Source organism: Cyprinodon tularosa, unplaced genomic scaffold, assembly GCF_016077235.1.
Source record: "Cyprinodon tularosa strain WSP-4 unplaced genomic scaffold, ASM1607723v1 ctg218, whole genome shotgun sequence".
Lineage (NCBI taxonomy): Eukaryota > Metazoa > Chordata > Actinopteri > Cyprinodontiformes > Cyprinodontidae > Cyprinodon > Cyprinodon tularosa.
The window spans coordinates 233247-485206 of NW_024038814.1; the positions used below are offsets into that span (position 1 = coordinate 233247).

Here is a 251960-nt window from a genome sequence, read left to right on the forward strand (position 1 = left end):
ATCTATCTATCTATCTATCTATCTATCTATCTATCTATCTATCTATCTGTCTGTCTGTCTGTCTGTCTGTCTGTCTGTCTGTCTGTCTGTCTGTCTGTCTGTCTGTCTGTCTGTCTGTCTGTCTGTCTGTCTGACTGACTGACTGACTGACTGACTGACTGACTGACTGACTGACTGACTAACTAACTAACCATACATACATACATACATACATACATACATACATACATACATACATACATACATACATACATACATACATACATACATACATACATACATACATACATACATACATACATACATACATACATACATACATACATACATACATATTAAGTAATCAAGGTGTTGTCAACCCATAAAAGTATATTCACATTTTAATGCAGATTGCAAAAGTTTCTAGTCATTAGTATTTTCCAACTGAAACTGTCCGTATAGATCTATAGATATATGCATATATAGGAGCTGAAATAATGATAATAAAAGCAGTGTGCTTCAAAAAAGATTATGTTTTCCCATTAAGTTGGTCCTTATTGAATTAATTAATGAATGACACCCATTTCCTGTTCAGTTGGTGATAAAATGCTGCTTTAGTGTTTCTATATAAGACCAAAAAATATATAACTACAAACACATGCATGCATACATAGATCAGGCAAATGTTAATCCTTTATTTTCGTATACACTACTTATATATGAAAAGGTTTCCCTGATTTTTCAAATAAGTAAAACTAGAAAAACATGCTGTAGCTTAAGCTTGAGTTAACTGTAGGAAACATACTTTTTTATGCTAAAATGTATGAAGAAAGAAGTTTTTATCTAAGATGTGATCTCCTTATGTAATAGAGGGATTCTTAATGTTTTGTAAATTTAAAAAATTTGACACTTTAAGATCATAGTTGTAACATGATCTAGAGGAATTGTGTACAGTAGATGCTGACAATGACAGTTAGGGTCTGCAACCTGATAGTTGTCTTCTTTTCATCAGCTCCCTCACAAAATGATGACCTGACCAACTGAATAACACTGCATAACCTGCAAACAGAGCAGCAATATGATATTGATGAGCCAATATTGTAGGGGCTTTGCTAAAAGATGTGAATTGAATGTCTGATTCTCTGTGGAACTGTTGTTAAAGCAGACTCATGCTGACCCAACATGAGGTATACTATAAAGTTAGGTTTCCACAATTGCTAAAACACATGTCTTGAAACCTTCTTCCAATTTCTTAAAACCCAAAACATAAACCCAAACAATTAACTCAAACTAAAAAAAAAAGACTTTTCAATCATAACCAAACTTTCACCTCAAAACCAGTTTTCATGCACTCAAATTAAAGAGTGACTGAAATTCATTCATACAGCAAGTAAAAACAAATACACCACAGAGTACAAATTAAACACTACAGATCACTCAAGAAACAACAAACAGTACAGGAAACTAACTTTCACCAACAGCACTTTGTGAGCAGTCTGGCCAAATGACTTCATCTATATGGCAAGCTATATTTTTTACTTTCCATACAATGGGGAAAGAACCCTCTGGTGTGCAGAACCAACCTTGATAAAACTCAACAGTTCTGTCATTACAGACCTGTTCCATTGCCAGCAGTAAAATAACAGGGCTGTTAGTCATGGTCATTCCACCACCATGCAGTTAAAAACAGCTCTATTGGATACAGGAAAGCTGCTCTAGGGTGGAAGGAAAAAAATTAAGCACTGATTGTTGATTACTTTGGTATAAGAGCAGCACGACCAAAACTAATATTGTCCCAAACTCATACACTGGGTCCGCTGCTTGGTGATCCCAATGTTCAATCATAAACTGCTGAAGACCACCTGGAAAAGTCAGGGGCCCATTTCACATCACAGGTTTAACAAACTCAGACTCAAATCCTAAACTCTGATTTGATCTAGTCTAAGAGTGGAAACTCTTAAGCTAGGCATACACTGTACAATTTTTTTCAATCGGTGCACGCAGCTACAGCTTAAACCGCAGGGTTTAAAAGTTCACAGTTCATGATGTATGTTCTCACACTGTGCGACCCGACGTTCTGATGCGATCTACCTGCTCACACCGTACGTCTCCGCAGTGAGATGGCACTACTCAGACTCGTCTATCCGGAAGCCTTACGAGTAGAAAAGGAATATGAAGATCACTAGAATGAAACACGCTGCCTTGGCGACTTACCCGAAATGTAAACTATTCTGGAGGGTTAAGGAGATAATGCCTTGTATTTTTAAAAAAGTTGGGAAAAGGATGGTAATTTGATGATCAACGTGGAAAACTGGAAACAAACTGTGGCAACGGTGATTATTGGTGGAGATGCAGGATTTTTTGGGAGAGTCAAGTTATGCAACTGTATTGGCCCTGCTTCCATAGGAATGTTCACAATGTTTTATATGTTACTTTTACTTTGGACGGTACAGCCCTATATTTCGGAAATATATAGCTAGACAATTTCAGTTCTAAAGACATGAAACTTTTCTATATCTTATTAGTAAAAAATCTGTCACAAGGAGGTGGCTTAAACCATAAGCTCCCCCCCATTTACATGATGGAAAAGTTGCCTTATTCTCATATAAAGATAGTTTTTACGGACTGTGGTGAACAGAATATGTTAGACCTATAGTCTGTTTTTTGATATCCTTAAAATCTGAGTCGTATTGTTTATGGTGACAGAATAATAATACTGTTTGAATAATGTGTTAATTTCTATAGTAATTTAAGGTTCAGATAAATCGCATATAACCCTAATTCACCTGTCATCTCAGCATTTCGTTCATTTCAAACTAATGTGTTTTTATAGATGTCATCAGAAAAAAATAAAAACGTCCCTAAACCAATAACAGATGTTCAGAAGTGAAGGACCCATGCAGGACTAAAAGGAAGGCAGATGGTGTCCTCTGAGAATAAATAAATAAACACAAAATAAGACAAAGGACACTCAGAGGCAAGAAAAACTAGACCCCTCAGAGATAGTACTTGACAGAAGACAGACTTTCTGAGACAAATAAAAAACAAAATCAAGACAAGAATTTAACAAAGAACAATAGAAACCCTGCTGATAGTAACCTGGTGAAGCTAATAAAAAAAAAAATACTGATTACATCAAACATGGAAAAGAAAGGAAAATTTTTATCTTTACAGACAACAGAAAAAGAAATCAAGTTGGAGACTTGAAACCATAAACATAGATTTAATCAGAAATAAGAAATAGCAAAGAAAAAAAGCATTTCACAATAATAAAACGGCAAATAGTAAACTGGAACGACAATACTTGTACACCTACTATGATAGCAGGAAGTTCCAAACAATGTCAAAATAGGTTTGGAATTTATACGTGTATTTTAGTGGATCAACGTACTGTATAGTTTGTTTAAAAGAACAACAGACTAAAAGAGAGAGAGTGCCAATATCCCCAATATGTCCCTAATCTATTCTGGTTTTGCACCTTTTGGTTCTCTTTAAGTTTTCTTTTTGAGTTTTCATTGATTTCATTTCCATTTTTTGTTGTTTCCTGGTTGTATTTAAGTTTGTATGTTTCTTGTTTACCCTTCAGTTACTGTTTACTGGTTTCTTGTTCCTTGCTCCTCATGTGAGTTTTCTGTGATGTCTCCTGATTGTTTGGTTTTGATGTATTTTTTGTTTGGAGTTTACCTTCTTTTGCCTTTGAATCTATATTAAATCAGAGATCAAAACGTATCTCTGCCTCCTTTCGTCTCTGTATTTGGGTCCTCATCAAACCTCAGCTCAATCTGACAAGTCTGTCCTTAAAAGTATTGTGGAGGATTTTCGCAAATATTTTAAATGACCTGCCCTCTCCACTTAGAAAAGAAGAGCACATGCACAACCCTGTACCCGCTCCCAAGAGGGAACGCCTATTAAACGCGTGTGAGAGCGTGAACAAGCCCATTTGTCCTCATGCACATTCTGTTTAAAAGGTGCTGTTCTAATAACTTATACAAGCTTACTGTGCCCGAACGTCTGCCCTGACCTCTGAATCCCTCAATCACTATGTAGAGAGTGGATTTTATAGTCAACTTTATAGCGAACTCAGCTAACTTACCGTTCGGACAGATGATCACTATTTTTTGCTCCCCGTTGGTCACTGCTGTCGGGTAGAGGCAACCTATGGCGACAGCAGGCCGCTGTGACAGCAAATCCCATAATGCTTTGCGAGGAGAGCTCTCAGCGTAAAGCATTCGGGAATATATCTGCCTCTTTTGAGACCTTTCTTTTCTTCTCATACACCTGTTCTTTTACGACTATTTTTAGCCATTTTTATAGAACTGTGGTGAGAAAGGTGAGCTTCTGTGACTGTCTGAAAGTGTAGTTCACCACCTATATACGCCTGAAAGTATGCCTGCTCACAAAAAGATAGCTAAAGGGGGGAGTACATTGTGTAAACATATCACCAGAATGAGTAACAATTAGGAGGACCACATATTTAGATGATCCACCTGTAAATGAAAGATGGTCCTCTATAACTTTAAGGTCTTCTATTTAGCTTAATCTTAATCAAATTCACATATTAGTACAAGACCACTTTACATAAACAGCTAAATAATTTTCGAACATCAGGTTAAAACCTTTTGTCCCTTTCATTTGGATCAGTTCTGGATGTTCCAAATGAAAGGGAGGAGGCCTGAGCAGCTGAATTTGTAGGGTAAAATATTGGTTTGTTGACTAAGTGCACATTGATTGGCAATCAAAGCTCTGGTCATTTCAACAATGGCAGTACCTCAACATGTTGTTAGACATCCTTACTTGTCACGTTAAAAACACCTTAGGATCATGAATGAGAGACTGTATCCTGAGATAAGAAGTTGGATAATTTTAGGAGAGAATAGTCCAAAGATGCCAGAGGTGTCCATACTCAGAACCTCCCAAAATCTTAACAGTAACTTTAATCGGGCATTTAAATCTGGTTATATGAGGCACAGGCGTATTTCAATCCTAAGCAATGACACAAAACCTTAAAACAGGTCAGATAATACTTAGAAAACAGGTTTTATTATCACAGGTTCTGATATTTCCACAAACAGTATTGTGTTTTTTGTGTGGGAATTGACCATTATCCAGAACAACATCCAGCTAATATTGCTGTAGGTGCCTGTTAGGGCAAAGCCACCTATAATTTATTACCTTGTGTTTAGCTTTCAAGGTGTTAGCCTTTAAATATGAGTTAACCCACAAAGTAAGAAAACATCCAGCACATGCGCATGGGGATGCTCCTCCACAATTAGGAGCCTAATGATCCAAAAACAGTGTGTTCTAATGACCAAGGTCTCTCCCACCTAATGGGTAATAAAAGAGTGATCTTGTAATACAAAAGGTGAACCTTGCTGTAATGCTCTTCTGGGGAATTGTATAATCGCAGTGATCTTCAGATGAGCTCAGCTGGGAGTCGGTCAAAGAACTTTTTAAGGTTGAGAAATGTCATGTGAGTCATTTTGTTCTGTTCCCTGTGTTTCTACATGAGCATTTTTCTCCATTTAGATGGTATAGGTTATAATTCATCCTGACAGGAGGGTACTTCAAATGGTCATAGTGAGGAGGATGAGGTAAAGACTTACTAACAGACCAATATAGACCAAATTGGAAATCTCTCTTGGTTGTGAAGTTTTTACAAAAAGCTTTTTTTCTAACCTAGGAGAATGGGGTTTCTTGGTTCAAGATTTAATTAAGAAATAGTGGCTTTCCTGTTAAAGTGCTGAAAGCCAGAGACTTATTTTTAAAGTTGTAGGGAATCGGCTCTTCCAACCATTGCATTTCCGAATTCTCCCGAGTGGTGCTCGACTTTACACAAGTTAATAAAGTGAATGTGATTGGTTGATTATCAAGGGGTCGGGATTGTTGTGGTGGAAGGTTTGCAAGCAGTTTGATTGGTGCCAGTTTGTCGGAAGCATCTTGCTAATCAGTTAGCAACTTAATGCTAGCGGGTTCCCAATGGGAAATTACATTGGAACCAAGTAGCACTTCGAAACGACATCGTAAAGGAACATTATGGAAAGCGGAAACATGCAAGAGGAGGAGAGTTTTGTGTCGGAGGTCATGGATGAGTCTCCTCCATCATACATTTTTTATTTAGAGGAGGAAAGTGGGGATGAAGATGTTGTGGAAGAGGACGCCAAGGCGGCAGAAGCTTGGTTTGGTGTAGAAGGCTTACAGCCGTATATGTTTGAGCCCTTGCCTCGCAACGCTGCCAGTTCTGTTAGCTCTACGCCTGCTGAAGACACAGATTTCCATCCCTGTGAACACTGGGACGGAACTCAATGGGAAAGTAAATGATTCTTATTTCAACCGTTGCATATATCATCTGCGACATATGAATCAAGATGCTATGACGGAAAAAATGGCCTGGGAGCGCCTTGGGATTCCCCCGGAGGAGCTGGCCCAAGTGGCTGGGGAGAGGGACCTCTGGGCCTCCCTACTGAAGCTCCTACCCCCGCGACCCGACCCCGGATAAGTGGAATAAGATGGATGGATGGATAGATGGATGGATAGAAATTTTCTAACTCTAACTTTTGGGACAATATAGTCTGATGAAGAGTATATTTATATACATGTTAAAGCCAGAACGATTTGACATTTAAATTGGACTTCCGTAGGACTTTAAAAGTCAAACATAAAACCCTGTTTAGAGCTGCTGTTGACTGTTAAAGTGAAACTTCTAACTAAGGTATCATTAGCTTTCATTCTTGTTCCAACTTTTTTCTGCTTGCCTTACTTCATGCTTTTAGTACTTGCTTTTATTCAAAATTTATTTTCCCCTTTATTGCACTGTTTCATGTAAAGCACTTTGAATTGAATTTGTACTGACTTGTTCTTTAGAAATATCTTTGTTTATAGATGTTCGAGCTCGGCCTGTTTTTCAGTGTAGTTCTGTTTCTCTAACTGTTACTGGCTGGATGTTCTCTCTTTATCCTCTGACATGGGAGCTGACTCGGACCTCATCTGCCTGGCTGTGGTGTTTCCTGGACGGGGCCTGGAGCTGGTTGACAGTTGCCTTTTGTGTCTCTGATTCTTTCTCTATGCCTGCTTCTGTCTCCTTGAACCCTAGTCTACCTCGGCAGATGAACGCTCACACTGAGCCTGGTTCTGATGGAGGTTTCTTCCTGTTAAAAGCTACAAGCATGCTTGGTGTGAGGGATTGCCTTCGAGTCAATGAGTCGTTGCAATCAACTGATTTTCCTTCGACAGAAAACTTTGAATCAGTTTGACTGTATGACCTGGTTGATTGTCTCTGTAAAGTGCCTTGAGATGACACGTGTTGTTAGTTGCTCTATATAAATAAAGTGAATTGAATTGAAATAAACTTGGGCTGCTCAGTGGTGCAGTTGGTAGCGCTGCTGCCTTGCAGCAAGAAGGTTCTGGGTTCAATTCCTGGCCTGAGGTCTTTCTGCATGGAGTTTGCTTGTTCTCCCTGAGCATGAGTGGGTTCTCTCTGGGCACCCAAGCTTCCTCCCACAGTCCAAAACATGACTGTTAGGTTATTTGGCTGTTTCTAAAAGTTCTCCTTAGGTTTGTGCATGAATGGTTGTTTATCTATGTGTTGCCCTGCAATAGACTGGTGACCTGTCTTGCCTTGCCCCAAATCACACTCTAGTGGCTTATCCATTCTTCTGAGGTGATGTTGTTAGGAATGCTGCTGCCTTTCTGCTTTACTTTTAACAGAAAATAAAAACAGAATAAAAAACTTTGCCATAATTTAAGTAACATTTTTCAGATCAGAAACTCCCCTGAAGGAAGAAAAAAGCCAGTGAAAAACATCCCTCTGGTCTGCTTCTAACTTTTAGTCCCCAGGAAGAAAAGCCTAAAACTGCTGCACAACCAGGACTACCTAACATTAATCTTTCACTGTGTGGCTCACTGCTCGATACTGAGAGATAGACTGTAAATCATAGCAGCAGTCCTCATCTTTATGTGGATCCTTACTGCTGTAGTCAGTCTGGATAATTTAAGACTGCAGTTTACATCATTTCCGCTGTAAATATAGCTCCGTTGTATCTCAGGATTCATTACCCATTCATGGATATTTTTTGAGTTATTTTGGTTTTCAGTTCTTAAATTTTTGTATGTTGTCACGCTGATGGATTATTCTAATTGCTATAAAGACTATGTGTAATAAAACAACCCCCTGCTGGCCCCACTCATTTTAAATGCTTGAGTACTAAAAGCATTGCATTAATTTTAGGTTTCTTTTTAAAGTAAACACTTGTGTGTGTCATTCTCTATTTAAAGATAAATGGGAAGCAAAAACAATTAATGTTTGTTTTTGTAATCATCCTGAGACTTCCTTACATTGAAGGAAAATGGAGTCAGAAGCTGATCCACATCTACTGAGGACGTCTTACCCTTGTTGGTGTGAAGTCAGTGAACCATGTGAGGGCGCAAGCTGTTTCCTGCTCACTTTTCATCAGTTTGTGAGCTGCCATGTGTTCTTGACAGCTTAAGAACAAGAAATACACATAAAATGTTAAATAGATTCTTAAAAATAATTGTGTTCCTTTGGAAAAGTTTTGATCTTGGAACTTAAATGATTACAAATGCCCAGGTTTTAATCTGTGGTCGGTCCATCCTTTGCATCTACAGCAGCTTCAGGTTTTCTGTCCACAAGGCTTTGGAGGTTTTCATGGGAATATATGAATATTTACTCAGGGGATGGACTCGCTCACAATCAGTTTTCCAGAGTATTTGGACAATGTGTTTACAGACCTTGCTTTTTGCACTGGAGGAGAGTTCTGTTGGAGCAGAAAGGAGCCATACCCAAATTGCTATTCAACATGTCCCCTTTTGCTGCAGCATTAAGACTTTGTTTTAAAGGACTGAATATAGATATAAAGTGATGAGGTACCCCATACCATAATACCCCCTACATCAAACATCAAATTTGCAACATATAGATTTGAAAAAAAAAATATATATATATCAACATGGACTAAATTGTTGGTACCGCACATTTATAAAAAAAATAACAAAAAAACAAAAAACGGTCACAGAAATAACTTGAATAAAATAAAATAAAAAGTAATTATAAATAAAATGTATATAAAATAAATAAATTAAAGTCAAACATTGCTTTTTCAACCATGTGTCAACAGATTGCTTTTGAAATAAGTTCATTTATCAGACCTGGACAAAAATGATGGTAAATTTAACTTCATATTTTGTAGCACAACATTTTGATGCAATCACTGCACTCAAACTATTGTCAGTGAGACTTTTGCTCCTCTCAGCAGGTATTTTGGTTCTCATGAGCAAACTGCTCCCACTGTCTCAGGTTTAAAGGTTGTCTTTTCCAGGCTGCATGTTTCAGTAGGATATAGGTCAGAGTTATAGAAGGCTACTTAAGAATAGTCCAATGTTTTCCTCTTTGCCATTACTGGTTATTTGTATATTTTGGGGCAGCACATTTCTCTCCAGAATGTCTTGATAGTCTTGAGATTTTATTATAAACTGCAAAGATTCCAGACGAAGCAAAGCAGCCCCAGAGCATAATGAAGCCTCCTCCATGTTTCACAGTAGGGACAGTGAGCTTTACTTGATATGTTTTTTTTTTGTTTGTTTTTTTTTTTGTCCGTAGGACATTCTCCCAGAACCTTTTGAGGATCTTTCCTTTTTAGAAATGCCTACAATTGTTGATTTTAGATTTTTTTAATAGGCTACGTATGCCTTTGAATGTATTGATTTTAATGATTGTCTTTTTACTTTATTTTTAATGTTATGGTCTTTTAAACTTGTTTTAATTTTCCCTTTTTTTAAATGTAGCACTTAGTAGCACTTTGAGATTTGAAGTGAAATGTAAAGTGCGTTACAAATAAAATTCATTATTATTATTATTATTATTATTATTATTATTATTAATAGTATGGCAAATTCCAGTCTGACTCTTTAATGATTTGTTTTTAACAATGGTGTCCTCCTTGGTCATCTCGAATTAAGTCCACTTAGGCTCAAACAACAACAAATGTTCTGATCTCACACTGATGTTCCTTGGGTTTGAAGTTTACCTTTAATGTCTTTAGGAAGTTTATCTTGGCTCTTTGGTTCTCCTTTGTATTATCCGTCTCTTTGATTTGTTATCAATTTTACTCCTGTCCAGGGATGTTAGCCACAGTGAACCTAAATTTCTGAAATACATGTGCAACTGTAGTCACAGGACAATCAAGCTGCATGGAGATGATCTTATAGCCTTTGCTTTCATTATGCTTGTCTATAATTTCTTTCTAATCTTCTGAGACTTCTCTGTCCTTCGCTCCCTCTAGTCCATGTTGAGTGTGATATACACCATGTCACCAAACAGCACAGTGACTATCCGTAGCCCTATAAATATGCTCACTGAATGATCAAGAGTTTTTAAACACCTGTGATGCACATCTTTGTTAAACATGTCCTTTTAGTCCCATTATTTTTGCTCATGCCTGTTACATAAGTTTATTTTTATATAACATTCAGAACCATAATTAAAAAGCAAATTTTCATAATTTTTTTTATTAATTGTTCTTTTGTCACATAATTGATCTTTTGTCACATTCAAGTTATTTCTGTGACTATTGTGGAGATTTTCTTTCATTCAATCTGATTTGCTGCGTTGTTACTGGAAATAAAGATGTGATGCATTTGTATTTTTGACTAATCTGAACCCCAGATTCAGTTTGGAGTAGGTATTGACCACAGAAATTTTGGAATTTAGAGACCCTCTATACCTCTAAAGCCTGCACTTTTGTCACTGTTACCATTTTACCAGGGATACAAGCCATGACAGTAATATGTTTAGGACTGAGAAAATGTTGCAAATATATATTTAGCTTATGTTGCTTCCTATTACAGCAAAGTAAACTGTTAGACAAGATCATTAGTATCAGCCGGGCTGCTGTGTCCTGTTTGGTCATGCTGCCCACCTGGTGTAGTGGTGCACATTCTGCATGGCTACAGATGGACCATAGCAGTAGCAGAGGGGGTAAAAGTAGGCTGGAATGGTCCAGTACTGCGCGCTGAACACGCACCTAACAAAATCTGCTCTTCCAGCTGTGCTTGTGCAGATATGCATCTTTGTTTGTGCTAAGCTCAGAGTCTGTGGTCTATGCTACACAACAATGGTTGGCTCTCAGCAGTATTGCTCTTCCTGCCTCGCTACTTAATAAACTATATGTAGCTGATCATCCTCTGCAAGCGTAAAAATCCTTTTGTCTAACTCTTAAGATTTTATTTCTTTCAGCTCACAGGTGATGTAAAACCTACTTTAATTTCTACAAAAGGAATCCCTAAATTATATCTAAAGCAAATATTTCATTGCATACAGTTTATCTTTGGATAAAGACACAGATTCTTTTTGGTGTATTGTATATTGATGATCTGTTGGTAATGTATAATTCATAGTAAACTAGGAAATGTTTACTTTTGGATGGAAGCCTTGTTTGTCTAAAACCATTCCTCTATTGTCAATTTTGTCAGCTTGTCTTTCTGCTATTTTACGAATATGACGTTTTGAACTAGATCTGCTATTTTCACAACTGTTTTGAGACACTTTTGTATAAAGTAGGGAAAGTTTTAGTCGACCAAAACTGACTAAAACGATTGACTAAAATGCGACTAAATTATATTTTTTGTCCTGAAGACTAAAACTAAGATTAAATCCAAGATGGCTTTCAAAAACAACACTGATTGTATGTCAAAGTTTTTAGTCTTTCAGTCATGCCTTATCCATAGAAATATTCCAATTCCAAACCAAACAAAGAATTTTTTATTTTAATCAACTGTAAATACTCATATTCTTGAATATATCTTGACCTTAATATGTCATGAGCACAACCACGTTTCAGAGCGAATGAATTATGGATTTTCCTTTAAAATTGTCTCTTTGACCTTATTCAGCTTCCAGTGAGTTCATTTCTCTGAGCTATAGGCTCTTTGTGACTCAAACAGTATGAGTTTGTATTTCAAATAAGTGGCGTGCTCTGGGTGTGAGAAATACGGATATGAATACAAATGAAACAGGTTATCGGGAGGTCCCACCGATTAAAATGGAAGGATTTAACTTTATGCATTCTGTTGATATTTGTTGACAGTATGCAGTAAGAAGTCCTGAATAATCATAATGGCACAACCTCTTTATCCAGAAATTTGCTCTGGACTCCTCTGCAGTTATGAAATATCAGTGTGTAAGAGAATAAATTTGAGTCTAAATAAGCTTTTTCTGAGAAAAAAAATATGATTCCATATAGGTAAACTTAAAAAAAAAAAATCTAATAAAACCCAATAACACCTACAAGGAAGCCAAATGTTTTTTTTTCCAAATACATTGTTCCAGATAGAGCCATCAACACCTGCCAAACAGAAAATAGGGTCTTTTGTTCTTGGCTCATGAGGCATTTTGTTCATTCAATAACAAGTACTTGTGAGTGTATTTTTTTAAATGGAATTGTGTATATATCGGGTTGGTTCAGGGATGACGACTTGCTTTCTCTGCCAGAGTGGTCATACAGGGACTAATTAGATTATAGCGCATGTCTTAAAATAGTCACACTGTCACATGTACAGAAATGAATTCTTTGCATTTAACCCATCCCCTTGGGGATGGGCTGCCATTGCGTGGTGCCCGGGGAGCAGTGTGGGGTTAAGGATTCAAAGCCCTATGCCCTAACCACTAGGCCGCCACTCCCCTTAATGTATGTTGCTTCCTATTACAGCAAAGTAAACTGTTAGACAAAATAAAATAGAATAGAATAGAATAGAATTTCCCATTTCTGGGTCACATTTGTCACAGTGGTAGGTGGATACAAACAGCTCACTTTAATACCATCTGGGGTTTCCAAAGACTTTGTCCCTGGCATAGATTTTTCAATAGGGAAACCCATATGTACTATGGAGGGACCTTTTAGGACGTTTTAATGTGTCAAAGAAGCACCAAAGCTGTTATTTGTGATTCTTGTACAATTTTCCAGAGAAAAAATAAATATACTCTCATATTTTGAGTTAAACACCAGACCTGCTGTGGTATACTGCTCTGAAACAACCTGTCCTGGCACATTCGATCTGCAGAATCTTTGGAAGTTTTTAAAACCTTCCTAAAAACACACTTCTCCCTGGCTTTTAATCAAGTCTAAGTGGACATTTGGCCAAAAAAAATATATATATATTTACATTTTTATTTAAATTTCAACTTATTTTATTCTATTTTATTTTCATTCTATTTTATTGCATTGTGTTTGTGTATTTTAGCTTTTAAGTTTTTACCTTATTTCCTGCAACTGTGATATCTGTACAGCACTTTGGTCAACCCCAGTTGTTTTAAATGTGCTGCTTTATAAATAAATTTCGAGTTAAGTTGAGGTATAGTAGCGTTTGTTTCAAAATCTTATATAGGCCTATGTATGAAAAAAAAATCAGAGTATTGATATGCTTAACAACAAGAGATGGCCATTGATTTTAGAAAAAAGGGGGTTTAGTATAAGCAACTATTATTTACATCCCTGCTCAAATGCAGCTAACTAAAATGATTGATTCTCTCGTAGGTATGGCATTCATTTTATAGAATGTCTGGCAATGAGGGACTTGTTTGATTTAGGCTTGCTGGAGCAGGGATGCACCTATAAACTGCAGAGCAAAAATATATCAGGACTGGAGTTGGAGGTCCCTGGAACTGAGAGGTTGGAAAACAAGAGTGTTAATCAGAGAAGCAACCAATATGGTCATGGTACTGTAGGCCTAGAGGAGCTGCAGAGATCCACAACTCAGGAGGTTGAATGTAATGACACAGGAACTTAAAAAAAACAAAACACAAAACAACTTACTGTACAGTACTCACTCATGCACTGAATAAAAGTTGCCTCTATGAATGCGCAGCAAGAAGAAAGCTACTTGTTAAATTCCATGTAATGGACACAGCAAGCATTTGGAAGAAGATGCTCTGGTGAGATCAGACCAACGTTATACTTTGTGACTGACATGAAGAACTCTGCACGTCCTGAAAACAACACTGCGTGTCACGTTTAGCTACAATCCTCACTTTTAAACATGGTGGAGGCATCATCATGCTGAGAGGAAGTGTCATGTTCTTGGTTCTGTTGTTCTTTACTTTGCTCCTTGTTTTCTAGATTTATTGATTTTATTCCAGTTTTGTTGTAATTTCTAGATTTATATTAGTTCTCATGTTTTTCTGTCCTCTGTTGCCCTTCTGTGTATGTGTGTGTTCCTTTCCCCTTGGCTCCCTCGTTGTCTCCTCACACCTGCTCCTTGTCTGCTCGTTAACCCTCCCTTTGTCTCTGTCAGCTATATATGCTCTCCCTCTGCTCTCACTCTTTGTTGGTTCCTTGTCTTTGCTGTCTTCCCATGCTGTGGTCTATGTTCCTCGTTCCTCCCTGGCTCCTCGTGTTTGGTTTTCCCTTGATGTCTCCATAATTCTGGTTTGCTTTTCATTATTACGGTAGTTGGATTTTTGCATTCCTGCCTTTGTTTACCTTTTTGATTAAATCCACAAGAAATCACCTCAGCCTCTCTGCCTCTGCATTTGGGTCCTCAAACCTCAACTAACCCTGACAGGAAGGAGGTCTGACTTGTAGTGAAGATACTAAAGACAAATAAACCGATGATAGAAAAAAGCGTTAAAAAGAAGACAGTTTCAACTGAACAATGATCCATTTTCATTTAAAAAATGAAATATGACTTTGATATTATTGTCTTTATGACTGTAATTTAGATTTAAAACACTATATTGTGAGCATTTATTTTAGCACAGTTAACATGTTCGATCTAAAATTACTTTATACTAAATTCTCTAAACTTAGCTACTGACTGACGTAAACAACAGTTTTTTTAATGGCTCAGATATCGGAGCCTCGAGTTTGATTGGAGGGTTTGAGAATTGGTGAGCTTTAGCCAGATGAACAATTAAATAATTTATTATTTTTTTTTTCAGTTCAATTGTAATTTTTTCTATGGAAAAGGATAAAGTGATCTGCTGTATTCCTGCAACTGAGACACTGTTTCTATGATGCCAAAAGGTTGATCAAGATTTGTTGAAATGGACAATCATTCCTTATTTCCCAGCTGGGATTTCTATCTATTTTTACCTGTAGATAAATCACTCTCTAATCAGGTGAGCTGTTGGTAATGGCATCATTGCCTCTGGTCAGCTTCTATTTAAAGCAGAGGTGAGCAGTGAAGCATAGAGGACGAGAAACAATGTTCCTCTACAGGCTTTTCCTCCTCCTCCCTCATAACAGAAAGGTAGTCAATGTGTGGCTGCTATTTTTTTTTTCTTTACATAAATGTTGTTTAACTCAGATTTGAGGCCAAACTCTGTATTTTTCGTATTTGACACATTTTAAATGAATCTTTCCGCATGACAACAGTTTGTACATATACAGATTCTACTAATGCGTTGGATTATAGTTGAAGGGACAGACCACACAATGTGGACCATAAATGCTCAAGCAGACATGGCAACGTCAGTTTATTAAATGCAGCTGCACAGATGCTCTATGACCGGCACATGTGCAGCATTGACCCCTGATGTTGTTCATTAGCTGTCCATCTGTGTGGGTCTAGACAATGTGAAAAGTGAAGAAGGTGACTTTGCAGCTATTTCAGATCTCTTACAGTGATGGTGTTATGTAGAACTTCAGGTTTGTGATTTGTTGCTGTTCTATCTTTATTTCCACATCTGTTACACTTCCAGGACATTTTCTGTTCAAACATAAGATATCTAGGATCTCGGATCCATCAACGTATATTTTGAAGGTCAATTATTTTTTATTTGTTTTTATTCATTAAACTGTATATATGTAAGAATGCAGCAAAGAGACATGATTTTGATTCAGACCAGACTAGAATGGATGGAGCTATAACCAATCAGTGAGCTCTTTTAAAGATCACAGCTAAAAACACATCTTTTTGGATGAATATTTCCCTTCTAGGGTTATTAAGCTATGGTTAATGTTTTATATTTTACATAAACCACAGGAAATGGTTTATGTAAAATTATGTATTTTACATAATTATTTTTAATAATTTTTTAAATATATTTTACATCTTCTTTAAAATCGTGCTTTTATGTATTTTATTTTCTCTCTTTTTAACCTTTTTTGGCTCAACCTCTCCTTTTTTTTTATATATGTGTCACGGCTCATGACAGAGGACCCAGGATTCAAGGCAAATAGATCAGAACAGGCAGGCTCAGAGGTTGAGAGCCAGACCAGGAAATCTGAAAACACTGGCACACACTCACCCCACTGGGTCAAGAGAAACAATCTGGCACTGATGACTGGTAGCAGGCAGGTTCAATAGAGGTAGAAGCAGGTGGATTACATACGCAGCAATGAGAAACCGGGCAGAGTTAGACAGGTGAATGAAATGAGTAAATAAGCCAGTCATCAGCGCCAAGATCATGAAAATATGTGGATCACTTTGATTCCCATTTAGAGTGTTAAGTGCTATACAAATAATCTGATTTACTGATTGTTTTACTGTACTTTTTGCTTAACTATAATTTTGTAAGAGTATCTCTACTCTTATTAACAAGTTATTTTAGCTATTCACAGATCAGGTGAAAATACAGTGAATAGCAGATTTTTTTTGTTTTTTAAATCTTTTCCTGACATATATAAACTACATCCTGTAAAGTGCGCTTTTATAAGTTCACTTTGAATAAAGTGAGTAAAGTGATTTATTTTTTCCTGAATTTGTTATTTTGTAATCTTGTTTGTATTTGTATTTTTTATCATATTGCATACTTTAATTTGTACATAACTCTCGGTCTGATTACATCATTTTAAGCATTAAATCAGATGTTAAGAGCCAACAGTTATTCAGTACTTGAGCAGTCATTTTACAAAGTACTTTTTACTTTAACCAGAGTCATTTCTTTGATAACTATTTCCTAATTTTAATTGAGTAAAAAATGTTAAAGTAGTGCTTCTCCTACTTGGGTAAAATTGTTGGGTACGCCACCCACCTCTGTTTACAATGCAATGATGTCAATATCCATTATAAGACGGGAGCATATTTGTAGCATATAACATAATTTCCTAGATGACAGGGATGTTTACATGTCCAAAGTCCAAAATGTAGATTTTTCTTTTAAATTAATAAAAAAATTAATGTTATGTCTTTCAATGCTACTGAATTTCTATAAGTTAAAAATGTAGTATACAATGTAATGCCTAATTTAGAACATGAACAGTAAGCAATGATCTGTTAACACCAAAAGTAAAAATAGCTTTTAATATTCAAACATCACCCCCAAAAAGGGCTTCTTTATATTAATTAAAAATAATGCCAATACAAGTAAAAAAGAAGGCTAACTAAGCAAAAGAAATACGTAAGAACAGGCAAATTATTATGAAAATAAGTAAATAAAAAAATAAATAAAGCACTCTAAAATTAGCTGGCAAACTACAATTGTGGAATACCGTAGATGAATTAATTATAAAGACTCTTTTTCATTTCTCCTAAATTGAAAAAAAAAGAGCACCTTAGGTTTATTTCCATCATTTATTTTTCACATAGACAAGGTTAAATTACTGCGAGACCTCATCCAGCTTTTCACCTTCTGTTTTAATGGCACAGACAACAGAGCTCTCAACAACACAAGCTAGCAGAGAATACGCCAAAAAATAAATCTGCACAACATTTTACAGAACTCATGCCAAGTAAGCATGATTTTTCTCGGAAAGGCTTTTCTCATTTTTTATTTTTTCTTGACAAGGGAACTTATCTGCTTTCATTTACTGTAACCAGTTAACTGATCTGGAATCATATTGACCTAAAGACACATTAAAAGCACGTAAAAAAAAAACCTTTATGATTACTGGCAAAGCTTTGAATAATGTAAACAGAAGCATAATTCAAACCTCTTTGACATGAACCAACTGGTACATAACAAACTCCAACAGTAAAGAAAACCAAGTTTTAGGAAAAGACTTGAAGTCTGATCCTACTCTGATAAACTCTGCAGAAGCTGGAATGCTGCATTATTATAGGTCACTTTGTGCTTAGTTTCCCATAATAAGACACATCCTTCAAGAATGACTAATATCGGTAATATTTTTTTGTCTTATTTATATTGGTTTTGACTAGCTAGTCATTTCCTCTTTAACACAGTATGATTCCTCTTTGTAACACCTTTAGTTTTAACAGTCATTAAAACCAAACCAAACCCCTCTAACAATGACACTGGATTTTATTTGGGGTTTAGTTCTTCAGAAGAAGAAAATGTCTTATATATGTCTTTTCGAAGAGCGTATAGTAAGATTTAAACCTTATGAAATGAAAAAAAAAAAGGTTAAAAATGCCATCCCTTACTTGGAATTAGAATTTTGAGATATTTTAAAAGACATGAAAGCAGAAAGGATAAAAAAATGATATGGGCTTTTTTTAATCATTTATTTTTTTGTGAGAAAGAGGGGCATTAAACACTGTGCTCGACTGCCGTAATGTAATAAAAATATTGTTACTCTTCAGAATAAGACCTGCCTTTTTTATATGTTTTTGGCCTTGTTTAAATACATTTAGAAATATATATTTTTTTTTTTTGAAATTTATTTTGTGGTCATTATTTCTATGAATTTTTTCAAACTTAGTTCTGAGAGAAGAAATTAGGACAGTGAATTAGTTTTTACTCACAACTCTCTGCTTTTGCTTCAGCAAATGTTCAAAATACTTCCTATTCTGTCTAAAATTATATTATTAACGTTTCTGATCCCTCTAAGTCTGCTGCTGACTCTACCTGCAATGAAAACAGTTGATCTGTTATGTTTCAGTTGCATAAAACAGTAGCAATCGATACTTTCCCATAATCTACCGGGTCAATTTTTTTAAACTTAAAGAACTTTCATTTTGTTTTTTGTTTTTTTTAGAGAACTTGATGCCATTTCACTGGAACCGATAGGTTACCTATAAGAACTTGAAAGCCTTGTTAAAGGGACAGTTTTGGAACTTATATATTACCTTCCTGAACTTAGATGTTCCATTGAGAACCAAATGCTAGTAGACATTAAATATCACTTACAAGCAACTTTCCAAGCTTTATTATTAAACCTAAGAGGTTACTTTCTGGAACTTGCTAGCTTTTTTCCAAACGTGTCGAAACATATCTGGGACCTAAAGGATACCTGCATTAGCTCAGAAATTAGCATTGATATATGAGAGGATTATCTTAGAAACTACATAGATAGTTTTCTAAAACCTGGAGGCTTCTTTCAGTTACATTCTGGATCTTTCAGGTCACTTTTTAGATTTTCCAGGTCACTTTTTGACTCCAGATGTAAATTTCCATCATTCTTTTTTGTCTACATACAGATGGTTTCCAAGACATAAGTTGTTGAATCTGAAACTCTAATTCTGCAGAACATTGAGGTCTCCATATGAAACTGGTTATTTTCCTGACCTTGGAGGTGACCTTTAGGGACAGGACAATTATAAGATGGGTTATTTTCCTAAGTGTGGACTTTTTTTATTTGAATAAAGGTCCAAAGGTGCAATTGGGAGTTGAAAAGGTGTATTAACCAAAAAGAAAGAGAAAAAAAAAAGGAAATTCAAATTCCAAGCAGTAATGTCTTCAAACCTTGTTAGTTTCAGAAAGTAACATGTGAGTTCAGTGAAGGTAACATCTTCATTTCAGGGATATAACCACTAAGAGCCAGAAAACAGGAAATTGTACTGAATGAATCAAATTACATCTTCAAACAGAATATCATCATGACTTAGGGTAAATACTTATCTAAAGTTCCTGTGGCAGCAAGAATCTAATGAAATCTGGTGTGAATCCTTTGTTTCAAATATGCAGGTTTTAAAATCATGCCTCCAATTGCAGAAATTGTTCAGCAACTTGATTGGTCTCATCATCTTACCAGTTTGTGTTGCATTAAAACATAAGTTGTATTTAAAACAAATGAAAAACAACATTGGCTCAAAAAAAGTGAAATTTACAGTAAATTCCTAATAAAGTCATATTTTAGGGCCAGTCAGTTCAATGTTTGGATGATTTGCTGTCAGGTTTACTTGATCAGAGTAGCTGGCATAGCTTGCCTCTAAGTTAATTTAGTTGAAATCTGTGGTTGCTCTAGAAAAATACTGGGAAATTTCTTGCACTGATGGAGTTTCCATGAAGTAGACTGCATGCATGGTTAACCAGGGTGCCTCAACAAAGAGATTACAACACACGGAAAAAGCATTAACTTTTATCTGCTTTGGTAAACATGTTTCTTTCAATTAGAAAATGACTGTTTCACTTTGCTGGTGTGTCGGATTTTACCTGCATGCATCCTTTAGCATTAAAAATCAAAGCAAATAATGATGCCTTTTTTTAAGTTTTGGGCTTTTTGTTAAAGTAAAAAATAAAATTTTTTACTTTTCCTTGATATCTCAGCAACTTTTTCAATGCCAATTATTATGTTAGAATTGAACAAAATGTGGCTTTAAATCCAAACATAAGACACTTTAAATTAGCAAACCTCAGCTTGGAATCCATACAGGATAGGAATCCATTAAAAACCATTATGCAGAAAACTGTCTGTTTGGAAGATTTCTTGTGAAAACTCACACCTGGTCTTTTGATGAAATGGAAAAAAAATAAAAAGATAAAAAGCCAATTCAGTTGAAAGAGAGTAATGCACATTTTGGTTCACTCTAACATTAGATGGACTTAACGGATCTTTATTTTTATAACTTAAACATGATGATATTCTGCTCTGCCCATTTGTTTGGGACTAAGGTAGAATAATGCAATGCACACATTGCAATATTAACTGTTGAAATCTGCCAGTCTGGTCACCACAATGTCCAGCCAGATTGGGAAGCAGTTGCCTCATATTAAAACTCAACTTACAAATTTGGTTGCAAAAGGAAAACAAAAAAACACTCAACATAGAACATGAGCTGTCATCTAGCGGCCCTCTCAGGTCAGATTTAACTTGCTATGAATGTGCTAACAGGCTAGCAGCCAATAGCAGCAGTTTCAGGTGTTGCATACTGTTTGTTAGGTTCACTTAAATCTAATTTTGGCATTTGAGTGGAAGCCTGGTCTTAACGAACCAACAGCCACTGAACACATCTGACCTCCCCAGGGCCTTGCAGAGGAAAATATACCCCCTAATGTATTGGGGATACTCTGCTCTCCAGAGAAGGATGACTTAAACCTGTCAAGGTTTTCCTAGAAATCACTTTTTAACAGCCAGTATTGTCATCTGTAGACATTCCTCTTTCATAGCCAACAGTTCTGTCTTGTAGCTGCTTGGCTTCCCTCCATCAACATACACACAGGATGACTTCTTAGTTGAAAGAGGTGTCTCCATGGTGACAGAGCCAGCATTGAGTATGTCAGCGTGCGACGGTGAAGATGAGGAGCGCCTCTGGCATGCTGAGGACATAATAGCTGAGAGAGCACGACTAACATCGTGCCTGGCACCCTCATTGACAAAACAGTACAAAATGGGGTCAGCTACACAGTTCAGGCTAGTCAGAGCCAGAGATACATGATATGCAGCAAACAGGGTCTCCTCTGAGCTACAGTCGCACGGCTGCCGCAGAAACATCACACTGCGCACCAAAAGGAGTGTATGGTATGGTCCGAAGCACAGCAAAACTATGAGAATTAAACTCAAGGCCAGTCGCTGGATTTTGGCTTTCTCCTGTCGCTCTGTAGAGACGTTGCATCGCACTGCTGCTAGTATCCCTCTGTAGGCCACCAACATGGCAGTCCATGGTGTAAGGAAACCAAAAAATGTTCTGTAGAGGTTCATTCCTACCACCCAGTCCTGCATTGGATACTTTTCAAAGCAGAAGGTGTGGTTGAAGCGATCCTGGAAGAGTTCATCGTGGAAGAGAGGAGCAGAGTTGGCTATAATCTCAATGACCCAGACAATGGCACTGACGAAAACAGCTGCAGGAGGAAAAGGAGGGAAGATTAGACACTGATTAAACATCCACTGCTCCATCTAGTTAATACTTTACTCAATAGCATCAATTACTCTATACAGCCATTGCAGAAACCTAGTTAATCCTCTTTTATATTCATAATGAAAATGGCCTGGCATTGGACAGGTTCTAAAGATATAAACCTTACACTGAAAAATTTCACACACTTTTTTGCTAATGAAAAAAGTTAAAGAATAAATCTATCTAACTTTCTTTCTTGAACCGCTGTCTGTCTGTGTGAAATATGTCTTTTTGCACCAGCAATTCATGGACAAAGTTAGTACATAGAGACAAAATTTAAGCACTGAGATCTGCTTCCTTTTACATCCCAGGCAGCCAGAGATCCGTGTGACAGGAACCGATACTTACATAGTGGGGCCAGGTGGTTGGGGGGGTTAATATAAAATTCCCTATTTTGGTGACTATCAGACCAGGATAAGACATTCAGAGAAATGGTCTTGCAAAACAGTTTTAGAGAGAAATTAGTTTCCTCTTTAACAATATAGAAATATATGAGGACCATGTTTTTCTGAAGTCGAACAGTTGAACAGTAATGCTATGTTCACACCGGCAGCACGTTTTGAGCAGCAGGCGCAGCGCGTCTGAGCAGCTGAAGCACCGCGTCGGTAGTGTTTAAGCATCTAACGCGAGTGACCCGGCGAAAACGCGCTGCTGCTCGAGATGGAAAAATTGAACTTTTGCTGCTTGACGCGCCACGTCAACCAATCAGAGAAGCTGCTCTGGGAGCTGGCAGCGAGACAGACACATCGCTGATGACACAGAGCGCTGTGATCGCTCCTCTGAAACAGTTTGATGCCTAAATTAACTTAAAATACTGAAACCTGCTGACAGATGTTCGCTTTTATTATCCTGGTGCCTGCAGTTTGGATTATTTTGATGAAAAACACCTACCAGACGCCACGGTGAACTGCGAGGAGGCGACCCCGCTGCTGTTGAATGGGGTTCCTACTCACAGTGCACCGCTGGTATGTGGGGGTCTGAGCGGCTCCGACAGAAATAATATTGGAAGGTGGGATTGTAATCTGGATGAACTGACTGCAGTGATTAAGTTTTCAGGTGGATTTTCTGACTTAAAAACATATTAAAACTACTTTATTCCCACTGATCACAGCAAATATAGCTGCAGGGAAAAGAAAGGATAGTGAAGCTCCGCCCAACGCGCGTCAGACACACTTTTGCACCACGCAGCCAGAGCAGTAAAGCTGCTTTAGCCGCGCATCAGAAATTACTGGTACAAGCAGCAAAAATGAAGCAGCAGACGCCATTTTGCTGCGCCTGCTGCGTCCGGTGTGAATGTAGCATAACAGTTAAATGAAAAATACCAACCATACTTACATAGTTTATTCTAGTATTTTAGACTTATATCTAGTAGTTTTGTTACTAGATTTAGATTTTAAAATTTTCCATGCAATAAACTGGCGACCTGTCCAGGATCCCTGCTTTTGCTCATAGACTGCTGGAGATAGGCACCAGCCCCCCAGTGACCCTGAGGGATGAAGCAGGAGAAGATCGACAGATGGATGGATGGATGGATGGATGGTTTTAGATTTAAATACAGCGCTAAATACACAAACAACCAAACTATTAATAAGGGTTTCTTTATTATTTATTTTTCTTCCACCACTGTAATACAGCCTAAACCGCAGGATGTACCCCCATAAAATATATATCAAAACGTGCGTCTCGATCATGTGAAGTGTGCTTTTTGAACTATACATCGTTTGGGGTTACCATGGTGACGTAAATTGCGAAAAACAACCCCAAAATGTCCCATAGTAATGAATGGGGAGAGAGGAGAAAGGAGGCATAAACATTACACATTGACCTAGAAACATGGTTTAAAGCTTTGTTTGTAGATAAATCCTTCAACTTTCTAAATCTGAAGACATTATGTTGATAACTGCTATGGTTTTTCTAAAATTGGACTTCAAGCACCAAAAAGTTTCAGCACAATCCAACCTCCTAGAGCGGGCCAACTGAAATCCTAGAGGTTGAGGTGGCCATTTTTTTAAGAGCATCCACAGGGAGAACTTGCAAACTCAATGCAAAAAGACCTCGGGTCAGGAATCTAACATGGAACTGTCTTGCTGTAAGGCATCAGTGTTACCTACTGCAAACCTGAGCAGCCCGAAATGCTGTATCTTATTTTTTTTTTAAGCAATGTCAGACTTTGAGGTTGTTTTAGTCGGTGTCAAAACCTGTTAAGATTTGGAATCGTCTCTATATATGTTTTCTATTTATCTGTGAAGAATCATTTTCTACCTAAAATGACGATTTTGTTAAAGAATTGCTAGGAAATAGTCTTTGCCTTTAACTCTTCCCAGTTTGTTTGACAGCAACAGTTGCCTCTCTATGATCATTTTACAACAGGGATGCTCAGGTCGATGTGGCTTTTAACCGTCACCTCTGGATAACAACACATATCTCTTGTTTGATTAGTGAGTGTTCGGTAGATTCATTGAAATCTTCATTCCAGTTTTTTTCCTGAATGTTCTAAAGAATATATATCAACATTAGGGTGATCAGATATCAGAAACCAGATTCTGGAACCATCTCAACTTTAATTAACAAGAATAGCATGTTATTTCAATTCCTTGCTGATTTCATTGTAATTTTTTGCTTTGATTGCTTGATGTTTTTTTAATGAGGTAGAAATAAGGTTGTATTTTCAAAGAATCTTTTTTCTACCTGGAAATTTTGTTTTATTGTTATTTTGAGTGTTTCTGCTGAGCAATTCAAAACAAGGCTGGTATGTCAGCAGACTGTAAGCCATAATTCCTCCCAGTAAAGCGGTGTTGACCAAGGTCTTCCTCAGCAGCTCAGTGATTTTTGTCAGTAAAACGTTAACTCATGATTTAGGTCCATATTCAAATAAGCCAACAGTTTCTTTTTATTACAGGTTTTTGGAAAATTTGCTCCAGAGCTGAAAATAAAAATAAGAAACAATGCAGGTCTCAGATATCCTAAGACGTTTTTACATTCATATTGAACCAGCAACTTTCCCCAACACCAATCTCTTATGAAAAAGACCATTTAAAAGTCTTACATTTGATCACTTACATAACAGATGAGCCTGGACAACTATTTAAGAATGCATGATATGTGATCCATTTACCCGGTGTTGATCAAGACATTTAGGAGCATTTTCTATAATTTTTTTAACCCACCAAAATAAAAGTACGGTATGCATCAGTTTTTGTCTGTCCTGCATTGATAGAAAACCATCTATGTTATTTTTAGGTGGTGGGGACAGTTATTTCTTAATATACTTAATGTAGATAAAACTAAGGTCTGAGGCGGAGAGGCAGTGATCTGTGATTGCTCAGATTCCTACTTTTAAAATAACATGAAGTTGTTTCTCTCTGCTCTAAATAACCTGAAACAATTTCTTACAATATAAGATGATCCAGATGATCCAATGTGATGCAATCTAAAAAATATTATTTTTCATTTTAATGTATTTGTCTAGATTATCCTACTTTGCTAAAGAACAAAATGGCATATTTTCTTCATTATTCCCCTTCACATACTGTTTAAAGTAATGATATTTTTTCACTGAAATCTTGTTTTATTGTATTATTTTTAATCTATGCTCCACTCTGTCTTGCATCTTAGATTAGCCGTCACCTGATTCTGAAGTTCTTCACTTTACTTTCCCATAAGTCCTTAATTATTTATAGATATTAAATACTGTCAACACAGCTTTGACATTTCTACTCTTGGGCTTTATTAATAAGCTTGGCTTAAGATCTGAGTCATTCCACGAATGACTTTAGCAGACTTCTTTTTAATGTAGAGCTCTTTAATCTCTTACATGACAGCGATCTTATATCTTCTTTAACTGATTTTCCTGTAAAGCTTGGGAAATACACCACTGTTTTCTTAAAGTTCTCTTAAATTTCATCATTTAGGCAATTAAATATAAAAAAAACTTAAAAAAAATGTTAGTGTTGGACTAATTAGGTCACTTTGTCAGATATCTTGTCTCAGTAAATAGTCACAGACGACAAAAGATGGTTTTACATAAGAGAAACCTACCTGTCTTGATTCGGCGAACCTTAACAAAGCGTAGGGGGTATGCCACCGCCAGGTATCTGTCCAGAGATATACAGCACAGGAAGGCGATGCTGACGTAAATATTTGTGTAGAAGATAAAGCCGAACAGCTTGCAGCTCTCTTGTCCATGAATCCAGTGATCGTGCTGCAGAAAGTAGTCGATCCATAGAGGGAGAGTGATGATGTAGAGGAGGTCGGCCACCGACAGGTTGATTAGGTAGATTCCAAGCTCGTTGCGCTGACGTACCTTAAGAAAAACAAGGAACAGATTTAGAGATAACACAAGTTAATAAAAGGCATAATGGTAGATGGATAGTTATACATTAAACAACTATTTATAAGTAAGCTTTGATATCGATGGCTATTATGTGTAAGTAAAGCAGATTTAATTAGAGGATGAATTGTAAATTTGCACCAGGTCTAGCTGAATTTTATAGCTGATTTCTTTTATAGCTTTTGGAGAAATGTGCATTTGACTGAGCCTCAGACTGGAAGAACATGAGAAGAGTGAGAACAGCAGAGAGGATCATCGGGGCTCCTCTTAACGACATTAAAGTCATAGGGAAGCGGCTGTTACATTTCCGAATTCTCCCGAGTGGTGCACGACTTTACATGAGTGAATAATGTGAATGTGATTGGTTGTTTATCAAGAGGGTGGGATAGTTGTTGCGGAGGATTCGCAAGCAGTTTGGTTGTGGCCATTTGTCGGAAGCATCTTCCTAACCAGTTAGCAACTTAGTGCTAGTAGGTTCCCAATAGGAAATTACATTGGGACCAAGTAGCACTTAGAGGCGACACTTTCAACGAATGCTATGTACAGCAGAAACATGCAAGAGGACGAGAGTTTTGTGTCGGAGGTCGTAGATGAGTATCCTCCGTCAAACATTTTTTTTTAGAGGAGGAAAGTGGGGACAAAGTTGTTGTGGAAGAGGACGCCAGGGCGGCAAGCTTGGTTTGGTGTAGAAGGCTTACAGCCGTACATGTTTGAGCCCTTGCCTCGCAACGCTGCCAGTTCTGTTAGCTCTACGCCTGCCGAAGACAAAGACGTCCATCCCCGTGAACACTGGGACGGAACTCAATGATTAATTTAATTATTCTTATTTCTTATTTCAACCGTTGCGTATATTAGCTGCAACAAATGAATGAAGATGCTATGACCGAAACAAAATTTGATTAACAGATGATATATGATTGGCTGAATTTAGGTGTACAAGCTGACGTATGACTAACTGGCCTGCATAAAATAACGGGGGAAAAAAACAGATTTTAAGACAGAAATTTTCTAACTTTTGGGACAATATCATCTGATAAAAATGTTTAAGCCAGAATGACTTGACATTTAAATATGACTTCCCTTTAAAAACATTTCATCCCTTCCACCATGGACTGTTCTTTATAAACTTTATAAACAGTAATGTTCATTTCACTGTTTCACTGTTGTAAGCTGCATGCATCAAACTGCTGCTTTGTCTTAATCAATTAATAGTGAAATCACTTCATTCTTGCATTAACAAATTGTTGTAATTGAAAATCGACAGCAGCTAAACTTGGGAAATCTTTGGTTAAACTCTTCCACAAAGCATTGCTCCATATGCTTTCTGAGATTTTAATTTTGAACAACTTTCTTCAAACACAACAAGATTTCCACCCGGTTGATGACTGGCTTTCTACAAAGCTGACACGGCCAAGTAGGTGTCCCTACAACAGCTATAGGCTCCCACATACTTGCAAGGTCTGCGCACATATTGTGATGACCTTTAGACATATTTTATACTTCTTGGGCCAAGTTCCTTTATTTCCCACACTGCTATTCAATTCAGTTTATTTATATAGCACCAATTCACAACACATGTAATCTCAAGACACTTTACGATTTTAGCAGATTATTCAGTCAAATTTATTCAAAGTTTTCTATCTAAGGAAAACCAGTTGATTGCATCGACTCGTGGACTCGAAGGCAATCCCTCACACTGAGAATGCTTGTAGCAACAGTGGAGAGGAAAAACTCCTTTGTAACAGGAAGAAACCTCCAGCAGAACCAGGCTGTAATGGCATTATCAACGGAGTTTGTCTTCTAGATTAGTAAACTAAAACAAAGTTGTTATATGAGACCATTAAGCAAGACTAGAGACATAGGGGGTTAATGCAACATGCCAGCAGAGCATGTGAAGGTGGTTGACAGATACTTTGATTGTTTTTGAATGGACGTTGGCAATTCTGATGAGTTAGTTTCATGTCGTGTGCCATTTCTTCTCCATCAAAACACCCATAGTAAACCTTTCAAGGCACATGGAGAATGAATAGTAATGGCTGCTCAGGGGCCATTTCCGTCATTTTGCTTCAGCTAAAATATTATTAAAACCTTTAAAGGGTCATAGAATGTAAAACCGTCATAGATGAATATCTTTAGTTCAGTGGGTGAAATGGACGTACAGAGAAGCTTAAACCCTCCTAACTCTGCAAATCTCCTCCTTTCTCTGCAAATATCAAAATTCTAAACTTCCACCATTAAACAGGTGAATCCAAATGAAAGCCCAAATTAACCTCAACTCGGGGATGTTGCTTTTTTTGGTTCAGGCCTGTACTTTTGTCACGCCCCGAAATTGACATACAGACCAGCCCATTGGTTCACTGGCCCAAGAACATGAATAGAGGTAGATGTAAGACACCAGTTTAGCTGTTTAGCCTACAGTTGGGTTTATTTCTACAAGAATTACAAAGCAGGCAGTTTCTCTATTGAAAATGAGGCAGAACCAGAGGTGTAAATGCAGAGTTGCAGGCTGCACAGAGAAAGTGAAAAATTTTCACAGTCTTCCCTAGAATCCGAAGACTCGACAGGCATGGATTTTTTGTGTCTATCAGAAGAACCCTCTAAGCATTTTAACGAAGACAGCTTTCAAAATCTTGGACAGTTAAAAGCAGGATTTGCTAAACTTCTTTTACTGAAACTAGGAGCTGTTCTGCCCGTAAGGCCATCACAAACGCAAGCTGTAAGGCGGCCGCCGTTGTCGGGTCCTGTTTGGTCGCTTCGTCCCCTCTGGCTCCCTCCCCCTGTCCGCCGGAGTTCCCAGACCAGCCTCGGAGCTCACTGCTCGGTTCTGCTGCACTGTAGTCAACCAAAATCCCGGACGATTTTGAAATTCCGCCTAGATGTTTTTTTAGGCATGAAAAGTAGGACATGTCCGGGAAAAAGAGGACGTCTTGTCACTCTACCGTATCAACAATCTCAAGTTTCAGGGGGTGAGTGCTTGTTGCTATGATGCGTCTTTGCTCAGCAGCTTCGCTCGTAAACCAACCAATCAGCGCACAGCTCATCTAAATATTCATGAGCATACCATAAAAGGAAGAAAACCTGTTGTTTCATTCTAGGGCCTTTTACCAGGCTTGCATTAGGGCTCATAGAACAGCAACAATGCCATTTTCAGCCCAACCAATGTTACACACCCTATTCAGAGACCTTAAGGACCAGCACCAAATACTCTATAGAATCATTCTATCACCCCTTTAAAGGATTTTACAGAGTTGATCTATAGTTTTAAACATATTTAGCATGTTCCTGATCAATTTCTGTTTTGCTAGTGTTGGATCAAAGCAATACCAAATATGCAGATTAGGTGATGACTTCATTTAGTGACTTCTAGCTAGTTTTAGAAAAGCTAATAGAAACTTTCCTTTTCTAAAGAGTAAGAGTGACCTCAATCGTGAGATTTAATATTTCTTCCCATGCGTTAACTCTGATGCTATCATACTGCATAGTGATACTAAAGCCACGGTTACACGCTCACCTTCTGCTAATTGGCATAGCAACTAAACATCATGCTAAATTCAGCATCAGTCCTGATGTCAATAATCATTCGATCACACCGCCATTGGGTGTTTGTGCTCTTAATCTGTATTTGAATTACTTATGACGCACATTAAGACCAAACATATCTTCTTCAACCTTATTTGATGCAATTTTGGCATGTGGTAACTGATAGCTATTTTTCTTTTCCTTTTCTGTTGATTAGTTCCAACACATCTGAAGATAACAGCCATATGTTTGCCTCCTCCAGTTTTTAAAGAAAGCTACAGGCCCAGAGGAATGCAATAACTGCGGAAGGTTTCTGATTAAGCATCATTATGTGATGCTCTCACAGTCAGCCTCACATATGGTAATAAATGTGTTCCACATATTGAAAATAAAGACAAACAAAAATCTGAACAGATGAAAAGTCAATAAGACTTGGTCTGGCTGCTGCCAAAGCAAACTAACAGTCTGTAGGAAATAAAATCCTGGAAATGTTTGATGCTGTATGTAAAAATACCCCCCAGGCTCTGACTTTATCCAGCAGGCAGTGTCAGATGTGTTAATTGGAAGTTAAATGTAGCTGAAAAGCATCAGTGCATGTAACTCTTCAGTAAGCTTTGTCTATTTCTGAACTGTTTACTGTTTACAGTGCTAACTTCCTGTAGGGCTGATGCTGCTGGTCTGTCAGGTGGATTTCTGAACCTAACTGGGAACAGGATTGAGTTGGAATATTAATTATCCATCTGGACAATTTGTTCTTTTAATTATACAGGGTAGTATACAATGTCAATGAGTACAGTATTTTCAGGTACCTTCTATTTCTTTTTTTTATTTGGGCTGAAAGTTAAGGATCAATAAATGAATGTATGATTGATTGATCTTATTGATCGTCTAACAGAACATTTCTTACACATTATTAGCTTATTTAATAGGTATAAGAGAGAAGGAGATTAATAGGTTTGGCAATTCAGTTTCAATGATTGTTCTGCAACATGAAAGATGTGGAAGCCATTGGAAGGTCCTCTTCCATGATGCTTTGACCAGAGATGCTGACTTCTGAGGTTTGGTTCAAGTTTGGGGATAAAAACAACCAGGAAAAAACTTTACAGACAGATAAAAAAAATGTAGAGCTGCTCAGTACAGTACAGTGAGTTGCACTGCTGCCTTGCAGCCAGAAGGTTTTGGGTTTGATTCCCGGCCCAGGGTATTTCTGCATAGAGTTTTCATGTTCTCCCTGAGCATGTGTGGGTTCTTCTCAGGTACTCCGGCTTCCTCCCACAGTCCAAAAGCATGACTGTTAGGTCAATTGGCTTCTCTAAATTCTCCTCAGGTGTGAGTGTGTGCGTTATTGGTTGTTTGTCCTGTGTTGGCCTGAGATGCATTGGCGACCTGTCCAGGGTGTACCCCGCCTCTCGCCCGTAGACAGATGGAGATAGGCACCAGCACCCCTCGTGACCCCAGCTGGGATAAAGCGTGACGGAAAATGGATGGATAAAAAATTTATATGTTGATAGGACTTTGTTTGAACTGTTCATAGCATAGATTTATCATTGTGACTAATTGTTCAACAAGTGAGCAACTTTTATTATCATTATACTGTCACAAGTACAAAGCAACCAAATGAACTCTCTGCATTTAACCCATCCCCTGAGGGGACGGCCTTGGGCTCCCCGGGCGCCCGGGGAGCAATCAGGGGTTAAGGGTCTTGCTCAGAGACCCAGAGTGGGAGTCAGGCTCAAACTCAGAACCTCTGGATTCCAAGCTCAATGCCCTAACCACTACACTGGAAAAATGATCTAGAAAAAAGTAAAATATTTCTTAAATTGAGCATATTAACTCCTTATTTTGAGTATGTAAATGAGGTAGTTTGCCAATGGAATGAGACTTTTTAGTTTTAAAATAAGATAATTAGATAGTATTCACTTTAAATAAGACAATGCAGTTGTGTTTTCTTATTTTAAGTGTAAATTGTCTTGTTCCATTGGCAAAATGTATCTTTTACGTCCTCAATCCAAGAACAAATGCACTTATTTGAAGAATAAATGACTTATCTAGATTTCGATTTTTTTTCCGTGTAGGCCACCACTCCCCCACAACTGATCAGCTGTTGCTTGTGAAAACAGTTTGTTGACAATTCTCTGTGATGGCAGAAGATTAGTAGTTAGTTAGTTTCTAAAAGCATTATGTTTAATCAATCATATTTTAAAAGGATGTATCATAGCATTAGGAGCTAACTGATTCTGGATAACTGATGCTGCATTTCCTTCAGACTGGGTGAAATCCTCTTTGCTTCTTATCTTGCTTCAATCCCAAAAGCTCTGACAAAAGCTGCCCTAAAGAGAAAACCTTACCCGTTTATTTGAATACAAGAGCATAAAAATAGCCTGCCCTAACCCCAGGATTTAAAAATGTATCCCTGTTTTTATGTAAAAAAAAACTTTGTAAGACATGGTAGAAAGGTAAAGCAAGTTATTTCGTAGTTATTTATTTTATTAAGGGATTTTTTTTCCTAATGCACAAACACCTGCAGCTGCAAAAAAAAAAAAAAAACATTAAAAAAACAACAAAACAAAAACAAAGGTAGTAGCTGAAAGCTTTGGTTTAAATTGACTGATAAGGCTACTGTTGTTGAAGGTTCGTGATTGCTTGAATATCTGATTGATAAAACTGCTTTGCTCATGTTTAAATAAGATATAACTCAGCTACCTGCAGTGCTTGATTTATTTTTATTTTTTTGGCTTTTATTCCGCTATCTGCAAATGTTTGTAATAAATAATCCAATATCTTCTCACTAAGACAAGTTGTAATTCATGCAAAGCCACAAAATGGTTGGCTGCATAAGGTGAATGTAAGCTCCTGGTGTTCCCTGAAGCTGGATTAAGAAGAGCAGTTTCATTCTGGCTGTTTGTAGTGAAAGGATGCTTGTATATGCGCGTAATGTTTGCATGAGCCTCACCTGCATGTATGCAGCCCACAGGGCCATGCAGTTGGTCGGCAGCCCCAGGATGATGACTATGATGTAGAGTGTGGGCTGGAAGAACTGGTCCACCTTACTGTCCACATCACAGAAGGAGATGTTACACATTGTCTTGTGTGTAAATCTCTTGTTGGTTTGTTCATTTGCTTTCAGCTCCTTCCAATTCCTTTTGCAGTTTCACTGTATTCCAGCTTAGGTGGTCCGACAGCGACATACCAAGTTCGCTTTCCCATTCAGCTCTCAAACCACATTTAAACAAGGAGCAGTCAAAGAAAACAAAGGACGCCCATCCAGGCCATTTCATGATTCCTCTTTTCTAAAGCGCAGTCCTTCTCGCAGAGTGGCCTCTGCCTGTCATAATCCTTTCTCATGCCCGAAGGCCTGCCCCCTTCGCCTCGCTTTATGAAATAGAAGAGAAAGAATGAAAGAAAGGGGCAGGGAATAAAATATAAACGGATGAAAGCTGCCTTATCAACCCTGTGCCAGGACTCTTTTGCTGAGATGAGACCTCATCAATCTTTTAGGTATTAGACGTCTGCCAGGTTCTGCTGTAGGAGGGAGAACATCAGTGTGTGTTTGGTCGTGCCTCAAGGTCCTGATGACACATGAACCTCCAGAGGGAGGGTCGTATCAAAAGACAGGGATGACTTTACAGACGGTCAGCATTGTGACGATGACATGCCATCCGTTCCTTCGTAAACGATAGAAACCTGCAATAGAGAGAGGGACATAACAATGAAATTACTAGTCAAGATTAGAGCAAATATGTTAGTAGATAAGCTGAAAACTGCTTTGATTGCTTGTGAAGAGGCATTCAATTAGTTGAATTTCTGCAGAATGTTGTTTTTTTAAGCATTTCATGATTTTCCTGTCAGTGTAAAAGCTTTACCACAAAGAATCTATAAATAAAATTTTAATAAAATTGAAAGTTAGTTAAGGGACTATAGGATTTTATTTCAAATAACTTAATATTTCTTTATATGAGTTTCAAATGTTAAAAAAAAATACTTTTTTGAATACAAATTTATCAGAAAAACAGGATACAACTAAAAGTCTCAATCCACAGTTTAATTCTAACTGTGTTGAAATAATTTCTTGCTGCATGAGCTTTGGCTGTGTTCAAACATGATGTTAAGGGAGGGCGAGGGTGACAGACAGACAGACAGACAGACAGACAGACAGACAGACAGACAGACAGACAGACAGAGCTCAGTCTATGTCTCACCTCTGAGACTCATTATTCACCTTGAACCCAGGAGCTCTTTATATGTGTCATTAACAGTGTTTATACAGGAATGAGTAACTATAATTTAATGTTATTTAATGCTCTTAGAAATAATTTTAACTAGTGCCAATGATTCTCATATATATATATATATATATATATATATATATATATATATATATATATATATATATATATATATATATATATATATATATATATAGATATATAGATATATATAGATATATATAGATATATATAATATTTTCTTCAATGACACGGCAAAATCTGTGTAATTTTCATTTTCCCATTCTCTAGCTTTTTCACCGCCTTGAGCTTCTTTTCCGAATGTGCGGCTCAACAGTAAGCAGTTCCACGCAAATTGAATGACCTGTGGAACCCCTGATTAGATTTAGATTTTAAGGGCAAAAACAAGGAAACCAGTGACAAGTACTTCAATGATGCCCCGTTTACTCAAAGAAAACTAATTTTAAGCTTTGTTAAACAGTAAACTTTTGACAAGCATTCATAAGTTAATGCGTACAAAAAGGACTAAAATCTCTGTATAAATATTGAGAGAAATAATGACTGAATTCATGAGAATGTTTAGAAGAATTATTTATATTGCGCAAGCAGAATCTCTTTCAGTGAGGCTACAGACTATTTCTCTCCTTGGACCCTTGGCTCTGCATCAGCAAGGCAACCTTTGCAACATTTGCATTTTGTGATGGCAGACAAACTTTGCAACCTTCAACAATTCTGAGTAACGTGTCACGTTTTTAGCCCTCTTAAAAATATCTGGCCCTTTTCTGGTGCACCCAATTTATTTCAGACAAAAACAATGTCAACCTGCAAAGCCTTTGCAGATGTTCTATTGTTTCCAATAATATTTCACAATTTGTAGAATTTCTCTAGAAGTGTGGAGCTTTGAGCCTAATTAAAGAGTAGTATATATGTCAGTAGTATATATGTCAGCTTAACAACATGAGAGGATATAAGGGAATAGGTTTATGTTCAGAGCACTGCACATGATTTTCTGCACAATAGTTTCCAGCTAGCTTAGTCCTTTCTGAGGAGTTAGAAAGACTTATTTTCACAAAACTTCTAAATCTGACCATCCTTCATGGATCATTTTAAGCGTGTCACATTAGGGCCTTTGAGGCTTAAAGCCTATCTTTATTCATAGTTAAAATATAATATGCAAAATATGTAATCTAATCAGAGTAATAACAATTTTATGATTTTTTTAATGTTGAAAGAAGGTCTTTTGTTTGACAAATTAACCTGCAAGAAAAAGTAAATCTACAAAAGACCTAAAAGTGAATGGTTGAGTTGCTTTTTAAGTCAATTTTAAATAAAAGATAAAAAATAAAAACAATTATTACATTTGTTAAAAAAAATAAGAACAATCCACAATATAAAAAAAAGAAGATCAAATAAAATGGAACTAAATCTCTGTGCAGAAACAAAATCAGTTGCCATATTAAACAGCTGAAACAGTGCTAATCTATTTTCCCTAAAAATACAAAAAACAAAACTGATTTATTTTTGGTCAAATACAGGTTGTAATCTGAAACCTATATTGTGCTTTGTTGAAAAGGCAATTTGTGTCTTATTAATTAAAGTAACTGAGAGCATTTTATCTATGACATATTGCCTACAGCTCAGTAATGAAGAACATAGTTTCTACAAGTGGTCATCTACAGAAAAACAAAAATACTTTCATTATGACTCTAAGAAAAGCTTCATTATGGCTTTCTGCATTTTCCACTGAGTTCATCAACAAACACAATGACCGCATATTTATTGCAGCTCTGGCATCCCGTATTTAATACCAGTACACCTTCATGTAATACATAATTTTCCCCATGGCTGTAATTAAGAGTCTGAGATGCTTTGCTTTGTCTGGATTAAAACCTTTACCTAAAGTACTTTACCCAAAGCACCTGAATATTACAGTAAAGAGTTACGTGCTCGGTAGCTACACATCGTTTTGATGATGTTTTGCAAAGCTTTCTACACTCACCGGCCACTTTATTAGGTACACTTGTCCAACTGCTCGTTAACACTTAATTTCTAAGCATCCAATCACATGGTGGCAACTCAGTGCATTAAGGCATGTAGACATGGTCAAGACAATCTCCTGGAGTTCAAACCGAGCATCAGTATGGGGAAGAAAGGTGATTTGAGTGACTTTGAACGTGGCATGATTGTTGGTGCCAGAAGGGCTGGTCTGAGTATTTCAGAAACTGCTGATCTACTGGGATTTTCACGCACAACCATCTCTAGGGTTTACAGAGAATGGTCCGAAAAAGAAAAAACATCCAGTGAGCGGCAGTTCTGTGGGCGGAAATGCCTTGTTGATGCCAGAGGTCAGAGGAGAATGGCCAGACTGGTTCGAGCTGATAGAAGGGCAACAGTGACTCAATAACCACCCGTTACAACCAAGGTGGGCAGAAGAGCATCTCTGAAGGCACAGTACGTCGAACTTTGAGGCAGATGGGCTACAGCAGCAGAAGACCACACCGGGTGTCACTCCTTTCAGCTAAGAACAGGAAACTGAGGCTACAATTTGCACAAGCTCATCGAAATTGGACAATAGAAGATTGGAAAAATGTTGCCTGGTGTGATGAGTCTCGATTTCTGCTGCGACATTCGGATGGTAGGGTCAGAATTTGGCGTCTACAACATGAAAGCATGGATCCATCCTGCCTTGTATCAACGGTTCAGGCTGGTGGTGGTGGTGTCATGGTGTGGGGAATATTTTCTTGGCACTCTTTGGGCCCCTTGGTACCAATTGAGCATCGTTGCAATGCCACAGCCTACCTGAGTATTGTTGCTGACCATGTCCATCCCTTTATGACCACAATGTACCCAACTTCTGATGGCTACTTTCAGCAGGATAATGCGCCATGTCATAAAGCTGGAATCATTCAGACTGGTTTCTTGAACATGACAATGAGTTCACTGTACTCAAATGGCCTCCACAGTCACCAGATCTCAATCCAATAGAGCATCTTTGGGATGTGGTGGAACGGGAGATTCGCATCATGGATGTGCAGCCGACAAATCTGCGGCAACTGTGTGATGCCATCATGTCAATATGGACCAAACTCCCTGAGGAATGCTTCCAGCACCTTGGTGAATCAATGCCACGAAGAATTGAGGCAGTTCTGAAGGCAAAAGGGGGTCCAACCCATTACTAGCATGGGGTACCTAATAAAGTGGCCGGTGAGTGTATTTTCCTGCTCCATTTTGGTGCGCAGACAGAGGAAATAATTGCTTTTGTCAGAAAACAGTATTTATTTTTAGAAGCTTATATTTTACATCACTGTTTTGTATCAAAGCTTTTGAGCTAATTTGTTTATAATTAAGGTATGAATAAAGAATCATTTAGCATTTAATCAAACTGTCGCTTTTAAAGAAAAGAACAACTTAAAGGCCTTTCTTTCCTTTCAAAGAGACTGAGCGAGGCTGCAGCTATAATTAGCATTACCCTGATGTTGGGTAAATAGCCATGAAGCAGCAATTTCCAAAGTAGTCTGGAATGCTGAGTCAGTGTTTATTTCCTGAGTGCAAGTCCAGGTAGAGCCCGCTCAGATGTCTGTCACCAAAACAGTTAAAACAAAACAGCTTCAGTGGACAGAAAAAGACATTCGCTAAGTCTGAAATGGTGAGCAGTGGCAGCAGTCACACAAACAAAAGCACAGGTTAAATGAGGGCAGCTCGACAATGACCTTTGTTGAGAAAATATCTACTTTGATTGGTAGACTTTTTTGGGAGATGGTTTTTGCTTCGGTAAAAATCTACGTATTTTAAAAGTATTAGATTGAGCCTTTATGGTATTTTAATTTACCCTAAGATTTATCATCACAGTCTGAGAATAAAAGCCAATGATTAAGCCCATCGCCATCTATTCAACAATAACCCAGAGGTTCATCACTGCTGCAACACGATCTAACACTTCCCTGGCCAGAAGGGACATAAGGTCTCTCGTGTTTAGGGCTGTCTCTAGGGTTTGTTTTTTCCTGGCGGAACATGCCTAGATAATCTCCAAAACAAGCTGCATGAAAGAAAGCATCCCAATTGGCCTCATGCAAGAGGCGTTAGTACGAACAAATTTGTTCTTAAATCATTACCACGAGTTCCACGAGAACATGCAGCTTTCATCATTTTTCTCCTATTTTTAATCTTCTCACAGTTAGAACAAATGTAACGAGTCCTCCAGACTTGATGTATGAGTCTTCCACAGTCAATCAGCTGTCATCCAAACTTACTTTTTCACTTAATGACTACATTTGTTGTTACTTAGAGAAAATTGTAAATTTTATTAGTTTACATCATTACATATTATGCGACTCTGCATGTTCTTTGATGACCAGTCACTACGGCTGCAGCTGGCATGTCGGTATCCAGGGGAAACTGGTTAAATTTGTTATATCGTCGAAAGAAAGAACAGTTGCTGAGCTCTTTGTGAGATCAAGCTACTATTTAATTAACATCTGGAACAGAAAATTGGTAGAAAGTTCAGAATGGAGGTTCAACATCTTACTGCTTTAACATCTTTTTGTCAGAGTCTTGGTCTGTTTGTCCCTGTTTTTCTTGGTTATCCATTTGTTGTCCTCTGCTGCCCTCTTGTGTCCTCCCTTGCTCTGTTTTCCGGTCCTGCCTGCACCTGTTTTCAATTCCCTCTTCAACTCTCTCTTTGTCTCTGTCCCCTTTAAAAGCCCTCCCTCTTCAGTTCCTGTTTGCTGGATCCTTGTCTTACTTCCCGTCTATCATCTGCCTGCCTTGTCTCGTCTCTCCCTGGCTCCTTGAGTTTTGGTTTACCCCTGATGTCTCCTTGGTTCTGGTATGTTTGTTATTTTCAGTTGGACTCTGATTCCTGCTTCTGGATCTGTGAGCCTAAATAAACCTAAATAAACAGACTTTAATTCACCTCTGCCTACTGGTCTCTGCATTTGGGTCCTCCAAACAAACACCATTTCATGACACTTTTAACTGTAAGACATGCATTCAGTTCACTTTATGGCGCTGTCTTGGCTTTGTTATAATATAATCTATATTATTCAAATTAGAGTTTAGCCATTAACATTTCTATGTTTATGCTGTATGTGCCATGGTTTTGGTTTTATCTCTGAGTTTTCGTTGGTCTTATTTTTCATTCTTGTGTTCTAGATATTTTTTTTGTATAAGAGTTCTTAGATATTTCTTGTTGCTCTCTTGTGTCAGTCTCCTTTTCCCTAGCTCGCTTCTTGCCTGTGTTCACACCTGCTCCCAGTCTGCTAATTAGCCTGGTCTTTGTTTCTCTCTCCCATTTATTCTCCTCCTGCTCAGTAACTCTTTGCTGGTTTGTCATCATTACTATGTCCCCTTCGTGTTGTGAGTATTCGTGGTTTTCATCATTTTTGGATTTGTGTAGATTTATGTTTTTGGATTTATGTTTTTGCCTTTTTGCTTTTCGTTAATTAAATCCTTCAAGTAATCACTTCAGCTCTTTGTGTCTGCATTTGGGTCCTTGTCAAAACCCCCCCCCCCCCCCCCCCCCCCCCCCCCCCCCTGAGTTTTCAGTTTGACACGCTGCTATAAAAGATTGTCTAAGTTTAAGATGTTTGTAAAGTGAGCTTCTCAGGAGTGACAGCGGTGACAGCCAATCACACAAGAAAAGACAGATTACCAATCAGGAGCTTGTGGGTGGTCTAAACTCAGGGAAGCGGGCTTCAGCTTGAGCTGTGTTTTTCCGCTCGGTCCTAGTGCTTGACAAGTGTCATGTACTGTAGCATAACACTGTTTCTGGACAGTAAAAAGTGCGCTTTTAAAAAACAGATTTTTTTTTAAAATTGCAGCGAACATGTCCCCCGTGTCCCCCACCCCCCAAATTATTTCGACGATTTCAGGTTCAGAAAACTTAAGAGCTTTCTGTAAACCTGCTTCGTGAAACGGATCCCTGGAGATGAACACATTGTTGTGTAGTGCTTTGACAGCAACATTACTGTAGTGCAGTTAAAACCTTCCTAAGCAAATCACAGAGAATGTGTTGGGAACTGAGATGTTCGGCTTTAGCTATTTCCTTTGACTAAAACGGTTTTACTTAAACTACACATTTTGCAATATAAAACATCCTAATTAAACAGCTTTCTAAGAGAATGAAGTCCTGACAGCACTGGCCATTAGAACAGATGCTGGTCAGACCTTTAGAACAGAAACCTTTTTAACCTTTTATGTTGAAATGAAGCTTGATATCTCATTAAAAACCCAGGGAGCTCTTTAAATGTAACATGTATGTAGCATATATACATGGGAACTTCAGCCAGAAGGAGCTTTGCAGATTGTATTACTTCATCTCTAACCAATAAACAGTTTCTATCTTAGTCAGTTGAAAAAAACATGCTGCTGTTATTTTGCACATCTCTGATGTTGCTGCTATTTTCAAATATCCATTACTGTAAAAATGTCCATTGCTTTATATTGTTATTTATTCTCCAGGTGCACAGTTTTATATTGTTAAAATACGTTACAGTACAATATTCTATTGTTTATCTTTAACTCTTCACTAGTATGTCATTCTTAAACATTTTCCACATTTGGGTGACCATTTTTTCTATAACCTTTTTGCCGCTGTAAACACCAGAATTTTCCCATCGTGTGATAATAAAGTGATTTTCTATTCTATTGTTAACTAGAAGCAGCGTTACTTTTTATACCCTTGTTGCTAATGCCTTTTAGACATACAACTCATTACTTAAGGATGTGGGCATTATGGTTGTTAGTGGTTTCACAATGTAAATAGCTATTGGTGGTAACATGTGATGGAAATGTTCTTTCTATCTGTTTATTTAATTAAATCTAACAGTTAGAATCTCCGGCACCTCTTTAATAATACAGCCTCTCCTGGTTGGATGTAAACAATCTGGAGTATTTGAATCGTTTGAAAATCAAATATGAACACCTCTAGTTTCTTTGGCTTACCTTTGAAACCATAGGTACAATTATATGTGACTCTACAATCCTCTTAAAAATACGGTTGCTTATGCTTTAATCAGTTTGAACAGATGCGCAGTATCTGTCCCCAACATAAGCAGCCTGTTCACTGCTTTGAACGTTTTACTGTTGCCAACAGGGCTTATTTGTGATGAAAATCCTTGAACTGTGGCATAAGGTCTTACATAAAATTGTTTTTTTTCTTGAGTCCTTGTTCCTCTCTCTATGTTTATTCACACATCTCAGTCTTAGTCATCTTTCATTTTTACTGCTTTGACAGGTTTTTAAAGGAGTATTTCAATTTATCAGTTGCCTTCATTCAACATATTCCTTAAACTTTTTCACATTTCTCAATGTTAAAAGCATTTTATTTTATCTTACCCTTTTACAAATAGTAATTGGAAACAGCAAACACTAAGTCTAACTGCCTTAAAAAGTAACCTCTTAAGTAATCAGTAATTATTTGTGTTTAAATGAGTACAATACAGGTATAAGAGAATATTACAGAACAGACCATAAGGATCAAGGACCACAACAGGGGGTCAGATAAATTTATGGAATAAAATATAACAGGGTTTGGTCAGATGATATGAACCTCTCGTATGGATATATTTTTCACTTGAAAGAGAAAGACAAAACTGCAAGCCCAGTTGGACTAAGGCTAACGTTCATGCTGCAGCTCAGATACGCTGCTCTTGTTTTATCTTTTTTACACATTCAAGAGTTTTATGTTTCAGAATTCCTGTGGGGCAACAAAAAAAGTGTTTGTACTAATAAAGCGTAGCTCTATAGAGTCCAGCTGAATGTGACTTAGAGGACATTCTTCACAGCAGGACAGTGTGTGCACAATGACAGCCCAGATCGACCAGTTCCTTTTTGCATTGTGTAATTTACTAGCGTTTGATCTACGGCCAGAAAAGATTAGGTCAAGTCTGCATTGTGTTCATGCAGGTGACGCATATGCATATAATCTATAGATAATAGCAATACATGAGCTTTGCTACAGTAGCAAAGGTACATCCACTGCATCATCTGTTAGACTGATAATGTAACATACATATATACTGCCCAAAGTTGATATTCTGAAAAAGAAAAATGAACAATTAAATCAGATACTAGTCAAATAGTAATACATACATGGAATCAATATGACTAGCCATAAAGGTAAAAGCAAGTGTACACACAGGCTCTGAACTTTTAACTTGATCCGTTGGAATAGATGTCAAGATTTAGGTAGAAAAGACTGGAACATCCCAGTGTTTTTCTGCTCTATATAGTGTATGTGCAGCAGATTCATGCTGTTTGTGTAATGTCTTTGCATCGCCCCACTATCCTTAACGTCCTTCCAGGCCTCATTTAATGTGTGACTCTGGTTGGAGCCTTCTAGATTGCTGCCCTGATGGCCATGCCTGTTCTCTGCTATCGTGTCTCCTACCTAAACATTTATGTTTTTCTCCTCTTCATTAGTTTGTTTTGACTTTTGTGAGCATTCCAGCGTTCTCTCGTCTTGTACTTTCTGGATTATTCTTGTAAATTCTGTTTTCTCTGGATTTTGACCCCTGCCTCTGTCCTGTGGATTATTCTTGATAAATTTGGCCTTTTCTGGATCTTGACATTCACTAGTTTTAGACTTCCCTTCTGGATAATGATCTTTCTGTTTGTGTGTTCCAGTTTATTCTGCATAAAGTTTGAGTCTACACTTTGGATTCTATTCTCGGTTATTGTCTCTATCAACACAAATATGGGTTTCCACCAGTATCCACCAGGCTTCTTGGTCAGGTAGGAGTATACAACCCTTCACATGTGTATGCTAACTCACCAACAACACCAATGACAAACTTCAGAATTACACTTTGTTTTTCAGAAGCTTTTTTCTAATTTACTGTGGATTTTACACCAACATCTTTTGCTTCTATACAGCATTTGAGTGAACAACTTCTTCATCGAACCAACATCGCCTCTTTTCTCACCGCTGTTGTGGCCTTGCTCCTCTTCCTGCAAACTTTTCATACACATGTACAATGTGTAAAACTTGCTAATTTAATATAAGGCCTATTAAACCTCCCCTGGCTTTGTGTGGTTTTTTCCCCGCTTAGTTGTCAAACACATGAGGCAAGAGCCAATTGGAGGCAAATTCATTGATATTTGTAAAAAGGTTAAAATACAAATATAAGAGATTTTTGTTGTTAAAATTATAATTTAGGTCAAAATGATAACATTAAAAGGATCGAAAAATAGAAATGCTTATTTTTGGGCTTCCTACAGTACATGCTGTAATTTAATACGTGTTTTTTATTTATACGTACTGTACGTAAGAACAGAGGGGAGAAGCAGAACAGATATGGTGGAAGCAACAGTTTGACCGAGTTTGCCATGTGGATCATGTTGTTCTTTCCTTTTTGGTGTTCTTTTAATAAACATAATAAGCTGAAGAATATGATCTGGTTTTGCTTATGTTTCAATACTTGTTGCTAGACTGATTTCCAAAGTGGTAAAGAAGAAACTAAAGGAGTTGGAGTGCCGCTACTCTGAAATGTACAGATTCTAACTGGAATCCATGACTCACTACAAGTGAGGGGGTGTTTCTGTTAGGTGTGACGGAAAACAAATAAGAGAATTACCAAAGGAAAATACAATTTTATTTCAAAAATAGCAGTGGAAAACCCACCTAATTTGAAGTAATCCTCACCTATTTTGCATACCCACATGGAAAAGCAAATAACTGAGGAACTGAAAGCCCAAATTAGAAGTAGGCTATTATTCATATTTGGAAAGCTAACTCATTCTAGTTTCTGAAAATATAAATGGAAATTGGGTGAGTAGGACACAGCCTAAGCTGCTTCAGTTCAAACATGACTCAAAGTTATTTTGTTTTTTTTAACAGAAGTAAGACATGCTTAAGATTAGGCATGCATCATTGTATTACATTTGTTCTACATCATGTCAACCACAAATGCAGAATATTTTAGACCTCTAGCTACAACAGTTCCAGCGCTGTGGGGCTTTTAAATGTTGATGTCACCGTCTCCAAACCTCTCCAAATGTGCAAAATGCTTTTACTATGCTTTGCTTTACTATTTGACCCGTAGGATCCCACTCAAGCATTTTGACGGCTGAAAAACATTTATGAAGCAAGTATTTTTCCACTTTTTTCAGAATCAGCGTATATAAGAAAATATAACATTTATAAACCTAAAATAACAAAGAAATCTGTAAAAAATAATGAAACTGTTGCTTTTCAGGCTAAAATAAGCCCAGTGCCTTTTCTGAGCTGGATTTTGTTTTTCTTCAGCCATAGGCATTGTAATAAAACAAAATCAGCTTCCAAACTTCAAAAATATTGAAGCGTTGTTAGTAATCAGCTTCAAACTGCGCACTGACCCAGTCTCAGCCGTGTATTTCACTCTTACGCAGGCCGGTCACACGGCTCTGCTTTATGCATCCCATCCATGTGTCCCCTTGTTTGAAACCTTATTTAATTGGTTACAAAGCTACACGACCCACATGGTCTTAGCCAATAACAGCGGGACTCTATAGGGCGTAATGGTTGACAGGCAAGGAGCGCTTGTGAGACTTCATTGGCTGTCCCTAACTCAAATCGAGTCATACAAAGATGCAGACACTTCTGTCTTGTAGGTAAGAAGATGATGTAAAGAAACACACCAAACATCGCAGACAAACGTTTGAGGGAATAAGTCTAATTAGCAAGATGCTAAACATTAGCTATGTCTAGCTAACCTTTCTGATGTCAAAAAACAGACTTTATGTGGTGATTTTCTCATCATGAAATATTTTTATGATGAATATTCTAGATTACTTTTAATCTGTGGAACCTTACAGTATGGACAAATGGAAAATAAAAAATTGTAGACTGGATTTATAAAACGGCTTCTGGACGCCTTCAAATGTTTATTGTTGTGGCTTGTTTATAATGTTTACATTTTGACATGCTGCTATATCTGTGTTAATTGTGCTTTAAAGCTCACTATGTCCATAAAATGAATGAGGTGGTTGAATTGTGGAGAATCTAAGCTTTCGAACGATGTCTAACATGTCTATACTGGTAAAAACTTTATTGTTGTAATTTTAATGCATTCTGAGTTATTAGTTGTAAACGCCAGCGATTGGATGGGTTTTGAGAGGTTTGAAAATCTAAGTGTTAAATTTTTATTTCATTGTTAATAGTTTTTACCTGAAATTTGTTTTCTTATATGGAAACCCATTTATAACTGCCAGCCAGCAGAGAACGCCTTAATTTGTCTTTTGTGTTGATGCATAAAGTCTTGTAAGAACAGGAAGACGTCTGGCTGTAAAGCCAGGAAGGGAGAGGACAAAAACAAGAAGCTAACTCTATCTTTAACGGAAAGAATAAGGTCAGAAAAAAGGTCAGACGTGTTAGAATAAATGATTTTGTTCCGCTGTGTTGCTGTGGCAGTGTTGATCAACAGTTCATCAATTTTTCTTGATAATTTTTTGTGGTTTTTAATTCTCAATCATTTATTGTGCAATTCTAGGTTTAGAAGAAACAGATTTAAACACAAACACCTGAATCAGAAACTGGGAGATGGACTTTCCATCCATTTTAAACCTTTTAGGTGCTTTGGGAATCACGTCATTAGAGCATTGATACAACTTTATTTTTTGTCTTTAGTATTTCAAAGAATTAAAATAGAACACTATAAACTGTTTAATTTTAAAAGGCTGCTGATAACAAAATCACAACTTAAATGTAATTCTTTACTGAGTTAATTCTTAACTAAGTTGTCTGTTATGTGTTAGTAAAAAATTGTTTTTCCAAAGAACAAAGTTCAGGAACTAAATAGACAGTAGAATAAAAGAAAAAAAATAATGCTGAATTACTAAAAAAAACCTCTCGAAATGTCTGTTTTTTTCAAATTAAAAGTCATGAAAAGTGTCTATAACTTAAAAGGTGACTGATTTGGTTAAAACCTTGTTATCCAAGCACAAATGTATTCTTCCTAGCAAATTTTTGCTTAGTTTGTAATCATATTTTTAATTAGATTATTATTAACATAATAACAACCAAGGCATAATCAAAAAAAGCCCACAGGCTCAATGGAATTAGTGCTATAAATGACTAAAGATGTTTTTTATCTCGCAGACCAGAGAGCTGCACTACAAAGGAAAATTTGTGAGCCTTTAATAAAAGTTGATGTCTTTGAGTAGATCTGAGGTTCAACAGGTCATATCCATTGCATCAATCTAAATGTTCTAAGTGCAATGCACTAACCAAATCTTTTTTCTGCAAGTCACAGTGAAGATTGAGACTGATGCAGCGCTTATATCAGATTATCTGTTTATTCTAAAATATTCAAATGATTTTTATTTGATTAAATAAAGTTAGAATGTTTAAAAAAGAAACCCAACTGTTGGACAAGCGGAATTTAGATATTGATGCAAATGTCATATAGTAGTGATGTTATGAGATGAGCCGAGGCTTTGATGCTTGTGTCGAGTACTGGAGGGGGCGTTTTGCGAACCTCCTCCTGCTTTTGTTAGTTCAAGACTCAGCTCTGACTTTTGAAAGTTGCAATAAAATTTGTATTGGTTTGCCCTAGTACAGTATAGATTGGGTAAAAACACTACCAAATTAGATTAGTTGGTTTAACCAAAAGATTGGTTGAACACATAATTTTCAACCCGATTAAAACCAAAAACGGTGGAAAAACTAATATGTTTGAATAAAATGACTAACACCTTTCATGTTGCTCATCATTACCCTTTTTGTGCATCACTTTCACTGTCTGCTTGAACTTATTTCACTAAAATGGCAGAAAAACCATGTAGCTTAAATGATTTTTTTCTCTTCTAAGACATTTTACTAGCAAAAACCAATCATTAAAAATTTAAAAGGAACTTAAGTGGGGGGAAAACTACGACGGAGTATTAGGGCCACACATGAAGAGAAAAAATATTTTTGCCATGACGAGATTAAACTCGACATGTGGACTTTAAAGTCGACATGTCGACATTAAACTCAACATTTCGAGAATAAAGTTGAAATGTCATGTTGAGTTTAATCTCGACGTGTCGACAATAAAGTTGAAATTAGTTCAAGAGAGCCAACCGCTGCACAGGTTACATGCACAGAATCCAGAATCAGACATGCCTTGTGTAGATGATTTGCTCGAATTGTACTTTCTGTGATGATTATACAGTTATACAGTTGCAGCACATCAAAGACTACCTTCACTCTTAAAACGCAGACTGCAGCTATGGAGCGCGGTTGCTCTTTTCTCCAAACTTTGGGATGTCGAGATTAAAGTCGCCACGATATATCAACTTTATTCTCGAAATGGCGAGTTTAAAGTCGACAGGGCGAGTTTAAAGTCGACACATCCTTTGTGTTTTGGCTCAATGTTTATTCTCCACTCTCTCAGCTTCTCTGCTCTTTTCTGCTGCAGTTGTTCTACATCCCATCTGATTAGCTCACCTAGTTCCTCGCCATTTCCCATCCGTTTCAATAAGCTCTCATATGTTCTGATGTTCTTGTAACTTCTTGCGTCATTTTTCCAAACCTCACACCATGACAGTCGTTTTGCCAGGAACATGAAGGTAAAATAGCCTTTTATTTAGAGAAATTCTATACCCTATTAGTTGTCTCAGTTTTTTGTTCTGTGTTTTCTAGTCATCTGGCCATATATCCCAGTTTCGATCCTTCAATGGCTGTTTGCATGAGTGTAAATAGCCTCACCGGTTTTCTGTCTCACATCAACAGTACTTAGGAGCATGAAGCATGACCAAATGTAGATGTATGACCTCTTTCTACCTTCACTCCACCTGCAACCCGTACACCCCCCACCCCTACCTGTTTCCTAGTATGTGTTAATTTGCAAAGGATAAATAAGTAACTCATAGCCAGATGATCCTCTACAGGTGACGGTTTGGATCTGCTGGATGTGCTCTCCACCATCCTGCTCCTACATTATGCTGCTCTTTCTGTGCAGCCGTGAGTGGCAGCTGAACACATGGACGTGCATGCACACAGGGCTGGAAGACATTCAACTGGAGAACAACGCAGGAGAATGTGGCTCGGTGTGACCATATTCCATCTAAGAATAATAATACTTTTTGTTCTTTACATGACTATATTTTAGTTCTTTTTATCTCAGTTAGTGAATTTTTGTAGCCTGGGTGCCAGTCAGAACTTAGTCCCGCCCACAAGGTTTGAGTTCGGGGAAGTTCGGTCTGGCTCTGCTCCATAGTAGCGCGAGTATTAAAGCCCACTGTCAGGCGATCCAATCAAATTGTCAGGGCGGACTTTATACGATGATGGACAGATGATCAACAGTAACGTAATCAACCACGTGACCAAAGCGCGCTAGGGTGACAACAATAATGGCTGCCGCTGGAGAGTTTGGGTGAGTAGATTCTGCTATTAGGTCTGTTCTAGAAGATATCGACAGCAAATTAATTTTAAAAGAGGAACAGAGAAACGCGAAACTGCACGCTTTGATTTTTGTGGACAACAACTATGCCTCGCTTAACATACGTCACGCACTCCGTTGCTCTTATTGGTTGTAGGTCTATCCAATTGAGTGCAGAGGCATTTTTTTTCCTGGTTCGTTCGAAACACGCCCCATAATCACAGCTCTATGGAGCAGTATCAGACTCATATTCTGACTAGAATTGAGTCGGACTACGTCAGGCTAGAATTTTTGATCAGTGCTCTTTAAAATCCCTGGTCTAATTGTTTGATTCCTCTGTATTTTTCACCAAGTTTTCTTTGTCTTATTGTTTCTTATATAATTTCTGTTAAACTTTTATTTAATCTTTTGTGGTCAGCCTCCTTTACCAAGATTGTTAATGACTTTTGGGTTATAGTGGGTCAGCTTTTTTCCTGTGAAAGTAAAACTAACGATTAAAAAATGGTATTGGTCATTTTAGATATAAGGAGATGGTTTCAGTTTGATTGCCTTGTTTGTATTTATATTTGTATATATTTTTGGTTTGCAGATTCATTCCTTTCAAGAGTTAGTTAATGACATACTGTACAGTAAAACCTGAAACTTATGTCAACTAAATCAGAGACACACATAATCTCTATTTTAGTTTGTTTTACTGTTTCTTATTCACTGATTCTTCAGTGTTTTCTGCCTGGACAGTAATCTTAAAATATTTGGTTAACTACAGTACAGTGGACACTTTAGTCACAGGGGAATTTGCAGGAATGTACCACTTAATAAACATCAGCACATCTGTGTTCCTGGTCCCGCAACATTTGAAGGCAGTTTTAAGGGGGATCCTTCTTAATTGCAAAAGGTTTAAATAATTGAGCTTTTTTAATTTAAATTGATGCTGTCTTTACATTTTGTAATCAAAGGAAATTTCAGGGTGATAGTTTGTTTTGGCTCAAACTGCACCGAAAACATTTCCTTTCCCTGGGAGTTTTCCAATTCTCTCTTTTTCTTCCTAAGAGTCGTCGGTTCTTTTTTGAAGTCGGCTCTCTGAGACGAGATCTGGAGTTGCAGCCAAGTTGTCAAAGCACAGGAGAACAGCTGATGTCAGCAGGGTCGCCTATCCCCCTCTGCGATTAGCCCACCCAGATTCCCATGTTCAACACCTCACCCTCTGAACTTTTAGAATGCTTTTCTCTATTTTAATATGACGCAACTCTTGCCCAATTTCTATCCTTTGATAGAATCTGGAGAAAATCCACTTCCTGAATTGAATGAATCAAAACAGAGGCCATTGACTTTGACCTTCAAGCAGACAAGTAAAACATGTTCTGTACACCAGAGACTCCGAGTCTGTAATGTTCCCACCACTGCTTCTGTTTTCTTTCCAAGAGCTTACAATTTGAACAACCTAGAAATACTTTTTCCTTTTCTTAAATCAGAACTGATTTAGTTTTTAATTTCACGAGCTATTTAATTCAGCAGCCACCTCATAAATGGCATCTAATGCAGCTGCCAGGCCAAGATTTACAGGATTCATAAGCACAGGCAGTTTCAGTAAGAAAATGTTGGGTTTAAGTAATTTAGTAAATAATCCCTGAGCATTTGGGCTACTGTACCCTGTGTAAATAAGCTGCCATGGCAGCCCAATAGACCATATCCTAGTTGTTGATGTTTTTTACAGCTCTGTAACCGCTCTGAACCCATCAAGGCATTTAGAAAAAGGCCTAAGTGGAAACTGGAGTAAAAATATACCATGATTTTTTTAATAGAACATAGATGTGTGTTTATTTTTAAGGGACTAATCATACACAAGGCAATCCCTAGTCCTTGATAGGACATCTAAGGAAAGACAGAAATAAACAAAAACAAAGTTTAAGCATGAAAGCACTGCATAAAAGAAAAATACAGATATTAAAGCCGAATAAAAAACGAATGTTTAAATTAAATGAAAGTATACATTCTTAATATTTATCAACTTTTCTGTGATTTTGTTCCAGAGTTGAGGAACATAGGAGCTAAATGCTGCCTCCTATTTTTTTCTCCTGGAATCGCTGAAAGTAGGTCCCTGAAGACCTTAGGGGTCTACGTAATATTTTAGCTCAATATTTTATGTGCTTTATAGAACAACAGCACAAGTTAAAATCAATCCTTTGACAAAAAAAATATTGCAGTAATTTATCAACAGTGTGATATGAACCTTTTTCATATCAAAAGTCAGAGTTTATCTGCACAGAGGATAGGGTTGTCACGATACTAAACTTTTCAACTCGATACCGATACTAATAAAATATTTCATACTCGATACCATTTTCGAAACCACAAGAATAAAAACAAAGACTCCGAAATTCTATATAAATATTTTCATTAATAAATAAAATACAATAAATAAATACAATAAACAATAAGAACAATATTTTGAGGTTGTATGCTGTGCACAATATTAAGCAAGCTTCATAAAAAACTTATAAAATTAAAATTAAGTGTTCCTTCCTTGGCTATGCTTTGCACACATAACAATGACACTAGCCAAACCGGTTAAGAAACAAAAATAATTCTCAGCAGCTGCAGCTCTTACAAAAAAAAAGTCTGAAACTGAAAAGTGCACAGAATTATTTAATCACACAGTGTTCAGAAAGTGCATTGTCCTCTATTCTGCACTTTAGATGAATGACTGTTTAGGTGCCACTGGTGGTAGCACTGTATCAATACTTTTAAAAACGAGTATTGTATCCGGATACAACGTTTCAGTATCGATACCTTTAAGAGGATCGATACTTTTGACAACCCTAACAGAGGATAATGTTCTTCCTTGATAATATATTGTCAAGCTAAACAACAACAGGAATTCCAACTGACATTTCTATCTCCCAATCAAATTTCAATTTGTAAATTTGAAATATTACCTATTTTTATAGTAGACACGCTCGCATCAGAAACAGACGGAACTAAGGAGGGTCTGCTCTCAGATTAAAAACTCTGGTCTAAGCAGGTTTCAGAATAATTCACTTTTGCCAGTCGGTGCAAACGGGCTAAAAAGTGCAAAAAGCACCTCAAACACATGGATGATGCAAGAATGCAAACCAAATGAAAGAAAATGTGGTAACAGAAAGATGCTGCAAATAAAAAAACAAAAGAGCAAGTTAATTTCTCCATTGTGAGCTAAATAGAGTTCAATTTCGATCTTGGGGGAGTGTTGGCCGAGTGTTTAGAGCAGTACGCTTGTGCTCTGAGAATGTTGCAAGTACCCGGGTCAATCCCCACAGCCTGCACTCTGGGATCCTGAGCAAGACCCTTAACCACACACTGTCCTCAGGGAACGGTACATTGCCAGCCAACTGCTCCCCAAAGGGATGGGTTAAATGCAGTTCATTTCTCCATTGTGAAATCAATCAATTTAATTTCTATCCTTTCTTTTCTTTTTCTGTTACAAAAAACTGCAGCCTGTTTCACAAAGCAGAAATGCACCAGATCACAGGGGGGGGTCGACTACATAAAAAAGTTATTTTTATTTTTTAAACTCATTCACTTAATCTTTTAAAATATTATACAACTGTTCAGGTCCTGATTACTCTCCTGGTGGCCTGATCATCTCCTGTTTCTTCTGCCTTTTTCTATTTACTTGCTTTTGTTTTTCTATTTGCAGCCTTTTTTCTGTAATTTCCATCTTTTTTTTCTGCGATGGCAGCAAGTTTCTTTTGCGGCATTATTGCTGTTAAAATAATTTTTTTGTTGTTTTAAAAATTAAGCCGTACTCCTAACATAGTTAGGCTAATGCAGACAATTTAAGAACGAAAGGATGAAAAAATTAATAGGCTGCTTTATTTCTGCAATCTCAGTCAAGTAATAATGTATTAACTTTTAAGAGACTCCACCTAAATATAGGTCATGTGCTCTAAAGACAGATGTTTTTCTCTGTCTAAATCCTCTAGAGGAACATCAGTCAAGTTTGAGTCTAAAAGTTAATTGCACCTTAAATCTTTTAGATCTTTACTTTTATAAAACATTTTTTTTAAGATAATGTTTTAGGCTCTAGTGCACTCGACTTTTCATAGCAAACGGCTCTATTTTTGGTTTGGGAGTGACCATTAGCAAGTCAGTCTGGTGTTGTAATAATTCCTCTTATCGTACTATTGTGTGTCTTGCTTTCTTTTTGGTGGTGTAGAAAGACATGATGCCATAGGAAGATAACACCCCAACATTGCTTTACATGCCATTGAAACTGGTAGCCATGAGCCAGACATAAACGAGCCTGAAAGCATGAAATGACTCTGCAAAGAGAAACAAAGGTCTCCCATCTCTAACTCACATGTGCACCACTACTACACAACCAACGAAACAAAGGTCCAACCTGTGACAAGCATCTCGGTAGCATTACTATCCATGAAGCAGCAGAACGCTGCAACAAGACGGCATCAAAAGCTACACATGCATCCATTTTCTCCTGCTTAGTCATTGTCAGGGTCGCCAGTCTGTCGCAGGACAACACAGAGACACACAACCATGTACACACACACACACTTAAAGACAATTTTAGAGAAGCTAATTAACCTAACAGTCATGTTTTTGGGCCATGGGAGGAAACCAGAGTACCTGGAGAGAACACACGCATGCACAGGGAGACCATGAAAATGTCATGCAGAAAAGACCAGGAATCAAACCCAGAACCTTCTAGCTGCAAGATAACAGTGCTACCCACTGCCCCACCATGCAGCTCAAAGCTTCAAATGCATACTTCAAATATATAACAGGACATGAGGTTCAACAAAATATCCCTCATTTCCTTATAATTTGACCCATGTCACATGTATTATAATATTAGTCCAAAATAATCAACACACTGTCGTAATTGTATAGTGTCTCTTTAAGATACTACGTTAATGCTGCTACGCCACTGCTTCTCTGTAGAGAGCGCAGGAGACGTGATGCAGAGCGACACAGGTACTCAGATGGACATGTTAATTCTCTGTTTTTCATTGTAAGAAAAAAAGGGCTGTTTGGACACTGCTAATCTTTCATATTTGAGAATATAGCAGCCGTTCAACTGGGCTTTGGAAGGTTGGTGAAGAGTGTGTTTATTAAAGTACAACAATGTGGAATTCCCAGACCAGTATGGTTATGACTTTTTAACCATCCTTAAACGCAACCCTAAGTGTTACAACACCTACAGTAAGGATTACCATCACATTAAAAACTGAGTAAAGGGATACATTTAGTGAAATTTGACATGAAAAAACCCTTTAATTGATGGTTCTCTACGAAGGAGTATTAGGGCCAGGGTAGAGTTTTCTTTTTTCTATTTTGAGAATTAAAGTAATAAAATCAAGAGAATAAAATCACAACGAGAATAGTCATAAAATTACGAGAATAAAGTTACATTTTATGACAACTCTTACAAGAAGAGCTGTCTTTCCTAAAATGAGGAATGTCGAGCATCATGTGAAGTTATACTTTGGCTCTGGTTTCACAAATAAGGAAATCTTTTAGCACCAGCATAGAATTGGGCAGGATGTCAAAGTGGACTCAGGCTGCTGTTTGGTTGTGCTGGTCGACCGTTATAGGCTGGTCGGAGCTCGAAACGGATTTTCGTATGATGACTTTATTCTCGTAATGTTTCGACTTCATTCTTGTAATGTTACAACTTTATTCTCGTAATATAACGACTTTTTCTCGTAATATAAAGACTTTATTCTCGTAATATTACAACTTTATTCTCTTAATATTACAACGTCGTAGTTCCTTAACTGTTTTTTTCTATTTAAATTATTTATCTTCAGTCTACTTTTCCAATATATGTTCAGGACGTTACTTTTGGAAATCCCACAGATTTTATGTTTAGACTTAAGTAGACGGGTCACACAACAAGCAGAAAATGTTCAATATATCCATAACTGTATCTCAGTTATGGATATATTGTTCTCTACGTAACTGAGAAAATCAGTTGTCGCACTTGTGGCTGTTAAAGCGTCAGAGTGGACACAGTGGCTGCATTTCCCATCCACATGGCTCTGAGTTTGAGACTGGCGCCTCAAAGGGGCCTGACGGCCACAAGGAGCTGTAAACAAGAGGGAGGACAGTTCAGTGTCAGCTCCTGTTGCTGTGGTGGGAAAAGGCTCAGGCTCATTGTGACAGCCCATGCAGCCATAAACACAGTGAAACGCCAGAGAAGAGAGCAGAGGCCTATTGACGGGATCTTTGTTTATCAGGGACTGGAATATTCGTCATACTAGAGTATTGACCTTGTGCACGGATTTCTATATCTATTCCTGGTGCTGTTGGACATGTACACTAATAACCAAAGGTTTTTTATTAGTTATATTGCAGCTTTATTCTTTCAAACAACTTACTTAACTACCAAAAAAAAAACTATTTCAGTAATGTATGCAAAAATATTTAGCTTATCTTATTTCAGTGAAGTCGTGCCATCAACTGGTGAAGCTGTGAAAGAGTCCAACTGATAGCCTAACATAGATTATTCTAGATTCTAGATTATATTAGATTCTAGATTATATTAATTAGCAAAGTGACCATAATAAAAGATGGCAAAGGAAACAAGCTTCTATAAACTCTTATTTCAGTGAAGTCGTGCCATCAACTGGTGAAGCTGTGAAAGAGTCCAACTGATAGCCTAACATAGATTATTCTAGATTCTAGATTATATTAGATTCTAGATTATATTAATTAGCAAAGTGACCACAATAAAAGATGGCAAAGGAAACAAGCTTCTATAAACTCTTAACTCTAAGAGGACAGCGATGGGTCGCCATTATACTGTAAGATCTATGAAGCAGGAATGTCAAAACCAAAAAATGTTGACTCTTTGCATGTGTTTGTTCTGGAAAAGCACAGGAAATAATGTAAAAAAAAACACTATATATATTTCTTTTCAAAAAGGTTTGGACTACAGTGGTTATTTTGTATGGACAGGTTATAACAAAAAAAATTATTTTTCTCTAAAAATGTCCAGCTGTTACATTATTTGCTTTAACATTCTTCCAATATAACTTATTGCATATGATAAACTTTACTGTGCTGCTTGGAAAAACACTTTTTACTTACTCAAAGATAAGAGAATTAACTAGGATTTTGTTTTAAACCCATCGGCATAAAACAGATGGTGCAGTGTTTAAGTTGTGTAATATATAAAATACCTTTAAGAGGAGCAAAGAGATAAAAAGTGAAAAAAGAGATACCCCTGAAACAGGAAGAAAAACATAAGCAAAAGACTCACAAGGGAAAGCCTTGAGATAAAATCTTTCCTGTCTGTTGTTGTCAGCAACTAAGAAGGAAATGTGACTTTTGTTTACACTTGAAGACACACAGCGTATAGATGTGTAAATGCATTTTCACGCTGGGTGTTTGTCAAGTGCAACACATGCAAATTAATGTCCGCTGAATCACAGAAATGTCTTCTACTTTTTAGATTTAATAGAGCAACTCATGTCATGAAGAGATAAACCCATGCATCCATGCATGTGGTTACCATGGACACTGAGGCTTTACCAGCACTTCAGGTGTTTGTCTTATGTTTATTCTCAGATTTTTACATCTGTAAGGTCAAAATTATTTTCTGCCTAATTGACTGATCATTGTTTCGCCATGTTAAGCATTGTTCTCTGATTGAATTAGATGAAAAAAAAAATAGATGATTTTCAGGCAAGAAATTAAGCGGATAATCCAAAAGCATCCAAGTTACGAAATAACATTAGGCACTGAGTTCTACTCCAACAAACTGAAGCAAAGAATATCTGCTCATTCATGCTCAGCAGCCTCCAGATGGCTGAGCTTCTTGCTGGAGGGCGTATGGGACTCTGCACTTCCTAAACACCTTCCCTTGTAACTCCCATGTGCACTGTTACTGAAAAAGAGAAAAACAACACTGAACGCCCTAATAAACCCAACCCTCTTAATGCTAAATGATTTTCTTTGTTTTTATATTAATTTACCATATTTTCCAGACTATACAGTGAACTACAAGATGAGCCGCACCCACTAAGTTTTTTTTTTTTTTTATGTACATATAAAAGGCAAACTGGACTATAAGCTGCTGATATCTGCTGAACAGTCCCCCACCAGACCTGTAGGGGGAGCTCAACATATCATCCCTACAGCAGTGACAAAGAAGAAGGATACTAGCTCCCATTAACTTTTTGGCTTGTCGCAGTAAGCACTTCTAATGTAAGCTGGGGCTTAAAGGGATAGTGAGACATGCATCTGGCTGTTGTCAGGTTAGTAGGCCCTAGCTGTCAGAATGACGGCGCGCACTGATATGAACAGAGAGAAAATAGGATAGTGATAACGACGTGTGACGACGTGTGACTTTTTCCACTACAATGTTTTTGGGATGCAAAAATATCGCTCTTTTGAACACACAATGTTTTGAGAAGAGAAACGTTTTATTTCGCTGGGTCTAGCAAACCTGCCGGACTACTTTCGGCTTGACCAAAGCTGGACGAGAACTCTGCTCACAGGATGCTGCCAGGGGTAAGTCAGTGTGATTCCATGACACTGGTGATGGGGATGCCATACAGATTCATGTCAAAAATCCCGAACTATCCCTTTAAGCTACATTCACACTGCAAGCAGCAGAGGCAGCAAAAGCAGCTAGTTTACTTGCAAAGTCAAAGGTTGACGCGCATCTTGGCGCAGCAAAAGGTCCCGCAGCACGTCTGGAGCAGCTGAAGCTGTGCATCATTATCTTCTGAGCATCTGACGTACGCTGCGTGCTTCAGAAGCAGCAGCTGCTGGAGTTCGAAAAATTGAACTTTTGCTGCTCGACACACCACATCAACCAATCATAGAAGCTGATCTGGAAGCTGGCAGGGAGACAGACACAGCACTGCTGATGTAGATCACTATGATTACTCCTTTAAAACAGTTTATTAACGCCTAAATTAACTTAGAAGATCGAATCCTGCAGGCAAAATATGATCGATCTTATTATTCTGGTGCCTTCAGTTTTGATTACGTATATGAAAACTGCAAACATCTACTTCCAGCCGTAGCAAACAGTAGCGGCAAACTGCAAAGAGGTGACCGAGCCAGAGGGTGCTGTTGAAGGGGATTCCTAATGACAGCGCACCGTTGGTTTACGAGGGTCTGAGCAGCTCAGAGAGCAAAATAATATTTGAAGGCAGGATGGTACCGTATTTTCACGACTATAAGGCGCACCTAAACGTCTTTTTTTTCCCTCAAAATGTGGGGTGCGCCCTATGGTGCGGTGCGCCCTATCTGCGGACGTTGTTGAGACCACCATGAGTATGTGAGAACCTTAAAGGGGGAAGTGTGGGCGTGGCTTGTGTATAAAAGAACAGGTATGTGCTCTATGCAGAAAATTGTTGTCTTAACACATCCTGAAATTGGCAAAGAGACACGCCTATGAAGCCCAGTTTAAACTGAAGGCTATCAGCTACGCAGAGGAACATGGAAATCGAGCAGCTGCGAGAGAATTCAATATAAATGAATCGATGGTTCGCAAGTGGAGGAAGCTGGAAAACGAACTCCGACTGGTGAAGAAGACGCAGCTGAGTTTCCGCGGACATAAGGCGAGGTGGCCCGAGTTGGAGGAAAGACTCGAGCGGTGGATCGAGCAAAGAACGAGTGGGGACAGCGTTTCAACGGTCACTGTTCGACTAAAAGCAGTAAAGCTGGCGGAAGAAATGAAAATTGAAAATTTTCAAGGAGGTCCATCGTGGTGCTTCCGTTTTATGAAACGGTGCAATTTTTCCATCCGGACCAGGACTACAGTTGCTCAGCGACGTCCGGCGGATTATGATGAAAAGCTGGCGAGCTTCCACTCCTTCTGCAGCAAACACATCGCTGACAAAGTCATCCAGCCAAGCCACATCACCAACATGGACGAGGTGCCGCTCACTTTCGACATCCCGGTGAATCACACCGTGGAGAAGAAGGGGACCAGCACTGTAGCGATACACACAACGGGGTATGAAAAGGCGTCGTTTACTGTTGTGCTTGGCTGCCACGCAAATGGACAGAAACTGCCGCCTATGGTGATTTTTAAAAGAAAGACTTTGCCTAAAGAGGCTTTCGCAAAAGCCGGCATCATTTCCAAGGAGCCGCCCGGCACGGAAAGTGACTCTGACAGCGCAGAAGGGGAAACTGGCATGTCGGATTTAGCGCAGCTGTTTAATTCAGGAACAGAGGATGAGGACTTTGATGGGTTTGATTAATACTCTGTAATAAATACTTGAATAAAGCACAATCATACTCAGTTTTGCTCCCGCTCTATTTTTCTACCTGAAAACTTAATGCAACACCAGCCTCTGGGCCGCAGCGCATCAGGGCTCACCTCCGCAGGTGTTTTTTCATCTAAATAATCTAAATCTTTTTAAGTGAGAAAGTCCACCTGAAAATTTAATCATTGCAGTCAGTTCATCCAGATTATTATCCTGCCTATGTTTTAAGTTAATTTATGCGTCAATAAACGAAGAAGAAGGGGAAACTGGCATGTCGGATTTAGCGCAGCTGTTTAATTCAGAAACAGAGGATGAGGACTTTGATGGGTTTGATTAATACTCTGTAATAAATACATGAATAAAGCACAATCATACTCAGTTTTGCTCCCGCTCTATTTTTCTACCTGAAAACTTAATTCAACAGCCGCCTCTGGGCCGCGGCGCATCAGGGCTCACCTCCGCAGGTGTTTTTTCATCTAAATAATCGAAATCTTTTTGAGTGAGAAAGTCCACCTGAAAATGTAATCATTGCAGACAGTTCATCCAGATTATTATCCTGCCTATGTTTTAAGTTAATTTATGCGTCAATAAACTGTATCAGAGGAGTAGTCGCAGCCCTGTGTCATCAGCGATGTGTCTCTCACGGCTGGTTCCCAGGTTTGAATAATACTTTGTAATAAATACACCTTGCAGCTTTATTTGCTGTGATCAGTGGGAATAAAGTAGTTTTAATATGTTTTTAAGTGAGAAAATCCACCTGAGAGGACATGTACCTTTATATAAAAAACGCGCCCTATAGTCCGGTGCGCCTTATGTGTGTGTTAAATACAGAAATGGCACACATAACTGAGACTGCGCCTTTTAGTCCGGTGCGCCTTATGGTCGTGAAAATACGGTAATCTGGATGAACTGACTGCACAGACGATGTTTTTAAGTGGACTTGCTCACTTAAAAACATAACTACTTTTTACCCACTGACCACAGCAAATTTAGCTGCTATTGTTGCAGGCAAAGAAAGGATAGGGTAGGTCCGCCCAATGTGCATCAGACCCCTTTTTCAATCCTGCAGCTAGAGCAGGAGAGATGCTTCAGAACTAAACTTGTACAAGCATCAAAAATGAAACAGCACGAGCATTTTTGCTGCTTCTGCTGCTTGCAGTGTGAACCTAGCATTAGTCAGCTCATATTTTCAGTTCTGCAGGAGTTGCACACAGACTCTTCATTGGTTTGACAGCGTTAAAGCGGCAAATAAATGTCAAAATGTGTGAATTTGGGACTCTTGATAGCATGCGCTTATGCTAAATGAAAAATAGCCCTCTGCAAAGTTTGACTTCTGGTCCCTGGAGGTTAGGAAAAATCCACAGAAAAGCCGTACTTTCGTATCAGCCTTAAAAGTGACATGGTTCCAAGTGTGGCAGACAAAAAGCGGCTAAAAATCTGGAAATTATGGTACATATCATTTGCAAATATTAAAACACCATGTGATTAAAGAGAAGCCATGTAGCTGTGGCTGAGTCCAGTTTCAGCTCACTTCAGAGGTACTTTTCTGGAAAGTGTCACAAACCCAAAAACCCAAAAAAGGCTTATTATCCTAAAGAAAAAGCATATAAGTTTATGCATATTAAACAGTTTCAACTTGTTTTAACTTGTTTACATGGAGACTAATACTGTAAAATGAGGTATTATTTTGATACACATTCTTAAAAGTCTCCTTTGCACTTTAATAAAATCCACAGAAATTAGCAGTCACCAAATAATAAAGCCTACCTCTTTTTACTCTAATCTGAACACAAACACAGTGCTCTTCTGAGGGTCTTAACCTGAACCTGAAGGTCTTAACCTGAACCTTGACGCTCCAAGAGATCTCTGAATATCTAAAGTCACAAGTCAGGGAGGAAGAAAACCAGAGAAGCAGCAACGTCATCTTTGCAGGAGCTATAAAGACCTACAGCTTAAGGCAGAGCGTATACTGTGCCATATTTTCAGTGGTTGTACTCAGCTACAGCTTAAAATCTATGATGAACTGCAGGGTTTAAAAGTTCCCAGCTAACAATGCATGTTCCTACACTGTACGGTCCGATGCTCTGATGCCATCTAACTGCTCGCACTGTACGTCCAAAAACCACAAGTCGGACTCAACGCATAGAGATGCGGCTGGTCGGACTCGTCCACCTGGAAAAAGAAGAACTCCCTTGTTTGCACATGCGTAGTGCACAAGGTTCTGGTAAATCGGCTCGTAGACGCTTGTAACTCCGCTTCAACAGCAGGATCAGGTCACGAACACCTCATGAGGGCCGACTGAATTTCAAACAAGTTAGATTTTCTCCTGACCTTATGATTCCTGATCGGAAGAGGCTACTAGCCCCTAGTTACCCCCAGTATACTACATGATGCAGGACCCACGATGAGGCTGAAACTCGGCCTGATCCCAAAAAATTTAGCACGACTGGAAAATTTGACTGAAAAAGGTAAAAACTCATAGTTAAGGAGAATCTTTTGATGAACAAACTATGAGTTACAGACAAAAATGTTGTGGGGTGATTAAAACACAGCAAAATGCAGAAGTAGATGCTCTGAACAGCCACAGGAAGATTTTTTTTTAACCTTATCCATTAGAAGGGTTGATGGACCTTAATAAACCCAAGCAGGGAAATTAAATTATACTTTTAAGCACTGTGGTGACTGCAGCTTTGGTTTTCCATAAACCATAATCATTATCTTCAGCCAAAGGGTTCTCCAGAGACAACAGATCCTTCCTGCCTACAGCTGTCAACATCTAAAATAACACACTGAAAAAAAAGCCAATGAGTTACTACACCATGTAGTCTCACTTTGGGATTAATTAAGTATTTTTGAATGTAATTGAACTGATCCGAATTTTAAGTGTTCAAAATTGAAGGGGGGAAAAAAGGCGATTAAGTTAAGTAAAATTCACCTTTTCCTTTTTTTAAAACAATAAAAAAATTAATTTTATTATCTGTGATAAACCCCCTTCAAAATACATTTAGGTTTGCTTTAAAAAAAAAATGTTCAAAAGGTACAAATATTTAAGTAAAGTAGTGGTACAGTAAGTACAAGTCAGTTCAAATGATTACATTTAAACTCTTTGCAGGACTTTTTTTCTAGATATGAACAGGAAGCATGTGTGTCTTCGCCATTAGGAACATGAGTGCCCACTAGCATGAGGATAAGTTAAAGAATAGAGGCTTATTCAGGAAACTAAACCCTTTTGTTTCACTCTTCATAGTTTCCTCAACCCATCTGTTTGCTCTCCTTGGTGCGGTGCACAGGCGGCTCGCCCGAAGCCTGGTAAAGAGATATGTCAGTGTTCCTGTGATAGTCACAGTGATAGCCCACTTGGCTTTCTGGCATAAACACAGCATCCGTGACAGGGTCCCTAATATCTGCTGTGTCACATGGATTCAGTCCAACAGACCAAAACGCAGCGCTCATGTTACACGAATGAGGCCTCTGACTACAGTCCTCCACTTTAAGCTTGTTTGTTAAAGCATCATATTACAACCTATTGTTAGGTTTCACTATAATTATCATGATGTAGTTATAGAGCCGCAAGGTCTGCACAGAGAGGAGGCTGCAGAGGCTGGAGACAGCAATTTAAAATGAGGAAACAACTGTTTTTAGGTAAAAAACTTGACCACAACATCATTACAGTGTCTATTATTTTTACCTCTATGTTTCATAGAATGAAAGCCATCCTACATCTAAGATCTAAAAATGAACCTCGTTAAAATGTTTTTATTCCTGTTTATATTGGATAAATTTCACAGAAGTTCAGTAAAATGTGGAAAACAAATCATCTCATAAAAAGTTCTAGTGCAGCACTGCAATGATGGCTGATAAAAGGAACTTATTGATGAGAAATTGTTTCTCAGATTTGAAAGATGATATGTGAGTATATAATTAGCTTTAAAATTCAGCTTTGTGTAGATTTGTCAAACATTAAAGAAAGAATGAATTAGAGGGTTTCTCGTTGAACAACTGATAATCACCCTAATTAAACTTAAAAAGTGGGGCTGTGGAGAGAAGTGAGTAGGGCTTTTCCTGGAGCAGTCTGAGCAATCTCAGATAAGAAGATAGTTCAGAAAATTTTAGAAATTTTCATATAAGAGTCAAACAGAAACTATTAAGACTTGGAGCAAGTCACCAAAAAATAAATAATATATATTACAGGACATTTTACAACACACGAGATAGAGATTTGTTGTGAACGAAATTGGATGTAGGAGCCCTAGATTTATAAATACTAGTAAGAATACATAGAAACTCTTATAAAAGATTTTCATGCTCACATTTTAACACAATGTCAATATTATAAGCTGCTTTATAAATACAAATATATTCAAAGGATAACAAGTCATTTGAGAAACTGAGAAAAGCCCTTCTACTCTCATAAGAATTCAAATGAAAACTGCAAATTAAATGACTTACTGTAACTAATAAAATCATCTTATTCGTTCTGAACGCCTCTATAAACTTATGAGTCGGTGTAGTTTTTGCTTTTCTTGAGTAAACTGGTTTTAACGCGGACGTCAGCCTTAGCTTAAAGCAGAGCATACCTATCAATCTAAATGGACACGTCTGCAGCTTTTATATTCCACGTGGCTTTTCTGCTTCCTCCTAATATTCTGTCCGGCTCCAGGACGGGGGTGTACATCACAAACAAGCCTACAACAAAATGTTAAATGAGGAAGTAGAACACACAGCTGTTTTCTACTTTTCCAAACCCTCTTCCTGTCATCCAAAACTGAAAGTATTTTTTTGTTTTGTTTTTTACAATCTGTTGATTGTGGTGATATTTATGGTCTAAATCAGAAGATTTATTTTTTCAATGTGTGCGGTGCAAGAATATTTAAAACAATTTCCACTCAATCATTTCCATCTAGTCTTCCACAATTTGCATATGGGAAACTAGAAGCAAGCCAATCTTCTCTGCAGCAAAGGTCCCAACAAAATCACCCAAAGTCAGACTATAATTGTTAGACTATAGAGTAACAATGAAGCTAGAAAAAAGACTGAGCAGATACATCTTTATATAGAATAAAAAGACATACACCTTATAACAACAGTAAAGTATGGTGGTGGAAGGGTGATGATATGGGGTTATTTCCAAGCTTCTGGACAAGGGGTAAGAATTGGCATGGGTGTTACGATACAATACTTGTCACAATACTTGATCCCAATACGATATTGCTATATCACTTTAAATTGGGATATTTTTCCCAGCTATCAAAATTAAATATATAGATAAAATAGGGCTGTATATAGTGAGCAGAAGATATTCGATGTTGATCATTAAGTTTCATGCTATCCATGTTGTTTGGGGTTTGAGTCAGTCCACGTCTTTCAATGTGACTGCCTCAACTAGATGTGGCGCTGAGCCGCACAGCAAAAGGGCTCATCAGCACTATCACTTCCCTCGTTGTCGAGGGAAAAATGTTCTTTTATTTATTTTTTTAATCAATATTATATCGGGAAGCTGAAAATCACGATATATCGCAAAATCAATTGTTTTGGTAGTCATTTGGTTGCCCATGAGCTCCTCCCTTCATACTATGATATTCTACAGTCAGAGATGAGGACGTGTGTTCAACAGCTAAAATGTAAGTATGCTGATTTATCAACAGTACAATGATTGTAAAACTTAACATCTAGAACAGAATAGCTAATACAATAAAGAAATAAGCCTTTAGAATGGTCTACTCAAAGTCCAGACTTCCCTCTGGCTGAAATGATTCATATTCTTCAAACTGAGATATGTGATTACTCTCCACTAAAGATTAGATATAAACTCTTCATGTCTATTTAAAGTAAATTACAATAAGTGCACTCAAAGTACTACAAAGAAGGATGTTACCATGTCTGCTGCATTCCTTGGTATGAAACATATTGCTAAGGTTGAGTTCTATTTTACTGACTTCGTGTTCTATTAAATCAAATTATACAGCTGCCATATTTTAAAGTTTGCAGGTGTTGAAGTGCCACGACAGACTCCATGATCTTCCGTCACCTTGCTTAAATCCTCTGCTCGAGGAAATGCTGACAGATCGTTGTCACCTGCAGGGTCACTGTTATTAAAACTATCCATCACTGGCCTAATCCATTTTACAGGTGAGTCACAACAGATGGGGACCTCAGATTGGATTACAGCGAAGATGAGTGGGTATATCTGGACAAACCAGACTGTATTATTAGAAACTACCAGTCTGCTGCAAGGTAATCAGTTTTTGTTAAATCTTTGAAACAGAATGAACTGCCACGACATCTGACTGTGAGTCATCACAGTCTGCGACATCAGCCGGGACCACAGCATGTCTCCTATGGGGACTCGATGCGTGCGATTTGTAAAGCTCAGCAGGAAACTGCTGCACAGTGTGCATTGTGTTGACCTGCAAAGAAGTTGGCTGTGCATTGGTGAGTTCTAATGTGTCTGTATGTTTTAATAGCCTCAAATGGCATTATTCTCACAGCAGTTACACATGATCTGCACTTCATTGGTATTTCAGATCAATACAAACAAGAACATTTAAGCTCTTTTGTATGCATCCATCTTTCACCGGATAAATATTTTTGATGGCAAATTGGTGCATCAATGCAAATACATTATTTCAAAGTTAGAAACGCGAAAGGTTTGGATGTAGTCATGTTGATAGGATTTGCAGTATGAGGTATACACTATACAGGTTTTAAATTGTTGCTATTAGCTATAGCTCAATCTGTACGATGAAACCGCAGAGTTTAAAAATTCACAGCTCACGATGTCTGTTCTTATTCTGTATGGCCCAAAGCCCTGATGCAATCTGACTGCTCACAAAGTATGACCCAAAACCACACATCAGACCCAGCCCAGTGGAGAGATGAAGGTGGTTGGACTCTATCCGGAAGTAAAGTCATAGAAGAAGAAGAATTCCCCAGTTTGCAAATGTGCAATGCTTGTGCTTGAGGTATATGGGATCATAACTCTGCTGTAACAGCAGGATATGCTCACAATCACCTCACAGGGCCGAATGGATTTCAAACATGTTTGATTTTCATCCGACCAAACGATTCCCAATCAGGAGATGGAGGTGAGAGGCTACTTGTACAGTGCAAGCCCGCCTTAAAGCAACTTGTCCAAATCTGTTAGGGGGGAATAAAAATGAAAAAGCTAACCTCAAACTATACTAACACTGTAAAAAGTGAATAAATGGAATATTGCTTAATCTGCTAACTATTGCTTCAATCAATAAAGGTGCATAACAAGAGGTGGGTTTTTGTCCGAATTTTAAATGCGTGACCCTGAAATTATGCAACTTCAGATGTTCTGGATGAAGCTTTTTAGTTCAGCTTCGGCCTAATTACTGCTCGGAGTGAAATTACATGTTTTAGTGTCCAGGAAAGGAGGGTTGATGGTTATTGCAATAACTGATTAATCATGGGGGGGCTCTACAATCTAAGTTTGTAGCACTGTTGCCTTGCAGGACGAAGGTTGTGGGTTTGATTACCTGCACGGAGTCTGCAGTTCTCCCTGTGCATGAGTGGGTTCTCCCCGGTTATTCCGGCTTCCACCCACAGTCCAAAAACATGACTGTTATCTTTACTGGCATCTCTAAATTGTGTGTATGTCAGTGAGTCTCTGTGTTGCCTAGCGACCTGTCCAGGGTGTACTCCGTCTCTAGACCCCCGCCCATAGACTGAGATAGTGAACCGACCCCACCACGACCCTGACGGAATAAGAGAAGATGGATGGATGATTAATCATGAGCCTCAAACCAATCTACTTTGGTTCAAACTGTTAAAATGCATTCACAATCAATGTGGCTGGTATTCGTCCCTTGACACCTTGCAAACAATATGCCCTTGCAATGGCTTCACCGGGTGATTAAATAGGAGGAGCATCCATCATGCTTTTGTCTGCTCTACTCCGAACTGAAGGGCCTTCATATTACTGAGCCAGTCTCGGTGCTGTATGTAATGTGTAAAGTTAAAAAAACTGCGTTGGTTCCAGGGTGTCTGGGTCCACCAGATCTGCTCTGAGTTCAGCTAGTATCAATGGTTGCTCTTGGAGCTCCAGCGGGACGATCCCTTTCAGCAGTACTTCAACCTGTCTAGCACCCAGTATCAGAACCTGCTCTACCAAAACAGGAAGAATCGTTATCCAATGACTTTTTCACAAAATAAGATTAGTTTCAGCCACTCTCCATCGCCCTAAATCACAACCACAACCAGTCCCTAGTTGGTCATTGCAACGCAAATAGACAGAAAAGTTCAAATGGTTTAAACTCCAGGAAAAATGTACCTTTCCTCTCTCCATGCATCCACAGTTCTGCCTCATTCTGTCTGTCGTCCACCATGCCATTTTTTATCACTCTAATCGCCATTTTCCAGCAGTTGCAGGGCTCATAAGCATCAACAACTGTTCACTTGCTCCTGAACGCTCCTTTACATACAGATAGCATGTACATCATTCGCTCATTTCATCACAATCATGTTCAGTGTAGATGTGCCTTTAGGCTTCAAGTTTTTGAACAGTTAATCTTGCAACACAGATCCAAAAATATGATATAGATCATTGTTATTCTCCTTTCAGCAAAGTTTTTAAACAGCAGTCCCGCTGGAAATGTCTTTGCAGTTGTCATGGTTCTGAGGCCAAACATCATCATATTTTAAGTCGTTCAAAAATGTTAAAATTGTGAAACTGAAACAGAAATGGCCTCTGACAGTAAAAAACATCTGCTGCTTTTGGCAGAATAAGCTGTTAAATACAAGAAATATATAAAAAAAAAAAATGACTTTCTGAACTCTGATTTAAGCTACTGAACCAGAACTATGTTACTTTTTTTCTTTTTTTACAATCTCTAATTTTATCATTAAATGATTAAACTGGTATAAACTGACCTGATTTATTCTAAACAAAACAAAAAAACATGCTTTCTATTTTTTTATTCTGTTTAAGAAATTAACCGAACTTGTATTTCTATTGGGCTATTTGTCATTAACACTGTTGTTGTACTTTATACTGTTTTTTTTTTATAAAGGAAAAATAATTGAAGAAGATTAAAATTAATATATTAACAGTCTTCTTAAAAATGTTTAATTAATGCATTTATTAAGAACCAATTGAATAATATACAAAATGCACTTAAATCAATAACAAAAACTTAATATTTCTTTATAAAAATTATTTTTAAAAATCAATTTAAAGGAGCTTATAAAATGTATTCTAATGCCTCGATTAGCGACTGTTTCTGTGGTTTGAATACATCAGAAACACTCTCTCTCTCTCCCTCTCTCTCTCTCTTTATATAGATATATATATATATATATATATATATGTATGTATGTATTTTCATCTACAGCCCTGCAGCTCATGTGCTTCAGCAGCTAAAGACCACATTTGCATCAAGGGTATGGTTGCGTGAAGCAAAGACTTTTCATCATCTGGTGTGAGATTGCCCCAGCTTCAAAGACCTCTAGCCCTGGTGATTTATTGTTGAGCTTCCAACATTATGGATCCTCATACTGACTCACCTTGGGCAGCTGAACACATTTTTTTTAAAACTGGAAGTTCAAAAAATGTGTCTGCATGTGATAAAAGTTTATGGAATAATTACATCAAACGCTATTTTAAAGCTGAACAGTTCTGTGGTGGAGATAACATCTTACTTTCCACTCTTCTCTCAACAACAACTGAGGCTAAAATCGATACTATGATACAATAATCCACTGCAGGAAATGATTTCTAATGTTAAAAAACCTGCAAAACACTTTAACAACCAATTTTTTTTAGAGTAACAGAGATTCTGCAAACTTCTTAAAGATGCAACTTTCTGCATTTCTGTAAGCAAAAAAAAAAACTGTATCTGTTTGGCAGGAAATTCAATTTTGTTAAAGGTGCTAACATTGGTTTCTTTAGCGTAGCCTTTTAGTGCAGAAAGAATCAAAAGGTTATCCATTGTCAAAACAAAGATCAAAAGGAGGAAAAATGTTCAAGTGCTGACTAAAACATTGCCAGTAATCTTAAAGACGTGGGGGAGGTAATGACATGCATTTAGTTAGACAGTGGGAGATTTTGACTTATTTGACCAATGGCTCCAAATATGCTGGGTTCGTAAGTATTGAGACTGAGGTTGTAAAATAAAAAAAATAAAACAATGTCTGGGATACACCTTGCGCTTGCTGGTAGAAGTAAACTTTTATGAGTATTGGTAAGTATTCCTAATTATTATCTGTAATGATCAAAAAGTAGGTTATAGTGCTGCATCAGTCCATAAATTGACACTTGTGAAATGGGTTAGTGGTTGAAAGGAGGCAACTCACAACTACTCTGGTAGCTTACCAGATTTCAGAGTGAATGTCCTTTTAGGAAGCACACTCTACATCAGAAATACAAGGCTCAGTTCAATACGAGACTCCAATCATTTAGCCGGCCAGAGTGAAGCAAATCTTCCTTAGAGTAGACAGAGCATCAGCATATCTTAGCATGACCTTAAGAAAAATTATTAATGGAACATTGTTGCTAAATTTGCCTAATTGTGTGTTAAAAGTGGTTCCTCAAATCTTTGTGATAAGGTATCTCAATGCTCCAATGCAAATGCCAAAGATTTATTAAGCAAGCAGACACGGTGGCTTTTTGGTTAAAGTAGTGTGGTTGTTACTTTTTCTGTTTAAACTCTAAAGATTTGAATTTGCATTGGGTCAAAATCGGAGGAACATGAGGAAAACCAGTTACAGAACAGGCAAATGAACAGGCAATTTGCGGCCCCACATCAAAGTGGCCAGAATTGTAGTTTTTTTTTTTACCATTTAGAATTAAAATCATAATGGTTCCTCTTCTGGACACTTCATAGCTGACAAAGAACTTCTTAGACAGTAAATTACTGCCACCTGTGGCCTGTGTTACCTGTTCAGACTACAAGCATTTACTGGAGCAGTTTTTTATTAATTAAATAATTGCTTTTGCTACATGGCTAGCTCCTGGCTGGATCTCAAGGTCTGAAAGAATATTGAGTTTTTGAATTGTGTATTTAATGTAGAGTGACTGTTGGAATTATGATTTAATAAAATCCAGACGTTAATCTAATCTTAATATAGCAAATGTATGGTATCAAAAATCTCGAATAGGTATGAGGTGAAAAACATATTTTTTTTCTGAGTCTCTATATACCGGATATCCATGAATACCTTCCTTATATATGAGGTTGGACCAGAAAAACTTGCTTAAATCTTTTCTAAAAATTAAACTGCCAAAACTCTAGCATTTGATCAACCTGACCAAAAGAAATGCTGCTTTATTCTTACCAAAAAAAATAAATGTGTAGAGATATGACCTATTAAAATGTACATCAATCTATGTTTATAACGACAAATGAATATGTCTTTTTTACAGCCGATTACCAGAGAACATGTAACTGATTACAGTAGAGGTAAGTAAGCATAACCATAGTCTCGGTAAAAATATCTAGGCAAGGATGTCATTGTCAAGGTGCAGGCTGAACACAGTCACTGTCACCACTGTGCATCTGAGACTAGAGGACGGTGATGCTGAGAGCAGTATAGGAGAACAACAGCTGAGAGAACCCACAAAATTACAGCTTCCAGTCCCTCATTAGATGCCGAGCTGAGTCATGAGAGTGAAAACTTTCGGTCTCATCTTTTTGCTTTTTCTTTGTCAGCATAAAAAACAGAAAACTCTTTTTAAGCCTGCTGATTCAAAGAATATTCTGTTCACCTAGATAGCTGGAAAGCACACAGTTCATGTCAAACACCTTTTCTATCACATTGAATTGAGATACGTAGGAAATATGGAATTCAATTTAATTCAGTTTATTTATATAGCACCAATTATCAACACATGTCATCTCAAAGCACATAACAGTTCACCAGATCACATAGTCCAATTGATTCAAAGATTTCCTCGAAAAAGCATGCTTGTGGTGACAGTGGAGAGGAAAAACTCCCTTTTAACAGGAAGGAACCTCCAGCAGAACCAGGCTCAGTGTGAGCGGCCATCTGCTGAGGCCGACTGGAGTTCAAGGAGACAGAAGCAGAGATACAAAATAGATTTACAGGATTTTCTATAGGATGGACAGAGGGAGAGATGGGAATAAAACCAGTCTCCCTGAGCATCTCCAGTCTGCTGAAATCTTTATCATACTGCATACATTTCTCCAGAAAACTGACAAATGATGGAATTTAAATTGACAGGTAAGCTGTTGAGACTTTGGCTGCATGCTGCTATTTAAGTCTGCACTATCACATACCGACAAAAGAGGATGGAATCTCTAAATGTGTAGTTGAACTTTCCTGTTTTTTTAAGGCTAGGTCCATGAACATATACATGACGTCAATTGGACACCTTAAAATGTCCTTAGATGTAAATCTGATCATGCATGGTTGAGCTTCATATACATCCTGCATATCTATGAGTTTAATAAGTGATTTGTATGATTAACTGTCAACCTTTCCAGGATGAATCCTATCAGTGATGAAATAGCTATGCTGAACGTAATTATAAACATTGGAGAACTCTGGGAAATGAAACTGTTGTACTGTAAAATATAGCATTTAGGTCACTAGTAAGCAGGACACTACTTTAACAACCTCTGGGGAAATAACATCCGCAGCAGACAGATAGTCCATATGGATTGTGATGGTATAACCCAAGAATGTCGCAATACTGTTTTGCAGCAACTTTACTGATTCGTCAAGGTTCTCATTTTAACTGCAGCCTCTGTGATATTTTTCAATAAAACCAAAATTATTTAAAAAATATATTTTGCTCCATGTGCTGAACTTCTTTATCTAGCAAGAACGCTTTCCACAAATCTGCAGCTCAGCCATCTTTATTCCAGTTACTTCAGCCAATCTACTATAGGGATCACTGTTAAACCCAAGTTCAATCTCCTCATAAAGCAAAAATATTGTTGATACAAGCAGACATGTACAACCCGCCCCTTGCCCTGCCACAATCAGAAAAAATGCCAAAGCTTGGTGATCTTAAGGACATTTTGTGCCATTATCCTTTTTTTTTTTTTTTTCAAAATAAACTATTAATCCTTTAAAATTAAGTGCATAATATTTGATGTATGGGTTTTCTAGACCTCTGCATCTTCATTGGGATATTTATGTTTTTGAAAAGCCTGACATAATTAGACACATGTAGTGTACAGAAAATCTATAAAGGCTTATACAGCTTTATGTATCACAAATGGTGCAAATTAATCATGTAATTTAAGTTATAAATTTTTTATGACAACTCTATTTTAAGAAAATGTTATAAGCATTATTTCATGCTCCTGGCTTTAAAGATTTAAGAAGAAAGAAAATTAGATATTAAATTTTCAAAAACAAAGAGATTGTTGTCATGCATTTCAGCTACTAATATTCCTGCTGATTTTCTTATAGTTCGTGGTGTTGAAATTGTGGGTCATGTTCAGTGTTGGGTAAGTTACTTTAAAAATGTAATCCGTTACAGTTACAAGTTACCTTGTTTAAAATGTAATTGTAGTGTAACTTTTTCGATTACTTTTAAAAAGTAATGTAACAAAATACCTTTGATTACTTTAAGGTTTTAAAGGGACACTATGCAACATTTTTCAGTTAATTAATGTGTTCCATAACGTTATGGATGACTAAATGAGTCATTTCAGGTTGAACAAAGGTATTCTCGGCCGCCCTGGTGGTCTGTGGGGGAAATACTGCACTTGCAACTGCAGGAGCACCGACCCGCACCCACAGGCTCAGAAGTCTAGTGAGAGTCAGTCTTGCTTTACGGCGAGAACTGCTACACCCCCCAGTTAAAAGCATTCTCGTTGCTAGCACAGTGGCGATCTTTGTGCAGTTATGCTACGTTCACGCAGCAAAAGCAGCAAAATCGCGTCTGCTGCTTCATTTTTGCTGCTTGTACCAGTTAGTACTGACGCGCGGCTGAAGCAGCTTTGCTGCTCTGGCTGCAAAAGTGTGTCTGAGGCGCGTTGGGCGGAGCTTCACTATCCTTTCTCTGCCTTGCAGCTATATTTGCTGTGATCAGTGGGAATAAAGTAGTTTTAATATGTGTTTAAGTGAGAAAATACACATGAAAACGTAATCAGTGCAGTCAGTTCATTCAGATTATTATCCTGCCTTCAATATTTTTTCTGTCGGAGCCGCTCAGACCCCCACATACCAGGGATGCGCCGACAGTATGGATCCCTTCATCAGCAGCGGTTCATCGCGGCAGCTGGTAGGTGTTTTTCATCTAAATAATCCAAACTGCATATTCTGCCGGCAGATTTCTGCATTTTAAGTTAATTTAGGCGTCAATAAACTTTTTAAGAGCAGTGATCATCAGCGCTGTGTCTCTCTCCCTGTCTCTCACCCGACGCGCTGCTGCAGCCGCTCAGACATGCTGCGCCTGCAGCTCAAAACGCGCCGCGGGACCTTTGCATGTAAACTCGCTGCTTCTGTCGCGCCAGCTACATCCAGTGTGAACGCAGCGTTAGTCATTCGCTGCTAAGCTCAAAACAACCGCTTGGCTTGACGGAGAAACCAGGAGAACAGCTGAGCATATTTACGACAGTGCACTTTTACTTTCGCCCTCTGGAGGGAGCCTCACTGGAAAATCAACACTGGTTGCATAGTGTACCTTTAATGAGTATTGACCCCCTGTTCAACATTTAATTTTTGAGAACTGAATCTGAACCTTAAAAAAAGCACTAAGCTGAGAGGGAACGGCTGACAGGCAATCACAGGATGTCCACAAGAAGAGATGCCAGCACCAGGCATGGAAGATTTTCTCAGACTCCTCTCATTGGGCCATACTGTTTTCTGTTCCTCCCCCAGGCTCTACCATTTACGCAGTTTGCAGACTAACACAAGCAGGTTCAGAAATTTTGATGCGCTGCTTGAGCTGAAATAGAACCGTCCGCTCGCTTGCTGTTCCTCAAGGAGGCTCCACCAGCACAGGATGGATCATCAGAGTGGCAAATATGATAGAGACAAAGAGCCGTAGCGGGAAACGGCAATACAAGGCGCGAAGCAATAAAAATATCATTACATATTTCGCAAAGGTTTTTCTTTATATTTTTAAAAAAATGTAACTAAATTTGTAATTCTTAATATTTTCGGAAGTAACTGTAACTGAATTACATATTTTCTCATTGTAACTGTAACAAATGACAGTTACTCTTTTTTTGTAATTAAATTACGTAACGTCGTTACATGTAATCGGTTACTCCCCAACACTGGTCATGTTGCATAGACTAATGGTGACCCATTAAGGCCAGGGACTATTTTTACCTGCACATGAAAGTATGCTAAGTGCTTCAATAGGTTTCTCTAGCTGTATGTTAGGAACAGAACCAGGTTTAGGGCTTGTGGATAAAAAAAATTTTCAAGACCACAGCAGTCTGTTTGGATTTCTATTAGAGCCAAAAAGATGTTTATGTCCTGGATTAAGACTAAGAAACAAGATCTGAGGGTGTGGTAATAGAGTCATATTTTCAAAAGACAAAAGCTCCTGTCAGCATCTTTTTCCAGGAGGTTTTTGCTCATTTCAGCAGGAGGGTTCTGCATGTCTGTCTTCCATATCTTACTTTCATCTCCTAATAGAAATTACTTTAGAATTACCTCTTGTTTAACAGTCAATTTAATTGCATCATTGCCTACCTTTGTTTAAACCAAATTTATTTATTATATTTTAGCAAGAGGGAAATAGTTACCAAAATACATTTTCATAAAGAAAATGATGCAAATACTACTAAGAATATATTATTTCTTTTTGTTTCAATAGTAGTTAGATCATAGTATACACTTGGTGTTTTTGATTTCCTGTGAAATATTGAGACAGCAGAGCAGTTTTTCTCAATCTTGTAAAAAATAAGAAAAATTACAAGATTGTGTTAAAGAAAAGCATACTTCAAGGGTTCAAGGGATCAAATTCGCTTTGCAATTCATGTTAATCAGATTTTATTCAAAATCTTAAATTCAGAACCCCTTTTTTTATGTGTACTTGCACACTTTTAGTTTCTCAGCAATCTTACTTTTTGCTAAAAATAATAAAATTCTACAAAAATTGAAAAAGAATAAAAAATAGCTGATGTAAACTAACTTGTTGAAATTATCAGGCCGGTTTGTTTATTTCAATAAACCTGGAAGGTGCTCCAAATCCACATCTGACTTAGAGAATAAAACAATTCAGCTTCCCTGCTTTGGAACATGAATCACTTAGAAATATTTAAGGAATGTGTCATACAATGCCAGGCAGCATAACTCACTGCATACAATGCACATTATCAAACTGCATGTACTGCACCTTAATGCCTGTTTTATTATTAAGCACCACATGCAACCTAAAAGCTTTTCTTTATTATTTCTAGAGTATCCGTATTTGCAGTAAATATGCTGAAAAAAGAAACAAAGAGATTCTGAGTAGAAAATGTATTGAAGGTTAAAAGGTCAACAGAGGCTTTGATCCTTTGTGTAGCCGGGACTGTTTTGTAAAATGATTAGCTTCACATTCTCAAGGAGAGTTTCCCTTCCTTTTAGGGATTTTAAAATTATTTTCTAAAAGGTTTAAAGAGTAAATCAATTATTAAGGAAGTAAAGCACTCTCTTTTTTTTTTCTTTTAGATTATGACTTAGTTTGAAAATAGTAAAGAACAAAAAATACTTAAATGAGTACTCTGTTATTACTAAAACTGTTTAATATTTGTTGATTACAAATATAATCACTGACTCCAAATCTATGTCTATCTAGGCGGGGGGGGAAGCATACTATCATCAGGTCGGGTTCGGTCGCTCCGTCTCCGGCTGGCTCCAGACCGGGTATTCGAACTGAGCCATCAGCTCCTGGTTCATTTTAGGAAAAAAAAAAAAATTTTCTTTCAAATAATTCGGCATAAACCAAGGATTTAGATTTAGATTAATCATTCTTTCCCTGTTTCAGTTGTAATTTGGTTATAAGAAATCCTTTTAACAATATTCCAAGTTAAATCCAGAATGTTCATATTCAAACAATTCTGCCAAAATCATCAATATAAAATAAGCCCTGTGACAAACTTTCAATTGGATTATCTGAATACAAAGAGACACAGACATGTGTCTATGTATATAGAGGATTTTAAAATGTTTTACTATAAGCTCTGTGATATTATTTCAAAATCCTGTGAACCGGGAAATACTGAAGGAGGTAAAATGTGTGTTAGACAGGAAAAAAATGCATTCCTGCAAAATGTGAAGGTTTGCAGCAGTTAATCCTGCTTGTTCATTTCATGCTTGGTCGATGGTACACTGGTGCTCGTTTTAGAGACCTCATAGGCAGGACTGGACGACCTGCAGGGAAAATTAATGACCTCAATAAAAGTGCAACCTGCAGTGTTATCTGCACTGAGGTTTATTGGCTACATTTGACGGTTACTATACAACTTGGATATATAAAAAGAAAGATGAGGTGAGGTGATTTGTACGAGTGTGCAGGCCAGTACGTAAATTATTATCATGTTGCATCAAACACAGATGATAATTCTAATTAGATTTCAGGTAAGCAGTTGCAGAAAATGTTGAAAGATCACAGTTTTGTGTATTTGTTATCTATCATCCATTAAAAAGCTCTGCAGTTAAAACACCTGTCTTAACAGTTTGAATCAATCCCATTTTCTCATTCTTTCTCTCTTTCTTGTGCATTGCATCAGCACAGGAGTGTTGGAGGAGCCACCTGATTTGCACCCAGAGTCCTCAACCGCTCACTGAACCTTAGACAAATGACATCCCTGTCAGCAACTTTAATGACTGACTGTAGAAAAATGACCAGTCATTCATGAGGACAATCTGCAGCAGTCAAGGGTTTGGGACATACAGTATGTGCGGCAAAAGAAGCTGAGAGCAAGAGTCTTGGATCGCTTACAAACAGAATCTAACTCACATGGACATCAGCAGTATGGAGACCAACAAAATACAAAAATCCTTGAGTTCTGCAAATTAAGACTGATGTCATTATCTAATGAAATATCAAGCAGCATATAAAAAACATGAACAGATCTCTACACTGATTACTACCCCTTAAAATGAATAGAAACCTTTAAAATAATGTTGTTTTTGCAGGAGCAGTAAATAACAATTAACCCTACTTTTAAAGTTGACCAGCATTCTTTGATATTTTATGAACAACCTCCCCAGGCATGAGCAGGGCGATCCGTTTATTACAGGACAAGGCAGAGAGGTCCATGTCTGCTCACCACTCTTAAAAGTAGGAAATATAAATGAACATGAATTTCAAGAAAGGCAGATATGTGTTGGAATGGCTAAAAGAAAGTACTTGCTCTTCCTTACTGTCAAAACATTTGTAATGGTTTAAAACTATAACTGCTGTTAAAAAAAATGGATGATCAGAACATATCTTGCTATTGTACATGGTGAGGAGAATCGCAAGGCTAAAGTTAGGTCGCCAAAGCTCACTTTTAGGAAACAGGGGGATAGAATCCTAAGATGAACCCATCAAGTTTTGATTATCGGGAGATCATGCAAGGATGAAGCCCTTATTTCAACTTACTCTGCACTATATGGCTAGACCGAACATTTAAACAACAAATTCCACACATGGGTGCAGTGTCTAATAAAAAATAAATAGGTTCATAGTCTTTTATGACATAGGATAAAGGATATGTGATGCTGTGGGCCTACTTTACTTCCAAACACATTGAGAACTCTGGTTAAGTGCACGGCAATATGTACGATCTGAAATACCAGGCCATTTAAATTTTTATCTGACATCTTCTGTGAGAAAAACAGAAAATGACTTACTGTTGGGACCGTAAAAAGGAAAATTATATAAAAAATATCATAAAACTATGCAGATATTGTTCAGAAGTGACAAAATCGACTAATTTCCATTGAATCACAAGACCACTGGGTCACACATCAGCACCACTGAAGAAAATGATCTAATGCAATGTTTTAAGTAATCAGTAGCTACGTTTACATGCGCAAAATTTCCCCGATCCGATCCAAACCTTGGTTGATCGGAAATTCAAAATCCCCGTTTACATGGACACTAAAAGAAATGATCCGATCATGACGTGTGTATACATGTACCAAGCGTTGGATCAGATGAAATCTTTTAAGCATGCGCAGAACTTCCTGCCAAACTTGGCAGTTCTGTCTGCGTCTGGTTTTTGGGAGGCCTGACAAACGATGCGCTCGGAGCGAGCGGAAAGAAAAAAGGAGAGAGGAGGAAAAAAGCGCTTGGCAGCGAAATGTCCGAGAGAAAATGTAGAGAATGAGCAATTGAACCGGCGTGGGAGAGTGAGTGGGCTGTGGAGAGAGAAAAGAGGAAGAGGATAAATTCCTGCTTCCTGCAGCTTTAAATGAAATTGAGTGTATAAGTCGGCGTTCCTAGACTCCTCCCGCCATGTTGTTCACAGCGAGAGCGAGAGCGACCGGTGGTTTCCTGTTGTTGACAAGGCGGAAAAACGTCACGCTGACGTCGCACACATGCGCAGTGAAGATTATTTTACTCTTTAGATCCGAATGGGTGTTTACATGGACGCCAATCAGAATGGCGATCGGCAAAAACCACCTCTCTCTTTCGGAATTAAATTTATTTCCGATTGGACCGAATCGGATAGAATCTTCAGTCTCACATGTTTACATGAAACATTTTTGATGTGATCAGGCCTTCAATCCGATTATTTGTGTCCATGTAAACGTAGCTATTGTTTGTAAGTTATTAGTGGAGTTTATAAAGGAGACAGAAAGTCTGAATTCCTTGATCTTTTTAGCAGAATTTGTTTTTTTTTTTCCTTGATACGCTTTGCTAGTGTTTTGTCTTTTTGCCACTAGTGTTTATGTCTTATCTGCTTTATCACGAAGAAAATTTTTTATCCTCCTGCTTCTTTTGTTTGTCTGCATTCAAATCTCTCTGTGTTTCTCTGCACTTCTTGATTGACAGCTTCAGACACTCGGGGTGGGGTAGTGTCACAAGGCAGATACCTGACCCAAGCAGTTCAAACTGCATAGTTTGTTTAAAAAAACAAAATCAAGGGAACCACAACCAAGCCTTTGGTGCTGTCCCTATGACATAGTCAACTTGTTTGCGTAGCACCGGGCAATATCCCTGTGCTCACAGTGGCAAATACTCCCCTGAGAGAGGAAGTCACATGATCCCTCTGTTGTTTAGAAATGTCCCCATCAAGGCCACAAACCAACAAACCTGATACAATAATTAAAACTAATAATAAGAAGACCTTTTTTAAATAGCACTTTTAAACAAAGTGCTGAATAGTTGTTAAAATGTAAATGGTAAAAGAATCTAAAGTAAAATAATAATAAAAACTGATAAAAAAAAAACTAAAACAACCAGACAACTTTAGCTGTTTAACACCTGACATCTGTATAGCATGTTATTCCTGTTTACACCAAAGTGCACAATTCCCACACCGCTTATGTATTCATGTTTAGGGAGAGTATATATCTTTGTGTATCACAACATATTTAAAGGGGGACACCTTTTTTTTGTTTGTTTTTTTTTGCATTGGTCCCTTGATGACGTCATACACACTCTGCTTTGTTTTTAAAAAACAAAAATATAAAAAATATAACTGCGGCTGTCTGGGGGACAGTGATTTGCCTACAAGTTATGAATGCTGGCGTACCATAAAGAATAAATTATGAACAGTTTAGTTTGTGCCTTTAAGTCGTTGCCCATAGGAAGACATTACTTGGATATAACAAAACCAAATGTCTTCGGAACAACTCCAAATGACACAAAACTAATACGTATGAGTAGAACATGATGTAATAACGTAAAATCAAGGGAGCAATGTAAAAAAACGGTGTTTCCCTTTGACAAAATCAGATAACAGCAAGAGTGATACAACCATTTTTGTGAAAAATGCATGCTGACTTCTCATTATAACATAGTTTTGTTGTCGTGACACAGTGTAAAGAAAAGCTGCCAAGGTACATTCATCACCATATAGTGGTTAACAGGGGATGTCCTATCCAGTAATACATGGTTGTGAGTCCCCAGACCTAATTCCCATAAGGAAATAACTTTAGTTGCTCCCAGGGGTGCTGTAAGAATGCAAGAGGAAAATGGAAACCTGTAGTTTGCTCGAAATGGAATAAAAAAATGTGTATTAGCCTCAAAAGAAGGAAAGGTGTTTTAATTGGATTTAAACTATTGTTATAAAGGATTTTTATTGACTTAATGTATGTTTAGCCAGCATTTAGTTTGCTCCAAACCATGGCATGCATTAATAGAGGAGCGTGCCTGTGTGTTTGTTTGCAAGCATTGGTCTTGTGCCAGGATGTGGCGGTTTCCGTCGCCACTTCCTGTTTTGTCTCGGTCTATTTGATAGGTTGGTTCTATTCTAGTTAATGGTGTCAAGTAACACGAGCAAGCCTATGCTCTTTTCCATTCAATCTTCAATCCCTGTGGGATGCAAATATTTGACCTCGATTCTGACACCCACTAAGTGATTTGTCCACATACAATATCCAATACTGCATGTAGGGTATGACAAAAGAAATCACCTTGAAACCAAAGACCAAATCATTGCAGTTGAAGTAAAATGGAGCAAACTTGGTGGACGACACAATTCTATTACAATTTTAAGTTTTTCCTCTGCAAATGACACTTTAAACTCTTCCGTTGACACCACAATAAAAGGTGTCCTCTGGAATTATACGGTACCTACTTCCAAAGAGGTGAATTAGCTCTTGGATTAGTGATAGAATAAAGATCTTAGTTTTGAATGCCAACAGTTGAAAACAAACAGCCTCGTCTGTCACATTAGCTGCAGTAAAAGCTGGGATTTAGAGACCAAAAGCAGAGAAGAAAAAACATCAGTGCTTCCATATCTACCAGCTGCCTCTCACAAAAATGTAACCTAATTTAATTTGAAACTTGGCACCTAAAATATATGCAGCAAATGTATTTCTGTTTGCAAGTCTATAGGAGCAAGTATTAAGTAAAAAGGATTTATTTTAAAACAGAGCATGCTGCAAAGGCAGCAAACCCACTGACATTAGGAACAAAATTAAACATGAAAGGAGTGTAATTTAGGTAAAAATGAGGATAAGACAATAAGGCAACAGGGAATAGGCTTCGGGGAAAAAACATTTACATCATGGAGCTGATATGGAAGAACTGAAGAGAGACAAACTAAGACTGATTAGACCGATCTGATCCCTTTTATCTGAAAAGGATAAACAGATATTTATTTAAATGTTTTATACCCCTATAAAATCATCCTTCATATTCTACCTACAGAGTTTCATCAAGTCATTACTCTCAAATCTAAGTTTTTAGCTCCAGATCTGTTTTTTTCTGTATCAGGGTCCAGATTACAATCGGAGCATCCTTTTCCTCATTTAGCATTATGAATTAATCTAACTGTATTCTTAACACTGGTCTCTGCTGTTTAAGGGAAACACAGGTCTACTGTTGTGCAATTATTTTTTTTCTTCTTTACAAAGTGCTTGCAGATATATTTATTCCTGCCCACAACTTCTTCTCAATTTGTCCTTTTCAAATATATATTTTACATCACTTATTCCTCAATGTAGTGGGATCCCAAAGCAAAGAAGATGCTTTGTGGCTTTCAACATATTTTTGAAATAAAAGAACATTAAGCATGTATTTGTGCTTGGACCCCTCAGGCTGACAACTCTGAATAAAATCCAGTAAAAAGTCCCCCCAGTAGTCAGCTGATTTGTAAACAGAGCCCATCTGTGTGCAGTATAAGCTCTATACTGTAGGAATGTAGCAGTTTCTGGAAGACTTCAGATGTTTCTTAGATAAGCTAAGTGATTCACCTTTCAACCTGCATCCAATCTAATTAAGGCTAAGCTGCTTCATTAATGATAATTAACCCAAATGCTAGTCTCTAAATATGCATGACTGATTGACATATAGAGTCTTCTGATGGAAACCAACCTTAATACAGACCAACAGATTTAGACCTGCAGCCTACTGCATGCTCATCAGATAACATCAAACAGTTTGTGGCTAAATAGAAACAGTGTAAATCCTGTTATAGCAGGTTTAGGCCTCTTTGTGTTTTTTATTTTTTTATTTTTTTAACAGTGTCCTGTCTGGCAATGTGGCAATAAGAATAATTGTCTTGATGCCAAAAAGAAGCCCAACAGATTTTACTTTCACAAGTGGAGCAGTATGGCAATTGCCATATTGTTCCACTTGTTTCATGCATATAAATTGCTTTCTTATAATTATGCAGGGAGTTTTACAGGTTATTTGGACACTGCAATGTAAATAGAACAGAAGAGGAAAGACAGAAGAAGAAAAAAAGAAAAAAAGAGAAAAGATGAAAGAAAGAGGAGATAGAAAGGAGACAATGACAAAACATTTTCAGTCTGCTTCATCACCTGCAACGAGATGCAAAAGGAACAGCACAACCGAAAGACATGGTACGAGATATACAATAAAGCAACACTTTACTATCGCTGAAGTAGTATTATTTAATCTGCCTCTTTGTTTTTTCACCTCAGTTTTGGATTATCATTAGAAATCTATGTTTTTGAGAAAGTAAAGCAATAGGAATCTATAAAGCATATCTGTTTGCTTTTAAATGCATCTTTTAACAACATATTTTACATCCCTTTAAAATGTTTGCATGCAGGGCAATTTTACTACTACTCTGAACTCATGTGCATTCTGAGTTTATTCTTTCTTTATTATTTAGTTTTTTCATTTTCAACTGGTAAACATGATATAGAAAAAATCCAAAATACAGAAGAAAAGATATGATTGTGGGTTTAAAATCTACATTGCATCTCTCATTTTTCTGCTCTCTGAGGTTCAGGTTATTTCCATTTGCTAAGATAACCAACATAAAACACCAAAAGTCTTTCTTGACATTTGGTTCAGTTAGCAGGACTGTAGGACAACCCTCTGCACACTTAATTGCCATCCCAAAGAAGGAAATATTTAAGTCTTTAATATCAGCACAACTAACTGTGCTGCTGCAGAAAGGCTTTCAGTAGTTTTAAAACTTTACCAGTTAAACTTAAGGAAATACATACGCACTCAACAGTGTGTACACCGGTTTATATAGACCTTTCTAGTACAATTTTGATCACCTTTTCACATCCTTAAAAGATTCACCACCTTAAGAAATTACAATTTAATGGTATAAAGAATGTGTGGGTGTAGAGAGCTTCAGTTAAAACCTCCTGAGAAATGCAGAACGTAATAAAAAAAAAAAAAAAAAATTTTTCATCCTTTGTTCAAACCTCATAGAGGTGCACTCTGCACAAAAATGTGATTTTAGACATTTGCCTGGATTAATGCCATTTGTGGAATGGAACGGTACTAACGTTGATTTCATTACACTTTGGAGTTTAAACCATAATCAGTTTGTACTAAAATGTATCCCTCACACCCAAATACAACTAACACCAGTTGAAGTGTTTCTACAAGGCAGGATGGACCTATGCTTTCTCATCCATTTTTCTCCCTCATTCTGATGCTACCATCTAAATGCTTTGGCTGAAATTGAGACCCATCAGACTTTGCCACTTACGGATAGCCTCTGTGATTTTGGCCAAAGATTCCTTTTCTTAAATGACAGGAAGAATACGGTCTTATAAAAATGTACTGATTCACAAAGTCCCTCTCTTTTGAAGACTTCAGCAAGTTAGAACTAAGGCAAGTCATCTCGATTATGTCTAGACATGAGTTTGGTGAACTCACAATTTGTACCACCAGGTACTTGATAAGGTACAACCAAATCCAAATCTGAGGAGCAGTAGACCAGCTGACCTGAGAGAGCGAGTAGGTCTATAGAAGCTAAGAGAGGTATGGCGGGGCAAGATCATTCAGGGATTTATATAATAATAATTAATTTTAAAATTAATTCTAAAATGTATGGGCAGCCAGTGGATTAAGACTAAAATGGGGGAGATGTACTTATAATTGAATTATCTGGAGACGGGAGATGGAGGAGGCACTGACCCCCACATAGAGGACATATATGGACAATAATCCAGCCAAGTGGTAACAAAGGCATGGGTTACCATTTCAAACCGTTGCCTTGAAAGAATTGGCTTTATTTTGACCAGCTTCCTTAAATGATAAAAATTTGATTGAACAACTCCCCTGATCTGACTGTCAAACTTCAAATCTGCTCCACCTTTACTCCTAGGTTAGTGATGACTGGTTTGATATGCTGGGCCAAAGAGGCCAGATCTATTCCAGTGGTGTCACCAAAAACCATCACTTCAGTCTTTCTTTCATAGCCACATAGCCAAGAGGCCATGGTCCCATTTGTAAAAAGTGAATTGTTCAGAGGTCATGAAAAGATCATATGTACGTTGTATATATGCAAAAAAAATCTAACTTTGGTCCCTTCAGACTGCAGTGTGAAGGAGCCTAAGCAGGTACTGAGCTACGTTTAATGCAAAGAATCTAGCACCAAGTGCAACCATGTGCAAAAAGGAAATGTGGTACTCACAACGATGGAGAGTAGTAAATGTGCATATTGTTCCCAGTGAGGTAAAACTTCAGCAACACTGGAAGTGCAGGAACAAACTTTTATGGAGAGCAATACATTTTTGCTGTAGCCTTCATCAGGCTGATTTAAAAATGCAAACTTTGTGTCTAAATGTAAATGACTCTAAAGAAGGCCACAGCCGAAACGCTTTGGTCTCCAATAAAGTGTGTTCTTCTTGCACTCCAAGCTCTAGTTTCTTTCCTCAAGCTCCTGTCACACCATGACAATTTAGAACAGCGTATGCTGACGTTGTATAAGTTATGAGCACACTGAAGTATGCTGAAGTACGCTGAAACACACTGGCACATGCGACATAGAGCAAGTACGTCGTATAGCGTATGCCATACGTGGGGTATAAGTTACAGGTAAGTTATCTGATCGTTGACAGACGTTAAGTGTAAGTTACTCATAAGAGGTGGTGTCTAGCTTATCCGAAATCTATGAGTAACTTGGTTTCAGATAAACTTATCAAGAACTTATCTCCATTGCATATCAACGTATTTCACGTTTTCCAGACGACCACTGAACGTGATTCTAACTTACAGGTACTGTATATGGCTTAATGGCAGCGTTTTGGTATAAAACGGGGTTCATAGGAGGAAACCATCTGCACTCCTCCACACTTCATCCCCATCATAGGGTGAGCGTGAAGGTAAGAGTGATGGATACTCCCTGAGTTCACGCCCACCACCAACAAACTTCCTAGCAGACATGACGCTGAATCTGCTGCGAGTGCAAACCTTCTTTCTTTCTTTCTTTCTTTCTTTCTTTCTTTCTTTCTTTCTTTTTCTTGCCTAAGTTAGGCTGTCATTGGAGATAAGTTCTGGACTTGTTATGAATATGCTATGTATACGGCAAAAATTGAAAAAAAAATGCATAGAAAGTTCAGAGTATGCCAGTGTTTTAGAAGAATCTGAGAAGTTGGGCATACGCTGTCTACATCAGCAAGGTGTGACTTGGCCCTCACCAGTTTATTGACCCTCTTCATGCACCTTGGAAGGTGGTAAAGTTGTGCCAGCAATTTTTCTCTCCATATATTTCCTGGTGTAATGAGAAGGGGGGGAGAAATGGTAAGGGTGAAGATCATCAGGGAAAAAAATGATGATCACTGGCAAAAATGAAATTAGATTAAAAAGACAGAAGAGATCATTATCCATTGGTATAAGCAGAACATGTCAGAGAGAGGAATAACTCAGAGGAGGGGCAAGTGGAGATTTAACAGAGAAGAAAATTGACCAAATGTAGGGAGCGCTAGAATGATATTGACCGTCTAAAACTGCTCTAATGATGGTAACAGGTGCTGCTGACTCCGCTGCAGTATAACAGCACTAACAGTGTTTACAGCACAGACAGCAGTGACCTCATCTTGTACTGGGTGCATTTAGACGTGGCGTCAGAGACCTGCATTGGCTAAACCACCTGTGATCTGTACCTCTCCGCCCTTCTATTTGTAGTCCTCTTTTGTTGAGATTTCAGTTCTGGGCAGAAAGCCATCAGACGTGTCATTTTGTCTGTAAATACACAGAGACTTGCTCCACTGCAACACTACAACGAAACATTCAGCCACCGAATTGGCTCAGACTACCATCCATGTTTACATTCACCCTGACCTCTGGCAGTATCAAGATCAGTCTGGATTATTAGCAGTCAAAAAAAGATGGATAGAAGAGAAACACTAACAAGAATCTAAACAGCACACACTGGCTTTTGTTTAAGGAATTGATTCAATTGTCTTTCCTGAACAAAGATGACTATTTGACTCACAACTTGGTGCATTTAAATACTTAAAATAACATGTCAGATATTTCAACCTCCAGCTATATATATCCTTTATCCATCTTCTTCCTCTTAGTCCTGCCAGGGCCGTGGTGGGGCCGGTACCTGTCTCTGGCAGTCTATGGGCAAGAGGCAAACACACACTCTCACACCTAAGGACAATTTAGAGAAGCCAATTAACCTAACAGTCATGTTTTTGCACTGTGGGAGGAAGCCGGAGTACCCGTAGAGAACCCATGCATGCTCAGGGAGAACAGGCAAAACTCCATGCAGAAAGACCCCGGGTAGGAGTCGGACCCGGAACCTTCTTGCTCAATGGCAACAGTGCTACCCACTGTACTATGGTGCGGCCCCTTTATATCCTCTAATCAACGATAATAAGTTTGCCCTATTAAAGGGGTCATAAAATGCAAAACCAAGTTTACATTGTAATAGATGAATAATGATAGTATAGTGGGTGAAATAGACTTACATAGAAGTTCAAACCCCATCGACACCTCCTTTCTCACAATTCTTAACTTCCTACATAAAACTGGCAAATCCAAACGAAGGCCCAAATTGACATCAATTCGTGAGTAGTGCCTTATTTGGTTCTGGCCGGTACTTTTGTCAAGCCCCAAAATTGACATACAGACCAGCCCACTGGTTCACTGGCCCAAGAACATGAATAGAGGTAGATGTAAGACACCAGCTTAGCTGTTTGGCCTACAGTTGGGTTTACTTCTACAAGAATCAAAAAACAGGGAGTTTCTCTATTGAAAATGAGCCAGAACCACGGGCGTAAATGCAGTGTTCCAGGCTGCACAGAGACAGGGGAAAATTTTCACGTTTGATGCTTAGTTGTTCATTTGTTCCAAGCATTTTGCCGAAACAAGGGGCTGTTTTGACTGTCCTACGTGCAGCACTGTAGTCGACCAAAATCCCTCACAAATTTATACCATACCATAAAAGGAAGAAAATCTGTTGTTTCATTCTAGGGCTCTTATCCAGGCTTGCATTAGGGCTCATAGAACAGCAGATATGCCATTTTCAGTTACACAACCTATTCAGAGACCTTAAGGACCAGCACCAAATGCCCTATAGAATCATTCTATGACCCCTTTAATGATTTATTTTAATCTTTTTTCAATTGTACAAACATGCAATAAATTTTTCCAGGCAAGAATTCACTCCATAGTTCAGTTCAACAATTTTTCAGAGCAGAGTTGGTAAAGTTCTGTTTTAAGTTCTTGTTCACCTACTGTAGCATAAAATAGCTTTTAGGGAAATTTCACAAAGTTTCCATAAGGTTGAGATCAGGGGCACCAATAATCCGTTTCATAAACTTCAAGTTAGGCCGCTTTGACCAGTAAAACCAGTTTTGCTTTGGATCACTGTTATGTTGGAATACACACCATTTCCAGCTTTCAGTCAACAGCAGTTGATTTAATGCTGAAGGTTAAAGGGACCTGGTCACTATCACTTTAGGATTTCTATACAAGTATGTCTGTCCAATTGCATTAAAAATGTTTCTAATAAAATTATTGGGCTTTGTTTGTATTTTATTTTTGTTTCAATCTTTGTTTCACTCAATTTGTCAGTAAACTAAAGCGTTTTCTGTATTTACAAAACAAGACTACATGACCTGATACGTTATTGTGTGTGCACGCTATAAATAAAAAAGCAGTAATGAAACCGAGAAAGTCAGCACAAAGGAAATGTCAAACGTAAAAAAGGGAAAGTCCAAGAAGAAGTGTGAAAAGGTGCAAAAATCAAAATATTTCTGCGAGGGATAAGATAGGATAGCATTTATAATTCTATGAATGTTAGTGTTCACCGATGTTTGAGCTAAAGCCTCAAAAGCTGGCAGATTAATGGCATGAGCAAATACTGCCAGCTGATGGCAACAGCTTAATGATGTTAATGTCTGCTGATCAACCGTGGTGCAAAAATTATTTTTAGACTCAGGACTAAGTAAACACTATCAGGACAGCTGCTTTTCATATATTGCTTTCTTTTAACTTTTTTTTTTATAGGAATAGTGTGATTAAGCTAGTTAAAACAATTAGAGACACTCTCCTTCTCATGTCTGCCGTATAGGAATTTTGTTTCATTTAGGTTTAGGTTATTTTTTCTAGAAGGTGTTTTTATTCATTTATTTATTTTTTGTATTAGCATCAAATTGTGTCTTTGACTCTTAGGCAACACTTTAATTTATGAGAACGTAAAACTGGCTTTCCCATTTGAACAGGGATGAAAGCGTTCCAGTAATTTCCAATTTTTGCTCATAACGCCATCCTCTTTGCTTTCATTTTAACACTACAGAGAGGAAGCTTATGCCCTAACTACCCAGACCAATAGATTTCTAGTCTGCCTCTAGTTTGTTAGTAAAGTTTGTCTGCAGCCACAGAGAAAGAACTATGTTGCAGAGAACAGAATCGGCAAACACTCAATCTGTGACTTCTTACTGTGCTTTCTGGCACCAAAAGCCTGCAGTGAGAACTATTGACTGCTGTCATGCAGAGATATCATATTTCTCCTATTTTAGCCTCTCCACGATGGCTTCCTGTAAAAATTCAAAATTAAGTTATATGCCAAGCTCTTCTTGCAAATAAAAAAAACATATTATTTGCTTTTGGCAACACAAGTCCCTGTTCCTAAGAGAAAATATCATGTATTTTAAATCCAGACTTACAGATAAGCCTTGTAAACCCAGTAAGAATTAGATATCATAAATAGATATAAAACACCACTCTCTGAACCATAAAGCCCCTTTAACTTTTTTTTTCTTTTTAACAAGGTTTGAAAGTATTTATTTATTTAAACAAAATGACAATATATCAATATACAGTGGTAGCCATTCAAAATGGTCCTTCCCAGTCGAACGCCAGCCCAATGGCAGCCAACATCCGGCCACAGGAGGGACGCCCTCCTTTTCCTGGGCGTCCATATTTGTTTACTGTGACTCCACCCTTTCACTGAATTACAGGGTCTGACCAGGAGATTACACTTTTCTTTAGATCTTAATATCCACAAATAATGACAGAAAGAATATTTTAGTACAAAGATTGATGTTTAAAACAGGAATCTTTGGGTACCAGCCAAGGGCCCATCAAGGAAAGTGGGAAAATTTTGAATGGCTAGTTCTATAAGAACAAATAATACACCTCACCTTTAAGACCAACTAAATACATTGTTAATTTCTGCCTCAAGTTTTTAGTCTGTCCAATTTTACCCAGCCATCTTCATAATGATTCTCTAATTCATTGTGATTACCAGATTTTCATTTGTCCACTATTTTATCAAGGTCCCATTACTGCACTTTAATTAGACTGAGGTCTGGACTTTGACTGGGCAATTGCATTTTAATACAAATATGTTAAAACCACAAACTGTAATGTACCCCTGTTCTCTGGCTGAAAAAACAAACTCAAAGCATATTTCCACCACCAGCATTCATATTTTGTTTTAATAGGAAGCGGCTTCCTCTAACTGTCTGAAGATGCTGCTGGGTTGGTTTTCTCTGAGCCTTGCAGGGACAACTTCTCCTTGTAAAACAGCTATTATCTCAATATTTACCCCGTTCAGATGGTCTTTCACTCTGAAACATTAAGGACCTTTAATTGTGCACAAACGGCCTTGTAACCCCAGCCAATAATGGCAACCATTAGCTGCTTTTCTGAGACCATTGCTGATGACTTCCTAGTCTTGCATTGTATTCTTCAGAGCAAACTCCCTCCCTTTGTAAAAGTGCTTACACTGATAACAATCAGTTCATCTTTACTTTTGGCGTATTCAGGTTTCCAGTTTTCACACATCCTTCTTATGATGTACAGGATGTACTTTCTTTGATATGTTTTTTTTTGTGTGTGTGTGTGTGTGTGTGTGTGTTTGTCCTGTTTTACCAATATAGCTCTGGGAATCGATTCCCAAGATAAAGGTGATACCCCGAAGGTTTTCTTTTTTTCTTTTTTACAAGTAAACCTTAAGGTTCTGATTAGGACTTGTGAAACTTTCTGGAAAATTATTTAGGGAGTAAACATGTATACAATAGACAGGGAGATGGAAAGGGGGTGAAAAAGAAAAAGGGGATAATAATTAAGGGTAGAGAGAAAGAGATAGAGACATGAAAGAGTGCATGGAAAGAAAAGATAAAAAACAGCAAAATTATATGACACAGAGGATATGGAGTAAGTCCTAGTAGTCTGCTTCCATACCTGTATGAGATGAGAGGAACAGAAAGCAGGGAACATCACAATAACAAAAGGAAGACAACAGACAACCATAATAAACATAAAAAAAGCTACCAGAGCAGCGGGTATCCAATAGATATCTATGTGTTTTGAAGGCAAACCCTGTTTGAATACACAGTATCATTCAGGGTGCTATATATCTGGAGCTGCCAATTAGTATTTAGTATCAGTGTGTATCCGTGAACACCTGGAACCAAACTCCCTAGGTATGTACGCATGGGTATGCTTGTGTATAAAGCTTCTTCAGTAGGAAGATATGCTTAACAGCAGGTGTGGGTGGCCCCAGACTCACCCTACAGGTGCCTGGATAAAAAAAAGAGGCAACGTCAGTTGCAGATATCCAGAGGCACCAAGATTAGGGAGGTACGCTTATATAAGGAGGTCAGACACAGGGATGGTTCCACCCCCCAGAGAAGGGCAGACAAGAGCGCTGGGAGTACGATCCCTGAGGAGCCAAACTTTAAAGGGGCCCAGTCCCTGAGGGGTCCCACAGCGCCATGGCAGCGAGCTTATGGGCTCTTCTGGCGGCCGGTCATGCCCAATTTGGACCTGGATGATAGCCCAGGGTTCAGAGGCACGGTATATGATAGTTTTAGTGGAGGTTTATTAGCCATTGGATTTTTTTTTTATGTAGTAGTTTTGTACTTTTACATATCGTATGTTTTTGCCATTTTTTGGGTATCATTATATAATTTACAGAGGCAAATACTCCATGGAGTAAAAGCAATTCAAAGATCCAAATAAAAGACATTTAAAAAATCAAACATTCTTTACATCTAATTAAAATGTGGAGGAGGATGAAGCGACTTAACTTTAAAAACGGTTTGAACTTCATCATAATGCTTTAGTAACTAAATCATTTTGAGTCATCAAGGACTGATTGTAAATCAATATTTTAAAATAAATCAACTCACTAAATTAGGTAACTAGCCATGCAATCTATCATCATTTTATCTGTGATGAGAGCATAATTGTCTGACTCTATTCCGACACAGTAATCCAATAAAGAGATGGAACAGAATGGTTTCCCAGATATGAGAACACTGAAACCTTAAACCCTCTCCACAGCAACAACAATAATACAAGAAAAAGGAAAACCCTTAACAGCACAATTCTTAGAAAGCTGGTTCTTGTTATCAACTGAGAAGAACTGCAGGATCACCATGAGAACCAACAGAGCATATATTGGCAAGAGATGATGTTCCTGATGTAAATCAGCTATTGACTGTGAGAAAAACAACAGCGCTCAGCCCTAATAAAGCAAACTGGAACAAAATCAACACTCCGCTCAGGGACTTCCAATTAAGCATATCTCTGCACTCTGATTGGCTGCCTTCCAATTGTGTTTGTGTGGGTGAATGTTTGTAATTGTGTGTGGAGTGGGGGGCATTATAGATTTGACTCAGACCACTCTCACCTTCGCTGTGAGTCATCCCTCGAACTAGCTTTCAGAACGGTGACACTGGTTGCCTCTACAGCAATTACCCAAGACAGGCTGTCATCATGGAGAGTGATGTCTCTTCACTTTTCTCTTACATTTTACAGTTACAATCCCAGCAGTCCAAGTTTAAAACTGTCCCGTTATGCAAGCAGCAAGTTCCTATAACAGTAACCAACTGAAGTCTACTTGCTCCGATCTAAAGTTGAGGTGTTTGATGTCTGACAGTGATTTTAATTTATAGGAGGCTATCTGAAAACTTTCCACCGGATTTTGGTTGCTTTTCATTCATTTACTCCTACACATCAGTTCGCTCCGATGCGCTCACAACCTCAATTAAAAATGTTGGATTATAAAATTTGTAAAATAAAATTTATTTGATTTAATGTAGTCTAGTAAAATAAATTATTAATTAAATAGGAAACGTGGGGCAACATGAATGGACTGAGGTGTTACGTTCACAGCTGGGAAACAGTGAGATAATTTAACAACCAGTTAAAAAAGACTATACACATGTATTGGCCACATCATCAAATCAAACGGGGGCCCTGCCATAATTACATGAAGCAAAAATGTCAGAAAATGCCTACTTCCTTCTTCCTGTTTTACGTACATTGCAGTGTCCGTATAATCTGTAATACTCCCTGCATGAATTATAATAAAGCAATTTATATGCTTAAACCAAGCAGAACACTATGGCGATAGCCATAATGCTACACTTGTGAAATTAAAATCTATTGTGCTCTCTTTGGCATCAAGACAATTATTCTTATTGCCACATTGCCAGACAGGACACTGTTAAAAAAAGAAAAAAAGAAAATGCCCTCTGCTGAAAAATTGCGTGACCGTGGAGCAATTTCACTGGAGCTGCAGGAAAATTAAGGTTAGCGTGGAGCTAATTTTGAGAGGATCGTCCTGGCGCAACTTTGAGCGGTGGAGCGAACATCCTCCACAGCGGGGAGCGGGAATTGCCCAGTGCTCCGCTCCTTTCACATGCTCACTAAATCATTATGAAATATTGCTTGGAAGAAATCAAGTTTCTTGCTTACAGGAAACAGAGAAGTCTGACTTACAACCGCAGAGAGGCTTAATACCTCATTAGCCAAAGTTTTTGGTCCTTAAATCCAAATTTCTCCCTGCTAAACTAGCATCATTGATGTATATAGATAAATAAAGAATTTCTGACTATGTGTCTGTCAGCTCCATATTTCACAGCTTCCAAAACAATTCACGGTGTTATCTCCCTTTGGAAATTACGTGAAGCTTTTGTCACAGCACAGTTAATTTAAAACTAAAACGATATATTCTGTCTTTGAAACTGGGAGCATTTAAAGTGAAATATCTTCGAGAAAAAAAGAGAGAAGTATAAGTTTTCTACTGGAGCAAATCTTTATTGTGGCTCCTGGATAATTGAGTTTGTGTACAAATATTTTAATTTTTAAAGCTACCATCAGGAACCAGATGAAGTTGAAGAGGTTGATAATCGAGGTCCAGATAGTAAAAACTCGATCAGTTCCAACCATTTGCATTTACAGCTGCACAACACAGATTAGGGGCTAATCATCTGTTTTTTAGGTTATTTACTTTCCGAACCTTGATTATCAAATTCTGTAAACCGAACCTCTAGTTTTCTCCTGTAAGTCTGAGGCCATGTTTATCAGTTGGAGAAGTAGGGAGTAAACCCTCTGGTTCAGTATATTTGTTTCGTCTAGAGCTGAGACAATCGTAAATCTCTGAAAATATCTTTTCACGAATAAAGTCAAGATGAAAAATAAAATGAATACATCGCTCCAGGCTTTTTTAATCAAGCTGCTATTGGGTCTGTGTAATGGATGCATCAAAGCTTCATCAATTAATGTACAGGGGTTGGACAACGAAACTGAAACACTTGGTTTTAGACCCCAATAAATTATTAGTATGGTGTGGGGCCTCCTTTTGCGGCCAATACAGTGTCAATTCGTCTTGGGATGATACAAGTCCTGCACAGTGGTCAGAGGGATTTTAAGCCATTCTTCTTGCAGGATAGTGGCCAGGTCACGGCGTGATGCTGGTGAAGGAAAATGTTTCCTGACTCGCTCCTCCAAAACACCCCAAAGTGGCTCAATAATATTTAGATCTTGTGACTGTGCAGGCCATGGGAGATGTTCAATTTCACTTTCATGTTCATCAAACCAATCTTTCACCAGTCTTGCTGTGTGTATCGGTGCATTGTCATCCTGATACACGGCACCTCCTTCAGGATACAATGTTCGAACCATTGGATGCACATGGTCATCCAGAATGGTTTGGTAGTCCTTGGCAGTGGAAATGCCATGATATGGCAGCCCAAACCTTCACTGATCCACCCCCATGCTTCACTCTGGGCATGCAACAGTGTGGGTGGTACGCTTCTTTAGGGCTTCTCCACACTGTACCTCTCCCAGATGTGGGGAAAACAGTAAAGGTGGACTCATCAGAGAACAATACATGTTTCACATTTTCCACAGCCCAAGATTTGCGCCCCTTGCACCATTGAAACTGACGTTTGGCATTGGCAAGAGTGATCAAAGGTGTGGCTATAGCAGTCCAGCCGTGTATATTGACCCTGTGGAGCTCCCGACGGACAGTTATGGTGCAAACAGGAGAGTTGAGGTGCAAATTTAATTCTGCCGTGATTTGGGCAGCCGTGTTTTTTTTTTGGGATACAATCCAGGTTAGCACCCGAACATCGCTTTCAGACAGCTTCCTCTTGCGTCCACAGTTAATTCTGTTGGATGTGGTTCGTCCTCCTTGGTGGTATGCTGACATTACCCTGGATACCGTGGCTCTTGATACATCATGAAGACTTGCTGTCCACCAACAATTTGTCCTCTTTTGAACTCTGGTATATCACCCATAATGTTGTGTGCATTGCAATACTTACCCTGCTAATTAGACCTTCACACTCTGCTCTTATTGGTTCAATCTGCAATTAATGAAAATTGGCCACCAGGCTGATCCAATTTAGCCATGAAACCTCCCACACTAAAATGAGAGGTGTTTCAGTTGTCCAACCCCTGTATTTTCCATCAAGAATCAATCAAACTATCAAGAAAGGATGCTCAGCCTTACAACGTTAAGAAGGAATTTGGAGTAATTCCTCTGCTTCTCCACATTGAAAGGATTCAGTTGTGAGGGTTTGACTATTCAATCCCGATGCCTCCCTTCTGGGCTTTATAGGGCACATACTTCCAGGAAGATCCCTGTAACAGACCAAGAACCAATGCTTTCTAGGCTGTGATCACTTTGAGTTCCCCTTCTGGAATGAGCTGGGAGTCGCTGTCTGAACCTTTTAGTTCTACGACATATAAAAAATGCCACAGAATCCCCACTTGATGTTTTAAAACAAACAGAGAAGCTTCTTGACCCTAACTTTAAGCGCAAACGCTTCACTGGGTCTTGTTTTCATATATTCAGTACTGAATCTACCACTTGCACACGGCATCAGCAGTGCATGTATTTCCACATGAATGCCTCTTGCAGTTAACAAAGCCGTTATTTTTCCTGTGCATGCCCCACTCATGTAATCGCTCTGAATAACCAGAAGTATTTTGCTACAAGTGACCTCAGGAACATGAAAACCCAGATATGCAGAAAAACCCACGGAAGAGAAAAACTGTTGCTATTCTATATAGGGTAAATAATGATGATGTACTGCAGTGGGCGTCCATCCTTCTGTCACAGCAGTCGTTAAGAGTCATTTTTTTCCAATGCAGCTGCTAACCACAGTGATTACTGACCACACAGGCTCTGAAGTGCTGCTTATCCAAACTCCTCTGGAGGGCAATTAAGCCCTCAGTGCTATCTCTTTCACATTCACCTTCATCAGTAGCTGCTGCTTATCCTCTTGTCCTGTTATCATGCTTTTCCTGTCTCCCTCCGTACTCCTACTTTCATTCATGTCACTCTGATGCCTCCTTATAACTCACCAATCTTTTTTTTTTTCCTGCAGCTTCCAGCATTATCTTTTTCCCCCAGATTTGACATTTTTAAAGACATTTTTAATGAGTTTCTTACTTATTCAATTAGCAATTAAGCAGCTGGAAGTAATTGGAACAAACTGTATTATAACCTCAGTGTGATCAAGGTGTTCTAATTTAAGTCTAATTTAATGAATCCTGAACATATTACCAGGTAACCAAAACAGCTCAATACCATGGATTTTTAGTTGAGTATATGGTTTATATTGAATACAGAAATAATAACTGTTGAACAAAATGAATATTTTACAGGAATGCCTGCTGTTTCTTTGAAATGTTTCACCATATGTGGGAGGATAGCTGTTGCAATGATTCATGTAGAATCCCATTTAAAGTGAATTTTCAAAAGTCTGTTTGGAAACTGTAACTACACAGTGGGTGTTCTTATAAATTTAACTCGATACAATCAGCCAAGAAAGTTAACATTTGACCATTTTTTAGGATCAAAATCAACTCCATCTATTTGGGATCTGATTGTATTTGCTTCAGAAATTATTCATTGGCCTCAAATAGATCCTATATTGAGTCTGACTAGTTTTTCTTGTAAAGTGCATTAAGAAGACATTTAATAGATAATGGCCTGTGGGTACAAGTAAACTAAAATGAACTACTCTGTATGCAAAAAAACATGCCCAAAATGAAAGAAACTAGAACAAAAGAAAGTGTCAACAGAACATTTGAATAGAGTTGCAGCGAATGATAATGGATCTGAGTCTGATCCAGATTTGCAGCAGTGAAAAGTTCTTTATCTCTAAAGGGTTTGGAGGCTATACCGGTTAAAGGGATTAGCTTAAGAAAACCCCTATTTTGAGAATGAGACAGGCTTCAAAAGAAGCCACACAGACTACCTCTCAGTTTTTATAAATAAGTTTCAACACCTATCCAGGATTTTTCTTTTCATCTCAAAGGCTCACCGTTGCTCATGTCCATACTTTGGAAGCTGCTTGTTTTAGGCACATGGAGGCCCATCCTTCTACAAGCATTCCAAGTCAGAGGAAAATCAACAATCCTTACCCCGGGTCATTAGAGTCTATTGTTTAGAGTGACTTGTTTACTTGATCACCTGAATCCTGATGAGACCTCTTATGTAATTTCTTGAGAATGAGTTTCAAGGCAGAGTTTTAGATACCAGAAAGCTGAAACTGCAACCCTTCTCCTCTGGTTAGTGTCTGTTTCTTTCTTATGACAAAAATAGTTTCCTTCTTGCAGATTATCTGTCCTCTGTTTAAAATCTGAGCATCACTGGCACTAAAAGTTTACTGTTTCCTCATGTGGTGCAACTGCAAAGCTGGATATTCCCTTGCCATGAGCTGCTGTTGTTGTTTAGAGAAATCCTTGCTGCAGCACCTTTGGTTTCAGTGTTCTGTCCTTGGAATGAGCCAGTCTTTGTGTGAGGGTGTCGTCAGGTTGGAAATTCACTGGTGAATTGTTTGAGGAAAGTTTCTCTGAAACTCCTGCCTCCTGGGAAATGAGATCTGAAATGAGATTCCTCTGACTAGAAATGCTGCTGAGGATTGGCCTCCATGTGCTTAAAACTAGCAGCTCCAGGTTGCTCAACTTCACTCACTCCAGAATTGACAAAGATGCCTGAATAGGTGTCAAGAAGAATGCAAACACACAGCCTTTGTATAAAGCCTGGTGCAGTTGCCATGACTAGGATGACTGAGAATCTTCATAGACAGGATATGTTAATAACAACCACCCAGAGTAGCCATAATATGTCAAACTCATCTGCTATGGCTGCTCCCTTTAGGTTTAGGTAACAGCAGATTATCTGCCACAGTCTCACATTTTCTTTAACATCCTCATGCTTCCCTCTACAACTATCGGGCTGGTTATACTCCTGCAGCAGTGTGTCGCAGTGACTTGTCACAGGTATCACTCAGATATTTTTGATTTATGCCGAATATTGAAGTGTGTTCTGTGCTGTTATTCCACGCCACAACGCAAGAGGGACAATCACAAACTAGCTAGGGTTGTGGGTGTGGTGGGTGCCGTGTTTCTCTTCCAGTTACAGAGGTTATTCAGCAACAATGGTGACTGGACCAATGCTTACAGATGTTGGTACTTCCTCAACTCTTCTAGCTGGTCCATCTTCACTAGTCCTTTTCTACAATGGTGGTCATACAACCAAACAAGGTACAGGAAATATGCATAGTGTAGAGCGGATGTAGATTTGACCAGTCAGAGGCCTCCTTTCTCTACTCCCTTGCGACGCTGTCTGCGGCACTGTCTGCGACTGTCACCTACAATTTTGGGGAGGTGCACCAGAATGTCTGCGGAAGGGAGGGGGGCATGTCTGTGGTAACTGTGACACACATGCCGATGATTTGGTTTCTGAGCATAAACCAGGCTTATGGCTTCATTACATCCAGGAAGCCTCTATGTCTTTATCTCACCTCAGCATGTATCCACATCATCTCATCATCTACAAACCAGTCTGCAGACTCCTAACCCTGATAGGTTGCTACATGCTCAGACTGGGAACGATTTTCGGCCCTGGCATTTTTCAATTTACACCGGCCCACTTTTGCACCCCCCGGAAAAAAAAAAATAGAAGGACAGTCAAACATGTGTGTCTCAAATGTGAAATACAATACGAATACACATTGCGGATTAATCAATCTATCTTTTAAGCATCACACCACAACCATCACCAAGACTTCTATAACGCAGTTTCACTGGCTTTAGTTATTAACAAGGACGCGACAGTGACTGCTGCTGCGTAACGTCCACACATAGCCAGCCACACACCCACTCACACATACTAGGTCTAACACGTAAGCCCAAACGTTGTAAGAAAACCCCTTCATGCACCGCAACATATTTTTGCAAAATATTCAAACATAAATTCGCCAAATATAAGAGGAACATCGTAGTTTGATTTAAAGAAAGCATTTTAGTTTTATTACTATTTAGTTTGTTGCAAGGATTTTACAGTTTGAAGAAATAGATCATTACACTATATGCCAAGCATCACAAGGATGTGCATGACAAGGAAGGCCTATATAAACCGCATGCATCATTTAGGTAGTTAACATTGTATTACTTCTTGAGCTCCTTGAGTTATTTACTGTCACAGGTAGGTGCTTCAGTGGGAGAGCAAGTGTTGGGGCTGGTATGATTTAACATGCTGAAATTAGGACCGGCCCACTGGGAAAATGCCAGTTTTCCCAGATTACCGGTCCGAGCCTGGGTTGCTATGATGTTGCTTAGCTCGGCCACCTCATTTCCTTTTTCAGTCCCCCTATGCACCAGAGGGAGGTGTAGCCCACCTTTCTCACTTTGTAATGCATCTTTTTTTTTTTTTTTCCAGTAGCAGATTTTTGTGCAATTATCTCTACTTTCTACTCCTTACATTTTAAAAACAGACTTATTAGTTTTGTTTAATTTTAGCTCATATTCGTTATGACCTGTTGGTATCTAAAAAAAAATGAAAAACCATCAAAATCATTTGTTTTATCTAGATAATTACTTTATTTGTGCTGTACCAACTTGTTGTCGTTTTTCAAGATGATGCAAATTTAAATTTGACGGTGTTGCCATTAGTTACTATATAAAGCTAAGAAAATTAAGCATAAAGAAATTATCATCTTGAGGTGTAGAAAATTTTTACTTTAAAAAGCTAGTGCAGTAAAGTATAGGTCCTGAACACTTTTCCTGCATTTATTTTAGACTTAAAGTAGTTTTAAAAAATGCTGCTTATACACTTTTACTTGAGTAAAAAGCTTAAGTTGATTCTCTAACTTCTACAAAAGTGTTATAAACAGTAGAATTTCTACTTCTACCTGAGTAGAAAAAATTAATACTTTTGACACCTCTACTGATTTTATATGTGTCCTGGCACACCCTCCAAGATGTCACACCCAACCGAGCAACACTGTCAGAAAAAAAAGGAGGAAGTTATATATCAGCTGCAGCTGCAGCAGGTTTGCATATCTAATCCGTATGCAAAGCCTTTGGGGAATGATTTGCACTTGTGCCCCTTGTGGCTATTGATGTTAAATTTGTGCATAAATTAATAAATAGAGATTTTTTTTCACTGTTAAAAATCACCCACAAGACTTGGCTCCATCTTCTCCTCCCTCCCTTCTTCATTGCGCATCTGGACAGCAGGCCTCATGTACTTAAATTCATCCACTTTCAGAGTCTTTGCTCAGTTCAGTCACAGTTCCAAGCATCTCCTTTTCATTTACAAACATTGATTCATTTTCAAAGCTAATGACTCCCAATTCCTCCTATATCAAGACATTTACTGCACAAAATAGTTTTTATTAATATGCATCACAAATATATATGATCCAAAATATGTTGCTTTAATAGTCACACAGCCTTTAGTGTAAATATGTTTAGACTCCTCTAGAAATATACCACAGATGCAAAGTTGAAGCAGTAAAGGTTTTCCAGCAGAATCTACATGATCTATTGATACATTTCTGATACCGGAATTGTTCAAAGTTTTACAGACATTTACATCATTTCCTCAACCTCTAAAAGGAAGCTGTTTCATGATAGACTTTAAAATAGAAAACAGGCCTAATGGTTTTGTAATTTCAAGTAAAATGATAACACTGCGGAAAGACCAATGATGTCAAGATAATCTGATTGAACATTGCACATCAATTCACGAGGGACACTTTCTAAATGTCGTATTTCAGATAAGATGTCATAAGGGAGTTCCCTAAAATCATTAGTTTATTTCAGAGAAAAAAAAAACATCCATGTTAAAGATTCCAAGGTTCATTGAATGACAACAGTTTGACCTTTAAAAAGCACACAAAGAGTCCATGTTTTTATATCAACGCAATTTCCTTTCATTCCTAATATAACCTGAATGTTTCAACAGCTACTGATCAGATCACTACTGTTAATCACCAAACTTTAAGGCACACAACCCTCTTACAAAGAAGGAGATGAAGGACGGGGAAGAGAGATCTTCCTGTACGTCTAAGGAAGGACAGGAAGGACTGTGGGTTTCTGCTGTAGATGGAGAGGGAATAAGAGAAGCTGTAACTCTCAGCTAACCACAGCAGTCCATATATTGGTTAAACCAGATTTAAAGTAGATAAATAATTTAAGCTATATGCTGAGAAATCCCAGAAAAAGAATTGTTTCCAATACATTAATAAAAGTCCTGAACAAACATGGCATCAATACCGAACCTTTGAATGGTGCAACATTTTCTATGTGAAATGCTGTAGAAGACATTTATGCTCTTATATTATTGTTTTACCCCATTATTTAGTCTTATTTCTAATTATTTAACTGATCTTTATTTAGATAAGTGGTTTTAATTTGAGGAATATCTTGAATTGTTCATATATATTGCAAAAGGTCAAATAAACAACTTATGGAAATCTTGACATCTGAAGAAATCCTTTATCTTTCCTGAACCATCACGAGTAATTTCTAAGAAACAACTTGAAAAGATCTCGACAGAATGACAATATGGAGCCGCCTGAGGGGCAGAATAACCCATCATATTCAATCAAATCTATCATTTGAATTCAAGCTTCACTAATCATCTCTGTACGACCAAATTTAAAGGACATGAGTAAAACCTGAGGGTTACTGTCTGCAATTAAAAAATGGAGATTTTCATTCTTTTTACACCATTTCATTTTAGAAATATAAGTAAAAGTACCAGTTTACAGATGTCTCATATCTGGTATGTTGAAAGGTATTAAAAAAAAATACAAATGTACATGTATTGTGTTTCAAAAAGGGACAAGTTGTTCCTTTTTGACCAAAAGCTCAAGTCTAAAGCTGAACTCAACGCTAGAGGAGAACATCAGAGATCAACAAGCCATTCAGGGAATAATAATTAGTCACACAGAGGAAAGGGAGAACAATTAAGAGTCAACAGGAGCTGATTTAATAGCTTAGACTCATAATTTATTAATTGTCTGCAGTCAATAACCTCGGAACTGGGTGGCAGCAGGAAAGTGAGCTGCCCGGCTGAAATGCAAGGCTGCCAACTTTGCCAGCTTTCAGAAGCAGTTTGAGGTTGGCAACAAGTTTTTGAAGGCAACCATCAGATAAGGTTACAAGGAAGAGGAGATCAAAAGTTGGAGCAAGTTTTATCACTTCATCTAAGGCCGATAGATAGATAGATAGATAGATAGATAGATAGATAGATAGATAGATAGATAGATAGATAGATAGATAGATAGATAGATAGATAGATAGATAGATAGATAGATAGATAGATAGATAGATAGATAGATAGATAGATAGATAGATAGATAGATAGATAGATAGATAGATAGATAGATAGATAGATATGTAATTAACTTACTTTCTGCAGATCCTTGAAATCAGCATTACTTCCAAATTAAGGCGTCTGAGGAGGGAAAGCTGTATAATGTGAGTGAGGCTGCAGAAGGAAGCCGGCAGTGAGCGCAGCGCAGAGCGCAGAGGTTCCAGCACCTCACTCAGACTCTGAGAGGAGGAGTTTGTTTTTATTTTCTGATCTGCCTCCCTCTCTCTCTCTCTGCTCCATGCGCCTGCGATCCGCGATCCTGTGACTCTAAATTGTTTTATATTTGGAATATTCGTGGATCTATAAGACATTTTTTTAAATATTATTATTAGTTATTATTTTTTTCTTGCAAAAATCTACTGACTAAGTTGGAATTTAACCGATTCCAATTTACCAATCTCTTTTTACGGTGGAAGTGTAAAACAATGTCACATTATCTGAGACACTTTTACAACTTTGATTAAAAAAAATTTTAAAAGAAGAAACACTTTTACTTTTGAAAAAAAAAAAACACGTTTACATGTTTGACAAAAACATGTAAAACAAAACAAACTATAGTTTAACTGACCTGGCCGATGTGTCTACCTTGCAGATGTGGCAAATTTGTCCAGGTGTCATAACAACCTTCACCACAAGATGGTGCTGTTGTATTCAATAGTTCCTTGGAAATGTTCCAAAGACTTACTTAGTCTTAGATTTATCTTGTCATTTTGTATACACGAGTGTAAACAAAAAGAAATTTAGTTTAAAAAATTTTATTTTTTAAAGTTTAGCCTTGAAAACATTAATAAATACATAAAAAATTGTAACAATAAATAATAAACATATGACTGTTTATTTACAGTTCTAACATTATTATTATTATTATTATTATTATTATTATTTTAAATAAAATAACCAATTTTACACAACTTTCAGCTGTCTAAAGGCAGTGGGAAAGAAACAGTTGTGGAATCTGCATCTGATGCTTCGAAGCCTCTTCCCAGAGGGCATCAGGGAGAACAGTCCATGGTGGGGGGTCATTTATTATGTTATGGGCTCGGAACACGCAGCTCTGGGATGAAATGTCTTTTATGGAGGGAAGAGGAGCCCTGATTATCTTCTCTGCTGTTCTTACCACTCTCCTCACCTTCTTCCAGTCTGAGGCGCTGCAGCCTCCACACCACACAGTGAAACAGCCGGTCAGAACCCTCTCTATGGTGCGTCTGTAGAAGGTGGTGAGGATGGGTGGGGGCAGGTGGGCTCTCCTCATCCTCCGCAAGAAGTACAGGCACTTTTGTGCCCTTTTGACCAGTGAGGTGGTGTTTACATTCCAGGTAAGGGTGTCTGTGATGTGAACCCCCAGGAATTTGGTGCTGTTGACCGCCTCTACAGCTGAGCAGTTGATGAGCAGTGGATTGTGGTTAGGCCGATTCTTCCTGAAGTCCAAGATGATCTCCTTCGTCTTCTCCACGTTCAGGATCAGGCTGTTATCTTTGCACCAGTCCACCAGTTCGTTGTTGTCTCTGATGAGTCTCACCACAGTCATGCAGTCATGTGTCAACAGGATTAACATTAGGGGGCTCAGGACGCAGCCCTGAGGGGAGCGTGTGCTTAGACTGATGACATCAGACATGTCCTGTCCGACTCGGATCAACCAAAGCAACCCTTGGTGATATAAACAGATACACTATATTGCCAAAAGTATTTGCTCACCTGCCTTGACTCACATATGAGCTTAAGTGACATCCCGTTCCTAATCCATAGGGTTCAATATGACGTCGGTCCACCCTTTGCAGCTAGAACAGCTTCAACTCTTCTGGGAAGGCTGTCCACAAGGTTTAGGAGTGTGTTTATGGGAATTTTTGACCATTCTTCCAGAAGCGCATTTGTGAGGTCGCACACTGATGTTGGACGAGAAGGCCTGGCTCTCAGTCTCCGCTCTAATTCATCCCAAAGGTGTTCTATCGGGTTGAGGTCAGGACTCTGTGCAGGCCAGTCAAGTTCATCCACACCAGACTCTGTCATCCATGTCTTTATGGACCTTGCTTTGTGCACTGGTGCACAGTCATGTTGGAAGAGGAAGGGGCCAGCTCCAAACTGTTCCCACAAAGTTGGGAGCATGGAATTGTCCAAAATGTCTTGGTATGCTGAAGCATTCAGAGTTCCTTTCACTGGAACTAAGGGGCCAAGCCCAGCTCCTGAAAAACAACCCCACACCATAATCCCCCCTCCACCAAACTTTACACTTGGCACAATGCAGTCAGACAAGTACCGTTCTCCTGGCAACCGCCAAACCCAGACCCGTCCATCAGATTGCCAGATGGAGAAGCGCGATTCGTCACTCCAGAGAACGCGTCTCCACTGCTCTAGAGTCCAGTGGCGGCGTGCTTTACACCACCGCATCCGACGCTTTGCACTGCACTTGGTGATGTATGGCTTGGATGCAGCTGCTCGACCATGGAAACCCATTCCATGAAGCTCTCTGCGCACTGTTCTTGAGCTAATCTGAAGGCCACATGAAGTTTGGAGGTCTGTAGTGATTGACTCTGCAGAAAGTTGGCGACCTCTTCGCACTATGCGCGTCAGCATCCGCTGACCCCGCTCCGTCAGTTTACGTGGCCTACCACTTCGTGGCTGAGTTGCTGTCGTTCCCAAACACTTCCATTTTCTTATAATACAGCTGACAGTTGACTGTGGAATATTTAGGAGCGAGGAAATTTCACGACTGGATTTGTTGCACAGGTGGCATCCTATCACAGTTCCACGCTGGAATTCACTGAGCTCCTGAGAGCGACCCATTCTTTCACAAATGTTTGTAAAAACAGTCTGCATGCCTAGGTGCTTGAATTTATACACCTGTGGCCATGGAAGTGATTGGAACACCTGATTCCAATAATTTGGATGGGTGAGCAAATACTTTTGGCAATATAGTGTATATGCTATGTCTTGTTGTAAAAATGTCTGTTAGCATCTACTAAAGTCAGCAGAAGTGAAACGACAGCAGTGTGTTGATCAGAGGTGGGCAATTCCAGTTCCTGGGGGCCGGTATCATGCAACTTTTTGATCCATCCTTGGTCCATCACACCTGAATCAGATGGTTGAGTTACCTCCTCAGTAGGCAGTCAGTTCCTCCAGGGTCCTCTCAATCATCTAATGACATGATTCAGGTGCTTTGAACCAAAGGCACATCTAAAAGTGGCAGGATATCGGCCCTCAGGAACTGGAATCGCCCACCCCTGGTGTTGATGGATAGTTTACTGGTAAAGTTAATGTATTATAATATGTAAACATTTCTGGAATTCCCACCTTAATCTAACCAGCTTCCCTGATGGAAAAAAATACCATTAATCCAATGGAAGCAGGTTTTTTTTTTCTCTAATCATTGAATAAATTAATCAATTTCAAGATCAGAAAGGCACTAAAATGGTGAATTTTTAAATGCAAGGCAGAAAAAAAGAACTCACTTTTAAAATACGTGTTTACTGTAGCAAGCAGTATTTCACTGGTTTGTTTTAACAGCATCCCTTTTTTGGAAGAATCGGTGCCGCCTGTTTAAGTACTTAACATAAACAGGCAGCGCCAGGGCAAGTAAAGCTCCACATACCTCTGAAGGGAAAGTTTTCACTGTAAATGTTCATTGAATATTTCACAGAGTCTTGAGATCATGCAGTAAGGGCAGCGGATATTTTTGTAAATCTCACTGCAGTATGACAATTTTTGAGTGACTTTAATTTTAAATTACAGAGTAAAAAGACCAATTAACGAATAATTTAAACAAAACAACGGTTACATTTCAGGACATATTAGATTGAACAGGAGATTTGATGTATGTAAAGAGAATCCCCCCAGTTTCTTTTTTCATTTTGAACTGGTCATTCTCCTATTAAACATGTTAAAATAAAATAAAAATTGCAACACAAATCCATTTATATGTCCATGTAAAGAGAAAAAATATAAAAAGCGGTAGGAGAATGAAAATTATTAAAATTTCATTGTGTGACAGCTACAAAAGTTCAATGCAAGTATGCCCAACTGGCCAGTTAGGGCATATTCCTCTACCTGATCATCAAGGAGGAACACAGTTCAGGATGCAGCAACATCTGATCTGAATATGGACATCCTTCCTATCTACCCCAGTTAAAACTTGTTTCGTTATCTCTTAATCACATCTATTGTCAGCCAGGTCATTATTCTTAGCCTATAAATAAAGGCCTGTTTAAAATTCTTGTTTGCTGCGTTATTAGTGACGATAAACGCCACTCAGACATTGTGTTCTCCACCTTCTCTGTTCCTGTTGTCCCTGCCTGTTTCTGGTTTGGCCCAGTCTGAAATTACGTTCTTCCTCCTAACCTGCACTGAACCCTGCCGTGTTTTAACATCAGCCGAAGCACATTAACATCACCGGTCTCGTTGGATGATACGTAACAGCTAGATCAATGACAGACCGGATCAGCAAGAGTGCAAGCTGATAAGGCTATTAAGTCCCTTTTTCTGTTTCCAGTAACCTAAGGTTCTCCATATCAAACATCACTAATGGTTTAATCGAAGCGGCCGCAGTGTATTCTCAGGCAATGCAGGTTGAATATTAAGTGCTCTCTGCCAAGTCTAATGTGATTTTGTGGTTTTATTATCCAATGGTCTCACATGAGCGTGCATCACACCCATCAGGCCAGAACAAGTCTGTTGAGACAGATGGAGTCTCCTAAACACTGGAATGGATCCAAACCAGTGGGAAAGGCTAATAAAGTGAATATCATGCAGAGATGAAAGATCAAGCTGGACTTCATCACTGGTCCTCACACAGAGTTATAATGACTTTTTCATGACAAGCCCATGAATTTAATCAGAGGTAAGAGGGTCGGGGACAACACTCTATTGTATAGCCTGATAGTGATGTATGGCTGTGCAGGCATGAGTTTGGTATTTCAGAAATTTAACCCTATATTCTTGAGCATACAGTTGTCAGTTTGTTTGTCTCTCAGCTGAATATTTGGTTCAAATCTTTTGGGCATTTCCATACTAACATGGATATTTTTCTAAACTAAAGCATAGTTTATGATTCAGTGCAATTTCCTTTATTTCTGCTCAATTTCCCTCAACTGCTCCTGGATTTACTAAGCAGATTTTACCAATTACCTTAGGAAATATAATGCCCTTTAAGTCTGTACTCCTGCTTTTACATCAGCTTTGATGGATGGACAGACAGACGGACGGATGGATAATGGAATGCAACTGGAATTCTGACTCCAGATTAGCAGTGGATGGTTTAAATTGTGAGAGGGGGCAAAATGATGTATCATATAATAATAATTGAACTTGGAGAAATTTACCTCAGGGGTTAAGGGTCTTGCTCAGAGACCCAGAGGGACAGACTGGGGGAGTGGGTCTCGAACTCAGAACCTCAGGATTCCAAGCCCTATGCCCTAACGAGTAGGCTGCCACCACCCACCCCCCCCCCCCCCACTTTAAGTACCGGTATTTTATTTAAAAATCATCTCAGAAAGACATACAGATAGTTTATGAATTGATTAAGTGTAGTCTGAAGAAAGGTGGCGCTCTATTTGTTATTGTATTACAGTTAAAAAGGAAACATATGAGCCACTACATTCTTCAGATTTCAAGAACTGTCAAAAAGTGTCTCTGTTTTTTATTTCAATATTTTTAGGTTGTGTGCTCACTCACTTCCTCCTCTTTATCTGTCTCCAAACTACTTAAAACTGTCAGCAGGCGATATTCTCCAGTGCAATCTGCATATGCAGCGTTGGATAAACAGTATGGAATTTAAATGAATAAAAAAAATGAAAATGTGCACACTTAACTCTAAATCTATTAATTAAATGTAGCCAAACTGCATCAGGACTGACAGACACATTTAATGAATGGAGCAATTTTAGAAGAAGTTCTGCCTGTATTCTAGTGTCCTAGTGTTCGAATGTGAATGACACTCACTTGAACACAGGTCTACCCGACTTTAAAACCTGTAAATTCCTTGAAAGTTTCCCTCTTCCATTTTTTTTTTTCTTGAGAAACTTCCAGTTCCTAACCCTCTGTTTTATGGGTACTTTGGAAATGAAGATTCTCCACTGCTCTGCCCGAAGTGTAAGTTTCCAAAAATTGAATGGAGACAGCAAGTGTTAGAAACATTCATTTGTGGTATTTATAACCTTTAGATGTCTAATTTACTCAAATGTAGAGCAGAACCTAAGCTTTACAAAAATCTAAGAGTTTTGAATGCAAAAAAAGATATGTTTCCCTTTCTTATACAGACAAATGTTAAATGAAATGAATTTATTTTGTGCTTCTCCAGTCATATTACATATTTGTGCATGAATAAGCAGATTGGTAGGCAACTTGGGGTTAGATGCTTTGCCCAGTTGGCTTAAAATGCATTTTTTATATATTTTTTTTCTTTAAATGAATGAAATTATAATTTTAACTGCTTTTGCCTGTGATACTAATATAAAAAAGTTTTTTTCATGAATGCGGAAACAAAAAGTAACACAAAACATGTGTTGTTCTCTGAGCTGCGGTTTGATGATGGGTTTTATCTCTACCCCCGAGGCTTACCCCTTTCTCATTTGCTTATAAAATGTAGCCCTATCTGCAGGACTCATGCTGGTCTGGTAGGTTTAAAGAAGAGTGTTATGCTATAAACCATAATGTTAAATCTAAACATTGGTGGAAGAAGATGCAATTTGGCTTTGTTGTGCTGAACCCAAAATGCTTGCTCTCTTCTAGGTTTGGTTTTCTGTTATGTGCCATGTAATAAACAGCATTTTACTAGATAATAACATATTAATTTATTGCAGTCAGTGAAATTAGTTACCTGGTAAAAACGTTTTGAAATCTAAGAAGTTTCACTTTATCTTGTCTGCTTAAAATTCTGCATAAAGTGTTTCTTGTTACCTAGTAAAATAGTGTAACTTGCTATGTTGTTACCATGCTATTACATCGTTACTGATGTACTGTTAAAAAAAGGTATTACCATAGTAACCGCATGGTAGCTAAACCAATGCTAAGAATTTGTTGGCTTCTGTTCTTAAGGCAAACTTTTATTTTAACAAGGTTATTTAACAAGGTTCAATTGTTTTGATAAACCAAGCCTAGATAAAAAAAAGCTAAAAGGGTCCCGCCCCCTGCAAAGTTATGCTATATGTGTGCTGAGCTAACTGTTTGACAATGATTTGAACTTACATTTCATTTCATTCGTTGTCCTAACACACAGCCCGCTTTTTTAAACATATGAAAATAAAAAGATGGAGGCGATAGCACCAAAGCCAAAGAATGTTTGATACCCTGGCTGTGAGATGTTCACTGACAGCCTGGGGAAATAAACTGTCTCTGAGGTGCTTCATTTTTTGCCATTAGTGCTTTTCAGCGTCAACCTGAAAGTCGGACTCTGTTGGGTCAGCAGAGACGTTAGCTGCTTTCTTTTTGACTCAAGGTCATAGATGGAGGGATCCTCTGCAGATCTAGTTCTTTTAAGTCTAACATTAGATATGTGTGTGTATACCTCGTTAGTTTTTGCTCCATCTGAGCCCTTGTATTTATTTATAATGGTTTAGATATTTTCTTGACTTTCAATGCATAAATTAACACCCATAAACAAAAGGAACAAATTTGAACAGTTCTACTTTACTGAAAAATCTGTTTTTTATGTATATTTACCATGAAGGTTATGATATGCCATTGAAAATTGTGGGTGAGAACCATCCGAATTATTACTAATTCACCTTCCATGTCCTCTGCTCCTTATTAAAAGAACTTGGAAGAATGAATCCCCAGCTCTGAGCAAGCTGTTTACTTATTGACATGTCTTAGTGACCTGTCTTAGTGACATGGATTTAGCTTGTTTGGAGTCACTAAACCAAAACCCAAGAAGCTCTAACCTCTGGGAAAACATAAAACAAGAAGAAAACATGTTTGGTTTTTAAGGATAATTAACCACAGAATGCTGTTTGTTTGAAATAGTTCATGATACATCATCATCATTAAATATTTATAAAGCACTTTAAAACCAAAAGGCAACCAAAGTGCTTTTACAGCTACTTAAAGAATAAAAGGAAGATTGAATAAAAACTAAAAGCAACGTAACAAAAAGTTGATGATAACAGCATTAAATCAACAACAGAACGAGGCTGAAGGCTGGTTTTTATCTCTAGCCTGGTTCTACAGTGGCACCCTAGAAAAAGGATAAATTTAATCAACTACGAATTAAACAAACAATAGAGACTAATCTCTTGTTTAGTGTTTTTTCATTGTAGTGTAGAAGCAGCAGCACCAAGAAAGCCATATGATACATGACAATCAGCAGCACAGGCACTTGTAACAAAGTCTTAAGCACAGGCCAACAATGCATTAGTTAAGCTGGCTAAAACATTTGATATAAGCAGAATAAAATAACAGTTTTACAGAAAGAAGTGTTTTAATTCCATTCAATAATTAGTTAGAGAAAAGACTCAGACATTCATAACTGAAACCCAAGATTGCAGCAGCAGCAGTTCAGTTCTTAGCTAAACACTTATCCTGTCTCGTGGTTTAAGAATAACAAACACCACAGAAATGAATGTTATTTATGTTAATAAACCAAAAAGATCTGTATTATTCTTTTACCATAATAATTCTTCCCCTTTTTCTCATGGGACTTGACTCTTACTAGAATGTGGCTTGAGGAATTTTTTGCACCAATTTATCTTTTGCTAACCATTTAAAAAAAAACTGCTGAAATTAAATCAAATCCAACTAGAGATGAACATTTTCTCATCCAGGATTTTTTCCTCCCAGCAGGATGACAGATTGCAGGCCTCAGTTATGCAGGAACGCCCTGAACATCAACACGTCGCTCAATGGGTCAGCAGCAGCAGAACAGAATAAGAATAATAATAGTACCTTTTATTTGGAGGTGTTCAAGTTTACTTAAGGTCACCAAACAACAGAAAACATTGGAACAATAAGAGAGATAAACAACAAAACAACCAAGGCATAAATAATAAAATCAGACTTCCAAATTATTAATACTTAGATTAAACAAAAAAGAAAAGAAGTGAGTTTTGAGATGAGATTCAAATGAGCTCAGAGAGCCAGATGTATTGTGGGAAAGATTCCCAAAGATGAGGCAGAACGGAAGAAGACCCCGGGTCCCATGGTTGTAAAGTTGTCAGGAGGAGTAAGATGAAGGAAGGATGAGGAAGAGCAGAGAGTTTGGAAGGGTGTGCAGCAGACACCCTGTTGGCACAGGGAATGAATGTTTTACACACATCCAGCTTTCATGGCTCCGTCCATAAGCCCTTCCTGTCTGTTACGCAGTCACTTGGAAGTTATCTTTCTTATATTTTTATACTGTTTGTCTTAGTTTTTTTTTGCCCAAATCCTGCCTTTTTATCTCCAACACTACCAATCAAAATGTTGGAGATTTATTAGTGAATCTGACAATTCTTTGGCGCTCAGACCCCGGCAGAAGACATACAAGCTGTGAATTGTGATGACCTTGGATGATCAATGTGAGATTAGGATTAGATATCCCGTCCCCCGGGATCCGAACACTGTTAGTGGAATGGAGGCCAGAGGAGAAGCAACCCCAGAAGAAGCTTCAGAGCATGATGGAGGAGATGGGGTGGAGGCGGCTCAGAGCTCAGGTGAAGACCACAAGAGTCTGGAGCTGAATCCCAAACCGGCCCCTAAACACTTCCCTGAAGCACTAATCCTCCATTTGCACATTTTCGTGGAGGGTCTGCCATATTAAGGGTCATTCATCAATGATGACGATGATGAAATAATTTAATTGACACGATGACAAAAACCTGACGAGCTAAACATGGATCTTTGATGGTGAAAATATGACAAGTCATGGATGGGAATTTTTGTTGATGAGACGAGATTAAATAGGCTGTCTGTCAGAAGTTTAAAATGCATAATCGTGCTGCAATCTATTAGGCAAGCTAAGCAGTATCAGCCATGCAACTGCGTACTGCTTGGTTATACACCTGATGTCCAGCGTTGCACATTCTGCATGACGACAGATGAACCATGGCAGCAGGGATTAAAGTAACCCGGAATAGTCCAGTACTGCGCTCTGAACTCTGACAAACTGCTCTTCCAGCTGTGCTTGTGCAGAAATGCTTCTTTGCACATGCTTAGCTCAGTCTGTGCTTGTGCTCGAACACTGGGATGGTTCGCTCTCTGCAGTATGGCTCTTCCAGCCCTTGCTACTTAATAAACTATATGTGGCTGATCATCCTCTGCCAAGTGTAACTGTATAACTATCAAGATTTTATTTCTTCCAGCTCACAAGAGGTGATACAAAACATACTTTAATTTTCTACAACAAGTAATCCCTAAATCATATCCAAAGCAAATATTTAATTGCATTCTTTTTATTTTTGGATAAAGATTCAGATGAAAAAGTACATAGATCTTTGAATATGTCTCTCTCATAGTTCTTGTTTATATCTATTCAAATATGAAGTAAATGCTTCCTTGCATTGTCATTAAAACATTTTCTCCGTTTCCTTTATACATGTCAATATTTTAGTTAGTATATTCTTGAAATTTAGGTCCGGATTTCCATGGTATTCTAAGGCAATTTTGTAGGGTCTTTATGTAATTTATTTATATCAGACCCCTTTGAATATAAATCTACTTTGAACCCAGAGCAGCAGAAACCAAGGTGTAAATTCTTACAAAAAAAAGCCAAAATTGTCAAAGTAGAAATAAGAATGCTTTTGTTCTTTGCTGTTTTGGAGTAATAATGTTTGAATTATCTGTGTGTAATACATAATTCATAGTCAACCAGCTCCAGAGAGCTAACACTCATGCACATGTGGCATCCCTGTGTTGCCATAGCAATGACTACTTTCCTTTTCCATTGGATGGAAGATGCCTTCCCATTCTCGTTAAAACCCCCCACGTATAACCCAGGGGCCTCCCACAGCTGTGAGTGAGACTTCATTAGGAGCGACACTTAAAGGTTAGTGGTTAGGGGGCGGCTTGGGATTCAGCCTACGAACGGAGAGCTTTAATCAGAGCCTTACCGGATGGCTGAAGAGGAAGGAGGACTTGAAGCTGATTGGCTGGAACAGAGGCGCATGGTAAGCTGATTCGTGGAGGTGATGCTTGGATAAGTCTTCCAGTTTTAATTGGTGTCTAAACTCAATTTATTCCAGCCGTACCTAGCAAGAAGGTTGGTTTGCTTAAAGAGAAAAACATATTCAAAGATTTTTCACATTTCAATATTAAAATTCTTGATTTATCTTTATAGTAATCACTCAAATTCTTTTAACTTTTGACAGATTTTTTAAGTTTACAACAAATACTTTGCAGCTCTTCTCGGTTTATTTCTTTCATCAAAAGAGAAAAAGCAATAGATGCACAGTGAGTAACTCTGGCTTCATGGGTGGAGTGTCATTCTTTCAATATGAAGGTTGTGGGTTGAATTCCAGCTTCCACTGTCACATGTCCACTTAACCCCGGTCACTTTGTTTTAGTTATTGAGGGCAGTTGGGTGAATCTGACTCTGATGTAGAGTACTTTGAGTAGTTTATATAACTAAAATAAAGCTTTAGGTTATTTTTTATTTACTATTTATCCAGTAAGTTTTATTTCAATTAACTCTAGTATTATTTCAGTTTTAATCGAAATGGAAATACTGTGATGCATAAAACGTGTCTATATTTAATAAGTAATTAATTTATCTCATATGCTCTCCTTTGAATTGTACAATAAGATCTGTAATGATCCAAAATCAAAATAAAAAGACATGATAATAAGAGAACTAAAAAGACATATGTTTACTGTATGTTAGATTAATGCAAAATAAAGCTCTAGTGAAAGTTTGGCTTCACTGAATGAAAACTTACTGGTTTTAGGACAATGTTAAGTTTTTAGTAGGAATCATTGGTGGTCTTTATTATTCATTGTTGAGATGTTTTCGCATGTCACATCTTTTTACAGTGTTTTGAAACATTGTAAGAAGTATTAGTTGTTGTTTGCCTTATTTCAAACAGCATCTTGGCACACAGCAGTGTTCTACGAAGTTTGCAGCACATATGATATTGTTTGTTTTGGTTTTAGTTGTACGTTGCTTCGGTTCAGAGTTCAGAGTTTGGATCAGAGTTGATATTTTTTTCTGCAGAGAGATCCTGCTGCTAGAAATCTCACATTTGTTAATAAATAACAGTTTAAATGAGAGGAAAATAAAATAACCTGTTATTTTACATACAGTCCTTCTGATATTGTTTTTTAATTAATTTTAAACATTTTTTAGGATAAAAAGCTGTTTTATCTTTTAGGTGAGATAATCTTCAGATGAAGTTTGGGGTCATGAAACCAAGTTTTTCAACAAAACTCAGATATCCTCCCAAATGAAATGTACGCACTTGTTAGTGTGTGAGGTTAGGGTGATGTGTGTGTGTGTGTGTGGTCATGCCTTAGGCTTGTACTCCAGCGGAAAAGACCTCAGACTGTCGGGGTCTTTCTGTTCTGTTTTATTTGATTAAATGTCTCGGGGAACATGAGAACCACTCTGTCCTTTTTTGTTTTCTCATGACTCGATTCTCTTTCAAAAGAAATAAAAAGATAAAGTATAATTTAGCATCATTTTCACCAGACATGCTTAGACCCAGTCACTGCCTGACCAGTAGATCAGCAAAACTAATACAGGCTCAAACAGAACCTGTCTAAAAACGTGACATAGGGCCGGTCCAGTTCACATTTAATGAGAACCATTGCCATAAGTTAGGTTTGGAAGATAATTATTTGTTACTTAGATTAAGTTGGTTGAAATAGCCTTTTCCTCTAATAAATGACATCATGGCTTCAAAACTACATTTTTTGTTTGCTCACATTTTCGTTTTATTAAAAACATTCACAGTTGAATATTTTTGATAACTGTGATCAATTGTGAAATGTCTACAAAACGTTTTTTCTCAAAAAAAAAAATAATAAGGTTTGGGGTTTTGTATGTCTGTTTGTGGGTTCTTAACAATATTCTACAAAGTTATTCAGATTTATTTTTGAACACTCATCTTGGCAGAGTTGATGGAAGTCATTCAGACTGGATGGTTTTCCTCCACACACCCCTCTTTAAACGTCATCCAGTCATTTTCATCAGGGTGGTGCCATTGGTTTGATGATGCAGAAGGAAACTTAAAACTGGACATTCATTTGTGATCCCTGTCCCTTTTTAACACACATTATTAATTTGATTTCAAGTTAATCTTCTTACTTTCATATTCCATTGACTTAATTTCAATTTTCTTCAATGTCCGCAAAAAAAAACAAAATGTAATTGCTGCAAAACAGCTGTCAAACCGGTCACTTAACAGCCCCGCAACATGACACTGTTATCACTGCTTTTACAGAAAGAAACAGAGCTGTTCACATCCAAATATTACTCTCAGGATAAAATATTTTATTGAATAATAAAATGTTTCTCTTCAAGTTTGTCGATATAGACAGCAGTAAATCTCATTTCAGATTGAAGGAAATTAGTGTTAGTCTTTGCTCTCTACTGACTAAGTTAAAGATAAACTGGTTTAACTGGGATTCCAGCATCCTCCAGTTTACAATGGGATGTATCCTGTGTTTTCTTGGCGTATTAAAAAGCTCCCTGACAAATTCCCTTTAATCTTTTATCAGGTGGATGCTGGAACTATATGAAGATCCCAAACACAGAATAGTTTTGCAAATTGCAGGCACAATTGAGCTTCTGAAGTGTAGAACAAGCTGGTGGGGAGAACAATACATTTCAATAAACTATAACATTTCTAATCAACACACTGGAAAAACGATCTAGAAATCAGTAAAATTCCTAAATTAAGTGTATTTACCCTTAATTTTAGTAGGCAAATTAGATGATTTGCCAATGGAATTAGTATTTTTACTCTTAAATTAAGATATTTAGATAAAATGCACTTGAACTAAGACAATGCAATTAGGTTTTCTTATTATTCTTTTGTTTTAAATGACAAAAAGCTGTTTTAAAACATTTTATGCTATTGTAAAGCACATGGAGCTTCCCGGCCTCATCATAAAGTATTAATATGATACCGTTTTACAGCATTGGGTTAAAAAAAAAAAAATAAAAAAATTAAAGAGGTTGTTCGCACTAGATGCTGCAAATTTTATCAGCTATTAATGTTCGGAATCAAAGTCCACCTGTAATTTAATTGGTTTAATTTGTTTATTCAATAAAAGGAAATATGTGATTCAGTAAAGATGTTACTGAATTTTCAATAGATATAAACTATTTAGCAGTGATGGTATATATTAAGTTAATTTAGCATTAGATATTTCTGCTTTTTTTTTTTTTTTTTTTACATAAAAATCCTCCAGAACATTTGGGTAAAAAAAAAAATTTATTAGCAAAGCAGAAGGCAAAGCACAGCTCACTGCAACAGCACAGCAGCCTACATATTATTTCTGTCCACAGCTAAAAGTGCCACAATTATATTAACATCCATTATTGTTAGAGATAAATATTAAAATAACACGGTCACTCAAATCTACTGTGGAGTATAGAAGATTACAGACATTAGGAGCATCTACAGCAGGAGGGCAGCCTCAGTCATGCTCATTCTCTTGCACTGCAGCGCCACCTAGTGCCATCTCAGCACAGTTACAGTAGTACAATCAAAACACAGCAGCATGGGGAGAGAGGGTTGAAATGAAACAGACACTTTATACTGCTCATCTCCTAAAGCAACAGATGAACATTTAGGAACAATCTTCACCTCAACAGGACAAGGGGAAATCAAGCTGACGGATAAGTGGAAGAGAACAAGACAAAGGGGTCATCCTCAGTAGTTGAAGGGGAACTCCAGCTGTTTTACGATCCAACATCATTTTCAGGTCAGTCAATTTTTTCTAAAAAACACACCAATCTCTCCAACTTTGGAATTTAAAACTGATAAAATTACATTCTACTTTACTAAATCCCTGCAAGAGTTTGTTTCAAGTTTAAAGGTGAAACTGTAGTTTTCAGTTAAAGGAGAGACCCGTGCATGCTCAGAATAATAGACTGCATTTGTGCCCAAACAAAATAAATGAAGTGCGGTTCTTTTGGGGTTTTTCTATCATATTGAATAAAGTATGATAGAAGAATTTAGGTGTAACCAGAACTAGAAATGTGCATTTAGAAGTGCTTCATAATAAAGGAGCCCCATTTAGCCCAAAGTGTGCCTTCTAAAAAAGGTGGAGTTCCATTTAAAGGGGATTAAGATGAAGACGGTTCAGGCACAGGAAGTACTAATGTGAGAAATCACCGGCATGTCATGTGGTCCCCATCTTCACCATCCAGCTGGAAACCAGATAATATCACATTTCCGCATCACTAAAACCTAAATTCTCTTTCATAAACGTTTCACGTTTATCACTACTGATTATTGTGGTCTGCATTGACCCCTGTGGAACATTGCTGTAATTTATGTTCCAGTAGGCACAGAGGGGTGCTGCCACCTGTTGGCAGGGAAGGATATAACGGTGAAGATGCGAGTGCGGGGTTGGACATGGTCGAGGTGGTCTCTAGGCAACGACCCATTGGAGGATGCTGGTGTCTTTCCCGCCGGTGGAGATCAGGTGACTGTCGTCGTGCAGGAAGGCAACGTTGGTCACATGACTGCTGTGGCCGCCGTACTCATGACTTGGAGCCTGTTTAGAATAAATTAATAATACATTAAAGCTTCAAAATGTATTTAACCCCATTTTTCACAGTATGGCTAAACAACAGATCAATTAGTGCTCCCAAAATGTTCAAAGAGTTTTTTAATGGAGATCCAAAAAAAAAAAACAAAATGTCAAAGTTATCAAGCTGTAATGAAGCCAGGCTGTTACTGTATGCCTTTCACCTGCAGGAAAGATAAATTCTGCCGTTTTATAATATTTCTGGTGAAAAATGTGCACATGTGCTGTAGAGGCAGAAGTAGCACCAACCATCTCTCTTATCAAAGCACCACAGCTTTAAAACTATGGGATCTCTATTAACCCTTTATAGGGCACTCAGTGAAATACTTTGAAAATCAAAATTTCAAGCCAATAGTGTTATTGGAATGCAGGACAAGACCTTATTACCTTTGTAACATTAAAAAAATATGGATATTTTGATGGAAAAAATGAATGTCAATGTAATAACAAGATTTTTGATTATTATATGTATTAAGAAAAATAAAGCGCTTCAATAAGAAATTCATAAAAAACAAACAGAGTAAAAGAAAAAATTTTTTTGGTCCAACATAACCTTAGAGGCATTAATGCTGATACTGGCACTTACATTTTTTAGTTTATAAACCTAAATATAATTGTTAACTAGGCTTATTAATTTTTTAACTTTACTTTTTAACTTTTCAATTAGCTTTTTAACTTTTTTATTGACTTGTTATCAATTACTAATTTACAGTAGGTAATATATCATTCAAGTGCTCATCTAATTGTTGAAATGAGATGTACAGCCATGTAGTAGTATCTTTGCTGAATGGCTGGATATAGATCTTGTGCTTCTAGATCTCACTGAGGGATGGGGGGAGACTCCATTTGTAACGCGTTTGCAAGTGATCGAAAGCAGTAACTCTCCCTATGAAGGGTTAGCAGCTGACTACTGCCTCTAGCAGAGCAGATAGCCAGATTAATCACCATGACGATGAACACTGACCTTTTTTTTTTTAAATCTCACTCAATTCATAGTTAGGGGACACAGGTGATCCTAGTTACATTTTCAACATTTGTGCCAAATTCCTATATAAAAGTTTGTCTGGAAAAAAATATTTTTGTATCAGGACAAAGCTTAAAGGCTCTATTAAAGTATTTACTTTTTATCCCGTATCTTATTATATTCAAAAGTTATTGAATACAATAACTAGATAAAAAGGTTCACCTGCAACAAACAAAACAGACTCTATATTGATTATCACATGCTGTGGGGTTGGTTATCAAAAAGTAATATTAAAGGAGGGAACGGGGGAGGAAAAAGAAAGAAAATCTATTAAAACTTTAGTTTTATTCCTAAATGTTTTGTATAATTTTTACTCACTGGTTCTTATGGAATTAAGATAATTTAAATTGGCAAGAAAGTCACATTGAAGAATTAATGAAAAAAAAACACTTATTTGATTTAAGTTCATATATGTAGATATGTAGACATTTTAATCTTAGAGAAAACAAAATGTTCCTGCTTGTATCTCAGACATTTCGCATTATATTTGCACATTGTAAATTTTAAACATTCTTCTCCATAAAAAGGACAATCTTTTATTCGTCTGTAAAATTACCTTTTCTTACCAGAACATTACAGGTGTTCTCACCACCATACAGAATGTTTTTCATCCACCAAATATTTTGATCGATGATCTTTGATCTAGTTTTTGAACATTTCATTCCAGACATTTTTTTTCAGTGGCTCAGAGATACTGAGTGAGACAACAGACACTGATCTGATATTAGATTATGTTTTAGTTGATCTCTTCATTAAAGGAGGAGTTTAAATTAAGGCTAAAATTACTAAAAAAACTCTCTTCTTTAATTTAAGTACATTTTACTGGAACTAATTATAGTTTCAGAATAATATTTTGCTTAAAGTTTAGTAAAATATTCAATATACTTTTGTTTTTTAAATGGTTTTAGTTTATTGCCCATAATAAAAGGCGTTTAGAGTAAACTATAAAGCTTTAAAACCTGTTGTATCTTTAAATTTAAGTTGGTGGAAGTGATTTATATGTTTAATGGTTTTAAGCATTGAACATTCTTGTTTTTTTCCCCTCTTTAGGTTTCTTATGTCTTTTACAAAGTTGTAAAAAAAAACCTGGTGATTTTTATGCTACATTTTAAAGCTGAAATGTGAGATATTGTGGAGGCTAGAAGCGGGCTAACTGGTGGTGAATGTGACCGACCCTTGGTTGGGAGCAGGGGAAGGAGAACAAGTGCACTTTGCCAAAGTCATCAGCAGAGGCCAGCAGGGATCCATCATGTGACCTGCACACGGCGTTGATGTCTGTGCCGTCTGCTCCATCTGGCCAAACTCCTGGGAGACAAAGAGGAGGACAGCGGGGGGGAGTCAGCAGGAGATAAATATTGGTATTCACATCATGTTCTGTTTTTTAGCAGGCAGGAAATAATAAAGGAGGACCTCTGTGGGTATTTGTGTAAAAATAAATAAATAAATAAATCTTTTCATAAAAAAAATAATGAAACCATGAAATGCCTGCCACCATCTAGAACCATCTCTCTCTGACATTTCCTACAGTAGCTTTACAGTCCAGAGATCTTAGTGTTTGCATCACCACAGGTAGCCAGGAGTTTTAGAGTCAAAAGGAACAGGGAATGAGGATGACATTAAAGAAAAACTAAAGTGTTTCTGTTTTTTTATGGTTACACAGACTGTTTAAAGTGACTTAGATCATCTGATATTTAGCAAGTTTGTTTCATCAACTGCATTCAGCATTTTCTTTAACAGCAATTGAAACGATACAGCTTCTAATAATTAGTATTGCACCAATACCAGTATCAGGCAGGGTCGCGATCCAGCACTAAAACGGTACAAATAGGGAACCGATATCATTTTGAGAGCCAACAGTTTATTCAACTATTGTCACCCATTCCAGGGAGGCAATAAGATGTTCTACTAGATTCACTTTGGATTAGTCTTTTTCTTGCTTCACAAAGATAGGCAGCAGCTTGACAAAGCCATGATGGCAATTATTTTACATCCAAGTCTTATGTAGTTCTTCATATATATACACACACACACACACACATCAATTTCAAACAGATGGTATCACTATCGGCCTATACTGCACAGCCAGGTATCGGGTATTAGGTATCAGGGCCAAAAAAATGGCATCGGGGCAACATTAATAATAATAGACTTCTATTGTGCTTTTCTAGTTGATCTCTATCTTAAACAGAAGAGACCAGGACACAGTGACAGAAGGAGGAAGAGCTGAAACTACAACTTTGATATTACAAAACAACACACTCTACTTTCTAAGCTTTAGTCACATTTAAAACTAATTTCATCACAGTTAAAGTTCATCCAATTCTTTCTTTTCTATTCCATTTTTTTCACCGTTTTCTTAGAGCTTTAGCAACAATCAGCCAATGGAAATAAACATCTGGTCCACCTGAAGATCAATAATGGAACCAGCCAAATATAATACCGACATACAGTGTGAACAGATGTTATTTAAATTAGCAAGGACAGTGAATGTATACGTCCAGGTGAGTTGTAAAGGAAAAACTGACTATCCAGATCCAGGTTTTAACTGGAAGTAATCTTTACTTCAGTCTTTATCTTTAATGCACGGAACATGGATCTGTCTAAGTGTATTTATTTATTTTTTTAAAGACGAAGAACACTGTTGATGTAACAGATTAAAGCAGTCTGTGCTGCATTCTATTGCACCGGTGGATTCGAAGACCCACCAAGTGGCCAAAGTGCGAAATACAAGAATGATTAGAGATCAAACAACTAACTAGAGGGCTGAAAACGGGCAAATAATCTTTTCTATAGCATCCAGCTAGATATTATGTTGTACTGCAAACACAGATATTGCTTTGGCTTTTAGGATTTAATAGAATTTGTCACTTGAATCAAAAGCCGTCTGGAAATCTTTGTTGTTAATTTAAAAATAAAAAAAGATGCCTGTATACTGAAATGTGTTTGAAAAAGAAAGTTATTCTTCCTCGTTGAACCGCTAAAGAACCAAGCAGGAAATCAGAACTGCTGCAAAAAAAGTATCAATCGATATGTTTTCTCTGCATATTTTTAAATCAACACATTAATTTAATACTATTTTCGGTTATTTTTGTCAGCTGTATGATGACTCTTCCCCATACATCCTTCTAAAATCGAATGTGATTCCACCTTTTTTTAATCAGGTATGCATCCTGTGACACTTATAATCCATCAGATATTAAATGATGCTTTAGCTTTAAGCCGATATTATAACGTTGCTTCTGAAGGACCTACCAAAGACGTTGAAGCTCAGAGTGCAGGTAGAAGTGGCCCACTCCAGGTTACGCACAATGTCCATGTTGGTCACGTGTTTGCCATTGGATGCCTCCCCTGAATAATAATGAAACATCTTGGTGACGTTCTGATCAATCATTGCAGCTTAAACACTTTTTATTTAGAGTTTTAAAGTGATAAGTTGTCCTGTTTTAGGTGAAGCAACTTTGCAAATAGAAAACAGGAATGACGTACAGAAGAGGATCTCGTAGTCTCCTGAGTTGGTGACGAGATATTGGCTGTCTTTGGACCAGTCCAGGTGGGTGACGAAGCTGGAGTGACCCTGAAGAATGAGGAGCATTTTAATTCAACTATTACCCAAGTTCCTGAGAAAGTCTTTTTCTTTAACAAAGTACATTTAGAGCACAGCGACAGACTTACAGTGCATTTCCCCACGCGGCTGTACTTCCTGCCGTTCTCGCTCACAGCATAGATGTAGACAAAGTTGTCATGAGAGCCGACGGCCAGAAAGTTACCATCTAGAAGCACAAACAGATCCCAGGTCAGAGTGCAGCTGGTAGAAAAACAGCCTGGTTACAGGTAGGATGGGTTAATAAGGACGTTTACCTGGAGAGTATTTGATGTTTGAAATGATCTCGTTGCCATCTGTGTGCATAGAAACTAGATCGCGAGTGTCGGTGTCCAGCACCAACCACCTGAAAAAAGATTACGCCTCATTGGTAACAGAGCAGGTTACATGGTTATCCACTCCACAGATAAAAGTGTAAAAAAAAAAAAATAATGAAATTACATAAATTCTTCTTTTGATGAAACCGAATGCGTTTATTCAATGTAGAACAAAAATAAGGTCATAGATAAGTTATCAAAATCACAACATAATTTGTCACCACTAAACTTATAAGGTATAGGAGGATTTTCTAGAATTTTTGAAAAGACCCGTCCTTTCTACTTGCACATGCAAAAAAATGCACATGCACAATCCCGACAGGGGAGGCCTATTAAACGCGTGCGAGAGCGTGCACGAGCCCATTTCTCCTTGTGCACGCTCTGTTTAAGAGTTGTTGTTTGCATCGCTCATACGAACTTACTTTCCAAAAGATTTGCAATTTTTCCACTATGTCAGACTCACCAGCGGCAAGTGAAAATGGGGACTACCTTACGTAAATATATAACAATAATATTTTATAATATAATAATTTAACTTTACTGATGTCGACCACTTATTTTGATGAATCACCTGGAAAAAGAACATCCTCCTCTATACCTTTAATCAATGTTAATGATGTACTTTTAGTAGTCTATAACTAATATCTATAATATATACGAAAAAAAAAAAAACAAATTCAGATGAGCCACTTAATGTTGAAAAAATTAGAAAAAAGGCAATTCAAGTATCAATCTAATGACAGAAAACTGCAAAAAGTCAAAGAGAAGTCAAGAGATTATCTTGTCAACTTAACCAGGACTACAATCAGAGCAACTAGTTAAAAGTGTAAACAACTGAAACTGTGAAAAACACATCTTCACAAGGACCTGAGTTCATCTTTCCACTGTGCAAAGCACCAGGATTATAAGTGAGAGAAAGAAAAAAAAAAAAAACAGTCAGAGCTAACTGTTGAAGAACAGCATAGACAGCTGAATTGCAACCTACTCCCCAGCGACTCCCAGCAAAATCCCCTCTAACTTCCAGCCTCTGGCCATCTCCTAGGCGTGCATATTTTTTTTACTGACTTCACTGAATTACAGGGTCTGACCAGGAGAAGCTGCTTCTCTTTAGCTCTTAACGTCCACAAATTATGACAGAAAGAATATTTCAGTACAAAGATTAATGTTTAAAAAGGAGTTGTAGGGGACCAGCCAAGGGCCCATCAAGGAAAGCGGGGACATTTTAAATGCTACTACTGTAATAGATAACATAAAGCACAGTCTAGTTCACACATGTTCACATTGCATTATACTAGTTGAACTACAAAAACCTTAAAATAAAGTTTTGGTGACCTCTACTATGGACTTATTGGATAATAAATATTCATATAGTCTGATTTCAAATATTTGTCCAGAGAGAAGGTTAACTTTCTTCAGTATGAGTATAATTGGAGGCATTTTACAAATCTTTACAAGAAGTGGCAACAATCATACTGTAGAGGCAACTGCACAAGACAAGAATCTGAGGCTGGAAGTGAAGTTTTTATTGCAGCTGTGGAGCAAAATGTTCCTGGACTGACCTTCCAGTCATGGTGCCCACAGCCAGAACAGCTCCACTGGGATGGAAACCTGCAGACCTTCCTGGATCCTGGAAAAGACAATTTAATTTTCTTTAGTTTGATTAGCTCATTTATTAAATGTTCACACTGCAAAAACAATCCAGAAATCAGTAAAAAATTGCTTAAATTAAGTATATTTAGCCTTAATTTGAGCAGGTAAATAAGATGATTTGCCAATGGAATGAGTATTTTCACTCTTAAAATAAGATAGTTAGATAATATTTACTTGAAATAAGAAGATAAAATTGTTTTTTCTTATTTTAAAAGGAAATTGTCTTGTTCCATTGGCAAAGTGTCTTACTTACCTCCTCAAATCAAGGAAAAACACACTTATTTTAAGAAAAAATAACTTATTGAGATTTCTATTTTTTGCAGTGCATTTATTTATTTATTTTTCTGCTCACCTCAATGGTCTTGCTCCAGAGGGGCTGGTGGCTGTGGGTGTCCCAGAGGTGAACCAGTCTGTCCTGTGAGCAGGTAACGAACTGCTCCATGGAGGGATGGATGTCCAGACCCCACAGCTCATCTGTGTGACCCTGCAAACACAGATGGGCTTTAAAACGCCCAGGTCTGTAACGCTGGGAGGATAGATTTACAGGGAAACAGTTTGAGGCGTTTAACCTGTACTATAGGGGTTAAGGTATCGGGGAAGGCCGCTCTGATGATGGCGTTCTTGGTGGTTCCAACGAAAAGTTCACCTGGTTTCCCTTCAGCCAAAGCCCTGACAGGGCCCAGGGATTCAGCCACCTGGACACAGAAAGCAGAGAACTTGAATGGATCCAAACTGAATTCAGCTAATTTAATCGTAAAAGTAGGAGACAGAATTTATTTACATTATGACAGGCCACATTAATATGTTACCTAAAAAGAAAGGAGTGAGGGGAAAAACTGCAAAAATGGATTGGAAAATAAGGAGTTTTCTTAAAATAAGAGCTTATCTTTTAATTTCAGCAGGTAAATAACATGACCTGCAAATATCTTTGTCTCTATTATTATTGTATTTGTTTTACTATTTTTTTAAAATCTTTATATGCTTTCTATTTTATTATACAGTTCATGTAAAGCACTTTGAATTGTCCGTGTACTGAATTGTGCTATGCAAATAAACTTTCCTTGCCTTAAAATAAGATAATTAGATATCATGCTGTTGAGATAAGGTAGCAGAGATGTTTCCTTTTTCTTATTTTAGATTTGAATCAACTTATTCCATTGGAAAATTTTCTGATCTGCTTAAATAAAAATAAAATACACTTAATTCAAGTTAAAAAAATAATAATTCTTATATTTACATTTTTGCAGTGCAGCAAGAAGAAGAAGAGAGGGAAAATGGTTCACAAGTAAGGAAAATTAGACACAAAGGAGGAAAGAGGTAAGGGCACAGAAGGGACAAAATAAAAAAAAGACCCAAAACAAAGAAACTAGAGGAGAAATGAAGATCATAGGAGAGAAAATACATTTTAGCAAAGGGATACATCGTTTCCAGGCTTTCCAGAGTTTCAAAATCAAACAGGAAATATTGTCACCACCCTCTTCTCATCATTTTCTCCTTTATAAAGGACAGCTGCAGCCTTCCTACCTCCATCTCAGCCTGTTTCTTGTAGCTGTGGTCCCACAGCACCACCTTGCGGTCTTTCCCACCTCCGGTCACCATGGTACCATCCTTCAGGACACAGACGGAGAAAATGCCCCCTTCATGCGCACCTGAAACCACCTGGCTGATGCGGTTCCCGCCTGACAGAGCAGAGAGGACAGCAGACATGTTGGATGTTTCTGTATTTGTAGAGTGATCATCAATGAGCACTGAGCTTAAGGTTTCCAGGTGGGTGATTGGGAGGCTACCTTTGGCCCAGATGTAGATGTTACCACTGGAGTCTCCTGTGATGGCGTCTCCGTTTTCAGCAAAAGCCACACACAGCACATACTTTGGTTTCTCATGTTTCTACAGAGACAGATTCAGAGATTCACAGCTTTAATATTCATGCTTTTTAAAGTTAGATGAATAAAGATGATTTAATCTTAAACACCAGCAGGAAAAGCACCAGGTTATACTGAAAATACAAAAAGATTTTACAACCTTCATTTTACTATATATTATAAACAACTTATGTGGCACATAAATACTGACACTTGGACTGCAGCTAATGATTATTTTGCTAATAGATTAATCTGTCGATTATTTTGTTTGATTAATCAATTAATATTTGGATAGAAAAAGTCCCTTAAAGAGGAATTTTTTTCTAAATTAAACCCGGTGAAACTAAAACATATTTAATTTGAGTTCTGGATAGAGCATATTGACAGATGAAATTTATTTTATTTTTTTATCTTAAATGAAAAAGGTTTATATAATTATTACAATCTTGGTATAATTACTCCTCTAAATGGGTTGCTCTGTCAGCTAAAGGCTTGTTTTAAAGTCTCTATTCTCTAGTTAACAATGAATCGCTTACTAAATTAGCTGAGGATTATTTCAACAATCGTTTAATCACGATTAATTGTTTCAGCCCTAGTTGACACTTTATAAAAGAGTTTTTAAAAATTTTGAACATGAATTTACGTCAAGTGTTTCGTTAAAATCAAGTCTCAATGTTATTACAGTTCAAATTAATCTTCATTCCTTGCAGAATCCAATGTACGATGGAGAATCTGTAGATGGGAGCAAGATTAGGGTTATGGCAAAGAGGCGTTCCAGCTTCAGAGACTTATACGAAGAGGAGACAAGATCAAAGCCAATAAGCAGTTTGCTTTCTATGATGCCAATAAAGATTCCTCCATCAATGAGTGAGGAGACTTACTCATTCCAAACTTTTACTAGAGCATCTTACATCAGAAAAGCGTCATTTTACAGGGTTTAGCCTGAGGATCGAGTTCTTCACCTTACAGTGAACTTACCTCAAACAGTCCCTGTCGCTTGGTTAGCGTGGTTCCCTCCATGGTCCAGAAGTTGATGTGGGATTTTCCACAGGTGACGATCAGATTAGTGTCCATGGGATGAAACACGGCGCCCAGCACAGAGTCATTGGAGCACTGCAAGAGCAAAAGAAATGCAGCATTACTCTCACTTGCAGCCCATCTTTATTTAGGTTGGCAAACACTGAATTACGGTCGCTGGGCATATCAGGACTAATTTATTACGGTAGCGTTTAAAAATGATACTATACGGCATTTGATTGGGAGCGTAATTTGCAGATCTGCCAACAGCAACCTGCAGCAGCGCTGAGGGGACACTGCTGCAAATGACTGAGTTTTCAGATCCCTTTGGTAACTTTTTCTTTTCAAGCATATGGTGACTTTTCTTTGCATTATTGTAGACCTCAGTGAAACACCTAAAAGCATTGATCAGTCTGCAGTTTGTTTTACCCAGAGAGCTATTGTGAGCCCTGCTGCTCTTCTCTCCGTCCTTCCAACTGAAACCAGCAACATTTTAATCTTTTTTTCCACTAATCTAAATCTCTGCTTGAAGTTTTTTCATTTTTTTTCACCCCAGATACAATCAAAACTAGCAATATCATGACTTTAATGTCCTAATTAAAAAATTTCTAAGCACGGCTCGATCCATGCACTTTTAATTTGGACAACATGTATTTCTTCTGTGTTGGTTTGGGCAAAGCATGACAAGTAATAACATTTTAGAAATAATGTTGTATCCCTCTATTTTCCTTGCCATCACTGATAATTGTTTGCCCCTCTGCCTGAATCTAATGTTTAAATATACAAATTATGTGAGAAGAGAGAGAATTTTTTTTTTTTTTTAAGATTGTGTGCAATGGAAAAGATTTTCTTTGTTTTATTTATCATTCATGCAGTTATTTTATTTATTTTTATGACTTTTTTTAGAATAAAAACAAATGCAGACAACAGCAAACAGCAAATCAAAAAGCTGTGGGCTGAAAAACAAACAAACAAGGGCAACGTTGCTGTATCCAAAGTAAAACTTCGGCTGGGAGATTTGACTAGTGACCAACGTACCATTAACATTATGAGGAATCACAATCCTTAAATCACAGTGTTTGTATTATTGTCCATGTTACTATCGAGGCGCCCTCACCACCTTCATCCGTCCCCCATAGTAAATTATATAAAGACACACAGTCACATATGCATAAGAATATATTATATATAAGAATATATTAATATGTTTCAAGACAGAGACTGACAATGGTAGATGGAATACAGCTTGGCAACAGTGAGGAAGGTGAAACAAGACAAAAAGTCCGTTAAGTTACATGTAATGAGTGATATTGAAGAAACTTTCTTCATTTCTCAATGTACTTCTCCATCTATGTTTTATTTATTAGTTTACTGATTGATATGTTATTGTTTTGAGTTTTTTATTAAAATAAAGTCTGTAATGTGTTGGTGAAGATGCTCAGTCATCCAGGTCATAGTCATTCCAAAAAAAAAGAAAGTTAAAAACAATCCACTGTACATTGTTTTGCTTCCCATCCAGGAAGCTTTTTTGATTCGAAATATCAGGAATAGCCTTGAGATTGATGTTTTATACTGTAGCTCAACAAAACCTTGTTTTTGTTTTGAAAGCATGCAAATAGCAGGAATGATAGCAGGAAGAACTCCCTTCCAGCCCAAGCCCCTGCACAGGAGGGCAGAGGACCTCGACCCCCACTTTCAGACACTAAGGCGGGTATGGGGCATTGCAGGCTTACAAAAGAAGCCAAACCACCCCGAACGGGGTGGACCCGTTCGGCCATTCCAATTTGAATGTTTTCAAATCGGGGGTTCTACACGGCTGACCGGGTTCCAATCCGGTTGAATCCTTCGCCGCATGTCTCTCCCCCTCTTTCATGCCCCCTTTCCTGTCGGCCCACTGTCCAAAAAACTCAAAAAGTAAAGGCTTCCTGGATGGGAAGGGAAACGTCTTTAAACTTGGAAACAAAGCCAGTGGATTGCTTTTAACTTTTTTGGAGTATAGTCTGTAATATTTTGGTCTTCTTTTTTTTTTTAAAGTACAGAAAAGTATCAAAATACATGTTGGTTGCGATACAGATACCAAAATGTTGATATGGTGATAAAATATTTCTCCAGGAGGCACAGCTTACTTTAACCTCAGCAAGTTGCTTCTCTTTCTGCCAGTTCCAGACTGACAGGATGTGGTCGTTGGCATCATCCACAGCACAGAGGAAGGAACCACCATTCTGAATAAAGCAAACAGATGTTCCATAAAAACAAATAAACACGTCATTTCCCACTGCTGTACAGGAGGAGATGCTGCTTACCGACTTCGAGAAAGAAACACAGGTAACTGCCCTGTCGAACACCCCCATCCCGATCACATGGAGCGTGTTGAGGCTCACAGAATCCCAGATGCGGACGTGGGGAGCGAGCAGCTGAACAGGCAGGAGACGGAAAATCCATAAAATAAACACCAACATGTGTAGAAGTACAGAATTTAAGGATAAACTGCAAGAAATATTTTCCAATTCACTTAGATGAACAAAAAATAAATGCATCAACTTAAAAAAAAGGTTTACAAACTAATTGGCTGTTCAGATGGAAAACTCCTCATTCTGTTTTATTCAAGTTCTTGACTTTTTAATCTGGTCTGCATTCGAATGGAACTCAAACTATTTCAGAAAAAAAACAAATCAAGATGGACATCTTCTATATAAAACGTTGGCATAAAATCCATTATAATTATACAGTATTTATTTTGTCCTTTGATCAAAATCCAAAGAAGTTTAGAAAATATAGTTATAGTCTACAAGTTAAAGAACTGCGATTCTTTTGACAGTAAAAAATAAAACATAAATGAGTCAAAAGTGTTTTAAATAAAATATGAGGAGCAGTCATTGTTCAGTTTATGTTGTCAAAACTCAAAAATGCAGATTTTCTGTCTTTAAGCAGTTTTAAATTAAATGTTTTCAAGGTTAGATTTGATTTATGTGCTGTTGTGTCAGAGTAAATACCATTAACACTCATTCTGGGGTTTAATTACCATCTAAGATAAGGATAATTAATGAACAGAATAGCTTCAAACTCAGACTGTATGAGGGACTTTCTATAGCTGATATTCTTTGTTTAAAGCATGAGACAAATTTGTTAAAAAGGTTTTGAAAAATCTAGTTAATCCAAAGAAAAGGATAAATGGAATTAAAGTTTTAAACATACAGCTTCTAATCTCCTTTTCCTGGTTAGTGACGATGCAGAGCATTAGCTTAAAGTGTGGGATTCACTGTACCTTTCCATCCTTGGAGTTTCCAGCCACTTGACCTGTTGCTATGGTAACCATGTCAGGATGAACACTCAGGCTGAGAAGATCAAATGAGAGGAAAATGAGACACGCGGCCCGCCAAACATTTCTGTTTTATTTTAAACACATGAGCCAATAGTTCACAACCACCATCTAATACGTGTAAAACTGGTGCAGCTCCTGGGAAAAGTGACTTTTATAGACATTTTGAACACTTTTCAAAATAAACTGGTGACACCTTATCGTCTGCAACCTTTAAATGACTGTGTGTAATTATTTCTATTATGTTGCAATGTTTGTGACTGAAGGCGAATCCATTTTTAGCAAGACATGGAGTAATTAAAACAGACGCGGTGGGAGAAGAACCTAAACGCCTCCCTGAAGAGATTTTTCCAGGAATCTGACTGTAGGCAGAAAGTTCATACAGCAAAACAACTGTTTCAATTGAATAAAGAGGGACTTTCACAGACTTTTCCAATAAAACTGAAAACTAAGATAGAAGAAAGAAACTTCTGTGTGCATCAACAGAGCAAATGGTTTAGAGAAATCCACATCAAACCATGAAGAACCACCTGACATGTGCTGTGAAAACCCTTACAAAGTTACAATCTTATAGCAAAGCGTCTGTTTGTTCAACTATTTTTATTAAGTATGAATACATTTAACATTGCTTTAGAAAAAAACGTAACTTTAAAGGCAAATAATAAATGAAAATAATCACCAAATTAATACAAAAACATACGAGTGAATTTAATCGAAGTTCAATAATATCTGATACTAAAACAGAAGGTCAGTAGTTTTCCAGAGAAAATTCTGATGCAGTCTAGGAGGTACAGGAAATCCTGAAGCCTTGTGTGGTGAAAGAAAGATGTTTTCTTGAAAGCTCTAATTGATAAAGCTGGGCCATTATGGAATTAATAATTTAACTAAAATGTTAAAGGCAGCGTGAGAAGTTAGATAATAAGATCCATCATTGTGGTTCCAGTGAAAACTCTAACAGTCCTTTAAATAGCAGAAGATAAAAAGCAAAGTCCAAAGAAGCAAAGCCCAGCTGAAGCCTGTACGCTGCTGGTTGTTAGAAAAATGAATGGAGAAAGTACAACTGGTGCTTTGTCACAACCGACTACTCCTTTTGGCCCATTTTTATCACTTAGAGTTTGCTTAAATCTTAATCTTGTATAAAATTAAAAAACAGCAGCAACAAAAGCAACAACATGGCAGGTGTTTGGAGGTCAGGATCAACCAATCAGCTCTGCTAAGCTCATAACCCAATCTTTAGATCAACTGCAGGTATCCTCAGACCAGGACCTTCTGGAAGTTTAAAAGGATGAGATATTTTTTCTAAACGTCCAGAGGGCTAATCTCTGGTCAAAGTTTGCTTTATAGAAGAGCCTAAAGAGATTCCTGTATCCCCCCTCATCCTGAAAGGATTTGGCTTTATTTCAGGACTAGAAGCTTCTGCATCTGACAATAAGTTTAAAGAAGACTGCTCCAAAGACCCTCTCATGACATTTAGTTGTGTTTCTTCACCATTTCACGTCGTTGTTGTGTCCCAGGTAATGTCTCTGCTGCTGCTCCTCTGTGTTGTACAGCACCACCACTGAGGCGTTGAAGTAGACGATCTCCCCGGTGGGCAGCAGGTAGAGGTTAGAGCGGCAGTCGCGGCCGCGGTAGCCGTATCTGATGCACAGCTGGGTTAGGGAAGATGAAGCTGCTAAGAATGTACCAGAACATGAACTTTTCTGTTAAAGCTGGTTTAGGGTTTAGGTTTAACCCTAAATAAAAAAAAATCATAGGAAGCTTTATTTAAGGGCTATAATAGAAAAATCAGTATACATTTCCACAAAACTTAAAAAATAGAAAACAAATGTTTTTCATACACTCTTTTGACCCTAAATGAAGAAACAGAGCCCTCATTATTTCCATCCCCTCCTCATTTCAAGGATACACCCACTGAAGTTTCAGCTTCTTGTCCGGGAGCGCCACCTTCTGGTCCAGGCTGTAGCCCTCCTTCTGCTGGTCAGGGATGTGCATGGTGACAGGACGACCGCGGAGGAACATCCTCACATAGCCGTCCTCTGGGGGAGAAAATAAAGAGAAACAACCCGTCTGGATCAGTGGTTCTACGGAGCGAAAAGCAGAGAAGGTCAAGCCTAAGAAAAGCAGTGGCATTCGGAAAAATGACAGAAGCTATAAACATCCAGACCAGATAAAAAATAAATAAATCTATGTGGGGTAAGAAAAAAATTCAATTCATCATCTTTGAAAATCATAACGTAAATATAGTTGTGATGATCTGTAAATAATATCTGATTCAGATAAATTTCCACCTTATCTGGTCTTTTAATTCAAATCCTGTCATGTAGCAGCCATGGATGTTTATCACATTATTTGTGATATATTTATTACACATCTTTCCCACCGCCATCTTCTATATCAGCTATAAAAATAACCACAAATAAAAAACTTGAATTCCATTTTATAACCACATCCTGCTTTAAACCTGTTACTGCTGGGCTTTATATGGAGGTTTTACATTTAACAAATTATCCTTTTCTTGCCTCTTCCTGTTTATCCAACACATTGTCTTGGTCTTTTATGTAAAATACATTGCAGTTTTAGGTTGTGATGTAAAAAAAGAAAAGTTTAATCTTTTGCATGGCTTTCTAAACACAGAGTAGACAATAACAAAGTGATATCTATAAATCAAAAAAATGTTTTTTTACCTGCATTGTAGGTGCATTCTTTGGATTTGCTGAGTGAGAGAAAAAAAGAATAATCAACAATCTGTATACTGTACATTGATCAGCAACTTTAACCATTTTTTTATGATGAAAGATAGAAAAGATTCAGCCAGGGAGTTTATTAAACCTACAGTACATACATAAGATGCATTCAAGTGTTTTATAATTCCCTAACAATGAGCTCCATTATAATTCCTCCTCCAAATCATTTTATCTGCAGGCTTTAACTCTGTTTACTTTGAGTGGACAGCAAAAGGAAACATCAAAGTCAGCAGAAAAACAATGTGGAGCACAGCTTTCAGCTGCAGATTGGAAACCAGGAAGCAACAATAAGCCGGTCTTTAGACCCACAAAAGAAAACTCGGGCCGACAAATCTTACATGAGTAGAACATCGGTGGCATCTGATAACCGCTCAGGAGAGATAACTTGATTATAGAAACCACACAATAGATTGGTCAGGCTTTTTTATAGCATTAAACAGCATCACTTCTCCTCCCCCAACAGGTTTCTAGGTGGGGGAAATATTTGGTTCTACAGATACAAAGATCTAATAGCTGGATCAGATATCGGCTCCGATATTGACTAATTAGCTGAAACGGATATCGGGGATTTGATATTGAAGATCAAATTCAGTGCACTTTACATGAAGCTCATTTGTCTCTTTTTCTTGCTCATTTCCTAATAAACAACATGAAGTATATTTATATCTGCGTTAATTTACCTTTTTTAACAATGTTTAAAACAAGCCTCGTCTTCATTAACATAGCAACATATAGGGTTCATTCTAGGGCTGCAACTAACGACTATTTTGTAAATCTTACAAAATAATCTGTAAAGTATTTTTCGATTAATAATCGGATAGCCAGGGATTACTTAAAGAACATTTTTTAGAAAATGAAACCACGTGAAACTAACACTTTTCCACTTAAGGAGTTCTGGTTTTAAGTAGGGCTGAAACAATTAATTGGGTTAATTGGGTTGCATTTAAGATAAAAAAAAAACAAGAAAATCTATTTGTCTATCAATATTCTCTATTCATTCTCTACTCCTCAAGTGGAAAAGTTTAAGTTTCACCTGGTTTAGTTTTGTTTGTTCATTTTAAAAAATGTTAAAGATCTTTAGCTATTCGATTCATAGATAAAATTATAATTGACAGATTAATCATTTTGCAAAATAATTGTTAGTTATAGCCCTAGATATGACATATTCAGACATATTTTTTTTAATCTTAAATGCTAAATGTTTATGTATATTGTTTTACAATTTTGTTATAATTACTGCACTAAGTGGTCAACTAAAGGCATGTTTTAGAGTCTCTATATTCCAGTTAATGTTCAATTACTAAAGTAGTTGATGATTATATCAATAATCGATTAATCACAATTGATCCAAATGTTTCCACTGTAGTTCACTTGTTAAAAAGTCGGACAGATTGGATCGGTATCGGATATCAGCCAATACACTCAGCCCAAGTATTGTATCGGAAAAAAACTTGATCGGTGGATTTCTGTTTTTTTTCTAGAATTTTCCCTCACAAATAAGGTTGAAATATTGCCCTTTTTTAAAATATTACAAAAAAAAAAAATGATTACATTAAAACTAAATTTATTTACCACGATGCAACTTAAAGCACCACTTTCAGCTGCCAGGCTACAGGCAGCAAGTTAACTGACCATCTAACTAAATACATTTTGATGATCTTACTCTTAACATCACTACAATACAAAAAAGGGAGCTTCAAGCAGAGATGAGAATGGATTTAAGCTCAAGTATTTTCAGTGATGCATGTGTTTTACATTCTGTCTGCAGAGTCAGATTTTCTTTGACTAGAGATAATATGTAGGTTTTTTTAAGGGCATGTAATGAAGAGGTCTTCATTACTGGGACTATTTTTATGCAAATAGCTTGAAGCACTTTAAGGGGCCATTGCACTTTATTAAAAACCAGCTTGGTTAGCACTAGGACACTTTATTTAGGACTGCACATTAAGCATAGATTTGCACATAAAGAACAAATTGAAGAATATTTTAAAAAGTTTTTAAAATATGAATTTAATTTTAAAATATTAATTCAATTTAAATATTGCATATTTTTATATTTACCATGTTGCCTTTTGTTCTGGGAGAGACCCTGAAAAATATAGGAGTATTTGTGCACATAGTTTTGGGGATTTCTATGGGTTTCCTCTGTAAGTTTATATCATAATAAAATTAAAAAGTTAACCGCAAATGTGTGTATATATATTTGCTTTAAATGTGTGTTTTAAAATCTAAGTGAGAAATTGTTTCTTTTTCATGAAAATGGTTCAGTCCTTCATCAGCTGTGCCTATTTAAGGCAGAGATTGTGTGTTTGATAGGGTGGAATACTGTGAAGCCGAATACACCTGCTTATACTTCAACTTTGCTTTGCTGGACAATTTCATTTTCTCACTGAAAATCCAGCCGACAGGTCGCCTGGTTACATGGCAATAAACATTTTTTAAGTTAAGAATAAAGTACAAAAACCCCACTGTACACTTTATAAAAAAAGAAGAGAAGAAAGGATTGCACACAGCGTGGGCCAAATGTGGAGGTCAGCCTGTCTGTCTAACAGATTAAATGTTAAACAGAAAAGTTCTTCACATTCATCTGGGTTGAAAAATGCGAAATAACAGCTATTCAGCTTCTGACAAATCCAATGATCAAACCCGTCCATCAGGACTCTGTGCTCTGCTCCTCCTGATTCAGCTGTCATTCAAACAATTTGCACCTTTTCATTGTTGCTGACCAGTAAACCCATCCTGTCAGACCCCCATCAGCAAATCAGCTGACAGGCTAAACATTACTGCAGTTACAGAAGATTAGATGACAACTATCTGAATCAGGTTCAAACAGGGTGAGAAAAGGGTACAAATAAACAGATCTGTAAAGTAGAGAATTAGTTGTTTGCAACAGTCTAAAAACCAGCCTCAAAAGGCTTCCCTGAAAACACGAGATGAGCTTAATGATGAGTCATAAAAGGCGATCTAAGCCTGTATGCGTTGCAGTGAGACAAAGCATCTTTAGAAGATTAAAGAACTGGCTGCCGTCTGATCTGTCTCTGGTCAGGTGGAGGCTAACAGGCCGGACGTCGGCTCTTTCAACTAACCACATAAAGGCTCAGTTCTTCTCTGGACCTCTGCGTGTTGCTCTGGCTGGGAGATGAGGCGTGGCAGGACTGCAACCAATCAAAGACTAAGGCTGCCATAGGAACAGTAATTAGAGCAGAGCATGCTGGGTGACTGGCAACCAAACAGGGCAAATACCTCCACATCTAAAAACTTCTCATAGTGTGTAACAGTCTCCTGGTTCCCAGAGGGAAAAAATGCACAAACAAAGTGACCATTAGCATGCAGAACATTTTCTGCCTGCCTGCACTCTGAAAACAAAAAATGGATGGACAAGCTGCAAAAAACATGAGAATTTAACATTTATTCTGCTTGCATTTCTGCAGAAATAAAAAAACAAAAAAAAAACAAAGCAAAAATAACCTCTAGCATGTGTGCATAAAATTCAAACACAGAAGGATGGAAACCACCCAATAATGAAATAGGCTGTGTACTGAAATACCAGTTCTTATGTGAAACTACAAGACAAACATCAGAGACAAGCTAAAACAAACTGGATTAAAGTACTGGAAGTTTTCTTTCTGCTGATGGATATATGGAATGCAGTTTTATCATTTAGGATTACCATAATATAATATGTCAAAAAAAAAAAAGACAGCTCTCCGGGTTCAAAGCCTAAAATAAAGACTGACAGGGAACAGGAGAAAACCCTACTGGGATACGGGAATGATTCTTTTTTTTTTTTTTTTTAAGCAAAAACTAACTTATAAATATCTAAATAAACTAGTAATTTAATAGTTTCAAAGAAAACGTCAATCTAATAAAAAAAGACAATTTGATGGATCTCAGGTTGTATGAATCTCTAATTCTATCAAGTGTTACTGATACTCTAAAACCAAAAGTAGCATATAAAATAAATACATTATAAATATTATACTAAACATAGTACATGAGCAGGCAGTCCTATTGTCTTGCAGCAAGAAGGAGGTTAAAATCCCAGCTTGGGAGTTTGTCTGCATGGATTTAATATGCTTCTCTAATACATGCTTGGTTTGTTTTGGTCATTCTCCTGGTTTCCTCCCAAAGTCCAAAAGCATGAGTGTTAGATTTATTAGTGTTACTAAATATCCCTTATGTTTTTAATGGCCATGATTCTTTCTCCCGTGTGTTACCGTGTTGCCCTGTGATGGGCGCACCCAGCCTTACAAGTCTGCCTGACTTTTGCAAGTTTCCCTTCTCCCTGAGCAAGGATGCAAAAGTAGTTTTGCCATGTTTTTTTTGTGAAGAGAAAATAATGTCGACTCTAGTGAGTAACTCCAATACTGATTAATCAAAAATGTCTAAACCAGACTCAGATTCATTGCTGAAGAATTGGTCATGTTCTTTTTAATAATATAATTTTTTACACATTATTTCAATTATCCCCTGCTGATTAAATGTTAAAATAGATTGCCATATGAACTGCGTTATTACTGCTGTAAAGCTGTCTGTTGATTTGGTTGAGTGTTCGGCCCTGCAGCAAAAAGCGATGAGGTAGCGGCACCAGGAGTAGAAAAACTAGTTAAGATGATTTTATTTTAATCAATCTGCAAATATTCAAAATCTAAAACAAGAACCGACTCGTTTAACCTCAAACATGTCTGCTTCAGCTCTTCTGAGTTCAGGTGTTTATTGTTTGAAACCCTTCAGAGATGAGACCCGATCCCGACCGCAGTAAGAATAATTTATGACATATTATGTGACCTTTTGTCATTTGGGCTTTTTTTAAGGCCTTTGTTTTTGCATGCAGCAAGAGTTTCATCACATTTAGAGTCACATTGACAGTTTAACTTTTTCCCTATACACCAGGTCATGATTTTTTTTAAAGAAATCTAAAAAGATCTAAAAGAAAACAAAGCATTGAGATGATAGAAGAAAGCCCCACATTCAAATGTGAAAGTAGGAAATAGATTCTTCTCTCTCTCTAATGGTTTGGGACCTCCTTTAAATGAGGGCGAGTGGGAGCGGTCAAGTAAGCATCCATCTACTGATCCATTAGGACTTAAGTGCTGCAGTGGGCAACTTTATGAGTACATTCTCTGCACATTTTCACTAAGATGATGCAAAAGATTAGAACACATTTTACAGGAACTATTACCACTTAACAGATAGATGAATCACAACATTTAGATATAATCAAACACTGGAAGATGAATCTTGTGCTTTAAAATTAACCAACTTAAACTATGTATAAAATTAACTGTTATTAAATTAGGGGAAAAGAGTGTTTAACCAGATCCTGGCTGTGCAAAAGGCTCCAATCAGTGTTTACTGCCCGTTCAGCAGGAAGTCTAATCAATGTTATCAGCTAGGGATGAACAGCAGAGATAATTATAACCATGGGTCCCAGTGGCTCCGGGCCTGTAGGAACCTGCTGCAACAAAACTCCTGCAGCTGCATTTCGACTCTCGAACCTTCCAGTTGATCCTCAGAGTGAAATCATCAGAGTGATGAATCCTAATAAATCAGCAGCAGGTGATCGTCAGGAGGTCCTCAGGTGAACCTGGATGAGTGCCAAGGCTCTGTTCATCCTCAGAACAAAGAGTAGGCTGCATCCCTTCTGCAGGTTTAACATGATAACCAGTTAAGTGACAGATCCGCCGAGCTCGGCACGCCCAGCCTTCTGTCACATCTACCTTCCTGATCCATTTGTGCTTTTTATAACTTGAGACATCCCGCAGGTCTGTTTGCTTAAAGGCAGTAAATAAGCCCCACCAGCTAATGAAACACAGCTGACAGATGCATCTATATTTGATAAACACCAAGCAGCTTCAATGACAGCTCAACTATCAACCTTAAAGTATGAAACCACCCTGTCAGATTGGTATAATTCATCTCCAGCCCACCAACATAGACGGCTTGTCTTTAATTCATGTCATTATGCTGCTGCTGCTGCCCCTCCCCACGGCTCTGTAGAGGCAGAAACTAACCACATCCAGCTGTTCGCGTGACAACAGTTTCATAAAATACAAAAACAGAAAAAAAAACTTCCTCAAGCTGAGCCTCAACTTCTGATCCTGCAGAAGCTAAAGCTGAATGTTATCAGGGATATTAAAGCCTTAGTGGGTTTCAGCAGCCATAGTGACTGAGCAATCCATACTTCATTCAAATTGGAGTCAAAACCCATCTGAAGGCTACCAAACTGCAAGGAGAAACAGCAATAAGTGCTCTCTGCTCACACTTTACAGGTATAAACATTATGCAGTGAAGCAGGTATTTACCTGGTCGATCGCTTCATGTCTGCAGCCTTTCCGTTAGAGTTAACAGTTTACAGCAAACTGAGCAGTTAGTGTCGTCTGTCTTCAACAGCCACAACAGCAAACACACTTCCTCCTTTCCTCTGCAAACTTTTAGCTCAGCCTAAAGGGTCCTGACAGCCAATCAGAGGGCAGATTGGAAACCAAAGCAACGCCCCCTTCTACCCAGTAACCACAACCCTTTACTGAGAAGGGTTTGAAATTTGATCCATCAGAAGCAGGAGGGAAGCTGGTTGATAGTGGAGGAAAAGTTGAAAATTATTTTTAAGAGGGAGCAGTTATCTAAATTCAAAATATTTATTTATCTAAATTGTTTTGTTGTTTTTAGATCTTTTTTATAGAGGATCTTTGGTTATCTTTTCCCTACAGGCCTGCATCATCTCTCTTTTGTTTGAAGTCTGTGTGAATTCTCTCCAAAATTAATGTCTTAAAATAACCCCACCCCCATGATAAACATCTGGTTTCAGCATTAATAACTCTTATTTAAAGTTGTTTTTTATTCCCTGAGTTTATCAGCCTCCCACATCATTATGAATAAACTGTGAATCTCTCATAGTCTGAATTAGGGGTGTAAATAATAATCAGCTGACGATCCGATGCATCGACACGTCTGCAAGAGTATTGATTCATGTCTTTTTTCTTCCTCCAGTCTATTTTTATCCACTTGCTCCTGGATGTAATTCTGACTCCCGTGCTGCGGTGGCGCTAAACCTATTTTGCCCTCCTAACAAGCTTCCTTTAGCCACTACCCTCTTTCTGCATGCACACACACAGTCACGTAAACAGTAGGCAAGACAGACGAGGCGGAGGAAAAAGAAGATGATGTATTCTTAAGTATTGAAAATAATCGAATCACTGGGTCAGGAAATCGATACTGAATCGAATCGCCATGATGGGTGTGATTTACACCCCTAGTCTGAATTTAATAATTGTTTTAATTAACCTGCCCAATTCATGGTTAGTTTACTGGTATTAGAAAAAAGCTTAAAAACAGGAAGAAAAAAAAATCAAAATTTTGTTATTAAAAAGTATGATTTCATAAAAACTTTCAAACACGGATGCCTTATATGTATAGACTACAGGTGCTGGTCATAAAATTAGAATATCATGAAAAAGTAGATTGATTTCAGTAATTCCATTTAAAAAGTGAAACTTGTATATTATATTCATACATTACATACAAACTCATATATTTCAGATGTTTATTTTGTTTAATTTTGATGATTACAAATGACAACAAATGAAAATCTCAAATTCATCATATCAGAAAATTAGAATATTGTGAAAAGGTTCAAAATTGATGGCCCCTGGTGCCACACTCTAATCAGCTAATTAACTCAAACCACCTGCAAAAGCCTTTAAATGGTCTTTCAGTCTAGTTCTATAGGCTACACAATCATGGGGAAGACTGCTGACTTGACAGTTGTCCAAAAGACGACCATCGACACCTTGCACAAGGAGGGCAAGACACAAAAGGTCATCGCTAAAGAGGCTGGCTGTTCACAGAGCTCAGTGTCCAAGCACATTAATAGAGAGGCGAAGGGAAGGAAAAGATGTGGTCGAAAAAAGTGTACAAGCAAGAGAGATAACCGCACCCTGGAGAGGATTGTGAAACAAAACCCCTTCAAAAATGTGGGGGAGATTCACAAAGAGTGGACTGCAGCTGGAGTGAGTGCTTCAAGAACCACCACACACAGACGTATGAAAGACATGGGTTTCTGCTGTCGCATTCCTTGTGTCAAGCCACTCTTGAACCACAGACAGCGTCAGAAGCGTCTTGCCTGGGCTAAAGAGAAACAGGACTGGACTGCTGGTGAGTGGTCCAAAGTCATGTTCTCTGATGAAAGTAAATTTTGCATTTCCTTTGGAAATCAAGGTCCCAGAGTCTGGAGGAAAAGAAGAGAGGCACTTCATCCACGTTGCTTGAAGTCCAGTGTAAAGTTTCCACAGTCAGTGATGGTTTGGGGTGCCATGTCATCTGCTGGTGTTGGTCCATTGTGTTTTCTGAGGTCCAGGGTCAACGCAGCCACATACCAGGAAGTTTTAGAGCACTTCATGCTTCCTGCAGCTGACCAACTTTTTGGAGATGCAGATTTCATTTTCCAACAGGACTTGGCACCTGCACACAGTGCCAAAGCTACCAGTACCTGGTTGAAGGACCATGGTATCCCTGTTCTTAATTGGCCAGCAAACTCTCCTGACCTTAACCCCATAGAAAATCTATGGGGTATTGTGAAGAAGAAGATGCAATACACCAGACCCAACAATTCAGAAGAGCTAAAAGCCACTATTAGAGCAACCTGGGCTATCATAACACCTGAGCAGTGCCACAGACTGATCGACTCCATGCCACGCCGCATTGCTGCAGTAATACAGGCCAAAGGAGGCCCAACTAAATACTGAGTGCTGTACATGCTCATACTTTTCATGTTCATACTTTTCAGTTGGCCAACATTTCTATAAATCCTTTGTTTTTATTGGTCTTCAGTAATATTCTAATTTTCTGATATGATGAATTTGAGATTTTCATTTGTTGTCATTTGTAATCATCAAAATTAAACAAAATAAACATCTGAAATATATGAGTTTGTATGTAATGTATGAATATAATATACAAGTTTCACTTTTTAAATGGAATTACTGAAATCAATCTACTTTTTCATGATATTCTAATTTTATGACCAGCACCTGTATATAAATGTGGATTTCTAAAGCATATATTGGTATTCTGGGCTTCCTGCATTCTGTAAATCAAGTGCCCGCTACCCTCCCTATGTATGCAACAAAATACTAGATGTGTTTTGCTTTTTATGTATATATATATATATATATATATATATATATATATATACACACCTTTGCTGATCCAAGTGGAACAATACAAAAAGTCAAATTTTTGATCTGGCAATGCCCACTAATTCAACTGATGACTAAAATCAATAATTTTCTATTTTCTCACAAACACTGATTCAACAGGTATGCCTACTAGGAGATAAACAGTAGAAATGGTAGCAGGTCTTTACATCAGCCTGACTAATCATTAAAACTTCTATTAAACTTGTTTAATAGAAAAGAATAAAATAAGAAAACAATTCATACATTTCCATTGCTAGTCCAGTATATATGGTTGTTGCAGACTGAAAAATATGTTTTTTCTTGCTCTCTGCAGGAGAAGTTACCTTTTTCCACCAGAGGAGCTGCTGGAGGAGGTGGTTCGACTCCGACTCTCTGCTGCCATCTCTCTTCTAATCAGGGTGAGTCTCTCTGTGGACATGCTCTTCCTGAAGGTGAAAGAAATAAAATAAAAGAGTAAGACATGCATGTCCTGAACATTAAGATTTTACTAAGCGATCAGTCACACTCTACAGTGTGAAGCTGCTGCAAGGTAATGGTCCAATCACAAAACTGGAAACGCTGATATCCACAATAGTTTACATTAGTGATTTTTAGAGCAGGAACCGTTAAAAAAATGCAGGAAAAAAAGTCACTGAAAAAGAAATTAAAGTAATAATTTGAGAAAATCCTCTGTTGAATCTATATATTAAAAAAGTATTTTAGCCTCTAAATGTTCTTCAGTGTTTTCATACACATATATCATCTATCCACCTATATCTATATTGCTATCTACATCTATTTTATTTTCTTTAAAAACATAATTGAAAGAAATTTGGAAGAATTCCCCAAACCTTTTGCTTATTCTAAAGTATAAATGTCCTTCAATAAGCTGAGGCTGATACATCTATAGTTGGAAGGTTGAAAATATATGAAGAAAAAAACAAAAAACAGAGAAAAACAAAAAGGAAGGATGGGGGGGGGGCAAGCTCTTTTTTTCTTTTTCCAAATGCTCCATTTTCTTTTATTTCTTTCCGTTATCCTTCCTGATCCTACCTCTTAATAGACTGCAGCACCTCTTTCTTTGGAGATGAGGGCGAGGAAAGGAGGCGTTTCTGTTGAACGTAGCCATTACTCAGAGGTCTGGAAGGAAGGGCCTGCAGAAGCTGGCGAACTGGAAAGTGACACATGAAAAGCTAATCAGTGCATCCTAAACACACAACAATACCTGTAGGCTATAAAACACCAATGTTCTAAGCTTCAGCAGTCAACACTGATTTGAAACATACATATGCATTTTTAAGCCTTCCAAAGTCACGTATATATGCTGAAATAAAACCTTTGACATAACAAAATATATATTTGTGATAAAATGTGTGTTTTTTATCAACCAGAATAAGAGACACTTGCGTTCACTGCAACGCCGCATCCTCAGTATGGTATAAAACGACTTCTGGTAATAAGGCTCTTCTTCAGGAAGGCTTAAGAAAGTCTGAGAAATTTTGCAGCCGAAAAACATTTTCCCCACTTAAACATTAAAAACAGTTGTTGACAAAATGAAGACTGGATTTGCTTTCCTGTTAATATATTGTTTATACATTGACTCTTACAATGCAACTTACAATTTTAGTTTCTAAACTCAGTTTTCCATGAATTATTTTATATATATCTAGAACTGTTCCAACTAAGACTGTAAATATTCAACATTCATTTCAGGATCTATTGAATCATCCATCCAGGTTTTCAGCTTTGGAGAAATTCAACCACAAGTTTTAAACCTCAACTTCCACCTTATCCACATGATGTTTTCTACAAAAAACACGCAATTTTTTAAATTATTTTTATATAAATTCCCTCTTGTCTTGCAGAGCCAACTGTTACTCAGGACTTATTTTGGCCTTACATGCACCATGTCATTAGAATTTGATTTTTTTCTATCATAGTAATTTCCATATGTTATATTAAAGGGGTCATAGAATGCAAAACCAAGTTTCCATTGTCATAGATGAATAATGATAGTTCAGTGGGTGAAATGAACGTACAGAGAAGTTCAAACCCCATCGAAACCTAATTTCTCTGCAAATCTCACAATTCTAAACTTCCACCATAGAACGGGCAAATCAAAAAGAAGCCCTGAGTTGACGTCAGTGGTTGGATGTCGCCCCGAAATTAACATAGAGACCAGCCCACTGGCTCACTGGCCCAAGAACATGAATAGAGGTAGATGGGAGACACCATTTTAGCTGTTTAGCCTACAGCTGGGTTTATTTCTACAAGAATTACAAAGCAGGCAGTTTCTCTATTGAAAATGCTGGGCTGCTGACTGGATCGGGGGGGGCAGCGAGCCTGCCTGGGACAGAGCGAAAGAATCCGACCCGGTGACGGTAGCCTGGACACCGGCGGCCCCGTGCTTCCCCCCACCTGACCGGAACGGCAGGCGGAGTGGAGCATACCGTCACCGGGTCGGGTTTGGTCGCTTCGTCCCCGGCTGGCTCGCTGCCACCGTCCGCCAGGGTTCCCGGACCAGCCCTGGAGCTCACGCCTCAGTTCTGCTGCACTGTAGTCGAAATTTACCCTGGACATTTTTTTTAGGTATGAAAAGTAGGGCATGTCCAGGAAAAAGAGAAAGTCTGGTCACCCTACCATATCAACAATCTCAATGTTTCAGTGAGTGAGTGCTTGTTGCTATGATGCATCTTTGCTCAGCAGCTTCGCTCGTTGTAAACCAACCAATCAGTGCACAGCTCATCTAAATAGTAATGTCGCTTCATTCTGGGGCTCTAAACCAGGCTTGCATTAGGGCGCATAGAACAGCAAATATGCCATGTTCAGCCCAACCAATGTTACATACCCTATTCAGAGACCTTAAGGACCAGCACTAAATACCCTATATAACAATTCTATGACCCCTATAAGAATGATGCAATGGTTTTTACCCTTGGTAGAAGGCGCTGAAGTTGTAGTAGCCAGCGGTCTCCTCCCAGCATGAGCACCCCCTGCAGGCGTCCCCTGCTCCTCACAGGAACCCAGGCGGCGCAGAGCATCAGCTAAGGCTGCTTTCAGCAGCTGGATTTCATCCTCCTGCAGCTGCAGCCTCTGTTCCAGATGAGAAACTCTGTCCTCCATGTCCATGTTGCTGCTGGCCGACACCGTGTCATCTGGACACAAAGTCGGATTTTTAGTAAAAACTTAAAAATATCAGATTAAAAACACCAGAAACAGTGAAGCAGGCTTAACCCACTCAGAGACGTGTAGAATTACACCTTAATTCAAAAAAGAAATTAAAACATTGGTGGTGGATGAGGAGGAAGTGTCCAAATTAATTATTAAGAGATTCTGAAAAGATTCAGTTATTTTATGTTTTTTTTAATTAATATTATATCTCTAAGTTGCAGCTTCAGTTTGTGAGAAGTTTCTACTAAATTCTAAACGGTTCAAATGATTTACAGTGAAATGAGTCTGAACCAGAGATAAAAGGAGGGAAATCAAGGAAAGTAAAACGACAACAGTTTATGATCTAAGGCAGAGCTGCAGAAGAACAAAGCTTTGTTTGTTTGGTTGGTTTTTCCACAATAATGTATTAAGATTTTTAAAAATCACTTTGTTTTACTGTGTGGAAATGTCATCATTCAAACCTTGTTTTTTTTTTACCTTAATAGTGCAGCACCTTAAGAAAGTTGATGAAGCAGCCTGGAAATCTGAACCAGTTTTAAAAGCCTAAATGTTTAATTTAAAGGGAAACGGCGTTTTTATTTTTTTGGCCCCTTGATTTTACGTTTTTACATCATGTTCTACTAAGCCATATTAGTTTTGTGTCATTTGGAGCTGTTCTGAAGATATTCGGTTAGGTTATATCCAAGTAACGTCTTCCTTTGGGCAACGACTTGAAGGCACAAACTAAACTGTTCATAATTTATTCTTTATGTATGCCAGCATTCATAACATGTAGGCGAATCACTGTCCCCCAGACATCGGCGGTTATATTTGTTAGATTTATATTTTCTTAAAACAAAACGGAGTGTGTATGATGTCATCCGTGTATGCCGGCTACCATTCCTTCATCCTGCTGCTAGTTTTACTCACATGCCTGGAAGATGTCTAGTGCTACTATCACAGATGATCTCACTCTCGAAATGGAATTGAACGATTCAGATTAGCTAGCTGAATGAATAGAAGGGGTAGAGCGTAGCCGCCTTTGGCCTGGGCTTCCTGTCACTACTCCAGTCCGGCACGCGGATGACGTCATACATGCACCGCTTTGTTTTAAAACAATATAAATATAAAAAATATAACCGCGGATGTCTGGGGGACAGTGATTCGCCTACATGTTATAAATGCTGGCGTACCATAAACAATACATTATGAACAGTTTAGTTTGTGCCTTCAATTCGTTGCCCATAGGAAGACGTTATTGGATATAACCTAACGGAATATCTTCAGAACAGCTCCAAATGACACAAACCTCATATGGGTGAGTAGAACATGATGTAATAACGTAAAATCAAGGGCCCAATGTAAAAAAAAAATAAAAAAAACGGCGTTCCCCTTTACATACGAGTGATCTAAAGTCAACATTAATCTCATTTTGTAATTGGTTCTGAAAGTGTCTCTGGATAAAAACATACTCCTTCACACACTTACACTAATAAAGGTGAGCTGGAAAAAAAGACCCGCCCTCTCCACTTAAAAGAAAAACTGCACATGCTCAACCATGTACCCGCTCCCAGGAGGGAAAGCCTATTAAACGCGTGTGAGAGCATGCAGGAGACCATTTCTCCTCGTGCACGCTCTGTTGCTCTTTGCATCGCTCATACAAGCTTACTTCCCAAAAGCAGATTTGCAATTTCTCCACTATGTCAGACTCACCACAGGTAAGGGAAAATGGGGACGAGCACGTAGGACGGCCTTAGGGAAACATATCACCAGAATGATTGACAATTAGGAGGACCACTTATTTTAATGATCCACCTGGTAAAAGAAAATCCTCCACTATACCTTTAAATCTATATCTCAATGCAGGACTATTTTCTGTTACTGTGACATGTAAGGAAAAAAGGTGCTAAATACAAATGAAATTATCCGTCAATGCAGCAGGAAAAATCTAATTTAACAAGCTTTAAATTAAGATTACAGTGTAAAGTTTGACACAAAAAAAAACATTAATTGATTCTAAAAGCAAGATGCATTATCTAATACTACCAATGTTAAATAATATGATATATTATCTATATATTATCCGGGGAGGGGGAGGGGACCGTTAAATTGTTAATCAAATATTAACAGTTGCAATAAAAAAGGAGGAGAAATAAAAATTAAAAATACAAAAAAGCACAAATTCTGCACCAATAAATGTTTACATGGTAAAATAATGAACAGCCTGAACTTTAGTTTGCTTTTTTGTTTGCAAGAAATTCAGTGAACCATTTTTAAAAACATAAACATGCTGATATTTGCCATGCTGTGTTTCATGTATTTAAATATATTCAACGTTTAGTAACTTCAAATGCAATAGATCAAGAAACAGATTCATTAACATGTCTTTGGACCCCCTTGAGATCACTTTCTCTCACAACATAAAGTCTAGCTCCTCCCCTGCTCATTACTTTAGTGTTCATTGCTAAGAAACCTAATAGAAGTTTGATCAGACCAATGCACACAGGTCCATTTAAGGTCCCAGTAGTGTTTACTAAATGAACATGCTCACCTTTTTTGATGGTTGACAGGAAAAGCCTTTACCTTATCTTCTCCCTAACAACCTGTCGACGTTTAGATGCTATCTAATGGTTGCTGCAGTTCTCCATCAGAGAGCTTTGAAGGGTTTTTGTTCTGCCTCCCTTACCATCCATCTCACTCTACATGGAAGGAAATGAATCTTTAAGTCTGAAAAATGGGTGCAATGTCTGCGACTCAAAGGTTCTGACAAGAAATGCTTGAATTAATTTATATTTGTTTTAGAGTTAGGAACGTGTGTAGAACGGATTTCCATTCCTCAAATTACATCCAGTTTTCTACTAAATAGGTCAAACTGATTCAAAGATTTTTGTAAAATGTTTAAAATGAGCTTAAATTTCTGCCATCATCTGAACCATGGCAGGCAACGCTAAAGGCTGGTCAGATTATGGAAGGCAAACTGCCCAGCAGAGATTATTCATCTGACCCACATCGGCAGATTACAGCCTGGTACATGAATATCAGGATAGTAATGAAACACTGCTGATACGAATCAAACAAGGGTTGAAACTGCAAAAAGACACAAATAAAAATATTTGACGTTTTTTTTTCTGCTAATATTTTAGATCATCAACCTATTAAGTTATCTGCACTGCAAAAAATATGTAAAAATTAGTAAAAATTTGTTAAATTAGGTGTATTTACCATTAATTTGAGAAGGTAAATAAGCATTTTTGCTCTTACAATTATGGTATTACAAGTATAAAATAAGATAATTAGATATTATGCACTTGAAATAAGAGACTGCCGTTGTTGTTTTTTTCTTATTTTAAATGTAAATTGCCTTATTCCATAGGCATAGTGTATAACGAAACTGCTTAATTCCAGAAAAAGTGCTCTTATGTTAAGAAAAATAAACTTAGATTTCACTTTGTTGCAGTGTGTTAAAAAAAAAGAAAAACTAAAGACATAAAACTTTGATTAAATTATTATATTTTTCTGTTGATAATCATGTTCTTTTTTTTAGGTAAATATTCCATGTAAAAATTATTGATGTGCTTCATAATCAGAAACACTTTACCAGCAAAGCTTTATATTAGACCTCCTTTATCTACGCGTCAGGTTCGAAGATCGGTTTTTATTAGTTACTTCAAAGACAAAAAAATTATCCCATTCTCTGTCACTGCATTAAAACCGGCTGCATTACCTTCACTATCACGAAGACTGACTGATCTCTCAATAAATATCTCAATATACTACTGACATAAAATATTCCTAAAGAAATGCTTTAAATACAAAAATTAAAGAACTACAAGCCACAAATAAGACCCCATGCAGTAAGATCCCTTCTAGTTTTGCAAATTAGCACCTAAAAACAACGGAAGGACTTATGGAAGCAGGTTGTTTGGACAGATGGGATGAGATGTCTGGTCATACTGCAGAGCAATCTGTTTGGAGAAAACCAAACATAGCATGCAAGTGCAAACCAGTTCTACAGTAACTCTTCTTTTTGCAGCCAGAGATAAGCACCATGGAGTCAGCAAGATAACCATGAAATCTTCTGCATAAAAAAAGAAAAAGCAAGCCAGGAGTTGCAAAGGTCCTGTCAAAGCCCTAAACTGAACCTAAATAAAAATCTATGGTGGCACCTTCTAAAAAAGTTTAAAGGAATGAACCCTTCAAAGAATTGAATACAATCTGAAATGGTGTTTAAGCTGTTATTAAAACCAACATATTTCAGTTCAAATAAATTAACTCTTTATTGTCAAAATGAGTCTAGAAATTTTAAGAGATGATTAATAGGTTTGCGTGGCTGAGTTACCTTTATTAGTCACTGAGATCCCAAAGAAAGCCTATGCTTTGCATCCATCATGCATTACCTCACACCTGTAAGCGGAGCCTGAGCAGCACTGTATATGGAAGACTGTTTAATCCAACTGTAATACATTTCCCTGGCAAATGAGGCAGGAAAAGGCAGCAGGGAAATCAAACTTATTTACATGTGATAATCAGGCTCAGGGGGATTTGCATGGCAGAAGTGGCCTGTTCGTCAACAGAATAATGTTCGATTATCTTCTGTCCTCATCGCGCTTTCCTGTCGTTCTTAATAAGAGGCTTTGGATGAGGTTTTAAATAGTTAGCAATGGAAAGTTAGATTTTTGTTTCATTTTCAGTGTGGTTACTTATCATTAAAAAATAAAACTCTCAAAAAGGAGTGTTTAAAACACCCAAATGATACAGAATAATCCTTTCCATCTGGATAAAATATATATTTTCTTAAAAAAACAGAAAAACAGTCAGCCCCCAAAATGAAACACACAAACAAAATGAAAAACGAAGAGACAAACTGCTAGAAACGGAGGTGGGAGAGGACAGCGTGTTGGTGGGAGGAAATCATGAGCAAGAAATACAGAATCAAACAGAGCGAAGAACAGAAACAGCAGGTTTATCTAAACCACAGTAAAAATTAGCCACAGAGTCAACCAGGCAGCAAACAGGCGAAAAGGTGAGATAGGGATGCTATTTTAGCATCACATGGTTTTGAGGACAAACTTATTTAAACTGAAATATAACCCTAATGGCTTCACCAAGAACTGATAAAAACAACTAATCTCTATGATGCTTATTTGACTGAATTTAGTGTCAAACAGTTTAAACTGCATTAAGACAACCTTTCATATATAGCAGACAGAACTAAGTAAAAAGTTTCTACTAAGCACTATTAGACAAAAGCTCACATACACTTCCATATTTTAGATAATTTACTAATTCTAATATCAGTGCATCCAACAGAAGCTGCCATGATGAGTCATCGGACCGTACACTTTAACTTATGCAGGAACATGACAGAGTTAAATTTATGACACTCCTAGGCCACCATAGTGGTTATAAAAGTCATAACCAGTCTTTTTTTATTCATTTAGCACACACTCCCACAGATAGAAATAAATGTTTCACACACTGGAGCTTTAAGGAGAAGAAAACTTTCAAACCAACCTGGTTTTATGTGAAAGGGCAGTTTTCCCTTAAACCTAATAAGTGGTTGTGCCACTGCTGACAAAAAAAAAAAAATACCTCTATCAAGCATTTTTTTGGTATCTGACAATGATTATCTATATAGATGAACCAGGGATCATATTCGTTCCAGTTCCAACACAGTGGAGATCTTTTTTAAAACATCTATGTAAAGGTTTGGTGGATGTTGGTTGTGGACCCAAATGCAGAGATGAGGAGGCTAAGATGAGTTTTGCCGAGTTAATAAAAGAGAGGCAAAAATACAAAATAGTGAAAAACCAAAAATTAGAAGAAGCCAGGGAGAAACACACACAGAGAAAAGAACAAAACAACAAGAAAACAGCAATGAGGACCTGCAGAGGTGGTGTATATATAGGGAACAGAACAAAGAATGGACTAATGAGCTAATATGGAGCAGGTGTGAATAGAGCTTACTAGAAGGGAGCCAAGGGGAAAGGAAACAGGCACAAGGGGGCAACAGGGAGTGACTCAAAAACACAACACTGCCAGAAAACATCTACAAAAAAGAAACAGAATTACAAATAAACTAAAAATAAACCTAAACAGAGGGCAGAAAATCCGTGTATCATTCGTTCTATTTTCAATTGCCAATCAAAAAACAAAAAATAAAAAATTGACTGGTTATTTTGTTATTTGTTTTTTATGGTTAAACCAAAAACGAAAAAAGGATTTGTTTTTCATATATCAATTCTAAGCTCAGATCAAGAATACGAAATGGAAAAACGGACAGCAACGCAGAATTTGTTTTTAATATTTAATCGGTACAGTTTACGTGACCCGGAAATAGCTCTTTGCGCAGCAGTTGGGGTAATGAAGTGGCTACCATGGCGACGCTATGTTGATCGAGAAGCTGTTTGTTGTTGCTAGTTAAAAGTACAGTGCACAGAAAAGTTTCAAGAAAAAAGTTATACCTGGAAAATCCTGCAAATTTTCTCCGTTGTCATGTCCTCCTCAAGAGTCACACGCTTGGATCCTCGAAATAAAACGTAACTGTCCATGGCTGATAGGTCCGACTGCCTTATCTGGTGCAGTTTGATCGAACGTGGTGGGAGTAAGCCAATTGTTTTTTTAGCTAACGCTCCACCAAACTTCCGGGTCATGTAAACTGTACCGATTAAATATTAAAATCAAATTCTGCGTTGCTGTCCGTTTTTCCATTTCGTATTCTTGATCTGAGCTTAGAATTGAAATATGAAAAACCAATCCTTTTTTCGTTTTTGGTTTAACGATAAAAAACAAAATAACCAGTCAATTTTTTATTTTTTGTTTTTTGATTGGCAATTGAAAATAGAAAGAACGAATGATACACGGATTGGCAGAACCCCGACAATCTGTTTAAGCAATGCTTAATTCTCCCAAATAAATTCAAGTTTATTTAGTTTTTTTTAGCCGTCAGCTGGACTTGCTGGTTTGCTTTGGCTCACTTTCACTAACTCAGGGTCACAGATTGATCCCTGGAAATTCTCCTTCGGGAATGTGTGTCAGACAGCAGGAATCATGATTCAGTCAAATACAGCAAATCATCCAGATCCTGAAGGCACCTCAGACCATCACACTACCACCACCATGCTTGATGGTGCAAGAATAATGTTCTTTTTCCAATAATACCATGTTAGATTCAATTCAAATGCATTCAAATAAAAAAGTAGATCCAACAGATGCTTGAATTCCTTTTCTAAGTATGTAACAAGTTGCACTTACTCTAGAAAGTTCCCCCTTACTCTCCTCAGTTCATATGATAATATCCCAAAGCTCTTAGAAATCATAAAAAAAGTATTTTTGTCGGTCAGAAGACTTTTTATTTTTTTTTACTCAAGGGAAGCCATCCCCAGCAGAACTATTGAATTTGAACTATGAACATGCGTTCCTATTTAAAAGACCAGAATTGCTTTAATTTAATAATTCTTCATAAAATCATGAGCCAAACAGTAGCTAAATATTAACACCAGTTTATTGGTAAAGGAGGAACAGCTGATTTATACAGATGTTTGGGCTTTTTTTGTCTTCATATATGAATTTTTTTTTTAAACTGCATTTTCTTTCAACTTAAGTTCAAAAACTAAAACGTTTAAGGGATCAAATCCCTTTTCAGCATTGCACTAACTTTCCTTGCTTACAGATCTTTCTTAGAAATGTATAAGAAAACAGAGGAAGAAACAAACGGGGATCAGCAGGGTTCACCTTCATATCCACCATCTGTTTAAGAGAGCTGCAGCAGGGGCTACTTTTCATCTTTGTCCTTGAATTACCATAAAACACAAACAGTCAGAGTGGAGGCAAGTCAGCGGTGTTGCATTACTCTCCCTGCAAACCTGAGGTCACATCTACTTGATATGCAGCAGCAAACAAACTCACACGCATCAACTTCCCTTTCTTTAAGATTTCTATTTAAATAACACTGGAGCAGTATTTAAAAGTCAGCTGACATGAAGCTGATTCAGACACATGGCTGCTTTCAGGAAGCAATAGCCAAAACAAAGGGATGAATGGAGGGATGGGGGTTAGAGGGAGAGATGGAGGGAAGACAGGCAGAAGGATACGGTTGATAGTGCGCTGAGTGATGGAGGCCAGAGTCGGCCGAGGTAATCAGGAGATTGAAGGCTGGTGAAATATTCATGCTGCTGTGAGGTGGAGTGAAGGTGGAGCTCATCCTGCCTACCTGCCATTTGTGCCACACAGAGATTCTGGTAACTCCTCCTGTCAATCAGTGGGTCCACAGAGCGAACAGACGCTCAGTCAGGCGGGACACTTTTTCTAACTAGAAGCTCTCTGGACTCCCTCCCATCTCCATCTGGAACCAGTGCTGGATCACACACATCCCTCCACACAAACGCACACTCGTCTCTAGCTGAACCCCTCCCTCCTCATTCTCCACTTCCTCCTCCATCCTTTGGACCACTCCCTCTTCCTCCTGCCATCCCCTCCCCCTCGGTTTTCCTCCTTCCCTCTCCTCTTTACTTCCCTCCTCCTTGTGTCTAATTAAGTGAAGGCAGGGGGAGGAGAGGCTGACTGGGTGGAGCCTGGCTCAGGGCCACATTCACACACACTGCACCAGCTTCTGTGCAGCCAGGCACCACCAGGATGAGATGCTGCAGAGCCACAATCTCTGATTAATGACACCCTGACAGAAAGGTTAGGCACCACATGTGGCCTTTCTAGGTAAATATTATAAAAGGAGAACCAATCAGATGTTTGCAAAGTTCCCTAAGTTTGTCTGGACTCGTTGGTTTTTCAGCCTTTTCCCAACAAATCTAAATAATGTCTGTAGTGAGACTATTGTTTGTTTCCCACGACCTTTAAATAACAGTTCAACATAAAGTGTTTTTCTGATGCTTTATCTTAGAAAAAGGCCTCAAACCTAGTCACGCCTTTCGAGAAATATATAGTTATCCTCCAGGAAGCCTGCTGGATCAGAGGAGAAAGAGCTAAACCTGTTTTGTAGCAAAAAGTGAAATAAAGTAATAAAATTAACGGTAAAAGCACATCATTTCTGGTTCTGCTGGAGGTTTACCTGTTAAAAAGGAGTTTTTCCTCTCCACTGTCGCTACAAGCATGCTTAAATTGAGGGATTGCCTTGGAGTCAATGAGTCGATGCAATCGACTGTTTTTCAGTAGGTAGAACACCTTGAAACAATTTGACTGGATGATCTGGTGAAATGTAAAGTGCCTTGAGATGACATATGTTGTGAATTGGCGCTATATAAATAAACTGAATTGAACTGAATTGAATCATTTTAAAAACATCCCAACATATGTTGCTTAAAATGACTAAAAACAAACAGTTAAAACCTTTGACTCTTAACTTGCGGTAGATCTGACTGTGGAGAGTGAAAGTAAACAGCTTTCCTAAGATCCAAATATCTGGTTGAGACCTTTAGAAACATGGCTGCAGAAGGCTGCGAGTCTGGTAAGGCATTAAAAGAGGTCTCAAAAGCAGCAACGTCACTGTAAAGGCAACAGTCCACTTGAGGACAGTAAAGGCAACAGTCCACTTGAGGACATTTAAAATACCAAGGAAGTTCAGTTCAAGAGCGGACCACAAGATGCAAAACCATAGAAGGTTATCACACAACCTAGAGGCCAGTCTTGCACTTGTTGATATGAAAATACCCATGCAGTCATAGAGGCTTGATGAGTTTAGCTGTCATGGCAGGCAAGGAAAGCAATGCCCTCAAAAGAAAAAAAACAACAACTTTTGCCTTCATGAAAATTTGCAAAAAAGAACGTAGATGTAGATCAGGTCCTGCAGAAAAATAATCTTTAGATAGATTACTGTATAGATTATCACATCAGAACTAAAGGCATATTTCACATAAACCGAGTACAATGTTCTAAGAAAAGAAACAGATAACTGTGAAGCATAGAGGTGGACGTATCATGTATTGGAATCTGAGCGACCCATCTTTACAAAATCAGTAGTAGATTCTACATTGCGAAACTGAGGCATCTATATAAGTGAGGTTTTTTTATTAAATACTTTAAGTGTCTTTTCCCTTGTTTTGAATTGTTAAGTAAGAGGATTTACCAATGGAAAAAAAATATAATTAGCCCTTTGAATAGAGAAAAATAGAAACCCAACTCCATATATTATAGTGAATAATATCTAATTATCATATTCTACGGACAAAAATACTCAACCCATTAGCAAATCCTCTTATTTACCTAATCAAATTCTGGCAATAAACCTATTTTAAGAATGCTATACTTACTTTTCTATCTGTTTTTTGACACCTACAGATTAGATTCTGCAATATGAGAAGGATGTTCCAAGTATTCTCTCAGGAGATACACATTTTTTTCTATTTCATAAAAGTTAAAAAAGTAAAAAGTTGTTAGTAAAATGCATCTAATTCATATGTGAGCAGTTAAAAAATACAAGACCAAAAATCTTACGTTGGGCTCATGTTTGCACACAGGAAGGTAGGGTTGTCACGATACTAAACTTTTCAACTCGATATCGATACTAAGTAAAATATTCGATACTCGATACCTTTTTCGATACCACAAGAATAAAAACAAAGACTCTAAAATTCAACAGAAATATTTTCATTACTAAAAAAATACAAGAAATAAATAAAAAAACAATAAGAATAATATTTTGAGGTTGTATGCTGTGCACAATATTAAGCAAGCTTGATAAAAATAATTCTCAGCAGCTGCACCTGTTAAAAAAAAAGTCTGAAACTGAAAAATGCACAGAATTATTCAATCACACAGTGTTCAGAAAGTGCATTTTCCACCATTTTGCACTTTAGATGGCTGTATCGATACCTTTGAAAATGAGTATTGTATCCGGATACAACGTTTCAGTATCGATACTTTTTGAGTATCGATACTTTTGACAATCCTACAGGAAGGTATCAACCAGCCGCTGATATCTAATACAGAAAAAAAAATTACTAAAATAACCAGTTATGGCAGCTTAAAGCCCTGTAAACAAAACGCCAGAGAAACGGTTTAAGTAACTACGTTTTAGTCTTGAAACTTACTATCTCATCTTCTATTTTTTAACAATAATTGATATCAGTGATGCCAGGCTCAGATATATACACACAGATACATACACAGATACACTGGCAAAGAGAAAGCAATATTGAAACATAGTAGCTTAAAAAGACAAGTAGGAGATTTTACTTTTATTTCCCTTAAAATATATTTTTTTCTATACTGATGCATAAATTAAAATTAGACTCTCCCCCCTTCTGGTAAAAAACCTAAAATATATTTTATTAGGCTGATGTGTCATCTGTTTTTATCAACTCAAATCCCAGTCAGCGCTGTTCATTGGTGAAGTGGGCTGTAAGTGACGGCTCCTGCGACTGTAACACTCCACTCACTGCTTCAGTCATCAGTCACATCGATCTGAAGGAACAGACTGTTCTCTGCAGGCTGCAGCTTTTCCTTTAAACTGGAAATGTGCTTCAGGTGTCATTAGACTATGCTGTAAGCTGTGTGTTTTCCTCTTTTTTATGTTATTTATTTTTTTTATCATGGGCTTTATCAAGACATTTTTTTTGTCTGTAAAAAAATAAATAAAATTATATCCATATGTCACTACTGCTACTTTATCTAATTGAGGAGCTGCTGAGGCATACTCTCCAGGCCTGCTTGGCATCAGAAACATACAGTTGATAGAAAGAGGGAAAAACAAAGACATAAACCATTAAACCTCCAGCGGACACTGATAATTTAACATCAGAATGGTATTAATCAATTAAGGATTGGTTTAAAGGTCTGTGAAAAAGCAGCCATGATGTCTGATGTGAGGATCTAATCTGTGAGCAGCTCTTATAACGTCATAAAGTCCTTTAATATTTAACCCAGAGTAGTCTAATAAAACTGATGAACAATTCATGGAACTGTGTTGGTCTCCAGTTGTAACTAGGAGTGAGCGGACAGCAGCTGATCTGACAAAAAGATCTCTAGTTACACAGGACAGATGGTTGGTAAAGACAGAGCAACACTCAGACATGAGACACCCGGTTTAAGCTCTGCCTCTTTAATGCAGCTGATTCAATATCTATCAGTGTGAATTACAACCTACACTGGTATAACTCGAGACCAGCCTGAATTACTCTATGATGATCTCATCATGATGTCTGTAGTGTCCAACACTTTCCCTTTTTAAAGACAGCAATCACATTTAATCTGATGCATCAAAGTATTTGTTTTTATCTTACTCCTGTTTCTTCCGTTAGATTTGCCTTGAAGATACAATATGCCTCTATATCTGCCACCTCCGTTGGCTATAAAAAAGGAAACCCACAAATCCAGTCTTCTAAATATCATTATGCACAAAAAAAAGACTCCATTCAATGAGCTATATGGATAAGATGACCTCAGCATGTTATGTTGAGGCCAGTGAGATTACATAGACATATATGGGGAATCTTTTCAACTACCTTAAACCTTAGTTGGAGGATTTTTTAAGTGAACATATGCAATCAAAAGCAGAGTTATTAAAGGATAAGGAATGCTGGTTATGAGCCTGGCAGCAGGGGTCCCTATTAAAGGTGAGCTGTTGACTTTAAAAACAGGATTTCTAGAAAATATGACAGAGAGGAAGGAGAAATTTCCTGACAAACAGTTGGAGACTGAGAACAGGTCCTAGAAGATAGAAAGGAAATTTGCCTAAATGTATGTAGCAGCACAATGGTAATGCAGAAAGGCATCAGCAATGACAACAGAGAAGCACCTGACACAGCTTATTCATCTAGGAAGGCCAATATAGTGATTAACAAACAGCTTAAAGTCCATCATATGACTTTAAGAGAAATCATTTACAAGTGGACACTGACTGCAAACCACGAAATTTTGTTAAAAGTGGATGGTAACGACAAAAAGCAACAAAAAGGAAAGGCCTGTTTGGGAGGATTTCATGAAAATGTGTCTTTAAAAATAAGGATTGCAAAACAATTTGGGCTTCTGTATGGAAATAAAAGAACTAGATCAATTTTCTTTGGAGAGATGGGACAAAAGATGTTTGTTTTTTATTTCCTTGTTAATTTGTTTTTTTTTTTAATATAAGGCTGTACATTACCTGGAAAATATCTAATTGTGATTCAACTGATAAAAACTGTCATAATGATTATGGCTAAGTTTAATTTGCATGAATCTTCCTTCTTTACTATCACACACCTAAACCACACAGGAAATACCTCTGATGTTATTAAGGGAAGGTTAAAAAAAAAAACATTCCACTATCCAAATAAACTTTACATTTGCATCGCATGATGGAAAAAAAAACTCTAAATATTACACAGTGTATATTTTTCATACCAAACACTGCATAAAAACAAAGGCAATATTTGTGCACAAACACCTCATGTCATCGATAAAGCACGACAGTAGATGGCTGATGATGTGGGCATGTTTTTCAGCCACCAAAGCATTTAGATCAATTATTGAAAGAAAAAAAAGCATGTTCATTCATTAATCAGCTGAAAGCCCCAGAATGTTACTACTATTATCAGTGATGCATTGAGTTATATAAGTGAAATTTTAGGCAATGAAAATACAGAAACGTGTTCTTCTTATGTCACTGGCTGTGATGTAAAAAGAGATAAAAGCTAGATTATTCAGACACATGAATGAAGGAGGGACAAAACTAGATCAGCATCAACTCCCTGAGCTTGTCTGGTGATTTAACCAATCATCTAAGAGGATTCTGGCCTGAGATGGTGTTTTGTGTGGAATCTAGATGTAGTGTTTCTTTAATATTCCAATGACAGCCAGATTCTGGGGTTTCCCACGTGAACGATTCTTTATCATTTGTAGTGTTACTCCTGTAAATATGTTTTATCTTTACCCTGGTGAAGGTTCCCCGTCATCCAGGTCATAGTCATTCCAAAAAAAGAAAACTAAAAACAATCCACTGCACTTTGTCTCTGAGTTTTTCAATTCAAATTCATCTTTACATTCACAAACTTTAAAGTTGTGTTTTCCTTTGGTTTTAACAATCAGATAAAATCAGATATTCAGTCGTGGTAAAAGGGGAGGAGCTTAGCTATAACATCTGATCTCCCCGTGCAGGACCAGCTGTCACTTAACAAGTCAGTCCAGAGTTACTCTCTGCTCTGCATCTCTCCCTCACTGTCAGCAAAGAGGATTCGGATCATTCATTTGAGATGATAAGTATTCATAGATCTTCAGAAGGATTTAAAACCTCAGTATTCACCAGACTGATCATGTCGAACCATCACAGCTCTGGTCAGGCTTTCACCGCCCCTCGCTGTCCCTGCACCTGTCACAGAGTTGGCCCGTCTGTGGGCTTTAATAATCCACAATGCATCAAGGCTCACTTCCCTCTAATAAACATCTAGCTCTGGCTTAGAGAGTTCAAAAAATCTACCCTTCATACACCTCAAACTTTCATATTCATATTTTTTTCATGTTGCAAGTGTATACTGAAATGTTTTTATTGGAGTTTTAGATGAAAAACCAACACAAAGTAGAGGATAACTCTGAATAAAAAAGAAAGTGCATATAAAAGGAAGTCAAAGTGAAAAGCGTAACCCCAAATCAGTCTAATACGGCTAAATAAAGGCCAGTGCTTCAGACATGCCTTAAGAAAACAGGTAGTGAATAAAAGGAGTACATTTCTGTGTAATCTCTTGTATTTAACAAGTTAGATCCAATAACATTTATTATCTTATTTACAAGTACAATGGAATCTCACTACAAAAGTCTGAGAGGTGTGATAGAAAACATCAGTGAACAAACAATAGCATAAAGACAAAGAGCCTAGCAGCCAGGTCAGAAAGAGGGATTTGGAGAAGCAGGGTTAGTTTGTAAAACAATTTCTCAAGCTGTGGAAATCTCACAGCTGTCTGTGAAACTAAACAATCATATGCTTTGGTTTCTGTTGGCTACAAATCCTGTAGGGAACATACGGAAAAAATGGGCCTGATCTAGTCATCATGTGAGGAGAAAACAAGGTTGACCTGCCATCAAGTCATCAAACTCAAAACATAAAGCCGGGGCTATACTGTGCTAGAATGGCCCAGTCAAAGTAAAGTTTGTGACTGAAAGAGATGTGCTGCTATGGAGCTAAATCAGTGACAGCTTGCTTTGACATTGAATAGGAAATTTGGCATTGAAAAATCAAACGCTCAAAATTTTACATTTCCTCTAAATAAGTAAAAAACTATGATGATACAGTCATTGTTAGCTGCAGCCTTTTTTAAATGAGAGATGATCTCATTGCCACTGGAGAGTTCCTTCAAGCTGACACTGTATTTTTAGAGGGAATTTTACATTTTCAATGTTCCACATTCCAGTGTACAATGTTTGAATTCTTAGTGTTTGTATTTTCAATGTGTTGATTTTTAAATATTTCAATTTAGAGCTTGACTTTTCAATGCTTTAAAGGCCAGATTTCACAATCGAATTAGCTCCATACAAGTCAATTCAATTTCAATTCAGTTTATTTATATACTGTAGCACCAATTAACAACACATGTCATCTCAAGGCACTTTAGAGAAACAATTCGATCAGATCATACAGTCAAATGATTCAAAGTTTTCTATCTAAGGAAAACCAGCTGACTGCATCGACTTAATGGCTCAATGGCAATCCCTGACACCAAACATGCTTGTAGCGACAGTGGAGAGAAAAACTCCTGTTTAACAGGAAGAAACCTCCAGCAGAACCAGGCTCAGAGTGAGCAGCCATCTGCTGAGGCTGACTGGGGTTAAAGGAGACAGAAGCAGAGATGTTTCTAGTGTTTATTTTTGGGTTAATGTATTTAGTAAAATTATTTTGATTCGGAGTTGTAAAAACCCCCAAACTAGGAGAGATTTAACCCTATTTTCTCCACTGTCACATTCCATAGAGCATCAACAAAACTCAAACAATGAGTAATGCAGGTATTTTTTTAATGGTAGAGCTAAAAGCCACACACTATTAATGTAAATGGCATCCTGCAGAAGCTTTTTTTGAAAATGTAACATTTCCAAAAGGCAGTATTTGTGTTTTCAAGGCTTTGAGTAGAGTGAAATGCAGTCAAAGCCACACAGTTCCCCAGAGAAAGACTACAGAACAGCTGTAGATATTTTGAACTGTTAGCAATAAATAAACACCCCAATAAATACCAATAAACAATAAATACCACAAAATGTTCACCAGATATTCAGATTTGCTAGAGCTATGCCTAAGAAGACCTGCCGCTGCCATGGTAGTGAATGAGTAAATACTGACTGACAGTATAAATATATTTAGAAAGAAGAAAGGTATCTATATTACTCCCACTTTACGATGATTGGGTACTTTATGTTGGTCTATAACTAGTGTTGCACCTATGCCATATTTTGGCCCCAATACCCGATATCTGGCTCTGCAGTATTGGCTAATACCAAACAATACAGATATCATCTGTTTGAAATTGATGTGTGGATAAATAAAGAACTGAATACTACTTGTATGTAAAATAATTGCCATCATAGCTTTGTCAAGCTGCTGCCTACCTTTGTGAAGCAGGAAAAAGACTAATACAAACTGAATGCAGTAGAACTTTTTATTGCCTACGGGTGACTATAGTTAAATAACTTTTCGCTCTGAAAAGGGTATCAGTGCTCTATTTGTTGGTACTCGCCGATACTGATACCACCATTTTAGTGCGGGATCAGGCACCCTGCCCGATACTGGTATCGGTACCGGTGCAACACCATCTATAACATAAGGCCTCAGTGCTGAAGATAGTGGTCATGAGGTGAAAAAGCTCTAGACATATGGACACTTTTAGAGGCACTGTGCATGTTCTAAACAGCTGCTTCAAAATTTCAATATTTAATTCAAATGTTAAAGCCCTCCTTTGATGCTATATATGATAAATACCCAAATTCTGACAGAGGATATTTATTTGCATGCAATGGCCATATGAAAATCCAGATATCAAAGACGCAGACATGCATGCCTGGGAGGAAGAGGAGGAAACAAACTCAAAGATAGACAGAACTCTACTGTAAACTCTGCTATACAGTAAATGCAGTGATCAGGCAGGTAGAACAATGCTTCCATTCATGATGACGCCTCTGTTAAAGTAACAGCCAGTGATCAGACAGCATGTTGTGCACCCTGTTTATTTCTAGCACTTGATTGAAGAGAATTTGTTTTATAAGTGATGGCATCATGGGTCACTAGGTTTGATTCATTATTTTATTTTTATTTATTTTTTTACAATATAATTTAGAAATTTAAAACACCTTGAAGAGTCAGTGTACTTTCTGCTTCGTCTCAATCAATGAAATGTGATCACTTAACAAAGAGGTGGACCTTAGTCATCTATACGGCCCCTTCCACTAACCTTTTAACAACAGGCCTATCTAAATGCACATCTTTATGCAGGTGGAAGTAAACAGGAGCAGCTTTAAAAAAATATTAAATTAGGAGATGATTGGTTAAATACTGGGAATTAGTGCCATTATTTCAAGTATATAAAAAAGAATAAATGTATATAAATACGACTAAAGCTCATCCGGCTCTGATCTGACATTTTTATTATATTAAATTAAATTTTCAAAGGTGTAGCTACTTACAGACTATAAAAACAGCTTCAGTTTTAATTCCAAACAGAGGTTAAAAATAACATTTAGATAAATATAAATAATATAGACTTACAGTTTTAAAAGAAGCAGCTACATCTAATTAAATATCAGTTAATTGAATTTCTTTTTTTTTTTTTTTTTGCCAGTAATTATTTCCTTACTACAGCTGATAACCTGGTTGCCATCTCACCGTTGTTGCAATACTGTAGCAGCAGGTTGGTGCTGTCACACAGGTTCCCGCACGAAGCGATCCTCTCAGACATCCTTCTCCTCCTCTCTCCTCCTCCTCCTCTCCTTCCCTCAGCTCCTCCGGCTCTGGGCAGACTCCCCCTTCCTCCCTTCGCTTCTCTCCTTCTTGTCTTCACGCCCTCAGCCTTTGCTGTCTCCTCCACATTCATAAACAGCCAGTCACACCTTCCACCTGTCTCAGCTGCTTCTCCCGCTCCAGCTTCACATCCTCAGCGTCAAGCGCACATTTTATGACAAACAGGTTTCCCTTTTCTAGCTTTCAAATTAAAAGCCTTTCTACTTACCCTGGTTCTTTCCAGGAGCAATATGTCTATTTTTAATGTCTCTGGGATCATTGTCCTGTGAAAGTTTGACCATTAAACATTACAAAAAGGAAGGAAATGATCCTGTTAAAACACAAATATTTATTTGACAGGACAGGAGGCTTCCAACAATTTTGATAACATAACTTTCTAAAATTTAAAAGCATCACCAGAACTTATTTAGACCTATTTTGCATTAAGATCAAATCATGCCTTATTTCTTTTATCATTTTCCTGCATCTTTTCCAGTTTGGCCCATCTGAATTGGTGGTTTGAGCTGATTATTTTGTAATTTACAGATATTTAGATAAATATATAAAAAAAAAGACCGTTTTGAATATTGTAAATGTAAAATCCCCCTTCATACTGTAGATATGCACTATTTTTTGGACTCCCCCATTCATTTAACCCTTGAACATTCAGTCCTGTATGGAAGAGGATTAGGGCCACTGAAAAAATTAAAAAAGTTAACAGATTTTTAAATATTATTTCAGTTTAATATGGGAAACAAGTCAGAATTTTTGCTTTAATCTCAGAATTCTGACTTTTTTCTCAGAATTCTGACTTTAATCTCAGAATTCTGACTTTTTTCCCAGAATTCTGACTTAAATCTCAGAATTTTGGATCTTAATGTAGATGGGCACCATGAAAGAAGAGATGTGGGAGCACTCAGCTGAGTTGTTTGGGACACATTGGTGGAAAATGACAGAATTAGGTACATTTTTACATGAGGGGTCCCCGGTGATGATATTTCATTAATGGAAGAGCAGAAGGTGATTAAAACAAGAGAGATAGTTTACTGTAGTCTCTAAAACAGACATGGCTATGGCTTGATGCTAACATGCTTGTTAGCTGTCAGAATTCAGTCAGAATTCTGAGATTAAAGTCAGAATTCTCAGGCTGCTTTGGTCAAAGTTCAGCAAGACCTAGAGAACCAAAGACAGTTCTGGATCCAGGAAAAATCCAGGCTCCTGACAGAGCAGCAGAAAACTGTGAGAAATACAGAAGCAGCAATGAAGATGTTCAAGAGGTACTGCACCATAAGAGGCAGCAGAGGCAAACAGAGAAGTCCTGCCTTCTAGAGAGCCTCACATCAACAGAAGAGGCTCTGAAAGAGATGGAGGAGGAGAGGAAAACATCAACAGAGAGCCTGATGGAAGAACAGAAACATCTGCAACACGTGTCCAAATATGGACACGCTTCAACTATGAGAGCCAGAAGGCGTTTTTCCTGCAATGCTTTCTCCAAGAACCTCCTAATGGACCCTGGCCGTTCCTTGTGTTTGTTCCCAAGAGGTGAGACGGGACCTGACTGTTTGTTCACATCATTAAACACACTCCAACGTCAGAGAAAGTTTAGGATATTCACAAGTGTTTGACTGAAAGACAGAAGTCTCCAGAAGCAGAAGGACCCACCTCCCCACAGCAACAGTAACATCTGCTGATCCATGGGATGGTTGTGGTTTTTATCTCTGCCTCAGAACACAACGATCACCTTGAATGAAGAATGTCCCCCCAGTTTCCCACTGAAGGCTGGAAGCAGATGCCAACCATTTAATCAAGAATGTATAGAAATCTATAAATGTATTTTATTCCATGTACCGTTCAATAATAATAATAAAAAAAAAACATAATAATCCTGCCTCTAGGATCCATGGCTCTGTGTGCTCCTGGTGCTGGTCCCAAGCCCAGATCAAAAGAGAGGGTTATGTCTAGAACAGAATGACTACCCCTTGGTCAAATGTGTTGATTATTTTCCACAAATAGAAAAATAAAAGTGATTTAAAAAATAAAAAATATTTATTTAATTTTCCTACCTTGAACATTTCATGCTCAGACATTTCATTATTTTCAGTTATAATAGAAAAAAAAAACATAAATATGTTGCCTGCAAATTGAATAAGTAGTGAAATCCCTACAGTGCAAAACCCAGCCCTACAGGTGCTGGTCATAAAATTAGAATATCATGAAAAAGTAGATTGATTTCAGTAATTCCATTTAAAAAGTGAAACTTGTATATTATATTCATACATTACATACAAACTCATATATTTCAGATGTTTATTTTGTTTAATTTTGATGATTACAAATGACAACAAATGAAAATCTCAAATTCATCATATCAGAAAATTAGAATATTGTGAAAAGGTTCAAAATTGATGGCCCCTGGTGCCACACTCTAATCAGCTAATTAACTCAAACCACCTGCAAAAGCCTTTAAATGGTCTTTCAGTCTAGTTCTATAGGCTACACAATCATGGGGAAGACTGCTGACTTGACAGTTGTCCAAAAGACGACCATCGACACCTTGCACAAGGAGGGCAAGACACAAAAGGTCATCGCTAAAGAGGCTGGCTGTTCACAGAGCTCAGTGTCCAAGCACATTAATAGAGAGGCGAAGGGAAGGAAAAGATGTGGTCGAAAAAAGTGTACAAGCAAGAGAGATAACCGCACCCTGGAGAGGATTGTGAAACAAAACCCCTTCAAAAATGTGGGGGAGATTCACAAAGAGTGGACTGCAGCTGGAGTGAGTGCTTCAAGAACCACCACACACAGACGTATGAAAGACATGGGTTTCTGCTGTCGCATTCCTTGTGTCAAGCCACTCTTGAACCACAGACAGCGTCAGAAGCGTCTTGCCTGGGCTAAAGAGAAACAGGACTGGACTGCTGGTGAGTGGTCCAAAGTCATGTTCTCTGATGAAAGTAAATTTTGCATTTCCTTTGGAAATCAAGGTCCCAGAGTCTGGAGGAAAAGAAGAGAGGCACTTCATCCACGTTGCTTGAAGTCCAGTGTAAAGTTTCCACAGTCAGTGATGGTTTGGGGTGCCATGTCATCTGCTGGTGTTGGTCCATTGTGTTTTCTGAGGTCCAGGGTCAACGCAGCCACATACCAGGAAGTTTTAGAGCACTTCATGCTTCCTGCAGCTGACCAACTTTTTGGAGATGCAGATTTCATTTTCCAACAGGACTTGGCACCTGCACACAGTGCCAAAGCTACCAGTACCTGGTTGAAGGACCATGGTATCCCTGTTCTTAATTGGCCAGCAAACTCTCCTGACCTTAACCCCATAGAAAATCTATGGGGTATTGTGAAGAAGAAGATGCAATACACCAGACCCAACAATTCAGAAGAGCTAAAAGCCACTATTAGAGCAACCTGGGCTATCATAACACCTGAGCAGTGCCACAGACTGATCGACTCCATGCCACGCCGCATTGCTGCAGTAATACAGGCCAAAGGAGGCCCAACTAAATACTGAGTGCTGTACATGCTCATACTTTTCATGTTCATACTTTTCAGTTGGCCAACATTTCTATAAATCCTTTGTTTTTATTGGTCTTCAGTAATATTCTAATTTTCTGATATGATGAATTTGAGATTTTCATTTGTTGTCATTTGTAATCATCAAAATTAAACAAAATAAACATCTGAAATATATGAGTTTGTATGTAATGTATGAATATAATATACAAGTTTTACTTTTTAAATGGAATTACTGAAATCAATCTACTTTTTCATGATATTCTAATTTTATGACCAGCACCTGTATTTTATTCTATTTCTTTATCTGGGAAGTAAAATATTAGCTGTTTTCAGGTACCTCCTGCAATGCATTGGCGGACCACTAGGGGTACTAGTGCCCCTGGTTGGGAATCCCTGAGCTACACTGTAGCCACTGCTGCTCTGGGGCAGACTGACACAAATCAGCTGCTGGCCAAGGTCAGTGAACCCAATGATAGAGCCAAACGGAGCGGGGGCCAGAGATGGTGGATCTGGAGTCAACAAGTCATCTCTATGTCATGTAATTGTTCTGCCCAGCCATTGAAGCAGGTGAGTCCGATCAGCAGGAATTAACCTAAGCTGGGTGGACTCGCCTGCATCAGTGGCTGGGCAGAATAAATACATGACATAGAGATGACTGGTTGACTCCAGATCCCCCATCTCCGGCGGACTCAGAATTGGCAACTAGAGGACGAAGCCTTACCTCCTGAGCCGCCATCATCCCCTAGAGGGCATTAACTCCATAGGATTCAATAGAATAAACCTGTGGCATCAAACTCCAATCCAGGAGGGCTGGTTTCCAGCAACCTTTAGTTGCATCTTTCCTTCTCACCTGCCTCCATTGGCTGAATTATCATTGAAGCCAAGTTCTGCAGAGTCCTGCTAATGACCCGATTATTGGACTCAGAATCACATCTAAAAGGAGCAAGACAGCTGCCCTTAAGGACTGGACTTTGACGCTTCTGTTCTTTATTGGGCTAAATCAACACTTTTTGGCTTCCAACTCAAATTAAATAGTTTTCCTTCATCCAAATCTGACTCAGGGTGGTTTTTGTCTTGATCCAGAGTATCCCTCATGTTTTGCTGCAGCAGCCCCTCCCTGTCCTGGGAAAAAGAGTGACCCTCACCATCATAGTACGGTGATAGCTTCACAGTCCACCCCCTGCAATAGGAACCATGCTGTGCCTGCCCAGTTAAAAATCAGGTAGTTATTAATCCTCTTCCGTAGTCCTGTAAAAAAATAAACATTTAAAAACGTCTGTTAAAATAGCTGGTTTCTTGTATCCATTCAAGTTGTATGAATAATTCGGACCCTATATGTAAGCCTTTAGGGATATACACCAAATTTCAGGTTTTTTTTTAAAAGTCTTTTATTTTCTATGGTGTAAAGTCTTACAATTGATTGTTATCTATTTTGCTTCTGATATAATGATTCACACGTGAACTCTATCTTAAAATAATGCATTTGGTAGCATTTTATTTTAAACTCATCTTGCTTTCACAAATTCATTATTACTTGTTTTTCATTATGCTGAAAAGCCAGCCAGTTCTATTTCCTTGGTTAACTATGGGAAACTTACGGAAATGCCTTCCTCTATCTACTCTCCATGTCTCTGTTCCTATAGCAACAGCTTCACAGCCAGCTCAGCTCTAAGACCATTGAGAGCAGACCTTTAGGCTGAAGCTGTACTGTACGCCCAAATAACGTATTACACCACAGCGTGAGGATTCAGTCTCCCAGAACAGAAACCTGATATTGGGGATGCGGTTGTGTTTCTTAATAATTCACGGAGGAGAATTATCCATCACAAAGCTTTTAAACAATATCAGTAGGATTTCATCATTTGAATTTTGAGTTTTTTTAAACGTTGTAGTCTGTCGTTTTATTGCAAATACATAGTCAATATTATTAGAAAATAACATATAGTAATATAATATAATGATAATAGTACACATAAAAAATATAAAAAAGCAAGAAATATACATTAATAAAAAATACCCTTTTAGGGGGCAGCTAAAGTGCACTAACATGGTATTAATATGGGGTTAGAAACATAATGATCCTATAATTTGATATTCCATTCCATCAACAAATAAACTTAAATAAAACAGTCATCAGTGAGCTGAAATAGAATCCACTCGCACCAGACCATGTGGGCTTTTTTAGTAAGAGACTCAGGCATCATCATAAGCCACTTGTAATCCATGGAGCCTTGCTTTTTCATTATTTTTGTAACATTTTATGATTCATATATTATGTGAAAACATATGTACATATTTGCAAATAGCTTATCAAGATTAGCGTATATTCCTGTATTCTCCAATCTGACCACTGGAGGCCAGTAGACACTAATTGAGTTATGACAGTGGTCAGACCGTATAAACCAATTTTAATAAAATAATTTAGTTCCATCTATAATGTTGAGCTTCATGCTGAAATGATCTCCTCTGTCAAACATAAAGGCTTTTTTGTGGAGAATTTTAGGAACATAGAGTGATGATATTTTAAAAATGAAACTCAATACCAAAGCGCCACTCCTCCATGTCTGTGCCCCTTATAATCATTCCAAAAAAAAAATTTTTTTTTTTTAAATAATATTAAAAACAATCCACTAGACTTTAATTCCAAGTTTTGAAACGTATCGCTTCCCATCTAGGAAGATTTTTCAATTCAAAATGTCAGGAATACCGTTAAGTTTGAGGTTTTATACAGTAGCTGTCAAGGTTTGGTTGAGGACCCAAATGCAGAGGCTGAGAGGCAGAGGTGAGTTCTTGCAGTTTTTAATGAATCAACACAGGTAACAGAGGCAGAAATCCAAAATCCAACTTAAAACTTAACCAGAACCATGAAGGCATAAGAGGAAAACAAGCACGTGGAGTCAGGAAAAGGTGAGGTAAGACAAGGAACCAGCACTTAGGAACCACACAAGGAGGGTATTTATGGGAGACTGAACAAAGAGAGGACTAACGAGCTGATTGGGAGCAGGTGTGAAGAGAGGGGTCTAGAAAGGAGCTAGGGAAAAGGAAACCAAAACAAGGTGGATGGTCGTTTGGTGCATGGCGCGTGTTTTGAAGCTGCTTATGGAGAAATGTCTTGGGCTGTGAGTAGTGAGGAAACAGGAAGCGATTCTTGTGGGATGGAAGAGGGAAATAGTGACAATGAAGGTTGGAAGATAGCAACATCAAAAAATGAGAAAAAGCGGAAAAAACAGAGATCAGTTCAAGGGGACTCTAGTTCAGAACAATCCAGTGATGATTATTCCATACATTCCACAGCACAACAAAATGAATTCAAAGTCATATTCAAAGTCGTTAATCAGGCAGACTCTTTTACAAATTGGAATCCGATTCACTTAACAAAAACCATCAATAAACTTGTCGGAGAAGTCAAAGGTGCCAGAATTCTGTACAGTGGAGACCTGCTAATTAACTGCAGAGACAGCGCCCAGCAAGGCAAAGCAATACGGATCAACAAAATTGACGGGATAAGAGTTCAGTGCAGCTTAATGGAGAACAAAAAGTTCAGCAGGGGAGTCATTGGAGGAGTTCCTCTAAAAATTTCTGAAAAAGAGATTCTGGAAAACATAAGCGGTGCAAAAGTAAAAGAAGTAAAACGGTTAAAAACAACAAGAAACGGAGAAAGATCTGACAGTTTATCTGTGCTAATTAAATTCGAAGAAGAGCAATTACCAAGCAAAGTATTCATCGGTTACATAAGCTATAATGTCAAAATCTACAATCCTCCACCATTGAGATGTTTCAAATGCCAAAAATTCGGTCACATTGCAGCAGTTTGTAAAGGGAAACAGAGATGTGGAAGGTGTGCAGGAGAACATGAGTACGGAAAATGTGGAAAAGAAGCTAAAATAAAATGCTGTAATTGTGGTGGAGAACATACTGCTGCCTATCGCGGCTGTGAAGCAAGCAAAAGGTCTGAGGAAATTAAAAAAATGAAATTTGAGCTCGGAATAACCTACGCTGAAGCTGCAAAAAGGATCCCATCTCAGTCAGAAAAACCCAAACCTACAGTTCAACACACAGCAAATTCCAAACCTCTAGAGAAATCTCTAAAAATTGATGAAGATTCACTTATTGTTAAAAAGACAAATTTTGTTCTTTTCATGGTAGAAGTAATTAATTGTACTGCACAGACAACAAAAAAAACGGAAAAAATCAAAATAATAGTGAAGGCTACAGAAAAATATCTGGACATTAAAGATTTGAACTGGGAGATGGTTGGAAGTATGATGGGAGGACCGATGGGACCATCAGAAACTGGCAGAGTTAAGATGACCTAGAGTAAATTAAAATTATATGGGCAAATGTGATTTAGTATTATGTTGGTTTAAGTTACACAGGTTTTTTTTTTTTTTTTTTTTTTTTTGGGGGGCGGGGTGAATCGTTTCCTGTTTTCTTGCTTCACTCCATATCAGTTGGTGGCGGTAATGCACAATTCACAAGTCTGCCAACCGCCATAAAATCCCATAAGAAGAAGAAGAAGAAGAAACCAAAACAAGAGGGCAACAGAGGGCAATACATAAAACCCTAAGAACTCAAATATATCCAGAAAACACAACAAAATAGAAATTAAACCAATAAAACTAGAAAATATGGAGCAAAGTAAGACATAGCAGAACCAAGACCATGACAGTAGCTCAACAAAGCCTTGTTTTTGTTTTGAAAAGATTCAGATTGGAACAGATGAAGGGGTCCACCCATTTAGAATGGGGGACGTTTGGCTTCTTTTGTTAGCCCACAATGCAACACACCTGTCTAAGTGTCTGAAAGCGGGGGTTGTTAATAATCTAATCCCTTATAATCATGTTAGCCCAGTTGATTTAAACTATATTTCAAAGGTCTGATGATTTTTTACAACTGTGGTAATCAATGGGGAATGTTTTAACCTTACCTAATGAAGTCTGGATCCTATTTTATTCACACATCAGCATTCTTTTGGACATCATAATGCATCTGATACAGGCACATACGGTTTTACTGCTCTTAAAGGTTTCCTATAGCTGTACCTGATTAAAGCTGAACCTAATTCACACCCAGAAATTATGGTTTTGATCCAGCAACTACACAGCAAGCAGTACACCCCTCAAAAATAACCTTGTAAATTGTTATGTTTCATAGAGTTGCTCACTCTTTTGATGATCAGTTATCCAGTGCTTCAATACGTAATCTCAAATTGAACTGCTGGTATTAAATATAAATGTTTTTAGCTGGTATCTGAACTGCATGACTGTGTAGCTTAGAACAAATTGATTCTAGTATTGTATTGAAATTCAAAACCAAATTAATATAGTGTTGGTTGTTAATATCGGCTGTAAGGATAGTGAAATGCAATTTTTGAAAACCAACCTTTGGTAAATTAATACTTTTTTAAAGAATTAATATGAGAATTAATTCAGAATTGGATGATACATTTTTTAACTCAACACTACTGAGGTTAATTTCCAATATTGTTTGAATCTGGTTAAGTAGAAAAACCTGAGATGATTTCTCCCTTTTTGTTTTCTGGTTGGACATCTCCCACTGAGAGTCTGAGGATAGGCTGGCAGAGGTGGTGAGAAAATATATAGATTTGAAGGATATGTCTTCTAATCAATACAAAGTGTTCCGTTTCACATCTCCACCTCCCCATCAATCTGAAAAATGCCTCCTCAGCTGTTGTGTTACTGTTGTTTACTTTTGTGGGTGTGATGTATAAGTTACAGAAGACGGGTCTTCCTATGAATAGCAACATTGCTTCTTCTAAAGTATAAATTGCTATAGGCAAAACAAACATTTTCTTCCTCTTGCCCCCTCAAGAACAAATTTCTTGGTATTTGTAAAGTATGTGACAAGGCAATCAGAAGCTGGTGCCTGTGTACAGCAGCCTAACTTCTGTCAGTCTGCCCCATGATAGCTGTGGCTACAGTGTAGCTTTTTTTTTTTTACATTAAAAAATTACTCTCAGAGAGGATGGCACACATGTACATTATGGGCAGTCGTGGGTGAGCATGGGCAGTCGTGGGTGAGTATGGGCAGTCGTGGGTGAGCGGTTAGGGTGTCAGAATTGGATCCCAAAGGTTACCGGTTCGACTCCTGACCCGCCAGGTTGGTGGGGGGAGTAATTAACCAGCGCTCTCCCCCATCCTCCTCCATGACTGAGGTACCCTGAGCATGGTACCGTCCCGCCACACTGCTCCCTTGGGGCGCCATTGAGGGCTGCCCCCTTGCACGGGTGAGGCATAAATGCAATTTCATGGTGTGCAGTGTTCACTTGTGTGTGCTGTGTCACAATGACAATGGGAGTTGGAGGAGTTTCCCAAAGGGCTTTCACTTTCACTTTCACATGAACGGATGAAGATTAATTACAATAAAAAAAAATTTTAAAGGGTAAAGCAAATAGCAGGGGATTTATCTTGCAAATATATTAGCAGATGTTGGGAGAATTCAATACTCAATTTTTTGGCATATTTGCCTCTTTTTTTTTAAATCTTTTTAAGAGAAGAAAAAAAGGTTTACAGTCATGAATAAACCAATGAAAGGAAGGTTTAGCATTGATCTATCTAGCACAGTGGATATGATATTTACCCAACAACAGGAGGAGATTGATAATATTAGAAACAGGCTGGGGAAGATGGTCCATAGAAAAAATGACATAATTTAGGGCAAATGGGGGAACATCATTCATTTTCAAAGAAATATAATTTTTCATTTCTTTACAGAAGCGATGTGCAGGAGGACACAGGTAAAACATATGTTCAAGAATTTCACTATTATTAGGCTACAGTGTAGTTCGTCACCATCAGGGTGCGAATGTGCATGAATGAGTGGATAATTGAATGCAATGTAAAGCCGCTGAAGCCCTTAAGTATAGGCCATTTTCCATGTCTAATTTTGAAAAACTATGGGGATATAAAAATAGTTTTATTTTTATTATATTTTTGTATATTTATTTTGTTCTTATCTCTAATGGGCTGTTGACATGTTGCTAGGCTACTAAATGGGAAATTAAATAGTGTTGAAAAAATATATTCTTTATATTTTATGGTAAACAAATTTTATTATAATTGAATGTGGTGGAAGAGTACAAGGCGACAAAAACACGCCAGGCCATGATGCTGCGAGACAGTGAAGACGAGAGAGTACCTCAGGCAGACATCGTTGTCTGGACAGGCCGAAAGTGGTCAGCCAGCAAAGCATTAAAGGAGGCACAGGACAAAATGCATCACGAAGACATTGCCGGGTCGGTAGCCCAGGGAAGGCTTGGTTTGGGTTGCTCCACCAGAATAAGCTGGAACAAAGGGGACCTAAAGGAGAGGTGAGGCTTAGTGCAGAAAGAAGTCAGAAAGGTGGAGGAGGAAAGCTGGTATGTCAAGGCTGTAGCCGTGAACAAACAAGGCAGCTGGACTAGATGGGAGAGTATGAGAGAGAGGGCTCTAACTTGGCAGGACAGCTGGAGCATGGAAGGCCACCGCATCAAGTTCCTTTTATGCTCTGTTTATGACGTCCTACCTACTCCCTCAAACCTCCACACCTGGGGAATGGTCGAGAGCCTAAGCTACAAGCTCTGCAGAAAGATGGCTAACCTTGAGCATGTCCTCTCCTCATGTCACTCAAGCTTAGCAGATGGCAATTTCAGGTGGCGTCATGAACAGATCCTTGCCCAATTGGCAAACGGCATCGAGCAGGCAAGGAAAAGGGCAAGACAGCTGGCCTTGTTTCATACATTTTACCAGGGCAGGAGAAAGTGGAGTAGTTGGAGGGAGGAGCAAGGGGGTCCTGGCAACGGCAAATGACTGGAGGACGCGGGCAGACCTAAAGAAGCAGCTAAAATTCCCTGAGGAGATAGCCCACACTAGCCTGAGACCAGACATTGCTCTGTGGTCTAAAGGTACCAAACAGGTGGTGCTCATCGAGCTGACTATCCCCTGGGAAGAGAGGATGGAGGAGGCCTATGAGCGTAAGCTCAATAAATACCAAGCCCTCATCCTAGAGAGCCAGCAAAATGGATGGAAGACCTGGAATCTCCCAGTGGAGGTGGGCTGCAGAGGCTTTGCTGGACGGTCGCTTTGGAGAGCCCTTGAACTGCTGGGAATTGAAGGGCTGGCCAGGAAGCGGCTTGCAGCCAACGCCACCAAACGGGCGGAGGAGGCATGGATTTGGATGCAGCGTGAGGTATGCTGGCAGAACCGAAGCACTGAGTGAACGAAGAACTGAAGACAGAGTTGGGTGGCATTCAGTGGGGGTGGGTCCAGCATGCTGGACCTGCTGTTGAGCCCCTCCGAGGTGTCATGGGCTTAAATCAATGAAACACCAGTGAAGGGGGGGTGCCCATTTGACAACCTACTGAAGTTACCCAACTCCTATTCCAGTCACAGAGACCTAGTGGTGCCTTGAGGGAAGGAGAGAGAGAGAGAGTGCGATGCCACTGGCCCACAGATGGTGCAGGGGCAAGTACCTGTAAAGGTGGGCCGGTTGTGAGATACCTTATCGTATTTTGCATATGAAATAAATATAGCAAACTAAGCTAATATCTATATAAATCTGTTAAGTGGGCAGTGGCATGGAAATGTTTCGGGAACCCTTCATAAACAGCTCATCGTTTTCTTCTTCTTCTTGGATTTTTTGGCGATTGGCAACAAACATTTATTAGCAATACCGCCACTTGCTGGTATGGAGTGTGGTTCATGATGGAGTAGCTACTAGTAAACATATATGTAATTCTTAAAAAAAAAAAAAAAAACATACTTACCGGTATACATAACTTTGTATTCTACCCGTCTATATCATACACACATTCACCCTCTCTATAATCAAATTCTATGAAATAATTTCATTTTCTTTAAAAATCAAATAATTATTTGTATATGCCTACTCCCCAAATTCTTCCTCAAAATATCTAATAAATTATTCTGTTCCTTAATACATTCAAACTCTCTCCACATATATCTTCTTGCTTTCATATTTATGACATTCCAGTATAACATGTTCTATTGTTTCATATTTTCCACAGTAATCACATTTGCCAGTAGTATGCTTTTGAATTTTGAAAAGTGTATAATTAAGTCCTGTATGCCCAAATCTTAACCTTGTTATCACTCTCTCCTCCTTTCTATTTCATTTTCCATTTCTTCTTTTTCCTACTATATTCTGGATTTTATAAAACCACCTTCCTGTTTTTCCTTCATCCCACCTTTTTTTTGTTGCCATTTCTCCATCAATTTTTCTTTAATAAAACTCTTTCCCTCCGATTTATTTGATTTAACTGAACTAATAGGATCTTAAATTGCCCTCTTTGCCATTTCATCTGCCCTCTTGTTTCCTTCTACTCCAATATGTGCTGGAATCCACACAAATACAGCAATCACACCCATATTTTTACTCTGAATAATGTATGAAATATTTCTAATAGTGTCCATCCTACTATCTGATTGATTATATTTTAAACTTAATAATGAAGAACTTGAATCTGAACAAATTACTGTTTTTAATGGTTTTATGTCTTCTATTGTAAAGCTAATAATATTGCCAACATTTACCATTTACGTATACTAATAATCCATCTGAAATTCCTTTTCCTATTTTTATATTGAATTCTGGTATCACAAAAGCTATTCCTATTTTCCTTGTTATTTTTGATGCATCTATATAAATTTGAATATATTGATAATAACTGTCTAAGTGTAACTGTACTAAATTAATATCTACCCTGTACCTAATACTAAATCTTCTTTGCTCACAGTTTTTATACGTATTTATGTTTAGCTGACACCCGCGTCATCATCACGCAGTGAGGCTCCGCCAATGGGAAGGTTTGTTATTGTCACGTGATTAGCATGTACCTATCTCGGGTCTTTGCTAGTAAGTGCTAGAAAGTAATGATGAAACCCAGAGAAATAAGTTTTGCCGACGTGTGTTTGAGGGGTTTATTACTGTAACTTTGGTTTGGTGTTAAATTAGCTCTCCCTATATTCGGCTTAGAGGCATTTTTAACCAGGAGAGGAACTTTAGTGTTAGCATTATCCGAAACGGCTCTGAGGAAGGAGGAAGATCTGAACTCTTTGTAAGTACAACTAAAACAATTTTAGTTATTTTTTGGATTGAATAAATTTTTTTAAAAAATTCAGATACGGTTAACGCATTTATAGTAAATTATTTGACAATATTTGCCAATCGTCTGGAATTCAATGGTTTGATTATGCGTTTCTCCCCTATTTATTTGAAAACAGACAGGAAAAAAACAGGAAATTATCATGCCAACACAAATATAGAGCAACCTAAGGCTGCTAGTCTCCTATAAATGAACAGCCTGAACCGATTTTGCGCTACAGTAACTATGTTACGTTTTAACTTCTTATTTATTCGTATCCCAAACTTAGATTTGATCATCCTACTGTTTGTCTTTTGTGTAGGATGGTTTTTTATTCAGTGTCCAAGTTTAGTTCTATTTATTTATTTATCAATTTATCCTATTTCTATTTATTTTTATTTTATTTATTTATTTTTTTCTAACGTTTGGCCTAGGAGGTAATCTTCAGATGGCTCTTACAAACTTTCATTCTCTGTTAACTTCCACTTTTTTTTAAAATAATTTTTTGTTTATTCACATAGCAGTTTCAAGGCTGATGAAACCCATTCATTTTCCCATCATCAGGTGGATTTAGTATTTTCCTGTGGAAAAAGTGGGTTCTTTCTTGTGCTATTCACGTGTGATAACAGTGTGTAATAGCTTTTCTTTGAAAGTTAAGCTATAAATTCATCTCCATTATTTTAATCTGGAAAGATCAGAAATAAAGATAAAAAATAAACTTTACTCTAATCCTTCTGCATAAGCATAAGAAGAAATCTTAGTGATGTTTATTTTTACTGTTTAGTTTTTCCAGCCTGGTTTCAGGATGTACAGGAGACAGAGGAGTTCCCACCTGGGCTTGCTGATGCTGGCCTCCCAGTTATTCCAGATCGGTCTGGACAACATTCCTCCCGTCACTCTTGCAATCCTGGGTCTTAACGTATACCTTTTCCTCTTCCCAGCAGCTCCTCTCTTAAAGGTAAATCAGTTTACAAATTTTAGTTCATTCAGGTCCAAAGCAATAATTTTTGCCTCTAATTTTTTTCATTATGCTTCAGTCGACAACAACAATAGTAATCCTGCTATTTGCTCCTTTGCTCTGAAGTAATTCTCTTCATTTTACATGATTCTAACTAAATACTGTCCTTGTCTAAGACTTGTGTGAGCGTCCAGCAGGCGTACTGGTTCAGCGACTGGCGCCGGCTGCTTCTGTCCCCGTTCCACCATGTGGATGACTGGCATCTGTATTTCAACATGGCATCCTTTCTATGGAAGGGGACCAAGCTGGAGCGTCGGTTAGGTGGAGCCTGGTTCCTCTATCTGCTCTCAGTCTTTTCTTTGCTCACCGGATTGGTCTACCTGCTGCTGGAGGCATTGCTAACAGAACTGACTGATGACCAGTCGTACAGCATGGCCTGTGCTGTTGGCTTCTCAGGTGTAAATGAAGCTACTGATTTCAAAAAAAAAAAAATTTTAGATCTGTTTGCTTCCTCTTAATCCTTCTCTAACCTTGTTAGAGAATATAAACATCAATAATATGTGCATACAACAGGAACATTTCTTAATCTTTGTTTTGAACTGTTTTTAATTCCAGGTGTCTTGTTTGCACTCAAGGTGCTCAATAACCATTACCACCCAGGAGGTGCGACTTATCTGATGGGTCTGCCTGTGTCTAACCGCTATGCTAGCTGGGTGGAGCTTGTACTTATCCATATAACTTCCCCTGGGTGAGTTGGCAAGATCTTTTCGAAGAAATGTAGCTGGACTCTGGTCCATCTTACAGAAATTCTCCGGTAACACCAGTGTGAAGATTTTAAAGCCTTCTTTATCGTGTAGAAAGCCTTTTTCATAAATTCAACTTTAGTTTTACTCTTTGGTGTGAGAAGCACTTCTCCTTGCAGAGCTTATACATCAGCTTGGAGCAGATCAGCTTTTTATTTCTCCAACAAACAGAAAGGTACAGGTTTTAAAATCAGTCTGAGATCTAGCCTAAACGTTACAACTCTTTTATAAACACCGCTATTTTTTTCTCTTTCTAGTGAGCATTCAAATAAATATGTAACGTAGGTTGCAGATTATATTTACTTTCTTGAGGTCAATGTGGGAACTAATCCTTACTTTAAAACCCTTTTCCTTCAGCACATCTCAGTTTAGTATAGCTTTGATTTATTCAAAATTAAACATGTTCGGTTATTTAAGTTATTCAAATGTCTTCATTTTACTCAAACAGCATCTTAGATTGTTCTACGAAATGGCATTCTTTTTAAAGTAAGCAATACGAATTGTAAATGGTTTCTATTAAATGCTCTGCTAGATTTTATCCACTAGAGGGAGGTGTTTCATTGTATCTAATAGAATGGTCTGCAACCCTGAGAGTCCTGAGAGAGAGAGAGAGAGAGAGAGAGAGAGAGAGAGAGAGAGAGAGAGAGAGAGAGAGAGACATAAAGACAGAGGGGGTTAAGTAAAAAAAAAAAAAATCACATAGCCAACCTGATGGAAAAAAATAGATGTGAAACATATCATTGGAATTTCTATTTTTCTGTCATTGAATTCATTGCATTTTTTCTAAGAAAAAAACAACTGAAACATTTGGCTGATTTTAACTTTCTTATAAAATCTAAATTTAAAGACTTGTTGGTAATTAAGAGAAATCTGTCTACGGTCAGAAGACCAAAGACCCACTATAGCCTCTGGAGCTGGAATCTCTCCACAAAGCGGCCCAGGTTAGGCATCTGGCACATTTGAATCAATTTGAATTTTTCCAAAACCCTAAGATAACCCACAGTTGAACTCTTATTTACTAAAGGCTAACTAGATTTCTTCTAAACACCTTGCTATATTTACACATTAAGGAGAATGTCATTGTGTTGTTCCTAACAATCACTGGGGTATTTATATTAACTTGGGTAATCAGAACCTAATGATTAAACACTGAATGCACCAAAGTAAGCAACAGAGATAGTTCTGCACTCTGTCTCCTTTTCCATTTATAACTATTCACAATATCTTCATAACCCCCCAAAAAGTTAAGCTGTTTTAGCTGTTTGAATATCTATAGAATGTGTGCTCTGCTGCGCGGTTTCTCCGATTGGCTCCTTCAATCTCCTGCTGTGGTTTCTTAGCTGAGGGGACTGGCTGCCAGCCTCTCTCTCCGTTTCTGGTGCTCTCTCTGCTGGTTTTGTTGTACTGATTTCCTGCTGCCTCCTGTCTGAGCTCCATAACACCGTCTCACCTAACCTTGGTCGTCCGGGAGATTCCAAAAAAGTTAAAAAACAAACCATTGGACTTTCTTTCCAAGATTGAAGACGTTTCGCTTCCCATCCAGGAAGCTTTTTCAATTCAAAATAAGGGGAGAATGTCCGGGTGAATCAGGTAAACCCAGAAAGCTGACCCCACAGCTTTGTTTGGCTTTCAAATGTAAAACGAAAAACAAAACTTAAAAAGATGCGAACGGGTCTGCAGAATCACTGTCTTCCATTTGGTCTGTAAATTTGAGCAGCATCTGAAATATCTCGTTTTTAATGGCTAGATTTTTACCCCTGCTCCGTCTTATATCCACGGCTCCTAGTTACAAAGAGGAATTGGAACACCACTACCTACATGGGAATGCACAAAAATTAGGGGTACAGTTAGGATGTAGTCGGATTGGGCCTAAGTTCTAGATAAGAGAAGTTAACATCCTTTTTTAAGCAGTGTTAGTACATATATTAAAATAAGCATAGACCTTACTGCAAGAGAGATTTATGCAAAAGTTGTCGTTCTTGCTGTAAATCACAATGAGAAGAGTTACTGTACAGCATTATAACTGGAAAACTTGATTTTTATCTCATGATATCGATAGCACAATTATAGACTATAACCCATGGAAACAATGTACCAGACATTTAGATTGATCCTACAAGCAGAGAGGAGACTGTTGATTAATCTGTATTTATAAAGCACTTTATTTTTGGTTACGGCTCTAACTGTGATCTTTAACACTAAAGCTGCAACTAATGAAACATTTTCTAATGACTAATCTTTTGACAAATTGTTCGAGTAGTTGAGTTAACAACTTGACCTAACAAATTGAGTTAAGTTGACTTATCAGATAATTTCCAAAAATATCCCCACTTGGCAGAGTAGCCCTGGGATGGTGATGCCAAGATAAACAAAAAGGTTACATTTGTGTTTACTCAACTGCTCATAAGATAAACCCTCTGTCTCAGTCCAGTGCCATCTCGAAAGCACAAAAAAGTCTTGAAATGCTTGTGTATAGCGGCGTTCAATGTTCATTCTGCATATGAAAAATAAATAAATATCAAGAAAGTGAAAGTCCAAAGGCTACAAAAAAAGCCAGAAGAATGGAGCTCTGAGCATTATTGCTGCACTAAAACATTTTTTATGAACTATGGTGAAAAAGTTTCTGAATATCTATGAATAATGAACTAAAAATATAGAAACCTGCCAATGAAAAATATTTGATTGTATAAACAACCTTTGGACTTTGTTTTCCAAGTTTGAAGATGTTTCGCTTCCCATCCAGGAAGCTTTTTCAGTTCAAAATGTCTGAATTATAGTTGAGTTCCAAGCATAATAGATTGAATTGAAAAAGCTTCCCGGATGGGAAGCTTCAAACTTGGGAAACAAAGTCCATTGCTTTGTTATTTTTTTTCTTTTTTTAAAGACTATGACCTGGATGAATGAGAATCTTCACCAGCGTGTTTTCTGGTACTTGCAGTTTTTAAAACAAATCTTAAACTCTTTATATTCTCCTGCAATCGCTACAAACAGCAGTGGAAAACTACCTACAGGCTGGTCGCTGAGAGAGCTCCCAGTGGGGATTCCCAGCACTGCCTCCCAGCGGAATGCTGGAGGTCTGGCACTCCAAACCACAACTGCATATTTTAGTGGGATCATAACCCTGATGAACTGACTGCATAGAGGAAGCTTGGAGGTGACTCTCCCGCTTAAAACATGTTAAAGTCGTAGTATGAAGTCATATTTAAATGTCAAATAATTCTGGGTTAAACATGTATATAAATGTACTCTTTATCAGACAATATTGTTCCAACATTTAGAAAATTTCTATTTAAAAAAAAATCCTGTTATAAAATCAGTGTTTTTTCCCCCCTTGTTATCTTATGCAGGCCAGTTAGTTATACGTCAGCTTGTACACCTAAATTCGGCCAATCATTTATCAACGGTCATCTGTCAATCACATTTTTTTCGGTCATAGCATTTTCATTCATATGTCGCAGCTAATATACTCAATGGTTGAAATAAGAATCCTTTACTTTACCATTGAGTTCCGTCCTAGTTTTCACAGGGATGGACGTCTGTGTCTTCAGCAGGCGTAGAGCTAACAGAACGGGCAGCGTTGCGAGGCAAGGGCTCAAACATGTACAGCTGTAAGCCTTCTACACCAAACCAAGCTTCTGCTGCTTTGGCGTCCTCTTTCACAGCAACTTTGTCTCTGCTTTTCTCCTCTTAATAAAAAATGTATGACGGAGGACTCATCCACGACCTCCGGCACAAAACTCTCCTCCTCTTGCATGTTTCCTCTGTCCATAGCGTTCCTTGACAAAGTCGTTTCTAAGTCACAAATTTAGTGCTACTTGGTTCCGATGGAATTTCCCATTGAGAACCTAATAGCACTAAGTTGCTAACTGGTTAGCAAGATGATTCCGACAAACCGGCCACAATCAAACTTGCTTGCGAACCTTCCGCCACAACAATCCCGCCCTCTTGATAAACGACCAATCACATTCACTTTATTCACTCGTGTAAAGTCGGGCACCACTCTGGAGAATTCAGAAATGTAACGATTGGAACAGCCGCTTCCCTACGACTTTAAAACAATTTTTCCAAATCATAAAGTAAATAAAGCCAAGCTGCTCTCTAGCTTAAAGCTACAGAACAGAGCAGATAAACAACCAGAGCGTGAACCCTCAAAGCAATTTGACCACAGTTTGATCCAGCATCCAGATCTCTGCATTTTTGATGCCCACAACCAACGACTTCCAGTGTGAACGCAGCGTTACAGAGTGTACATACCACTCTCACCATGTGCCCGAAAGTATCCCAGGGGTTTCGATACTTTTGGTTCTCCACATAGATGGCTCCGTCCTTGATTCAGACTCACCCGCCGCTGTTGTCATTTTCCTATCACACTCAAAACCAGAACCAGCAGTAACAGAAGCTCGTGACAGGAGAGGAAAGGGGAGCCAATTTAGGCGATAAAACAGGGTGACAAAAGAAAACAGTAATCAACAAAAAAAAAACTGTCAATGAATTTTAATCGTTGTTTATGTCGACTACGTCGTCTAATCGCGGCAGCACTATGGTTCACGTACATCATCTACTATAATTTTCAGCTTCTTCTGAAAAAAAGTTGTTTTTTATTTGTCTCAATAGGCTCAGAAATCTAACCAGATGGTATAAAGCTAAACAAACCAAGTCATATGGAAGAGGACATACACCCTGATTAAAATGAACTTTGCATGACTCAGCTGTGGCAGAGGGCTACTCATCTTTTTTCCTTCTACACGTTGCAAAGGCTAAAACAATCTTAGAAAAATGTCAAGTTTTTAAAAGCACAAGAATGGAAAACAAGCATTTAATTTTAATCCAAGCAATTAGAAATCGTGGTAATCATTAATCATGTTCTTGTTTCCTTAGGACGTCGTTTTTTGGTCACCTAGCAGGAATCCTGGTGGGTCTGCTCTACAGCTCTGGACCACTGAAGACCATCATGAAGAGATGTGCAGGTTTGACTTTTTCATGTGCCGGTTTGTCCACATTGTTCATATCTTTGTTGAGACACAAAAGAATTGAATATTTCTAACCTTAATATATTCCAAAAGAATCACTGCATGAAAAGTGGGATTTTCGTCAATATACGGCACTGTAGATTGTCGTGGAACTTCAGGTTAGCGGCAGTTTACGGCAATTTGCAGGCTTCGTCGAAAACTCCCGTAAATTGTCAGAAATTGACGTGGAATTTCTTAGGCAGTGTTCCCCCCATGCCTCCCCCCCATGGAATTCTAGGGGAGGCTTTAACATGTAAATGAACATGCTGTGAGCTATACAAATGCAAACCAGGGTTGCAGGGGGGGTTTTACCCCAAGTGACATCTTTCTGAGGAAGAAAATCTCTGATACAAAGAGATCAGGCTTAGTATAGCCTCTCACATTTTAGCTTGAATTTATTTATTTAATTAAAGTATAGAGACCAAAACAGATCTTTAGCTGACAGAGCAATACATTTAGAGCAGTAATTATTTAAAAAAAAATTTGCATTTAAGATAAAAAATAAAATATTGTCTGTCAATATGCTCAATTCACAATTACTTAAGTGGAAAAGTTTCAAGAAATGAGTCTGAGATGATTCACTTTATAACATGGCGCATTATCCTGTTGGAAGTAGCCATCAGAAGATTGGTACACTGTGGTCATAAGGTCCGGCCAGGTCAAGATCTGCAATTGCAATTGCACCAAACAGGAAAAAGAACATCGACAAATTCCGGTTCGTCAAATTAAAATATAGCAGCAACAGATCGGTGACTAGAAATTATAGCACAATTCTTATAAATATAAAAAAAAAAAAAAAAAAAAAACTAACACCGTTTATTTAAATGATTGGATCCAAACTATTGGTTATTCACCAACCAGGAAGCAGATTTCTCATCTCCATTAAAATATTTATTTTATACCAAGGGACTTAAAGTTTAATCAAATCCAGTTAAAATAAACTTCTTATTACAGGAATGAAAAGAGATGCTAAGTTGTAGAGAACAAGTTCATAAAAAAAAAAAAGCAGTTTTGATTTATCCTTATCTCTGTTACAAAAATCTACAAAAATATATATATATATATTTGGGCAGAAACTGAACATATGCTGGATGATGGTGGGATTTTTTTAATATGTCATATTAAATTAAGCGCTCACAGGGTTCATACAGGAATGAGTAACTCTAATTTAATGCTATTTTAATGCTATTAGAAATGATTTTAATGCCATCAACAAGAACCATGTACACAAGTTATTAGTGTACATGAAATATGAAGGAGCTGCAAGCAGAGTTCCATGACTCCTGTATGTATGTAAACACACACACACACACACACACATATATACGTATATATATTCTCTAGCTTTTTCTCCGCCTCGAGCTTCCTTTCCGAACATACGGCTTTATAAACAGTTCCACGCAAATTAATAGCGATATAATATCTGACGAAATTGTTTTTAGAAGCATTTTTATTAAAGAATCATAAATGCAACGATAAACATATTAAATTAATTTTAGTGCCAATTAAGGCCTTGATTAAAAAAAGAATTATGAATTGTAATTATTTTTAATGATCCGCGGAAACCCTGGTTCATCTGGCGCATGCCCTCTACGATCTCCAAGGAACTCAGAGAGGAGGGGACGGAGCCACAGCGGCGGCTGTAGGCTTTGCTTTGTGCAGGCGGTCTGGAGCGCAGCGGGGCGGAGCGGAGCGGAGCGGAGCGCAGACGGAGTATGTGGGATTTCGGGGTAAAACTCTTCTTGGACGCGATGGCGACTCTGCATCGAACAAGACGAACTCAAAGAAGAGATGCTAGCGGTAAATATATGTTCGATTACTGCCTGCTAAGCTAAAAGCGGCCTAGCCTGAGCTATGGCTAATAGCAGCCTAGCTATTAGCCTATCTAGCCTAGCCTTGCAAGAACAAGCTTTATTAAAGTGCATTTTTTGTGATTTACAGGAAGCAGTACGCCGTCTTAACAACTCGGAGACTAATTGCAGGCGCTATGAACCGGAGCAAGGGTAAGATTTAAAGAATATGCTTTCATTCTGCGGTAAAAGGTAATGGATACCGATCATTGCTGTACATTTTGTTTTCACAGACCTCCTTTTTGCTCGGAGCCATAATCAGCAAGTCCAGATTTGCACGATGATGATAAAGACGACATTGTGTGTAAGTGACTTGTTTTAATGTTTTCTCCTTCCTTGTTACAATGACTTGCGTTTGATTTTTTATTTATACCACTCTCATTTAATTGTTTTCCAGCTGCCTGTAAGACGTATTTTCAGACGGTACGCAGGAGCTTCAGATATACGCTGCCAGCCAACACGCTGCGTGCGGAGGCTATCTGCTCGGAGTCGGGCCAGAAGAAAGAGGGTAAGACTTTATTTGGTGACTATTTTTCAGGTGTATTAATAGATGTGTTGTGTCCATACGCAGTGCGCTGATTCATTGTTTTTTTTTTTCAGCTGCTGAAAGCGAGGCAGAGTGTGCTAGCAGATGAGGAAGTGGAACTCTGGAAGTCCGCCGTCGTCAGCGGTGTCTCTGGATGGATTGTACGGTCGCCGCCATTTCGTAGGCCGGATCCCTCTGAACTCTGTGTTAAGCTGCAGTCCCGGTTAGAAGCGATGCCGAAGTACAGAGCCACGCACAGTAGGCGTCTGCACATCGGACCTGCCTCGGAGGGAATGCTGCCCGTTACCTCCAACCCCGAGGAAGCAAACTGACCGTTCACGGACTTTTAATTTTTAGAAACGCATGTGTTTGGATACGCGTTGTATATAGTTGTGTGTGTTTTAATAAAGCTCTTTCTTTGCATAAACAGCTTCCTGGCAAATGTTCATTTCCTGTATAAATTCATTCATGTCCTTGATGGTAGCATAATAATTGTGTAGTAGTGTAGGATAACATAAATACACACCATATGAATGAATAAATATATGAATGAATAAATATATGAATGAATAAATATATGAATGAATAAATATATATATATATATATATATATATATATATATGAATAAATATATATATGTAAATATATATATATGCCACCAATCACGAGCGACTTTACTTGTTTAAAAAGAAGCGGTTCCGTCCAATACTCAGTAAGAAAATTAAAGCCTGGCGTGGCCACGTGTGGTTTTGCTGCCAATCACGAGCGATTTCATTTGTTTGAGAATAGTGGTTTCAGCCAATACTGAGAAGGTTATTCAAGCCAGACCTGGCCAGCCGCGCGGGTTTGCTGCATTCATATGCTAATTAGGGCCATTAGTACAGCTGATCGCTCTCCACATATGTCACGGTACGTTTCCGACAATTTGTGGCACGACAAACGCGGACAAGCACGGGTTGCAAATTGTCGGAAAATCAGGCAGATCTGCGGGAGTTTACGGGGGTTTACGGGGACGAAAATCTCACTTTTCATGCAGTGAATGTTCTTCTTTATGGGATTTGATTGTTTTGTGTTTCACTGCAAAGCTCATCATCCCAGCTTAAGCTTTCTGAGTGTCATAACTGGATCATTCAGTTATATTGCATCATAAATTGCAGCCTTAATAAACCATTGACCAAAAAAGAAAGAATAATTATCATGAAGCTGTACTGAATTATCCTCTTTCTGTGTATTTTCCCACAGATTTAGTCACGTCTAACGGATATAACTCGCATCGCAGTGCGTACTACAGCTCTGCCGGCACTTCAGGTATCTGAGCATTTAGGGAGGGTCTCTATTCACTGCATGGAGAGAGAACAGGTTTTTTTTTTATGAAAAACAAAAATAGTTAATAGTTGAGCTTGTTATGTTAATTAACGTGTGTGTGTGTGTGTGCAGGTTATGGCGGCAGTAATGAGCGATACTCTGGGAACTCTTATTACCCACCGCATCCAAATGCAGATCATACAGCATCATATACAGGTGGGCTGACAGAAGAGCAGCAGATAGAAGCAGCGATTAGAAACAGTCTGAATGACAGAGGTCAGTAATCATACACTCCAGCACCTTTTAAATGAGCACCTGGTAGAAAAGTACCCTAATTTCTTATATATTCTCAGGACAAACCGGCGTGAGAGAAGGTCCTCCTCCTTATGGGTTTAACGTCTCTCAGGGGACCAGTGCTGAGGAGATCAGGTGGAGGAGACTGAGGAGGTTTGACCGCTGAACTTTCAGGCGGCAGCAGAGAAGAAGGTGGTTTTGGTGGCTGACTAGCGAAAGCAAGAAGGTACTAAGGAAGATGGGCCTGATTAGAGCAATATCACGTCAGCTTCTCAACATTAAGAGATGTTTTTGACTCTGAAAATTAATGAGTCAATACCAGCCAGAGGGAAAACTGTCGATGAGGAGATGCTGTTAATATATGCGCAGTGAAATATCCAGATGTACAGCTTCTTAGCTTTGACTTCAGGAGAGAGTTTGGAAGAATTTCTAAAACGGGAAAATGCTGATGATCCAAGATGCTTTTTATATTCCTTGTTTGTTTCTTTTATATTCCTATTGTGAACCTTTTCTTCAGATACAAACATTTTTCAGCTTTATATAAGTTTATGTTCATCAGCTTAGAGATGTTACAGTTTGCTGAATACTAAAGGATGCACTGAGAGGCTGCCAATGAGTTCTGAGGATTGTTGATTGAAGAAGTCAGTAATTCCTAAGTTTACATGAGTATTTGACAAGCTTCTACTCTTATTATATAAGTCTTTAAAAATACATTATGTTCCAACTGAGGCAACTGAGTGTTTGATTGGAAATCCTAACAAACCTTTATCTTCTAAGGACAGCGGATTGAGTTAAACTCACAGGCTCCTGGAGAAGCTGTCAGACTCTGAAGCTGCAGTTCTCCTCTTGCTGTTCATGAAGTCTTGAATTAAATGTGTTTAGTTATCTAAATATTCGGATGTTCTGCCTAATTTTGTATCACTTGTAAAAATATGTTAAAGGCCTTTAAATAAATGTATGTAATTTTGCAGTTGCGTACTCACTCGTTGTTTTAATATAATTAAAATATTAATCCAGCCTTTAGTTCAATTAAATTCAGTTTATTTCTATAGCGCCAATTCATAACACATATCATCTAAATGCACTTTACAGTTCACCAGATCATACAGTCAAATTGATTCAGTTTTCTATCTAAGGAAAACCAGCTGATTGCATCGACTCATTGACTCAAATACAATCCCTCACACTAAGCATGCTTGTAGTGACAGTGGAGAGGAAAAACTCCCTTTTAACAGGAAACAACCTTCAGCAGAACCAGGATCAGTGTGAGCAGCCATCTGCAGAGGCCGACTGGGATTCAAGGAAACAGAAGCAGAGATACAAAATGTAACCGTAAAAGGCGGCCCCTTCCAGGATGGGGAGGCTTTGCAGAGGAGTTGAGGCCCTTCTTTAAGTATCAGCAATCCTGCTGCTGATACCTTTTATCATCTGTCATAAGGACGCCACATAGTTTTTATTTAAATTGAATAGAGATAACATTAATGCCTCACTTACAGAAATGTAGGCGTGTATGGAGGTACATTTGTCTCAATAATATTCAGTCAAACAAAACCTAATCTCAATCAAAAAAGAAATTGTGGTCAAAACATTTGGTATTGTAATAAAATATCTCTTAATGGATTATTATATTTTGGTTAAAAGAATGTTTTTCCTATTTAAATGACTCAATTTGCAAATGATTTTTGCAAACACACACTTCGATTTGCTCATGTCAGAAACCTTTTGTTTTCATGCTCCCTGTTTGAACTCTAGGAACATGATCATCCTGGGCGGGGCCTATAGACCAACGATCTAAGAAGTGTCCCCATTGGTTAGCACTCACTAACCAATGGGGATTGTTCGAATCAATAAGACTGAGACAAGTTTATCTCCACAGACGGTTTGTATTTTTGTTCAATGCTTTGAATCGTTGTGCCTCATTTAAGAAGCTCTTGTACAAAAAAATTATTTCTTAAATTGCTCATACAGCTGACCTAGGATAAAATTTCACATTCACTATTTGTCTCCTATTTTTTAATGTTCTGTCAGGTACAAACATACTTTAGGAGTGTTCCAGACTTGCTGTAGGAGTCTTTGACAATCAATCCAAACCTAGTTTTGACTGACCATCATTTGTTTTATTTAGAGGCAATTGTCCATTTCATTAGGCTACATCATTGTAAATTATGCATCTCTGCAGCTTTAAAGTACATTTTTATTCACTCATGATCGAACTACCGGTCACTACATCTGCAGCTGGCATGTCAGTATCAAGGGGTCCATTATTTGTTGTCAATTCATCAAAAGGAAGAACAGTCATTGAGCTCTATGTGAGATCAAGCTACTATTGAAATAACATCTGGAACAGAAAATTGATAAAAGTTTAGAAAGGAGATTCAGCAACATGTTTTATCATTGAAAATCTTCTGTAAGAAATGCATTGAGTTCACGAACTGGCACAGCATTCACTTTTATATTACACTAAATATGGAGTGTCTGGGTCTGAATTGGTCAAATTAGAGATTTGCTGTTAACATTTTCCTGTTTATGTATGAGATAGAAAGGGTGGTGTTATGCAGGGATAACCGACATGATCCGGAGATGTGCACGTCTATTGACCTTAAGAGATTTAACAGAATGTTGTTTGGTTGGTTGATGCGGAGCTCATCAAGCATTTACATCATATGTTGCACTTCCTGCTTCCATCAGTAGTTTGCAATTACAGTTTTTGGATCAAGTTATTATTAAAGCATTTCCAGCTCTGGTCTTTCAATTCTGCTGCTCAGCTCTCAGTCAGCAGAACTTCGATCTCTAAACTGGTAAAGTCTCTCTTCATTCGTCTTAAAATCCATTTCTGTGAATGAGCAAGCATAGGAAGTCATGGCCTTATATGGCAATATTTGGACAGTAATTATGCTACATTTCTCATTAAGGCACACTGACTTATGCACAGGTGGAATGGATCAGGTTTACAAGGCTTGTGTGGCACATTCGTAAAAACCCACGATAGGAGAAAAAGTAAGAGAAATGTACGACAAGAATACGAACATTTTGTTGCATGAAGCCCAATGTCCTGAGAGATCTAATAAACCATGAGAAATTGTTTTAGCAATGGCCTTTAGATTCTTCTTTTCTAAATGTTCTTGTATTTCTGAAAGACTATGATCCCAGATAATACAACAAGGTCCTTTGGAAGAGAAGCAAACCTGTAGCACCACAGATTCCCTGCTGTATCTAACAGGGAATCTGAATATGAGAAGGTTTGGTCCATACCTAAAAAAACTGCTTAAAGTTTCATTAGAATTTAAACTAACTCCACACTTACCTCTGAATCAGCCGGGAGTCGGTAGCCATTTTTTATAAGCCACATGTATGCTTCACTGGAATGATAAATCCTCTTAGCCATTTTAAGGAGCGGTTAAATAAATCAGCATCAAAGGCATTTCATATTTATACATCTGGAAACAGCAAGAAATGATTAATAGATCCCAGAGTGTGTAATCCACTTTAAGTAAAGTGTAAATTGAAATATCTTGACTGACATGTACTTTAAAGAAAATTATTATGGTGAATTCTTGCAATAAAGTACATTTGATTTTGGTGCAAAGGATACAAAATCATACACATCTTATCGTACATTTTTAATAAATTCTCTCCTGATCATGCATTGACTGGAAGCTTTTACGTAGAACTCATGAGAACTAACGGTTCTCCTATATTACAGTTTCAAAGAGGTCCTGGAAGCAAAGTAACAAGTCAATATCGAAGAAGTCACATTTTAGCTCCAATTCCCCTGAAGCGGTACAAGAATTAGGACAGCTGAAATTAGACGTAGAAGATTCCCCCCCTATGCTACAAGTCGTCCTACAGGGATCAGAAATCCTATTTCTGTGTGGATTCCTCACAAGAGAGAGTAAAAATGCTAGTTGCTGAATAGAAAGCGTCAAAGTTTGTTTTGTTAACAGATGTGTTTGACATTTTGCACAGCTTGATTTGGCAAGTTTCCAAGGCGGCTGTTAGAGCTCAGGGGAAATAAGTGACAGTAAAATGGATTGAGCAAGTACAGAAAAATAAATATTGGATAAAGGATTAATTATATCAAATACTTGCATAAATTACTGCAGTTTCTTCAGATTTAAAAATTCTTCTGGAAAGAGAATAAAAGTGTAAAAGAAACGGTGTGAAACTGACGTACCTGTTTCCAGAAGCAGGCAGTGAAATGAGTTCATCATCTGGGTCAGTGGGATCTGCGGTGATATTTGTGTTTCACGATGGGCAACATTTGCGCTCAATGTCTTTTAGAGTGGTCGGAGTTGTCCCTGTGGGGAGGTTGGCAGAACATGAACGTGTGAGGCTGACTGTACAGAGACAGAGATGACGCACGCTGCATACCAGATGCTGCTGCACCGGCTTTTCCAATCTGTAACACGTTGAATCCACTTCCAGAGCCTGTCTGTGTCTCATTGCACCTAATTTGCAAACGGATGCAGCTGATGTGTTGAGTTAAGCACCCCACCTACTCCAACTGGCCGGATAATTAGGGCTCCTGTTAGGAAATCAACTGCTTTGTTTTTGGCCATGTTCAGTTAGTAAGTCCTTGAGGAAACATTAAGATCCTTTTAGATATTTCCACATCGTTTTGCAATATTTTATTTTTTATATATTTTATGGGATTTTGTGTTATGGATAATCTGGAGAGGCACAGAAATGTAAGGAAGAAGGAAAAGGATGCATTGTTTTTCAAATTTTATATAAATCAAAATAAGGAAAGTGAGGCATATAATGATTTACTCCTATGGTTCCAAAACATCCATGATGTCAGGGTATTTTGTCACATGCGTATGTTGTGTTGTTGTCCACCTGGATGGTGAACCTCAATCTAATGCCAAGTTTTCTGGTGTTTCTAACAAGTTTTTCCATTGGAGTCTCCATGTACTTATCACCATCCATCTCTCTTCTAATCTCTGACCAGTTTCCTTGTCACTCCTGAAGAAATGTATTCCCACAGCATGCTGCCTCCATATCTCACTGTGACATCTGTGTTTTGTATGATTTTCCAACATATAGCTAGTCTGCATGTAAGGCTAAATATTCTTTTTCTTTCAACATTGCAATCTGGGCAACTAAAAACAGATTTCTTATGACTTTCTCTGAACAAGAGTTTTCTTGTTAATTTTCCATTCAGACCGGATTGATTAAGCTGTTCTGTCAAGCAGACTTTCCCACCTATGTTCTGGATCTCTACAACGATCTCCTCTGGTCTGTCAGTTTAGGTAGGCAGTCGCATCTTGGTGGGTTTGCTTTTGTTCCTTACTTTACCTGTTTGAAGGTCCGAGATTGAACAGTGTTGCTTAAAATGTTTTAAGTGTATTGTGCTGCTTCTGTAACCCTGCATGAAACCTGTCCATTTTTAACAGAGTAATTCATAAAAATCGGTCTAATACTTTAAGTTAATGTTCAACATGCATATTTGCCCTAATTTTAACACACGCTTATGAATAACACACAGAAAATAATAGCGGTGCAAGAAATTATAAATAAAAGTCATTTTTCACAGCTTATGTTGCCAACCTGGTAGTTAAAACTGATGGTTCCAATATGTTGGATCTCCAAGCTTCCCTCTAACCAGACAATGTTTGATCTTTTTTTCTCGTCACTTAGTAATCATCATAACATCCTACATTATATATAAGCCAGAGATTGGCACATATCTCTGTCTGACATAAAAAGGACAATACAAGCTTCACCTCTGATATTATGTGAAAATTCCAGCTGTTGTGGTTGAAATTAGCTTCCTACTTACAGCTCTGTAGAAACACAGCAGATAGAGTAACACACGAGTTAAATCAACTTTAAAGTCGTAGGGAAATTATATTTTCAATGTCAAATCATTCTGGCTTAAACATGTATGTAAATTTACTCTTTATCTGTTTAATAAAAAATCCTGTCTTAAAATCTGTTGGGGGGGGGGGTTCTTCATTATCTTATGCAGGCCAGTTAGTTATACGTCCGCTTGTACACCTAAATTCGGCCAATCATATATCAAAAATCATCTGTCTATCAAATTTTTTCCGTCATAGCATCTTGATTCATATATCGCAGCTAATATACGCAACGGTTGAAATAAGAATAATTTATTCTTTATCACTCGTGTAAAGTTATGCACAACTCAGGAGAATTTGGAAATGCAACATTTGGAACAGCCGTTTCCCTACGACTTTAAAAACTGAATGAATTTCAACTTGAAGTTTTAGGCAAATGTTGATACAGCTGCTATCCTCCTGTTATATTTTGGATCCCTTCTAACCACACACCAAGCCAAGCAGTTTTCTCAGACTTGCTTTATTCTAAGGTTTAAATGGTTAGTGAATGATCTAAATTAGTCTTCAGCTTTTTAGCCGAGGAATGGCTCCCACTTTCACATGCAGCACAACCTCTCTAATCCCTTTAGAAAAAAGTCACCCGCTCCAGTCAATCCTGTGTGAAGGTCAATTAGTCTTTGCCTTTGCAGGCTGAGATCACAGTGGCCTCCCAAAGGACAAGCAAATGTGCTGTCGCATAAATGAAACAAGCTTGTTGTATTATTGCCAACCGTAAAATCCTGCTTAGCAACTCATGAAGTCTCATGGTAGATGGTTTGAAGTTGTTCAGAGTTACAAACCAAAGGCAAATGTAACTTTTGTGCTCGAAGCAATGCTGTGGTTGATCAGGGTAATCTGGATGACCTTCAGCCAGCTATGTGTCTATTGCTGTCCTCCTCTAGCTTTTCTGCTGATCTTATTCCTCATGTAAGGCTTTTGTCTGTCAGAAAAAAAGCTGTGGTAAAGTCGTAGGGAAATCATATTTAAATGTCAAATCATTCTGGCTTTATTATGTATATATAAATGTACTCTTTATCAGACGATATATTCCCAAAATTTAGAAAATTTCTGTTTTTAAAAAACTCCTCTTAAAATCTGTTTTTTTTTTGTTATTGTTTTTTATCGTATGCAGGCCAGTTAGTTATACGTCAGCTTGTACACCTAAATTTGGCCGATCATATATGAGCGGTCATCTGTATATCAAATTTTTTTGGTCACAGCATTTTGATTAATATGCCACAGCTAATATATTCAATGGTTGAAATAAGAATTAAGAATCCTTTACTTTACCATTGAATTCCGTCCCAGTGTTCACAGGGATGAACGTCTGTGTCTTCGGCAGGCGTAGAGCTAACAGAACTGGCAGCGTTGCGAGGCAAGGGCTCAAACATGGACGGCTGTAAGCCTTCTACACCAAACCAAGCTTCTGCCGCCCTGGTGTCCTCCTCCACTACATCTTTGTCCCCGCTTTCCTCCTTTAAATAACAAATATATGACGGAGGAGATTCATCCACAACCTCCGACACAAAACTCTCCTTCTCTTGCATGTTTCCGCTGTCCATAGCGTTCCTTGACAGTGTCGCTTCTAAGTCACCAATTTAGTGCTACTTGCTCCCAATGGAATTTCCCATTGAGAACCTACTAGCACTAAGTTGCTAACTGATTAGCAAGATGCTTCGAAGAAACCGGTCACAATCAAACATGCTTGCGAACCTTCCACCGCAACATCCCCGCCCACTTGATAATCGACCAATCACATTCACTTTATTCACTTGTGTAAAGTTGTGCACCAATCGGCAGAATTCAGAAATACAACGGTTGGAACATCCGTTTCCCTACGACAAATCAAAATTGGATTAAACTAATATCTAATACAACTCATCAGAAAGATTAAAACTACTGTGGTCAAATTTTATAAATTATAGGAAAAAAAGAAAACAGCCCTTTTAAAGTTAAAGAATAACTCTTTCAGAGCCTTAGGTAATGGCTGTGTCTGTGTTCCATCCCGTGGCTGAATCCTGCACACCACTGGATCACAGCAACCTCTCCTGGGATGTTACCTGTAGATAGCATGTTCTCTGTGCTGTGCGATAGCACTGAGCAGCTTTACATGTGATACCATATGGTTTTAGTATCTAAAAAGATAAAACCCATCTAAACACTGAGTGACACACACAGAAATTGAACTGATTGGATCCTGAAAGCAGAGCCAGGCCTATAGCTCCTTATCAAGAGTCGTATTCAGTTCACTATGCTTTTTTTGAAGCATGAGCTGGCCACCTCTTGACCTTCTTCTCTACAACAATTTGAGAGTTTGAGACTATTCCTTTCAGCCACTCATCAAATATCCAGTCAGATCTACTCTTACTCTTCTTGTTTTACCCGGCCGTCTTCTGTGCGGCTGTCACACAATCTTTCCCCCCTCCATTTCTTTCTTTTGTTCTCTCCTGCATGTCAGCTTTTCTGTCTCTATTGCTGCTGGATTTTTTTTCTCCTTTTGAATTTTGATTCCTCCCCAGCATCCCTTTTCTCTTTTTTCTTAAACTCTCTGTTTCCTCCATTTCTCTCCACATTTCTGCCTCTTGATGCGTGTTTGATTGATGCTGTCTTTCTTCGGCACTGATCCCCCCCCCCCCCCCCCCCCCTCGCTCTCGCTTCATCTCTCGCTTCATCTCACAGACCAAAGCTAAGATTTTGATCTGACTCTTCTTCTGTTTTCCTCTCACTGTTTCTTTCTCACGCAATTACTGTGTCTCTATCTGCCTGTGTTCCCTGTAGATCACAGTTGGGGAGCCTCTCTGTCAGCTGCAGAGCTGTGAAGAACCTTGATTCCTACCAGAAATCTGGGTGACCCATTTCTGCACGTATTAGTGCTCTGTAATAAAGCTTGGTAAAATTTTATACCACATTCAATCTAAAGAGTTTTATCACCCAATGTGATTCTTCTGTGTGTCACTTTTATCATGGGTCCTGAATATGTAGAACTACGTATATATGTCTATTCTGCCTCAGTTTAAGGCCCCGTCCACACGAAGTCAAAACGAACACGAAACGCTGATATTTTCCAAAACGTTTGTCGTAAAGACGGAGACGTAAAATAAATGTGATCGTCCACACGAATGCATGAAAAAGCTGCAAAATGTATGCCAGGCCTGTAAGTGGCGCTGTGGTGCCAAAGCAAAAATAAGCGATGAAATGTTGGGCATGTGCACTAATATTTATACATGGTTGCCCTGCTGGTCCATTTTCGTGGTTAAGTCAAATTCAGGTGCTGAACTATGTTGTCGATATTGCTCTGTTCTTCCTGGAGATATTCCAGAGGAAGAAGATTCTGTTGTAAGCCCGACAGCAGGGTGAGTAGCATTAGCAGCAACCATTCAATACGGCGCCATTGTTGTTGTGATACTGTGTCGCGCATGCGTGTTTAGAGGCGACGCTATGACGCATGCGTGTAAAAAAAAAAATGCGGTTAGAGCTTAAAGATGGAAACGCGAAAACGGCGTTTCAGAATCTTCCCACTCTGAAGGCTGAATAAAAAAAAGATTGTTTACAGACCCCCGAAACGCCGGCTTCGTGTGGATGAGAGGCTGGTTTGGTGAAAAATTTTTGCGTTTAGGCCAGGGTTCGGCTTCGTGTGGACGGGGCCTAAGAGTAGGTGTCCTAATAAAAACAACCTTTAAAACTAAGATTTAGCTTATTTATTTTATTTTAAATGACATTAGAAGTTAACCTCTGGTCCTTGTTGAAACTTTTCCAAACATCTTGAAAAAAACAAGCACCACAGAAAGTCTATGAGGTTAAAACTGAAAAGCTCAGAGTAAATAAAAACAAGAACTGTTTAAAAGTAAGCCATCAGAGAGAGATAAAGCTTTTTCTCAAACATGCAGTACTTTGTCAAAGTTGAGTGCTTCCTCTCAGAGTACTTGGCCTCCTGAGAGCTTTTAATAATGTCTTTTGAACCTCTTTATTGAGCCTCAAGATTTTTATCCTCCGTGGTCCTTTTCCTCTTTAACAGACTTTCAGAAATGCTGGAAAACAGTCGAGTAGAAATATTCTGTCCTTCCATCACAAACTGTCAGCAATGGGGAAGTTGCTTGAGGACTCAAATGCAGGAATGAGTGAAGCAGAGATGAGTTTTTGTTGATTTAATAGACATCCAAAAAAAAAAAAAGCTAAATACAAAGAACCAAAAAAACAAAAAACATCAGGGAAAACTCACATGGGGAGCCAGAGCGGAGGAAGCAACTAACAATAACAAGGAACCAGCACTGAGTGACTGCAGAGGTGGAGTATATAAGGGGAACAGAACAAAGGATGGACTAATGAGCTGAATAAGGAGCATGTATGAGTGGAACTAACTAGAAGGAAGCCAAGAGGAAAGGAAACAAGCACAAAGGGGCAACAGAGAGTAACTAAAGACTGCTTGCATATAATGGAAAATAAACCAAAGAACTGCTGGTGAACGTTCTCAGTCATTTAGGTCATAGTCATTCCAAAGAAGAAAATTAAAAACAATCCACTGGACTTTGTTTCCAAGTTTGAAGACATTTCGCTTCCCATCCAGGAAGTTTCAATTCAAAATATCAGGAATAGAGTTGAGTTCGAGGTTTTATACAGTAGCGAAACCAAGCCTTGTTTTTGTTTTGAAAACATGCAAATTGATACAGATTAAGGGGTCCACCCCTTTGGAATGGGGGTCGTTTGGCTTATTTTGTTAGCCTGAAATGCCCCATACTCGTCTAAGTGTCTGAAAGGGGGGTCATTAAGGAGATTGTTGGCCCCGCTTGAATAGACAAGGTCCTCTGCTCTCCTGTACAGGAGCTGGGGATGTGATGATAGCAGGAAGGGATTAACTCAATTGCTGCATTGTACTGTAGATCAACAAAACAGAATAACTAATAACTGAAAGCTAAAAACTCAGAGTCCCAAAAGGGAAGAACCATAACACAAACTTAAACATATGATGCTGGAATCCTCTGGGCTTGAACTGCGACTGTGTTCTTTTGACAGTTGCTTCTCCAGGAAGTGTCAAAAGAACACCGCTCCATGTCCTTTTGTTTAAAACAATATATCATAAATGTGTATAATTTTTCCACACTTAATAAATGTTTTGACATTTTTTTTTTTGGTTTAGAATTATGTTGCTGGAATAAATGGTGGATTTCTTTTTGACATTTTCCAGTGGTATCATAACTGTGAAGGGGGCTGTAAATACAAAACCAATCCAAAACCTTTCCAGAAAGCTGTAAGCCTTATAGGGATGTTTATGCTGTAAATATAAATCTTGTTGAAGCATAGATTAGCATATTTATGCTGACATGATTAATATTCTAAGCAGCAGCTTATCAAACTTGTAAAACTTAAATAAGATGCCAGAGAAAGGGATTGAAAGATCAGCTTCTCTTAAGCATTAAGTTGTGCATTGTTCCTCCTCCTCCACCTGTTGTTGGCCAGTCTTAGCCACATTGAACTTCTTTTAACCCTAACCAACCAAAATGCATTGTTCCTTGTGTATCACTCACTTGTCATGTCGTATTTAAATCATTGTATCGAAGTTTGGGGAAACAATTTTAAGACCAATCTTCAGCCCCTGGTTACACTGCAAAAAAGAGCCATTCGAATCGTTCATAAAGTAAATTATTTACATCCCACAAAATTATTGTTCCTACAATACTCCAATTTAAAAAAAATTCTATCTTGTAAACTTAAGAACTCTGCAAATAATGTTCAGAGTGTCAACTGGCTCTATTCCAGAAAATGTCTTAAAACTCTTTCAGAAGCAGGAGGCACTTCGCACTTATAATCTTAGAGGCGAAAATTTATTATACCTGTCAGGTTTAATCAATGATGATTATAAAATTGTGTGCTTATGAAACATTTTTGCAGTCAGGAAACCATCATGCCTGCTGCACTGTGTCTTGTGATGCAGTCAGGAGACCATCTTGCCTTGTCATTCTGATGGAGCATCTTGTCTTTATGAACTGATCAATGGTTTTGTAATCATGTGCTATGTTCTGTCAATAAAAGACGGCTGCAGGAGGGGATTCAGGGGAGGAAAGCTTGAGGTTGGGTTGGGCTTTTCCTTCCGCTCCTGCAGGGGCTGCTTGAACCTCTTTCGTGTGCAGAGTCAATTTCTATTTATTTGCAAAGTTATTTTCCCTGCATCCAACAATACCAACCAAAAGTAAGAACTACCTTGAAATCAATGTGCATCTCAAGTTGTGGTGTCACCCTCTGGAATAGTTTAGCGGAGGAACAAAAGTGTTGTGAAAACATAACTGTTTCAAAAAGATATTTAAGTGGGATGTCCTGAGAAAATACCTGGAAGAGAGTGAGTGATGTTCTATGAGGGTGGTGTGGTGTAGGGAGGGGGTTGCAGGGATAGGGAGCATTGGGCCAGTGTGTTGTCTTGTATGCATGAGTGTGGATGTGTTGTTTGTCTTTTCTTTGTCTTGTCTTGGGAGTGTCCCTGGGATGAACGGGAGGGGATTGGACATGTATAAGCTTTTGCTTCTTCCATCCCCTTTTCAAACCATGCATATGTTTTGTTTGTCATTATATGTAGTGTGCAGGTTTGAAATAAACTTTTTGAAATGAAATAAAATGTCAATGTTTTTAATAAGGTGGATGCCATCTCCCCTCAATTCGAGTACTGAGTGTATGTGGTCGATAAAGCATCTTCCAGTAATCCGTTTATTCATATTTATGTGTAGGTTCAGCAAAGGTTTTAACTGTTCTTAGACATTTATGCACAATCATGTCTCCAGCTCTCTTCATCACAGTCATAAATGAGAATAAACTTTAATTGGCATGATTGTTTACCATGGTCACAGCATACAAACTATAGGTTTTCTCTGTACCAATAATTAATGGGAAAAAATGGTTGTTGTCAGTTGTGACTTGAAACATGCTGCTGAGTTATCAGAATGTAAACAGTTCACTGTGTTCTTCAGTGAGAAATCCAGGGGGGGGAAGAAACTGAGAGGAAATACCCGAAAACTCTACAATATGGAGGAAGAAAATAACACAGGAGATTTGTCTGAATAAAATAAACTTAAAATTAAGATTTTATTTTCTCAAAAAATGGATAACATTTGATCTCTGTGTAAAAAGAGAAGCGATTATTTAAAATATTACTTTTTCCACCAGAGACAGGCTTGGGTTGAAGTTCAGCTTAAATTACAGAAACCTTCAATTTGATCACACAACAGCCACAAGTGGAACCATGACTATAACATCAACACGTTATTTGCAGGATCAAAAAGCTTTTTCTTTCAACAATTAAAACTACATCAGTATATATTTTAATGAGAGAAATAAGAACTTTTTCAGCTTATTAAATTTGATAAACAGCTTACAGTATCCTCAAAAAAGCAAAGCAAATTAATAAGAACAGCCAAAGCTATGTCCTGAAGTACAAGATGGCCCTGAAACTTTCCACCATTTTTTAGTTTTCAAAAAGCTACTAAAATCTTTATATGTAAACAAAATAATGCATTTCTATGCAAAGATATATTTCCAATCCAGTTCTGCACACTGAACCTCTACCTGGAACATTTTTTTGAAGGGTTACTGCTCAATGTTCCTGCTTCTTCTCCTTCTCATCCTCTTCCATCCCCATCCTGTCCCTCCTTATCTGTCTCTTCCTCCTCCCTCTAAACACTTTACACTCATTCGTCTGCATCAACCCGCTGACCTTGACTGACACTGGCCTACCTGTAACAGGAATAACAAGTTAGAACTCAAATACAGTATGAAAATCAACATAAGGAAATGATTAAACACACAAACACAATAAACTAAATAATAATCTGAATTCTGTCTCAGAATTCTGACTTTTTTTAACCTTTTTTTTTTTTTAGAACTTTGACTTTAATCTCAGAAATCTGACTTTTTTTCTCAGAATCCTGAGATGAATCTCAGAATTTTGACTTTTTTCACAGAATTCTGACTTTAATCTCAGAATTTTGACTTTAATCTCAGAAATCTGACTTTTTTTCTCAGAATCCTGAGTTGAATCTCAGAATTCTGACTTTTTTTTCCACAGAATTCTGACTTTAATCTCAGAATCTTGACTTTAATCTCAGAATTCTGCCTATTTTTTTTTATAGAATTCTGACTTTTAATCTCAGAATCCTGACTTTAATCTCAGAATTCTGACTTTTTTTCTCAGAATCCTGAGCTGAATCTCTGAATTCTGACTTTGTTTTCACAGAATTCTGACTTTAATCTCAGAATCCTGACTTTAATCTCAGAATTCTACCTTTTTTTCACAGAATTCTGACTTTAATCTCAGAATCCTGACTTTTTTCTCAGAATTCAGACTCTAATCTCTGAATTCAGCCTTTTTTCCTCCAAATTCCAAGTTTAATCTCAGAATTTTTAATCTCAAAGTAGATTAACATTTTTTTTTTTTTTTAGGAAACTCTTTAAAGAGGAGGGGTCAAAATTAAACAGGCATGTTAGAGAAATAAATACACCCCCACAAATAGAAATATAAATGATACAGAAAGAGATTGAAGTAATTACAGTTTTTCTGGATTGTTTACACACATTTCTGAAAACATGCCTCATATTCTCAGAACTCTTCACACAAATCCAACAAACACACACACAATGGGCAAAACCCTTCAAATCTCCTGCAAAATGAAACTTTACATTCAAAACAGTTTTATCTCTTCACCAAAGGCCATTTTGTGTTCAGATGACACACACAAACTATCATATGAACAGACAATTAAAAAAAGCATTTAAACACTGATGTGCTCAGTGTAAAACACCATTCTCCATTCATCATAATGACTTTTTGTTCAGTGTTACAGTTACTACAGACATTAAATACATAAGTGCGTTGTAAAATACTTTAGAATATTGTTTTTATACTCAGAACACACAAATATACTGTAAAAAACATGTTTTATTTTTGCCACAAAACAATGTACACAGTGTACATCCCAACCGACACAAAGTTGCACATACAGTGCAGAAGATTTTACTGTATACAGTTACAGTAATAATAAAAAAAACAAAACAAAATAAACTATGCTGCATCCTCTCTTCTGTTTCGGTCTGGCCATAGCACCTCATCTACATCACAAGCAATGTTTTCCCTGGCCAAGCAGCGGGGGAAATATTGCCTAGCATGGCGAATCCAGCCATGAAAAGCATCAACTGCTATATCTCCACATGCGTCTTCCATAGCTTGGAAAAGGGGTATACGCGTTTCTGAATTTAGGTCGTACACTTTCCATCTCCAGGCAGAAAAAAATTCCTCAATAGGATTGAGGAATGGAGAATATGGAGGGAGATAAACAACTGAAAAGCGTGGGGGGTCAGTGAACCAGAGCAGCCCGGTGGAAGCTTACGTTGTCCCAAATGACAACGTACCTGAGCTGCTCTGGGCCGTCTATCTGATCTGGTGGAATGAGTGTGTTGTGTAGGGTGTCCAGGAATGTGATCAGATGGGCAGTGTTGTAGGGGCCAAGGGTAGCATGGTGATGGATGATGCCATGGTGGGTCATCGCTGCACACATTGTGATGTTCCCTCCGTGCTGGCCAGGGACTTCAACAATGGCACGCTGGCCGATTATATTCCTTCCCCTCCTTCGTCTTTTTGTGAGGTTGAATCCAACCTCATCAATGAAGAAGAACTGGTGCTCCACTGCATCCACCTCCAGCTCAAGGACTCTCTGAAACACACATGACAATATCAGAAGTAGACATGGAGCGGTCACTATTGTGAAGCACAATCATTATGATTACAATATAATAGAAAGAAATATGTATGATTTATACAATGTTGACAGTATGCATCAAGGGTGGGAATGTATAGGACGTACTTGCACATAGTTATATCGCAATTCTTTGACTCTTTCTGAATTGCGCTCAAATGGCACCCTGTAGACCTGCTTAATCCTCAGTTTATTTCTGTGCAAGACACGGTCCAGCGTTGATAAACTTACCCTATCAATATTTTGAAATATCTCATTGTTTTCTATTGTTTTTCTTTATATTTGTCGTAAGGTAATGGCGTTATTTTCAAGAACCATGTTCATGATCTCTGTTTGCTGTTCAGGAGACAGAAGACGGCCCCGTCCACCTCTTGTTGGTAATCTTTCAGTTCTGCAATACAAAGAGTGCAATACTGTAAATACTGTGTAGGAATACATTTCCCAAATACTCGAAACACAATGTCCTACAAAACAGTCCACAGGTAATACTGTACTACTGTACTCATTGAGTACTGTATTGATATGCAGTACTGCAGTTTTGTAGTGAGAGTAGACATGGTCAACCAAAGTGGCTCGGAACTCATCAGACATGATTGTCCTTGGCCTTCCTCGTCCTCGTCCTCGTCCTCGTCCTCCCCATCGTCCTCCTCTTACTCTCACTCCTCTGGCTCTGCCTCTGTTTACAACATTGGCCTCCATTGCTCCAAAACAGAAGAGCTCACCTGTTGCCATTTTATGCTAAAGCTCTGATTGCTGAGTGGAAACATGTGTGTTAGGTGTTTGCCCATGTGAGGAGTCAGTGTGCATAGTAGGGAAATTAACTTTAGAGTTTTGAATAACAGTGTGTTCCTTGTGAAAACAAAAGATTTTCTTTATGACAATTGTGTGTAGAGTTTTGGAAAAAGTGTGTTTTAGAACTGCAATTTGAGTGTAAAGCAGGAATTGTGCTTGTAGTTTAGCAGAATTGGTTCAGGGGGTTGGTGCATGAGTTACATTTTGTGGTCATTGTGTTTCAAGTACCAATATTTGTGTGTAAACAATCAAGAAAAACTGTAAATTGATATATTTAAGTACCTCCACATCTAATTAAATAACTGCCCCTATTGAAATGAGACAATTTTCCAGGTTTAAATCTATTTCCCCCTGTAATAAATTCCTCACTAATTGCTTTTTGCATCTGCTCTGATAATGACATCTGTGATGATGTGAGAAATCTGAGTTTTGACAAATGAAAGCCAGTCTCCCAGTCACCTCCACTTGAAGTGAGAGCAGTATTTCCTCGCAGTGTGATCTGACAGAGAACAGACACTCCTCCCATCCTCCCCCACCCCTGACCTGCTGCCAAGGGAAACGTCCCCGGATCGACTCCGGCGATAGAAGGAGGAGGCAGGGAGGGGAATAAACCAGAAGAGGGCAAGAAATACACGAGAAGACCTGGAAAGGATGTGCAGAAAGAAGGTCGCTGTTCATTTGTGTAACATCGGATTTCCGGAGTGAACATCTGAGAGGAGGATGCTGCTGATGCTGCTGCATCTCTCCGAGCGCAGATAGATCCTCAGCATCGCATCTTCTCATCGCCTCTAATTGGGATTAACGGCTGGAAGAGGAAGAGGAGGAAGAGGAGGACGGTGTGAGAGCAGAAAGCTGCAGAATAAGGAGGAAACGTTGGCTGAACCTTCAGGAGGATTTCCCTGAACAATCTGTGAGGATCTTTAAGTGCGCTTCTAACGCAACACTGTCGCAAGAAAAGAAAAAAAAGAAATTTATTCTTTCTCTTAAATTATTTAGCAGGTATCTGCTCTCTGCTGTCTTTGTCTTTCCATCTTCAGCGGATGATTTTAACACAGAGAGGTGGCGGATGGCAGCAGATGGCAAAGCGCTCCAAATGTCTTCCAAAGAGGGATGCAACCTAAAATAACCCCCCCCCCCCCCCCCCCCAGTCAGATGGAGAAGAATCCGCTTTATGTCTGAAAACAGGTGCAGTGACTCTTTCAGCACAAGCACCTCTGCAGGATTTCATGGTTTGGGTCTGCTGATGTGACCCGGTGAGATATCACTGCAGCTTCCAGGACATTGCAAGACCTGAAAGCACCTGACCGCCCCCTCATCCCCACACCCCAGCCCCAAAATTACAAAAAAAAAAAAAAAAAGCACCGGGAACCCAACTCTTTTCATGGCTTTTGTCTTCAGAAGATGGAGGGTGTTATTGCTTCTCAACGTTCTGGCGGTCGCAGGGTTCATGACCTTCTGGGCCAAGTGCAACACCCGCAGCGTCCAGGCGGCTGGTCCGGAGGCTCCGGCTGACGGAAAGAGGCCCCGAGCCAACGGGACAGCGCAGGGGCCCAGCGTGAGCCACGAGGTGCTGCTGAAGAGGCTCAGCTCGCTGGAGGATGTGGTTTACAGGCAGCTAAACGGTAAAGAACGGGATCAAAATGTTGATAGTTGACCTTGATCTTTAAAAATTAGTTTTATTACAAAGCCTTATAGAATATTAACAAATTAAAACTCTCAAATCTTGTTGCCCTAAAATGTTTAATTTAATTTTTGAGTGCCTTATAAATGTATCCATTCCGAATTTAACTTTTAGATTTGGAAACATTACAAAAACAAATTTCAGTGCAATGAAAAGTTCTAGGATGAAGGTAAATGATTCACAGTTTTCCATTTTCTTTGGTTTTAATTTGTTTCTAAAATTACATTTCTAAATTTTTGATGAGATCTACCAGTTTTGCACATCTATACAGTAGTGTTGCACAATTTTCATTCCAAATCAGCTCCAACTCAGTTTGATTTATTGCAAAGCATCAGAAAGCATCCTGTGTTTGATTTACCTCTGGGCTTTGACTAGGCCATTTCAACATATAAATATGCTTTGATTGGAAATATCCCATTGAAGATTTTGCTGTTGTTTGGGATGATATAACACCCCATCTATCTTCCTATCAACTCAGTCAACCTGACTTTTCTATTCCAACACATTCCCATTGCTTGATGGTGCCACCGACATGGTGACATTAGCTTTCTACAAAGACAAGAGACCTTCTATGTATTTAGTCCATGCACCAACAGTTTCTTGCAACAGACCTTTTTTGCCACTTTGCTGCAAAGGACCGATCAATTTACACCTCTGTATCTCTATCCAAGTAAAAACAGAACTGATACAAGCTGGCTTTCCATTTTACTGACACTTATTTTTAGAGTTGCTCTGATTCCAATACCGGAAATGTCTCTGATACTGCAGAACATGATGGCATAGGTTACAGCCGGTATTGGAATCCAGGCACTGATCTTATTCCATGTGATCTAAAACAGGAATCTATTTTCTGGTTTAGTTCCATCAGTTCTTCTTCGATGCTCTTAAAACAATGCTGTGCTGCCACCTGCTGTGAAGGAGAGCTAATCACCTGACACCTGTCGGAGACTGGCCTTGCTACGACTAGTAGTGTTTTTTTATGCTGCTCTATTTTAAAAAATGCTTAAATTGGCTGTATTCCTTCATGTTTCCATTTAATTTTAAGGGTGTAACCTTTCCACAATAATAGTCATATCACAGTCAGGATGTAAGCATAGTATGATTATATATTTATACATATAAGTTGTAACATACTGGTATCGGTAATCTGTATCGGCCTATACTCACAGCACAGGCATCGGAATGTATCAGGAGGGAAAAAATGGTATCGGAATATCTCTATTTATTTGTATATGTTACAGCAGCAACCGTGATGTTACTGTAGAAGTGAAATAACAAAATAATTATTGTTTTTCCTACAGTATGACAAAAAAAATAAGATAAATGTTTATGTAATGACTCTGAACAGAGGGACTCTGAGTATTCAGGCAAGACAGACAGTAGGATAACTTAAAAAGCGTTTATTAAAGCAACGAAAAACAGCTTGTGGATCTGCAACAACAGTGGCTATGCCGTACAAGGCAGGTTACTCTGGCAGGGGGGAAACACAAGTTAGGGACTAAGAAAACCTGACGAAGGATTATCAGAATGTGTGAGTCACTAACCTGGTTTGGAGTTCAGTCCGTGCCCAGAGAAGAGGTTGATACCAGCAGGTCAGCTGAGGAGATGCACAGAGAGTTTCATACACCGAAGCCTTGAAGGACGCAAAACTGACAGGAGATCAGATCCAAACAAATGATGAAGGAAGTCAGAATAATCCAGAGGGTGAAGTCAAGAGAAAGATCCAGGTTCAGTCCACAGTAGAATCCAGGTTAGGCAAACAGATCAGAACAGGGGCTGGCAGGCTGAAAGGTCCGAAGACAGAAACGGGTCAGCATCAGGCTATCAGAACCTTATTAGTAACGCTAGAAAACTCTCACACTAAAGGCTCAAGAATAATCTGTCACTGATGAATGGGAGCAAGCAGCTTAAAAAGAGGCAGGTGCAGGTGGATCAGATGAGCGGTGATAAGAAAACTGGGCAGAATTGGACAGGTGAATGCAATGAGCAATGAAGCCATTCATCAGTAACCTGACAACAGCCAGATGCATGTCTCACTCCGCCTAGCTCCGCTCACATACATCTGGGAACCCGCCATAGGAATTGCCTTTACTGAAGGCTGGGCCTTATCAAAACTCCTTGCATATGATTGGATAAGCCACTTGTCTGTCATCTTTATTGACGTGCTATTTCAACCACTCACACCGAAGCTAACCCGTGACGCTGTGAGAGGAGGAGCCATTTGGTAGATCAAGCTCTTGCCAAATCCGGTCGGGAGAAGGGCGAAAACATCGTTTCCACCAACAAAAGCCTTCAAAGCCGTTCTCTGATGTTCTTTTAATTAAACAATATCAGATAGATTGGACAACACAGAAGAAATAGCAACATCAATGCTAACGCTTGCTTCCTCAATGCGAGCCGCCATTGTTGTTGGAATCTCACGGTCGCTTCTCCACTCCAGGACACACCCACCCTGCGTCCTGATTGGACAGACCATAAATTCGGTTGGGGAAATCACTTTCAATGAGCGGGTTCCCAGATGTATGTGAGTGGAGCTGGGCGGAGCGAGACATGCATCTGGCTGTTGTCAGGTTAATTCATCAGCGCCTAGATCATGACATTTTAAGAAATTAATCATCACTCTGTAATTTGATTGCTACAAAAATAATAATCATTTGCGAGTTATGAAAGCTCCGATAAGAGTCTTTTTGCACAGATAAGCTCTCAGTAAACATTCAGATCACTGTAGAAACCTTCCTCTTAATGACTTCAGACTGAGCTTAACTATTTGAGGTGAATGTCAGAACCTGCACAGTTTATGACAGAAACTGTTTAGATGCCTGAGAATTTAATTAAATAGGAATTAAATGATCTTGTCTCTGCTTTTGACACAAAGGCCTTTTGCTTTGTTTTTTATGTAAGAAAGTAGTTATACATGTTGAGTCTTCTAATACACAACTAATTCAACCACAATAGATATTCTTGCTTTTGCTTGTGGAACTGTCTCAGCCTAAGAAACACAAATAAAAGGTTTTGAAACAATTGGTATAACATTTTTTTATATACTGTATATATATATATATATATATATATATATATATATATATATATATATATATATATATATATATATATATATATATATATATATATATATATATATATATATATATATATATATATATGCAGGGACGTGGCTAGACCTATTTTAGGGTGGCTGAAGTCATCCCTTCGTTGGTATTAGCCACCCCATAATTATTTTGCGATTTTTATTGTTATTTTTTTATTTATTGATTTTTTTTCCATATAACCCCAAACAATTGCAGTAAAGCACTGAAAACGAGCCACCAAGAAGGCAAGTTAATCTGAAGATAAGTTCCTGTTAGTTTATTTACAAACACAATTATTTATACAATTATTAATATCGTTAGGATATTAATTTCCTTCATTGGCTCCGCGTCCAGCGTCACGTCACGTGGTACACGGCCATCAACTGGACCATAGCAGCTGTGCAGTGCAGCAACAGCGCGCCCTTTGAATCTCCACACAGTCATCGAGCTTGATTAGGAAAGTTATGGTTGCGTGCAGATACATACGGTGAGTTTGCCATTTGATGTCAGCGGTTTACATTTTCTTCACTTTACCTGGAGTGAGGAAAGAGACAATATAGGCCTAATAGCTTGTCTGATTCAGTAGGAATTACGTTACCATGGTGAACAAAGTCAGTGGTGTGGGAAAACACGATGTTGTTGTAGCCTACTAGCATCATTATAATAGTTTTGTCACAGGAGCAGTGATGGGCAGTAGCGCCGCTACATGTAGCGAAGCTATTAGTTTAACTACATTTTCAAGTAGCTTGACCGTAGCGTCGCTGCTTTATTTATCAAGTAACTTTCCTGTAGCGACGTTATTGTTTTGATCAAGTAGCGACGTAGCGTCCACAAACGCTACAAAATCCAGGGCAAAACTAAGAAATGAAACCAGGTTTTCTATTTCTAAACAACAATCAGCCACAAAACTACTGTAAATAGCAGTTTCAGCTGACGCTTTATAAGTGGCGTAGTAGCACAGGCACACTCCGTAGGGTTAAACAAGCGCACCTTTTCCGAGGCTGTCGTTCTATTGGCTGGAAAGGTTGCTAGGCAACGATCCAACTGCAGTCTGAGAGAGCAAAACAAATCCGCAAGCAGAGCGTAACTGAGACCCGTGCAGAGCGGAGATGGAGGCAAGCGAGAGGAAAAAATATCTGTGATAATATAGAAAATATCTGTTTAAATCTGAGAGAAGAAACAAAGATTTTTGAGAGAAGAGAAAATATTTGAGAGAGAGCGCATGTTTTGAGTGTGAGCATTATAAGTTTTGAGTGCAAGAAGATGAAATTCTTTTCTCTAATTGAAGTTATGTGCTCTTGCATTATGGCAGGATAATTCTCCCATATCTATGTGCCACCAGTCTGATAGGGCGACACTGTGTGATATGGTAGTGCTTCCTTGGGTTGACTATAGTTCTAAGTTGTACGTTTCATATACTGTTGATTTTGTGTTTTCATTAATACATTGTACTTAAAAATACTTCCTTTATTTGCATTAAAACTTTGTCAGACTGATGTGAAAAAGTCTCAAGGATATCCTTCTTTGCAATGATGCTATTGCCTATTGCCTACTGTCCATTTATGCAACTTGTATTTTGTGGTTAAACTTTAGATTAAGCAGAAATCTATCAAAGATAATGCTGCATTTATTGTTAAGTTCCTCACATATATGTGTTTCTCTCTGTGCCAGGTGTAGAGAAAGACATGCCAAAGTCCAGGTCACACACACACACCAAGCACACACACAGAAACAGGGTTATTGCAAAGCAGACAGGGGTTCCTGACAGGTTGTGGGTGCAGGGGAGATGGGGAAAGATGAATGGCCAGGTTAAGGGTTTATGAAGATGTTGGGAGTCTGTTGGTTAGACAACTGTCTTCTGTAGAAGGTTTCCATTATGATGAGTGGCAAACCACTTGCCTTCTTCCATTTATGCAGTAATGCATGGCACCTACCATTTACTCTTTGTAATTTAGCACATTTTAACTGGTGTAGTTTAGTTGGTGAAGTAGCATTAGTGAGGGAAGTGTTTCCCAGGTATGTTGCTCTTAAAATAATGAATTTATAGACAGCGCCTTAGAAAGTGCACTGAAAAAATTTCTTACCTAGGGGCTAAGCCACCCATGTCTCTCAAACCTAGTGACGGCCCTGTATATATATATATATATATACTTGGCATGCTTTCTAAAGTTTCCCTGTTGATCTAAGCCGGATGCCGTCAGAGGGCAGCTTTATCGAGTCCTGAGTTGAGCCAAAGAACCCAAGGCAAGAAAAGAGCCTGATAGGAACCACAGACAAGTTGGATCTCCTTTCTTATGAGTCATTTGCGAGGTTGCTTTCCTCTGCTGTTATTTTGGATTTTTTAATCTTTTAATTTGCTGTGAGCCTGTTCTGGTTTTACCTCAACACACCGGTGGTTCTGATAGGAATCTATGCATCCAGAAAGATCACTGTTGTGTAATCATTTCATGATACTCTGATTATTCCGTCTCAGTTCCTTTCCACGCTCACCTTTGCTAAATGATATATTTAAATGATGTAAAAGGTTAGTAGTGTGATTCTGAATATTAATAATTACAAAATGCTAATGCTTTCTGTACAATATGCACTAAGGCTCCCTGAGAATATTCCCCCTTTAGATACTGATGAGAAATAATGAGAGCACTTATATTTTATTCCTAAAAACCCACAGGAATATACCATTTGTTATCATAATTTCCTACATTATTAATGTGAGAAACTGCCAGCATGTATATACTAATATAAAGATAAACATTTCAAATCAGTTTCAATAAACAGGATGGATTTAAATAGCTTTTTTCTTAAGGAATCCTCAACAATACCTAATTAATCCCTGAAGAGTAAAACGGTTTGAGGTCAGGGTCGACTGCAGAGAATAAAGGTTCCTCTTTATCAGAAAGTAGACAGTTTGCCTGGAAAATTAGTCTTTTGGTGTCTCTTCACCGATAAATACTTATAAAAACCCAAATAATCTCAAATTATTATTAATTTTTTACTTTAAAATCTTGCTCCCGTTCATTGGGAATTTTTTTTTGGGCAATTAAAGCAAAACCTTCATTAAACTTAAAAAGAATGTGGCAAAAGATTTCTTGTATTCCATTACTAGTGCGTCTTAAAGACCCAGCTGTTTATAGATTTAATATGTTTAGATGGGGCCTAGTGTGTGTGTAGGTCCTAAACAGAGGAGAATAACCCAAGCAACCTAAAGGCTCCTGACATGAAATTTTGCTTTGTCTATTTCAAACAGGTCTGTCCAAATCCCTGGGCCTGATTGAAGGCTTTGGGGGTCGGGGTAAAGGCGGCGTCGCTGCTACGCTTTCACCACTGGAGGAGAACGATGCCAAATACCTAAAGGAGAAGTACGGCTACAATGCCTACCTCAGCGACAGGATCTCTCTGGACCGGACCATCCCGGATCACCGGCCGAACAAGTGAGTTCGTGTCATTAACATAAAAAAAAAAAAAAAAAACAACAACAAAAGAAAAAAAGACAAAGAGGCTAAACCAACGTTTGTCACTTTAAATCACACAGAAAACCTTTTCACATCTTTCTTAGAGAAAACATTTGACGTTTCTTTTGTGCCTTCAACATTTATGTAAAAACAAGTTTTAATAATTCAGAATCCACATCTATTTCCATATATATAGTCACTGCTGCTCTGAATGGAAGAACGACCCTCGGAGAGTAGATTGATTTGGAACACTTTCTGCTTTGTGAAGAAAATCCAATTAAAACTTTGGAAAAGGCTTTTAATAATTCAAATGGAGCACTTTGGTTGCGTCTCATTTTTGGAGCAACAATGAAAGCAACACTATATTCTTTTTTTGCAAAGAGTTATTACTTTTCCTTTTTTATATTTTGTTTTAAAGCAGCCAAACTTTGTTACAGTTTGCTGAAAAAGTCTAAAGCATCTGCCTTCTTTAATTTATAAAGGTCATTCAAAGATTTATCAATAGATTTTCAGGTTTATCAATAATAACCAAGCTCTCCTCAATTAGTGAGACATGTCTTATTTGTCAGCAAGTTGCTGCTCATTTAAAGTCTGTTTTTTGTCCAGGATTTTATGTTACGTGGATTTAAAACAGTTGAAATATTTAGGTCATTTTTGAAGAGTTAAAAGCCTTTACCTCCAAATGAGCAGCTTTTGGTTAACTTAAGGGTTTGATATATTTGAGCAATAGTGGGAGCAGATTTTTAAAGCAATCAATAAAGAAGGTGGCGCTTGCGCAAAAGTGAATTTTGATTTTCTCCATCATGTTTTGACATCTCTGGCCATTTATGCTCCGCTGATTAGGTGCTTAAAGAGCCAGACTCTTGCTTGATGCTAAAATATGTGACTTTTAATTTATTTGACTCTAAATCTAAAATGAGAAAACTCTACTCTTAAAAACAGAGCTCTATCAGAAGATTATTTCACTTGTTGAGAGGAACCAAATGTTATCTGTGAGTGAAATGTTCTTCAATTTGCATAAATTTTCCTCAGACAAATTTCCTGTGCAGAAAAACAGCCTGAAAATGTTTCCTCTGTGCACTTGACTGCAGGGATGGTGATTTTTGGCTCATACTTGGCATTTGAATTAAGTTGTCCTCACATGAGCAATCGAAATCCTGACAACTCTTAGCAGTGGATCACTGAAGACAGGCCTGTACATGTTTCTCCAATAGTAGGGGGCTGATATGAATCTATTGTTGGACCAATGGTGTTCTTTTGACTGTGGTTCCCATTATTAGATAGCAGCTCTTTTGTTCCTGTGAGCGGATCTGTCACATTTTATGTTATCATCTTGAAGCTTTGAGGCCTTTTCTTACATGAAGCTCCACACAAAGGGTGATTAATGTTCATTTCATATTTCTGAATTAAAACATTCAATGTCACATCCATTGCTGCTAAGAGTTCTGGAGCCAATTTCCACCATTGGGCTGATCTGCATCTTCTCCCAGAGCTTCTTTGACAGATCTTTGGTTTTGGTTTGTTGGAGATAATAATATACTTATTTTACCTTAAAGCTACAGTGTGTAATAATTACAGGGATATACAGTCAGAAATGTAAGATATTATACATAACTATGTTATTTATCATCATCTACAAGCTCATCCTCTTAACCTTAATATTTGCGTTGCCTCAGAATTCGTTATTTATAATTACATAGGAGCGGGTCTCGCAGCCATGGAGGCAGACATCTTTGCGCTACGGCAGCACAGAGCCAATAAACTAGCGATTGCGAGATCGCCCATTACGCACGAAAGTAACTACGGCAAGTTGAGAGAGATGAACTGAGACGGTACTGAACACACAGACTAATGAAATACTGTCTGTAAAATTATCTATGTAAACAAACCTCATCACTTGATGCGGACGTCGTGGAAGACATTTTGTCCCGTAACGCTCGCCGTACTGTTGGGGGGAGAAGTGGTGGGGGGGAGATCTTCATGTTGCTGCGGTCTGCAGTCTGGACGTTAGATGTCGCTGAAAATTACACACTGTAGCTTTAAATACAACTCCTTTTATTATCTTTATTTGATGTTTTATCAGACAAGCTAATATTATTTATATCCACCTTAATAAATAAGCACCATAAGAATTAGAAGCATTTGTTGGATGCCTAGAAAATAAGATCTAGAGGAGCTGGATCTATGATGGGTGAATTGAGTTGTTCAAAAATAAAACTTTTTTGTTAATAAAATTGTTTTGAAAAACTTTCTAAAATCAAGGAACTGTGTTTAGTATAATTTTACCAGCTGTATGTATTATCCTCCAGTCTTTAATAAAATATCTGTTGTATCTAAAGCATAAACTTATGAAAGGCGTGAGCGGTCGTGTCCATCAATACTTTCTCGAGAAAACGAGTTAATTTTCTCATTATCTAAAGATAAAGAAAAACATTTTCTCTTCATAACGAGATGATTGGTGTGGGTTAAAACTGATTACATCCTTTATCCTTCAATACGACAACAGCGGGAGAGGATTTATAAGTATAAGTCATGGCAGCCTATGTGTATTTCTGTAACTGATCCTGTGTTTAACCTTTAGGTAATGAGAAGATGTTGTTGGTTTGATGATTTGCTTCCACTTCTGATTCATAAGTATTTAGACCTATGCCTCCGGCGCCCAAGCGCTGGTGTTCTGTCGCCAGGTGTTTTTTGAGCAGCCCCGGTGTTACACCCGTAAAAGGTATAAAATGCCCAGAAATGACTCCAGATTAAAGATTTTAATTAAAACTGTCAGATTTCTTTCTGTTGTAATCCATGCAATCCAATCATCCACCACGACCTTACAATGACTGAAAAGAAAAAGGAAACTCAAAAACTGACTTTTTACACACACAAGGTACCGCGACTGTACAACTACGGGTACAGCAGGCACGGAGGGACTGGGAATCCAGGGCTGTTGGCCAGCCTCATTCATTACTCATACAGGTTAATCATCTTGTTACTGTATGTCAAGAAATTAATAACTGCTTGTTTGTGATAACAATATAATTATCTTGTTTTCTCGAGAAAACAATTAGGGGTTTAACTGCGATAATGACACAGTGATATCTCGAGAAGGCAAAGGAGGAAACAAAAGTTGAGTACCACCGCTCTCAGCTTCCGTTTAAACTTACTTTGCTTATGGAGCAAATAGATTGTACATATAGCATTTCCTGTATTGGACGGCATCACAAATATTTCAGAATTTAATGGAATCTGATTGTTTAAAAAAATGTTTTTAGATATTGATTACCGGTAAAGATTTGTATATTTGCTTTATATGTTCATTTGTCAAATTCTGCCCTAATTAGTCTTCTTCAAAGCTTATATTTCTGCTATTCCATAAAGCATGTTTAGTTGTTTTGTCCCGCCCACAATGCTCACAGTTCATTAGTAGACATACTCCTGTATGTCCAAGTCTTTGTACTGTTATTGAGCTTTCCTAATTTCTGCTCCTTATCCCAGTTATTATTTCTCCAGCTGCCTTTTTTATTCCTTCTAATTGTGGACTCCAGTTTTCTCTCTGATTTAGCAAATTCATTCAATCATCTTATTAAACCATTTTTTTCAGTCGATTCCACAATTCTTCACCATCTCAGCTCCAAATTTTATCTCCAACTCTCCCCCTCCACTAGTCTATTCATGTGTAGTTTTTGGCCACTCAGTGGATTTAGCCTCATTATCCCGGCAGCTATATTGACACTGTTCAATTTCTCTATAATTTATCCAGCATTTATGTAAAATGTCAGCATGCTTCAGCTGAAGAATCGAGTAAAGAACAGTCAACAGCTCTTTTATATGAGCAACAGTTCTGTGTAAAATAAAGAAAGTAAAAACCAGAGTAAATAGAGAATTACTTTAGAAAAATATAACACAGATAGAATGAAGATGTCATAACACATAGTTTTAATCATTTAGAGCTGACTTACTGGTCATGCTTAAACTTAAAGGTAAAGCTGATGATGTTCTTTTTCTGGGTGGATCATCCAAATAAGTGGTCCTTCTAATTGTCAATTATTCTGGTGATATGTTTCCGTAAGAACATCTTAGGTGCTGCTCGTCACATTTTCACTTATCAGAGTCTGACATAGTGGAAAAATGGTAAATCTTCAAATGGAAAGTAAGCTTGTATGAGCGATGCAAATAGCAACTTTTAAATAGCGAGTGTATGAGGAGGAATGGGCTTGTGCATGCTCTAACACATGTTTAATAGTCGTTCCCTCTCGGGAGCAGGTACAGGGTTCTTTTTTTTTTGTAAACTGGAGGAAAAAAATCCTCCACCATACCTTTAAGGTCACAAACTTGAGGACAAACTCTCTAATTTATGAGTTTTTGGTAAAGAGAAAAAAAATCATGGCTCAATTAAACACAGCTAACCATAAATGCCCTGAAGCCAAGTGGTCACTGACCATCACGTTTCACTGTCAGCATGAGGTTCTACATACATCAGGTTATAAAACTCCTTAGAAATCCAAAGAATATTTTCTGCATGAGTCCTATTCATATCATTTGAGTTTATTTTGCCAGCATTGTTTTGTTTTTCTCGACTATTGACCAAACACTGACCCTAACTGAGGCATGTGTGGCCTGTAGTGTTTTAGTTTTTGTTAGGCTCCTTCATTTACCCCTCGGATGAGATCTTGCAGTAGATCTAACTGGTAGATCGGCCACACCTATAGGAACATTTATTACTGCTTCACGTTTTCACCAGTTAAAATTAATGGTTCTAACTGTGGTTCATTGCGTCCCACAGCCTTAAATTTTGAGTTCTAACTCTATCCAGATTGATCAATGCCAATTAATTGTTGTTTATATCGGATAATTGATGAATTTAGATCAGGGTTTATATTGTTGCTATTTGGGATTTTAACCATCTATCATGGTGGCAGACAGGTTCTGTTTGAATTATCTCTTTATTAGCAAGTTAATCAGGGTTAAACTATAAGTTTAAAACTTGCTGTTTTGTTTTCTATACTGACACTACTGAGACAGTTTTATTTCAACTTAACAAATGGAATCAGTATTTGGAAGCTTTTTTATTAGCTTATCTCTCTTTAGTATAAAATTAATTTAATTATTTCAACAGAAAAAAAACAGTACAGAGGTACAAAGTTGTGTATGTGCATTTGTTTTTTTTTTGTTTTTATTGGAGAGGGTGGGTCTTTTAAAAAATATTAGGGTCACAAAACCTAGGTACAAACTCTCTAAATTACGTGTTTTTGGTAAAGAGAAAAAGATGAAGGCTCCAACAAATACAGCTAACCATAAAACAGCCAAGTGGCCACTGGCTATTACATGTTTTACTGTCAGCATAACGTTCTACATACATAAGGATGTAAAACTCCTTAGAAATCCGGAGGATATTTTCTGCATTAGTCCTATTCATATCTAGAGATAATTCTTGGATAGAATTAGACATTTGAGTTCATTTTGCTCAACATATTCCTTTTTTTCCAATATCTTTTTACAGCGTTATGCATTGCAGATCTTTTATGGTCTCTTTTGAAAGTATTTCTCTGACCTACTTTTCTGTCTAGGTGAGTAAATTAAAAGCCAGTAATGATAATGAGGACTTTCCTGCTACCAGCTGCATATATGTGTGGGCTTATTTTCTTTGGGCATGGTGTAGCAAAGAATCCAGCATTCTTATTTGTCCCCGCAGGGGGTCTTATGTGGCACTGAGAAAAGAGCGGCGTGCGAAACGTGTCGGGGTGTGATATCTGCAGGCCTGGAAGGAACAGCAGCAGCAGGATGTCAGCTGGAGCCTGATGAGCCGCACTGTGTTTGATTGAGGCTCCTTTTACTCTGCAGAGCAGGAGGTGGTGGTGAAACGTGACGGAAAAGAAGCCAGCGAGAAACAGTTAAAAAGAAAATTAAACCAGGATCTCTTTCATTAATTAGTTTAAACCGGTTAATGGTAGAAAGTGGATTTTAAACTCAGAGCCTGCTGATAATTACCCACCTAGTTCAAGCTTCTCACATTAGTCTGTACTGCTAAAGAAACGATAAAGGACGTTTACCGTCACAGTCAGTGAATCTGTACTTGTGAAGTGGCGAGTTGTCACTCACATTGGAGACTATTCATGCTGCTCTTTTCGCTCTCCTACACACTGCTGTTACTGCTTGCATTGATTGCACCACGCCCTTCGCCTCCTATTCAGATCTCTTGCTGCTGTGATTGCTATAGCATCAAAAGCCACTTCTTTCTATTTTTTTGTTGTTTTTTCCTGAAAATATACAATTACTGCAGCAATGCTGTTCAAACTTTTGACTTTTATAGGATGGTAGTCATTTTAAGAAGACTCAACTTGACTTTGCAGTATTTTCCGTATTGTGTATTAGGATGTGCAGGCGTCCTTCTCCATCTTCTTCACATCACCCCAAATGTTTAACTTGTGTTCGATCTGGGTTGATCCAGCTGTTGCTGTTTTCAGATTAGTTCAGGTTTATCTGTGTTCACATGGATGATAGGATGGGGGATGAGATACACATATTGTTTGCTATGATTGGGTCTTTGCTGCACTTTGTTTTGTTGAAGAACGTCTGAGCTGGAAGGCAGATCTCACAGTTTACTGGCCATTCTGCATTTCAATATTCACCACCTTTTATAATCTATCTTTCCAAGATACTTTATCAAAGAGGCTAAAAAAGGCTTTAATCACTGCCTGGCTAGGCATGTTTGAGGTAGCTTAAGGAATTTTGTCACACTGATTGGAGGTTGAAGTAGAAGTAGAACCCCTGTCATCTAATCAGGGTACATGCTGGATTCCTCCTTTTGGTGGTTAGTTGGATATGTCCCACTGGGAGGAGACCATTACTCTACTGAAGGAGTGTAATTATCCCTTGAGAGCCACCACCAGGACATTCAGAGTGCCGATAAACAGCAGAATGTCTGGCAATAATTTTTTGATGAATCAAAAGAAGGCACACTAATGTGCAGTTGGTGATTGCGTCAGGATTCAGGTGGATCAATGCATTTTGGCTCTAATGATGTGTTTCCAGTATGCTGTCATACTGTTTATACATATGTTTGTAACAAGAATCTAAATATGAGAAAAAACAGCAATTCCAGAGGAGGTAATTTGGTGATTTTTTTAAAGTCACAGGGAAATCATATTTAAATGTCAAATCAATCTGGCTTAAACATGTATATAAATGTACTCTTTATCAGACGATATTGTCCCAAAATTTAGAACATTTCTATTTAAGAAAAAAATCCTGTCTTAAAATCAGTTCCCCCCCCCCCCCCCCCCCCCCCATTATTTTATGCAGGCCAGTTAGTTATATGTCAGCTTGTACACCTAAATTTGGCCAATCATATATCAACGGTCATCTGTCAATACATTTTTTTCAGTCATAGCATCTTGATTCATATGTCGCAGCTAATATACGCGACGGTTGAAATAAGAATAATTTACTTTCCTATTGAGTTCCGTCCCAGTGTTCACGGGTATGGATGTCTGTGTCTTCAGCAGGGGTAGAGCTAACAGAACTGGAAGCGTTGCGAAGCAAGGGCTCAAACATGTACAGCTGTAAGCCTTCTACACCAAACCAAGCCTCTGCCGCCCTGGCGTCCTATTCGAAACATCTTCATCCCCGCTTTCCTCCTCTAAATATAAAATGTATGATGGAGGAGACTCATCAACGACCTCCGTCACAAAACTCTCCTCCTCCTGCATGTTTCCGCTGTCCATAACGTTCCTTGACAGTATCATTTCTAAGTGCTACTTGGTCCCAATGTAATTTCCCATTGGGAACCTACTAGCGCTAAGTTGCTAAATGGTTAGCAAGATGCTTCGAAGAAACCGGTCACAATCAAGGTTGCTTGCGAATCTTCCAGAAAAACAATCCAACCCTCTTAATAAATGACCAATTACATTCACTTTATTCACTCGTCTAAATTCCTTGACCACTCGGGAGAATTTGGAAATGCAATGGTTGGAACAGCCGATCCCCATTAGCTATTGCCATGGCAAACAGCTAGTCTTTCTGGGGTCCTGCGATGATGACCTAGTGGTTAGAAAGCAGGTTGTTTGCATCCTTGAGAGCCTGCAAAGATTGTTGGTTTGAAACTCAGACTGTCACTCTTGGACCCTGGACAAAATTACTCTAGATTGTTCCCTATGCATAACTCAGTGTAGCAGTTCAGGGCTCCCTAAGGGATGGGCTCAAAGCAATGGAGAGGAAGCTTTCCTTTCCTGTCATGTCTCTAGGTATGGTTTACTTTGACCTGCTCTGAATAGAAGCTTTGTTGAAATTGGAGCTGTGAAAAGCTATGCTACTTTTCCCATGATGTCACCTTTCAAAACACTCAGTTAAGCTTATCGCTCCAATTTTCACTTTTCTTGTTAACCTTTCATTGGATACAAATGAGATTCCTTCCATTTTGAAATCTGCCTCTGTTCTGCTGCTCCATTAAGGGGTCGATTTAGCAGACCTGAACAATTATAGGGCCTATATTAGTATTGTCTTTTCTTGCTAAAGTCTTTCAGTCTCTTGTTACTGAGCAGTTGAGGAGTGTGAGATTTATCATGACATTGTATTTTGTTAAGCTTGGCCTATAAAAAGTTCATAGTAAAACAGCAAGCCTTTTGGCAAAAGATCTCAGGCAGCTCATTTATTCAGGAGTTGCTGATACAAGTCAGTACAACTTGAATGCAGAGTTTTGTTGCTGTATACCCTTCCTGACTTCCCAGTTTCAAACTCAGCTCCCTCATATCAATGATGTGGACTTTTATCGAGGCTTTAGACTGTAAAAAAATACTGTTGCAGACTTTTAAATGAATGTTTACACACTTTCGACAATCTGGAACATGCGCTTGCAAAATGTATTAATGTCTGTATTACAGAACAGCTGGTTGGGTGGTTTAAAAAATTATCTTTCCAACAGAACTCGGTGTGAAATGAGGCATTAATATGTTCAAAGGTGATGAGTTCCAAGCCTATTATTATGCCCCTAATATATACTTAATTTTCATCTTGGAGGATTGTGTACTAATTTGAATTTTTATGTTAATGACAGTGTGGTGTACTAATTGGATCTCAACTTCAGCAGACACTTCATCTGCTCCGAAAATCCTTTAATCCTGTTTAACAAGGATTGTGCAGTTCTATATTACTTTTCAATGCTACAACCCCCAGAAAATCTAAGTGGGTTATTCAACTCTAGATTACATTCTTTGAACTTCCCATCTATCCCTGCTCTTCAAGGTATATCCCTCTCTTTTAATTCACATAGTAGCTGGCGAAAGAAGTGAAGCAGATATGTTTTCTTCTTTAGAACTAAGTCATGCGTTTATATACATACATATATATATCCATTTGAAGATATATATATATATATATATATATCTATATATATATATATATATATTTAATCACAAACCTCAACAGTTTCATTCATCAATACAGTATAGGTAATATTTTATAGTGGGATTGTCAGTGTTTAGTGCTATCCTTGTGATTCTCCTGTACATCTTATTTCTTAAAATATCCAGAAAATTAAAGTATTTGTATTCATTCACAAAATGTCCCCGACATCACCCTTTATGTATCAGCTACAATATTACCCAGCGAAAGTTGGTTCACTAAGTACAGTTAAACAAATCCTCAATCTTAGGATCTAAATCGTTAAAGATATAAATGCAAATATTTTTTATTGGTTAAATATTCGATTATACTGGGGATATGTCCTTAGATTTTTTCTCATTTTTATTCATACTTTGGCCATCTCTTGTGCTTCATTATTTGTAATATAAACACATTTTGTGAAGTCATTTAATGCTATTTTTATCCTGTCAACCTTGTAAGGTCACTGTTTCCTGGACAGAAGGAAGCAGTAATAAATAGATAAATACTTTTTCATATAAAAATAGATCTTAATGATTTAGAGTATGCCATTTTAGTACTCTGAGTGCATGCAGTGGCAATTATTATTGAACAGAGTTAATATTAAATAAATGTTATTACTAGGTAATTATTATTTGGGCTGTGTAGTAGGGGCACATGTATGGGATACATGTTGACTCTGAGTTGTGCTAAGGCTGTGGAATTTAAAGAAAAGGTGCTGCTAATTAAGCCACTGCAGCAAAAGGCAAATACAGCATAGAATTACAGAGTATTAATAATATTGATTAACTCATCATATCACTGTATTCTGAATTTATTGTTAATTATCACTTTCTTAGTAAAGAAAAATCTATTTTTAACATTAGAACAATTAAGTTGATTTCACAACTGCAGTAATCTTCAGTTTCTTTATAATAATTCATGATTTTTAATAAGGTCTGGTTACAGTTAGATGTTCTGTCTTAATGAAAATAGCTTGATCCTATCAGTCCTTTCATTTAAAAAGCCTTTTTTAATGAATGTGGCTGGCAGAATCCCTGGATTTCCAGATGCAGCTACTGCCTTCCATGGTCTAACTAGAGCTTTAAATATTCTCTTTTAACTCGCTTGATTTTTGCCCTTTAACAATAACACTAGACGTGTTTTTTCCAATCTGATGCAATCACCAATTTATTTTCTAATAGAAGCAGATCAAGCCCTGGTTGAGTTTTTTTTAGGTACAGCTTTTACTTACAAATAGATATTTAAAGGAGTTTAAGATTGCTGTTCTATTTCATCATAGCTAAAATAACTTTTAACTGTATTCAAAGTTATGTCAGTGTTTTAATGTAAATTTTATTCACATATTTTCGAACACTTAACCTAAATGTAAAGTTTGGTAGAGGAAAGAAAAGCAGGACTTTACAGACAAGAAAGCCTGTGAAGTCCTGCAGGTTCTGACTCCAAGAAAACAAGAAAACATTCTTCATGTAGTCCAGATCCTGTTGTTTTACTTCTCTATGAACCAGAATGTGGTTCTCAGTGTCACCTTTCTCCGCTTAAAGGACTCTGCTGTTATACCTCTCCTTCAACCCCATTTGCACTGGCTGTTGGATGTTCGATGGTTCCTTCCTTTGAATTAGAACCCAAATGCTCAGTAGTACAAAACCATATCTTCTAATTGGATGTTATTTTTGTCTTAACCTCATTTAAAAACAAAAAGCTTGATTCAAACTAAATCCATGGATTTACTTTTTATTTACTTCGAATTACATTTAATCTCCTAAGGGAAATCCGATTATTGATTAAAGTGGGTTGACATGGGAAAGTAAAGGAAGACATTATGCATGTGCAGCGCTAAGAGCTAAAGCATCAGCCTTTCTCTTTGCTCTTCATTAGAGCTGTTTGAGCAGAGGTGAAAATAGGCCTCCTGTCAGCAGCAGAAACACACAGTGAATACAGCAAAAAGAACCCATGTGATTAAGCCTGCAGAGAAAGCTGCACACGTTTTGCCTTCCCTTGTCAAGACAGAGGAGGTTTTATGTTTTAAAGCAGCACTGAAGGGTGAACATTTGCATAATGTGTAGTTTTTCTTCAATATGGCCTCTCTGTTTTTCTTTTACCAGATGTAGAAAAGTCAGCTACCCCAGAGACCTCCCCCAGATCTCCCTTATCTTCATTTTTGTCAACGAAGCCCTGTCAGTGATCCTACGCTCTGTCCACTCAGCAGTCAATCACACGCCAGCTCACTTGCTCAAAGAGATTATCCTGGTGGACGACAACAGCGATGACGGTCAGTAAGAATTAAAGAACTTTACCATCGGATTTTATGTTTTTTTTTTAATGCACCAAAAGTGACGCTAAATATATGAGTCAATTAATTTTATTTTTTGGTATATTTATGGAAGCAAAAACATTTGATAATATGTTCAGTCACTTCTAAAAGAACCTATGAAATAAACCCCTATTTTAGGCTACCTTTATTCTAATCGTTTGTTGCAAATAAAAAAATAAAACATTTTATTGGCACCTATAGCAAAAGAGGAAGATAATTTCCTTCCTTTTTTTAATGAATTAGTTTAGTTTAAAGGTCCTATATATTCTACATTTGAACATAAAAAATATTAACAATGAGGCTCCCAGGGCATGTTTTTGCCGTTTCTACAGGAAACTTCTTCTGAGATTATTCTCAGAATATCCTTATTCAGCACTCCTCTGGATGGGCTGTATTAGCTTTCCACACCCCTGTCGTCCCAAAAGGCCGTGCCCCCACAATCTGCTACCATGACAACCAGTCAGAGTTGTTAAAGATGGTCTTGGTACACGCAATAATATACAAGAAGAAGATGATTAGCTTTCCCTAACTGAAATTAAACCAGCTGCTCTAGTGTTGACATTTATAAACACATTTGAATCCTTTAACTCTAACTCACATGCAGAAAAACCCAAGAATCCTGTAGCAACAGGTCTGCACTGACTGACTGTTTGTGAAGCCGGGCATACACTATGCAATATTTTCAATCGTTGCACGCAGCTACAGCTCAAACTGTGCGATGAAACCGCAGTGTTTAAAAGTTCACGCTGTGCGGCCTGACGCTCTGATGCGATCTACCTGCTCACACTGTACGTCCTAAAAACCACACATTGGACTCAACGCTGAGAGATGGAGCTGGTCGGACTCGTCATTCTGGAAGAAGAGGATGAAGAACTCCCATGTTTGCGCATGTGCAGTGCTCAAGGTTCTGGTAAATCGGCTCGTAGCTCTGCTTCAACTGCACGATTTGCCTACGAACACCTTACGATGGCCGACTGAATTTCAAACATGTTTGATTTTCTCTTGACCTTATGATTCCTGATTGGGAGGTGGTCGCGAGAGGCTGATCGCCCCTTGTTACCCCCTGTATACTTCACGATGCAGGATGAACGAGGAGGTTGAAACTGAGCCCGATCGAAAAATTCTCGCACGACTGGAGAATCGGCCCAAAAAGCCCAAAAAATGGTACATTGTATGTCTGGCTTTAGCTTTATCAAACATACCTGTCTGGGAGATAAGTGGTAACCTCCACATGGCCTCTGAGCCCGATTCCTTCCATAAGTCAACGCCAACTTTGACTGATCTTCACCCTCGTTTTGCTTCTTTATTTGGCCCTCTTGAGTTTTACAGAAATGTAACATTGAGAAGAAGACATCTCTTAGGTCTGTAACAGAGCAACAGTACAACAATTCGCTAACACCTGAGTTCCAGATGACGTAAACCTACTATTTATTTTGGTGCAGAATCCCGATCACGTTGGCATCGTGGCCAGGAGTAAATATTTAAGTATTTGGGGACCATCGAAATATCTTAACATTTGATCTAATATATATTTATGCTCTCTAGATAAGCTGTGGATGTTTATTTTATAAAAGAAGGCTATGACCTTTAAATAAAAGAGCAGATTTTTATATGTTGAATTCAGGATGATGCTACGGCTATAAAAGATTAATCAATTTTACCTCTGTCTTTTTCACTTTTTCACACAAGAGTATCCAAAATATCATTCAAATGGCAAAGTAAAATAATTTTGTTAATTATAGATAGCATAATTGTTTGCTTGATTTTGAGGATTTTATTTTGGTTTGTCTGTCTCAGGTGGATAAAAGCAGAGATCTCAATAGGATCCCAAAGGAGAGATGTACCTGTGTTATTTATTGGGCTTGGCTGCGAAACAGGGCTTGCTAAGATGAAGGGACGGAAATGAAATCTTTCAAAGTAAAGGCAGACCAAAAGCACAAGAAATACTGGGAGTTGTCAGAAAGAAGACAAAGAAATGGGATGGAACCGAATGAAAGAAAAGGCCATGGAGTGAAGAGAGCTAGGGGAAATGACAAAAGGCAAATTAAGAAGAAGGGTCAGGGAAAAAGAGAAATAGAGGGGAGGAAGCATGAAATAATGGAAGAGCTGTGAGAACAAACCAGACTATTAGAGAAAGAGGCGGTGGTGGGGTGGGTTGGTGAGAGACAGAGGCCATGAGATAAATGAGGTCGGACAGACTGGCAGGCAGTGCAGGCTATGCATATCCGAAAGAAATGGAAGCCGCAATCTACCAGAACGGAGAGGGAAGATGACTTTGAAGAAAAAGACACAAGGTTGTCAAGGCAGTAAGGGCTAAGGATGAAATTATGCCTTTAATATATTTTTAATAAATCCTACAAAGAGGTCTAAAGCAACAGCCCTTTATTCAGTAGTGCAAACATTCATGCTTCTCTATGATTGGTTCTGTTTCTGGATTTGAAAAGTAGACAAGACCCAAAAGACCTGAAGGTCTAGGTGGAAGAGAAAAGCCACATTTGTAATACCTTTTGAAACCATGACGAGATTGGTCTGAGCACGGTAACCGAGATAATTGTTAAGTGTAAATGGCATGCAAAACTGAACTGGACCATGCTAGACACAACCGAACCGGGCTAATCTAATCATAGGGGCCCTAAGATGGAGCCTTGGGGAACGCCACATGGTTATTATGGTCTGTGATGTAAGGTTACTTACTGATACACAAAACGACCTGTCCTTGATAGGCTTTTTTATTATCTTAGCTGACAGGTAATTAAGGCATAACAATTTCAGCTCTGAGAATTCCCAAGATAAAAAGCTTCTTTGTGGCCGATATCCAAAAGTTATATTTGTAAATTCAGATTCTGATGTTGAATTGGAAGAGTAGCTTGGCAGTCTCCACCATCTCATCCCAAACTAGTTTTTATCAGACTGGTTCACACCACTAAACTCAAAATGTCCTTAGTCCTGATGGACCCCTCTCCTTGCACATGTACACAGTCCCTTTTGAACAAGAAGGAGACAACCAAAACTGTTTTAATAAATATTTGTCGCACTGTGCAAAAAGAAAGAAGCCTGGAGCATGAAGTTATCATAGATTTTTAGTAAGATGTAGTATCCTAAGTTATTTTCACCAGAATTAATAGGCTGAGCCCAACCCCTTGATACAGTGGAGTCTAACAGTTGCCATATTGTTAAACCCAGGCTTGTTTGCATGTGTCTTATGCTGTGCATTGCACTTGATGATGTAAGCCCTGGTTGGAGTTCATATCAAGCATTTATGCAATGTTCTTGAGCTAATCCTAAAGCAATATGAGGTTGGAAGGTCTGTAGCCATTGACAGTGACTTTTTTCCACCAAATGTTGTGCTAAGGCTCTTGGATTTTATGTGACTGACCACTTTTTGGCTACCAACCTGTCATTCCCACTTGTTATATAACTAACAGTTATTTGTGATGTTGACAAACTTTTACAACTGGACTTACTGTATGGGGGTATCCAAACAGACCACAGCACGTAAACAATGCTTGAAGAATTTGTACACTTAGCAGTGCTCTTTACCTCTACAGAACATCCCTCAGCTGTGCTAATTAAGGTACTGCCATACTAAAAGGTTGAAGCTGATGGTGAAGATACAGAAACCCCAATAAATTCTGCAGGTTATGAAGAAGACAGGTTATTGCCAAGACAACTAAAAAAGGTAAATGCAAAAAAATATTCAATAAACTTACATTTTCACTATACTATAGTAACTATAAACAAACAAAAAAAAACACAAACATACAGTAGCGACAGCTTTTAGAAGTAAAAGTTAAAGGTATACTGTAGTGTAGGATTTTCTTTTTTCAGGTGGATCATCAAAATATGTGGTCTTCCTAATTGTCAATCATTCTGGTGATATTTTTACATAAGGCCGTCCTACATGGTTGTCCCCAGTTCTTTTTGTGCACATGTGTGCTTGCAAGTGTATGTGTGGTGAGCTACGGTTTCAGAGAGTCACTGAAGCTCGCGTTTCTCACTGCGGTTCTTTGAAAATGGTCGAGGGTCATAAGAGGAAAAAGTGTCTGCGAATTGTATGAGAAGAAAAAAAGGCCTCAGAAGAGAGAAACATGTTTTTTAGAGATTCTTTCACACAATGATATACACTGAAAGGACAGGTGGGACTTCCCACTCATGCCTCGGTTGAGAAATTTCTACTCGACAAGTAAAGTTTGGCATGCTAATGGGAGAAATCCATTTTAAATAACTGCAGAGAAATTGGCTTGTGCATGCTCTCACACGCATTTATTAGGCTTTCCCTCTCGGGAGTGGGTACAAGGTTGGGCATGTACACTTTTTTTTTTTTCAAGTGGAGAGGGCGGGCCTTTTAAAAAATTTGTAAAAATCCTCCACAATGCCTTTAAGTCTAGTCATGTGAACACAACTGCCTATACTGGAATATAGTAACTTAAGGGTACGGATAAGGTCTTGTTTCAATTGTCATCTTGCTTTCACACAGCTGCAATCTGTGAAAGTGTTCTTGCTTTATATATATATATATATATATATATATATATATATATATATATATATATATATATATATATATATATATATATATATATATACATCATTATTATATTTTATCTATGTAAAAGCTTTTAAAAGGCCCATCAGAGTTTGGAGAAAGAGCAGAGAGAGAGAACACTCTCACTCGTAAGTTGTCCAGTTGTAGATCTTTCTTTTAACAAAGGAAACACAGAAAGGATGGTTAAAAAGAGTGAGCCAGCCCAGCCTCTCTTCCACCAGCTCTGCCTCACTCTGTGCTGCCGGTTGGCTGAAAGCCAGCCATCCTTCACAGAAAGACACTGCAGTAGCTCAGAGGGCAAAGCAGACAAACATAATAACACTCATCACTCTCACTGCCTCAATGAGCCAACTACTATTTTGGCCTTGTTTGCATGGCTATGTGTGGGTGTGTGCTTGTATGTACGGTGTATGATGGTGTGTGGGTGTGTGTGTGTTTATATGAGGGAACAAAAAACAGGATGGAAAACAACTATGTGATCAAGAGCATTTGAGAGAAAGACAGAGATAAGAACAAGGAGAGAAATGTCTTTATGTTATGCTTGAGTTTGTGTGTGTATTTAGGCGAGTCGGGGGTGGGGTGGTTTAGAAGAAGAGGGTGTGCTTGACTCCGGAGGGAAACGGCTGATGAGTTAATTCATGGATCAAAGGTTGAGCCGTAGACTTCCTTTCGTGTTGTTTAGAGTCTGTTGGAGCTTAAAAAACACAACAGGGAATATGAAAGCAGATTTTAGTTTTCTTTCTTCTTTGTATACATGAATCACTCACAAAATTAATTCTTGCAAACTTGTTGGGAATCTTTCTGTTTTTCTTCAATTTATGTCTTTGCCAGGACTGGATATTACAGGGCAGCAGGGATGACAGATAAGAATGACATAAATGATCCTCTGGAGACCTTTACCTTTATGCAAGCGCCAGACTTTGGGAAACATTGATTTAAACCTTTCAGTAATCACAAACACATCAAACTAAATTTCTGACATTTAAAATGGTACCTTGCAGCAACATCTCAGATTTGAATCCCAGTGTCTGGTCTTTTTGCACAGACTTTGCATGTACTCACTGTGTATTTGTGCGCTCTTTTCACACCTCAAAAACCACCACCTCTTGCCCAGTGACAGCTGAGGAAAGGCAGTCGCAAGAAGGGAAACAGAAAATAGCAGATTCCTAAGTGTTCCTAGACATGCTTGTTAACTGTAGGAAATGAAGTGCTTAAAAAGAAAATGTTTCATGTCAAATTTGTTGTAAAAAAAAAAAGAAAAGAAAGGGCCAATGGTTCTTTTTTTATTGTGTGAAATCACTTTTTTGGTTGTTATTTTACCTTCCTTGACTTCTGGCTCTTTATACTTTTCTAAAGGGCTTAGATTTAAGGCCCAGGGTCGTTGTTGTTGTTGCCAAATATGAGCAAAGGCAGACCATTTTCCTCTGGTAAAGTCTGAGCATTTTCAGTAGAATGGAAAATTGAACAACACAAAGAAAAATAAACAAAACATCTATTGATTAATCACTTTCCATAGTGCTGAGACACTGATAAAAACAATCTGCTTGATTTATTTAAAAAGTATAATTATTTTTTTTGCATAATTTCATTACTTAGATCCAACAAGATTATTCTTTGTAGAAACTACTTATTTTCTCTGTTTGTTAAAATAAAAATTTCACATAAAGTTAACTTAATTTTAGCATTGCTCTAGTCATTTTTTTGTGTGTTGGATCTACATAACTTCCTAAGTTACATAAGTTCTAAATGTGTACTTTTGTCTAAATCCAACTTAATTTTACATTTCCAAATTACAAATTTAAGTTGGATCTACTTTGTTTAAAAACATTTACTGTACTTTAAAGTTACATGTACTCAAATTTTCTAATTAGCAACTGAGTATTTCTACTGAAAGTTATGGAAGAGGATTAGGGCCACTGAAAAAAAAAAAGTTAACTGATTTTTTAATTTTATTTCAGTTTAATATGGGAAAAAAGTCTGAGTTTTCTCAGAATTCTGACTTTAATCTCAGAATTCTGACTTTTTTCTCAGAATTCTGACTTTAATCTCAACATTTTGACTGAATTCTGACAATAAAAAAGTCAGAATTCTGACTTTAATCTCAGAATTCTGAGAAAAAATACTACTATACCATACTATACTGAAATAAAATAAAAAAAAAATCTGTTAACTTTTTTTTTTTCCAGTGGCCCTAATCCTTTTCCGTAGAAAGTATACATACACATAGTTCTTTTTTTTTTTTTTTTTTTTTTTTTTTACTACTTTTACTACTATTTACTAGTTCAACACTGGTACTTGTAAACAGAATGTCAGCAGTATGTACTCATCAAATATGGAATTGTAGTTATTACATTACATAAAGTTGACATTTTGGTCATTTGATAGTGAAAACTGACAAGTATAATAAAATACACTATATTGCCAAAAGTATTTGCTCACCCATCCAAATTATTGGAATCAGGTGTTCCAATCACTTCCATGGCCACAGGTGTATAAATTCAAGCACCTAGGCATGCAGACTGTTTTTACAAACATTTGTGAAAGAATGGGTCGCTCTCAGGAGCTCAGTGAATTCCAGCGTGGAACTGTGATAGGATGCCACCTGTGCAACAAATCCAGTCGTGAAATTTCCTCGCTCCTAAATATTCCACAGTCAACTGTCAGCTGTATTATAAGAAAATGGAAGTGTTTGGGAACGACAGCAACTCAGCCACGAAGTGGTAGGCCACGTAAACTGACGGAGCGGGGTCAGCGGATGCTGACGCGCATAGTGCGAAGAGGTCGCCAACTTTCTGCAGAGTCAATCACTACAGACCTCCAAACTTCATGTGGCCTTCAGATTAGCTCAAGAACAGTGCGCAGAGAGCTTCATGGAATGGGTTTCCATGGTCGAGCAGCTGCATCCAAGCCATACATCACCAAGTGCAATGCAAAGCGTCGGATGCGGTGGTGTAAAGCACGCCGCCACTGGACTCTAGAGCAGTGGAGACGCGTTCTCTGGATGGACGAAACGCGCTTCACCATCTGGCAATCTGATGGACGGGTCTGGGTTTGGCGGTTGCCAGGAGAACGGTACTTGTCTGACTGCATTGTGCCAAGTGTAAAGTTTGGTGGAGGGGGGATTATGGTGTGGGGTTGTTTTTCAGGAGCTGGGCTTGGCCCCTTAGTTCCAGTGAAAGGAACTCTGAATGCTTCAGCATACCAAGACATTTTGGACAATTCCATGCTCCCAACTTTGTGGGAACAGTTTGGAGCTGGCCCCTTCCTCTTCCAACATGACTGTGCACCAGTGCACAAAGCAAGGTCCATAAAGACATGGATGACAGAGTCTGGTGTGGATGAACTTGACTGGCCTGCACAGAGTCCTGACCTCAACCCGATAGAACACCTTTGGGATGAATTAGAGCGGAGACTGAGAGCCAGGCCTTCTCGTCCAACATCAGTGTGCGACCTCACAAATGCGCTTCTGGAAGAATGGTCAAAAATTCCCATAAACACACTCCTAAACCTTGTGGACAGCCTTCCCAGAAGAGTTGAAGCTGTTCTAGCTGCAAAGGGTGGACCGACGTCATATTGAACCCTATGGATTAGGAACGGGATGTCACTTAAGCTCATATGTGAGTCAAGGCAGGTGAGCAAATACTTTTGGCAATATAGTGTATATACACCACACAGGTTGAGACATTTTGTACAACAGAAAATTGTGCTTCATGGTGGTGGTAGAGGAAAGCTCATTAAGTGAAAGTTGACAGGCTTTATTTTCGTCAGAATTATAGTCACAAAATTCAAGTCAATACATTTCAAGATGTGCATGCTGTGGCCAAGGGTTAACCGTAATATGACAAAACAATAAAATGACAATATATTCACATTGTGCAAAACATTTTACATGAATTATGTGTTTCTCACTTCTTTACAGTAATGTTTCCTTCAAATGCTCATTAAGAGACGCACAAACATAACTTAAACATAAGTTAAACATAACTCTCTTAACATCACTATAAGAAAATGCAGTAGTGCAACTAGAAAGTGAATTCGGAGAAAATTTAACTGTAAAACTTTAAGAGAGGGATCTAACTCAAACCCTGTAAAATCAACAACACCTGTAGCTCTTCTCTTTGAAATGCACTGGGTTTCCAGAGCAACAAAACAGGAAGGGGAGCAATTTTTCATACTGAGTAAATGAAACAAGGTATTGTTTGTTGTTAGTGTGTATGTCAAAAGATTGGCTGGGATTACTTAGATTAATTTTGTAAAGGGAAAAAATGCACATTGTCTGCAAATGCAGATGAATTCAAAACCAGATTTATTATGTAAAGATACTAACGTAACATTTTATTGTTAATATTACACATTGTAATTACATAACATTTACATTCACTCAGATTTGTTTTTTTCAGTGCAGTAGAAAGAGCTATCTTACCACTTTGGCCAGGAAGGGTAGCTATTTTCCTTCCAATGGTCCTTTTGAGTTTGTCAGCTCTTCTGTACATAGAAAACAACATAAATATTAGTCCTGTCCTCCTTCTTGCTACTTTTCTGCTGATAAAACAGTCCTGGCAGTAATTTGTATGAAAGAATTCACACCTTATATATGTATATAAGTTTTTAAATGTTAAACTAATAGGCGGGGGCTGTATCTGAAATGCTGCTGTCCCATTAACAGACGTTGTCATGGAATCGTTTTGGTTTTGACCAACAGGTCAAATAGATCTGACAGATATCCTGTTCAATTTTAGTTGTTTTATATTGTATCAAATAAAAAGCAGAGTTTAGATAGTTTGACATTGATATGCAAATGTTTTATTTGCAAGCTGGCATTACAGAGATTTTACCATTTTTATTTTGACTCTTATCAGTTTGGAGGATCCTGAGATGAAAATGTGCTCACCTTCCTCTTACACATTTCACAGGATACACAGACCTTTGTAAGTCTTTTTTTTTTTCTATCTACAGAGCAGCTGAAAGGACCTTTGGAGGATTATGTGAACAAGCGCTACCCCGGGCTTGTGAAGATAGTAAGAAACCAGAAAAGAGAAGGACTGATCCGGGCCAGAATCGAAGGCTGGAAGGTGGCTACAGCAGAAGTTACTGGATTTTTTGATGCCCATGTTGAGTTTACTCCCCAATGGTGGGTACTGGGATACATTTCAAAAACATTTACAGCTCCCTAATGACAAACATAAGATTTCACACAGGTCTTTATCTCATTTTATTTAAAATTCGTATTTATTTTTTGTTTGATATCTTTTTTTATCCCAATAAAAATCCCACCTATATTTACTCAGTTTTTTCTGAATTTCCAGTATTTAAACATTTCACAATATTCCAGTATTTTTGGATTTTTATTATCTGTAAATCATACGTATTGAAATTACAAGCAATAGACTTCGACACATTTTATTGCCATTTTGTCTACACAACGAAATTCAGTTGCATACAGCTTACAACAGTGAAATGAGCAGCTTGCAACAGTGAAGCAGTGAAATTAACATTACCATCATAAAGTACAGCAGTGATCAGAATGTAACATTGTAGGAGAAAATCAACCAGTTTTAAAATAATGGTGCATAAGGGCATTGATATGGAAAAGTTCAGTGCAGTGCAAAATATATATGGTCCAAAATGCAGTATAACATTGAGTTGTGTCCAATTTAAAATGAATTTAAAAGTTCAGCACGTTGGTAGTGCAAATTAAAGGCTAGGAAATACAATTTTCTTAACTGAGTTGCAAATCAAACTTTTTCACAGTACTGTGTTTTTTTTGTGTGTTTTTTTTTCTTTTTTTTTTTTACCTGTGTATGTTTGCTAATAATGCAGTGAGTTGGAGTTTTAGTTTCTGTAGACGTTAAATTTTTTTGATACCTATAGTGTATTTCGGGGAGTCGCGGCCTAGTTGCTAGGGTGTTGCGTTTGGATTAAAGAGGTTATGAGTTCAAGCCCCTCTCCGACGGGCTGCCATTCTGGCTCCCTTAGCAAGACCCTTAACCCCACACCACTCCCTGGGCGCCACACAATGGCAGCCCACTGCTCCCTAAGGGGATGGGTTAAATGCAGAGGTAAATTTCTCCAATGTGAGATCAATAAAGTTCAATTGTTATTATTCAACCGCTCTCTGCTTTAGAAGATGCCAACTGTATTGGTAGCATCTCATTTTAAATAGGAAGATAAATGTCCAGATAATCATCTTCTGCTTCGTATTTGCTCCATTTCTGCCCCTTACTTATATCTGATATAAATATTTAGGCGGCAAATACATGTCTTCAGTGAGATTCTGGCCACTACACTGCATCTGACCAGAATAAAAGCTCTCATAAAGAAGCTGTTGTTCTGCTGGGTAAATCCATCTATTGTTGGTCACAGACTAGAATTTCCAGTATCAATAAATTTGTAGTCATCTTGTAAGAAACAGATGGCGCCTCCAGTGATATCAGAGGATTTAATTTAGCCGTTCTTATCAGATTGTCATACAGACTATGACAGAATCAATTTGATTAGCGCTCAGAGGATCAGCGGGCTCAACCTCTGCTATAGTCTGGATTCTGAATACAGAAAAGAAGCTGAGTTAAGCATATGGGGTTCATTAAAACGAGACATAATAATTAGTTTCCTGTTTAAAGTTTTACTTGAGCTTTTTTATATGAAGTGTAATTGTGTTAATATCTTTCTGTTCTCTGGTCAGGGCTGAGCCTGTGCTGGCCAGAATAAAAGAGGACCATAAGCGGATCATCCTGCCGTCCATCGACAACATCAAACATGACACCTTCGAGGTGGAGCGTTATGAGAACTCGGGCCACGGCTACAACTGGGAACTCTGGTGCATGTACATCAACCCACCTAAGCAATGGTGGGACGAGGGTGACCTGTCTGCTCCCATAAGGCAAGGATTTCACTTAAATGTTGTAAAAATGTTAGGTTATAAAATCACATAAACATATGAAGGGAATTCTAGTTTCCATGTTTTAAAAGATAAAAAAAAAAACATATCCTTTAAGAAATCAGTCCTCGGACTGATTTCCACATTTAATTTTTGACCCTAAAATTAGCTTCATTTGAGGTATATAAAATAATTTTTCAGGTTGAATGTACAACATCTGGCATGCATTTGTGGTCCATGCAGCTACCCTTCTCAGAAACTCATCCTCTCCCCTCGAACATGAGAGCTACCCCTAAACTGAAATAAGATCAAACATTTACCCTCTCAGACATGTTTTTGGCTCTCTAATGTAGGATTTAATCTATATGGGTGAATGTGGCCTTGTCTTTAAAAGTAAGTCCATGACTTCTCATCTGATTTATCACCTGCTGGTCCAAAAGGGTCCGACCAGCTGATTAGATCATTAGATCTTTGTGAAAATATACAAACATGAGCTAATTCAGACATTTGATTTAGATTTGTTGGAACAGGAACGTGTCAAAAAGTTGCAGGACACTGGCTCTTAAGGACCAAAGTATGTCTCCTCTGACTAAGTATTTCAGTGTTGCTCTGGCTGTATATTCAGCATCCTTCTAGTAGCCAAACCTCAGTCCTACCCACAATTGTTTTCATTATCTAACAGATTTTCCTTTCTTATTTTTCTGCATTAAGCTCCATCCATCTTCCCTCCAGCTCTGACCTGCTTGCTAGTTCCTGCTGGAAAAACAAGTTCCTGTTGAAAGTGTTGTGAGGTTTTTTTTTTGTTTGTTTGTTTGTTGTTGCTTTTTTGCCACAATTAATTTTTTTTGTCGTAAGCATTTTAAAAAGTTTTGTCTCATCTGACCAAACTTTCTGCTGTGTTTTCTGTGACTCCCTGCTTCTACACAGGAACTCCCTGCACTTCCTTTTATTAATGCGTTACTTCTACCTCATGCATAAACATTGTAACCAAGAGACAATGTGTGACAAATTCTTCCACCTGAGCTACTGATTTCTGCAGCTCCTTCAGAGAAACGGACCCACCTATTTGTGTGTTATTTCTGTTTAGGCAGATCCATGTTTTGGTAGGTTTGCAGCTGTACCATAGTTTCTCCATTTTACTAAAAAGAATTGAACAGAGATGTTTAAGCTTTGGATTTTTTTTTTTCTATGCAGTCTTCACACCAGCTCCATTTATACTGATATTGAGTTATACAGTGATGTATTAAATCTAACAGTTTGCTGGGTTCTGATGGCTACAGGTAGCATTGGATTTTATTCCGGCATTTCAAATTTAAAGAAGCTGAACACTGTTGCAGCTCCTCATTAAAATGTTCCTCCTCTCTTTACTAATTATGCATTACTTTATTGGAATCACATAAATCCCACTTAAATGCATTGAATTTCGTTGTTGCAGCATGAAAAGATTTGAATAATTTCAAAGGGAATGAGTACTTACAGTATCCCACGACCAACTCCACCCTTTTAAAATATTTCAGCATTTTAATGGGAAGTAAAAATGGAAAATGAAAGTTCCTCAAATATACATATTGTACAGCTGTTCCTCACAACAGAATTTTAAAGCATTTCTTGTTTTTTTTTTTGTTTGTTTGTAGTCTCATGGAAGGAGGTTAGATGAATTGTAAATCAACACAGGATGAAAAGAGGTGTTTTCTTTATGATCCTAAGTATGATAGATGAGGCTAGCTTAGCTGTCAAAATTTAATTTTTTTATATATTTAAGAGAAAGAAAAAGCAATAAGCAGATTAACAGAATTAGGGATAAGGCAAATCATTTTCCCTCTGAGAATATTCACAATTTTATAGCTGGTGCCCCAACCAATTTGAGACAACAAATAATCCTGCAGAAATGTTTTATACCCAAGGGTCCGAGTCTTTCAGGGTGGCAGGGCCTGTACTGTATAAAAACATAATTGGGAAAAAAGATTAATAATTAACAGAGGATGAATTTTGCATTCGCAGAGTAATTTTCCACAATTTAAAATTTGAATTATTTTCATCAAGCATGTTCTTTTGGAAATGTACTTTCTGCAGGACTCCTGCAATGATTGGATGCTCCTTTGTGGCTGACCGGGATTACTTCGGGGAACTCGGTCTGCTGGACTCAGGCATGGACGTCTACGGAGGGGAGAACATCGAGCTGGGCATTAGGGTTTGTGTGTCACCCAGTTTCCTTTTGTTCTTGAGCACTCTTTACCCCTGCAGGTTTAAATGGAGCAGTGGCCGCTGTAGCATGGCATAACTGATAAATGAGGCCCCATTAAGGGTCCTGGAGGACCAGTCCTGTGTCTGCAGCTGACAGCAAGCCAATAGAGATAAATAGGTCATAGAAGCAGGAAGGGTGTAGAGTTTCTTTCTGCACATTCTTAGAGATAAAAGAAAAATAAATCTGTATAAATAGTTACCTTTAGATTTTTTGTTGCTACTGAATAGCATATAATATCTCTGTTGCCTCTTATCCTGCACATGTTTAAGGAAACAAATACATTTTTGAGAATTGAGGATGAATAAAAAATCCAAACAGCCCACTATTAACCACATTTTGTTTACTATGAACATGTCTTTAGATGTTTCTGCCAATCTGCTGAGCAGTTCTTTTTTCTAACGGTGTGTTTCTGCCTGCAGGTTTGGCTGTGTGGCGGCAGCATGGAGGTGCTGCCTTGTTCCAGAGTTGCTCACATTGCTCGAATAAAGAAACCCTACCACAGCAATATAGCATTCCACACCCGGCGCAACGCTCTGCGAGTCGCCGAGGTCTGGATGGATGAGTACAAATCCAATGTGTACCTGGCCTGGAACATCCCAATGGAGGTGAGTAATAAGCTGTAGAAACACGATGATGATAGCTTACATACAGCAGGCACTAGAAAATACCTTCGTTCTATGGAAGATATTAAGACCAAAACAAAGTGTGAATAACTACTGCATCACTGTTAGATGGTTATAAATGCTGGATTAAAATTCAATCATCATATAAAAAAAATATTATCAAAAGACATTTTATTTAAACCTAAATATCCTTTACAGAGTTAATTCCTAACACCAAGTTTGCTAAACATACAAATTTTAGTTTTGCCTGTTTAATTAAATTAATTTAGACCAGGCCATTCCTACCAGGAAATGCTTTAAAATAGGGTTGAAACAATAAATCGGATTAATCGTGATTAATCGATTATTGAAATAACCGTTGATCGCAGCCCTACTTTAAAGTGGGTTCTCTGTGCTCTTGTAGAACCATGGCATTGATTATGGAGACGTTTCTCAGAGGGTGGCGCTGAGGAAAAGTCTGCAGTGTAAGAGCTTCCAGTGGTACCTCGACAACGTTTACCCAGAAATGAGGAGGTACAATAACACGGTGTTCTACGGTGAGGTGAGTCATCATTCAAACCGACATGAGGGGGAGAAATCCTGAAGGTCAAAGCTGCTTTTACTGTAGCCAGTGGAGAAATCTCAGGGGAGATTAGAAAACAGCAATACAATCTTAACGATGAAACTACGTGGTTCACAAATTTATATTCAATGCAAAAAACTGACCTTTTAATAGCAAAGCTGTACATGTTGGCTGAAAGCGTTATTTTTTGTTTATTTCAGATCCGTAACTCTAAAGTGAGCCACTTGTGTATGGATCAGGGTATGAAGGAAAACCACACAGCCACCCTTCACCCCTGCCATGGCTGGGGTCCTCAGGTACAACACACACACAGTATACTATAAAAAATAAATTAGATGGTTTGTTTCCCTTTAGATACACACTATTCACCATTTTGCTGCCATATATCACAGAGAGGCTCAGCTACAACTCTCTTGGGATAAAATTTTGCTGTCAGTTTAAAAATGTTGGTCTTTCACTTTTTGCAATAAAGTACTGAGTCAGCAGGTGTCAACTCATGAGCTGCTTTAGGCCCACTGGGCATCCAGGTTTAGCTCACAGCTTCAGGGGTTGGCAGAATTTGCCTGCTGTATCTAATCACACAAACCTTTAAAATCTTGTTGGGGTTTCAGTGAAGCAACATTTTTCTTATTGCATTTTAAATATTAATACATTAAAGCATTCATTATTTATTTAGCATTTCTGCAGTCCCCTCGCCTTAACACTGATTTATTGATTACTTTTAACAGAAGCTTTGGATATACAGTTTATGCTGCCAATGCCAAATACTGGTAGTCTGTATATTTCATCATTATCAGATTTCAGAAAGCAATTAAGGTTCTAATGGTTCAGTTTAACCCTTCCATATGTCTTCAACTGTTTTAAGTCCCCTTACCACTGAAACACAAGCAAAGCATGTCCTCTGTAAGGCCTCCTGAAGGAGTCTGTCATTAAAAATGACTTTTCACTCAAATCTTCAAAGCCACAAATGAATCTCTCATATTTTTTATCAGCATGCCCCCAACCCAGTAATCTGTCAACTCTAACTATAAACAAATTTTAATAATACTAGTAATACATTTTATTTGTAATGCACTTTACATTTTAGAAAAAAATCTCAAAGTGCTAAAGGTAAAATCATCATAGAAGGGTAAAATCAAAATGTTAAAAGGAAACATCGCTTTAAAACACTTATGAATAAAATCAATAGCATAATTGTAAAATGTTAAAAGTCATACGTCCTGCTAAAAAGAAATGTTTTTAATCCTTTTTTTTAAAAGTCTGAATAGTCTGTGGTTCCCTCAGATGATCAGGGAGGGCATTCCAGGTCCGAGGAGCAGCAGAGCAGAAGGCACGATTGCCCATGGTGCTTAGCTTAGTCTTGGGGTGGAGGAGGTGGTTTGAGTGTTTTGAGGGGCGGGATCGTGTTGTAGTGAGAGGGGTGACCAGTTCCTTCAGGTATAGTGGGGCATTTCCATAGATGCACTGGTGGGTGAGAATTGAGAACTTGTATTCATGCCTGTTGGAGCGCTCTCAGTCAAGACACAAAACAAAGGACCCAGTATTCAGGCAAGAGAGACAGTGGGATTACTCAAAAAGCATTTAAAAAAATGGCGCATCTGAGTAGCTGCGGCTAGGACATTTAAGTCTGGGAACTCTGCAGGAGAGAAACACAGGTTAGTGACCACATAAATCTATAATATTATGAACGTGAGTCACTAACCGGATTTACAAGTTCAGTCGAAGCCCAGAGAACGAGGCAGGATCAGGCTGGTGGGGTGCGAACACTATGCGGCGGGCGCAGCCCAGAGTGTCCCAGATGCTGCAGCCCCGGAGACCAAGCAGGAGTCCAAAGACAGGACAGGCAAACAGATCAGAACAGGCAGGCTCAGAGATCCAGGAGTTCAAAGACTGTTCAAGCAAAACGTTCAGACGTGAACAGGTAGGTTCAGTAGTTGAGAGGCAGAACAGGTCAGGATCATGTAATCCGAAACATTAAGGTACGCTAAAAACACTCTCATCACTGAGATCAGACAGAAACAGGCAGGCTCAGTGGTTAAGAGCCAGAATTAGACAGGTGAATAAAGTGAGTAATAAAGCCAGTTATCAGTTCGAAGATCATGACACTCCCTTGAGAAAGTCAACATAAATACATCTTCCGGAAAAATGAAAAAATCTAATTTGAACTTGAACTGAAAATTCTACCCTCCCTCAAAAAAAGGAGCTCTCTTACTGTATCAGTAACAAGCATCATCTTTTTTTTTTTTAATAAGGTCCAACAGAACATGTAACTTTTAATGAAAACTGAGAGATTTTGTGGTGCATTTAAGGTACTGTACACCATGTAAATTCTAGAGCGTATGTTAGCCTGTAATAAAGCCCAGGTAGTAGGTCCTATTTTAATTGTTTTTCTATTGACATATTGTTTGTTTTTAATTACTATTTTATCTTTATATACAACACACCATATTTCAATATGAGCTCATTTGAAGAGCTCTGTAGAGCTTGACTGCTGCTAATGAAGTAGTTTAGCCATTGATTCAGGTGTGAATCACCAGTTAAGTAAAAAGGCTGAAGGACGGCTACCCATTGATTTTACTTAATAAAAATCTACCTCAATCAACTTTTCAACTTCAGGTACAGATTTTTATACAGAAACAGCAGAGCTTATTTTTTTCAGCTCTGGTGTTTTTTCTTTTGGGTTGGGACACCGGATTCAGGAAGAGATTATAGTTGATAACATTAACTAAGAGGAAAAAACTCCATCAGTGGCTGTATACAAGCTGGTGGAAAACAAAAGACTTGTTTTGTTTCTCATCATCCACTGAAACAACAACAACTCATTTTGTATAAAGCACACCAAAATAAGTCTGTGCGATGATGGGCAGTTCCTGTTACTCATCATCCAAAACTTGCCCTTTTCACAGTTCTATTTTTGTTTTTTTGTTTTTTTATTATAACATTGAAACATTATAACATTTAAAGCCAACTGAGGCATTTCAGTCTGCTAGCTACTTCTTACATTACAGCATTAAGATCTTTCCAACCTTAACTTTATTGTATTTTATTGACAGAGCAATACAGCATTGTAAACAGGCTTTTAGCTAGGAATATTTCATAGGGTGTAAACCTTGGATTATCACATCTTTATGCTTTGCGCAGCATAGAGGGGGTCTGGAGGTATCCTCCCCATGGAAAAGTTTGAAATGTAGACTCTGAAACACTATTTCCTGCATTTTGAGGTGGAATGCAGCTAACATATTGTTTTTTATTTTTGAGCACTACTTTTGTCTTGATTATGGGAAATATGTGTTCTTGACTAGAGGTGGATTTTTAGGTACAATATAATGTCTAATCGGTTAATTCAAGCAATCAGAAAGTGTAATGCTATGTTCACATCGTGATTTGTGCAGCAAAAAAATCATCTGCTTCTTAATTTTTGATTCTTGTACACATTAAGGTCAAGAGTATCTTTGACGCTCATGAAGCGCATCCAGTAGAGTGTGTCCAGATGCGTCTGATGCTTCTGCTGCTCCTGTGTTCAATGCCAGAAAGCTGCTTTGCCATATTTGCTGTTGTAAGCGGGTAAAAAGTAGTTTTGATATGTTTTTAAGTGAGAAAGTCCAGCTGAAAACATAATCTGTGCAGTCAGTTCATCAAGATTATGATCCTGTCTTAAAATGTTATTTTGTGTTGCGGTGCGCTGTCACTGGGAATCCCAAGCAGCTGCTGCCCCAGACCCGGTTGCTTCTTGGGGGATTTCCCTACTGTTCATGGTGGCTGGAAGTCAATGTTAGCGTTATTCATGTATGTGGCTCAAACTGCAAGCACCAGGATAATAAAAGCAAACATATTTTGTTGGCGGGTTTCAACATTTTAGGTTAGTTTAGGCATTAATAAACATTTTCAGGGGAGTGATCATAGCGTTCTGTATCAGCAGTGCTGTGTCTGTCTCCCTGCCAGCTCCCAGATCCGCTTCTCTGATTGGCTTATGTGGCGTGTCGAGCAGCAAAAGTTAATTTTTTTCAACTCCAGCATCTGCTGCTTGGGAAATTTTGAACATTTGAGCGAAGTTTCCAGGGGAAATTTTTTTTTAGTAATTTTCAATAATTAGCAATACTCATGAGGTGAACCTTTAATTTTTATGTGTGGTTTTACAAATACAAAAATCAAAAAAGTGTGGCGAGAACTCATATTCAGTCCTGCGTCACAATGCTTGGTGCCGGAATTACAGCTTTAAACCTTTGTGTTCATGTACAGATCTAGATACACAGCTTTGTGTATCTAGACCTGTAAAAGGTAGATCTGACATCTGAGATTAATCCTTCTTCCTCTTTGTAATAAAACTCTGTTCTAGGCAGGTTGAATGGAAGATATCTGTCAACATCACAATTCTAAGTTCTTCTACGGATGTTCAATTTATATCTTAACTTTAAGATAGCCTTTCGTACACACATCAAAGCCTTTACCATGAGGCCATTGCTGCATTATTTGGGTAATTTTCCTGCTGGAAGATGAGGCTCTGCCCTAATCCCAGTATGACCTCATATCTGTGGGGGGGGGGACATTATATTGTATGGTAACAATATCGAAAGGTTCACATATATGAATACTTTACATTATGTAGGATGGAGTTGATTTCCTACCATGCTGTTTCTTTTTGTACAGTTGGGACGCTACACCAAAGAGGGTCAGCTGTTCCTGGGTCCGCTGGGAAGCACCGGTGAGGACACTCGCTGTGTCGTAGACGATCAGACCAGCAGCTTTCCCCAGCTCCTAAACTGTGACAAAGTCACCAACGCCAAGCAGAAGACATGGGACTTCTCTCAGGTGAGGAAGAAGGAAGGAAGTGGTTGTACTGAAAACAGTTCAGTATTGGTTTAGACGGTATGTCTAAACCAGGGGTGCTCAAGTCCAGTCCTCAAGAGCTACTATGCAGCAACTTTTTTATACACCCCATTTTTAACACACCTGAATCAAATGAGTGGCTCATTAGCATGCCTCCGCTGGGCTAAATGAGGAGATTGAGCCTTTTGATTCAGATGTGTTAGAGAAGAGATGCATCTAAGGCTACGGTCACACTGCAGGTCTTGACGCTCAATTCCAATTTTTTTGTGAAATCCGATTCTTTTGCGTTGTCGTTCACATTTCAAAATATATGCGAATTTTTGGTGATCTCCTGTGCGATCTGCAGTCATACAACTCAAGTGTCCCGCGCAATAGAGGACGCAATGATGTCACAGGCCAGCGTGCTCTGTGCATACGGAAGTAAACATGGATGGTAGTGCCGGAGCGCATCTTTCCCAACCATAAAAACACAATCTTTTCAAGATGGCTGCAGTGTGAACGTAGCCTAAAAGTTACAGGATGGTAGCAGTTGAGGACTGAAGCACCCCTGGTCTAAACCAATTGTACAAACATACTGCAGTAGTTCTATAAAAACAAAAACATTCTATATTTGACACCAATTTTTATCTCAGCAGTGTTTCTCATAAGATAGCAATGCTTCAGAAATCTAGGTGAAAAATCTGATTCAATCATCTGTTTTGATGTTAAAGTGAAACTTGTAATTTGTTGTTTCACCGATAAAAAAATCTCATAATTTTGAGTGCTTATAATCTGCCAAATTTAATTCAGATTGTTTAAACTTTTCTCTGCTGTAATACACCTTAACCAGGTCCCTCTTCCAGTTTCCTCCTGTGTTACAGGTTCATGAAGATTCAATAGACTTTATGCTTGAGTTCCTGTCCAGTTCTTCTTTATCAGATTCCTATTTAATGTCCCCAAATTCATCACAGACTTAGTGATATGGCACTTAATGTTCCCCTTTAAAATAATGAGATGTACTTTATTACACCCAACTACCAAATGACAATCATATAGATCCGAGCCTTTTCTACAGAGCTTCTGTATAATGCTTCTTGTTACTGATTGATATTGCATTACATCTACGTAACTTTAAACTTTACATTTTGGATCAGAATATTAAGGAAAGACATTTAGGTAGTCTGTTAAGTATGGAATTGAAATTATAAGTCTTTTTAAAAAAATAACAGCAAGGCTTTTTGTTATTATCATAAGCCCTTTAAAAACCCTTTAAAATCAGCCCAAACCACAGTTGCTCCTCTCATGTGCAGTTTAAGCTATTACAATATTTATATAATATTTAAAATATAAACTGCAGAGGTTAAGACCCCTGTTAAAGTGATGTGTATCCTCCTTTGGTTTAAGTGGTGCAAAATGACTCAATGGCAATTAATGCTTCTGCATAACCTTACGACACATTTGCCACTGAAAAAAATCATGCAACCACTTTTGGCATTTACTTAATCATAGTTAGTTAGTTTAACACAATTGTTTTATGTCCTACCATGCTAACATGAAAGAATTATGTTAAAGTAACTAAATATGATTAAGTAAAAAAAAAAAAAAAGTTGCATTTTTTTTTCCAGTTGATCAGCTGATGAGTCAGGCTGCTACAGATGTATTAAGGGAAAAAAACTCATTTTGGCGAATGCAATGAAATGATGTGGGAAAAACATTAAAAATAACATTTTGGTCCATTTGTTCACTAAATATCAAACCGTTGTTTTTGGTGAAGAAATGGACTTTAGAAGAAGAACGCATCAAGAAAGACACAATTATTTCATCAGACATTAAAGGACTTTGAGCCCTTTTGTTTCTTCATGTCTAAACCAACAAAAAAGTTGCTTCTTAAAATGTCATCATAAAGATCAAGAAAGGAAATCATTTCACAGCTTCCTGAGCAACAAGAATATATCATTGCCATGAGTTTACTGGTGCAGGTATACGTTGCAGATAGGTGTAATCTGTATGGTGTGTTCAAATGCTGCTTCCTATTTAGATATAAGCTGACATATGGAGACACAGGAGGGAGGTCTGCTACTGACAACGGTTCAAGATGTTCATTTAATCTGGAACCGTTAATATAATTACAGCTGTTGTAATGTTTGCATTTGGGGAAGAGAAATCCGCTGCAGACCCTTTTTTTTTTTGCATGTAACATATTTTAAATTGGATTAAAACATATAAATACTAAAAATGACAAAATATGAACAATGGTTTCACTAAATCTGCATGTGACTTTTGAAAAAACACGCTTTTTACAGTATATCAGTAAGTAGAAATTTTAAAACTAACCAAGATACACCCTACAAATATTAAGTGGGATTTTTTTGTCGGCTACAAAACCTGGTTCATCTATCATGCTGTCACATGTGACGGTCCCATCTGCCCAACCTGACCAATCTGTCACTCTTTCTGCTGCCAGAATGACTCCATCATAAACCGAGCTACAGGACGGTGTCTAGAGGTGGTGCCAGCCAACGTTTACTTCGGCCACCTGCTGGTTCTACAGCCCTGCTCTGGCCAGAGGTGGACCATCAAGAACACTATGAAGCAATAACCAATGGAGAGGACCCGTCTTACCCACAGTGGTCAACTGACCTTAGCTTGGCACAAGGTTGCACAATAAAATGGCAAGAAGTCCATGAAAGAAATGTTTTACTAAATGCTCTGGGTGCCATGAAGATTATTGAGACTGGAAATTATTTTTTATAAAACAGAGATTCAAAAGGACAACTGAAGCATGAGGACTGTTTCTGTCTGATTTATTTTGACTTAATGTGTTGTTATAAATCCTCTGTGTAATGCTACTAAACAGTGCTCTGACATTTAAGACTTAAGATTCAATCAGCCAATAGATTTTACCAGCAAAACGTCTCCACTGCAAAAACGATCTAAAAATGAGTAAAAATGTCTTAAATTAAGTGTATTTACCTTTAATTTAAGCAGGTAAATAAGATGATTTGCAAATTGAGTTTTTTTTTACTCTTAAAATAAGATAATTAGATACTGTAGTATGCACTTGAAATAAGAAAATATAATAGTTTTTTGTTATTTTTAATGTAAATTGTCTTGTTCTATCGGGAAAGTGTCTCACTTGCCTCCTTAATTCAAGAAAAAATTCACTTATTTTAAGAAAAAAATGGCTTCTTGAGAAAATGAAAATTTTTCCTTCTGTATACTAATTTCCAAGAAGGCTGCATATTTTCTGTATTCCTGTATTGGTTCAAAGTGGTCTTGATGAACAGCTTGCAAATATTTCTGAAGAGCTATTTTTTTTGGACGTCAGTTGCCTTTTTTCTCCTTTCACTCTTGTGACCAGCAATATAAATGAAACAATAAAGGAGGCTGAAAAAAAGCATTTTCCAAGTGGATAAAACTATATTTTAACAATAATCAAATGATTTTTAAAGAGATATTAGTTGTAAACCTGAGGGATTCATTTCTGTTAAGTGGATAATCAAGCAGGAAACCTTTTTGATTTCCCACCCTGTTTTTTCCAAGTACACAGCGTCAGGTACATGCTATTGGTAGGAAGTGAGTAAAGAAGCAACCAACGTCTAAAGTAAAAACTTGGCATAATATCAGGAAGGCTGTAGAGCTTTTAATCATGATCACTTGAAGAGAATACAACAAAGTCCAACTTCTTTAAGGCAAATGAAGAAATGTAACATGGTTTAAAACTGTTTCGCAGCACTGTATGGCTTATATGAGGGTGATTTAAAAAAAATCTATTGTCAACTTTTAAATCTCTGCAATACTGCATTCCTTGTCTTGTCATGTCCTGTAAGGTGTAAAAAAAAGGCCTTGAATTTCTGTAACATGCGCTGTTTAGAGTGTAATCAGGCTTTTCTTAAATGCCATCATCCGTTGTCGTCCCAGATTTTAGTGTAAAATAAAAACAAACAGAGCCCATTTGTGACGATCATAAAATTTTAATAAACTGAATAACAACCATTAATAAGCAATTTTCTTTTTTAATGGTTAATGTTATAAGTCGAGAGGGCTAATGAGATATGTCATTCCTTCTGGATCCTATAGGTATTTAGCCATTTTCACTGGAAGCAACCTGTAGCAACACACAGAGCATCATTCTAGGTTCTTCATGCATCTTGCAATACAATTTATGTTCCTTTCCGGGAACGGGAAAGGGAGCAACCAGTATCTGTCGTTGGCGTTTTGAAGGCGTTAAAAGATGAAATTGATCAAAGACAGAGAAGAGTTTGACTTAATCAATTTTAATCAGTTTAGTGTTATGGGTTTGGATTTTGCTTCTAAGATTGTCTTCCAATAAACAAATGATTTCCTGTTTTTCATGGCTGTTCTTTTACTGCGTGTTTTAATTCTTATTCACAGTCTTGTATATTTTTAATTGTGGTTAAGAGTTTTATGATGAAACTAACAATATTTTTTACACGACAAACATTTATTTTGTTCAAGTGAAATGCCCTGGGAAGCTGTTCCTCTGAATTGCATTATAAGGATGTCTGATCACAGTTTAAAAAGAAATGAAACAAATCATTCAGGCTTAATCAAGTAAAGGTGTTTAGTGTCTTGGCTTAGATTTTTCGGTATATTTATATGAGTTCTGCATGAGCTCAGACTCAGTTTTAGTTTAGCTAAAAGATTGAGGGGATTATGCGTATTTGTGAAGGTGACACTACTCTGTCTGGTTGCTACCTAACTTCAAACTGCCCCGCTGCTGCTGCATGTTAAGCTTAACTTATAGTATGAATAAACCTAAGATTTCAGTATTTTCTTCAGTTCCAATATCTCAGATAATGGTATTTATAACCTAGAAAGGTCTCAGGGCAAAGTGGCCTTAGTAAAGCTTTGTTCTCACTGTTTGCATAATCTAAAGGGGGTAATCTTAATCAGGACATCCCTGGTAAAGGCTACTGTGGTGCATTTTATGTCTACAGTAGCTTCAACAATCTGCATATATTTGTTATATAAATAAACCTTACTGTAAAATTTGTCCTTGTATTAAATTTTTAGATAGAAAACTTCGAAAGCAATCCCCTTTCTTGCTTTAAGCAGGATAAGAACTAAAGCTAATTGCACAAGCACTGCTTAGACATGATGTCACTACATCTGTGTTATAAAGGCACCCCATCTAAATGAGACATGGCAGCATCTGCAGCAGCGCGGTGGTGGAACGCCGGATATAAATACCTATAAATGGAAAGTTGCAGATACAACTCTAATGTGGTCATGCTTTCTTTCACACCACACACGCCGTTTATTAGTATTAGGCTGCAATAAATGAAGCATCTTTAAATGTTGGGGGTGTAAACAAAACAAGGACAGTCTGCAGAGAGCATAAGACTCTGTTCTAAGCAGAGAACTGCAGTGAGTGCTATAGGATTCAAGGACAGCGTGTGCATGCTAACAAGTCCCTGAATGCTGACCAGACTTTCAACGACTGAAGACTCATCAACCAACTGAATGAAAAAGGATCTTATGTTTGCTAGAAACCTCCTGAAAAGCTGCTGATATGTTCACATATTAGGGACTTTCTGATCAATTCAAGGTGTTTTAGGCTCCAAAAGGTAAGTAAGCAAAAAACTTCTATCTAGTTACAGTTATTTACAAATTGACTTCCACACTTATTGACACTTCATGTGCGAAGAGCTCTAAAATAAATAAATATTTTTCTGCAGCGGTTAAGTTTACAGATTATTTTAATAATATAGCTTTTAAATATTTATATATTCAGCGGGAGTAAAATATGCAAAATAGAGGCTTTTAGCAAAGTAACCAGTCCATTCCCAAAAATGTTTAAATTTTTTTTTATCGTATGAGGTCATATTTCTATTTAATGCTCTAAATTGATCTTAGTTCTGGAAAGTCTAGATGATTTTTTTTTTTTGGTTTCCCTCCCACTGAATATTTGTGGTGGACAGGTAAGAACGGCAGAAGGAGTCATATTTTGAACGTCTGAATAAATTAGACAGGAAGTCTTCATATCGACCAATGGATGGTATTGATGTTTCATCTGATTGTTTGAGAAAGTTGTCTAGAAATGTCCTCTGTCCTACTTTAACAAAACTAAACAGAAAGAGTTTACTAACCGTCGCTGAGATTTTAACGGCAACAAACTTATCAACCCACAGAACACAACCTGCTCCCTTCGCTCCACTCATTCAAACCTCCATATTCCCAGAACCAGACTCAGGACAATGGGATAATTTGTCCTGCTGCCCCACATCTGTGGGATGCCCTCCCTGACACCTTGATGACATCTCAGTCCACTGAGTGTTTTTAAAAAAAGGCCTCAAAACATTTTTTTTAGCAAAGATTTTGGTCGCCTTTAGATGCTTTTCTGTCTTCTAAAAATGGCTTTTTCATGCTTTTCTCTTTTTTTACCTGTAGTACTCTGAGATCTTTTCATGGAAAGTGCAGTATAAATGAAATGTATTATTATTATTATTATTATTATTATTAGTTGGGATTGATATAAACGAAAGGAGACACATGAAAAAGCACAGTCATGCCCACATTGCAGCATGGTTGTGGATCTGTAATACTGTGGGCCTGTTTCCAAATGTTCTGGGAACCATGTAATGCTAATGCTTAATTCAAAGCTGAAATAACTTTTTATATCTGTAGATGACCAGTATGGTCGTTTAGGACTGCAGATGTGTGTCACTAAGGTTGACTACGTGCTGCAAATTCTAAACAAAGAGTCGATAATGAAAACAATGATCAGATGAAGAAAGAGAAGTATCATCATATTGCTTTATTTGGAAATACTGTGTGTGTCAGGATCCTGGAGTCTGGCTCTCTCTTGGGGCCCCCTTCTAATATTTTCCTACAGGTGCTTTCTGGAGCAGGCTGGTGGAAGAGCGCAGCTGTTTCTCATCTATGCTCATTAACAGAGAGGCTTATAAGAAGCTCACTGCGAGCCCTTCAACTCTAGAGTGTTAACCCTTGTTGTATGACCCAGCCACCCTCTAGTGTCCTACGTTTCGCCGAAACGTGACTAATTATTCCTCCGTCCTGATTTCCCAGGTGGATTCTAAGATAGTCTAAGATAGTTCTCCTTTTCTCCAAGCCTATGATCTTCCATCGAAGTATCTGCGCAGATTGAAGCCTGCTCAGCCTCCTTCACCTCACCTGCTCAGCTACAGAAAACCTGAATTTCTCCTGGAGAAAAGACATTTTGCCACCAGCTTTCAGGAACCTGTTTCTCCTCCAAGGATCCTGCTCATCTCCTCGAAGTAAACATTCTCCTTTCCACCAGTAAGGGATCAAATCTATTACCTTTTCTCTCATCTACAAGATAAATAACCTTTGCTGTTTACCAGAGATCTGGTCCTAGATAGTTCCTTTCCAGAATAGTCTCTCTGATTTAAAAAAATAAACTTCTTGAACCGTCTCCTAAAGTGTTTTCTATATGGATCAGATCTCTGCCTAAAATCATGACGGTGTGGGAAGATTCTTTATTTTTTTTCCCCATTCGGGTGATTCGTCTGTGAGGACACAAAACTGAATTAATTTCTGATAAAAAAAAAAAAAAACAGCTAACAGAATTTATCCTTCTCCATCCTTTTCTCTTTCTTTTCATATCTCAAAACACAATAAACAACTTGACTCTAATTTTACCCCCTATGGGGTGAAATTGTGCAGAAGTATTTTCAGGTGCAATTGCATCATAATGCATCATGGACTAGAAAAAAACTAGGATATAAAATAAAAGTGAAAAATAAACACTTTATACAGAATAGCCTTACACTGAGAATGTGAGACGGAAGCACTTATGATTTTATTGCAACCAAGGGAACACTTGAAGGCTGTTTAGTCTGCCTTAAAAAGCAGATTTAGATTCGAGGTTTTCTCTTCCATTAAGAGAGGAAAGAGCTTGATAACTCAGCAACATGATGATCACCTAAAATATACAGCTTGAGATGGAAAAACAAAAGAAACATTAGCATAAAGACAAACAGGAGTTTGTGAGCAGATGGCTCACTGTTATGATCGAAGCATTGCTAAAACGATCTGTTATTACTTGATGAGATAACTACCGGTAAGTGTTATTCAGGTTATGTAAATAAATCATAGCACTAATTAAAGTCCTTCTTAATATTTTATGAACATATTTTTTGGTCTGATTTTTTCATATTGTCATCTAAAGAAGATATCACCCATTTATAAGACTGATTTTAGCAAACTATTTGCTCTATATGACAATGGTATGTTTTATCTTTATAATATATCAGCTACTGTAGCTCAGGATCTAGTACAGTGGCACCATCTTGAGGTTATATTTGTTAAACTCGAAACTTTATCCTGAGAATAAACTGAAGGGTTTCATCTGCTGTAGTGGAATCTGTAAGACAGGATGTCTAAAGAGTAATAGGAGGGAAAGAGTTAAATATGTAGCTGACAGTGGAAATAAAATTCACCTTATTTTCTAGATATGTT

The 251960-nt window shown here is 37.9% G+C and overlaps 5 protein-coding genes across 7 annotated transcripts; 2 read left to right on the top strand and 3 right to left on the bottom strand.

Moving 5' to 3' along the window:
- Nucleotides 1-20826: 20826 nt before the first annotated feature.
- On the bottom strand, nt 20827-101936 carry gpr4 (G protein-coupled receptor 4). The gene is made up of 4 exons (XM_038285934.1): nt 101821-101936; nt 32748-33478; nt 25984-26248; nt 20827-21889 (listed from the first exon to the last, which is right to left on the bottom strand). The coding sequence occupies exons 2-4, from the start codon at nt 32874-32876 to the stop codon at nt 21168-21170; spliced, it is 1116 nt and encodes a 371-aa protein (XP_038141862.1). The 5' UTR covers nt 32877-33478; nt 101821-101936; the 3' UTR covers nt 20827-21167.
- A 14165-nt stretch (nt 101937-116101) lies between these two features.
- On the bottom strand, nt 116102-163359 carry eml2 (EMAP like 2). Of its 3 annotated transcripts, XM_038285948.1 has the most exons (22): nt 163093-163359; nt 145088-145309; nt 143208-143325; nt 142499-142600; nt 132919-132947; nt 132141-132270; nt 131723-131872; nt 130181-130250; nt 129219-129329; nt 129042-129137; nt 126877-127011; nt 125824-125923; nt 125561-125715; nt 124606-124731; nt 124389-124520; nt 123946-124013; nt 122327-122415; nt 122141-122238; nt 121955-122042; nt 121721-121816; nt 119643-119773; nt 116102-117411 (listed from the first exon to the last, which is right to left on the bottom strand). In XM_038285948.1, exons 1-22 carry the CDS (start codon nt 163298-163300, stop codon nt 117286-117288), a joined length of 2580 nt encoding a protein of 859 aa, XP_038141876.1. In that variant the 5' UTR covers nt 163301-163359; the 3' UTR covers nt 116102-117285. The 3 variants fall into 3 exon arrangements, with proteins under 3 accessions (XP_038141876.1, XP_038141875.1, XP_038141877.1); XM_038285947.1 differs by having other exon boundaries at nt 125561-125923; nt 163093-163357; XM_038285949.1 differs by lacking the exon at nt 163093-163359 and adding an exon at nt 153517-153694 and having other exon boundaries at nt 125561-125923.
- A 13196-nt stretch (nt 163360-176555) lies between these two features.
- rhbdd1 (rhomboid domain containing 1) lies at nt 176556-188537 on the top strand. Its single transcript, XM_038285928.1, has 8 exons — nt 176556-176794; nt 177615-177779; nt 177956-178235; nt 178395-178527; nt 183461-183549; nt 187211-187276; nt 187406-187549; nt 187627-188537. Exons 2-8 carry the CDS (start codon nt 177627-177629, stop codon nt 187731-187733), a joined length of 972 nt encoding a protein of 323 aa, XP_038141856.1. The 5' UTR covers nt 176556-176794; nt 177615-177626; the 3' UTR covers nt 187734-188537.
- Nucleotides 188538-202554: 14017 nt separating this feature from the next.
- On the bottom strand, nt 202555-203837 carry LOC119784069. The gene is made up of 3 exons (XM_038285929.1): nt 203641-203837; nt 203247-203334; nt 202555-203096 (listed from the first exon to the last, which is right to left on the bottom strand). Exons 1-3 carry the CDS (start codon nt 203835-203837, stop codon nt 202740-202742), a joined length of 642 nt encoding a protein of 213 aa, XP_038141857.1. The 3' UTR covers nt 202555-202739.
- Nucleotides 203838-205076: 1239 nt separating this feature from the next.
- Nucleotides 205077-246506, top strand: galnt17 (polypeptide N-acetylgalactosaminyltransferase 17). Its single transcript, XM_038285967.1, has 11 exons — nt 205077-205552; nt 211948-212131; nt 223627-223793; nt 233338-233512; nt 235064-235261; nt 237332-237449; nt 237923-238108; nt 238530-238667; nt 238889-238984; nt 243336-243497; nt 245959-246506. The coding sequence occupies exons 1-11, from the start codon at nt 205312-205314 to the stop codon at nt 246091-246093; spliced, it is 1800 nt and encodes a 599-aa protein (XP_038141895.1). The 5' UTR covers nt 205077-205311; the 3' UTR covers nt 246094-246506.
- Nucleotides 246507-251960: the final 5454 nt, after the last annotated feature.

What these genes read in the sequence shown, in the direction of transcription:
- gpr4 (XM_038285934.1), bottom strand. Translation starts at nt 32,876, where the DNA reads ATGTGTAACATCTCCTTCTGTGATGTGGACAGTAAGGTGGACCAGTTC. An exon ending in TGTGGGCTGCATACATGCAG is followed by an intron (nt 26,249 to 32,747) that starts GTGAGGCTCATG and finishes GTTTTTCTTAAG; the next exon opens with GTACGTCAGCGCAACGAGCT. An exon ending in GGTTCGCCGAATCAAGACAG is followed by an intron (nt 21,890 to 25,983) that starts GTAGGTTTCTCT and finishes TTCCTCCTGCAG; the next exon opens with CTGTTTTCGTCAGTGCCATT.
- eml2 (XM_038285947.1), bottom strand. Translation starts at nt 163,300, where the DNA reads ATGAATGTGGAGGAGACAGCAAAGGCTGAGGGCGTGAAGACAAGAAGG. An exon ending in TCTGGAGCAAGACCATTGAG is followed by an intron (nt 124,014 to 124,388) that starts GTGAGCAGAAAA and finishes TGTCTTTTCCAG; the next exon opens with GATCCAGGAAGGTCTGCAGG. An exon ending in TCCCCTGCTCCCAACCAAGG is followed by an intron (nt 117,412 to 119,642) that starts GTCGGTCACATT and finishes TATTCTAAACAG; the next exon opens with GCTCCAAGTCATGAGTACGG.
- rhbdd1 (XM_038285928.1), top strand. Translation starts at nt 177,627, where the DNA reads ATGTACAGGAGACAGAGGAGTTCCCACCTGGGCTTGCTGATGCTGGCC. An exon ending in CAGCTCTGCCGGCACTTCAG is followed by an intron (nt 187,277 to 187,405) that starts GTATCTGAGCAT and finishes GTGTGTGTGCAG; the next exon opens with GTTATGGCGGCAGTAATGAG. An exon ending in AAACAGTCTGAATGACAGAG is followed by an intron (nt 187,550 to 187,626) that starts GTCAGTAATCAT and finishes ATATATTCTCAG; the next exon opens with GACAAACCGGCGTGAGAGAA.
- LOC119784069 (XM_038285929.1), bottom strand. Translation starts at nt 203,837, where the DNA reads ATGGAGGCCAATGTTGTAAACAGAGGCAGAGCCAGAGGAGTGAGAGTA. An exon ending in ATCAATACAGTACTCAATGA is followed by an intron (nt 203,335 to 203,640) that starts GTACAGTAGTAC and finishes TGTCTTGCACAG; the next exon opens with AAATAAACTGAGGATTAAGC. An exon ending in TGCGATATAACTATGTGCAA is followed by an intron (nt 203,097 to 203,246) that starts GTACGTCCTATA and finishes TGTGTGTTTCAG; the next exon opens with AGAGTCCTTGAGCTGGAGGT.
- galnt17 (XM_038285967.1), top strand. Translation starts at nt 205,312, where the DNA reads ATGGCTTTTGTCTTCAGAAGATGGAGGGTGTTATTGCTTCTCAACGTT. An exon ending in CCGGATCACCGGCCGAACAA is followed by an intron (nt 212,132 to 223,626) that starts GTGAGTTCGTGT and finishes TTCTTTTACCAG; the next exon opens with ATGTAGAAAAGTCAGCTACC. An exon ending in CCTGGAACATCCCAATGGAG is followed by an intron (nt 238,109 to 238,529) that starts GTGAGTAATAAG and finishes GTGCTCTTGTAG; the next exon opens with AACCATGGCATTGATTATGG.